The 288,358-nt window shown below is 32.7% G+C and overlaps 7 protein-coding genes and 1 long non-coding RNA gene across 15 annotated transcripts; 4 read left to right on the top strand and 4 right to left on the bottom strand.

The window, feature by feature from the left end:
• Positions 1–8,391: 8,391 nt before the first annotated feature.
• Positions 8,392–14,435, top strand: LOC127728627 (uncharacterized). The gene is made up of 3 exons (XR_007994288.1): positions 8,392–8,571; positions 9,793–9,942; positions 14,132–14,435. It is a non-coding gene; the product is annotated as an uncharacterized LOC127728627 (long non-coding RNA).
• Positions 14,436–26,494: 12,059 nt separating this feature from the next.
• On the bottom strand, positions 26,495–85,606 carry LOC127728594 (pseudouridylate synthase TRUB2, mitochondrial-like). Of its 4 annotated transcripts, none has more exons than XM_052236134.1 (9): positions 85,545–85,606; positions 50,608–50,742; positions 46,998–47,195; positions 38,799–38,879; positions 37,227–37,291; positions 34,793–34,874; positions 32,059–32,131; positions 30,011–30,150; positions 26,495–29,362 (listed from the first exon to the last, which is right to left on the bottom strand). In XM_052236134.1, the coding sequence occupies exons 2-9, from the start codon at positions 50,726–50,728 to the stop codon at positions 29,004–29,006; spliced, it is 1,119 nt and encodes a 372-aa protein (XP_052092094.1). In that variant the 5' UTR covers positions 50,729–50,742; positions 85,545–85,606; the 3' UTR covers positions 26,495–29,003. The 4 variants fall into 4 exon arrangements, with proteins under 4 accessions (XP_052092094.1, XP_052092092.1, XP_052092093.1 ...); XM_052236132.1 differs by lacking the exon at positions 85,545–85,606 and adding an exon at positions 53,241–53,274; XM_052236133.1 differs by lacking the exon at positions 85,545–85,606 and adding an exon at positions 53,144–53,258.
• Positions 65,847–76,915, top strand: LOC127728606 (uncharacterized). Its single transcript, XM_052236153.1, has 4 exons — positions 65,847–66,117; positions 74,838–75,048; positions 75,416–75,639; positions 76,503–76,915. Exons 1-4 carry the CDS (start codon positions 66,007–66,009, stop codon positions 76,656–76,658), a joined length of 702 nt encoding a protein of 233 aa, XP_052092113.1. The 5' UTR covers positions 65,847–66,006; the 3' UTR covers positions 76,659–76,915.
• A 50,623-nt stretch (positions 85,607–136,229) lies between the features above and the next one.
• LOC127728597 (uncharacterized) lies at positions 136,230–138,909 on the bottom strand. The gene is made up of 2 exons (XM_052236139.1): positions 138,576–138,909; positions 136,230–138,203 (listed from the first exon to the last, which is right to left on the bottom strand). The coding sequence occupies exon 2, from the start codon at positions 137,578–137,580 to the stop codon at positions 136,585–136,587; it is 996 nt and encodes a 331-aa protein (XP_052092099.1). The 5' UTR covers positions 137,581–138,203; positions 138,576–138,909; the 3' UTR covers positions 136,230–136,584.
• A 5,285-nt stretch (positions 138,910–144,194) lies between these two features.
• Positions 144,195–177,008, bottom strand: LOC127728577 (deleted in malignant brain tumors 1 protein-like). Of its 2 annotated transcripts, XM_052236060.1 has the most exons (10): positions 176,776–177,008; positions 172,682–172,829; positions 171,280–171,521; positions 168,041–168,197; positions 161,036–161,250; positions 152,547–152,740; positions 148,633–149,018; positions 147,594–147,898; positions 145,625–146,051; positions 144,195–145,588 (listed from the first exon to the last, which is right to left on the bottom strand). In XM_052236060.1, the coding sequence occupies exons 1-10, from the start codon at positions 176,846–176,848 to the stop codon at positions 145,342–145,344; spliced, it is 2,394 nt and encodes a 797-aa protein (XP_052092020.1). In that variant the 5' UTR covers positions 176,849–177,008; the 3' UTR covers positions 144,195–145,341. The 2 variants fall into 2 exon arrangements, with proteins under 2 accessions (XP_052092020.1, XP_052092019.1); XM_052236059.1 differs by having other exon boundaries at positions 144,195–146,051.
• Positions 177,009–177,044: 36 nt separating this feature from the next.
• On the top strand, positions 177,045–255,888 carry LOC127728568 (receptor-type tyrosine-protein phosphatase kappa-like). 4 transcript variants are annotated; one of them, XM_052236036.1, is made up of 18 exons: positions 177,045–177,276; positions 178,832–178,911; positions 196,373–196,453; positions 206,064–206,159; positions 214,755–214,850; positions 215,190–215,333; positions 218,238–218,375; positions 219,143–219,263; positions 223,559–223,776; positions 225,072–225,131; positions 226,512–226,677; positions 235,100–235,245; positions 237,199–237,477; positions 239,890–240,101; positions 240,675–240,851; positions 244,642–244,665; positions 250,205–252,739; positions 253,424–255,888. In XM_052236036.1, the coding sequence occupies exons 2-18, from the start codon at positions 178,848–178,850 to the stop codon at positions 253,598–253,600; spliced, it is 4,734 nt and encodes a 1,577-aa protein (XP_052091996.1). In that variant the 5' UTR covers positions 177,045–177,276; positions 178,832–178,847; the 3' UTR covers positions 253,601–255,888. The 4 variants fall into 4 exon arrangements, with proteins under 4 accessions (XP_052091996.1, XP_052091999.1, XP_052091997.1 ...); XM_052236037.1 differs by having other exon boundaries at positions 177,048–177,084; XM_052236038.1 differs by lacking the exon at positions 177,045–177,276 and adding an exon at positions 177,833–177,887.
• Positions 255,889–265,120: 9,232 nt separating this feature from the next.
• LOC127727759 (uncharacterized) lies at positions 265,121–267,260 on the bottom strand. The gene is made up of 5 exons (XM_052234876.1): positions 266,980–267,260; positions 266,386–266,543; positions 265,952–266,016; positions 265,574–265,706; positions 265,121–265,282 (listed from the first exon to the last, which is right to left on the bottom strand). The coding sequence occupies exons 1-5, from the start codon at positions 267,080–267,082 to the stop codon at positions 265,121–265,123; spliced, it is 621 nt and encodes a 206-aa protein (XP_052090836.1). The 5' UTR covers positions 267,083–267,260.
• Positions 267,261–268,065: 805 nt separating this feature from the next.
• Positions 268,066–288,088, top strand: LOC127728600 (WD repeat-containing protein 38-like). Its single transcript, XM_052236145.1, has 8 exons — positions 268,066–268,426; positions 272,955–273,075; positions 278,331–278,447; positions 278,891–278,988; positions 283,372–283,452; positions 284,525–284,650; positions 285,704–285,901; positions 286,576–288,088. Exons 1-8 carry the CDS (start codon positions 268,361–268,363, stop codon positions 286,666–286,668), a joined length of 900 nt encoding a protein of 299 aa, XP_052092105.1. The 5' UTR covers positions 268,066–268,360; the 3' UTR covers positions 286,669–288,088.
• The last annotated feature ends 270 nt before the right edge of the window (positions 288,089–288,358 follow it).

The following is a 288,358-nucleotide window of genomic DNA, read 5'->3' as shown; positions in this document are numbered from 1 at the left end:
TTATTCATCATCCACACAGGAACTTGTCTCAGAAAAAAAAAATATCTATGTTCCTTAACCTAACTTTCAGGTATAGAGATGTGATTTTTTTTCTGAGACAAGTGCTTGTGACCATCCACCAGAACTTGAGGTCATCCGATGTTCAGTACTTCAGTACTTTGATTAATTTTTGTCTCGCCTCAACGAAGTCGACAACGCTAGACTTAGGCATGCTGTTTCAAGCGCCGGTGTCTCAAATTTAGGTAAGTTGATGGGGAACCACTAGTGGTAAGTCAATGATATTTGGTATTACCATTGGCACATCTCTTGTCCGTGGAAACTATATGGTCCCACCCCCGCAGTCATGGTCTATTGACGTTGAAATGTTTGCTTAGTTTACATGTATTAATTTGTGATTAGGTAAGTTTAAGGGGAACCACTAGTAATAAGTCAATGATATTTGGTATGCAGATGTATTAACATTTAGCACTTCTCATTTCCATAGAGATTTTTTGGCTCCGCCTCCTCGGTCATGGTCTATTGAATATTTTGCATACTTTACATGTTAAAGTTTGTGATTAGAGCAGTTTAAGACGAGCCAGTAATGTTAAGTCAATGATATTGAGATGCAGTTGTATTAGCATTTGCAAGCTTGAGTTTATACGATCCTGCCCCCTCAGCATGGTTTATTGATTTTGAAACTTTTGCATAGTTTATAAGTTCAAGTTTGTGTTTAGTTTAATTTAAAGAGAACCACTTATGATAAGTCAATTGTGTTTGGTATATGCAGTTTTATAATTATAAAAAATAAGAAGATGTGGTAAGATTGCCAATGAGACAACCCATACCGCATAGTCGGTTATAAAAGTCCCCGAAACATCAAATGTAAAACAATTCAAACGAAAAAACTAATTAACGGCCTGATTTATGTACAAAACAATGAACGAAAAGCAAATATGATATACAGCAACAAAGACAAATCACTGAATTACTGAATAAGCATTGGCATTTTTCAATTTCATGGAGGTTATTTTGCCCTGTACCTTCAGTCATGAGTTAGTGACTGGATGTTAAGCATAGTTAACATGTTTAAATATTGCCATTTTATTTTTAAAATTTGCATTATACTATCAACATTACAAAAAGGCGAGACATATCTCTGTGTCAACAGTTTATTAAAGCATAATAATTTTTCTGGCTGTATTTGTTCATATATCGCTTGTTATACAGACGAAAGGATAGAGCAGACCGTTCATATTTTTTTAAAATGCATATTTTAAATTTATGTTTTGAATTGAGTTATATCTATTCATGATTTTGACAACGGTTCGGAGTATAAATGTGCTTTATAAATTATGAAAATATGTTGAATACTTCCGGAACATTAATTTGTATTGCTCACGAAATAATAAATGAGTTTTTGTACTCTAGGCTCTAATTCAGTCAGACCCAAAAGCTTTTTTATCGTGTGGGAAAAACGTAAACTTCTTAACCGCTAAGGGGCCAATATACTGATGCATACACGATACTATATATATATATATTGTTTGTGCTGTATTTAGTCCCCTCTACCAAGAAATTTTTTTTGCATGCACACTTATAAAAATTGCGGTTTTTATCCAACGCAATCCTAGGTTTGAACGTTGTTTTCAATTTAGAAGTAATATATATATACATAATATCTGGTGATCCGTTTATTTGGCAATCGCCAATGACAGTCAGCAGGGTTTAAGAACATCCGTTGTTCGACCTGCTAGTCAAATGCGTTTTGATAAAATATACTTTTTCACTTTTTTTGGTTTTTTGGAAAATGTTGTTTGTGCTGTATTTAGACCTCTCTACCAAGAAATTTGTTTTGCATGCACACGTATAAAAATTGCGGTTTTTATCCAACGCAATCATAGGTTTGAACGTTGTTTTCAATTTAGACTAATACATAATATATATATATATATATATAAGTCTGAAAATTAAACCCAACAGTGTTAGAATTAAATTTTTATGCTGACAAATTTTTGTCCCTCAACTATATATATAGGTAAAAACAGAAACGAGTACTTGTATATGGACAAGTGTCAAGCTGTCCATCAGGTCTCACCCTGCAATTCTCCGCGAAGAAATATCCTGCAATTCGTCATCCTGCCGAATTGCGTTTGGAAAACTGCATTAATTAGTAACAATTTTTTTTGTTTGCATATGATAATTTTTAACTTCTCTAATAAAATAAAATCTCCACAGTCGCTCATTTGTTTATGCTCGGTCGTTGCGTAGGGGAAAGTACCGCTCCTCTGACCACATTTCGGGAGAATTTACAATTGATTTATCCCTATAAAGACTATCTGTAATTACTTCGAAAACCCCACACCGATGTCGTTTACTTGAGTTTTGTACATATATTCTCACATATTTATTATTGTTCCTTAAGTGCTAAATGATAGGTTTTTGCATCATGGGAGCTGGAAACCTACACATCGTACACCGGATTTGGATATTTTTTTAAATTTGGTAAATGGATGGAAGAGGCTGCTGATCTGGTAGAGCTGAGGCGGTAGAGTTGAGACGGAGTGTACATCGAATGAAGTTATATATGAAACGACTAGTTGCCTCTCTTATATCCTTATTTTTCAAATTAACGTTTGTTTACCAGCAATGTCCAAAACTGAGTAACTTACTAGTGTCATCATTTTATATCTACTTTGAGTTACCGGCAATTTCCAAAAGTAAGTAAGTAATGTTTTCGTTTTGAATCCACTCCGAGTTTACCAGAAATTTCCAAATCGAAGTTAGCTGTGTTCTCTTCATTTTAATTCTACTTTGAGGTTACTAGCAATGTCTAACACTGACTATATTAAGTCATTTAAAATTCACTATGAGTTTATTAATAATGTCCAACACTGACTAGACCGCCTCGGTGGTCTCGTAATAGCGTGTTCGCCTTGAGCGCTGGAGGTCGTGGGTTCGAACCCCGGTCGGTTCAAAGACTTTAAATTTGGTATTTTCTGTTTCTCTGCTAAGAACGCAATCTAATTAAAATTCATATCTCTATTAAGTCGCGTGATGGTATAATCATATGAGGATAACGAAATCAGAGATCTATATTTTAATTAGACTGCTAAGCACGCAGTATTAAGGAGTAAGAGCAAAGACTGGTTGGTTCGGAGTTGGAATAATATGTCCGGGTAGGGTGATATGTCTTCTTGCGGGCTGTTTCCTTGTGAACTAACACGTTAAAAAATCCGGCTCGTCGTGCCGGTCTAGTATCATCATCATCATTATCATCATCATCATCATGAATAAGTTAAGTTCGCATTTTAAATCCAATCCACTCTGAGTTTACCAACATTTATTGTCTAACACTGACCATTTTAAGTCCTCATTTTAAATCCATTTTGCGTTTACCAGCATTTTTCAAAATTAAGTAAGCTGTGTCCTCATTTTAAACCCGTTTTGTGCTTACAAACAATGGCACATCTAAGTTATGTATGTCTTCATTTTAAATCCAATTCGAATTAACCATCATGACGTTTTGACTGAGTGTAGCTTTGCATGGCGGGTGATGCATTCCACCAGGTTATAGGAGACGCTTTACATTGTCGACTCAACCGGTATCGCTCCTTCAAGAGGTATGTTTGTTACCTTGATTTGTCTCCTCATAATCGATTTACGAGGTAAAATTGGTAAAAAGTAAAATAACAAAAATATCGAACTCCAAGGAAAATTCAAAACGGAAAGTCCCTTATCAAATGGCAAAATCAAAAGCTCAAACACATCAAACGAATGGAAAACAACTGTCATATTCCTGACTTGGTGTAGGCATTTCCTTATGTAGAAAATGGTGGATTAAACCTGGTTTTATAGCTAGCTTAACCTCTCGCTTGTATGACAGTCACATATAATTTTATTATATTGACAACAATGTGTGAGCAAAACAAACAGACAAAATAGGTAAAAATGTCAAAAATTGAGGAACAGCAGTCAACATTGTGTTATAATCTTAATCACTATAAAAACAAATAACTATTACAACAAAGAAAAACAAAATGACATATAGACACTCTTTAGACAAAGTACATAAGCAAAAATGAAAGACAAGAATACAAAAATGACCATAGCACAATAACACAATGGGGGGATGTATAAATATCGGGCCACGCCAAAACTATATTACCAAAAATGGACTAAATGGTAAAGGCTAAAAATATCCAAAGACAAATAATAAAAACACTATAACACGTAATCAAGATGATAAACAACGTCAGTACCTTAAATCTAAACTTCAAGACCATCCGATGTTTTATTTGTGAAGTTGATACGGATTATTTATCAACAAGGTCTTGGTATCTTCCGATGAATATTTTTAGAAAAAGGACGAGACGTTCTTTGACATAACCCATGTTCATCAACTTTCTGCTCAGACACTGGTGACGTTTTATAAAGTCTGAGTAGCGTAGCAGCTGCAAGCTCATGAATACCGAATGAGTTGAGAAATGTATATCCCATATGCAGGTGAAGTTGGTATATTGCTGCTAAGGAGGGGGAAATTTATAAGTTCAAAATTTAAATCGTCTCGTTTGTTATAGATTCTGGTACTGAGATGACAATTTATGTCGAATTCGAGCTATAACTCTAAAAATGAGGCGGAGGAAGACGTTTCTGTTGTTTCTTTAATTTTGGTTCTGTGGGGGACATGTTAATGGAACCCAATCAGAAAAGTTTGGATTGTTAATGGAAAGAACATCATCAATATATCTGAATGTGAAATCAAATGATCTGGCTTCTTTAATCTTCTTGTTTTTGACAAGTGTCTGAAGGAAATCCGACTCATATGAAAATAAGAAGAGGTCGACAAGGAGAGGCGCACAGTTCGTTCCCATAGGAATGCCGACAATTTGTTGAAAAAGTCTACCTCCAAATTCAACAAATACGTTGTTAATGAGAAACTCCAGCATACGTATCACTTGTTCCGCTGTGTAGCATGTTTTACCTTTTTTGTTCTCTTTTAACAAAATATGCCGTAAGGTATCCCAAAGCAATAAATTGATAGCGTATGCTAGCATTTTTATATTGAAAAGCATTGTGGATTATTTCTTTTAGACGATTTTTCAATTTCACATCGTGAATAACCTACTGTCGTCTAATTTAGGTTTTAAAGTGAAGGTAACTTTGGAAAGGCGTCGCTTAAAGGCACTATGTCTGAACGTTCTTATTTACTGAACAAATATTCAAATGAATAAAAAAATCTTTCAAATTCATTATATAATGAAATGAGTGCTAAAGTTTAAGCTTTCATGTCTATTTATACCAACAGAGAATGTTACTATCATACAGGTACAAAGACTAAGGATTCTGATACGGATCTTATTATTGCCTTTATGTTAGTGGTTACCTGGACGAAAAGATGTTTCAGAGTTATAATTATGTGGCTTTCTTGTCTGCTTCAGACACGAGGAGGACTGTGTAAATGAGCACCGCCCCTTGGTGTCTGTTGCAGTAGGGAAACCTACACTATTCTCAATACCTATTACTGCAGTATATTTTATTTGCTGTGAATACACATGATCTTTTGTTACATTTATGTTTGTTTTTCTGCATCAGATACGGGGAGGCTTGTTAGAGCTCTTAAGCTCACAATCCTAGAGCATCGTCCCTTGGTACCTGTTGCAGCTAAACAATCATTTATATTTATACATTTCCAGCAAAAATATTATAAAATCAAGTGAGAAAAAACGTTTACCGCATCTCTGGAGTAGCAACTCTTAAATACTTTTTTATTTGACATATAATAACCTGTATGACTTTGTATCAATACTTTAGGTTTATTATATGAATGTCATGTAAAATACTGTATGTACAATTATATATGTTATGTGTATATGCCCCTCTGGGGACCTAATTTGGAAAATAAAATATCTTATCTTATCTTATCTTATAATGTTGTATTCCTATCTTTTACAAACGGCATATTGATAATGTTTTTTAGGGATTCAATACGTAGTGAGGATGAACATAATTTCCCTCACAGACTTTGTCTATAATAAAAACCGTATACTTTTCAATTTGGACCGCTGAGCTAACAACCAAATATAGACTTACCTATTCTACAAACCCAATGGTGTTCACTGATACCTGGATCACGGTTTTTGCCTTACTAACTCTGCAGTGCGAATGTTTACTTTTACACGCGATGTCAAACGATGTTATATTTTTTGTCTAAAGACAGTACCCATTTCATTTCTTGAAAGATATTTTACCAGAAGGAGAGTCAAGCACTCTGGAACCTAAAACAAGGTGATAATATCACCTTGTTTTAGGTTTCTGAGTGCTTTAAACAAACATGTTCCTCTGGCACTGACCTATCTTCCATATATAATGTTAACATTTGCAACATTCACATCCTTAAAAGGCCAACTGCCTCATGTTACCGATGCACTTCTTGTTATACAACATTTCGAAAGAGGAACCCCTTACGGTAAGATTTGGTCTGAAGTATTCTTAAAGCGAAGTTCAGGCTTAGAGTAACGGCTGAGAGAAGTTCTCTCAGACTCAACTATATGCCCTTCGAATATTACTCAAGTCAAAAGCCCTCACAATAGCTTACTATTTGCTATCCAGAACAGAAGTTTATGCCATCATATGCGAATGTTGTGAGCATGTACACATCGTTATACACATGTCGACGTCTGGGTGATAGTTATTAAAAATATTTGCCTTATGTTAAAGACGAAAACAGTAACAGCCTAAATTGACAGTCACATCCGAAAGTTTGGTCGTAGCTTAAATACATGCTATATAGTGACCGTTCGTCTGATGACCGACGTGCTCTATGACAAAGAACTGTTTCCATCTAGGCATACTAAGAACGAATGAATCTTAATTTTACTGTTTATGATATGGACTGATTGAGATACATACATTTATTGCCCATCGTTGTACGCTACATGCATTGTCATACGGAGAGGTGATAACAAAATTTATATATTACCATCACTTATTTGTTCATTTTCATTTCCCATAAAATTTGTGTTAACTCTTACACTTTTTATTTTTATTGCAGGTTGTGAATCACATCATCTTTTTGGGAATAATAACTGTATGATCCATCTATTGTTTACATTTTAGGTTAGACAATACTTGGGCATCTTCTATTAAAATTTAAATCCCGTGGTCTAGTTTATAAAACAAATGTTTTAAACAAAGAAGGAATAGTACTGGTTTTCCACTGGACGAGAATGTGCGAATACGCTCTAAATTTTACTTAGAACAACATTCTCGTACATTATTCAGTGTTTACTTTCCAGTTTTATACACTTCCGTTAGGGTACCACTGGATAGAGGTATCGGGCGAAGTTTTTCCAATCGAATATTTATGAAAAGTTTGCTACTGGACTTTACACAAACAACAATCAATAAATCAATACTCTCATAACCACTCCGCAACATTTATTTCAGAAAGGCTTACTTCATCTGGAAGAAAGATAGATCTCTTGCGATGATTTCTAAACGAATGATGATACGTTGTTATACGATGCATTGTAATTAAGCATGACTGTGATTTTTTTTTTATTTAAATTAACTTATAATTACCAGTTTAGTCTCTGTATTTATTTGTTAAACTTTGTGAGTCAATTTTATCTACAAATATCCACCACAACTAAGCCACAACTAAAAGAAGCAAATGACAATAGCGAGAATGCAGAAATTGTTTATCACTGAATTGTTACAAATTGTGAAACGTTGCAACTATGAACATCATACTTACAAAAAAATATACTAATAGTAGTACATTATCAATTATCTCGTGAATTGTAAAGAAACGTCTTGAAGAAAATCCAGAAATCCCTTGCTCGTTATTTATATGAAAAATACGGAAAACTCTCTTAAAGAATTATTCTGTTACAGGAAACAATTGAAAATAACATATGTTCTAAAGAATAAGATATGTAAATACTTTACAAATCTATCATAATATACTTAATAACTTCGTACATCACTTGATCTTCAATGGTTTTAACAGTACATTTGATTACATTTCAAGATCTTTTGCTAATGAAGAAAATATCATAAATTAAGAATACGAAACAACGGATGTTTAATACACACAACTTCAGAATCTAGTACAGATACTTCAATTCAAAATATCATAAAATATGACTAAGCGCTGTATAACTTCAATTCGTAGTTACTGTACAGAGCCTCAATGATCTTTGTTAATGAATTATTAATAGAAAATTACAAATGAGCAATGTATCTTGTTGCAATTATTGTAACTTTCAATCAAACTATGTTCTAGGCTCCACGATGTCTACATGCACAATATCTATATATAACGTAAGACAATGGTCACTTCCTCGGCATTTCACAACATACCAAGTATTATGTAACGTGATTTCATGACAAAGATCGATCTAAAAATCGAAATAAATACATACTTGCACTCTTAGCTTCAAAAGCATTGAAGTACGTAAATGCCTACATTGATTATGAAAGTGTATGTACCAGTGTGGATGGGCGTGACATTGATGGAAATCTCTTAATTAGTTGTGAGGACGTCTTGTTAGCCTACAACCTCGTCTTTTAATGGAAGTTACAGAGGTGAGCAGATAAATATTTTCACTTGGTTCTTCTTTCTACGTATACTGTGGGTTCAATAATTTCAAATTGAAATGTTTTCCTGTATAATAAAACTATTGTTATAAAAAACAACTAGCATCTTCTTATGTACGTTAAACGCCAATTGATCATCATATTCAAATGTTAATAAAAAAAAGCTTTCTATTTTATAGGTATTTTCGGTGAGTTTCTTTCTAAGACCAAGTATCTTGCTAGGAGAGTTTTTGAAATAGAAATCTATTGCAATAAAATTTCCTGTACCAATTTGTCTGCACCAGATGGAAAGCGACAACGCTTAGTATAATATATCTCATAAAGATAGGATGAACATTATTAGCATATATTTCCCAATTCACATCAACGTTAAAGAAAGCAACCATATTGGTCAAGGCAAGCTTCAACACGATAAAACACAGGCAAGCTTCAACACGATAAAACACAGGCAAGCTTCAACACGATAAAACACTCCTTAACTATTACAGCTTTACCTGGCTCCATTTAGTCCTTTTCAGAGATTTTTATATTATATAATAGACTGTCACGGCTTTGAAGTGTAGTTTGTGAGCAGGTGCTTCAATAGATGTTATGACTGACCATGCGCACAAATTGGTGAAAAAGCCTACCTTTAGAACTGTTTCACAAGTGAAATCAAAATCTTTTTGGTACCAATATCGCCGATCTCGTTATTTGCACGAAATACGACTGGTACTCTTATCCAGTTATCGAGGAAAGCAATTACATGTGTGTCCATGTAGAGCCGCCCGGTGTGTAGCATAACTACAGTGAGAACATAATTATTATGAAAGATATATCCTCAAAGAACATATTTACTTATATACAGATATGCCCTCTAAGACCATATTTATTTATAGAGATATCCCTCTTAGAACATAGTTAAGTTCAAGTATGCACATCAAAATTGTATAACACTCTTAATTATTTCTGTAAAAAGGCAATAGATTTTTTTTATATTCTGTGTCTTCTAATGATTAATTGCTCTCTCTCTCTCTCTCACGCAAACGGATCATGATAAGATGAAAAACACATCACACCGTAAATAAGAGATATGTCTATGCACGTTTAAACTGCTCTGTTCTGTAGTTCCATTAATGAATTTTAATATTTCTTTACACTATCTGTGATGGCTACGTCATAAAACAGAGAAATCATATGTAAATCTCAAGCTTATCATTCGTTGTGTAGGTAAACATTTTTTGCTGAAAGGAATACATGATTTAAAGCTTTGTCAACTCACTGGATTTACGGAATTAATATGTCTAGTATTTTTATGGCTAATTACCGCCTAGGACAGTTGAGGAAAAGGGATAAAGAAGAACAACAGAAACAAAAACGGTCAGTATGTTTTAAGAAACATAATTCATTTTGAGGTTTTTTTCAATGTATCATAATTAGATTTCGTCGGGTTAAAGACATAGACAATATCTTATTATGAATTAAAATAGATTTAGGATATTTGTCAATGAGACAGCAATCCAATGGCATAAAAACAATAGATATATAGATGTTACCATCCCGTATTCAACAATACTAGACAAATGTCTATCCAACGCCAAATCCTAAGTCTACCCGAGCCTAAAACAGTTTTAAATAAAATAAACTGAATCTAAACAATTTATGCTGACAACACCAAATTCAATAAATGACAAAAAGATATATAATAAAGTAAATAGGATAATCTTAAAAATATCTTATAAAAATTACAAGATATCTCATACATTATCTGTTTGAAAGATATAAGATATATAATTTAGTTTAAAAGATATCTTATAAAGTATATAGGATATCGTATTAGCTTCAAATTAAATAAGATATCTCATAAATAATGCAAGTTATTTTATATACTTTATAAGATATCTTAATAACTTTATAAGATATCTTGAAATTGAACAAGTATAAAAACGGCTTGCCATATGTAAACTGCAGTTTTAGGTCTCAATCATACATTTTTTCATGTCGAACTATGCAAGTGAAAAACATAAGAACGTACAAAATAGGTCACATAAGTCGTACTGAAAATGCACCTGACCTTTTCAAAAATAGTATATAAAATAAAAAGAAATAAAAAGTCAAAATATAATTCTAGTATAGGCATGCAATTTCCTTTATCAAGGATTGCTTGCAGTAACTGAAATCCAGCTGAAATTGTAACGTGTCGTTTTCTTTTCCTCCGTTTTCTCTTTGTCCACGGTGGTACTGTATTTCTTCGGCTTGTCGTTTTTAACCCATTTTCGGTATCTCCCATTTATTCTGATGTTTTTAACTATAAATAAGTCAGCTGATGATAATCCGTATATATGATATTTTAAATGAAAAGCTGTTTATTCGATATCACAACCAATTCAGTTTCAATTATTAAAAAACCCAAATCTGCTATAAATGCTACAATAGCAAACATCTAAACGTTAAAAAATTGATAAGGGGTTCCGCGGAACCCTGTGTCCCTCCTGCGATTGCTGCTGTCAGTGTAAAAGTGTAATGTTGACTTAAAAAGTGAGTCTGTAAGTCCATTTATGGATACTGTATTTTGGTCATAAACAAGCTTCTGTCCAAATTTCATAAATTTCCATGAAGGTTTGAGAAAGTTATTGGAGACTGAAAAACATTAACCTCAGACTGAGCCTGAGTGTTAACTGTAAAAAAAAACTACGTCTATTTATCAGTAAAATACGGAAAAATATAAAATAGATATTTTCAAAATTTTACTCTGGATACTGTGTTTTTGGTCATTAACAAGTTCTGTCCATACTTCATAAAATTCCATGTCGGTTCGACTTATTAATGTCTAAAAAAAACTTCAGCCTCAGACTAAATCTGAATGTTAACTGTAAAAAAAGACTAAGTTCATTTATTAAAATACGGAAAAATGAAAATTTTGCTCTGGCTACAGTATTTTGGTCATAAACAAGCTTCTGTCCAAATTTCATAAAATCCCATGTAGGTTTGGCAAGGTTATTGATGTCTAAAAAAACTTTAACCACAGACTGAACCTAAATGTTAACGCCGCCGACGACGGAATCTATGATTGATATGTCTCGCCTTCGCGAAATAAATAAGTTTTGAGCGTTCCTGATGAATGTAAAACCAGAAAACTACATAAGAGGCACGTAATTTATAAAGTCTTGTTTTCATTTATTTACAATTCATCCTACTCCGTATTAAATCACTGTTGAACTGTTTTAAATTGATAATTTAGCATATATTTCTGAATCACATCAACGTTTAGTACTTTCACATATTTCTTCACAAATATTTATAAATATATAGTTTCAATCTTCAACAATTAGAAAACCCCATACGGTATAAAAGTTCCCGACATGACAAAACATGTGAAACAATACATTAGAGAAAACTAACGTCCTTATTAATAACAAAACAAATTACGAAAAAGAAATATGACGGACATGAACTAACGACAACCACCAAATTACAGGCTCCTGACTTTGACAAGCACATACAGAATGTGGTGGATGTAAACATAAGAACAAACTGTAACCACCAGTTGTAAATGGCTGAACTCAATAGATTGGTACAAAGAACAAACTGTAACCACCAGTTGTAAATGGCTGAACTCAATAGATTGGTACAAAGAACAAACTGTAACCACCAGTTGTAAATGGCTGAACTCAATAGATTGGTACAAAGAACAAACTGTAACCACCAGTTGTAAATGGCTGAACTCAATAGATTGGTACAAAGAACAAACAAACAACATAAAAACAATAGCACAAAAAGTTTCTGAAAGCTAGTCCCAGACTAAAGTATCAATCAGTACACATTTGTCAAATTTAGTGTAAAATTTCATCAACAGTTTGAGAAAACCATGACATTGTGCAATGTCAAAATATAAGTAAACAGTATCGACAGAATGTATGATCATAAGTACTCATAACTGTATAGCTATATATTTAGTAATGTGTTAATTTTGCAAAAACGTCATCAATACTACTCATTTTAGTATTAAATCTCACTGTATGAATGCGGCCTATAGTGTTTTTACCTTGTCCTCCTTTCCGTCCGTAAATATTTCTATCGCACCTTTTCCATGTACTACTGAATGACTTCACGGCAGTGATGATTTGTAGTGTGGGAGTCTGTAAAGGATCGGTCAGACACAGACATCCTGTTTACAGATTTTCTTTAAACTTTGTTTCATATTTGATTAGCTGCTTGACAGTTGTGAGTGGTAACGTGTGAGCACGGATATGTCAAACTCATACTTCCTGTTTTCCAAAATTTTTCAATATGTTGAATAAACTTAAAAGTATGTGTCTCATGCACATTTCTTTAAAACTACTGATTTTCCTACCGAAGGTCGGTGGTTCTCTCAGCGCACCCGACTTCCTCCACCAATAAAAAACTGACCGCCACAAAACAGCCAATAGTCTGAAAGTGGCGCTACACACTAATCACTCAATCAATCAATCAATCAATCAATTAATACTACTGAAGAGAATGACTTTATATTTAGTCAGATGCTTGGCAGTAATTAGTTGTAACGAGTGAGCGCTTTTTTAATCTGTCAGACACATACTTCCTGCTTACTTTAAATTACAAGAGGTGGTATCCTGACCACAACAACAAGTGTATTGACGTTCTTTTCAGTACCGATTCAGTGCTGAGTGATTTAAATTAATGTTAATTAAAACGTTAACATGTCAGTATTAAACAGTATATCATTACAAAACATTAACGTAACGATTGGCCACAAAACATTATGGAAAAAAATCAACACTCAAACTGCAACGAAAACTTTAAACGTTTTGCACTTATACATTACTGATACAGCCCTGAAATATCAGTATCAAAAGGTACTAAAATAAAAGTAAAATATATCTATAAAAAGTTTTCAAACATACTGAAGCTATCAAATAAGTCATGTGTAAGCTTAATTGGAAAATATAATCCTGATATCTAAGATGAGTTTAATTACATGCGATAATAATAATCCATGTTTTCGATTACACTTAACATGGCTTGATAAGGGATTATGTGGACGGCCAAATCAGAAAATTGCTCCAAACTCAGAATCCCAAAATGGATTTTCAGTAACCAATAAAATAAACATCGGTATGTTCCACCTGACGTGACCACAATCCCGTCTTTTTTTCTTCGATTGTGAAAGTTTGAATCTGCCCTTTGTGTTTGCTCTCTTTTGTATGACTATACCACTTGTTTCGTTACAAATACCTAAAGAGCTTTATTTAAGGTGTACATCTATATTTGTTCAAAGACAAGTGTCTGTGCTATTAACCAGTCGTGAGCCGAATCATTCGCAACAAAAAGAAATTTTTCGCTGTTATTTTTAGCGGTATTCACTTCAAATATAAGATACAGCATTGATTTGAGAAAATAATGACAATTCTTAAATGTAACAATAAAAAACATCCCCAAAAAATCTGACATAAATCAACAAAATTCACACTATGACACAGGTATATCAGTTGAATATTTTCAATAACAGGTGACAATACAATTTTGCTTAAATACTTTTAGATAATGTCTTTTAAATCTTTCATTTTAGGACCCGTAAAATAAAGTCTGAGCAGCATGTGACAGAAAGCATTAGATCAGATACCTCAACACCAAGCTACAAAACAACCACAGTATGCCACAACACCTCAACCCCAAGCCACACAACAATATCAAGCCACAAAACCTCAACACCAAACCACACAACAACAAGAGTAAGCTGTAAAAAAGAAAGTGTCAAACTAACAATAGTCAGAGACAAATGATCAATTGGAAACAGCCGGTGACATTGTTAAAACAAGCTTAGTAGAAATATAAAAAAAAATGTTTTGTTTAAGTATATTGTTTTTAACTGACTTGAATTGTTGTTGCATATTACGTATATATGTTATACTAGTAATTGAATACATTCTAAAAACTGGTCAGCTTAGGAAAGTACTGCAACTTAGATATTAGATATAAGAAGATGTGGTATGAGTGCCAATGAGACAACTCTCCATCCAAGTCAAAATTTATAAAAGTAAACCATTATAGGTTAAAGTACGGTCTTCAACACGGAGCCTTGGCTCACACCGAACAGCAAGCTATAAAGGGCCCAAAAATTACTAGTGTAAAACCATTCAAACGGGAAAACCAACGGTCTAATCTATATAAAAAACGAGAAACGAGAAACACTTATGAACCACATCAACAAAGTTAACGACAACTACTGAACATCAGATTCCTGACTTAGGACAGGTGCAAACAATTGCAGCGGGTTTAAACGTTTTAATGGTACCAAACCTTCACCCTTATCTGAAACAATAATGTAACATCACAACATAGAAAGACACATATTTATTTAATTATATTTAATTTTGTAGCAGTATCCTTTCGTAAATTTCATTAACAGCATATTTAAATTTTGTCACAATCATGTTTCAAAGTAACTTTCCAATTAGACGCATTTCTACAAAGTCCAGGCAAAATAGAAAAAATCTTACCACCTCCTCCCATATAGGTGATCATTATAAGTTTCATAACGAGTGAAAGTTGGTCCAATTTTCACGAGCTGTTAAACCTATTTCATTGTGTTCAATAGAAAAGTCGACGTTGATCTAGTCCTTTGCGCATTCCATTATGACGTAAGACGTAAAATATACGGCAGCGTCAACCTTTAACATCAGACAATAATTTAATTGTGTATCTAACACGTCTTCTGGTTGGCTGAAAGTTTTTTTGTCTATCAGCTCATAGACATAATTTTGTCATGTGACCGTGACGTCATCAACGTTTTTTTTCATGATTTACTAGTTAAAAAAATATAATTTAGAATTTAATTTTAAGGAATGACTGTAATATTTTTTCTGTCTATTCGAAATAACCTAAAAAATGTGGTGTACACTTTTAATATTCAATGTGCACCACATTTTTATGTTATTTTTTCATAGACAAAAAAAATATTACAGTCATTCCTTAATTAAAAAAAATTGTGTACGCTTAAAATGTAATACAATTTGACAAAAAATTATTTTAAGGTGAAAAGTAGAGTGTTTTTATCTTATTGAAGTAATCGCCATGGAGAAGATGTACATCGTTTTGACCTTTGAAAGTCATGCATGACCTAATAACCTAAATAACCAATAACGAAGAGAACAAATAATTTATATTTAAAGTGTTAAGCAGAAGGTTAATAGAATTAAGCTAAACTCCCATCCATATATTTTCTTTATACAACTAAAAGCTTACACAACGATGTCAAATTAAGTTTTTGATACGCTTTATACATTTTAATTAAAAGTTGCACCAAATATGATCATTATTTAAGAAATCCCATATGCCCTCAAATTTGAAATGTTCACTTCCTAGCAGGAACCGGAGCATGGAAGTAAAGGTTATGAATTGGACTTATCATCGATCATACAACTTTACTCAGTACTTGGATAACAAACTGTGTGCTCGAAACACCAACTTTAGTATTTTGATTGGTTGAATTCTGAGTCTGAGTACGATAATCGTACTCGAAATTTTTATGACCGTTTTATTGCCAAGGCATTTGTCAGTGTGTTTTATTGCCAAGGCACTGTCAGTGTGTTTTATTGCCAAGGCACTTGTCAGTATGTTTTATTGCCAAGGCACTTGTCAGTGTGTTTTATTGCCAAGGCACTGTCAGTGTGTTTTATTGCCAAGGCACTGTCAGTGTGTTTTCGACTTCTGAGTCTAAATATCCTTTTGGTATCGTTTACCTTTCTTTTATGGATATGCAATTATGAAAACAAAAGGTTACGTATACATTTTCCCCCTCAATCGTAATCTCAGTTAAAGTTCAGAATTGTTGCGGAGTTGAAGTTTTGAGTTATGAATAGTAGATTTATTTCGTTAATTAAATATCTATACAATAAGACTGTACATTTCCTCCATAAACTGAGCAGAAACCTTCACAATAAGACTCGATATATTAACGCCATTAGCTGAGCATAAACATCTACAATATGGCTCGATACATTGCAGCCATAAGCTGAGCAGAAACATCTACAATAAGACTCGATACATTACCGCCATAAGCTGAGCAGATGGTATTCTTAATAAAATGTCTCACTATCAGATCAGTAAATAAGTTTAGATGTTCATTAAAACGTGAAGCTTCATCTTAAAATATTTGTTTAGATGTACATGTACATATAAAGAGCATTTCAAAATGACCTGAAACTGATCATCTATTTCAAAATTATTATGAATCGCAATATTTTAGTTTGATAAAAATTAGAGTGGTGCGATACTTTTTCCGTGTGTATATATCCTCTTCAATTTGTTTAATACTATTTTTGTCTCACTGCCCAATTTCGAACTCTGCCTGCGAGTTTTAGCTCTTAGCATTGTGTATAAGTTTCATAATTTTGCATGAGGCAAACTTGAGAGAGTGCGGAAACGAAAATATTTGCAGTTTTCAAAGTTTTAACGGGGCATAACTCTAGAACGGTTAGTGACTCACTTCCCAAATTCGAACTGTGTCTGCGATGATGGTTCTTCGCAGTATGGAGCACAAACAAAAAAAAAGACCAAAAGACAAACAACAGTATACAAACCACAACATAGAAAACTGAGCAACACGAACCCCACCAAAAAGGCACCCGTCGTGTTGCTCATGTAAGTGTAAACCTGGTGATAAGTCTAATACGGTAAGTTACATTGGGGAAAAAGGAGGATGGGATCGTGGTTACGACGATTGGAATATATGTTTCATTCTGATACAAAAATGTATTACACTTTCGTATGGATCTTTGAAAAGTTCTAGTATTAATAATTCTATGTCGGTCCATTACGGAACACCTTGCCCAATGATGTCAGTAGCCATGTTGTCAACGTTTTGAACAGAAAATGTTATTTGTACCCTTGCTGAATAAGTTTGGACTTAATATTGATATTTGTTAGGCTCAGTTGTAAGAGGTTTGATCAATTTAGATAAATGTTATTGTTTAAGTTTTTACCAATTGCCTAGGCTATGTGGTCAAAGTATTGACTTTTTCAAGATATTGTTATAGTCTGTTAACAATGAAGATATCATAAATGATAATGAATAAATTATTATCTTTAATTTTAATTTAATTATGGTTTACAAAAAAAAAACATAGGCGTTTAACCGACAAACAAGTATCATCTTTTCCCCGCCCACGAATTAAGATTTCATAAATTTTATAAACTATTATTCCGTTTTATTATCAGGGAGGTTATATATAACCTGTATGATTACTAATAATCATTATTATATTAAGTAAATAAAAATGAACAGGTCGATGACATTGCACTAACAACGTTGTGAGTCAGTAATCTATGGTAATTTAAGCAATGTATAAAATTAACACATATGTGCGGGATATTATCTAGGAGGATTTATTGGCAAATTGCTCTCCTACATTGCATTCACGTGTACTTACACATTGAACGTGGGAATAGTATACTAACTCTCAATATATTATGTTCCAGATTGAATGAACAATGAATATGTAGAAATTTTATTCAGGATTACGCTACACAGATATGTGACTAGCCACGATGTTTCTAGGCTTATGGGGATACCTTGTTTAAAATTCTATCTAGTACATTTGTGTAACATTTCATACCGATATAACATGTTACTTTTATTATTCTTCCCTTAGTTTATTTATTTTGTATTTCCATTGTGTCATAGGTCAAATTTATTTGTTCAGTGTATGTTCACTGGTGTTAATATGTCCTTTGATTGAGTTAAGCTATTTCAGTTGATATTTTATAGTGTGTCTTTCTATGTTGTGATGTTACACTATTGTTTCAGAAAAAGGGTGAAGGTTTGGTACCATTAAAACGTTTAAACCCGCTGCATTTGTTTGCACCTGTCCTAAGTCAGGAATCTGATGTTCAGTAGTTGTCGTTTGTTGATGTGGTTCATAAGTGTTTCTCGTTTCTCGATTTTTATATAGATTAGACCGTTGGTTTTCCCGTTTGAATGGTTTTACACTAGTAATTTTTTGGGGCCCTTTATAGCTTACTGTTCGGTGTGAGCCAATGCTCCTTGTTGAAGGCCGTACCTTGACCTATAATGGTTTACTTTTATAAATTGTAACTTGGATGGAGAGTTGTCTCATTGGCACTCATACCACATCTTCCTATATCTATGAACAATAACCACAAAAATCAATCCTAACCTTCCTTTTGTTTTATGGAACCTTGTGGTACAATTTCATAGAGATCCATACACTTATTCTCAAGTTATTGTCTGGAAACCAAATGTCTTCGGACGACGACAACGACGACGACGGTGACAGCGTCATAACATTATACGACCGCAAAATTGGTTGTATAAAAAGCACCCAAAGCATAAATTCAGTATAGAATTAACGTGTATGTCCCCAAATACGAAATTTTACATAACGTTTTTCTCAAAATGACGTTCTACCTTCATAAGCCTGAAAGCGGGTCACATATTTGTCTCGCATTATAAAGACGTAAACGTCCCCAAATAGCAGATTTCTAGATTGCTCTAAAATGTTTTATTACATAAACATATAGTAATGAATGATAATGTTTACTACATGTTTTTACTGTTATGCAAAATTAATCATATTTATCTGTGGTCGGTTATGTCATCATGATAATTAAGTCATGTCATGAACCCCAGTCATATTATGATAAACTGCTATAACATTTGACAACAATAATTATGGAAAATTGTATCAATTCTATATTGTATTTGTTCTGAAAAAGGGTGAAAAAATCAAATTTTACGGCTTCATACGTAATGCTTATTTCGAAGTTTTCTATTTGATTATCACGACCCAATGCATTATTTCATATTACAAAAAAAAACTTGCAAAAACACATTTTAAAGAGTGTCACAAATCCCTAAATCAAGCCATACTTTCAAAAAGTACTTTGTGTGTATGTGTTAATAAGATATATTAAAAATGTAATTTTGAAAAAAGTGTTTTCAAGATTATCTATATAAATGTTCGATACTATTTTAAAAGTTCCAACTCCATTATCATATTTCTTATGTTGAAGCCAGTGGTTCCCATGATTCTGACTAACCTGAAGGGACGAAAAGCACTTGCCAAATAAAAGTATCCCGGAAAAATTAGGACATATTTAAGAATTTTCACCTAGATAACAAGATTTTGAAATAAAAAAACACCCCTTAGCAACTATAACCTTGACTTTTGGTCAACTGACAGCCATCGGCTACTTTTTTACTTGAACCACTTGTATAAGTTTTATCAAAATTAATCAAGTATATAAATACACAACAAATTGCAACATATATTCCTTTTTTGTTTTAGGACCTGTGATTCTTCGCCTTCTCTATTTCTTCACATTGTAAACGAACAAGGGAAAATAAAAGTTACCAAAAACTATTCCAAAATCGCAAAATCAATAGGCCCTTCCAGAGAGAGAGAGAGAGAGAGAGAGAGAGAGAGAAGGGAATCTGGGAATGTGTCAAAGAAAGACAACAACCCGCCAAAGACCAGAAAACAGCTTCCAATCTGTATAAATTTCTTTTCAATCAAAAAGGGAAACTTAAGTTACCACCCAGAAACTATTTCGGTGACCTATTGACACCAAGATCAATAGGCTTATCCCCCTTCCATTTACACAAGTTTCATTCCAATCAAGCAAAGGAATCTCAAGTATACACTATCCAGAAACCATTTAATTTTCCAAATAATCAATTTTTATTAACAGTGACCTAGAACATTGACTTATGGAATTACATCAATAGGTTTTTCCCCTTCCCATTGTCTTCCATCTGTAAAAGTTTCCTTCCAATCAAACAAAAGAATTTACCATCCGGGAAATATTTGTTTCGGACACATAGACGGGCGTACAGAACTTCGACTATATGCTCCCGAAATTGTTTTCGGAAAGTATAAAAATGAACCGAAGTAAATTTGCACTCTGATATAGAATCCATTGAAACGAATCGTTAAAACTGTCAGATATTGAATATGTTTGAAATTCAAAGACCAATATTGCGCATGATTATTTGGTCCAGGAAACCTATTCTAATTAAAAAAAAATATATTACATTTTTCATATTTTTTTTATCTAACGTATTTTTTCTCTTCCTAAAACCAATGGCCTGTTGATTACAACATATTTATCGAATTTATATTAAAAAATTATGTTAATAGAATTGTGTAGCTTAGTAAAGTTGTTATCTTATGTAAAATAAATGTCTGCAAGGAGTTCAAACAATAACTGAATAAGGCCAATTATTTCAACTTTTCTTTTTCGAAAAACACAAAGAATGGAAAACAAAAATGTTGGAATCGGATCGGAACCCTTAGTTTTTGGTGAAGGTGAGGTCATTCCAGGTCAGACCAAGTTATCATTAATCAAACTCTCACCTCTGCTCCATTCTGAACCTTTCATTGCTGTTTTATTGTTGTTTTTACGTTATAGGAAATCGATCGGAAACCGACAGAAGTGCGTCAACTGGTTGCATATAAAACTTGTTTGTAAATCATGCAATAACAACAATCAGATGGAGAGAAAGGTAAGCGTGTCTTAACAAGTATAGTTCTGACAACACGTGAATACTGCATTTCATTTTGTTCTTCGAAAGATTAGATATTTGGCATTAGACAAGATATATGAAATAGAAAGCAACGAGTAAAAATGATCATTGAAGATAGATTACTTCAAAAAAGAGTCGACTGAAAATTTCGACCATTTGACTTATATGTAGATCTTGTCTTGCTGATCATTTATGCTTATTTAAGTTGATCATTTATGCTTATTTAAGTTTCTATAAGCCTATTAAAACTTTTAAGATAGAAGACAAAAGCAAAAAAATGGTTAAATTCGTCATAAAAGGGCAATAACTCCAATAAAGAGTCGTCGGACGATTCCCTCCCAATTGACTTTATAGTATCTTTTGTCTTGCTGGTCATTTTTGCTTATTTAAGTTTCTTTCTGTCTATTATGATTATTAAAATATATAAGACAAAATCCTAAAAAAATTGGTAAAAATTGTCATTAAACTGCAAAAACTCTAATAAGGAGTCGTCGTACGATTTTCTCCATATGACTGAATTGTCGATCTTGTCTTGCTGATCATTTTTGTTTATTTAAGTTTCTACTCGTGTACTAGTATTAAAATTTTGAAGATAAAAGGCAAAAATGCAAAAATCGTCATTAAAGGGCACAAAACTCCAATAAGGAGTCGTGTGAAAGCGTTGACTTTTAATTATAGATCTTTTCTGGATGGTCATTAATACTATCTAAGTTTCTATCTATCTATTATAATTTTTAAGATATGAGACAAAAACGTAAAAAATTTGTAAAAATGTCATTAAAGGGCAAAACTCTAATAAGGAGTCGTCGTACGATTTCCTCCATATGACTGAATTATCGATCTTGACTTGCTGATCATTTTTGTTACAGAGGATGACCTTGAGGTCATTCCGATGTATTGCTATCGCCTAAATTTCCATTATGCAAATTAGTTTTGGGATTTCAACCGATCTATAAAAATTATAGTTCCGCGGTCATTACAAGGGAAAAAGTGCATTTTTATACCTGCGATTCCGTTCTCCGTTCGTACGATGTTTCATCAAAAAATGGAATCATTTCAGTTGTTGATTTAGTACTGAAAATTTGACTGAATTATCTCCTTATTAAATACGGTTTTATATGTTTAATAGGTGTTTAAGAAAGAGGTCAGGTGCTCATGTTCATTCATAAAATTATCGTTCATTCATGAATTTATCGTAAAATCAAAATCACTACACAGGTCACACAGGTTGTATACGTAGTGTCAAAAGATTACCTGTATAGTATCTAAAAATAGACAAACTTAACTGACTCCCCTTACTGTAGTGTGTGATAACATTTTGTGAGGGAATTCGATGTTTGCTATACCACTGTTCATTTCAACGCACTTTATGACGATACCACTTTATCAATATGAATGAAATTTTTTGCAGTGTTTTAAGAAATAATTTTACTTTAAAATCGCGTATCATTTGTGAACTATTAAATGTTTTACAAGGACGAATTTTCTGTATAAAGTCAATAATTGTGTGAACTTTTGAAGCCCAAACTTTTTATAGCCTTAAATACGCTAATGAAAGATCCGAAAACTATACCCATACAGAACGACATGTTTTTGAAATTGTAGCAAAACTTTTGGTTGACAAATTTTAATTCGTTATTGCATAAATATTAACTTGAAATATCTGTCATTTTCTCCCTACCCAGTTTACCTCTATTACTCATAATGATGTGGACTTGACATTGTAATTGAATCTTATGCAATTTGATTGGATTAAGTTATTATTAGATTACCTTCAAACTGTTCATGCTTTTTCGTACGAGTATATTGATTAAATCAGAGCGTGCATGAATGTGTACAGAAAATTAAATGACCTGCAAACTGGACACTGGACCAGTCCATATAACGTTTTATCAATGAATAGATTTTTTTTTTATTTCCCAAATTACAGGGCCCATAAAGGGCATAAAATCAGATACAATTGATTTACATAATTGGTAACAACAACAATAATAGCGGCATATAAATAGATATTTAGTATATAAGCATTGGTCAGAATCAGATGAACGAAACTTAAGGTATGAAAGGTAACAATTGCCACTTTTTATCTTTTCACATAATTTTCCACATACACATTAGATAAATTATTTTTGATAGCCTATTGCGGAGAAAAAAGAGAAAGTTTACTGTATTAACGTTCTATTCCATTAAATACGCCATTTTTCGAAGATAAATGCAGAAAAACATTTATGAACGGCTACGCCAGGTAAAATTGTTGTTTATCCTAAAAAAAAATACAATTTTCAGTTTCATTAGAATATTATAATAATAATAAATCCCAAATTTATGTAGTCATTAGATAAAGTCCTTATATGTCCGATCTGTCTATTTTTGGACATCAAAAGACAATACGATCGTTTTAAGGTCAATTTCGTCTACCTCACACAATCTTGTTAGGCACTATAATGAAATGGACCTGAAATTTATTTCACATGTTTCCTGAAAATTGATAAATATCAAAGCAACATAGAGCTGTTTGTTCTAGTTCGTATAATGACAATTTAATGTCATGTTTGTTTGTGATGACCCCCCTTTTCGGGATTGCATCAGAATTATAGTTATCTCGTATCGCATGAGGATGACACATGTCAACTGAGCAATTATGTTTGGGACTTAGTTTTAAGAAATGATGTCAAAGTAACATTATGAAAATATTTTTAGTAAGCTGAAATATATATTTATTTTTTACATGTTTATGTCTTGTAAGATATTTTATTTCTGTCCCGTTTTTCAACATTTGCGTCTGGAAAGTTGAAATGTTTTAACTGAATGGTTAATTTAAATTAATTGTGAAAATGGTTAAAATTAAATCAATAAAGGAAATTATTGCCCAGTTACAAACACTACCAGGGGATAATCCATAATGATTTTTTTTTCAGTTAAATGTTTCAGCACATGTATAATTAACCCCAACTTTAGCCTGGTAAACTTGTTGTCTCCTTGTAAAATATAAAACATATTTAAAATGATTTCCTGCTAAAGTCTTATATTGATGTAAAGTTAAAACCGTCTTGCTTCTCACTAGTCAACACTCCTGTCCTGTCAGGTTTAATTCTTATATATATGGATGAAAAATAAAAGTCCACAAAACATTAACATGGCAGCAATTGCTTTTACAGCCTTTAAGACTTTGACTTTTTTTTTACAGAAGAGTGTCCACCATGCACTTGCATTACACTATAATAATAGTAGAATAGTATGATATACAAATAGATGAAAATTATATATACATGCAACCGTAATATTAATATAATATATAACAACAAACCAGTGTATTCTCTGGAACTATTATTATATTAGTATAATAGTCTAAGGTATACTGATTTGTATCACTACAATATAATAGTTATTACGGTGAGGTTGAATTTCCTGTCATTTATTCATCATCCAAGCACGAACTTGTATAAGAAAAAAAAATCTCTGTAAATTAACCTCAGTTTCAGGTATAGAGATGTGATCTGTTTCTGTGACATGTGCTTTTGACCATCCACAAGAACCTGCGGTCATCCGATGTTCAGTACTTCAGTACTTTGATTTATTCAAGTTTCTACTCATCTATTAAAATTTTTAAGATACAAGGCAAAAATCGTCATAAAAGGGCACAAAACTCCAATAAGGAGTCGTGTGACGATTTCAGCAGCGTTGACTTTTAATTATAGATCTTTTCTAGCTGGTCATTTTTACTATCTAAGTTTCTATCTATCTATTATATTTTTTAAGATATGAGACAAAAACGTTAAAAATTTGTAAAAATGTCATTAAAGGGCAAAACTCTAATAAGGAGTCGACTGACAATTTCCTCCATGTGACTTAATTGTAGATCTTGTCTTGTTATAATTTTTACAGATTTAAGTTTCTACCCATCTTTAATAATTTTGAAGACAAAAACTCAAAGTGAAAGTATTGTTGAAAATGGTGATTTTAACTAGAACTTCCATCAAATTTCTGACAACTGCGGCCGTTGTGACAACTGCTGACAATGACAAGATAAAAGCAAAGCCACCAACATTACTGTTGACGAAAATTGATATTTCGCATTTGTACCTTACTGACTTGAGTAAATTGACAAGCGGCAAATGTCATGCGATGGACTTTTGTGGATTGTTGTAACGAATGCAGACAGTATTTTGCAAGCATACTGAATATAATTCGTGATTAGGGTTTCGATTTCACATTAAGAAGTCTCGACGGGTACAACAGATGTTCTACGATGTCAGGTGTCGGAGACAAGAACTGTCAAATAATATTATTTTGTTTTTGATTCTTCTCTCTTAATTTTTTTTTTGGTCGGCCCGCAAAAGTAGGCCTCCACATAATAAGAGGCGGATTTAGGGGGGCCCAGGCCCCCCTTTTTGGGAAAAATTTGGTTGATTATATAGGGAATCACTGAAGCATGAATGGAGTGGGCCCCCTCTTAAGCAGTCAGTGGGCCCCCACTTCAGAAAATTTCTGGATCCGCCACTGATAATTTACGACGATGATGTGTTTCTGGAGAAACGAAATGAGAGATGGATGTGAAGTTCACGACCAGTTCGTTATTCCAGAGATAAATAAACAAATTATATATACATGTCTCTGGTTATTCGTTATTCCAGAGACATATATAGTATGTCTCTGATTATTCATTATTTGATATTCAGAAAATAATACAAATTTGAATATTTGAAAGTTCTTGTCATGAAAATTTTAGAACCTGAGACATCCTTTAAAACCAGACATATATTTACAATATACAAATGTATATAACATATATGATTTAGGGTGCATATTTGAAAAGTTGTATCTAAACAGTTTATGATATGAGAGGGGGGAGGACATGAATCACAGGAACAAAAGCTACGGTGCACTGGAAATGTCTTCTCATGACAGTTCATGATATGTATGGTTTAGGGGTGAAGGATCTGAAATATTCCTTTTAACAACGACGTAAGAGGGTGGAACCTGATCCCTAGGGACAAATCCATGCTGAACTGCAAATGCCGTGTCATGACAATTCAGAACAATGTTGTTTAGGGGTGGGGATAAGAACTGTATAAAGAGTTTCCAAGATGTTTTACAATAAGTAATACTTTTAAGTACCCAATATAGTGCAACAATAATCAAACAATGGAGGAATAAAGGTAATAAACTATAGTAAACATATATACTGTGTAAGTGTCCAATCTTTGCTCTTGATCCTAAATGATGTGTGACAAGCGGAGGAGCAGCATTTTTGAAGTCTTTGACCCGACTGGGTATCCACAACTCATGACAAGCACACAACATTTCGAATACGTGAGAATTTGGTTTAATCTTCCAATAAAATAAGATGAAAAGTGTTGCTACGTGAGGGTTATCAACACAATAGTATCTTCATTTTTATTTTTGTTATAACCAAATTGAACATTTTATTTTCAGTATAAGGCCATAAAATGGAAAATATAGAACCTGCTGTAATAATTCTGATAATTATCTGTTCTGTAGTGAATGGGAGGGATTTCAATACAGTTGGTAAGATATACTAAATATGAACCACTAGGCTTAGTCTAAATGATAATTTTCTATAGTTATATAACCTAGAAGGAACATTCAAACATGATAAAAACTTAAATAGTTACTTCTAAAACCTTCTACTTCTTAATAAAGTTTTTCATATTTTTCTTTAACTTATTGAAAATAACCCAAATTCACCTGAAAATGTGAAAACCATCAGATCTTTGAGCACATATTAAATGTTGGTATATAACTGATATGCTTTTTTTCATTTTTAGAATCATCATTTAATGTAAAAGGAAGTGACTCCACAGAGAATATTCAAACAACATATAATATTTTGATCTATAATGATTATATTCCGTCACAAAACTATAGACGATTTGGAAGCAGACTTATGTTCCCAGAGCAAACTCTTGGTTCTGAAGGATCCACATTTGATACTAATTTAAGACATTCCAGAAGTGATCAGTTTGATGGCCATTCTGAATTATACAAAGAACCACATGATATAGAGAGCAGAAATCACTATCCCTTTTTCTCTTCAAATGGAATCAGTGATAACAGATATCATGTGAGGAAACCTGCACAAATGTTGTTTAACTTGTTGAAGAATTATGGTTCTTTTTCTGAATCAGATTTCAGTACTGTATATAAACAATGGTTTGGTCTGTGAATTGTGTTTTTTTCTCCTTGATTTATTATATGTATTTTGTTATTTTTTTAATATTAAGTGCCAAATAATTTACAAAATTAAAACATGAAATAATTAAAAACTTCCATACCAAGGACATATGTAATGTAAGCAATGATATTTGAAACAATGGATATAAAACTGACAGTCAATCATCTGATCAGTTGTACCAAGGAGGACTCATTTGAAGACCTAGCCAGTAAATATATGAAATTTGTCTAAATGTTTTTTTTTCAAATATTCTTTGAAAATAAAAACATTTCTAATTCTCTGTTCTTTCATAATATTGATAAGTATCAAGAAAAACATTCACAATATTTTTTTTTATATTGAAATGATACGATGCTGTATAATTCTACTCTCTAATGTAAAAAATTAACAAGTCACTTAAGATTGACTTGTTAATCCTGGTTGGAAACTGTTATACTGTACAAGATATTTATCCTTACAGCAAATGTTCATGATTAAAAATAATTAAGTATCTTAGAACTTAACTCAAGATGTAAGTATGATTTAAAGCCACATGATCACTGAAGCAAAACATTTTGAAGTTAAACACAATGACATCAAAAGCAATCTGATTGAAATGCTGTTCCAGTCTTCACGCTTCTTTCACAAGGTAAAGCTTGGTCACAGGATCTGCTTAATATAATAACGTAACCCTTTGTCCACTACTTTCCATTTCAGGGTTACAATTCTGTCCCATTACTCCTAATCAAGTACAGTCCCATGTTCAAGGTTAGCTTTGTCTGATTGAATTGCAATCTTTGTTTTAGAACAACTGAATAATTTTTTAAGTGGAAATTCACAATAAAAATCTATCATTATATCCAAAACGGGCAACAGTTTCAAAGTAAAAGGTATTCTAAACTTATGACATCATCAGGTATCAAAGTTTTTCTAATACTTTTATAACTAATAAAGGTTTCAGTTCACATGACTTATGGTTTCTACAAAGTTGTATAAACCAAAACGTTTTCACAAACCTATATCATCTAACCACTATCAATATCATAAATCCATCTGATTTAAACCTAATAAGTTTCACAAATTAACATTATCTAAACACTACCATATTATTAATCCATAACATCTGAATTAAATCAAATTAACAAATGACTTACACCTTTGTGTAGGCACCACCCATTCATCTTTTGTGGGGAAGGACATGTTTTTTTTATAAAACCAGGTAAATAGTTTAATTTTGAATTTCTTGAAAGAAAAAAACACAATAATTTGTTTCAGAGGAGAAGTGAAAAAAAACCCCCATTTTCTTTCAATTCCATCGAAATTAAGTGGAACAAGAATGTGTCCATAGTACATGATGCCCCACTCATACTATTATTTTCTATGTTCAGTGGACCGTGAAATTGGGGTCAAAACTCTAATTTGGCATTAAAATAAGAAAGATCACATCATGGGGAACATGTGTACTAAGTTTCAAGTTGATTGGACTTCAACTTCATCAAAAACTACCTTGACCAAAAACTTTAACCTGAAGCAGGACAGACGGATGGACGCACAGACCAAAAAACATAATGCCCCTAGGTGGGGCATAAAAATTGTTTTTTTAATAGCGTTAACAAAATTTCTTGTCCTGAGATAAAAAAAACTATGTGTGCCCAAATGATGAATGGCCTGTGTATTAAACAATATCAAAATTATCATACAAGGATCTAAAAATACATATTATGGCAAATTGTTTATTTTTTCTGGTATTTGACACTCTAAAGCACATTTCTCAATGAGAGATTTCTGACTAATTTCACCAGAAATATTCTGAGGTAATAGTTTTACATCATCACTGGACTGTTCAATATTGAATTCAGAAACAAGTTTATCAGGTTTAGTATACTCCTCACAAAGTTTAATATTATCCAATATAGCTTCTAATTTCCAGTCTTTCCGTAATAAAGCATTTTCAACAGTGAAATGTCCATGCCTTATACGGCGTACCTGTGGACACACAGCTGAAGATTTCAATCGTAGTCCAAGATCGTGTATAATCTTGCTGAGGTACACACTTTCTTCATTTATGGCATGGAGTTCTGTAATAAAAATTGAAATATGAAGTTAATCTATTGAGAAGTTCACCTTGGATATATTTCTAAATATTGCACTTTTTTTCAGGAATCTATATAAGTCTACATAGTGTCACGTTATTTACATTTAAAGGGGACAAAATACATTTGAAATATAATACAAGATTGCTACACTATAAAGAAATGTCTTTGCAGAATCATTGAGATGTCTAAATGTGAGAAAGAGGTTACAAGGTGAGAGTGCTATTACTCCCACAAGAATTGTCAAATCAAAATGACAGTACAGTAATGTCAACTACACTTGATGATAAACAATCTTATCAGGTATCAAAGCTTCATGTCCATTGGTCTCAGTGCAACTGTGTTCACAAGGTGTCATTGTGTTACAAAAGTAAAATAATAGGACACGATGCTCCTATATATCAATTTTTCTTGAAATCATAGCACAAAAAATAAGTTTTTCAAAATGTGTATTTTGGTACTACATAGAAGTGCTGACAGACAGTGAGAGTTATTACTATAGGCCAGTATAAGGCACCATGAATTAGTTGTTGAGTCCCCTTATAATTTGAACTCTTCCACGAAGGTATAAAAATAAGAAAGTGAAGGTATAAAAATAAGAAAGTTTCTGATTTCTATAAGTCTATTACAAACCAAGTGTGATATCAGGAAGATCAAAATGGATACACTTGACACCATAGATCATAGGTGGTGTATCACTAGTGTCTGGTCTAACTAAACCTCTACATGCCAACTGATATGCCTCGTCACTCTGTGGATGAACACCTGCATACCTATAATCCAAAAATTACAAATCATGATATTAACAATTAAAAAATTTCTTTATTGTTTTGTATCTTTTCTTAATTAAATCCATTGCAAGTCAATGTTTGATCAAACACAATTGTTAAGGGAATTCGATACAGTTTCACGTTATTTTGTCATTGTTATAATTTTGAAATAAGTTGTAGGCCTGGGCAAGTTTTAAAAAAATCACCAAATAAAACATAGGTCATCGTGCTTGTTTTCGAGAAAATGGAGGCTGAAAATTGGGGATTTTTACACTTTTGTAAAAAGTAAAGTTGATATTCTTCGTCATAAATTGATAAGATTGGATTCAATTTAAAAGTGTGATAAGTGAAAATAAGGGGAAAATAAATCCATACAAGAATGACTAGTTGATTATTCAAGCCATGCTTAAAATTGAGATATTTTTTTTTACCTTAAATTGTGGAAATAGAGAGGTTCTTATAATGTAATTTTGTTCTCATTTTTCTACATTAACTGCTTTTTGTCATGCTTTTTTCCAAAATGAAATTAAAAGATATATGTCACCTAGATGGATTTGAAGATAAATCGTGATTAACCATAAAAATTACTTCTCCCCTAGGTAACCTCAATGTTTTCAGTTATATATATATATACATTGCTTATAAAGAGCTATCTTAAAGTAATGAAATTATTTTCGGAAATGAAAACATGAGCATCACCAAAGGGGTCTGTCTTCTTAAAATTGCTCACTGTACGATTCATTATTGACTCCATTGTTGAAGACCTCCCAGAAGCTTTTTTGATGAGGAACAGCAGAAACAGTAATATTTGTTTAACTTCTTATGATTTCATTAGACTTTTATCCCATGTATATATACCCAAAATGTTGAAATCAAATGTACTAATCTAAGGGCATAGAAGTTGACGTGTGTGAGAAACATAAATTAGAGCTTGGTTTATACTAAATATTGTGCAAGCGGTTTTATTATTATGGAAAATTACACACATGACATCCCGACAAAAGTGATGTTTTGGAGGAATTCGAACGCTTAATATCACGCTGAGAGTTAACTCCCTTGAAACTGTATCAGTGCCCTTAAGTCTTGGCTAAATGGGCAGATAAAGGGGCAGTTGCTCTGGGCATTTGTTGGAAAATAATTTTACAGTCGAGTTACAGTAAATGGTCATGTCACAGTTTTTTGTCAATTTTGCATACAGCTGTGTTAATAAATATAACTGAGGGTTTGGATGGGAGGGGGGGGGGTTCTTAATTTCTGTATTCTTTAAATTCTAAGGGTATATGAGAGTTCCTGAAATCTTTTTTTCCCTTGTGGTCCGTGAAGAAAATTCTTTTATTTTCAACATTTATTTTTTATACTTTTGCAACCAATTATTGCCTATTCTTACTCTTTTTTTTGGACATTATTCTCTATTTTGTAAACCGCATCCAGACCCTCATTACTGAATCAATTATTTCAAAATAGATGTGAACATTTGTATTGGAACAACATGAAATTGGTGAAAAACATTCTTTAATTTGCAAATAATCTAGTTAGTCATCAACTGTAAATTAATTGATTATGTCCCCTGCCTGATTGTGACATTTTGACTGAGTGTTGATACAAATCGTCATGGTGGTGGATACATGCATAGCAGGAGATGCTTATCCTGTCAATGACTCAGTCTTTTTCTTTTTGGAGTTCCTGCCATTCCCATTTTTTGTGTTTTACCTTTGTTAGTATCTTCTGGTGAAATAATGTGATTTTAAGAAAGGTAAACTACTGTTGCCTCTAATTTAAGTCTTTTTCACTTTTGTTCATGGAGTTGTCTTTCTTTGACTAATAATTAATTATTGCCCCTCTTGGTATATTTCAATTACTGCATTTTCTATTTTTCTGGAAAAAATGGCAAAAGTTTTGAATTAAACTTACTCAAATAATTGTTTTTGATGATTTGCCTGGATAGAGGCACATACTTTATCTACCAATACCTTGTTTATATGATCTGAAGAAAAATTATTGTTTAGATATTTAGCTATATATGACATAAAACATTCCAATCATAAGCAATTTGATATTCATTTGATACTCTTAGAAAGGATAAGGATTATACACAAGACATCAACTTTCTATCCTTAAAAGTGTGAGTGGGGTTCTGAAACAATTAAAAGTTAGTGAAAAGATCACAGAGAAAACCCCAAAAAACTACAATATTTTAATGCACTCTTTTAATAATAAAAATGAGGTCAAGAACAATGAACATATGCCAAAGGAAACACATATTTCATCCAAGATAAGAAGTTACTGGACTGTCCAACTCCTCCAACTTTCTGTAATATAAAGTTTTATGTAAATACTGTATATGTCAACACCAGATTTGCCTCCCTTTGTTTTCCATTCTGCAATATTTGTCTTAGTTGATACAAAAACAAAGATGTAAAATAAATTCAGGCTGAAAGACTATCCTTTCCAAAAAGTTAAGTCAAAATTTAATTAGGTCAGACCTTCAAAACACACATGACTTAAAAAAAAATAGTTATAAAGAAATTTTTGACAACTCCTGACTAATCAATTGAACAGATACAATCATTGATAGACTATCTATATATCTCAGCTATTCATAAACTTATTAATTTCTGTTCAAAGGGAAATAACTCAATCACAAAATAAGTATAACTTCTGGTTTCTAAAAGGGTCCAAAATTCAAGAGAGAGAAAAGCTAAAGTCGTCAAAAATAGAACTTGCCCTTTATTTAGTCAAAGGACACAACATATCAAAATTTGAAAAAATTTCATCAAAGCGTTTTCATGTAAATGAATGAACACTGTTTGGCAGCTGACCGCCCGCCCGCTGTACATCCCCAAATCAATAACCGATTTTTCTTTAAAAAATCCTGTTAAAAATGAGGCTTGGTGTTTTTGGGGGATATTTGAATTAACTAAAACTTGCATAGGTAATTTATGTAATAAATGGACAAAATTAACTAGTGTTTGTTAACCCAGGAATGTTTACAATAGTGTTTTTTTTTAAACCAGGAATGATTACACTAGTGATTTTGCTCCAGGAATGATTACACTAGTGGTTTTATGCAGGTAACAATCCTGATAAAGCAAACATTCTAAGGAGGGTTTTCTTGAGGGGAAATAACAAAAAAATTTGTAAAGGGTTCTGCGGAACCCAGTGTCTCGCCTACTTTTGCTGTTAGTCGCAGGCTCAACAAAATTGGGGAAAAAATTATTTAAAATTTTCCTCTAGATACTATCTTTTGATTGTAAGAAGCTTCTATCCAACTTTGGTAAAAATCCAGGATGGTTTATGAATCTAATAAATGATTAAAAAACTTTAACTGCAGACTGTATGTAATGTTAACTGGAAGAAAAATTAAGTCCATTTATAAGTAATATACGGAAAAACAGAAAATAAATTTTTACAAAATTTCCTTCTAGATACAAGCTTTTGGTCATAAACAAGCTTCTGTCCAAGTTTAGTACAAATCCAGGATAGTTTAAGTAAGTTATTAAAATTTTAAAAACTTTAACCACAGAGTGAATGTAATGTTAGCTGGCAGAAAAACTAAGTCCATTTATAAGTAAAATACGGATAAACAGGATTTTTTTTTACAAAATTTACTTCTGGATACTATCTTATGATCATAAACAAGCTTCTGTCCAAGTTTGGTAGAAATCCAGGATAGTTTAAGAAAGTTATTAAAATTTCAAAAACTTTAACCACAGAGTGAATATTTGTGGACGCCACCAACGATGACGACTACGGAATGTAGGATCTCTATGTCTGGCTTTTGCGACAAAAGTCGCAGGCTCGACAAAAATGAGGCTCAGCTTTTTGGGGGAATGTGCTATGGATAAAAATTTCTAGTTATTTCCTGGATAAAAAAAATAATGATTACCAGTATGAATTTCACTAACAAAAATAAAAAAAAAAAAAAGTGAACTGTATTAGCTAGTAAAGTGTGAAAAAACTCAGATTATTATATACATATGAATTGGTTGACTCTGCTAGGATTGATCTGGTTACCTTTGTATTGATAAACAATGACCAGATCAATCCTATCAGAATCAAACAAACGTTTAACGAAATCGTTTGAAATACACATGTATACAAAATATAATTTGTTTGTTTATATAACCTGTTTAAAGAAAGTAACATGTAATATAAATAAACAAATAAATAATAGTACATCTCAATTTCACTGTTGACATACAATATTCCCCAGTGATTATAGGTATGTCGGAAAAAACACACGCCGGAATAAAAGTACGCTTACACTTGCTGGGGAGGTGTAAGAGTATAGGATGCTTTACTGTCATAACTGTTCAAGTACAGGATTGCAAATAAATACAAGGCAAATTTAATTATGACTACAAAAATTTTAAATAACAATACCATTTAGAGCTTTTTTAGTAGCTTGCAATGTTTGAAAGACATTAATAAAATTTCCATTTCCCTGTTCTAACTGAAAACTTGAAACTCTGATAATACTGTTTATGTGTAAAGAAATTCAATGATTCTCCATTTTAAGCTCATTATTTCATGTTACTTTATTTGGAAAAAGTGATATTAATGATATGAAATTGATATATCAAAAATATAAAATGGACACACTTTCCATGAAATAATATGGTCAAATCTCAGATCAAATACTTACGAAATGTTGTCCTTTCAATGAGTGGTCCATCTGGAGAAAAGTCGTGTGTACAATACCCAAATCTTCCTTTCACATGGTAAACCTACACAAATTAAATTGTCTGACTCAATCATGTAATTATACAATGTAATATACTTCAATGATTTCTTCTCCATGATTACTGAAACCAGGAAAATTTATATCAGTTCTTTTTCTTTTCAAGTCTTTTATCTGTGTTAAAATCAAATCACTTCAAATTCTTCTTATTTAATCACTTTAACAATTGTTCCTTCAATTTTTGGTTCTGAAACATTTTAATTCATTAGAATGATTTTCAAGCCCAATTTATAATTTTGCCATAACTGAAATAATGACATACCGATGAAAACTGGCCTACCCATAAATTGTTTAAATTTTGCAGAAAGATCTATTTCAAGTGTTTGCATAATGCTCAATCCTTGCAAAATACATAAATTGGTTTTCTGGCAAAAAAGGAAGTTGATAAGCAATGTATGAGAAACCCTATCACACTAAAGTATGCCCAATTTTTTTTATCAAATTTAAGAAAGTACTAACTTTGTTGTTCTTAAGAAAAAATGCAATAAAAATTTCAATGCACAGACTGACAAGACATGCACAAACATAGGTAAATAAGTATATCCTTATCTAGGATTTGGTATACAAATAAAATTATTTACTAACTACTTAATCAAAATATAAACCACAAGTTAAAAAAAGGCAAGTAAAAGAATATTTCAATTTTGTGTTTTATATCTAACATATTAGAATATTTTTGTGATTTTATATCTTCCTAAAAGTGGTACCACTGAAAACTAAATGGAGACCCAAAAGTTGTTAAAACTGTTAAGATGAATGTGTTTTCCATTTTTATACATTAAGTTTTTTTTAAATGTCATTCTGAAGTATTGTTGCTAAAAATTGCAGAAAAACATATGAGGGGGGGGGGGGGGCAAGAGGGGTTCTGATCCCGAAATCCCGAATTCCTGATCTTAAAACATTGAAATCCTGGATCCAACAAAAGAATAATCCCGAAATGATAAACATGGCCTCTAACCTCAGATAAACGGGTCAATCATACTTTTTCCATGGGATTACATGTCTTTTGAATATCTAATTATTGTTATAAAACTGTAAGTTAGCAAGGTGACCCTCTTTGAGAAACTGGATGGCCTTTGTAGCATGATGTGCATAATGGAAGAAGTTTGTATTTTGTAACCGTTAGCTGTAACCGACAGTTTAAAAATGTATTTTATAAATTCCCCCAGTTTTTGTTTTGTGCTATGTGGATTCTGATTTTTGATTGTTTGGTTTTGTTGTGGTTTTACGCTGTCTTTCGGCAGTAAAACTGAAATCCTTGTCAATTCAGAACAGGGTCTAACACTATCCGCTTTTAAAAAGGTGATCATATTCTAACTTACAACCCCAGTGCTGACAGGCTAGTATAGTCAGTGATGAGTATAGTTATCATTACGAGTTATGACGAATTACCGTGACCACTTGGCCACCACGGTATTTTGGTGTTCGGAGCTAAAACAACAACTATGTCACCTCCTTTGGTTTATTGTTTATAAAGCTAATTATATGAGCTGTTGACTTCAGTTTCAAATTATTGTGTACGAGCATGCCTCAATAGATCTCAATAGGATAATCTAGAAACACAGATCGATCCAATTTATTGCCACCCATGCAGTTGAATCTTTTTTTTGTTGGACTGATACATGTTGTCCTCGGGGTATCATTTTTTTGGCGATAAATTCTGGAATTAGTCAAGATAAGAATCAAATAAGTTTCCGACTCTCTTAATCAAAATGGAATTTACTCATTTAATATTTTGTTTGTTTGTTTTATTGATACATAGTTTGTATGCCCACCAACAATAGTAGACTGGCATTATATTTTCTGGTCTGTGCGTCCGACCATCCGTCCCGGATCAGGTTAAAGTTTTTGGTCAAGGTAGTTTATGATGATGTAGAAGTCACATCAATTTGAAGCATCGTACACATGTTCCTTATGATATTATTTTTCTAACTTGTATGCTAAATTAAGGTTTTGACCCCAATTGCATGGTTCACTGAAGATCACTGAACTTAGAAATGTGATATTGTAAAAAATAAATGAATAAGAATGAATACGATGCACATGACCTTGACCGGAATCCAAGTATGTAAAGATGATCAAAGATGTTTGTGCTGTCCTTAAACCTTAAATTTGACTAAGCGTCACGATATCCCGAATTAAAAAATGGCTGATCCCCACATCCCGAAAAAGGTCCTGCCCCCCCTCACATATGTTTGACAAAACAGAAATTTTAGTATGAACCAAACTAGATGCTCAAACGAACCTGTATCTATCTACTGTCATCTTTACATAAAAACAACTCATATGATAAAATTTTGTAATACCAGGTAATTTTGATATAACTAAGGAAACTTACTCTGAGAAACTGAGCTGATTTGAGTAATGGAACTTTGTTTCTAGTAGCTGAGCCTATTCCACATACTGAAAATTATTAAATAATTATAACAAATATACAATGCATTAAGATTATTTCTGTTGAATGTAATGTGTGGGCGAAAACTTTGTTACAGGCCCTTTTATAGCTTACTATATGGTATAGGTTTTGCTCATTGTTGAAGACTTGTGACCTGTAGTTGTTTACATCCTTTTGTTCCTTGGTGTTGCAATAATACTACATCTCAGTATTCTTATATTGAATTGATCTTATTGTGTTAACGATGAATAAAAGGAGATGTTGGGTATACATTTATGAGACAGAAATCCAAAGACACAAGAAAGATATATAGAGTTCTTCAAAACAAAATATAGAAAAGTCAATGTTTGGCAATGGAAAACATCAAAACCAATGTGGTTACAGTAATTGACAAAATGTGGTATTAAATCCCAGCAATACATCTTGAGCAATCAGTGATATTTTACTAAAAATCCGATGACTTATTCAGAGAGAGTTGCCAAGGCAGAGAAATAAGTCTTGTCCTAAAGGTCAAGTAATAGATTTTTCATATGCTCATCGGGTATATATTGATCCCAAAACCATATCAAGTCTTATTTGCCATGGTCTGCAAAAGGTAAAGACAACTTTCTCATTTATTATCATGACTTATGGAATTCAAACGCCTCACAATTGTATACTGCTGAGATTTCTGAGGTAAATTTGGAGAGCAGTTGTAAACTTAAGTTAAGTGTTGTACAGGTTATGATCACACCTATCTGTAGCAATTTCTATGCGGATTAATTCTGAATTTATAAAACTTTCTCCAAGGCAAGATTAATCTATTGAAGGCTAATCTCTTGTTTCTTTTATAAAAATATCTTCTAAATTACTTAGCTGATGAAATGAAAATATATGTCACATTATACAGCACACTTTGAAAATTGATGCTGTGTATTTTTTATACATCCCTCAAAAGTGTGGTTAAAAAAGGGGACGGCAAAAATAGCAAACAAAAATATTTTTTTAAGATCATGACACTAGTATAAACTGATATTAAGGATGATCGCTACTCTGTTTCAAAATAACAAGCTATTTAAAAGACTGTTATAAATTGATAGTATATAAATAAAGGAACCAAAAAAGAAGAAAAAAATGAAGGGTCCGTGTGCTTGTTTTCGAGATATAAGCCATTGAAAATTTGGCGGGAACTGTTTGTCTCTAGATTTTTCATATTTTTAACATTGGCACCTTTTTTCTGTCAAAAACTATGAAAAAATAACAAGGATTATATAAGATTTTCAAAAATGGCTTTTTAAACAATATGTAATTAAATTATGAAAAGAAAAGAAAGGGTTAGCGGGCAAAATTTTTATTGGCACTAACATAGATAAAACTAGAGGATTCCGAATATCTGACAAAAAGTCAAAAACAAGAGTAGGGAACATCCTTAATACTAATAGAGATGTTTTTAATGAAAATGTTGATTGCTATCATCAAGAACTGAAAAGATACATTATGCGACTACAATCATTAATTATATGCTAGTGCACTTACTCATAATTCCTGAAGATTTATGATGGAGTCCTGTCACATTAGAGATTCTAAAATCCTCAGGAAGATATCTGTCACCTAAAACTGAAAAATAAAAAATCATATGAGTAAAATAGGTAATTATAATATGAATTTAATAATATTCTTTAATCTACAAGATTATTTAGATTTTAGGTTTTATCAGATTTAAGATTTTATCAGACTTTAGATTTTATTTACTCTTTTTCTTGATCATATGCATGGCTATAAAAATGTTTAAGGATGGTATAATCAGAGACATATATATATACATGTGTATATATGTCTCTGGTATAATTTAGCTTTTATATTTGCCATGTACATGAAGTAGTTTAAAAAGAAGAAAAAAAATTGATATTAGAATAAAGATCAATTGGTTTGATAAGACAACAGTACACAAAAAGTCTCACCTTCATTACTAATTATGATATAATTTTATATTGAAAGTTTATTGTTCTAGGGTTGATACAGGTATAACATAAACTTAAGATATTGAATGTTCCATGAAAATCAGGCCAAGGTTAGATGAAGTCTTTCAGACTGACATGTAGACCTTACAATCATTCTTATTCTGAGATTGCTCTGACTTCTTAAAGCCTTTTTTAAGGATTTGTTTGGGCCATGGTTCCATAGAAAATAAGAATAAAGGGGCAAAATTTATAAACTTCTGTTATTGCCATTTCATATGAATAAGAGCAAGAACACATTAAATAAATAGGTGAAAAAACAAATTAAAAAATATTAAATATTTTTATAAAATTAAACACCCCCCCCCCCCCCCCCCAAAAAATGGATGGGCATCCATTGTCCATGCACCAATGTCAAAAGATAAAGTATATATGAGAAGAAGTTAAACAGCTGCAACATCAGCTAGAATTAAGGGTAATTCTGTGTCTCCCTCACACATTCAAATCATATAATTCTAAATCCACACTCATTATAAAAGTAAGGAGATGTGGTAAGATTGCCAATGAGACAACTATCCACAAAAGTTCAAATGAAGTGGATATAAGTAATAAAAGGCCAATGTACGGCCTTCAACAATGAAAAAACCCATACTGAAAAGTCTGCTATAAGCCACCTTAAAAAAATGTTTGGCATTGCCGACCCACACTATCAGCAGATGGGTAGGTAGGTAGGGAAATTTTTTTTTTTTATATTTAAAAGCTTTATACATGTAAATCATGAAGTCTCTAGATCAATGGTGTCTAAAGCATTGCAGTATTGTTGTGTGTACATGCTGATGGTTTCTTTGAAAGGGGTCAACCGTCAATGTCACATTCTACATCATATGGATAATTTCATGTAAGACAGTCAGTTTTATTGGCACAGTTAACCAAAGTACCCAGAAAAAAACACAGAACTGAGGCAGGAAACTGACAAATTAACCATATAAAATAAATGACGTGAAAATTGAACTTTAATTGTGGGACTGCCCATTGAACAGAGACCTGATGTCACATCTTGAAGTTGTGGTCACAGTTTGGTAAAATTACCATATTTTAAATGGCTCAACCACTACGGCTCCTTGTATAAATAGACAATGATTTAAAACTTTGATTGTTTGCTTTGGTTTTATAATAATCACTTTCTACACCATATGGGTAATTTCATGGCAGTCAGTTTTGTTGGTGTACTAAACTGTAGTACTTGAAGGAAAGTGCCAACCTGCGGGAGCAAACTGACTAACCTTATCACATATGACATGAAAATCAAACCTTAATTTTGCAACTGCCCAACTAGGGCTCAAACCAACACCGAGGCTAGTAATTAAACATACATGTAAGGTGTGACAAACTATCATACAAACACGCCTACTGCCCCTGATAAGTTTTGAGGATAAAGGATCTGTACCAAATTAGGATAGCCATGCAAAATATTAAAAATTTGGAAGGTTGGCACAAATAGACATGGTGTTTATACTAATATTATCCAAGTGCAAGGTTTTTCAGGGCTAGGTTTAAAACGTATGATAAATTCAAAATAGAAATATGCAGCAGGACAGACAAGTTTTGCAGTTAAATAAATTATGGGTTGTAATGCTTGTTTGATGAACAGAAATCTGGACATGCATTACATGAATACAGATAAATTAATGAGCCCTTAGAATTGTGGAAAAGGAGGGGATTTTATTCATCACTAGTACACTAGATACATTTATAAATATGTTTCTGTCAGTATCTTTTATGTTTTAAGAATGATCTTATTCATGTTAAGAAGAAAGGCAAGAAAAGGGGGAAGTACTTCAATTGACACAAGATGCTAGTCTTTAAAATATGTATGTTTTGTACCAGGCTAGCATCTACTGGTACAAAACTACTATAAACCTGTAAATCTGGGACCATTTTGGTCTTTTAGCTATGGTGCTTTCAGCCATAATTATCTTGAATGCATCATTGTGGTTCTGACTATAGTAGATACTTTGTTCTCTGGTTCAAGGGAAAATTTGTCAATGATAATTTAATAAATTCAACAAATGTGATGTCCCTGTGAAAAGCTTCTATCTCATGAAGCGACAAAGTCAAGCAGACATCAACTGTTTCTGCTTTACAAAAGATAATATTTGAGTCCTCTACAAGGTCTCTCAGGACATTTCTTTCAAAGAATAGCTGAAAATTTGATTTTTGATAAAATCCATCTCCCTTAACCATTGCAGCATAGGGAGATGCTTCCCCCTGCCCGGCCTCTTTGACATTACTTTTGGCAGACTTTTTCTATTCCATGTCATTTGTAATAAAATGCTCCGCAGGGCGCAGCTTGATACGACCGCAGAGGTCGAACCCTGAACAGTTGGGGGAAGTATGGACACAACATTCAAGCTTGATACAGCTTTGGATTTGGATTGTGATTAAATATTTGACACAGCATAGGTTTCTAACACAGATTGAATGTGGTCTAAGAACTTAAAAATTTTAAATTGGACATTCACCTATTATGGTCCAATATCCAAAATCTAAATACATGGTTAGATTCAGCATATCAAAGAACCCCAAGAATTCAATTTTTGATGAAATCAAACAAAGTTTAATTTTGGACCCTTTTGACCTCAATGTGGACAAAGTTGATAACGGGGCCCAAAAATCAAAAATCTAAATACATGGTTAGATTCAGAATATCAAAGAACCCCATATATTCAATTTTTGTTGAAATCAAACAAAGTTTAATTTTGGACCCCGATTTGGACCAACTTGAAAACTGGGCCCATAATCAAAAATCTAAATACATGTTTAGATTCAGCATATCAAAGAACCCTAAGAATTCAATTTTTGTTAAAATCAAACTAAGTTTAATTTTGGACCCTTTGGACCTTAATGTAGACCAATTTGAAAACGGAACCAAAAATTAAGAATCTAAATACACGGTTAGATTCGGCATATCAAAGAACCCCAATAATTCAATTTTTGATGAAATCAAACAAAGTTTAATTTTGGACCCTTTTGACCTCAATGTGGACAAAGTTGATAACGGGGCCCAAAAATCAAAAATCTAAATACATGGTTAGATTCAGCATATCAAAGAACCCCATATATTCAATTTTTGTTGAAATTAAACAAAGTTTAATTTTGGACCCCGATTTGGACCAACTTGAAATCTGGGCCCATAATCAAAAATCTAAATACATGTTTAGATTCAGCATATCAAAGAACCCTAAGAATTCAATTTTTGTTAAAATCAAACTAAGTTTAATTTTGGACCCTTTGGACCTTAATGTAGACCAATTTGAAAACGGAACCAAAAATTAAGAATCTAAATACACGGTTAGATTCGGCATATCAAAGAACCCCAATAATTCAATTTTTGATGAAATCAAACAAAGTTTAATTTTGGACCCTTTTGACCTCAATGTGGACAAAGTTGATAACGGGGCCCAAAAATCAAAAATCTAAATACATGGTTAGATTCAGCATATCAAAGAACCCCATATATTCAATTTTTGTTGAAATCAAACAAAGTTTAATTTTGGACCCCGATTTGGACCAACTTGAAAACTGGGCCCATAATCAAAAATCTAAATACATGTTTAGATTCAGCATATCAAAGAACCCTAAGAATTCAATTTTTGTTAAAATCAAACTAAGTTTAATTTTGGACCCTTTGGACCTTAATGTAGACCAATTTGAAAACGGAACCAAAAATTAAGAATCTAAATACACGGTTAGATTCGGCATATCAAAGAACCCCAATAATTCAATTTTTGATGAAATCAAACAAAGTTTAATTTTGGACCCTTTTGACCTCAATGTGGACAAAGTTGATAACGGGGCCCAAAAATCAAAAATCTAAATACATGGTTTGATTCAGCATATCAAAGAACCCCATATATTCAATTTTTGTTGAAATCAAACAAAGTTTAATTTTGGACCCCGATTTGGACCAACTTGAAAACTGGGCCCATAATCAAAAATCTAAATACATGTTTAGATTCAGCATATCAAAGAACCCTAAGAATTCAATTTTTGTTAAAATCAAACTAAGTTTAATTTTGGACCCTTTGGACCTTAATGTAGACCAATTTGAAAACGGAACCAAAATTTAAGAATCTAAATACACAGTTAGATTCGGCATATCAAAGAACCCCAATAATTCAATTTTTGATGAAATCAAACAAAGTTTAATTTTGGACCCTTTGGACCTCAATGTGGACCAATTTAAAAACCAGGCCCAAAATCCAAAAACTAAATACACGGTTAGATTCAGCATATTAAAGAACCCCATGAAATCAAGAATAAAACCCCATTGAAATTGGTCAAGAAATAAGCAATTTATAGGAAGTATCTTCTTTTGCACAATCCTGTGCTATTAAATATTTCTTGCTATTGCGCAATACTGTACAATTGACAATTTCTTGCTATTGCGCAATATTGTGCTATTGGATATTTCTTGCTATTGCGCAATACTGTGCAATTGAAGATTTCTTGCTATTGCGCAATACTGTGCAATTGAAGATTTCTTGCTATTGTGCAATACTGTGCAATTGAAAATTTCTTCCTATTGCACAATACTTATTATATAATAATTTACACATCCTGTTTGGTGTGTATCTCCTACCATATCATTATTATTTGATTTTAAATATAAATCAGAAATAACCAACTTAAAATGGAAAATTTTAAAAGAAACAAAAAAGGAAAAAAAGAAAAAAAAGGAAAAAAAAATAAATCCCCCCCCAAAATTTTTTGAACCCCCATTATGATTCATCACCCCCAAACTCAATCCCAGCCTTCCCTTTGTGGTATGGTACCTTGCAGTACAATTTCAGAGAGAGCCATACACTTGAACACAAGTTATTGTCTGGAAACTAGAAAAAAATGTGTTTTTTGGCCCCTTTTTGGCCCCAAATTCCTAAAGGTTTAGAGCAATTACCCCCAAACTCAAACCCAGCTTTCCCTTTGTGATATGGAACCTTGTAGTACAATTTCAGAAAGATCCATACACTTACACACAAGTTATTGTCATGAAACTAGAAAAATGCTTGTTTTTTGCCCCTTTTTTGGCCCCTAATTCCTAAAATTTGGAGGCAATTACCCCCAAAATCAATCCTAGCATTCCTTTAGTGATATGGAACCTTGTGGTACAATGTCAGAGAGATCCATACACTAACACACAAGTTATGTCTGGAAGTTACAAAAATGCTTATTTTTGGCCCCTTTTTGGCCCCTAATTCCTTTACTGTTATTACCATAACCCCCAACCTTCCTTTTGTGGTATTGAACCTTGTGGTAAAATTTCATAAAGATCCATTCACTTAAACTAAAGTTAGAGTGCGAAAACCAATGTGTCTTCGGACGACGCCAGACGACGCCGGACGACGACGACGACGACGCCGGACGACGACGACGCCAACGTCATACCAATATACGACCACAAAAAATTTTTTGCGGTCGTATAAAAATGTTTGCTCCCAATACAGTGTAAGGCAATCGCTTTTAAGATCGTGATTTGGAACGGATACGATCAAATTCCGGCACAATTTCAATTTTTTTTTTTTCAAATAAAAAAAAATAAATTTCTGCAACGCAAATAAAAATTTTTGGGCGGCAAGTTTTTCAGTGGGTCGGGCGGCAATGCCAAACAAATGAAATTTTATTTTAGGCCTAAAAGGTCCACCCATGAAATATGTGAAACAATTCAAATGAGAAAACTAACGGTCTAATTTATAACTAAACAACTTATGAAAAAGAAGCATGACAGACATGAACCAATGACAACCACTGAACTACAGGACAAGCACATAAATAATAAAAGAAGAATGTGTTGGAGGACACAAATGCCCTGCTCAAGCTTGCTTATAATACGTTAAAATACATTTTGAGACCAGTCTTAGGTATTTTTTTATAAAGGGGCATAACTCTGGAATGATAAGTGACTCACTGCCCAAATTTAAACTCTGTCTGCAAGTTTTGGTTCTTAGCATTGAGTATGAGTTTCATAAAATTTGCATGAGACTACCTTAAGTTAGAGTGCGGAACCGAAAAATTAGCAATTTTCCAAATTATAAAGGGCATACCTCTAGAACTGTAAGTTACTCACTGCACAAATTCAAACTCTGTCTGCGATTTTTGGTTCTTAGCATTGTGTATGAGTTGCATAAAATTTGGATGAAGTAAATTTAAGCTAGAGTGCGGAAAAAGAAAATGAGGTGGACAGAATGATGGAAAGACAGACGGTCACGGGTAACACTTAATGTTCCCTTCACCTAGCAGCTGGGGCATAACAATTTGGTTCCAGTCAATTAAGATCGGTTCCATCCATGTTGAGACTTTTCAGTAGTTGCTACTTACCTGTACAGATCAACAACATACTGAATTGTCTGAAAAGCTACTAAACCGTACTGAATTGACTGCAGTTGATAAATCTGAAAATTGACTGAGAGACTGTACATGACTTCCGGTAATAATCTATTGTTCAGACTGTTCAGATGATGTTAAAATCAACATGACTTTTTCAGACTAAAATTCGTTTACAAGTAACAGTTTTGAATAAAATGCTCCGCTGGGCACAGCTTGATACGACCGCAGAGGTCAAACCCTGAACAGTTGGGGCAAGTATGGACACAACATTCAAGCTTGATACAGCACTGAATTTGGATTGTGATTAAATATTTGATACAGCATAGGTTTCTGACACAGAATGAATGTGGTCTAAGAACTTAAAATTTTTTAATTTACCTATTCAAACCATATCATTATTATTTGCTTTTATATATAAATCAGAAATAACCAATTTAAAATGGAAAATTTTAAAGAAAAAAAAAGAAAAAAAAAATCCCTCCCCCAAATTTTTTGAACCCCCTTATGATTCATCACCCCAAAACTCAATCCCAGCCTCCCCTTTGTGGTATGGTACCTTGCAGTACAATTTCAGGGAGATCCATACACTTGAACACAAGTTATTGTCTGGAAACTAGAAAAATGCTTGTTTTTAGGCCCCTTTTTGGCCCCAAATTCCTAAACATTTAGGGCAATTACTCCCAAACTCAAACCAAGCTTTCCCTTTCTGATATGGAACCTTGTCGTACAATTTCATAAAGATCCATACACTTACACACAAGTTACTGTCCTGAAACTAGAAAAATGCTTGTTTTTTGCCCCTTTTTTGGCCCCTAATTCCTAAAATTTTGAGGCAATCACCCACAAAATCAATCCCAGCCTTCCCTTTGTGGTATGGTACCTTGCAGTACAATTTCAGAGAGATCCATACACTTGAACACAAGTTATTGTCTGGAAACTAGAAAAATGCTTAATTTTGGCCCCTTTTTTGCCCCTTATTTCTTAACGTTTTGGGCAATTACCCCAAAACTCAAATCCAGCTTTCCCTTTGTGATATGGAACCTTGTAGTACAATTTCAGAAAGATCCATACACTTACACACAAGTTATTGTCATGAAACTAGAAAAATGCTTGTTTTTTGCCCCTTTTTTGGCCCCTAATTCCTAAAATTTTGAGGCAATTACCCCCAAAATCAATCCCAGCATTCCCTTTGTGATATGGAACCTTGTGGTAAAATGTCAGAGAGATCCATACACTTAAACTAAAGTTAGAGGGCGAAAACCAATGTGTCTTCGGACGACAACGACGACGACTTCAACGTCATACCAATATAAGACCGCAAAATTTTTTTGCGGTCGTATTAAAAAACTGTACATATGTCCCTACCCATATAAGTCCTGGTTTATGATCTTACCAAGCCTATGTTCACTGATATCTTCACAGACTGATGGAAGTGTGGTCACTGTTGGAGTAAAATATGAACTGTGACCTTCCTCTGTGGCCGGCTGTAACTGAAAGCTTTCATTTAAATCATCTGGATATACTTTGGTTTGATTCTCTGTATATTTCTTCTTCACCCTCTCATATTTATAACATGGAAGTGCATTTAAATCTGAAATGATAAATATTTGCTGTTATCACGGTATCATTTGTATTAAACAATTTAAGCAATTTCTCTATTTCTACAGTCATTCAAAAGTTCCTCAGATACTGCAAAAAAATGTATGCAAAAATACTAGTGTTAGAGGGAAAACAAACAATTAGTCCAAAGAAGATAGACAACACAATGGACACAAGAAAAATGACTAAAATACAAATGTACATACAACAGTCCAAAAACACTAAACAGAAAAGTGAAGAGATCTATGAACCCTATCCAAAACCATTGGTGAACACCGGTGTTGTAAAAAGATAAGTAGTTCCTTCTCCACTGGTTGCACCCGTTCATATCTCACAACAAGCCAAAATCCAGTGAGTGGAAGTGATGTCTAAAATAAGAACAGTTTTTATTTATTAACACTATTACGTATTCACCAGGTAAATATTACTAAGACAACTATTTAGTCAATAAAATGTAAACTTAAAATAATATACTATCATCTAAATATTGCAATGAAATATGATTGGATTTAATCTTTTCAGATCAATTCTTTCTTCTTATAACCATAACACTAGCTATATATAGGTGTCTGATCTAGTCACTGACAACTAATTGATTTTCATTTATTAATATCATACTAAATCATAATAGTATATAAACACCACAATTTGACAAGGCAAAATTTCACACTTGTAAAAACCACCAAAATATTCAGATTTGCAGTTTGTGATATTCCATAACTGCCATTTAAATCATGATGGCATCACTGAAACTTTTGAAGAGATGACTTCATCTTTTTATTGAAGAACCCTTGAGTTAATAGCTTGTAAGCAGCAGCCCTTTATTTAACATTCCTTTAACATTTATTTGAAAATGAGTTGTAAAAAAAGGCTGCTGTCAAACCAGGAGGGTGATTGGCACAAGTTCAAGTTGTTATTGGCAGCCTTTTATACAGTACTGAGATGAAAGGGTTTTACATCTACAGTAAAAACAAGCTCATTGATATAAAACTTAGAAGCGAAACCAGTACTGTATAGTCAGCTATAAAAGGCCCCAATGTGAAAAATGTAAAACAATTCAAAGGAGAAAACTAACTGCCTGATTTATGTACAAAACAATAAACGAAAAAACAAATATGGTATACAGCAAGAAACGACAACCACTGAATGACAGGCTCCTGACTTGGGACAGGCACATACATGATGTGGCAGGGTTAAACATGTTTGCTGGCAGCAAACCATCCCCTTAACCTTGGACAGTAGTGTAACAGCACAACATCAAAACAAACTATAAAAATCAGTTGAAAAAGGCTTAACTCATCAGATCGATACAAAGCACAAAAACACTAACAAAAACACTTAAGACACAAAGTACAGATCTGAGAGTACTCTAAGTTACTGAAAGCTAGTTGAAAGCCAATAACAACTAATAACAAGAGTGCATATGCTGAAATGTCTCGCCTCCTATACTGACCATTGATTTTATGTTGAAAGTCATAATATAAAGTTTTACTACAAGTATCACATTAATATTTATGATCCAAGAAAATGAGGTCAAGGTCAGATTAACCAAGCTGGAAATACATGTACACCTTTCATACAATCATTCCATACACTGAATATAGATGACCTATTGCTTATAGTATAAAAAAAAACAGACCAAACCATGGAAATTTTATATTGACCAATGAACCATGAAAATGAGTTCAAGTTCAGATGAACCCATCCAGACAGACATGTACACCTTAAAATCATTCCATGCATCAAATATAGTTGACCTATTGTTTATAGTATCTAAGAAACAAAGTTAACCAGGAAAACTGAACATTGAAAAATGAACCATGAAAATGAGGTAAAGGTCAAATGATACCTGCCAGACAGACATATACACCTTACAATCATTCCATACACCAAATATAGATGACCTATTGTCTAACGTTTAAGAAAAACAGACCAAAACACAAAAACTTAACACTGAGCATTGAACCATGAAAATGAAGTCAAGGTCAAATAAAACCTGGCAGACTGACATGTACATCGTAAAATATTTCCATACACCAAATATAGTTGACCGATTGCAAACAGTATTAGAAAAACAAACCAAAACACAAAAAACTTAACATTGAGCAATGAACCGTGAAAATGACGTCAAGATCAAATAAAACCTGCCAGACTGACATGTACATCGTAAAATATTTCCATACACCAAATATAGTTGACCTATTGCATACAGTATAAGAAAAACAGACCAAAACACAAAAATTTAACATTGAACAATGAACCGTGAAAATGAGGTCAAGGTCAAGTTAAACCTGCCAGACTGACATGTACATCATAAAATATTTCCATACACCAAATATAGTTGACCTATTGCATACAGTATAAGAAAAACAGACCCAAACACAAAAACTTAACATTGAGCAATGAACCATGAAAATGAGGTCAAGGTCAGATGACACCTGTCAGTTGGACATGTACACCTTACAATCATTACATACACCAAATATAGTAGACCTATTGCTTATAGTATCCGAGATATGGACTTGACCACGAAAACTTAACCTTGTTCACTGATCCATTAAATTAGGTCGAGGTCAAGACCTTGCAAAGTAGGCACATACCAAATATAGTTATCCTATTACTCATAATAAGAGAGAAATTAACATAACAAAAAATATGATCTTTTTTTCAAGTAGTCACTGAACCATGAAAATGAGGTCAAGGACAATGGACATATGACAGACGGAAACTACATATCATAAGGCATCTATATACAAAGTATGAAACATCAGGTCTTCTACCTTCTGAAATATAAAGCTTTTAAGAAGTTGGCTAACGCCGCCGCCTCCACTGCCAGATCACTATCCCTATGTCGAGCTTTCGGTGACAAAAGTCGCAGGATCGACAAAAAAATCATTTACAAATGTATCTTAAACGCTAAAATAGATTTCTAATAGATTTAAAACTTCATTCTGGTAGTATGTTTACTCTGCTTTTCTATTGCTAAAATAAATACTGAGATTTCTGGCAATGACATTTTATCCTTAGATATTATTAATTTTTCTTTCCATATCATATTCAATGGAAGAAGAGCATCCTTGGAGCTTGTAGCTAACCTTGCATTCTTGCCAAAAATAAATTGATACCATGCAACAAGATTCTGTGCTAGATAGAATGGTTCATAAGTACATGTAATTGCATGGAAACAATAAAAAGTGCCATTTTCAATCTATCAAAAACCGTAACTCCTGCCCTGTAAAAGTGGAAATCGTCAATATTGAACTTGACCTTCATTTTGTCATCAGTCACAACATATTAAAATTTGAAAAGCATTGGTTGAACAGTTTGTATTTTATTGCACTGAAATAACATAAAGTGCTACTTTCTAATTCATCATCCCTTCATTGAAGAAAAGCCAAAATTACCTTTAGCTAAATTTGCTTGTATTTTCTGTCTTAGCACTTTCTCTGACATTCCTTCTGGTTTGTATACACAAAACACTCCATTCAACAATCTTGCTGCCTGTGGGGCCCATTTAAACCTCATTGTATATTATTTTTCTACAAACAAAAAATTGTACATTTAAATATAATGTCATTATTGTTCTTTTTAATACCTGTTGTAGCTTACACAATTTTTGATGATGTTCTGTTTCATTTCATTGCATAGAATGAATACCGGTAAATGATAAATCATCTTTTACAGATCACATGGAAATTATTCTTTCTGTGAACTAAATGTATCAACTAAAATATTTACAATCAAAGTATCTACCACAGCATTGTGTGTGTTATGACATGCCTCCATTCTATAGGTATACAGGTAATTCAGGACTGGTCTGGAAGAAAATATATATGAAAGAAGTATATAATCATACAAAAAAGTTTCTACACATTGCTGTTACTTTCAAATATGTAAAATATTTCGGTCATTTTAGTATGAAATAAAAACTTAAGGACCTAGGATCACTTTTGAACCCTTGTTGAATTTTTATTCTGAATGATACAAAAGTTGTGTAAAATTGAACTAGAAGGACTTAATTTGCCTGTTTTGACAATCAGAAGTACATGTTTCGTACTTATGTACTTTTGGGAACCAGTGCCCTCCTAAATGCAATTAAGGCACAATATACACTCAGAAGTTTGGTTTTGCATTTTGGCCTCGATGAATTTTTCAAAAATGAAAGTTAATGTGCAATAAAAATTTATTTTTAGATAGCTGAAGAATACTATATCCTTCAAAATTGGTTAATATAAACACAGATTGCTTTTTGCTTGTTTTAAAGGCCATATTTTGGTTGACAGTCCCTATTTTCCTATCCTACAGGTCCTTAAATTATTGTAGTGTTTTCCAACAAATATTTTACACTCGAACTTTTCAGTTCAATTTTTTGGGAAAAATGAGGTGAATTGCATATGATTTTTATTTGACCTCATGATAGATAAATGTAAATTGTTTCAGAAAAGGTATCACTCAAATGGATTAAAATTCTACTTTGGACCTAATTTTGGTGACTTTTGTGACATTTTCACTCCCCTTTTTGCAATATTTTGTATCAAATAAATGCAGATTGTTGCCATGGTAACACCAAAAAGGGATATTTCACCATTTTAACTATTGGAAATCAAATCTATGGAAGATGCTGTTTCCATACATAAAAATGCACATACATGACACTTACAGTAAGCCTTATGTGTTAGAAAGCAAGGTAAAGACGGTGGTAAGAAATTATTAGTGTCAATTTAAAGTTTTTTTCGTAACTGTGTCTTGCTACCTAAGGTATGTTGAATTTTTCAGCACATATACATGTTCCAGGTTAAGGTATTGTTCTGACATGAAATGACTGTCACTTTATTTAAACTTAAGACAAAATGGCTATGAATGCTAGATATTGCTGAATTTATTGATCAGATATATTCCAACATGTGCATCACTATATACCCTGCTCTAGGTGGGTTATAAAAATCTGCATAGTGCAGCTACCAACAGGCTGACCACTAACTTGAACAAGGCAATACATGTGAGAGATGGTGCATAATGTGTAAAGCAGGGTCAAAATATGCTCTCTGTTACAGGAAGAAAGCCAAGGTAGCTACAGTTATTGGTTGAATATTGCTGCTTAAGAACATGAAAAGAACAGATACATACATTTTGTACATGACTCCTAACAGTAATCTTAAAGTCTCATCATAAGAATACTTACAGAATAATGTATACACATGAATTTTCTTTATTTAAGCAATGACTATTCTATTACATGTCTAATCTCTATCATGTCTCAATATAATTCCAAGGAGACAGATTTATAATATAAGCACTTGTTGCTTGAAAAATATTTCGATCCCTAACATCACTGAAGAGACAGTAATTGTCGAAATCCGGATATGGTGTACAAATTTTTGCACCTTATATTTGCGATATACCATCTTTTCCGCAAGTTTATTGTTTTCTGTTTGGTATTAAATTTTTAATTAAGATCCATGTTACATCTGGTGATCAATTTATTTGGCAATCACCAATGGCAGTCAGCAGGGTTTAAGAACATCAGTCGTTCGACCTGTTAGTCAAATGCGTTTTGTTAAAATATACTTTTCACTTTTTGGTCTTTTGGAAAATGTTGTTTGTGCTGTATTAAGACCCCTCTACCAAGAAATTTGTTTTACATGCACACGTATAAAAATTGCGCTTTTTTATCCAACGCAATCATAGGTTTGAACGTTGTATTCAATTTAGACTTGTATAAGTATATTGTTGTGCTGATTTATATATATATATATAATATATATATCCGCAAATTTGCATATTTAACATTGTTGTGCTGATATTTAGAGTAATTATGAATATAATATGTGTTTTCAGCTGTGTATCACCATGAATCATGATCACCTCCACGGCACTGGATCTGTCCTAGAGTAAGAGTTGTCACGTGTTTAGACGTACTTATATATATTTGCATGCTACCTGTTACCTGTTAGGCATTTTCACCCTTTCTCATTACTCTAAGGGTCACTCCCTCAAGTTATGAAAGGAAATTAATATCTAAAGTATATATATTTACATGTGAAAAGCAACCGGAAATTTGCGAAGAGTTCTAACCTACAACAACACCGTCGTGGAAAGCAGTTCCGAAAAATACTTATTACTTTCACTAATTTTAAAAGGTTCATCATAACAAATGGACAAAAATGGCTGTGTTTAGACCTCAAAAACTACTCTGAGTACAGACTAACCTGTGCAGTTAGAAAAGTTTTAAGGCCTGGTATCCACTAGATATATAAAAGTTAAATGCATTTTGTTTTTCAGAAAGATAAAATCACCTTCTGCAGTACCCGTAACATCTGGTGTACCACAAGGAACAGTATTGGGCCCAATACTGTTCCTCATCTATATAAATGACCTACCTGAATATTTACAACACAGCAAGCTAAGACTCTTTGCAGATGACAGCATAATTTACAAGGAAATAAAAACACAGGATGATTGTCATAAACTGCAACTACACATGTAGATCTAGACTCAGCAGCACGATAGGAGTCAGATTGGCTCATGGCATTTCACCCTGATAAATGTACCAACCTAACCATCTCACAAAAGAAAAAAATAACTACCGGCATAATTACATCCTCCACAAGCACATTCTCGAATCAGTATAAACATCTGCAAAATACCTCGGCATCACCTTACAATCCAATCTTAAGTGGAACAAGCACATAGACAGTATAGTATCAGAGACATATAATACAATATGTCTCTGATAGTATCAAATGGGAACAGATCACTTGGTTTTTTAAAAAGAAATTTAAAAGTTACAAACACAGAAATAAAATCAAGGGCATACCAGGCACTAGTAAGACCCAAACTAGAATATAGTTGTAGTGTCTGGGACCCCCATATGAAAGAACAACAGATAAAATTAGAAAATGTGCAGAGACGAGCTGCTCGTTATGTACACAACAACTACAATTACACGAGCAGTGTCACAAACATGCTAATTCAGTTGAAATGGCCACCACTAGCTGAGAGACGCCTAAAAACCAGACTTATTTTATTTTATAAAGTAATACACCGTCTTGTAGCCATTCCATCGCATATTCTTGAGCAAACAGACAGCAGAACAAGACAAAACCATACTCAAACATACAGACACATCCAAACTTCCAAGGACACATACAAATGGTCGTACTTCCCGCGAACAATTATTCAATGGAACTTGCTACCACAAACTCAGAGACATATAAATATTTAGTATACATGTCTCTGACAAACTGTTATTGAAACCGCCACTGTTGACAGCTTTAGAGATCAGCTAACACCAGCTGTTCTCTCTAGCTTCAAATAAACAAATCCAAACCAAAACATGTACATAAATTGCATATTTTTTAATCACAATCTGTATATACAAACACTTAAATTGTTAGTAAATATTTTTATTAATTTATATAAATTTTGTCAATCACGCATGCGCAACAACATGTATTCTTCAGTATTGAAGCCTTGTTGACCTAAAAGAAGAAGAAGAAGAAAAAAAATGCCCATCAAAATCCAAAAAAGATTTTATCTTTCTGAAAAACAAAATGCATTTAACTTTTATATATCTAGTAGATGCCAGACCTTAAACTGACTTTAGTCTGTATTTTTTTACACGATTTGGCCGTCACAATGCTATTAGATACCATAGATATAATAGCCATTGGCTATTATATCTATGTAGATACGAACTAGTATAATAATAACATAAAGTAGATTTTTCTTATTTTTATCGGAAATTCGAATATGTGCACACCAGTGGTTCTCAGTCTGATTATATGGTCTAGAAGTTCCACCGGTCTAGTCGGTATCGGGTCCGTTCGCCCTGATTACATGTTCGCCCTAGTTCCGTTCGCCACGAGTTCGTTCGCCCATAGAGTCCGTTCGCCCTACTTTTATTAAAAATATTAATATTAAGTGTATTAAAGTTTAATGAACTTATTCAGATATTTATATGATATAAATTCATGAAAACACATGGAAATATTTAAAACTGATGGCGCGTTTAGGAGCATTAATTGTTCATAATAATCGGCCCCCTAATTCTCATTGATTGTTGTAATAATTGTCTTTGATGGATTAATTATAAAAACAACATTTTGTTTGGATAAACTAGTCAGCTTGGAATGAGTATTCTTTTTATTATCTTTGAGCCTTACGGCTCATCAGTATAATCAAATACATGTACAGTGTATACATATGGCATATTACAAACAATATTAACTATATGCATAATTAACAATAGGTGACGTCAGAAGTTTCATCAATACAAAATATCTTTTATTACAATAAACTGTTTCTTAATTTAAAAGAGAAATGTATATATTTTCCTAAGTTACAAAGCTGTTTTGTGTTTTCACCGGACAATAGTTCTATTAACTTAAAAGTTGATGGCCTAGACCAGTAACATATTTTTATATATTTTTTTCGCAAATCAGTATATCTACTACATTGAAGGATGAAATTCATCCTCTATTACTCCTAAATCACAAAAAATACAATTTCTTTCATTTCTATAAGTACCCACATAACGTCCAGTTTCAATACAAAGGTTATGTGAAGACAAACGAATCCTTGTTATACATTTACGAATGATGTACGAATTGTAAAACACGAAAAGGATTTATAAATTCATTGATTATTATACTGCATAAATTGACTGACTAGAATGATTAAAATCGTTAACAAATATCAATAAAGATAAATACATTGTATTCCAGTATTCTACTATGCAAATCAAAGGAAAATAATGATTTGGTTGCAGCAATACAAATATTCGGCAATTTTTTTCAACAAACTTTAACATACTCTGTTCAAATAATAAACATTATGCAACTATGCCCTTTCTTTCGTTTGCACACATTCTACATCACATCATACACAGTTTAATTTTAAGCAGAGACATAAATACAATGTATCATATCTGTCTCTGTTTTAAAGGAGTAGATTTTTTTCAATATATGCCTTTATACCGTGAGTGCCAATAGAACTATTAGTCCCAGTAATAACGCAGCATATCATATTCAGCGGAACAACCTTTGGTCCCTTTTTGAATAAAAATACAAAAATGTTATTTCAATGCATTCTATGAACATTTGACTACAATTCTAACATTTTAGTCCCAGTAGCATCGACTGTTTTTTCAGTCAGAAACAGTGGTGATATAGTTTAGGACGATAGCTAGGGTCAAAATCAAAACTCACAAATGTTTATCCAAATGTGATCACTCTCGACCAAAAGAAAAGATCGAGAAAGGTTGGATTGACGGGGGTTGATATTTCATTAAACAGATTTATTATCGATGTAGACGCCCATACAATTCATGGACTTTAGCTTTATTTTTCATCATGTGTCTCTGTAAGATAAATATATACATGGACATAGATATTGAATTGAAAGGAAGTAAAATTTAGATTGAAGCAATATTTGCTTTTAAAAAGATGATGCTAAGACGCAATCGAAATTTTTACTTCTCAATTTCAATGTAAATAGATATAAGAAGATGTGGTATGAGTGCCCATGAGAACAACTCTCCATCCAAGTCACAATTTGTAAAAGTAAACCACGCGGGATATATAATGTGGGTATTGAATGGAATTGTTGTAGTTTGGAGCAGCAGCCAAGAATGTGATTGGCACTGTATCTTCGAATCAACTAAATGAAATGACTTATCTCAGAATAATTTACTTTTGTACCGTTGAACTCTTAAAATGGGTTAATTTATGAACTATGTATATATATATACTGTTTATACATTGACACATTTCAACGTTAAGATTTGAAACATTAATTTCCTAAGAACAATTCTAACTGAAATTGGAAATTTTGACATTAAGCAGTGCCCCTGAATTTGAAAGCTGAATTTTGTCAGTGTCGCTTAAAGCTCGCTGCATGCTTGTTGTGGGTTCTCCATTGCATTTAAGATCGTGCAAATCTTAAAATGGGTTAATTTATGAAATAAGCCATGGATATCTGTTGCATTGCGTGATTTTATTCCGCCTTCGTACCATTGCCCAATATCCGTTTTTTTTTTATACAAGATATGATCCTTACGGAGCATCTGATGAAGAAAATTGGCACCTTCAACGTATTACTGCCACTATAGGTCCTCCGGTATATCAACAACCCAGAAGCTGGTGGCGGATATTGTTTCTTTTAGATTATTTCAACGGATGAGATACATAGATTCTTACATTTGGACCAGTGGATTATTGGATTTATCCAATCGAGATATTCAAATTACCGAATTTTATAAATTCCGAGCCTTCGGACGCATGAAATTTATAACGTGTTGTTTTCATTTTTTATTGAAATATGCTGATATAAATCTAAGTAATTCATTTAAGATTCAGTTATGCGTCTTTCTAATGCATAGCTCTTGTTTCTTGTCCGTGTTTGGCTCTAATGTTTGGTCATTTTCGGTTATGTCAACTCTTCATAGTGAATTTGTATCTGTGTTTTTTGTTTTGAAATATATTAGAGTCGACCATCAATGAATAAATATTTAATGTCGAAATCATGTTGCATCTAGTGTAGTAACTTGAAAATTGGTACAGGCAATATATTTTCGGTTAAATAGGGAGCAGTTTTCATTCTCGTTCATCCGAAAAGAAATGTAAAATAACCGTGACATCTAAATCACTTACTCGATGTCTTTCCTAGTAGCACGAAGACGATCAGAGAATTATTCACATGAGAAGTAAATATGCCATAATATTTTCTTAATCTATTCAATAAAAACGATTATTCCAAACAGTGCATTTGAAATAGGCACCGTGATGCAAAACATCCCCAAGCAACTTTAAACAGCCCCGTGAACTATGACCTTGAAAACAAAAGACTTCGAGTCCTCCCTATACTGAATGTGCGTACAAAATTTGGTGAATATCGGTTGAGAAACAAAAGCCCTATTGTATTGAGTATTACGGCCCCCACGCACGGAAGGCCAGTTAGAATATTTTCAGTGTTTGAGCGAAAGATCTCTTTTGTCCATTATCACATCCTGTATACAGATAATACATCCGCGTATACCAGTTTCCGCGGTTAGCAATATCCGTTTTTAATTATAGTAGCAAGTATTGTACTATCTATAAATCCATTCAATGGATTCAATCCGTTTTGTGGACGTCATTACAGTATCACTACAGAGTGCAGCTATAACCTATGGGCTGTTGAGCCACATGGTAAGCCTTCGGTGAACAAATATGGCAAATCATAGTAAGAGTATTTCTTTATAGGTTCAAATTTAACAGAGCTCCAGATAAGCTGCGTATTTGCGTGATTACGCGATAAAAACAATTGAAAACCCAATTCATTTGACAATTGCAGCGTTCAATAACCCAATTCATTAAAAGTAAAACCCTACTATATGTCAAAACTATGCGTTCTAAATCCTACTTGTCGCTATCGTGTGCGTTATTTACCCTTATCAATGAATTGTTGTCGCGTAAATCTATTTGTGTAATATTATGAAATCAGAGTTAGGAAATCTACATTTGTTCTAAGGGAGCTGCATTTGATTTTTAGGGGGGGGGGCTAGGATGAAAAGTTTTGTCCTGCCTTTTTTTTTAGGTTGTGATCTCTGTTCTGCCTTTTTTTTAATTTTTCACTCTATTCGGTCCTGACGAAGTCGAAGGGGACTTTAGGTATGCACTCCGTCTGTCCGTCTGTCTGTCCTTCTGCCAGTCCGGCAAATCAGCTTTCCACACTTTTTTTCTTCATGCTTGAAGATATTGATTTGATATTTGGTATATTGTTTTATCATGACAAGTTACAGATCAAGTTCGAATTTTGTTCCGGTCTGATAATGTACCATAACTCTGGACCATATCTAATGTTAGAGTACTATGTCAAACCATATTTCTGTACAAAGGGAGATAACTCATTTTTTAAAAGACATTCATTGTCATTATTGTTATTTGAAGAATTTTTTAGCAGGTTTGTTTGTTATTTAGTATAAACTAATTTTCTGAATGCTCTATATATATTAAGAAAAATTTATGAAGAGAAATCCTTTAATTAGATAATAATCTATTTTTATTAATGTATATATTTCAATACATTACATTGTGTAGATAAATGTTGTTGACATTTTATAGATAAGTTACAACTCTATATTAGTTTGTGACAAATGAAAGAAAAAATATTTGGAACTATTAATTATATTTGATTATAATTTGAAAATAGATATACACTGTATTACATCATATCTAATTTTAGAGAACTATTAAACATATCTAATGTTTTTCACTCATATAATCAGTTTTCCACACTTTTTTTAGTCATGCTTGAAGATATTGACATGATATTTACTTTTTGTTTACACCATGAAAAGTTATAGAACAAGTTAGCATTTTGTTCCAGTAAAACGAATTTTTACCCGGTAGGGCACTATGTATTGCCATGCAATACTCTCAAAATGCTTGTTTTTTAGTTTATCCTGACTTTTTTTTACATAAATTGTCATCCTGCCTTTTTTTTTGCAAAGTGTCTCATCCTGCCATTTTATTTACTCAAAACTGTCCTGCCTATTTTTTTTCAAATTTCACCCTAGCCCACCCCCCCCCCCCCCCCCTAAAAATCAAATGGTAGCTCCCTAAAATAGAGCGTTACATCAAATATCTGATCTGAGTCACTGTTGGAAGGAATTATCCGTTACTCAAAGCGGTATCCCCGGTAAACATAAGGGATCAGTTTATAAAATTTTCTTTGGCAGACCATGAGTCGGAAAGGCAGAAAAAAGCACCGCTAGTAACAAAGTCGTATATTCTGTTGAACTATTGACAACAGACCCCTGTGCGGAACCATTGCTAAATAAAATCGATTAAACGGGAGTCTCATATATATATTGCTGTGAAAGTAAGTCTATGGCAAGTCGCTCACAGAGACAACAAAATTACAACATGTACAAGTGTTTGGGACATTCACAACAAAGGGACCCCAAATATTCAGCTGTCAGCAGTGACAAGACTAAATGAGAGTGCTGAACATATGGATATCAATAAAAATTTACACATTGCCAAACGTGCCTCTGATATTGAATGTGATGATAATGAAGCAGAGTCTGACTCACACTTCTTTCTTATAAATCATGGCAACATTTTTTTCAAAACTATTTACGATACTTGGAAAAATAAAATGCTGACAAGCAATGATAACGGATTGTTATTATAACCCCATCAAAAACCAGGGGTGATCGTATATGCTCTAGAAAGGTAATAGGTTACTGACCCACTAGTAACACCAGTTTATTTAAATTGACAGAAAATACAAAACTGGCAGAACAGTTGAAACAAACCAGACACAAATTAAACAAAAATATTGCTGGTCAGTGTTTAAACCAAATACTAGTAACAAGAGGCTCTCAAGAGCCTGAATCGCTCACCTGTATTTCAGAGAAGATTTTTAAATGTTAGCAAACTTGATGAACAAATTGTGTAAAATTGTCTTTAAAGGGCAATAACTCCTTAAGGGGTCAATTGACAATTTTGGTCATATTAACTTTTTTTGTAGATCTTACTTTGCTGAACATTATTGCTGCTTACAGTTTATATATATCTATGATAATATTCAAAATAATAACAAAAAACTGCAAAATTTTGTTAAAACTACCAATTCGGTGGCAGCAACCCAACAATGGGTTGTTTGATTCGTCTGATAATTTCAGGGCCGATAGATCTTGACCAATTAAACAATTTTACCCCATGTCACATTTGCTCTAAAAGATTTAGTTTTTGAGATATGAGCCAAAAACTGCATTTGACCCTTATGTTCTATTTTTAGCCATGGCAGCCATGTTTGTTGATGGATACAAACTTCGGATACAATTTATAAACAAGATACCCTAAGGAACATTTAGTTAAAGTTTGAAGGTAATTGGCCCAGTAGTTTCAGAGGAGAAGATTTTTAAATGTTAGCAAACTTGTTGAACAAATTGTGTAAAATTGTCTTTAAAGGGCAATAACTCCTTAAGGGGTCAATAGACAATTATGGTCATATTAACTTTTTTGTAGATCTTACTTTGCTGAACATTATTGCTGCTTACAGTTTATATATATCTATAATAATATTCAAAATAATAACAAAAAACTGCAAAATTTTGTTAAAACTACCAATTCGGTGGCAGCAACCCAACAATGGGTTGTTCGATCGCCTGAAAATTTCAGGGCCGATAGATTTTGACCAATTAAACAATTTTACCCCATGTCACATTTGCTCTAAAAGATTTAGTTTTTGAGATATAAGCCAAAAACTGCATTTGACCCTTATGTTCTCTTTTTAGCCATGGCAGCCATGTTTGTCGATGGATACAAACTTCGGATACATTTTATAAACAAGATACCCTAAGGAACATTTAATTAAAGTTTGAAGGTAATTGGCCCAGTAGTTTCAGATGAGAAGATTTTTAAATGTTAGCAAACTTGTTGAACAAATTGTGTAAAATTGTCTTTAAAAGTCAATAACTCCTTAAGGGGTCAATTGACAATTATGGTCATATTAACTTTTTTGTAGATCTTACTTTGCTGAACATTATTGCTGCTTACAGTTTATATATATCTATAATAATATTCAAAATAATAACAAAAAACTGCAAAATTTTGTTAAAACTACCAATTCGGTGGCAGCAACCCAACAATGGGTTGTTTGATTCGTCTGAAAATTTCAGATCTGATAGATCTTTACCAATTGAATAATTTCACCCCATGTCAGATTTGCTTTAAAAGCTTTAGTTTTTGAGATATAAGCCAAAAACTGCATTTGACCCCTATGTTCTATTTTTAGCCATGGCGGCCATGTTTGTCGATGGATCAAAACTTCGGATACAATTTATAAACTAGATACCCTAAGGAACATTTAATTAAAGTTTGAAGGTATTTGGCCCAGTAGTTTCAGAGGAGATGATTTTTGAAATAGTTTACGACGACAGACGACGATGGACGCCAAGTGATAGTATAAGCTCACATGGGGCCCTTCGGGCCCCGGTGAGCTAAAAAGGCTATCGCATACATGACATACATACTTGAAAGAAACATATTTGAGATAACAGGGGATGAACATCTTTTGTTTGAAATATATGATTACATTATGAAATGCCTCATTTCAATATTTAGATGATGAAAAAAAAAACAATACACTCAGGAGCTTGGTGGTGAAAAACACAATTTGATATTTGCTTGAGGGGTGAATTGGAATTAATAATGCAATTGAAAAAAATATTTCACTCAATTACATCAAAATTGGTGGGTAAAAAACCCAAATTGTGAATTTTTATCTGGAGCTCTGTTCAAAACTATCAGCATTATGAAACTTGAAGGCACAGAAGAAATTCTGCTAACCAGAATCAAGAATTTATTCTGTTGGCTGCTTCAGCAGATCACAAAAATGGGGAATTTAAAGAACAATCCACACATTATTCCTACCAAGTTTTGGTAAGACCCACCTCGTAGATTTCAGATGAGATGAGGATATTGTTTTTTTTTTTTCATACGCTGCAATGCCAGTAGCAGCCAAACTCGACACTCAATGTGGAATCTTTGATGTTTCTCTATCTTCATCTGGACGTTAGAGGATACTTCAATCGGTATTTGAATAAAGATTTGTCTTTGTACTTCCAGATAACATGTTAGAAAACTCATCCATCGGCAATATTTTTAAAACAATAGGGACGAATTGAGAAATGTCTAAATAGATCGAGAAAATTACTTCGCTCTTCTCTTTAATAACATAAGCGGTACCAATTTTTTTATGCACCAGATGCGCATTTCGACAATTAATGTCTCTTCAGAGGTCTTCTCTTTAAATAGAAAAAAAAAAACTATTTTCTATATTATCATCTCTACCAACAGGAAGACACCACACTCCTATATACAATTATCTTTTGGAGACGCAGTGTTGTGTTTGTTTAGATAGATAAAGTAACACTACCTCGACTATTTTCCAAGTGAGCGGAGAGGATTGGATGCTGGTTTACGTTCACGTATCTTATATTTTGTAGGCACTATTTGAAGATGACAAATAATTATCACCACAGTCAAATAAAATATACTGACTTGATTGTTCAATAACTATTACGTAGCCTTCATCACTAAGTTTTTTTGCATGATGGCCATCCTAACATATATGATCAGGAAAAAACATCAATAAGAAATATATTATAAGGTCACACTAATTACCAAACTAACTGTATGTATAACTTCTACTGTGATGATCAGTACAAAATGTAGGCCTAAAACATTGTCATAATTATCTGTGGGATATCAATAACCTGGTTAACAAGAACAGGTCCTTTGTAAATACAAAACATATTTCTAGATGATCCTTTCTTAAACTTAATTTGAGACATGTTAACTGCACTATATCCTATCGACAGTGGTCCAATGGTATAGCTTGATAAAAAAAAATGAACAAATTCTCTCTTGTTTGCGAAAATATCGTCAACTTGTGTGACTTTGCCATATAATGAACATATTCATATCAAATTATAAAAAAATCTACAAATCATGAATCAACATTGCACACGGCGGCGGGTGATGCCGTATATCAATCTAAGAATATAGGAGGATTCAGAATATTTTTTCAAACAAAAAGCGAAGATTTGTATTAACGACTCTGCTTTCATGTGCCTTTCAGTGCTAGTCTAAAACCCTTATTTCCTGCTCTATAGTAATCACTGTATAAGTTACAGCAACATGTTTTCTTTGTTAGATACGTCATTGTTTTCAAGTATTGAAGCGACTGAAAGGTCATTAAAACTAACCTCTACAAACTAGCTATACTACCACTTAATTCAATGTAATAATTTTCTATCGTAAATGAACAATTTAAAAAATCCCCAAAATGCCTACCAATATGCTATTATACGTTTTTTATACCCCGCTCCAAAGAGTACCTCTGCCCGTAAAGCTTTTTCAGTTTCTCCAATTTTCTTCTTTGTGTAGTCCCTAAAACGTAATGAACCTAGTCACAATAGCTCATCCTGTCAAACGCTGCTTTTGCTCAACATTGACAGTTTCGAGCTTTCTGGCGGACACTAATTGCTCAATTGTTCAGGTAAAATAATTTTACATTTTCAACCCCTAAATGACTGGAAAAACAAAGGCCTTGGGTCTCCCGGTGATGCCGTTTCTCTAAAAAATAGGAAATAGTTATAGACGACCGAAATATGACCCAAAAAAAAGAAACTTACAATGTTCAATGCATTTATCAATTTGAAATTGAAATAGAATTAAAGATAAGTCATTGGTTATGAGCAATTAATATTTTTATTTTTTATGGCCCTCCATCGGGATTTGAACAAGGATCGCTAGGTATAGGTTGAAGATCATATAAAGAACTGTCTGTATATATTGTATATACTTGATATTTTTTTCTATTTTTGAGATAGAGACATTGTATTGCAAAATCTGTTTCAATAGGTAATAGAAAATGCATTTGTTTAATGCTACTTTGATGTCTTGGATTTCAATTTGCACATTTTTGCCTATATGAGATAAATATATTGAAACAATTTAACTGTTTACAATTTTTATTCTTTTATAAAAAAGTTTTGAGTCGAAGATATACACAACTGAATAAAAAGAATATTGATACAAGATTGAATAACATTTTATGCAAATTACAACATTTTCATTACTTCTGATTTCGATATTTTCATTTTTCTATCTTTTAAAATACAGTCATATGGTATGATAATTGTTCTATATTTCTAAAAAAAAAAGGTCCAGACACAACTGACATTTTAGGAATAGGTGAGATAAACAGGCTTCGTTTTAGTCTTCGATCTGATCTGTATGCAGTAAAAGATAACCAAGAACTTTAGGTTTTAATCCAAATTTTAGCACAATGCTTATGATCCGAATTAATTCGGGTTCATAGAATCGATAAAGAGTTATCGTTGGTTATTTTTAATGTTTGTCTTGTTCATTTAACTCTAACCCTCGCATTTTCGACACCATATAAAACTTGTGAATGTATAGGCACTTTACCTTGACAAGACAGGTGTGGGATACCTGTACAAATTGAATCATTTTATACTATCCCACTTTTATTTGTATTTTGAATATGACGTATACATACACAAAAAAATATAACTTACACTACTTCAATATTGGGTTTCAATCAAGTTTTGACTCATATGTACCAGTGACCTAAACTTTGAGTACAACACGGGCTGTGGGCTTCGTTCTCCTTAATATTATCGTTGGGCTTCAGTCTCAAGTTTAAGGACTCCGGGCTCTATACAGCAATGTTTTCAGTTGAGAATATATGTTGGTTCTTCAATAAGCTTCAGTGTGTTAAAGGCGGTCTAGTCGCATGGATATCGAATTTTACATGACACGAGGTGCATGACAGAAATGTGACCAATATATAACATGTGTTACTCCGAGGAGAGAACAAACTATTCATATTTTGTTGGTACCTTTCGAACTATCTTATTTTTTCGCCTCCCGATTCTTTTCAAAGAAAAGCAGTCATTCTGTTTCGTATCACCTGATCGAAATGTATGACAAAACAATCAGATATTTAAGGTTTGTTTGTAATCTGTCCAGTCCCAAAAACAAAACAACTTATCAAATTACATCGTTATCGCTTCATTTTATAATTGCGAATTATTTATAACAATGGATTTACATATTTAGAAGATAATTGCATATTTTATGTAATTTAATGATACAATCAGGTGACTATAGAACATATTTGAAACTAATCGATCCCACCCACCAACTACGGTCAATTGATTGCTTATAAAAAGGGTGAACAAGGATAGATATCAGTATAAACTTTTCAGCTATAGTACAATGCAGATATATTTCTTTTCATATTTGTGTGGTGTCGTGTGTGTAAGTCTGTTGGCTGTTCATGCAATACCAAGTTTTGAGGATTTTTTATCCAGCGATCAACCATGGTCGGCAAGTATATTTACTTATTGTATTTTACATAATTTCAAGTGTTTAATAGTGAATGAAAATTTAGTCAGTATTCGATTATTTCTTTCAAATAAATATTTCATCACAGTTATTTTTTTTATTACTATTATTTCGAGAGAGTAATTAGCGAGATCAAGAATTAAATACTATAATTCATAGAAAATTGTAGCAAAAAGGATAAATAAATGGTTTAAGATTGAAGACATCTAATTGGGGAATGGACCCCCCTTTTTTCTAAATATTTGTTTTTGCTTTAATTTTTATTTAGTACATATTCTATAATATTTTAATCTATTTTCATTTATTTGATGTGTTCTTGTTCTTATCCATACGACATTACAATAACAGTAGTCAGAATAGAGGCGCATTATATATAAACTACTATTCAGTATTGTAATATTGTATGAATAAGAGAAAGAACACGTTAAATATTTAGGAAAGGGGGGGGGTCCCGAAGCGCCTTGTGACTTCCAGTACTTATCTGCTAATCTATAACCATTGTTTCTCTCTTTATCGAAATCACTGCACAAGTTATAGCAATGTGTTTTCTATACTATATACATCATTGTTTTATTGAGACTGAAAGCCCTTAAAACTAATCTCTACAATCTAGATATACTACCACCGTGAATTCAATATAACAGTTTTCGATCGTAACTAAACAATCAAAATTTTTTTACCAAAAATGCCTACCAATATGCAATTACGTTTTTTTAACCCGCTCCAAAGGGTTCCTCTACCCGTTTGTCCGTAAAACCTTTTTCAGTTCTTTCAATTTTCTACTTTGTGTAGTTCTTAAAATGTCATTCCCATAGTCACAATTAGTCAACATAAAGCGGTGTATAAATTAGTGCGCAAAAGCTTGCATTAAAACTTAACGATCCTTTAAAAAAACTTGTTCTAAAAGGTTACAAATTAAACACTTTAATTAGATCTTTGAATATTGTTTTTACCGGTTTAAATATTGATTTTGTTGTCAATAAATTAAAACCCATCTAAATATTATTGCTTTACACATATGTACAATTACAATTGTCTTACAATTTGTCGATACACATAGTTTGGCATTGCACAATGCCATGTTTTTCTCTGACTGTTTTTACAGACGTCTTTACAATTAATCCATTGCATGTTGGATGTGTATACTGATCGGTATTTTAGTCTTATAGATACATGATTTTTTTATTATTTGTTATTGGCTTTCAGTCACTTAGAGTACTCTAAGATCTGTACCTTTTTTCTTTTGTCGTTTAGTTTGTTGTTTTTGCGCTTTGTTTCGATCTGAAGAGTTAAGCCATTTTCAACGGATTTTTATATTCATTCTATTCTTGTGTTGTGCTGTTTCGCCGATGTCCCATGTCAGGGAGAGGGTTTGGCGCCCGCAAAACATGTCTAACCCCGCCACATTCTATATGTGCCGTAGTGTCTCAAGTCAGGGCCTGTAATTCAGTGGTTGTCGTTTGTTTCTGTTTGTCATATTTGATTTTTCGTTTGCTGTTTTGTACGTTAAGCAGGACGTTAGTATTCTCGTTTGAATTGTTTCTCATTTATCATTTCGGGGCCTTTTATAGCTTGCTATTGCTCATTGTTGAAGGCCGCACGGGGATACGGGCCAACCTCTTCTTCTGTGTCGGATTGTCAATCATACCACATCTTCTTATTTTCATAGTTCTTCACGAGAATATACTTTTAAAAACAATTTTTAAATGTGTTTGTATAAAATTATCATAAACAGTTTTTATGTTATCATATCATTTAATATGTTTGTTACAAACATGACCTCCATATATTTGTAGAAACGGAAACAATGAAACAGTACTTGACCTATAACTTCCTGAAGATAATTATTTCATTAAAAAAGCACTTCTTCAATAATTACATTTACAGAAATAAACCACTAAAAATGTGACGGAATTACTCATCGCTGAGACATGGTGATTTTATGGTATATGCGTTGTACTTCTACTCTTTTGAATGGCTAGCATCAAGAACATGTACAGTTGGGTGCTTAATCAATCGAGACTATGTCAATTAAGAGCAATTTAACCAAAATGATCTGGAAGTGAAAGGATTCACAAGTAAATAAAAACTGTTACTGGAACAAACATTTCTGTTTTATTTAACATTTACAACTGACAAAATAGATTTAATTACCGCAAGACAAAATTCAAAGTTTATACTGTAAGTTTAAGATAGACAAATAATCCACCGAATGAAAAAGTCTGACCATATGGCTCTCTCGATCCTATAACTTCAAGAACACCTATGGCTCTTCCGATCCTATACCACCAAGAACACCTATAATGGCTCTCCCGGTCCAATACCTTCAAGAACACCTATGGTTTTCCCGATTCTATACCTTCAAGAACACATATGACTCTCCTGATCCTATACCTTCACGAACACATATGGCTCTCCCGATCCTATACCTTCAAGAACATATATTGCTCTCCGGATCCTATACTTTCAAGAACACCAATGGTTCTCCCGATCCTATACCATCATGAACACCTATGACTCTCCCGATCCTATACCTTTAAGAACACCCAACTCCAATATAAAAACTAAGACGAATGAAGTTAGAATGTAAAGTGCATGAAGATGTAAGAGATAAATATCTTTTTCATCTTGAGATTAATAGCTGAAATTTTAAGTTGTAAAATTCCGTAATTCATGCAGAAAAAAATCTTTTTATTACAAAATATGACTAACAAAGTTTGTAAAGGAGTGCATTTTTTTTATTGTGTCTCACGTCTCTACAGGTTAGCAGTAAACAACAATGATTTATAAATCTATAAACATTTATGAGTGCAATATACTTAAACTATACTTTCAATATGTTAATAAACAAGTTTTATGATACTTAGCGAAGGAAAAATATATAGAAATTAAAGAAAATCAAGAAGTGTTACCATGTCAAAAAAGAATGATACTTAAATATTAACAAATCGAAGAACATCTTCAAGATATAACACGTTTGAGTTTAATTGAATAACTCAACAAAATTTCGAAAAACTGACTAGAGCTCTCAATTTCATACCTCACTGAAATCTAGCAAAATGTAATAAGACGAACAAACTTAGAAAAGAACGGACGATCACTACGTATTTATACTCCCCTTTGTCAGTATTCCCGCTCGAATAAAAGACAACAGATACTATGATATATATAATACAGTTGTCATATATATATCCAACGCAATCATAGGTTTGAACGTTGTTTTCAATTTAGACTTATATATATATATATTTCGTTTGGGCTTGTATTATATTTTCCTTCGGGTTTATATGATCCGTTCATCCTATTTCGACTCTTTAAAATTCAAGAGTCTTTCCTAAATTGAGGTAAATTATAAGGCCTTCCAAATACCGTTTCGATCCCTAACATCACTGAAGAGACATAAATTGTCGAAATCCGGATATGGTGTACACATTTTTGCACCTCATGTTTGTGGTATACCATCTTTTCCACAAGTTTATTGTTTTCTGTTTGGTATTAAATTAATATTAAGATCCATTTTGTTAGATCTGGTGATCAATTTATTTGGCAATCGCCAATGGCAGTCAGCAGGGTTTAAGAACATCAGTTGTTCGACCTGTTAGTCAAATGCGTTTTGTTAAAATAGACTTTTTCACTTTTTTGGTATTTTGGAAATTGTTGTTTGTGCTGTATTTAGACCCCTCTACCAAGAAATTTGTTTTGCATGCACACGTATAAAAATTGCGGTTTTTATCCCACGTAATCATAGGTTTGAACGTTGTTTATATATATACAAGTCTAAATTGAAAACAACGTTCAAACCTATGATTACGTTGGATAAAAACCGCAATTTTTATACGTGTGCATGGAAACAAATTTTTTGGTAGAGGGGTCTAAATACAGCACAAACAACATTTTCAAAAAGACCAAAAAAGTGAAAAAGTATATTTTAACAAAACGCATTTGACTAGCAGGTCGAACAACGGATGTTCTTAAACCCTGCTGACTGCCATTGGCGATTGTCAAATAAACAGATCACAAAGATGTAACAAAATGGATCTTAGCTATTTATTTAATACCAAACAGAAAACAATAAAATTGCGGAAAAGATGGTATACCGCAAACAAAAGGTGCAAAAATTAGTACACCATATCCGGATTTCGACAATTAATGTCTCTTCAGTGATGTTAGGAATCGAAACGGTATTTGGAAGGCCATAAAATTTACCTCAATTTAGGATAGACTCTTGAATTTTGAAGAGTCGAAATAGGATGAACGGATCATATAAACCCGAAGGCAAATATACAAGCCCAAACGAAAAAATATAAACAAGTCTAAATTGAAAACAACGTTCAAACCTATGATATATATATATACGGTTGTACTACAGAACTCATAATTCCATACTAACGGTCCTTTACCTACAATTCCATCAGAAACATAATCAAGACATTTTTAATTTACGTATCTGCCAATATGTAAATTCCCTTAAAGTATTCATATCGAAAAATAAAAATAAAATAGGTATCTCAGTCTTTTCACAACAAATCATATCATTCGCCATTTACTTTATACACATTTAAATAAAACAAATTATCTCCTCTTTGGCTATATCAAATGACTATGTTCAAACTAGTTGTAGATTCATTTTTTGTTATTTCCATCAAAGTTTTGTATTAGTCAATTTATTATCATATGAACAACTTCGTATTTTTAACACGAAGGATACCAATAGTGGAGATAGAACTGCTGTATTGTGTTGGGTTTGTTTTGCTCAAGAACTTTGTTTTTTAGACCGCTGCTGGTTCGTCGTATTTCTTTTTTAGTAGTTTGTTTTTTAGACCGCTGCTGGTTCGTCGTATTTCTTTTTTAGTAGTTTGTTTTTTAGACCGCTGCTGGTTCGTCGTATTTCTTTTTTAGTAGTTTGTTTTTTAGACCGCTGCTGGTTCGTCGTATTTCTTTTTTAGTAGTTTGTTTTTTAGACCGTTGCTGGTCCGTCGTATTTCTTTTTTAGTAGTTTGTTTTTTAGACCGCTGCTGGTTCGTCGTATTTCTGTTTTAGTAGTTTGTTTTTTAGACTGCTGCTGGTTCGTCGTATTTCTGTTTTAGTAGTTTGTTTTTTAGACCGCTGCTGGTTCGTCGTATTTCTGTTTTAGTAGTTTGTTTTTTAGAGCGTTGCTGGTTCGTCGTATTTCTGTTTTAGTAGTTTGTTTTTTAGACCGTTTCTGGTTCGTTGCATTTCTGTTTTAGTAGTTTGTTTTTTAGACCGTTGCTGGTTCGTCGTATTTCTTTTTTAGTAGTTTGTTTTTTTAGACCGCTGCTGGTTCGTCGTATTTCTGTTTTGGTAGTTTGTTTTTTAGACCGTTGCTGGTTCGTCGTATTTCTGTTTTAGTAGTTTGTTTTTTAGACCGTTGCTGGTTCGTCGTATTTCTGTTTTAGTAGTTTGTTTTTTAGACCGTTGCTGGTTCGTCGTATTTCTGTTTTAGTAGTTTGTTTTTCCGACTCATATTTTATAATTGTCTCTTTGGTATCTTCTCCCCTTTTTGTACACACAAAAAAAAAATGAAAAAATCGACTTGCCATTTATTTGAGTATATAAATAAGCAAAACATGAATTGGTGATTGAAAATCCTTTCGGAATTTTGGGTCCTCAATGGTTTTCAACTTCGTACTTTATTTGACCTTTTTAACTCTCTTGATTCGAGCGTCACTGATGAGTCTTTTGTAGACGAAACGCGCGTCTGGCGTACACAATTTTAATCCTGGTATCTATGATGAGTTTAATTATCTCACATATTGTATAATAAAAATTGATTTGATCTTGTAACCGCTTATGAAAAAAAATATCTGGTTTTAAAATTGCATCTGACATGAACAGTATATTGCGGCATTTGTGTGTTTGATAGTTCTTTCACGATTAGATACTAAAATATTTTGTTAAGAGAGGGACATGTAAAATTAAATATATGCCAATGTATGTCCGAGTCTGGATTTGAGAGGAGTAAGGTAAGTCACGATTAACGGTAGCATCCCATTTAAATACGAATTTTAATCAGGATTAAACGGGTTCAAGTGCTAACTCGTAGGCCATTCAATAAAGTAGAATGTCTCGAACTTGTAAAACACTATGGATCCTGTATTCAAACAAAATGGAGCTCTAGTACCACCGAAATCTCATTTTTACAACATCTACCCTATTATTTTCATGTCTACCACCCAGTAGATACTGTGTTTAAAGTGGACATTTCAATAAAAATAAAATTGAAAATATTATACCTACACAACCTGCGTCATTATTCATTTTTTGAAGTATTACATTCAATACTCCTATTTCTCTACCCCTTTATTCAATATAAACACATGTTTAACAATATCTTATGCATCTAAGTTTATTTTATATATAATTTTTATATTTCTCATAAATTTTAATTTTTATTACATCAATTTGTATATGAAGTTGTTAAAAAATTATTAAAAAAAAATGAATTAAAAAATAGTGAAAAACAGAAAAGAAAACAAAATCTACGAAACATAAGCAGAGTTTGTTCACTGTATTTCAATGTATAAATATTTCCTGAGGAAGATAGGTGGTTCTCTCCGGAAACTTCGTCTTCTTCCACAAATAAAAACTGGCCGTAACGAGATCGCAAACATGAATAGTGCTGAAAGTGGTGTTAAGCACCAACTATTAATCAATATATATATATATATAAATAATGGTAGATCATATATACCTTCAAATAACATAAATGCAAGATGCCAATTGCCATATTACAAATTTTGAATTACTTATATACATAACACAAATGTACTAATTACAAAAGCACATATTTCAATTTTTTTTAAATTACATAGTTGGAAAGTTCGGGTTACAATTCTCAAATGTTCAATTGTCGAGTGGCACTGTTACAAATTAAGAATATCAAAGTTGGAATTTCAAAATTGGAGTTGCATACATACAATTTAAGAATTGCAAAGTTGGAATTGTGCCACCTTTGTTTTTCCATAGCGATATATATGTAGCCCAAAACCGCTAGTTTGATAGAATTTGGCAAATGTTTAATAATGGATAATAAAGACATTATTAAAAAAAAATTCTGTAGAAAAAAAAGTTGCATATTGGTTTTTTTTATATGAATTATTTTTGTTTTTGGTTTGACTATCTTTCAAAATGCAGTCGCTTTTTATTTCATTTTCCTAAATTCATTCCATATTTTTGACTCCTGTTTAGAATTATAGAAGAAATGAATTCCCCCATTATAGGGAGGAAAGTATTAGAAAACAGACAGTCCACAATATTTTAGCATAAATATGAAATAGCCAACATCCTTGACATCAGCAAACACGACCCAAGATAATAAGATAATTTCAGATAAATGTTTCCAATTAAAGGCGATTTGTCTCGGTTTATGCGGTTAATTTTCGATGTATTAGTTTTACTTGATGCCCTATTGTAAATTCTGCCTGCATTGATCAGTTATAAAGCTATTATTTGTCAATTTTATGTTTATCCCAGAAGTTTTAAACCAACAAACAATAGGCATCTGGTATTATAGAATTGTCAATTTATCTGATTAACCATCCATTAACCGACCGTTACTTGTAATCTATATCGGAGATGTAAATATATAATAGTTTAATTAATTTTGACGCCATAGCATTTTTTTATATAACAAAATTGATTAAACAGCAGGCGCAGATCCCTAAGTTCAGGTTTGTTGGCAGCACAACTCTGACATTTTAACCGAGCAGAGCTGAAAGAAATATTTTTTTCTGTGTCTTATGTCTTTTTTTCGATTTAAGGAAGGGCGCGTAATGTAATAGTAGTACAGATTTGTTTTATTTCATTGTGTTGTATCATCTTTTTAAATACACAAAATACCCTAAAATCTATTAAAGGAGAATAAATGATAAGGTCACGTTGTCACAGTCACGGTTTGGCCCCTAGAATCAAAGACGCTTGGGGCTTGGATCACCCTTTTCCTTTATTTTTTTATTACTCGCCGCAATATAGCCTTTTGTGCTGATACGGCGTTAAGCAATCACCAATCAATCAATATTCTTATATGTGGAAAATAAGTATAACGAGGCATGCTATGTTACATAATATCTACTGTTATTGTAGTATCGTATGGATAAGAACAAGAACACATTTAATCATTTTAACAAGACTACTTACTAAAAACTTAATGACAAAAAACCAACGGAAGGAAAAAAAAGGGGAATCCATGCCCAAGCGCCTGTGCCTAGATATATAAAACGTTAAGTACAAGAAACCCTACACAAAGCTATGTCGAAGTTGATGGAACAAGTTCTAATGAAGTTAAATAAAATAAATGAAGCATATGTCATCCCAAGAACTCAGTCGTTATATTCAGCTGCTCTAGATACAAAGGGTTACGTAAACTGGCTAACGTTATCTCTCCATTCTTAAATTGCTAATTTCAGAATACTCAGAATTTAAACTCATTGATCATCTTAACAAATATTTGAATTTCTGATGTAAATAGTTTGTCGATAAAAAGATTAAAAGATGTGGTATGGTTGTAACGAGACAACACTCTACCGGAGACGAAATGTGTTGAAGTTAGAAAGTATTGTCCTTCAACAATGAGCCGAAAAACCATCCCACATAGGCCCCAACATGGCAAATGTAAAACGATAAGCAGTTTAATGACTCCTATTGACAGAATTGTAAAGTAATATAATTTTGAAATTTTGCAGGGTTTGCCCCAATGCAGCTGGCTAAATAAACCTTGCGATTATGCATTGAAGACAATCTCACAAAGACGTTCACCTAACGGAGATGTCGAGCGAGAAGAGACACTATTTGAAACAACAACAGAGATCTGCACATGCCCAGATGGTGTTGCTTGTCCGCGAGGATGGGACAATGTACCAGGAAAAACAATTACACGAAATCTTTTATCATCAGGTAAGATATAGAGGAAACTGAATTTTACGTTTAGGATGAATGGAATTGAACTATCTTAATATGAATAAAAGGTTTTGTTTTCATACACAAAAGTATTGAATGTCTGCCCGCATGATGATAGTTTCTGATCAATTTATTCATACTTGGGCCAAGTTAACAACACTTTGCTTCTGTCGACCATCCGTCGTAAGATCATTTACATTTTTATCATTTCTTCAAAACCACCAAGCTTATTTGAGCAAAACCTGACAGGGATGGTATACAGAAGTTCTTATAACAATTACTTACTCGATGGTCAACTTGATTTGTTTTTTTCCTAAACAAGTTTGATTTTACAAGGTACTTGTAGTTTATTTTAAACTTGTAGGAAAACGTGTTGAATACAAGTCGAACTATTGCACGGAACCAAGTCCAGATAGAATTTGTAATGTGGAAGAAGAGGAAGTGGCAGTTGTAATGACTGGGGTTATGTACCCTGATGTAGTTGAGAGCGCGAACTGTGCTTGCCCAAACAATGATTTCAACTTACAATTGAAGAGAGCTTACTATGTGTCCACTTTCAAAATCACACATGAATTTGTTTGCAGTATGGTAAATATTTTTCGGAGTGTAAAATAAAACCAATAAAATAACATGCATAAATGGAAATTTTTCTTTTGATATTCGAGTGAGTTAACATCCTTTATTTTTAGAGGAGTGTATTAAGCACGTAACTAAGTCTGGAGACAAATTTTACTACCGGACCGAATTTACTGTTATATTGTATCGTATCAGAATATATAATAGTATATTCCAAAAATATATGTCATGGGATGTTCAGTCATTCCTTCCACTTTACAAAGTTCTATCTCCTATAATTGAGCATGATTCAAATATTTTTCACTGGACCTTACGCAATCATCTATCCCTCCTCAACAATTTTCGATTAGGGAACACTATTCAATAACACATCAATCGCTGTCGGGTCTAAACCTTAATATAAATTCCAATATAATTATTCATTTACATGTACATGTATCTAAAAACAAATGAACCATGTGTCCATTTTATGACAAAAATGACGTTTTGGGCACAAAATGGTAAGCGCACCACTATACATGATTGACATATTTAAAATTCACGAAAAGCACATATAAGTTTCATTGGTCAGCTCTGGGTCACTATTTTAAATTAAAACTTTGACATTTGTCATCGCCCATTAATATTACAAATCATATATAGCCACACCTCTTTATGATCATATTGAACGCAATCAAAGCTACGCTTTTCGTGCATCAATACGTTAATTCGTAAAAGGAGTTATATATATATATATATATATAAAACCAAATTATTATTTTTTAGATTTTAAAAGCTTTATGTTTATTCAAAACTGTAGCAATTAGTAGCAATCTAAAAATGAAAGCACAAACAAATTTCTTAAATGTGCTTAATATTTTTTTGAATAATTTTAGAGAACCTGCAACATGAACACATCCAATAGAAGAGTGTGCAAGAAAATAAAAAAGGACCAAACCACGGAATACAGGTGTACTTGTCCGGAAGAATATGAATGCCGCATGGAACCTTCAGCAAGAAAGGGTTATTGTGAAAGACGTGTTGAAATGTAGAAAGAATAATTAAGAATTAAAATATACTGATTAGCATTAGTGAATTGTTAGTAACACCAATTAAGAAACGGTGCAAAAATGAACAAATACATGTAAAAATATGTTCTTATAGTTTGTTTTTTGTTTTGTTTATTTTTTTGTAAAGCTTTTCCATAACTGCCATTCATTTATTGTAAATGTTCTTACACGTTTTGTGTACATATATGTTGTTTTTAAGTGCTTTTTATTAATATCTTAAATACATTTTATGGAAACAATTGTGGACTAGATAGTTGTTTGCACACAATAGAAATGAATATCCTATGAATCCGGTCGTTTAGGTACAGAAGTTCCCTTGAAGATTTGTGTGACCACGAATACCGACTCATTATTTTCAATGAGTTTTGTTGATGAAATAACTATACAGTTTATGGAAAGTAACTAAGGGTATATTAATAAATGATATTATGGGTATATGCCAAATAGACAACACCTCATCGACACAAATAAACAAAAGACATATAATGATAATTCCATGACCAAAACAAACCTGTCCAAAAAAATACAGAAAAGGGAAAATGTAAAAATAGTCAATTCAAATGTTTTTGCGTTTTTAAATGTAACTGTCCCTTTGGTTTGAAATTAGAATAGGACTGATCATAACAATCGATTTGGATATTACATTATAAAAATAAGGAGATGTGGTATGATTGCCAATGAAACAACTATCCACCACAGTTCAAATGAAGTTGGTGTCAGGAATTATAGACAATCGTACGGCCTTCAACAATGAGAAAAACTATGATGTCAAACGCATCATTAAACCACAATGTCTTTCGTCAGGTATTTGTCGAATATTTTGGCCTAAAGGTTTTCAAATGTTTTTTTGGTTCAGTCTCTTGAAGAAAATAACTTTGCTTTTTCTGCTTATGTTACACAGAGTAACTTTAGTTTCAACGTTTATAGTTATTTGACATCATTATTACACGAAAACGTACAAATAATATTTTACTAAAAAAGAAGGAGGTAATTTCATTCAACGTGGTCTATTTATACACTTAAACTTTAGAACGCTCATTTGAGACAATGCTGTATGAATTTTTATAATCTATTTTCGATTTTATGTTTATATGATGGCGAAAAATAAAGTCCTTTAGCTGTATATAAATATATAAATGTATTGTGTTTTTGATATTAACTGATCTTTTAAACTTTTAAGCATAATAACTGACATGTTGTGTTGATAAAGCGCAAATGTCCTATTGAAAAAGCGCGAATGTCCATTAAAAAAGCGCTAACAACCTATCAAAAAGCGAAAACTTCCCGCGCCGCTATCCCGTTGTGGAAAAAAGAATTGAGGGGCATCATATATACACTACTGTTATTGTTATATCGTATGGATTAGAGCAAGAACACATGAGTGAAATTAATTTAAAATATTCAAGAATATTTACTTAAAAATACAATTTTATCAATTTCCGTAGTAATATAAATCAAGATCAGTTTCATAATTTAATTTTGAAAAACAATAGTTCAGATTGTTTTTTTTTACATGGCTCTATTACAGACTTCGTCCCCTTTCACGAGTAAAACCTGCCTCATAACAAAATGCGTACATGTAGACTAATATTTTGTTCAGAAACGCATATATAAATATAAGCTTTGGTGATCTTCACTTGGAAATGAACGTTTACAATGCACCTATTTAACTGTTATTTATTTATATAGTGTACGCTCAAGTCCGAAGTATTAATTTTCTTCTGCTAACCACACATGCGCTGATTGATTGAATGTTTACTAAACGTCTAGATAGTGGGAAATTTCACATGGATACTCAGGACGAGAATCTATCAACAATACCAACAAAAGGTAGGCTCTGCAAATGGATAGTGATGAGGGGTGTGAAATTAAGACATCACCATATTTAACAACGCCATTCCGACCGAGTGTAGCTTGTATTTACACATCTCGCAGAGCGCAACGGACGCAACTCTTTGGCATGGGACGGGAGAAGCTCAATTGACCTGATGACCATTTTTCTATAGCCAAGTCAACCCTAAGTGACTGAAATGGAATTTGAAATTATTCAAGCAACTCTGTCGATTTTTCCACCAGTGATTTCGACCTTTAAATCATGAAGATATATGTAACTTAAGTGATCAAAACCTCTGGTAGAAAGATCGGAAGAGTTGCTATGCATATAATTTCCAACTATATTTTTATACGCCCGTCAAATTTTTGACGGGACGTATTATGGTATACAAATGTCCGGCGTCCGTCCGTCTGTCTGTCTGTCCGTCTGTCTGTCCGTCCGTCCGTCTGTCTGTCCGTCTGTCTGTCCGTCCGTCTGTCTGTCCGGCGTAAACATGTCGCACCGTAACTTGAGAATGACTTATCCAAATTTCATGAAACTTAATATAGTTGTTTCTTATGATGGTCAAACGATCTGTATACTTTTTGGTGATAATAAGATTAAAACTTTTTGAGTTACGGGACTTAGTAACTAAAACAGGTGTGTGTTTTTTTTCACATGTCGCGCCGTATCTCAAAAACAATTTATGATTATTGCTTAAAACTTTACACACTTCTTAGTTATATTAATCTTAAGATCTGTATACTTTTTTGTGATGATTCAAAATTTTGTTTTAGAGATATTGAGTATTTTGTTAAAAAAGGGGGAGGGGTTTTTCACATGTCGCGCCGTATCTCAAAAACGATTTATGATTATTGCTTAAAATTTTACACACTTCTTAGTTGTATTAATCTAAAGATCTGTATACTTTTTGGTTTTGATTCAAAATTTTATTTTAGAGATATTGAGTTTTTTGTAAAAAAAAAAAGGGGGTTTTCGCATGTCACGCCGTATGTCAGAAACTATTTATGCTTATTGCATAAAAATTCACACACAAGACGACGGGCGTATCATGCGCTCATGGCGCAGCTGATTATTATATTCATCAATTGGTGGTGAACAAACATAAAGTTCTTTCGGGACTATTGCATAAAGTTCATTCATTCAATAAATAAAATATGCTAAATATATCAATGTCAATAGGTCACTAAATTGCATAAAAGAGAAGTGAAAGATACCAAAGGTACATTCAAACTCATAAGTCGAAAATGAACTGAAAACTCCATGGCAAAAAAAAAGAAAAAGACCAAAAGACAAAGAATAGTATACAAAACACAGCACAGAAAACTAAAGTCTTAACAATTTCTTTCAAAATTTTAAATTGTACTTCATGTACTTTATATGATTCACATATTTATTTTTCTAAATTTTAAATTGTACTTCCTGTTCTACATATGTATTTGGAATGTCACATTACATGTTGTCTTCCAGGTCATTAGGAACAATTTTCTTCATCCAATTATCCTTATATATATATATATATATATTTGTTGTTCGACCTGTTAGTCAAATGCGTTTTGTTAACATATACTTTTTCACTTTTTTGGTCTTTTGGAAAATGTTGTTTGTGCTGTATTTAGACCCCTCTACCAAGAAATTTGTTTTGCATGCACACGTATAAAAATTGCGGTTTTTATCCAACGCAATTATAGGTTTGAACGTTGTTTTCAATTTACACTTGTATATAGTCAAATTCGTTTTGTCAAAATATACTTTTCACTTTTTGGTCTTTTGGAAAATGTTGTTTGTGCTGTATTTTGATCCCTCTACCAAGAAATTTGTTTTACATGCACACGTATAAAAATTGCGGTTTTTATCTAACGCAATCATAGGTTTGAACGTTGTTTTCAATTTAGACTTGTTTATATTTTTTCGTTTGGGCTTGTATTATATTTTCCTTCGGGTTTATATGATCCGTTCATCCTATTTCGACTCTTTAAAATTCAAGAGTCTATCCTAAATTTAGGTAAATTATATGACCTTCCAAATACCGTTTCGATCCCTAACATCACTGAAGAGACATTAATTGTCGAAATCCGGATATGGTTTATACAAATGTTTGCACCTCATGTTTGCGATATTCTATCTTTTTCGCAAGTTTTTTGTTTTCTGTTTGGTATTAAATTAATAATTAAGATCCATGTTACATCTGGTGATCAATTTATTTGGCAATCTCCAATGGCAGTCAGCAGGGTTAAAGAACATCAGTTGTTCGACCTGTTAGTCAAATGCGTTTTGTTAAAATATACTTTTCACTTTTTGGTCTTTTGGAAAATGTTGCCAGTTTGTGCTGTATTTTGACCCCTCTACCAAGAAATTTGTTTTACATGCACACGTATAAAAATTGCGGTTTTTATCCAACGCAATCATAGGTTTGAACGTTGTTTTCAATTTAGACTTGTTTATATTTTTTCGTTTGGGCTTGTATTATTTTTTCCTTCGGGTTTATATGATCCGTTTATCCTATATCGACTCTTTAAAATTCAAGAGTCTATCCTAAATTGAGGTAAATTATATGGCCTTCCAAATACCGTTTCGATCCCTAACATCACTGAAGAGACATTAATTGTCGAAATCCGGATATGGTGTATACAAATTTTTGCACCTCATGTTTGCGATATTCTATCTTTTTCGCAAGTTTTTTGTTTTCTGTTAGGTATTAAATCAATAATTAAGATCCATGTTACATCTGGTGATCAATTTATTTGGCAATCTCCAATGGCAGTCAGCAGAGTTTAAGAACATCAGTTGTTCGACCTGTTAGTCAAATGCGTTTTGTTAAAATATACTTTTCACTTTTTGGTCTTTTGGAAAATGTTGCCAGTTTGTGCTGTATTTTGACCCCTCTACATAGAAATTTGTTTTACATGCACACGTATAAAAATTGCGGTTTTTATCCAACGCAATCATAGATTTGAACGTTGTTTTCAATTTAGACTTGTATATACAAACAATTTGCGAAAGCAAATTTACAGATCTAACATTGTTGGGCTGAATTGTTGGGCTTATGTTTAGACGAGTTGTATATACAGAATGTACACAGCCATGTATCACCATCACTGCTGGTGATCCGATAGATAAATCTGTTGTAGAGTTGTCACTGGTTCAGACATTAACATGTAGCAACTCCATACGAGCTTTAATGACTGAGGTCAAATATTTTTTGCCCATTTCATCAACATTTTTTCCGATATTATCACAGAACAAAAAGGCTCTGCGCCGATGCTGAATTAAAGCTTATTAAAGTTCAACCTCTGAGAAAAACACACCAGTTCCTGCATTGAGAAGGAAATCATGTAAATCAGAAAAGAAACGTTTTCGAATGTCATTATATGCCTGGCATTCCAACAATACATACAAAACTGATTCTTCAATGCAACATATTTGACGTGTATTGATGCACTTTCTTTCAATTTCATGCGGAATAACAAAGCATTCAAATGGAAGACAGTTTGTGTCGTGCTTGTGTAATGTAAAATGAATGATAATCATCGAGGCTTCGCTTTTCAATGATTTCGGACTTAAGCTTCTTACAAGCTTCTATACCAAATCACTTATTAAACGTTTTTATATTAACGTTTCCATGTATATAATGGTCTAGTCCAGTGGACTGGAGTATGCCGTTAATATGTTTAAAATATACATTTTCTGATAATTTAAGTTCGTTGAAAATCATTTTGCAATATCTTGTACAAGGTAAAGAATCGAATTTAGCCAAATATGTGATCTTTTGACGGTCTTTATAATTTGTTAAGATTCCCATCTTAACTCCGATAATACAGCATTTTGGAAAGTTCATTTTAGTGTTCGTTATAACTTTAGCGACTTTGTACTGCCAGCTCAGTGTCTAGCATTTCGTAAGTTCCGGATTTTGACGTGGGGTACCATACGCCACAAGCATGATAAGTGGATGGACGTATGACCGAAATCCACAAGGGCGCTTACATTTGAGCGCATTTGGAGATTATTTTTTTTACGTTTGCGCGCAGCTTTTGAATATATTTGCGCACATTCATTTTACAGGTAACACAGGTAAATATTAAGATAATTTTTAATAAATATGTCGATAATAATTAGTTTTGAATATATTTATAATTTTAAATTATATATTTTTCATATTAATTCTAAAACAAAAATTAAATGATTGTCCATGTATTTTGTGTTTCTTGGCAATATTTTAAAGATTTCAAAACCACCGCATATGTCGAACTAAGAGGGCTTGATACATCAGCAGTTGTAAGTAAAAGTGAGAAAGAAAAAAACTGAGTATCTGATGGAGCAATTCCGATAATACCAGAATAGACTCGGAAAACTTTAATGGATTTATTTTCCGAAACCAGTTGCCTCCAAATTCTCAGCATGTACCTACATGTATAATCGATTCGGTACTATAAGTCTTCGGTTTTGCAATTTTACTTTGATCTGTATATATTTCCAGGATTTGGTGCTTGTGTATAATAAAACGAACTTGTCCTGCTAGAGTTGACCGGTAAAATGAATGCGCGCAAATGTAATCAAAAGCTGCGCGCAAACGTAATGATTTTTTTGCGCAAATGTAATGGTAATGCGCTCAAATGTAATGCACCGATCCACAAAGCACATCCAAAATTAAACCGATTAAAATCACCGTGTTCTCCTTAAACGCGAGTACTACAGTTAAGTTTCTGTTCAAAGTTTTCCTTCAGGTATTTCTCGAAATGATGATTTAATTTTAACGTTCTTGAAGTATTTATATTTTTTTACTTCACCAATTAGAACATCCCCTAGAAACCAGTTATTATTTGTGATCAACGTTTACCTACTTTAAGATCTTATCTCGCTGATCAATTTTGCTGTTTGAAGTTTTTCCCTATCTACATTTTTATTTTAGTTTTCAAAAAGGAAGAGTAAATTTATCATATTTAAAGGGCAATAACTCCTATAAGGAACCAAAAGACAATTTTGGTTGTGCTACTTATCTTGGTGATCATTTTTACTTGTTACTGTTTGTCTCAACCATTAAAGTTTTCAAGAAACGTGCTCCATGATTTTGTATTCATTGTTTATCAGGGTCACGATCGGTAAACTTCGAAACCAAAACCCGAAAGTTAATTAGCAGCCAAAGTTTTCGATCAACAGTCACCGAAAGAAATATTTTTCTGTCGACTGCACGTAACGGGTTCGTAATAACTTGTGTGACAGTTCATTTTGTAGTTGTTTAAATTGAAATAGTTGTTTCTGATTTCTCAAAGAAATGGACTTAGTTTAAACGATTACGTTAGATTAAAAGCAGGTCATCCCATTGTAGTCTAACAATAGTTACCGAAGACCCCTTATCATTATTTAAATAAGTTTTTCAAATTGTGACCATTTTGAATTGTTTTTTTTCACAATTTTCCCTTAGACTTCTATAGTAAACCCCTATGTTCTATTTTTTGCCATGGCGGCCATGTTGGTTGGATGACAGGGTCATCGGATACATTTTTCAATCAAGATACCCTATTGAAAATTGTGGCTAAGTTTAATTCTATTTGGCCCAGTAGATTAAGTGGAGAAGATTTTTGTAAAAGAATACAAAAATTTACAAAAATTGACTATAAAGGGCAATAACTCCTTAAGGGGTCAATTGACAATTCTGGTCATATTGACTTATTTGTAGACCGTTCTTTGTTGAACATTATTGCTCTCTATCTATAATAAAATTGAAAATAATAACCAAAAACTGCAAAATTTCCTTAAAATTACCAATTCAGGGGCAGCAACCCAATAACGGGTTGTCTGATTTGTCTGAAAATTTGAGGGCAGATAGATCTAAACCTGATGAACATTTTTACACCATGTCAGATTTGCTCTAAAAGCTTTAGTTTTAGAGATATAAGCCAAATTGCATTTTACCCCCATGTTCTATTTTTAGCCATGGCGGCCAACTTGGTTGATGGGCGGGGTCATCGGATACATTTTTAAACTAGATACCCTAAGGATGATTTAGGCCAAGTTTATTTTTTTATTTGGCCCAGTAGTTTCAGAGGAGAAGATTTTTGTAAAAGATTACAAAACTTTACGAAAAATTGTGAAAAATTGACTTTAAAGGGCAATCACTCCTTACGGGTTCAATTGACACTGTTGGTCATCAAACTTATTTGTAGATCTTACTTTGCTGAACAATTTTGCCGTTTACAGTTTATCTCTATCTATTATAATATTCAAGATACTAACCAAAAACTGCAAAATTTCCTTAAAATTACCAATTCAGGGACAGCAACCCAACAACGGATTGTCTGATGCGTCTGAAAATTTCAGGGCAGATAGATCTTAACCTGATGAACATTTTTACCCCAATGTAAGATTTGCTCAAAATGCTTTAGTTTCAGAGATATAAGCTCAAAGCTGCATTTTGCCCCCAATTCTATTTTTAGCCATGGCGGCTATCTTGGTTAATGGGCGGGGTCATCGGATACATTTTTTAAACTAGATACCCTAAGAATGATTTAGGCCAAGTTTGGTTTTATTTGGCCAAGCAGTTTCAGAGGAGACGATGTTTGTAAAAGTTAACAGACGACGACGACGACGGACGACGGACGCAAAGTGATGAGAAAAGCTCACATGACCCTTTTGGGTCAGGTGAGCTTAAAAGAGGTTCATGCACAAAGTACCTATGCAGTTCATAAATGACAAGCGACGATACCTTAAATTAGTGTCACATTCCGGTCAATATGCATGTAACAAGTTGGATGATCTAAATTAGCTAGCAAAATAATAAAACAAACACCTTAGCCCCTTTAAGGAAAAGAATAACAGTGTATAACTAATGATGAATGATCATCTACGAATCGACATCAATAACAGTGTATAACTAATGAAGAATGATCATCTACGAATCGGCATCAATAACAGTGTATAACTAATGAAAAATGATCATCTACGAATCGACATCAATAACGAGATAAAACATTGTACAGAATCAAACAACTTTATCTGAAAGATTATTCTGCCAATAAAAGCATAAAACGACTTACCATTGATGAAACTCCGGACACTGCTGTAAAAATGCGACACCTATCGTCTGGAGAAACCAAAATACTTCCCAGATGTAAACCTAATGAAGAAGGACAAAAAATAAAATAAAAATAAGAATGACAAACACTGCAACAAATGAAAAGGGAGGTTATTAGGATTATTAAAATCCTCTTTCGTTACTAATCAACCTTATATATAATAATAACATCCAAATATACATTGTAAGAGAATGAAGCCCAATAGCCTATCTGCTTTTGGATCGAAAACGAACTTTTGTACATCACGATTGACTAACATGGAACATCCCAATCAACAAACGATTGGTCATCATAAACATTCCCCTCTCTACAAACGATTGTACATCATGAACATCCCCCTCTATAAACGTTTATATATCATAAACATCCCCCTTCTACAAACGTTTGTACATCATGAACATCGCCCCTCTACAAACGTTTGTACATTATCGACATCCTCCCTCTACAAAAGTTTGTATATCATGAACATTTCCCCTCTACAAACGATTGTTGATCATGGGCATTTCCAACCTCTGCAAACATTTGTACACCATCAACATCACCCTCTAAAAACGTTTGTACATCATCAACATTGCCTCTCTACAAACGTTCGTACATCATCAACATCGCTCCTCTACAAACGATTGTACATCATGAACACCCCCCTCTACAAAAGTTTGTACTTTATGAACATTTCCCATCTACAAACGATTGTACATTATGAACATTCCCCCCTCTACAAACGTTTGTACGCCATGAACACTCCCCTCTACAAACGTTCGTTCACCATGGACATTCCCTCTCTACAAACGTTTGTACATAATGAACATTCATCCCTCTACAAACGTTTGTACATCATCAAGATCGCTCCTCTACAAACGATTGTACATCATGAACATTTCGCCCTCTACAAACGTATGTACATCATGAACATGCCCCTTTACAAACATTTGTACGTCATCAATACCCCCCTCTACAAACGACTGCACACCATGATCATTCCCCCCTCTACACACGATTCTATATCATGAACATTCCCCCTCTACACACGATTGTACATCATCAACATCCCCCCTCTACAAATGTTTGTACATCATCATCATTCCCCCTCTAAACCCGTTTGTACATCATAAAAATTCACCCCTCTACAAACGTTTGTACATCATCAATATCCTCCCACTACACACGTTTGTACATCATGAACATTCCCTTCTCTACAAACGATTGTACATCATGAACATCCCCCTCTATAAACGTTTGTACATCATGAACATCCCTCTCTACAAACTTTTGTACATCATGAACATCGCCCCTCTATAAACGTTTGTACATCATCGACATCCTCCTTCTACAAACGTTTGTATATCATGAACATTATCCCTCTACAAACGATTGTAGAACATGAGCATTTCCCCTCTACAAACGATTGTACATCATGAACATCACCCTCAACAAACATTTGTTCATCATGATCATTCCTCCCTCTACAAATGTTTGTACATCATGAACATCCTCCTCTACAAACTTTTGTACATCATAAACATCACCCCTCTATAAACGTTTGTACATCATCGACATCCTCCTACAAACGTTTGTATATCATGAACATTATCCCTCTACAAACGATTGTAGAACATGAGCATTTCCCCTCTACAAACGATTGTACATCATGAACATTCCCCCCTTTACCAACGTTTGAACGGAATAAACACTACCCTCTACAAAGTTTCTACACCATGGACATTCCTCCTTTACAAATGTTTGTACGCCATGAATACTCCCCTCTACAAACGTTTGTACATCATCAGCATCCACCCTCTGCACACGTTTGGTCATCATAAAAATTCACCCATCTACAAACGTTTGTCATCATGAACATTCCCCTCTACACACGTTTGTACATCATCTACATTCACCCCTCTACAAACGTTTGTACATCATCAGCATCCTCCCTCGGCACACGTTTGTTCATCATAAAAATTCACCCATCTACAAACGTTTGTACATCATGAACATCCCCCTTCTACAAACTTTTGTACACTATGAACATTCCCCTCTTCACACGATTGTACATCATCAACACCCCCTCCACAAATGTTTGTACATCATCAACATTGCTACTCTACAAACGATTGTACATCATGAACATTCCGCCCTCTACAAACGTTTGTACACCATGGACATTCCTCCCTCTACAAACGTTTGTACATCATGAATATTTCCCCTCTACAAACTATTGTACATTATTAATATTCTCCACTCTACAAACGTCTGTACATCATCAAGATCCCTCATCTACAAACGCTTTTACATAATCAAGACCCCCCACTACAAACGATTGTAGATCATGAGCATTTCCCCCTTTACAAACGATTGTACATCATGAACATCCCCCTCTACAAACGTTTGTACATCATGAACATTCCTCCCTCTACAAACGTTTGTACATCATGAACAATTCCCCTCTACAAACGATTGTACATTATGAACATTCCCACCTCTACAAACGTCTGTACATCATCAAGATCCCTCATCCACAAACGTTTTTACATCATCAAGATCCCCCACTACAAACGATTGTAGATCATGAGCATTTTCTCTTTACAAACGATTGTACATCATGAACATCCCCCTCTACAAACGTTTGTACATCATGAACATTCCTCCCTCTACAAACGTTTGTACATTATGAACATTTCCCCTCTACAAACAATTGTACATTATGAACATTCACCCCTCTACAAACGTGTGTACGCCATGGACACTCCCCTCTACAAACGTTTGTACACCATGGACATTCCCTCTCTACAAACGTTTGTACATAATGAACATTCCCCCTATACAAACGTTTGTACATCATCTACATCGCCACTCTACAAACGCTGTACATCATCAACATCGCCACTCTACAAAAGTTTGTACATAATCCTAGATTTAGATATTTCGGTTTTACACGGGAAACTCCACACTGAAATTTCCGACAAAAGGGACCATTTTTCGTTCCCTATTGTTAATTTTCCCTTTTTGGATGGTGATGTTCCTTTGGCACCATCTTACGGTGTTTATATTTCACAACTCGTTCGCTATGCCCATGTCTGTTGTGACGTTTTTGATTTTAACGAACGTAATCTATGTATTACTGGTAAATTATTAAGCCAGGGATTTCGTTACCACAAATTACTTAAAACCTTTACTAAATTCTTCCATAGATATAAAGATTTGGTTTTGAAGTTTGGTTGTACCTGTAGAAAACTTATTTCAAACGGGATTGCACATCCTCATTTTTACGGCAATATTGTTTACCGTGCCCAGAAATTTAGAAACGATCCTGGTTAACTTATCGATCCTTTAAATAAACTTATTCTAAAAGGTTACCAATTCAACACTGTAATTAGATCATTAAATATTGTTTTTATTGGTACTAATATTGATTTTGTTATCATTAAATTAAAAGCAAACTAAATATTATTGTTATATACATATACACATTAACGGATCTACAATCTGTCGATACCTGTATCTTGGCATTGCACAAGGTCATGTTTTTCTCTGACTGTTTATGACGTCTTTACACTAAATCCATTGGATGTTGGATGCGTACGGATTGAAAATTTAGTCTTAGATGCATGATTTTTTTTATTAGTTGTTAGTGGCTTTGAACTAGCTGTCAGTAACTGCGAGTACTCTCAGATCTGTACTTAGTGTCTTTTTGTTGTTTGAATGTACAAGTACCCGGCCACGTCCACTTGTATACATATTTGTTATTCGTTCATTTTTTGTACATAAATTAGGCCGTTAGTTTTCTCGTTTGAATTGTTTTACATTGTCATTTCGGGGCCTTTTATAGCTGACTGTTCGGTATTGGCTTTGCTCATTGTTGAAAGCCGTACGGTGACCTATAGTTGTTAGTTTCTGTGTCATTTGGTCTCTTGTGGAGAGTTGTCTCATTGGCAATCATACCACATATTCTTTTTTATATTCCCCCCTCTACAAACGTTTTTACACCATGAACATTCTCCTCTACAAACGTTTGTACGTCATGAACATCCCCCTCTACAAACGTTTGTACGTCATCAACATCCCCCCTCTACAACCGACTGTACACCATGATGATTCCCTCTCTACACACGATTGTATATCATGAACATTCCCCCTCTACACACGTTTGTAAATCATGAACATTCCCCCTCTACACACGATTGTACATCATCAACATCCCTGTCTACAAATGTTTGTACATCATCATCAACCCCCTCTACATACGTTTGTACATTATCAACATCCTCCCTCTACACACGTTTGTTCATCATCAAATCTCATCCCTCTACAAACGTTTGTTATCATGAACATTCCCCTCTACACACAATGTACATCATGACCATTCCCCCTTCTACAAACGTTTGTACACCATGAACATCTCCCCTATACACACGATTGTACATCATCAACATCCCCCCTCTACAAACGTTTGTACATCATCAACATCGCCCCTTCTCAAACGTTTGTACATCATCAACATTGCTACTCTACAAACGATTGTACATCATGAACATTCCGCCCTCTACAAACGTTTGTGCACCATGGACATCCCCCCACTACAAACGATTGTACATCATTAGCATTCTCCCTCTACGAACGTCTGTACATCATCAAGATCCCCCTCTACAAACGATTGTACATCATGAACATTTCCCTTCTACACATGATTGTAAATCATCAACATCCCCCTCTACAAACGTGTGTACATCATCAACATCCCCCTCTACAAACGTGTGTACATCATCAACATCCCCCCTCTACAAACGTTTGTACATCATCAACATCACCCATCTACAAACGTTTGTACATCATCAACATCGCTTCTCTACAAATGATTGTACATCATCAACATCCCTCTACAAACGATTGTACATCATAAACTTTCCGCCCTTTACAAACGTTTGTACATTATCAACATCCCCCTTTACAGACGTTTGTATATCATGAACATCCCCGCGCTACAAATGTTTGTTCATCGTGCACATCCCCCCTCTGCAAACATGTGTATATCATGAGCATTTTCCGCTCTGCAAACATGTGTACATCATGAACATTCCACCCTCTGCAAACATTTGTACACCATCAACATCCCCCTCTACAAACGTTTGTACATCATCAACATTGCCTCTCTACAAACGTTCGTACATCATCAACATCGCTCCTCTACAAACGATTGTACATCATGATTATTCCGCCCTCTACAAACGTTTGTACATCATGAACATTCCGCCCTCTACAAACGTTTATACATCATCAACATCGCCCCTCTACAAACGTGCGTACATCATCAACGTTCCTCTACAAACGATTGTACAACATGAACATTACCCCTTTACAATGAAGCTTTATAACCTATCTGTTTTTGATAGAAAAACGAACTTTGATACATCATGATTGACCAACAAGAAACTTTCCTCCTTTACAAACGTTGGAAGCTCAATAACCTATCTGTTTAAGATCGAAAACGAACGTTTGTACCCCGGCGTTTTAAAATTGAGAACGATTTTGCTAAAGGAAAGTTGTAGCGAGGGCAACATATTTTTCCAGTCGTCATCATATTTAACGGAAAGATAAACAAGCACAGGTTTCTTTTATATCTGTAATAGTTTGTCATCCCGCAGTATCATAAGTTGCCACATATGTATGTATGTTGCTTTTCAATCTAGTCAGCTTTCGGCATATGTTGTTAACGGTTTTATTCTTAAAATATAATATTCAGCTTTTTAAACAAGTCAGCGTTTTGGCATCTGTTGTATTCTGTTTTTTTTTTATACGTTATGCTACAGATTTTTAAACTAGTCAGTCTTTTTGACATCTGTTGCTTTATACTACTTAATTATTATACTCCACATTTCAGTTATCATTTACAAGCCTTCACTTGAAACACACAAACGTTCCTCAGATTATCTCTTAAAGATGTATACAACATTTCTACTTGTGTCAATGCTGGTTGCTAGTTGTTCAGGTAAGAAATCTCTTTTCTATTTAATGATCTTCAAAATAGTCATTTCTGAAACGAGTTTCTATCTTAGATATGCATTTGAATTTGAATACGTTTTTAAATTACATTTTCAGTTCATAAAGTATGCTATTGCTCTTAAACTAAGATTTGCAAATCCCTCAGGCAAAGTTGGCCATTTAAAATTCTACTCCTATGTACCGTTTCAAATTAGAGTGCAGGACGAAATGATTTTATTTCAGCAGGTTTTGTATTTTGAGTTTGATTTCAGCTTCTGTGAGCACTCTTGTGTATATATATGGTATTATCTATTATTGTTTTGCTTGTACTTGTATTTTTGGCATCTATTATACCGGTATTGTAAAGCTGCGTGCTTTTCTTATACTGAGATTTTTAATTCATGTGTCTTTTATTAACACACTGATTGAGATTAAAATAAGAGGGTTGGGATCTAAACAGAACCTAGTTGAACACCGATATATGGTCAAATGCCTATAGAAACGTCAGGAACCTCGCATCTGGATTTCTCTATGTCTTATGATTTTTTGTGTTGTTGAGTTGCTATTTCGTTGAAGAGTACTTAATATCTTATTTTGTGTATTGATACTCTAACATTACTTAACTGTTATTTTTAGAGTCTTAATGTTTTGGTGTGCTCAAACATCTTGGTTTGAATTCCCAAACTTTTTGAAGCTTTTGAAAAACGTCGCGGCCAATGGGTTAAATAAAACGTATACGTTGTATTTAAGGTCAAGTTACAATAATTACATTACTTGTATGTTTCATTATAATACGTTATTTTAATTGGCTAACAGCAATCTCGCGTCATTCTGAAATTAACCTTCATTTCATTTTGAAATGTAACATTCATGATGACACGAGCTTCCGCAATAAAGTGCACAGGTAAATAAAAGAAAAACTTGATAGAAATCGTGTTTTCGTGATCCTAGCAAACAAATGTAATTATAAGTATTTAATGCTTCTTTTAGTAATTTTATAGGGTTGTTAAAGCGTTGACCGTGCGCACATTTTTAGAATGAAGCGCTTCATACCAAATGTACTTCGGTCAACTCTTTTACACCCCAGTAAATTTACAAAAAGAAGCATTCAATTCTTAAGTAAATGGGTTATGGCACAGACGTTGGTAAAATTTTGCAAACAATTTTGTCTCGCTGAACTATGAAAATCGAAAAAATAATGCATATTTTTCTCATTTATTTTCTTAAACATTTCTATTTGATTTTTAAGATAAGATAAATGTGTTAAATGTGAAACTGAGAAAAAAAACAGTCTCAATATTTTCTTGATACTTTGATGAATGGTTACTACTTTATTTGGAGTAGCTGATATTGTTGTGTGATCAAATATTGAGTAACATACTGTTGGTTGACTTGTTCACATCCATATGGGCTTTTCAGTAATGAATTTAATAGTGTTGAAATATTTTGGAAATGGTCTGATGTCAATAATTTCTTCTGAAAAAATATATATACATGTTTCAGCATTCATTACTGAAATATATCTACTGCCAGGCTTTATTTACACAATTTCACTCATTTAGATTTTCTTTTTATAATAATTGAAAAGATAAGTTGTCAATAAATCCAAATTTTGTGACCAATTTGGTTTTTGTTTTAAAATTAATGACATTACTCGAAATAACCAACCTATCTGAACGTATATCGCCCTATTGCATTGAGGCATGACGGCGGGCTCAAAGATTGCGTGAATTATTTGTTTTCTGAACACACACTTTTCTGGAATAGATTGTTTTAAAAAATTAAAACATGTCAATCTGCTATTTTAGATCGTTATATATTTTGTTAGTAAATGTTGAAATGATTTGATTGACAATTAACAACATTTTAATGAAATAAATAATCCAGGTACACATGTACTTGTAATCAATTGCACCGTTTATTACTTGGTCATTTAAGTTGTTTCATTTCAGAGTGTGAATTTTTAAAACTATTAAATAAAATGTATATGTAGTCTAAAAAAATTAAAATAATGAGATCTGAAGCGAGATAATTTTCTCATTTTTTAGTTGTTTTTAAAAATTTTTAAGGTTAAAAAAAAAACTTCAAATGTTCAAACACGCCCGAATATAAAAGGTGTACACGACTTACTCTTATAATTTAGTTCAAGATACTTTTGTCTGGGGCATGAATTCAAATCATTGATGTATTTATCAAATAGTATTTTTCATCTTTTTGTTGAATTTATGAGAATGCGTCTTCTAGATAAAAGAAAGTCTTACAGTTTACAAAATCAGTTATGTTCTTTTAAAATAAACAATGATGCATGGGTTCTAAGAAGAGTTTTCATTGTGTAGGCCATACTTAATTTCATTAATAACAAACATTTTCTATCAAATATATACCGTTTGAATTAGACACGCGTGTCTGAAAAATTAAATATCTGGAAAATAGAGTTACAGATGTATAGATTTTTTGTCAATTTGATAACAACAAAAAAGTATAGTAATTTTGCCTTTAAATTATTCTTTTTCGTGCTCTATATTCTATGATTTTTTTTAGAACTGATTTGTTATTTTCACTAAAACTTTCGTTTTATTAATACGAGTTTTGAATGGGATCCCCAAAGTTGTTTTTATTTCGGGTATAAGCAGTTAGATCTGGGTGGCATTGAAGAAAAACAAGGAAAAGACAAAAATACGCGTACCGTCGTTACTGTATAGTGTATCGAAATTTGTTTCTTTGTTTCTTGCTTATGACAAATGCACTTCAATGATTTATGCAGTTTAAACAAATTCGTTGGCTCCCTTTAAATTGTATATAAATAAAATGGTTAAAATAAGAAGTTAATATACTTAAAGGTATAAACAAAGTTTTGTTTTAAAATCTCTTTTGTATTTGGACATGTATAGCATATATTTTTTTTAATAGTCAGTCCCTAAAAACAAAACCAAACAGTACGACCTCTAATCCACCATACCATACCTTCTTATGTTCAATCTATATAGCACAAATGTTTATTTATCTCACCGCCTATAAACTTCTAGGAATATCATTGGTTAAGGGGATCACTGTATAATCCTCGGTGAAAGTATTTTTTAATAATAAAAAATATATATGAAAGCATGGCAAAATAGGAGGAAAACTGGCAACCCTAGTCAATTAAGATAGGAGTCAAATGCACCTGCGCGCGAGCGGAGTTCGAACTCACAAGTTTAGTGTTGATAGGCTAGTGATCGCCATAGACCACTTAAGCGTCATTCAATCATTTATGAATTTTGATAATTTAACTAGGAGATTTTCTTAAAACATATATCATGTTGTATTGCATTGCAGAATTTAAATGGCTGAGAATAAGATTGACTTTTTATGACTTAATCATTGCATAGAAATTTCATAGCTTCTGAAGACATTTAAGACTAATTCAAATTAATTTGAAAATACCTTTGAACTTGGATTTGGTATACGCAAGGAGGTCTAGACGTCATCTAATTAACCGAAGACTGACAACGGTCATATAACCCGATATAAGCATAAATATAAATATAAACAAATAGCGACCACGTGCAACTGGATTTTTCTAGGTCTGTTTGATTTCATATTGTAGGTTAAAAAGTATGTTTATCATCGTGTTTACCTGTATAAGAATGTTTTTTTGTGGATCGAATCAGTCGACCAAATGGTTCCTTCTTTTTTCACTTTCAATGTTGACATTCTTTTCCTTTTAATAGCTGAATACATGCGTAACCCATCTCTAGCTAAGGGGTTAAATTAGAGGTCACATGAATACGGATTCAATGAGGTCGAATTATTCACTTGCAAGTGAAGAATTCATCAACGATGTTTCTTAGCTTATTTTGACAAAATTGAACCAACTTGGCTGCTAAAAGCGAATTATTATTTCACTATATCACTTCCATTAATGATTGAACAAAAAGAAATCATACTTTATTTTTTTGTATATCTCGTAGCTAATGCCCCTTTAAGATCTCATTTATACGTTATACAGGATTAATAGCGAGAACTGCATAATTGAGATCACTTAAATGTACTCTTGAACTCACGAATAGACAGTACGGTAGGTACCTAGGAAATTTCACTGTAATTGGTCTTTAATTAAAATTTTCCATTTTACAATCGTTTTGTCCTAAATGATGTATTTGTACTAAAATCATTTTGGAAACTCCTCCGGCAAAGTTGCCCTTAAACAGGTTTGGCTGTTCTGTTTAATTCTTCTTTTTTTTGCAATCAAACGTTTAATATTTCAGACTACCCAACTTTTGATTTTGAGTGTTTCAAGGAAATTTCTTCTATAAAACATGACGTACAAACAGATACTGATAGCATATGTTTCTGTCATACTAAATAAAATATATATAGAGAGAACATATACTACGGAAAATCTTTAAAATAAAAACAGAGAGAGAGAGAGAGAGAGAGAGAGAGAGAGAGGGAGGGGGGGGGGGGGGGGCTATAGCCCGTGAAGGCAATTTCTTAAAGGGGCATTATCAGTTAAATTCATGTTCACCGATACGACTCAAACTCTCATATTTTATTTATACCATACTAAAACGTCTATGCAAATTACAAAGAGTCATGAAAATCAATTTATAATGCAAGGACTGGTTATAATGTATCAACATTTTGTGTGTATTTTAATATAGATGCCATCTAATTAACCTTTGAGAAGATCTTGGATTACACCCCAGTTCTATTGTTATACTTCATAGTTTCTATTTCTGAAACAAGTGTAAATTGAATAGATCTATTGTTACGAATAACAATGGATTTTGACCACAGGGTGTGACGAGCGGGGTTTCTGGAAACCCCTGCTTCTACATCCCGCAAACAAAGTCCATTGTTATTCGTAACAATAGAAATTGATTATTTTTTAAATAGCATGAACATAAGAAATAACTAATAGTGTTCACTACAAATTGTTTCATGATATTAAAAAAAACACATTTTAGGAAATTCCGTATTAGTAATACACCGAGGGATAGTCGTGTCTGGATAAGACACCCCGTCGGCCGGAGGCAGGAGGGGTTTCTTATCCAGACACGCCGTATCCCGAGGTGTCTTCTTCTTCTTCTTCCTGGTACGGGAAAGACTCCGGTGCCGGAGTGTGGAATATCCCGGAACTGTGGCGCTATGTACATGCAAATGGATGTCGAAAATTTTGTTATTATAAAATAAAAATATTTGCCACAGTTCAATTACAAATTAAAATAACATTAGTTGTAGCTTAATGTTAAACATATTCACATTATGTACAGTGGCTTAAATACACTAATTAATTAGCCAGACTAGAACCTCCAAATGTTAAGGAGGAGATACCACCTTTGAAGGATTCTAGGGAGGGTGACATGCAAATTGTTTCTGGGAGATCGTTCCAGACAGCAATAGTACTTGGGAAAAAAGATGATTTAAAAAGTCTTTATTTGTATATATATGTCGAAATTTATGTAGGCCTCTAGTTCGCCTGTCAGATTGTGTCAGGACGTCATTAGTGACTTCGACCAACCCCCCATTAATCTTATAAATCAAGACAAGCTTAGCTTTTGTTCTACGGGATTGCAAGTTTTCCCATTTTAGTTTGTTTAAAATACCAGTGACATCGCCTGGTGATCTATCGTTATAGTCATTAAAACATATCTTGCTGCCTTACGCTGTATCTGCTCAATTTGGTTTATTTGGCTTTGTTTGTACGGATCCCAAACTGGTGAGGAGTACTCGACGGTCGGACGCACAAGTGATGTGTACGTAAGGTTTTTAACCTGACGTGTACAGTTTTTCATGTTTCTACGTAAAAATCCTAGTGTTTTATTTGCCTTTGAAGTTATATTATTAATATGGGGCCCCCAATCAAGATCATTGCTTATTGTAACTCCTAAATACTTGCTGTCTTTGACAGATTCAAGTACATGGTTATGTAATTTATATTGAAATAGATTAGTTTTCGACTTTTTAGAAATATTTATGACATAGCATTTTTCAGGATTAAATTTCATTTGCCATTCAGATTCCCAATTTTCAAGGCTTGATAGATTTTTTTGGAGTGCTTGAGACTCATTTATATTATTTGATGTTTCATAAAGTAAACAGTCGTCAGCAAAAAGACGAACCTTACAGGAGACATGCTCAAGTAGGTCGTTTATGAATAACAAAAATAAAGTTGGGCCTAATACTGTGCCCTGAGGAACACCAGAGTCAACCGCTAATTTGGAAGATTTAACACCGTTAAGCAGGACTTGCTGTTGCCTGTTTGACAAAAAATCTTTTATCCAAAGTAAGTTATTTTCACGTATACCATAATAATTAAGTTTTGTTATTAATTTTTCATGGGGGACCTTATCAAAAGCTTTAGAAAAATCTAAAAGTATTTCATCAACTTGATTACCTTCTGCCAAGTATTTGGCTATGTCCTGGATGCTGATAACAAGTTGTGCTTCACAGGAACGTTTACTCCTAAAGCCATGTTTGCAATCATTTAAAATATTATTTAAATCTAAATGTTTTCTAATATTACTTGTTAAGACGATTTCTAAAACCTTACCACATATAGCCGTTAAAGAAACCGGTCTATAGTTAATAGCATTATGCTTAATTAAAAATTGGCACAACATTTGCCTGTTTCCACTCTTCTGGGATTTTTCCATCATTTATGGATTTTTGAAAAAAGAATACAAGGAAGGGGGATATCTCTTCCGAGAGTTTATTAAGGAAAATAGCAGGGATATTATCAGGCCCACTAGCTTTATGGGGGTTTATATTTTTAAGGAGTTTAATTATGCCATTGATATTAATGGTTATATCTGGCATGGTGGGGTAGGGACTTTTAGGTTTATGTGGCATTGAAGTTTTGTCTTCTTTAGTAAATGCACTTTTAAATTGTTCATTTAAAATATTTGATTGTGTTTGTGGATCACTATAAAGTAATCCATCTTTACCTCTCAAAGGTGAGACTCCTGATGTTTCAGTCTTTTTCCCTTTTATGTATTGCCAAAATGATTTTGGTTTTTCCTCAAGTTGTGGACTTATGATTTCTTCCATATATTTACTTTGGGCTTTCCTAATTTCTCTCTGAGCTGTTGCTTTAAGCTTTTTGTATTTATCTTTGTGGATTTGTTTCCCAGTTTTTTTAGCTTTATTAAATGCTCGTCTTTGTTTTTTACATAAACTATCAATTTCTTTATTTGCCCAGGGATTTGTATATTTAGATTTTGTCATTTTACTTGGTATATTATCATTGATGATTTTTATTATTCCATCTCTAAACTTAATCCACCACTGATCTATAGTAAGTTCTAATGTGGTCTGGCTTAGCAGATCATATATAAATGATTTGGTAATGTTTTTAATTTTTTCTAAATCTTTCTTCTTCCATAAGAAAATTTTATGGGGGCATTGCGTAGCTCTTTTAGGCTTACAAATGGCATCAACCAAAACTATGTTGTGATCCGATATACCGGGTATTGATTTAATTTTGGTTATAAGATTTGGTTGGTTGGTACAAAAGATGTCTAAAATATTATCTTTCCTGGTAGGAAAATTTACTAACTGATCCAAACCTAGATTGTTTAATAAATCTAAAAAGATTTCATTCATTTCCTTCGGGTACATTTTGCCCTCTATTGTCATTGATGGCCAATCTATATCAGGAAGATTAAGGTCTCCACTTATCCAGAAGGTTGAATTTTTAAACTTTAATTTTAAATCATATAATTCTAATAACATCTGTTTAAAATAGTTTATATCAGATTTACTTGGTGGTCTATAAACTGAAACAATTATCAAGGACTTTGAATCTGTTATATCTATTTATGCTGCAATCAGCTCTACATTTTTACTACAATAAATTTGTTGGCATATATATAATACCCTTTTTAATAGCTATTAAAACTCCTCCGCCTTCTGTACATTCTCGGTCTCTCCGGAATACATCCTCAAATAGTGAAGAAGGAAATATCTCAGAGGACTTGACATCCTTATTTAGCCAAGTCTCATTCCCAATTATAATATCAGGTTTAGATGATGTTATTAAGTTTTCTATTTGGGCCACTTTGTTTTTGCAGCTTCTAAAATTTATATTAAACACTCTTAGCGAAGTTTGTCCATTTATTCTTTTATTTATTTTTGTCGCAACTGGTTTTGGAGAAGACGTAGCTACTGGATTTCCAATATTATCTGTATTATCATTAAGACTGACTGAAAAAGCTGAACTGTCAGTTTGGGATAAACATGAAAATGAGTTTGTTGTTAACACTGAATTTCCTGTTGATAAAAAGGACTGAAAAATTGTTCTGGAATGGTTGGGAGTATCACAATTTGGACATACCCAGAGGGCTGAAGTATTTCAATACTTTTCAACATGGATGAGCTGATGTTTACACACCCTGCATGACACCATTTATCACAGTTATCACAGACTATAGCGTCTTGGTTCCAAGTACACTCCCGTGAGCAGATTGAACATGGGTAGCTAGACTCGTGTAAGTTGTTTGGTCCTGGATTGGTTTCGACCTGATTACTGAGCAATAATTTTAATAGTAAATGCACGTGTCGGGATCTATCAGAGCTTTTAAATATTGGTCTTAGTATAATTGAGATGACACACTTATAGACAATTCATTCTGTAAACAGAGATCATTGCCCACATTTTCATACACATGTGGTTTTGAAAAATTTCCACAGTTCAGCAATATGGTAAATACTGAAAAAATTGATAACAAGACATTATGTAACATTTTGACAAAGTCTCTCTTTCAACATGGATTTTATTTTATGTGAAGAGTTGGTAAGTGACACTCATATACTTGTTTAACAATTTATAAGAGGGTGGTTAGTATCTCCAACAAGTTAAGTCTTCGTTCCTTGGGCGACTCAAGGACACAGGTTATTCTCACTAGGTAGCCATGTTAATATGGAATGTTATAAGGGAGAATAAAGATAGGAATTAATAACCTATTTGATTAAGAGACTCTGTATAAAACTATATTAATTTTAAAAATTTTTATCAAAAAATTCAACCGGAACTACGATTTCCCGCCACTGTACATAAAGGAAAAGTGTAAATATTTAACTCAAAATTTCACAAATTTTTTTGAATTATTTGGATATGGTGAATTTAAACCACTAAACATGCAATAGCAAGTTCCGGGATCTGTCTCAGCATCTGTAGTTGTGTATAACTAACTTACATCCCATTCTAAACCCTATATTTGTTAACATTGATTATTAAATGAAAAAAAAAAAAACTATAGCATATTTATTGACAATATCAAACCATGATTTATAAGAATATTTTTTTATTACATGAAACCCCACTAGTAACCTTTCTTTGGTTATCTTCGTTTAAACTTTGACAAGTGAGTATATTTTACAAATGTAAAGTTGTTTTGCATATTCCCGTTAAATCCATGTGCTAAGATGGATCAGCAGGTCAAGGTTGAGTGTTACGTGTATTCTTATTACAAACAAACATCATGCACCTGGTATACAGTTGTCAATATGGACGGGTATAAGACGGACGACATTTTGTGGCAAGCGTTGGATTTGGTAGAAGAGACTAAAGATAAAGGCAATATTAATTCAAAAATAATTCTTTAAATACTCTTAATTTTGCTTGAAGGTAATTTTTTTTATCCCAGCCATATGTCTCTATTCTAAAGCATTGATCTTTAAATAAAATGGAGATTCTAACTCCCGTAACCCCCCCCCCCCCCCCCCCCCCCCGTTACCCAGTGGCCGATCCGGGGTTGGGGGTTCCGCGGGTTGGACCCGACTTCTATTTAAAAGATCAATGCATTTGAATGGTTGGACCCCCTTTTTCTCTTGAGTTGGGAACCCCCGGCTTGATCAGCCCCTGATTGCCCCCCCCCCCAAAGGAGTTCCTCAATATTAAATAATGTATGTTGAGCGTGTCTGGTAGTCGGGTTTCTAATGCAGACACACATATCCCTTAGTATGTTCGAATATTAATGTTTGTTTATTCTCGAGAAGAGGGGGGGTGAGGGTTGTTTTTGATAAAATCGTAAGATATAAAATACAGTTATGATTACCTTTATTACACTGATACAGGTAAGTACTTTGGGTTATAATATTGCCTTTATCTTTAGTCTCTTCTACCAAATTCAACGCTTGCCACAAAATGTCGTCCGTCTTCTACCCTTCCATATTGACAACTGTATACCAGGAGCATGATGTATTTTTTGTTTGTAATAAGAATACACGTAACACTCAACCTTGACCTGCTGATCCATCTTAGCACATGGATTTAACTGGAATATGCAAAACAACTTTACATTTGTAAAATATACTCACTTGTCAAAGTTTGAACGAAGATAACCAAAGAAAGGTTACTAGTGGGGTTTCATGTAATAAAAAAATATTCTTATAAATCATGGTTTGATATTGTCAATAAATATGCTATCGTTTTTTTTTTTTTCATTTAATAATCAATGTTAACAAATATAGGGTTTAGAATGGGGCGTAAGTTAGTTATACACCTCGGGATACGGCGTGTCTGGATAAGAAACCCCTCCGGCCTCCGGCCGACGGGGTTTCTTATCCAGACACACCTATCCCTCGGTGTATAACTAATACAGAATTCCGTAGGTCTTATGACTTGATGTAAACATAAATATAAATCACAAGCAAGCACGTGCAATCGCATAATCACGATTTTTCTAGGTCTGTTTGATTTCATGTCATAGTTTAAAAAAATATGTAAGTCATCGTATTACCTGTATTTGAATGATTTTTTTGTGAGCAGAATCAGTGAATGAAAGGGAGTCTTCCCGGTGGCTGCCTTGTTTCAGTTTTCAATGTAGATATTCTTTCCTTTTAAAACTAAACATTCTTAGCCTATGCGCAGCCCATCCCAGTTAAGGGTTAAATTGAAGTTCGCATGAATACGTATTCAAATGAGTTGAATTATTGACTTGCAACTCAATAAATCATCATCGATGTTTTGAGCTTATTTTGACAAAATTGAACCAAAACTGACTGCCAATAGCGAAATGTTATTTCACAATTTCGCTTTTATAAATGTTTGAATTTTTTGTCAAATTCGTAGCTAATGCTCCTTTAAATTATTGGAACACTCATTAGAATTGCTTAGTAGACTTTTGGTATAACTTTGTCTTACATGAATGATACCATCTAACATCATACCATGTCTCCCAAATTTATAAGAGTAAGAAAAAGGTTTATGAAGTTGACAGAAAAACCAACAACAAAGTACACAGATTAACCAAAAGGTACACCAAAATGTATATACAAAATAATCAGTTTCAAAGACAAATCTAAATTTTAATTTCATAGCTACATTGATGATATCCACACAACTTAACGTGTTTTAAAAGTGCATTTAGAATATATATATATAAATAGAAAAGACACGACTAGGCTAGGCTAGAGAGCATATTACGCTTTCTCGATCACTATATATCATGAATAGTTCTAATCAAATTTGATAGTCTTTAGACAGAATTCAAACATTATAATTATTAAGTATTTCGAATAAGGTCTTGGATTTTCAATATTATTTATTATACTAGTACATAGTTGAAATTGCCAAAGCACTTTAATAGGTCCCTTTTTATATTTAAGGGACGACCATTTGATATTGGGGAGGGGCAGGAGGATTTTTTGCGGATTGACTTGATTTTTATGTTTATTTTCACTTTTGTACACAACTGTTTCCTGCATTTTGTGTTGCAGAATATTCATTTCATCCTTTCTTATGCTAGGTTATTTATTTACAACTCTTTGCAGGCAAGGACATTCAGTTTCAACCCCCTGCCCTTGAAAATCAAATAGGCGACCCTTATACGTTTTTTGTTATGTTTTTCCATTCAGATATCTTGGTCATGTTGAAATGACACTTACCAACTCTTAGCAAAATCTATTCCTATATTTTCAAAAATTAATTGTTTAGAACGTTCCGATTTTCGCACACACACATATATATGTAAGACTCTAAAGTGCGGTGGTACTCTAAAGTGCGATGGCCACGCTAAAGTGCGATGGTCTACGCTAAAGTGCGATGGTGTCTAACGCTAAAGTGCGATGGTTGTTTGTTTGCTAAAGTACGGTGGTATATCAATTTAAGGGCATACGATACAGTTTTGATCCCATAATGAAATTTTGATGAAAATTTGCATATAGGGTATTTTTTACCTGATTAAATTAAATATGCAATAAAAAATATACCATCATGAGCTACATTTTGAGTAAATTGAGGTTGAAATTTTAGATATTTCCTCAAAATTCGGATTTGTGGACGTATCTTTCCTTTCGACAGAATAACATAACTTTTTTGTTTTAAAAGATAAACACAAGCTGTTTTTTGTTAAATTATTTGTAATTTCTGTTTTATATAAATGTTCTATAAATTTGTACATTTTATTTTTACAAATAACTCATATTGATCAGATGTTCATGAATGTAGAAAAAAAACGTCATTTTTTGCTGTATATTTATCAAATTGAAAAATTGCGCTATTGACTTTTTCATGAAAATTGGTACACATTATCTTCCTACGTAATCAAACCAAATGTCATTTTAAAAAAGAGGGGTCTATGAACTCGTTTTCAAGTTAAATCAGTTTGAATGATAAAAATCAGTCGAAAACTGCATCTTTTCCCGATAAGTCACAGTTTGACGTCGCGAAAATAACAATGTACGTAAGCAACGTCATTACCTCCCCTGTAACTGTATCGTATGCCCTTAAAGTGCGATGGACCAATAGGGTAAGGTTCGAGGGCTTTAAAAACGTTAAAGAACATAAGATGTAAAAATAGTCCTTTTGCAAAATCTAGTATTCTAAGGTATACCATATAAGATAGGCATTATAATCTACTGGTAGGCTGAAGTGATTGTTTCTAAATTTAGAAGACCGACCACGTAATAATTGCTAAAAAGGTAATTTAGGTGTCACAAAACTATATTTCTTGTAAATAAATTTTTAACAATTCGGGCGTATTAAATATTGTGATAATTGGCGTAGCTTGCCATTCACACAGTCTATCACTAATGGGAACACCTCCCCTTACAGTCGTCATTGTAAATTACAAATACAAAATTCGATTCATGATTGTCGGAATATGTAACATTTATTTGTTTAAGCTTTAATTCAAATGAGAGAAAAAGGCGATGTTAGCCGATTTTCTCCTTTTTCGTAGCGACTACACATACATGTTATATTTTCCTATAATGTACAAACTAATATTTCAGCCGACAATTTATAATTTACGCATGCAAACTTGTACCTTTATTTTACCAATGTTACATTTTAAAGCGACAATATTTTAACGGGGACCACAAAGTAAACTGCAACATAAACAATTATTTAAATGTATCCGTTCGCTTCCAATAAAAGCACGATACAGGATATTTATGCGAATACTATTTTGTATCTAAATAGTAAAATGGTCGACTGCAGGATACAAGTTCTTCTTCCAGCTACCGAAAAAAAAAAAACACATTTGCTTCAGACGTCAAAGCACGGTCAGGTTTAAATTAATTATTAATAAGTCATTGACATTTGGTTTAACAGTTGTTAATCAAATATTAGTAATTTATCTTCCGGCGTGTTCATTTTTAGTTTGTATAAACGACTGTTAACGTTATAATCAAAATACGTTTCTTACGTCTATACTTTCGCGGACCATCGGACTTTAGCGTATGGAGGCATCGCACTTTAGCGTGTACCATCGCACTTTAGCGTGACCATCGCACTTTAGCGTCCCCATCGCACTTTAGAGTCCTACATATATATTGTTGGTTATATGGTCACACGGGAATGTCGAATTAAAAAAAAACACGTCCTTCAAACGTAACAAATATGTTGTCAATCAAGAAATCAAGCATCTTGATAATGTCAGTTTCAGAGTATTTTTTGTTTGAATTTGAGTGGGTTTTTATTTGCAAAGTATGCTTTGTCCCTCCCTAAAATAATTAAGATATTTGTATCTACATTGACCAATTCTTACAATTCTTTGGAATGGTGTAAAGGGTAGAAAGGTTAAATGTGTTTATACTTTTGTAAGAGGAAAGAGACTTACTTTGTACTTACTTTAACAGATCTTTGAGTTTTAAGAATCCACATCTGATTCAAACTGTGCTATAGAGTATTAAACAAAATTAGTTAGTTTCACAATGACGTTGAAACCCGGCTGTGATTGCTAATAACGTTGATGTCAACAGTTGATCACTTGGGCCTGCTTCGATTCGTCCAACTCGGGTTGACTCAAGTTAAAAGATCAGTGCTAATGCGCATGTGCGCAACCTTTCCGAATCGAAGCCAAAACTCTTCCATCGAGTTGATTATCAAAATGGAAGATAGATGTAGCAGCAGTTGTGAATTAAAAATAAAAATAAAAATGAATTAAGTATGTAAACTAAAAATGAAAAATTCAATGTACGCCCAGAAATCCTACATAACATGCATAAGTGACATTGATATGGTAAAGTGAATGTATTTTTGTAATAAAAAAACGTGCAACTCTGAGCATGCCGAAATTAATTCCTGTTCTATTTATAAACATCACCGACAGTTAATATACACATGAACAATATTTATTGATGCCAAAATACAGGCAAAAATAATTTAGGTTTCCAATAGATTGAAAGGAGATACAGTTCTTCATCTTTGGATGAAATGTACGGTTTTCTCGTTGTATTTGCATTGAACGTTAATGTCGAAATAGGTCCGTTTGAATTAGACTAATGACTTAAATTTAAGCTGCACATCAGTCTTTTTTTTTCTGGACTTCACTGGGTTAGCTTCATACATTTACATATACGCGTTCCTTTGATGTATACAATCAATAAAAGATAGCATTTTCAAAGTATTTATTCACATGTTATAATCTGTTTTCTTATAAGTGATATTTTACTTTTGTCGTAATTAGATAATTTTCTTTTATCCTTAATCTTCAATGTGCTAAACTAGTAAAGTATTTGAAATTTGAAATTTAAACAACTGTACACAGATCTGTGGACTGATGTTCTCATCGTTTGTACATGAATAGGAAATAACATGGTATCGCTTTCAAATTTTGTCAATATTGACCAGGATGTTTTCTTTTGACAGTAGAATCAATAGCCCTTTTGCGAAGATAGTGTCCGTCGTATATAGCTGCGGAACGGTAGCTCATATAGGTCCTTATGATATTTTTTGACAATTTGAGGACCATCGAACCGTAACTCATAGGTCCTTATGATATTTTTTGACAATTTGAGGACCATAGACTAGAGCTACGGTTCCGCAGCTAAGTCGTATACAGAGATCTATTTGTCAGTATTTACAACAGCGATAATATTTGTTATTAGATTTAAGCCTAATGTGTCGTAATTAAACATAGGATCTGAAACAAGTTAACGTGGACAATTCTAATTCTATTTTGGTTAGGTTTTGTTTATTTAGAGGCAATAGTTCAGAAGTATTGTAGATCAAAATGTAACAATACATCTTTAAACGTATCCCAGTTTTAGTACTTAATTTGAAGAAAAAAACAATACAACATAAATCTGTTTCATTCTTGTTGTTATCTAAAATATAGTTACTAGTATATTGGAAAAGAAATTATATTCCTTTTAGGATGAAGAGGAAGTAGTCCTTATATATTTAAAAAATCGTATCTACTAACGAAGTTTTATTTGTAATCGATTGATATATGTACATAACGTGTTGATAGAACTAATTTCTGGTCCTTTTTAGGAGCTGTTGGAGATACGAGATGCACAGCAGCAAAAGGTTTTTGTTTCAACACGGGTACACAAACTTGCAGCAGTAATACTACACTTCCAAATGTGTGTTGTGGTGCAAACCGAGCTTGCTGTATCGACGACTGTACAGGTAAAATTGTCAAAATATTTTTATTTATTTTTAAGTGCCTATCATCAGCGATTAAATTATGCCTATCATCAGCGATCAAATTACCTATGACAAATCCAGAAAAATTTACAACCCTTGATCCTTTTACAGCGCTTTTAAGTAAAATATGTTAAGCCTTTGATCCTTTTACAGCGCTTCTAAATAAAAGTATGTATAACCTTTGATCCTTATATAGCGCTTCTAAATAAAAGTATATACAACCCTTGATCCTTATACAGCGCTTCTTAATAAAGTATGTATAACCCTTAATCCTTATACAGCGCTTCTAAATAAAAGTATATATAACTACTGATCCTCCATTTTTACCGATCTACTAGATAAAACCTTATAAATATTTCTTAACTTCAAAAATATCCACGTGCTTTTAAATTCGCAATAGAAACTTGAATTCGCTTGACGAACATCAATATTCACGATCGGAATTTATCACCGAGGCAACGCTTCTTCAGCCAGATTATTCGACCGAAATATGCGTGAATGTCCACAATTTGTTCAGGTGCAAAATCTTGGTGTTAATAGATATTTGAGTTATTGGCAATTTTGATAAACAAATCGGAAAATAATAGTCCAATGTAACTAGATTTAATAAACAAATCGTAGTAATAGTCCAATGTAACTAGATTTGATAAACAAATCGGAATAATAGTCCAAGGTAACTAGATTTGATAAACAAATCGGAATAATAGTCCAATGAAACTAGATTTGATATGAATAAATTGGAAGAATAGTCCAATGTTACTAGATTTGATAAAAAAAATCCAAACACCCCCCCCCCCCCCAAAAAAAAATTTTTTTTTTTTTTTTTAAAAACCGGCACATTAACAGTTTCATTTTTCTTTTCTAACATTTAAGTTCTTGAATAAACTATATAACATATTACTGTGATTAGTATACTACGGTAGATAAAAAAAGTGAAGGTTTCTTTTTTATATTTTGTAGATGATGTTGCTTGTATGTGTGAAAACGATTGTACCCAAGGTAGAGTAATAAGTGGAGCTTGTTGCAATGGTCAAAAATGTTGTACAGCTACGTGTAATGGTAAGTTAACTTGACCATCATTCACTAAACTGAAGCGAAGCAATATCTTTTATAAGTATTTAAACACACACATAAATCTTTTAATCTTTTATAACTAATGTGGAATAAATTTGTCAGACCGACATGCAGATAGCAACAGGAAAAACTCCCAAGTCAGGTGGAACTAGTAGTGTCGACACAATACATTCTATTGAAGTGTTATTATGTGCTTCGACAGGGTATATCTCAACGGCTGTGCATGCATGTTGAATAAGACCAGGGGCGTCGACAGGATTAAGCTCTACAAATGTGCGTGCATGTTAAGTAAGACCATGGGCGTCGACAGGATAAACCACTATAGCTATACATGCATGTTGAATAAGACCAGGGGCGTCGACAGGATAAACATCTGTAGCTATGCATGCATGTTGAATAAGACCAGGGGCGTCAACAGGATTAAACTCTACAAATGTGGGTGCATGTTAAGTAAGACCATGGGCGTCGACAGGATAAACCACTATAGCTATACATGCATGTTGAATAAGACAAGGGGCGTCGACAGGATAAACATCTATTAATGTGCATGCATGTTAAGTAAGACCATGGGCGTCGACAGGATAAACCTCTACAGCTATGCATACATCTTAAGTAAGACCGGATAGCGTCGAAACGGAAAATCTCTCCTGTTATACATTCTAGTGATGTAAGATCAAGGACGTCGACAGGGTATATCCCTACAGCTGTGTATGCATGTTACTGAAGGCCAGGGTCGACGACAGTATAACATTCTACAGCTGTACATGCATGTTGAATAAGAACAGGGGCGTCGACAGGATAACCCTCTACAACTGTGCATCCATGTTGTATAAGACCAGGGGCGTCGACAGTGTAGACCTCTACAGCTATGAATGCATGTTGAGTAAGACCAGGGGTGTCGACAGGGTAGACCTCTACAGCTGTGAATGCCTGTTGAGTAAGACCAGGGGCATCGACAGGATAAACTTCTACAACAATGCATGCAAGTTGAGTAAGACCGGGGGCGTCGACAGGATAAACCTCTATAGCTATGCATGCATGTTGAGTAAGACCATGGGCGTCGACAGGATAAACCTCTATAGATATGCATGCATGTTGAGTAAGACCAGGGGCGTCGACAGGGTTAACCACTGCAGCTTTGCATGCATGTTAAGTAAAACTAGGGCGTCGACAGGGTAGACCTCTACTGGTGTGAATGCATGTTGAGTAAGACCAGGGGCGTCGACAGGATAAACCTCTATAGCTATGCATGCATGTTGAGTAAGACCAGGGGCGTCGACAGGGTTAACCTCTGCAGCTTTGCATGCATGTTAAGTAAAACCAGGGCGTTGACAGGGTAGACCTCTACTGGTGTGAATGCATGTTGAGTAAGACCAGGGGCGTCGACAGCATAAACCTGTACAGCTATGCATGCACGTTGAGCGAGACCATGGACGTCGACGTGATTATTCTCTACAGCTGTGCATGCATGTTGAATACGACCAAGGGCGTCGACAGGATAAACCTCTACAGCTATGCATGCATTTTAAGTACGACCGGGAGCGTCAACATGGAAAATCTCTACTGTTATACATTTTAATGATGTTAGATCAGAAGCGTCGACAGGAGAAACCTCTACAAATATGCATGCATGTGAAGTAAGACCAGAACGCCGACCAGGTTTTGCTTATTGTTGAAGAACGATTGTCGTACAACTTGGGCCGCTAACAAGAAGCTCTCTTAGTAATAAGAGATCATCTTAAGACTGTCTTAGTGAGTAAGAGTGTAACAAGAAGCATTCGTAAATCGAACTTAGAATGATTGACAACCCTTTCCACATTCGAAATTCATACGGACTTAAGTAAATTCTTTGCACCCCTTTACACAAACTTATCAATTTGGGTAACTCGAAAACATCTTAGATTTTGTTTGCTTTAGTAAGAACTCTTTGCATACACAAAAGCCTTATGAATGTAACATGATTTTGGCTTAACATGTATTAATCTAAGATTGGTTCTACCAACCTCTTAACCACTCTTTGACTCAAAAAGGCAATCATTTTAAATATGATAGATAACAAGCGAAGAAACCATGATTGATCCGAAACGCCATAAACACTACGGGAAGACTTGATCTTGTGCAATGACCTATAGAAGAAAACAAACTGAACATTTTATTCTAGCTTCAGACTATAAATTAGCTAATCGATGTTTAGCCTTACCCTCTCTGAAAAAATAAATATATACAAATGCATGATTGAGCATCAACATGATAATTATAAGCGGTTTTTGGATTGTTAAGGTTGTTTATGACTTTTCGTAAACAAATAACGCTAGCACAACATGGGTAAACTAGTGAGTAATCTATGTTTTATTTTATAACGAAAGTCTCTGTATGTAATAACTTCTCTGGATTTTATGTAAAAATCTTAGTTCGATTTTCCACAAAGTCCATATTTTCTTTTAAATGCAATTAGAAAATAAATATACTCTCTGTGAACGACGTTTCCCTTTGGTATACATGTATGTACAAAATAGCACAACACTTCTATTTAGTATTTTGCTATTTTATTAAACTTTGAAAATTCGTAATTAAGAGGCCTAAAGAAGTTACAAGAATAAAATCATGAATCTGGTATGGGACTTTCCAATAATGTTTCCATGATTTCCTTACCGATACCTTCTTTCAGTTTAAACGATGTACGATTATCTAAGTACAACTATATTTAAATTGCAGATACGTGGTGTGGAAATGGAGGAGGACTATGTAACAACACATGTGGAGGTGATACATTCGCTGTAGGTGAATGTTGTAATGGAAATGTCTGTTGTCATGGTAACCTATACTATATATAGATATAAGAAGATGTGGTATGAGTGCCAATGAGACAACTCTCCATCCAAGTCACAATTTTTAAAAGTAAACCATTATAGGTCAAAGTACGGTCTTCAACACGGAGCCTTGGCTCACACGAACAGCAAGCTATAAAGGGCCCCAAAAATGACTAGTGGAAAACCATTCAAACAGGAAAACCAACGGTGTAATCTATATAAAAAAATATATATTGATACATAATAATGTAAAAGAGAGAGAGAGAGAGAGTACAAAACTGAAGCAATGAAATATTAGTAGATAAAATCATTAATATACTAGTATAAAATTGGCTGTAAATTTACTTTTATTACATATTTTATTTCTTTTTTGCCTGAATCCGCACCTGAAAAGAATATGTTAATGTCAAGATTACAGTGTTAGTGTTGCTTCTGAAAATGGGATGAAAGCTTTCAAACGGTTAAATATACTGACAGGCTATACGAAGGTCATTCAATTGTTGCTATTGGAAAAGTATGGGATCATCTTCAAAAACAGAATGAAAGCAAATTCAAAATTTATAAATGGATTGCAAATTATTGCATGACAATGGCGGAAGGTATGTGTATGGTATTATTCCATTCCGGCTGTTTTGAAATCTTGAAAATTTTACTTGTTAGTGTACTTAGATTAACAAAGCGGGGTGTACATTCTCTGCTCGTTCGTCTGCATGGGTGCAACAGTGAACTTGTATCTGCATTTCCACCGAGTCGAATGAGCTATTCATATGATTTGGCGTAAGTTGATCATCGTCGTCTTCGTGCGTTAAATTTTACAAAAAATCTTCTCTGAAACTACTGGCCCAATTGGAACCAATCATTGAGGCCTCTCGTTTGAAAAATTATCCCACCTAACAACCAAAATAGTCGACATGGCTATAATAGAACATATGGGTAAAATGTAAAATTGCTCTTCAAATTTTCGGTTCTTATGTATATATATTTATTGAGAAACTACCCCTTTACATCGGGGGCAAACACCAACGGGGTATTAGTGTTTGCGTCATATAAACTATACAATATATACAGTGTACGTAAAAAATCCCATATTATGAAATTAAAAGTGTCAATATAATAGTAAAAGTATTTCTTTTAAACATTTTACTTTTTCTTGAAATACACATTCACATAAAATTTGCACACTTTAAACTTTCATACTTTGATACATATAAATTTAATTAGACATTAACATGTAACATCTCATTTCGAGCTTTAATGACTGAGGTCAAAAATGTTTTGCCCATTTCATCAACCTTTTTTCCGATATCATCACCGAACAAAAAGTCTATGTCACCGATGACGAATTGAAGCTTATTAAAGCTAGGCAACTCTGAGAAAAAACACGCCGGTTCCTGCATTGAGAAGACAATCGTGCAAATCAGAAAAGGAACGTTCTCGAATATCATTATATGACTGGCATTCCAACAATACATGCAAAACAGATTTTTCAATACAACATATTTCACATGTTTCACTATCTTTCAATTTTATGCGGAATAAGACAGCATTCAATAGAAGACAGTTTGTTCTAGCCAGAAACTTCTACGTTTGTTAAATAGGGCTGTCTTAAACTTATTACAAGATTCAATACAAAAAAAAACTTATTAAACGTTTTCATATTTACGTTTCCATGTATATAATGGTCTAGTCCAGTGGACTGGAATATGCCGTTAATATGATTTAATTATTATTTTTTTGATAATTTAAGTCCGTTAAATATCATTTTACAAAATCTTCTACCAGGTAAAGAATCGAACCTATCAAAATATGTGATCCTTTGACGGTCCATATAATTTGTTAAAGGTTCCCGTCCTAACTCCGATAAAACAGAGTATTTTGGAAAGTTCATTTTAGAGTTAATTATGATTTTTGCAACTGTGTACTGCCAGCTGTCTAGCATTTCGTTTCCGGATTTTGACGTACGGTACCATACGCAACAAGCATGAGTAATGGATGGACGTATGACCAAATTCCACAAAGCACAGCCAAAATTAAACCGATTACAATCACCGTGTTCACCGAAAAATCGAATAATATAGTTAAGTTTCTTTTCAAAGTTTTCTTTTAGGTATTTCTCGATATGATACATGTAATCAAATTTTAACTTTCTTGAGAAATAAACTCCCAAGTATTTATATTCGTTTACTTCACCAATTAGAACATCCCCTAGAAACCAGTTATGATTTGTGTGAAGTCTTTTTCCTGCCACTAGAAATTTCGATTTTTTGACATTAAACTTTAGGTTCGTTCCATTTTGAAACAAATTCACTGGCACATTTATAAGGGTTTGTAATTCTTCGATTTTCCCAAGTAAAATAATAATGTCTGCGAAGAGTAGGCTACTTATAAATTCTGTCTCTACATTAATACCGAGATTCTTTTCTTTTATCATAGAGACCAGATCAGAAATTCAGATAGAGATAAATGTAGGAGATAAAACTCATCCTTGTTTTATGCCAAATTCTTGGTCAAACTAGTCTGATTCGTAATTTCCAAAATTAACCTTGTTACTTACATTTTTTTATAAAGAGAACGTAGTAGTTTCCAGCATATTCATGGAATACCATTTTGCCAAAGAAGATAAAAAAGACCATCTCTCTAAGAAAGCTAGAAAAGTTTTTTTTGTATATCCTAAACTTTTCAAATATTCTGATTTGAGCGTTCCTGATGAAGGTAAATTCAGAAAAGCGCTTCGGACGCATGAAATCTATAAAATGTGTTTTTTTATTTGTTTGTGTGTCTTTTATCTTAACAGCCGCATTAGATAGGGAAAACCTGACAGGGCAAAAATGTTGAGAATGTTTAGATCTATGGACTTTTAATTTACATCCAATCTGTCAGACGACTTCTTATGGGAGTTATTGTCCTTTTAACTTTTTCTTTCTATTTTGTCTATGATCTTGATAAATATTATATTTAAAGAAAAACTCTATATGTAAAAACGGTCGACAAGACCAAATCTACAAATAAGGTATTTTGTCCGAAATCGTGAAACAATTCCTTACGGGAGTTCTTACTCTTAAATGTAATAAAGATAGATAGAAACTTTAAAAAGCATAATGATCAGCAATACAAGGTCAACAAACAGGTTATCATAGCCGACATTGTCAGTTTACTCTTTATAGAAGTTATTGTCCTTAAATGAGATTTTTTTTTACGCTTTTTTTGCGTTTTAGACAAAAATTTAAGAAGATAACTGTAAACAATAAAAATGATCACACATAGGTAACCTAAGGCAAAATTCTCAGCGCTTCTTACAGGAGTTGCATTTAAATGAGAATTTTCAATCTTTTTTGGTCATGCAAGCATGCAGTATGCGAAAGCACAGTCATGTTAAAGCTTGAAAATTCAATAAACGAATTATGATTCACAAGATCAAAATAGCAACCAATTATTTTGCCAATAAACATAAGCATTATGACAGAGTAACTATTCACTTTCAAATAGTCTAATATTTTTTGCATTACCTATATATTAAAGAAAAATCACCATGTGATGTTCTTGGTGGAACTTGCCAATTTGCCAGTTCAGACGATTGTAATGGTGGATTTTTAAATGGATTTTGTGCAACACCAAATCAAAAATGCTGTAAACTCTGTAAGTATCTTAAATAATATTCTGTAAGGCCTATATTAATATGTATGTTATAGATTAGTTAAGGTTGAAATTAAAATTATATGATTTGTGATATTTAGATGAAGTCACCTTTGCATGCTTTCCGAAGGCTAAGTTTGAAATGGATAAGTAGATTAGAGAAATAATTTATATTAAGAAAAACTTACTTTTTTGATACTTCAGTTATTTATTCAGATTACAATAGTATTCATTCATTTGTCAGGACACCCTGAATCATTAAAGTAGAACCTTTATCAGACCTACATCTTATGTAATATAGAATGCAACATATCATTTAGTGTAAGATATAGATAGAACACGGAGAGCCATTCTATACAGAATTATAAGAGACTTTGACATTAAAACATTATAGTAAAATCGTAATGGACACGATAGAATTACCTGGACTTCATCTTCTAGAATATTTTTACAATTATTACAGACTCGATCTTGTAAAGTAAATTTTCAAATCTCCTTGTTTCGATTCTTTAAGGTGCCACTCCACATAGAAATTTGGCAAAAGAACTCCTTTGCGTTACGTTTGTTGTTTACCAGATAGAGCTCTCTCTGACTGTAAATTGCATTGCCCCTGATCAACATATTTACTAAGCATTCTACACTAAATAATGATAATAATATTAACAACTGAGGTACTATCAATATATTTTATAATGTAAAAAAAAAATTCTATAGTGTACTAAGAAAATGTCTCCTTAATTAAAAGTTCCAATTTTTATACACCTGTGTTTTTTTACTCATAATATCTAACCATATGAAAACCTTTCTGTTTAACCGATTCGAACTGATATTGTTCAAATGGCACCAAAGTCGAATTAAACCTTGCCATTGTTTCCTCCCCATATCCCATGCAACTGCAGCATTTGGAATATAAGTATCAACTCTAAGAAAATGTTTGCAAGCTCTATTATGTACGGCATTAATAAATACGAGCACCATATTCAACAATTGGGAGCACCAAACTTTCATAAAGTGTTGAAACGACATTATGAGTAGCACTACCTTAAATTTTGCATTTTGCTATAACAAGACCAAGTGCTCTATTTGAAGAAGCTGCAACAGATTTTGCAGTTACATTATAATCTAAGCATTCACTTAAAACTAGACCTCAATACGTATAATTAGTAGAGTATTCAATTGTATTATTTCCATATTTAGATACAATATGTGATTTATAAACAGAAGGTATTTTAAAATGCACAATAATTCTCTTGTTGGAATTAATATTCATACAATTAATGAATGTAGAATCGCTTTTGATTTTGAAAATTATCTGGTTTATGGGACTTTTAACACTTGTATTTGATGCAATATTTATATAGCCTAAGGATATACTCATGCAAGTTTTTCTACAGAAACATATAACTAATTTCTGATTAGATGCCTTTCAAATGTTCCATTTTATTCTCGCAACAGTTTTATTATGCACAAAACGGGCGTATCATGTGGTCTTGGTGCAGTTGTTTATTTTCACTTACATTGCAATATAAAAAGAAAATATATGCGTGTTTCAAACAATGTGAATTTAATGTTTGAAAAAAGCAACGTTTTGAAAAAAGAAGTTTCTATCTATGAAACATAGTTCATAAACAATATTTGAAACATAACTCACCAATATCCTTATAGGCATTTGATTTTCTGTAAATATAAGTTAGAACCTTTAGAATGTTGCTAAATTATTGGGATTCGTTATTCAACTTGTCGTTAGATTACAGCTGTATTCACATCCAGTTTAATGTGAAAGTAGTAATGTGAAGTCAGTTTTATCTTTTATAATTTGTATGATTTTAAAGCAAAAAAAAAAACCCAGTTATATGAATATCAGATGTTTCTTCAAAGATGTTCGAATTGGTCGAACACTATGTTACTTAAGTAGTTTATGATCAATCACATTCGAATTATGCTTCAACAATTGAAAGATTTCATTTTAACAAACATATTATACATTTATTTTTATTCTCTGCGACCTTTTTAATGGTGTTTTATGAAAAGTGGTTTAAATTTTCTGAATTTGTTTTACTCTTGATTAAGCTAGGTAAATTTAATTACCCTAAATTTGTGGAAGTGGGAGCAGTAGTAATTTAAGCAAGATGAGTATTCTAATGTTGTTATTTGAATAAAAGGACTCTTTATGGAATTTGGAAATGTTCTATGTTCGCTACCGTTTGTACTACCGCGATCCAGGTTACAATGCACACAGTTTACAAACGTGTCTAAAAGTTTAGAAAATTTGAAGAATGGCCAGTAATTAATTTTTCAAAATTGTGCCAACTGGAAACTGTGATAATTATGCGTGCAATGAATGCGCTCTTATCTATCATCTAACTAGAAATTGCAAAAAGCTGAGGTTCTGATATAAACAGTATAATATAACCTTAAGATTTGTTTAAATCACGGTCTAAAAGGTAAAAGCACAGTCAAAACTCATTGCAGAGCATATTGAGGCTCTTGCTCTCAGTTTTGCGCGTGCGCTTATAGTTGAAAATAAAATTTGAAATTCATTTAACATGAAATGTAAGCACAGGCAACTATTATTTTTACATCTAGTTATCTTCGAAAATCTTGCATTTCTTTGAATCAAGATAGCGAAATGAATGAAAGAGAGTTGATACCTCTAGTGCAAATTTAAGTGAATGTGACAATAAAATATTTATATTACTATATATACAGGTGGGAGTGACTGTGATGGAGAGTGTATTCCGGGTAATCAGTGTAATGGTGAAAACCAGGGCAAAAAATCATGTTGTAAGAACGATAAATGTTGCGTAGCACCACCACCACCGTAAGTATTCAACAAAACTTCGTGCTAAAGGCTGAAAAAAAACACGATTGCCAATAGGTAATACAATGTATGAAAAATACCAAAAAGTTATGTCTTCTAAAATTAATTGTTCTTTTATCTGTTTGACCAATGTACGCCCCCTTCCCCCTTACGATGTCACTTTAAAAATATATAATCAAAGTACTGAAGTACTGAACATCGGATGACCGCAAGTTCTTGTGGATCGTCACAAGCACTTGTCTCAGAAAAAAAATCACATCTCTATACCTGAAAGTGAGGTTAATATACAGAGATATATTTTTTTCTGAGAAAAGTTCGTGCGTGGATGATGAATAAATGACAGGAAATTCAACCTAACCGTAATAACTATTATATTGTAGTGATACAAATCAGTATACTCTGGTTTGTTGTTATATATTATATTAATATTTGTATATAACAGTTACATGTATATATAATTTTCATCCATTTGTATATCATTCTATTCTACTATTCTAATAATACTGCAGTGCAAGTGCATGGTGGACACTCTTCTGTAATAATTCGATTTTTCTAATAGATTGGATTTGAGTAGGCATTCATATTTTCCCGCAAAACGTTCTTGGGACATTCTTCCGCATGCCATGCGTAAACACAATTTTTCTGTACGTGTGCATAGATACTAATGATTTTTTACTTTTTTTTCTAACGACAAAACGTTTTCATATTATTAATTTATGTTCTAAAAAAATATTTTTATGAGCATTCATTGAAGAAATGAATTTATAACAAGCGATAAGGAATGTTATTTTGCACTCCATAATGTCCGCGTATTTATAGAACGGTTACCAGTCAAAAACAAAAGTTACGTAAGTAGAAATCTCTGTGGCAACAACACATCGGAATGCCCTCACGGTCATCGCGATGTAAAAAGATACTCAATTGAATTAGTACTTTATTTAATATTTTAGAACAGTATGAATGAACTGATAATTTTCAAAGTAAGCATGAATAAGGAAGTCATTACATGCTTCAAAGAATAGAAGCTTTCTTTACTATGATTTTTTGCATTATGAGTTTGATATTATCATATTTTAACACCTTAATATAATAACAATTAATTCCAATGTTTTAACATGTTTTTGATTTTATCAGAGAACCGACAAGAATCCCTATTGTAAAGAGTATAAAAATGACCATCTAAACTAAACAAAGTTTTGTTATTGACCATTTTTTTTCTTCTGTCGAACTTGTATAAATGATATTCAATGTATGCATTCTCTTAATTTTTTTAGAGTTAAATCTGTTAATCGGAGAAAACTCTATCAATCTGTTTTACTTGTATTTTATTCAGGTTGTAATTGAGCAAATAAAATATGTTTAAATTTTTTTTTCATCTTGACAATGTCAGTTTCAGACAAATTTTGTTTAAATCAGAGTGTTTTTGTCTGAAGTATGATTTATCCCTCCCCAAAACAAGATATTTATATCTATATTTGCCATTCTTTTTTTTTGAAAGAAAATTGGACCAATTCTTGAAATCTGTCTTGAAGTTTGGAATGGGGAATACGTCAATTTTTTTTATACTGTTGCAAGAAGAAAGAGACGTATATTGTATATACTCCAACAGATCTTTGAATTTTGTTTGTATCAACAACTGATTCCGATGCACCGTCCCTAGAGTACTAAATTTCAATTCGAAGATAATGAAATATCCCTGCAAGCACCATCTAAAACATCATGAATTGTTCTGAAGAATTTTATGTCTTAAAATCAAAAACTTAAAGTTTTCGAATGTATCTCTCCTAAGGAACATTATCAAATTAAAAAACTCATATTTCTTTTTAGAGAAATGTTTTGTTGAATATCAGAAAATAACAGAGTATCAACACAAACCTTTTCGATTTATTTTGTAGATGAAGAACCAAAAAAAAAAAAGACATTCCATGAAGAGTAAATAGAAGACATATATTGAAAATAAACGATCACAAAATTGAGTGTTTTTTTCTTTATATACTGAGAGTTCACTGTAGTCACTGCATGCTTAAATCATTTCATCCGATGAATCATTAGTATACGTTCAGGTACTTTGAAAAAAGAATTCTATTTTATACATCTATGGTTTTAATAACTTGAGTTCTTTATTCAGCATAAGCTCACCTGACCTAAACGGCCAAGTGAGCATTTCTCGTCGCTTGGCGTCCGCCGCCCGTCGTCGTCCGATAACTTTTACAAAAATTGCTTCCTCTGAAATTACTTAGCCAAATTTAATCAAACATAGTCAAGTATTTACGGACGGACATTTTATTTATCAAATGAATCTAATCTTAAATTCTACCATTCCACTATATGAATAGATTACTATACAAAATATAAGCAAAGACTTATAAATCCATACTGAAACAGTACAAAAAGATTAACATTATGATAGTACTTAATTAAATTTTGTTATGATTATTGTAAATTATTATTACGTTTTTTTGTGAGCTGCAAGGATTTAAAATCTTTGTGAATTGAAAACACACAAGTATTTTTATTCACGACCGAACATCTAATTCCTTTAACACTTGTTCGTCTGGAACATTATCCGTCACCAATGTAAATGTGCATCCATCGCTGTTAAAACATCTCGTCCTACTGATTTTCCCGCTGTTTCAGAAGCCTGTGCTTATTTTAGAAAGTAGGCGGAGCTTTATGTGTAAGGCCCGAATAGGGTTATTTAACTGATTCTTATCAAAACTATTTTTAAAGTAAACAAACAAAAATATATGAAAAATACAATTTTAAACAGCAAAAGATGCGATAGGTTAAAACAGATATTCCATATTTTTTGGATAGTTTTGCGGTGTTTCGTAAATTATACTATAGTATTTTGTTGAAACCCCTTGGCAACCTAGCTCGACTTCGTCTCGTGAAGTTATTACCGGGGGTTATAAATTATTAATATCTGCTGCATTTGCTATAAACACAATACCTTAATGTACACGTATGCAAACAGGGCTAATATTTTCAATATCTGTTTTAACGGTAACTGTTAGAACATAATTATGAGGGTACATTTTGTTCAACTGTCGCCTGGTGATCCCTGGTGAGATTAATAGTTCAAGGTAAAACTTTATGATTCCATATGGCCTAGGTGTTGATTCACTTTTAATTTTATGACCTAAGATATGGTAATGAAATGGCACCCGCATATATTTGTAACTAATTGAATATATCTGCTAAGTGTTCTTCACAGCGTGAATCTGTCCATTTTAGCATGAAGGTGACATATCAAACCGTTTATTTTGTAATTGAGATCAATTAACAACATACCAGTCAGTCAAAGTAGTCTGTTTTAACTGGGACTATTATACTAACGTTAGTATAATAGTCCCAGGTTTTAATTATTTTAATCTGACCGTGTGATCAATTATTTCCAACGCTAAAATGTGATTTAGTGATTATATTTTTGCCTATGCATGCTTATCAACCACAATCGGGTGATGCCCCCAGTTGATGAATTCTCGAGAATTATCGTGTGATTTCATAACTTGACTAATTAGGTTAGACATGCGCAGTTCTTTCCGAAACTAGAGTATTAGTTTACATGTTATCATGACAATGCACAATACCACGTTATAATTGACCTAGATACACACAGTGTACAGGGGTCGTTTTAAAACAAATATAATTGCGTTGTCATAATACTTGTTTAGAAACTTTCACATCAAAGCGCTTATAAACATTCACATTATTAAAAACACATATGTTTTGTGAAAAGGCAAAAAGGTTCGTATATTTAAATGATTTATTGACTACAACCTAGCCTTATTGTTTACTTTTCAATTTACTTTGATGGTGTTATTTCACGTGGTAGCCAAGCCATAGAGGGACCGTATCAAAGACGTAGATAACTACCTGTATAAATGATCGAAAACTTTCGACATGTTCCGAGAATTTTATTCCAATTTCCGGCCGAGAGATATCGAGTGGCCCATAGACACATCCAAAACTCGCCAATATATAAGCGTGAACCCCTCAGGGGGTTCACGCAATAAAGAAACCAACATGTTTATCACCCACTTGATATGGCCCTCTGATGTACCAGGCTGTTACCGCGAACAGTCCGTGTGATGAGGAGAATTCGTAATGTCACGTGATTTAATAGGTGACTGGATCATCAAAATACAGGTGTACTTATCCACGGGTAGTAACCTCGTCATATCGAAAAGCGTTTAGTACAGTGATTTTGTCATAGTTTGGTTAAGATGAACATGGTTGTGTTAAGTGTTTTTGATGACAAACAGTGTCAAAATATAAACATTCGAATAGTTTGTTAAAGGAACTAATGACAACAAATTCAAGCTGGTAAGTATCTTTGTTTATAGCTAATATGTTAGTACATCAATATTTGTATCATTTAGTTATTAATTTGACACAGAATAATACTTGCGTATGTCAAAATTTAAAAGTTGTGATTCGTTTCTAATGCATAAAGAAAAGTGGTTTGCTTACTGTCTGCTACATCACATATTTTGTTATGATATAAAACTGCCGTCTATTTTCCCGAAAAAAAGCCCCTAGTGCACACAATTTAAAATTACAGAATATTCGGTGTCATGGTTTGGTTCATTCGTGTCATGGTTTATTTCATGTTGAACCTGGTTCAGTTATGTGATTTATTCGTGAATGAATGAAGAGTAACGATCAAAATAAACAGACATTATATATATTGAAATACTCTTTTTTAAATCGTTTTATTTGGAATACAAAAGGAAATATATACGCACATTCAATGTAGTATTATATATATTAAGCACATGCGGTCTGATTGCCAATGAGATAACTATCCACCCGCTACCAAAATGACGTAGATGTAAGCAACTATATGTCGTCGTACGGCCTTCAACAATGAACAAAATCCATACCTTTTAGCAAGCTATAAAAGGCTCCGACAAAATTATATGTAAAAAAAATTTAAATGAGAAAACCAATGTATTATTCAATAATACAAAAACATAAGCTTTTTTATACGCCCGTCAAAATTTTGACGGGACGTATTATGGTTTACAAATGTCGTCTGTCCGTCTGTCCGTCTGTCTGTCAGGCGTAAACATGTCGCACCGTAACATGAGAACGACCTATCCAAATTTCATGAAACTTAACATAGTTGTTTCTGATGATGGTCAAACGATCTGTATACTTTTTGGTGAAAATAAGATAAAAACTTTTTGAGTTACGGGACTTAGTAACTAAAAAAGGTGTGTGTTTTTTTTTCACATGTCGCGCCGTATCTCAAAAACAATTTATGACTATTGCTTAAAACTTTACACACTTCTTAGTTATATTAATCTTAAGATCTGTATACTTTTTGGTGATGATTCAACTTTTATTTTTGAGTTATTGAGTATTTTGTAAAAAAAGGCGAGGAGTTTTTCACATGTCGCGCCGTATCTCAAAAAAGATTCATGATTATTGCTTAAAATTTTACACACTTCTTAGTTATATTAATCTAGAGATCTGTATACTTTTTGGTGATGATTCAAAATTTTATTTTTATAGATTTTGATTTTTTTCTTTTTAAAATGGGGTTTTCACATGTCGCGCCGTATCTCAAAAACGATTTATGATTATTGCTTTAAATTTTACACACTTCTTAGTTATATTAATCTAAAGATCTGTATACTTTTTGGTTTTGATTCAAAATTTAATTTTAGAGATATTGAGTTTTTGTAAAAAAAAGGGGGGTTTTCGCATGTCGCGCCGTATGTCAGAAACTATTTATGATTATTGCATAAAAATTCACACACAAGACGACGGGCGTATCATGCGCTCATGGCGCAGCTGTTTATTATTCGTTCGTAATAATAATTGATAAAAGTGGACATTAAATCGGCTTCATTCTAATTCGAAATTGTGATTTTTCATATATTTAATTCTGAACTTGTGTGTATTTTTTTTTTTATTTTAATTTTACTAATAGTTTTTACAAATTTTACAAGTGATGCCGCTCACGATATCATCGACAGAGTCAATCATGGACATACGGAGAAAATAATCTATGTGAAACAGAAGTAGCGCTTTCTGTTTTTGTAATTATTATCTCAAAAGTTAGTTTAAAAGAGCAGTGACTATTTAAATTATAAAAGCAAAATAACAAAAATACGGGACTTCGAGGAAAATTCTAAACGGAAAGTCCCTAATCAAATGGCAAAACCAAAAACTGAAACACATCAAACGAATGGATAACAACTGTCATATTCCTGACTTGGTACATACATTTTTTTCTGTATAAAATGGTGGATTAAACCTGGTTTTATAGCCAGCCTAACCTCTCACATGTATGACAGTCGCATAAAATTCCATTATATTGACGACGATGTGTCTACAAAACAAACAGACATAATAGGAAAACAAAAAGGCATATAGACAAAGCACATAAGCAAAAACGAAAGACAAGAATACAAAACTTCACCATAGCACAATAACACAATGACGGGATGTATAAGTACCGAGCCACGTCAAATGGATTGGGCCAAAAATAGACTAAACAGTTAAAGTAATAATTTGCAAAGACAAATAAAAGAGTACCATAACACGTCATTAAGGTGACAAACAATGTCAGTACTTAGAATGTTTACTAAAAGACCATCGTTTATTATTTGTGAAGTTGAAAAGGAATATTTACCCACAAGGTCTTCCGATGAACTTTTTTGGAAAAAGGACGAGACGTTCTTTGACATACCACTGGTTCATCAACTTTCTGCTCAGACACTGGTGACGGTTTACAAAGTCTGAATAGCATCTGCAAGCTCTTGAATATCGAATGAGTTGGGAAATGTATATCCCATATGCAGGAGAAGTTGGTATATTGCTAATAAGGTTGGAGAAACTGATAATTTTAAAATTAAAATCTGTCTCGTTTGTCATAGATTCTGGTACTAAGATGACCGCTCATGTCAAATTCGAGGTATAAGTCTAAAAATGAGACAGAGGAAGCCGTGTCTGTTGTTCCTTTAATTTCTAGTTCTTGGGGATATATTAATGGAATTCAATCAGAAAAGTCTGGATTGTTAATGGAAAGAACAATATATATGAATGTGAAATTAAATGATCTGGCTTCTTTGATCTTCTTGTTTTTTACAATTGTCTGAGGGAACTCCGACTAATATGAAGATAAGAAGAGGTCGCTGCCCTACAGTTCGCTCCCATAGAAATACCTACAATTTGGTGACAAAGTCTACCTCCAAATTCAACAAATATTTTGTCAATAAGAAACTCCAGCATACTGGTCACTTGTTCCTCTGTGTAGGTTTTATTTTTTGTTCACTATTAACAAAATATGCCGTATGGTATCCGAAAGTAATAAATGTATAGCGTGCGCTACAATTTTTATGTTGAAAAGCATTGTAGATTTAAATTATTTCTTTTAGACGATTTTTCAATTACACATAGGGAATAGTGGTACACAGGATTGAAAAATTAAACGTTTTGATAGAACTAATTTCAGAGTAATATCGAGATTTACATTTATTCAGAAGTTCTTTAAGATCTTTTTTTTTAAATCCATATATGGTTAATACCACTACGCGAGTAAACAGTTTCACGGTATTTCTGAAAACCCTCTTTCATTGCGGAAAGAATCTTTGTCAATCTAATGGACAATTATTTCGTCGAACATGCAGATGAGCTGGCAATGCACGGCTGTTTGTATGGAATTTTGTGAAGCTTAGGTATCCAATACAAACAAGGTAAGTCCTCCGATTTGCTGCTCAAAGTAATGTTCATTGAAGCTATTAAGGACTTGTGAATCACCAAAATCTCATCCTTGTCAAATGATGTTTTTGTATGTGGGATTACATGAGTGCTCATTTTTTCCTTATTCTTTTACGAGACACTCGTAGTAGTACGATTTGCATACAAAGATAAGTCACGAACAGTTAAATTGTTTAATGTACGCTTTGCCAATTACAGCATCTAATTTTGGTTTTAAATGCCTTTTTTCTTCTTAGTCAGTTGGTAAATTGTGTAACTTCGTTTAATTACAAGCGTTTTTAAACAAACTATTAATATTGAGCTGAAACACATACATATTAATTTGGATCTAAACCATGACAAACTTGATCAAAACCATGACGATTTTCTAGACACTTAACCGAACCATGTCATAACTTAACCAAACCATAGCAATTTCGATAGTTTGCTTATTCTGCGTTAGTTTCTTGAAAATAACAATTCTAATGTAGATCGTTTGACTAACAATGCAAATTAAAACATCTTATTTGCTTTTTATTTGCTCGTTTGAATAGAACTGAGGCAATCGTTCGCGGAAGTAACTTAACACAACCATGTTCATCTTAACCAAACTATGACAAAATCACTGTACTAAACGCTTTTCGATATGACGAGGTTACTACCCGTGTTATCGTTACTAATCAGTTTAAATATGTTTTTATTGTGCAAAATCATTTGACGCGAAATTCGAAAGTATGTCGTCTAACTACGGTGAAATTCGACTAAGATATGACAAAGTTATAAGGGTTTAAAGAAATTTAAGAAAGCAATTTCTATTGAACTCAACCTTGCTTTAAACAAAGATTTTCGCTTCACTTATATGGCGCTGCCCATGATAATTGGTAGGTAATATAATAGAAAATATAGGAATGTATGAGGTACTTTCGTTACGGTGACCAGTTGCGACCGGAGCGAATATTTGTAATTGAAACGAAGAGAAATTTATGTATTTCTATATATACTTTCATACACTGAAGTATACTCTGAGACACTTCATAAGATTACTTGCTGGTTTTGCTTAAATAAGCATATACATGTAAGCGGATAATAATAAACTTGTAGGTCAATACTGTATGTTTTACAATGGTAAATTTACGTTCCTATTCTTAAGAAATTAGCAGAAATCTATACTCTTAAATATACCTCAAATGGCAAACTCAAACCACGAAAGCTCACAGCCAGTGTACACACACACACACACACATACTAGATCAACATGATCATAGGTAACAGTAGATTGTTTGCCTAATTTGTACACGAACTTGAGTACCATGCACATTTTCAAATTCTACAATATATGTCTAAAATGCAAGTTATTTGGTTAACACAAAGTCAGTAAGCAGAATATAATATCAGCATAATGGTTGTTTGTTCAGTTGAAGAATGTGGTCGTTTAATTAAGCAGAAGTTCCCGAGCTTTCTGTGGTAATTGTGAACCTGTAAGCCACTCGTATCTTTGCCTTGTAATTTTGATGACATATCGGACTGAGACACTTCATTTTCTGTCGTACCTTGAGATGAGTTTGATGTGTATTCCCTTCGAAAATATGGAATAGGGTTAGGTTCCTGAATAATGGCAAGTTTTATCCGATTGACGTGCGCTGGTTGCTTTAATTTACGTTTTTCCTTTGGATCCCACATAATTATAAAATATTCGCTCGGTATGTTTGTGAGTACAAATGGACCATCGCATATGTTTTTGAATTTTCTGCCTTGTCCATGTTGCCCAATTTGCAAATATACGTAGTAACCAACTGACAATTCCAATTCATTTGTTTTTGTATGTGTTGCTATTTACATCCTATCTTGTGCCTCAATGGATTATTCCTTCACTAAAGTCCGAATTGTTTCGCGACGCTTCGGTTGAGCAATAATGTATGATTTTGTATCGGCGGGTATATTGTTTAAATCTGTTGCAGGGAATGCGGAAAAAGGTTTGAAGATGTTTCAGTGACCCAAATAAATATACTTGCCATACCTGAAATGACTCACTACGATATGGAACAATATTGGCTTTTGTTTTCATATTCTAAATTTTTTCTGAATTGACAGTCATGACATGACGCAACATTATCAGTGATAATGTTCCCTATCCTAGGTAAATATTTTTTTTTCTCTCAAACGATCTAACGTATTTTGAATTCCGCTATGGCCACCTAACCGGAGTCATGAACCATAGCATATTTTTGAGACTGAGGGAGTTGGTTGTCTTGCAAATAAGAGATAATATGCTTATATTCGTAATCATTTCGTTGCTCCTTTTTAACTTTTGTTGTATCCTTTCCGCTGTTACACAAATTAAGGTAACTTTAACATAAGATTTGTTGACTCCGCAGAAAGTGCACTTTAAACACTGCCATGCGTGGCTTTAGTTTTGATATTGCGTTTCTTTGTAACATCATTTTGTTTTCCGTGGCCATATGCTCATCAGTGTCGGCGTCATATGGATCATAATTTTTGTCGCAAAATACGATTAGAATGCAGTATTTTACTTTCAGTATGTACTACTAGTATGTTGTAGTCGGACATATCATTAGACGAAGATTTCTGAGGTCGAAAGGATCTCCTGTAGTTGGTGATCGCAATACTGGTATACTAGTATTGTGCACAATACTGGTATAAAAATTTTGTACCAGTATTGTATTCCAGTATTGTACCAGTATTGTGTGTTTTTTTTTTAAATAAACAATACATATTATAAGTTATTCACCCTCTATGGTCTGTAGGGATGGTCTGTAGGGGGTCAGTAGTGAACCGTATAACGAATTTATCTCACGCGATACTTTTTCTGCAGCGTTTTGTAGAAAAATAAACAATGAAATACAAAAACATCAATAGATGACGTCACCATTAACAGTAGCCGTGACGTCATGAACCCACTATGAAATTTACTAACCCCCTACGGATCCATAGGGGGTCACCACGTGACGGCGTTAAACCAATCACAACTTAATAATTTACCCGCGGTGCGATAAAGGTTATTAATCTTTTATTAAAGGTGTCATATATATATGCATAATGATATTAACATATGACATGACAATTTTATATGGAATGATTGTATGTTTAACTGATGATGCCATTGATGGTACACTGTTATTGTAATCAAAGAAAGTTTTAAATCTTCTGATGTTTTTTTTCTTAAGGGAACCGTACTATCTCAGCATTTTAACAAACTCTTTACTTTCTTCTATGTTTTCTTAAAACTTTTCTTCTAGCTGTCTCTTTCCAAGACTCAATAGTATATTTTAGTGAATTCATATTGACATTAATGCTGTTATAGCTTCTGTATCATCAGCATTGGTATTGTTTATTTCTTCTTCAGATGGCATTTCTGCAACCCCCCACTTCCTATATCGATATTTAGGTATTCAGTCTGTGGACTTTCTCTTACTGTAGGAGTGTCGTATTAGTATTTGAGTATTTGTACCAGTAAATATATCTGCTACAAATTGTATTGCCCATGGTTCTGAATCAACTGCTTTAACTACCCTTAATAAACATTCATGTAGACAAACTAGTTAATTTGATTATAATCAGGTTTCCCTATTAAGCTTTTTATGTTTAATGGATATTGATGTCTTTTATCATGTTTATTGTGAAAGATTAAAGATAAAATAAAGACAAGCAAATGCATATGATCTTAGTATACATGTATATAAATATCTGTAAAAAATATACGATGGCAAACATGTAAATGCTGAATTTACAGTGTTATAGTGTAATAAAATTAATTTGCTTGAATTTATTAAATAATAGCTCGGATAATAAATCTTTTATTTCATTTTATCGAATAAAATAAAATATTGAAATATGATAAAATTATTAGCAATTATTTATATAATTAACAATTGTTTGAATAAGATGAGTAACTGTTAATTACAATAATCTTTGTTTATTTGTACAAGTATAGTAATTATTTTAATTGGTTGTTAATTGATTTCACAATTATCATCTATAATCTTTTTTAGTTCATTTAATCTCCCTTTGATCTTCAAAACTAATTTTGCTTAAAATTCATTTTTCATTATACACCTTCCACAATACTGGTAAACCAGTATTGCGATCATCAACTACAGGAGATCCGGTTGGAATAATTCAGCAAAGTTTTGACCCCTTGTTAATTCAATGTCTCCGACTACATCAGTTATATACGGGAAATAAGGATCCTCATCCGTTGTGCTTTCAACTTGTAAATGCGGGTTTTTATAGCAAGACATAGCGTCTGCAACCTGCAAAGGCTCGGCAGGCTTGTATTCCATTACAAATGAAAATTGTTGTAGAACGGCAAGCTATTTTTCATATATGACCCCTTTAAAATGCTTCGTAAAGAGGCTAAGCCGCTTGGTGGTCACAATGGACTAAACTGTTTGAACCCCTTAGATAATCGGCACAATCTAGTACGCTAAGAGTTCCAACTTAGTCGGTCCATATGACTGTTGCCGTGGATTTAGAGATTTTGAACCAAAGCGGATTATTTTTGGTTTACTATTTTGTGATTTCTTTTTGGTAAAGCATATATCCAATGCCTCGGGAAGACGTGCCAACTGCCAGTCGATATGGTAGGTCAAAAGACGGACAACTAAAAATATCAGTGTTAGCAAGACGTGTTTTCAAATCATTTGATGCCATTCTTTGCTCAGCTTTCCTTTAAAAACGTTGATTTTTCGTCAAAAGTCTATAAAGTGGATAAATCGGGGCACTGACATTGGGAATGAATTTTCTAACCAAGTTGAACTAGCTTATAAGACGACGGAGCTGTTTAATGTTTTTCGGTTCCAAGTAATCTGCTATAGCCTGAGTACGGCCTTTGGGAGGGCGAATACCATCGACAGGTCATGACCAAGAAAAATGCATTTTCGGTTTGCAAAATGACACTTCTTTGGACCTTACTTTAATCCTGCTGATCGAAATCTTTCAAAAATCTCGTTCAGGTCGTCCAAGTGTTTCTTAAGTGTTTCCGAGCAGAGTAGAACGTCGTCAAATTAACAGAGGCATGATCTAAATTTTAAACCATGGAGCACTGTGACCATTAAAAGCTGAAAAAAAATTGGGGGCCAGTTTTCAGACCAATCGGTAATCAAAGAGCAGAAAAAATCCATGCACCAGTGGGGCTTCAATGCAGCGAGGATGTCCCTCACCCGAAGGCGGGCTTCGGCTGGCCCATAAACAATAATGTATACTAGTTCAGAATGTCACACTAAACTCCAAAACATATAAATGAACCAAAATTAAAAAAACACACAAGACTAACAAAGGCCAAAGGTTCCTGACTCAAGGCCGGCGCAAAAATGCGGGGTTAAACATGTTTTGTGATATCTCAACCTTCCCCCTATACCTTTAGCCAATATGGAATAAACAAACACACATCAATACGCACTTATGTTCAAGCAGAAATGTAAATTTGAGATCTGGATTATCTTGTGTGACAAACAAATCTCGGTTATCATAGAGATATTAGTGTAATTGTAACTGTTGTGTTTCAGTCAAATCTTCTGATAAATGAAATTCTTTACAAAATTCAGCAGCAATATTCAGCTCTAAATTTACAAATGTACTCAAGTTGAAAGGAAGTCCTGTCCTTCTAAATCTCAATGTTTTCAGGTACAAGTTCTATATTTTGTACTTTAACAAGACTTTCTCTATTGTCAGACTCACTCCCTGAGTTTAACATAAGAATTATCATTTGATAACACAGTAAATTCTGCAATATTTTTGCCTTTAGGTATTGTAATACACATGTTACTTCGTTTCAATATTTTTATCGGAACCTTGTGATTAGGTAGTACGACAACAAGCGATTTCGCTATCATGGTGCTGTGTAAATTAAAATTTATGTATTTTTTTCAAATTCTAAAAAAGAAATCGAATCTATTTTACCTTTAATCCTTCAAGGCTTCGTTACTTATTTGACGAATCAAAAAAAGAACGTTTATGTCTAATGTGTCTATATTACAGTTCGTCTTGAGCATACATGAATTTTTTCTAATGAACGTTTAGCAACTACGGAAGCCGATAAGGGTCATTCAAAAAAATTAATTTATGTCGTAATAACGACATATTATGTGGAAATAACGACATCGCTATGTCGTAATAACGACATATTATGTGGAAATAACGACATCCTGGATGTCGTTATAACGACATCTATATCATAATTACGACATCGCTATATCATCTATATCGACAACCTTAGAATTGCTACTTTGTGAGTGTGACCAGGTGGTATAAGGCATGGATGAATTGAATGCAGAACGTTCAAATACTTTATTATGTACTATAAAGAAGGCAACGACAGATCTGAAATATACAGATAATGACAAATAAATATAACTTTACAAATAAATGCATATAAATATATCATTTTGTAACAAATAATGTATATTATGTTTAATTACACTATTGCAAATAAATAATAATAATGCAAAACTAGTTAAATGACAACTCTGAAAGTAAACAATTTGTTAATTAATGCTAATGAAAACTGTTCACTAAAGTAAGTTGACCATACGTCTCAATAAAATACTATACAACATTGAAAGTTTATTACAGGTAAAAAAGAAAATATAAAGTTTGAAATACAATTAGCAAAGTAAATGAAACTAAATAAAATATTTAAGACAAAAACTTTTAACCATAGATTAATTTGAAAAACCCTTAAACTATAAATACCTTATAATGCTGGCTACGGCTCATAGTGTTGTTTCTGGTGTTACTTATTCTGCATTGACAATATAGTTAAAAATTACAGTATATATAGTCAAAAGGTGAACTGTCAAACTGGCCAGAACCAGATAAAACAACTATTAAGAAAAGTAATTTGTCCAATAGCCAGTGGTGAGTAAATATCAAAGAGCCTAGATAGAGTATTTGGATTCATTGAACCATATAATACAAATATATGTTCAATATAGTAAGATCATTATAATATAGAGTAAATAGATATAAACGAAGTACAAAGTTGGGAATAATATCAAATAGATAATTTTTATATAAATGAACTTGTCCACATACTCCCCAGCTAAGTATTAATCGTCTCGATAATGCAAATATTTATATCCACATACTCCCTTTACTATCATAATAATAACACAAAAATAAGACACAAACATGTAAATATGTACAACTAATGTCCTGAATGAATTTACTTAGACATAAATTTTGAATTTGGAAGTCTATTTGGATTTGTATGTTTCCCTGCAGTTGTTCTAGTTGTTCGTCTGGGTATAAACATATCATCTGAACTGTCTGAGTCACTGCTGTTATTATCCACAGATTGTTGTATATTACATTTAACGACATCACGACGATTCAAAGTTCTAGAAACACCAGCACCATCACTAGGTTCTACAGTAACAGTATTTTCTGACAAACGTACGACAAGGTAAACAGTTGAGCTCCAAGTGTCTTGTATTTTATTTCGTCCACGTACAACACGGTTTCTGATATAAACTTTATCACCGACACAAATTTCAGGATTAAAACGTTTCTGATCATGTACAGTTTTACGGTATTCAGCACTATCTTTTGTCTGCTCCCCAGCTTTTTCGTAAGCATATCGTAAACGATTCTGATGTGCAATAATCCATTCATCTAACGATTCATGAGTTTCATTAGTCTTATTTGTTCCAAGTAAAAAGTCAATTGGCAATTTAGGACTACGACCAAACATTAGATAATAAGGACTATAACCTGTTGTTGAGTTCTGTGACACATTGTACGAAAAGATAAGTTCCGGTAAATACTTTGGCCAATGTTTCTTTTTATCAGGAGAAAGTGATTTCAGAAGATTGTGTAGTGTTCTATTAAAGCGTTCACATTGTGCATTTCCTTCTGGATGATACGGTGTAGTTCGAGATCTATCAATTTGGTACAATTTACAAAGCTGACAAATAACATCAGATTCAAAATTCCGACCTTGATCGGAGTGTAGACGCTCTGGTACTCCATACACACAAAACCATTCAGTCAACAATACATGAGCAACAGTGTCTGCTTTCTGATCTTTCGTAGGTACTGCACGGGTAAATTTAGTAAAAATATCAGTCATAACAAGTACATTTTCTTTTCCATGTGCTGGTTCAAGTACAGTAAAATCAATTGCAAGTATTTGCAATGGCCTGTTAGCTATCAAATGTCCCATAGCTGGTCTTATAGCTGGTTGTGGCATTTTCGAAACAATACAACGTTCACATTTCTTACAATAATCCTTAATATGATTAAACATACCCGGCCAATAACATCTGATTCGAACATTAGTGAAAGTACGCTCAATTCCTTGATGTCCTAACTTATCATGACAGTTATCCAACACTTTGTTCCGTAACACGACAGGTAATATCAACTGTTTCAACTGACCATGATTCGGATCAATGATTACTCTATAAATCAAACCATCTTCAAGTTCAATGCGGTCCCACTGACGTAATAATGTAACCAACGGCTTATCAAATTTCCGTTGCTCCGATCTCAAAGGTTTACGTTTAGTGTTCCATATTTCAATAAATTTACCAACCACAGGATCTCGTTTTTGTAAATCCTTAATATCAAGTCTATCTAAAGAAGGTAAAGTTACAAAAGATTCCTCTGTATAAACTGATTTTGTTGGCACAGACTGTATATTTGATGCTAAGTCATTTGGTACAACAGTTCCTGCAGCAAATGTTTGAAGTAGATTTTTAACATCCTCAGATTTCGAAAGTTCAATTTTATCGTGCATACGTGATAAAGCATCAGCATTGTTGTTATGTTTGGCTTGTCTATATTTAACATCAAAATTAAAAACTGCTAATTTTGACAACCATCTTTGTTCATGTGCACTAAGTTTCGATGTTTGTAGATAACACAACGGATTATTGTCTGTATACACTGTAAATTTTGATCCAAGTAAATAATCTCTAAACTTTTCAGTAATTGCCCAAGTTAAAGCTAAGAGTTCTAATTTTCTGGAACTATAATTATCCATATTACGCTCATTTGGTCTTAAAGCACGACTAGCATACGCAACAACACGCAATTGTCCATCGACATATTGTGACAAAACAGCACCTAATCCTTGCATACTTGCATCAGTTTCTAAAATAAACGGTTCATCAAACTTTGCATAACTCAATACTGGAGCAGTTACTAAGTGTTCTTTCAGAGTATCGAAAGCAGTCTGACAATCACTAGTCCATTCCTTTCCAAATAATTTTCGTGGATGAGGGGTAAATTTCTGAGCTAATTTGTGTAAAGGTCCTGCAATCTTGCTGAATCCCTGTGTAAATCGACGGTAATCTCCTGCTAAACCTAAGAATGACTTTAACTTTTTAACTGTTGTAGGTATTTCAAAATCTTGAACTGCACTGATTTTATCTGGATCGGTTTGAATTCCTTCATCTGAAACAACGTGGCCCAAATAACGGACTTCTCGTTTAAAAAAATGACATTTCGAAGGTTTCAGTTTTAAACCATGTTCCCGTAATCTCTTGAAAACAACTTCTAAACGTTTCAAATGTTCTTCAATATTGGCGGAGTAGACAATAATATCATCTAAAAAGACTAACAAAATGTTAAAAATCTCATCTCGAAAACAATGCTGCATCAAACGTTGAAATGTTGCAGGTGCATTGCATAATCCGAAGGGCATTCGTAGATATTCGTAAAGTCCAAACGGTGTTGTAAAAGCAGTTTTCTCGATATCATCTTCATGCATCGCCACGACATTGTAACCGCTAGTTAAATCCATTGTTGAAAATAATTTAGCTCCACTCAAAGCATCAAACGATTCCTCAACACGAGGTAATGGGTAAGCATCTTTGTAAGACTTCTGGTTTATTTTTCTAAAGTCCACGCACATGCGCAGAGAATTGTCTTTTTTTCTTACTAGTACGATAGGTGAAGCGTAAGGACTTGTGCTTTCACGAATAATCTTGTTTTCAACTAACTTCTGTATATGTTGTTTGACTTCTTCATACTGGTTAGGCGGAATTCGTCTATACGGTTGAACAATCGGTTCATCATCTACTGTGCGAATTTTATGTTTTACAGTTGTTGTATATCCAACATCACTATCATTTTTCGAAAAAATATCACTATAGTTATAAAACAGTGTTTTTATTTGTTCTCTTTGCTTGGTTGTTGTTGATAAATGGCTAATATCTACAGGCATTTCAAAATCTTCTAACTTTGACAATTTCACATCAGTTTCTGCACAATACGCAATATCATGAATATAAATTTCATCTGTATGTCCAGTTCGTATAAATTCAACATGTCCTCTATCATGGTTTTCTACATCACCTTTCAATAAAATACCAACTCTAGTTCTTGGAGCAAGCCATATATCATCATCTCCAATATTAGCAACTCTAAAAGTTAAACGTCCATTTCGAACAGTAACAAACGTATGTACAACAATAAAAGTAGAAGGTAAGTGTCCACTAGTGTGTAAAGGTTCAACAACAGCATCATACAATCTCGGTAAATTCGGCCCAGTTCCATTTAAAATAGTCACAGAATTTGCAGGAATACGAACTGGTGAATTCGAGCAAAGTTTAATAAATCCAATAGTATTACAATGTTCATTTTTGTCACAAGCTTTAAAAAGTTCTCTAAGTTTAAAATTTTCTGCTATTTCGGTAACTTCTTCTGGATACTGGTTCCCATAATCTTGTTGCAAAAGTTTTTTACATAAGCTAATAACGTTCATTCCCAAAAGTCCAGGGACATTTTCTTTTCTCATACTGGTATAACTGTCAATAGGATCCTTCACAATCAAAACACCTCTGTTTGGCAAACGTTGCCCCATAATGTCAATATCTACTTCAACATATCCTATATACGGTATACAAATTCCATTTGCCCCTTTCAGATTAAACGTAATATCAGTTTGTAGCTCCGTACACCTCCTCAGAAAACGGTTATAAAACGACTCTGTAACTGTTGTAACAGTTGACCCAGTATCTACTAGACAGTTAACTTTAAATCCTGCAAAGTAAGCACTAACTGTTGGACATTTACCCACTAAACGATCAGTTTGTATTGAGTCCATATGATTATCATCTACAATGGGACTCTTCACGGCAGACGCTACTCGTTTCCCGACTTCTTTGAATTAACAACTGGACAGTCTACAATCTTGTGACCTGGCTTATTACATCCAAAACATAACAAAGTACGTCGTTGTGGTTCGAACCTATTGTATCTACTGTTATAATTTGTCGACTGTTGCTTTGAATTCATGATCTTCGTTAATGTTTCAATTTGTTCACTTTGTTTCTGGACAATACCCAATAACTGGTTGAATTTTTCGGATTGTTCACTACTACTGTCAGTTTTATCCTTACTAGCGCACACATCAGCTGTAGGTTCTTCTGGTACAGTATCAGTTGTTTCACTTTTCGTCTTTGTGTTATATCTTTTATCTTTATATTCTTCCTCCTCGGACCACATAATAGCTTCTTCACGTAGATCCAAAAACGGCATATGAGGTTGTGCACGAACTATTTGTTTCAGATGCTTTCTTAAGAAACTGTCTTGTACATTTTGTGAAAATTGGTCGCATAATGTTTTCTCTTTATTAGGCATCCAAGTAGAATCTTTAATTGTAATTTTACTCATTAAATCCATTAACACATATGAATATTCTCTGAGCGATTCATTTGGCTTTTGCACACGATCCAAAAAATTCTTCTGTAGTTTGGTAATATTATCCTTTACACCAAAGGCATCTTGTAAAATTTCTAAAATTTGATCTGGACTTTGTCGTACTAGATGAGAACGATATTTCACTTCATCTTTAGCAGAACCTTCAAGTTGTAAATATATAAAATCCGCTCGTTCTTGACGGGACATCTCACGTGAATGTAGCACAGTATTAACATCTTCAATCCAATCTTCAACTGGAAAATTATACCCGGAAAACTTCGGAACCTTTCTATCTTTCTGTACATATACAACATTCTTTTCATTCGGTGCTTTTTTCACTTCATTTTCACCACCAGATTTCCAAGACATTTCTTTAATACTATTCTGTAATTCATTCACTTGCTTTTGTAAAGACTTACAAGTAGGATGACTTGCCATTATGAACTTTCAAAACTATTGAAAATTATAAAAAATACAAAAATTGCAAAAATACACAATATATAACTTCAACTCTATATTCACAAAAAGTGAATAAATGCACAACTATAATCCAGTATGAATAAAACACATAATCCAAAATGAAAAAAAAATTTACACATTTCAACATATATCACAATATCTCTCAATATCACATATATTCCAAATACAGAAAACAGTTACTTCATCGGTCCTCATTGGTACACGGTTTCGGCACTGTTATACATCTTCGTTAGTGTTCGCCTTTCAATCTCCGACAATGTTCGGTTAAGTCCGTATATATTCCAATAACACAAATAATCTCCGTCACTGGTCGGCTCCTTCCGTGGATTTCCGATCTGGTAGAAACTCCGTCAAAGTTCGGTCATCTCCGTGGATAGCCCGATGACACACACACATCAACTTCGTAAATGTTCGGCTTCCTCCGTAGATACCCCGCTCAGCCGTCTGATGGAATGTCAGCAATCATTGCCTTCTGGTTTGTCGACGACGCCATATGTGACCAGGTGGTATAAGGCATGGATGAATTGAATGCAGAACGTTCAAATACTTTATTATGTACTATAAAGAAGGCAACGACAGATCTGAAATATACAGATAATGACAAATAAATATAACTTTACAAATAAATGCATATAAATATATCATTTTGTAACAAATAATGTATATTATGTTTAATTACACTATTGCAAATAAATAATAATAATGCAAAACTAGTTAAATGACAACTCTGAAAGTAAACAATTTGTTAATTAATGCTAATGAAAACTGTTCACTAAAGTAAGTTGACCATACGTCTCAATAAAATACTATACAACATTGAAAGTTTATTACAGGTAAAAAAGAAAATATAAAGTTTGAAATACAATTAGCAAAGTAAATGAAACTAAATAAAATATTTAAGACAAAAACTTTTAACCATAGATTAATTTGAAAAACCCTTAAACTATAAATACCTTATAATGCTGGCTACGGCTCATAGTGTTGTTTCTGGTGTTACTTATTCTGCATTGACAATATAGTTAAAAATTACAGTATATATAGTCAAAAGGTGAACTGTCAAACTGGCCAGAACCAGATAAAACAACTATTAAGAAAAGTAATTTGTCCAATAGCCAGTGGTGAGTAAATATCAAAGAGCCTAGATAGAGTATTTGGATTCATTGAACCATATAATACAAATATATGTTCAATATAGTAAGATCATTATAATATAGAGTAAATAGATATAAACGAAGTACAAAGTTGGGAATAATATCAAATAGATAATTTTTATATAAATGAACTTGTCCACATGAGCATTGACACACTATGGGAAACAACATTTGCAACTTTATTTTAAGAACCGATTATCAGAATTGAATCAAACTTGATATACGTGTGCACTATAAGGTCCTATTCAAGTGTTGCTTCTTAGTTACCCATTGGTTAAAACACATGACCGCCAAGGGACTTTGAAAAAATCAAGTTCAAAATCTTCTTCTCAAGATCGCTGAAATGACTGATTTTAAACTTAGTATAAATATACAATGTGTACCTAGTATCCAGGTCCTTAAAAAGAGTTTTTACGTTTTGAGCTGATCCGAAGTTAAAAATGGCCACCAGTGAGGGCAAAGTTTGTATCAAAACCCTATCGTAAACATATTCATTTTTGAGAATGATAACCACTGAATTTAATCAAGCTTAATTAATATTAAAGTTAGTTACTCCATATGTCTGCACATAATAGAACTTTATTTCATGATCGAGTCTAATAGGACCCATTGAAATGGTGAACGATTCAGGCTCCTTGGAGCCTCTATTTATATTTGGCATGTATGTATGTAGATCACATCAAGAAGAATTGTTTAGTACCCGAAGGAATATGTGTGCTATTGCAATCGCTTGTCGTCCGTCGTCGTCTGTAGTTACCGTTAAACTTTTAGATATTAAAGATTACAAAAATCACAAAATGTTGATAAAAGTTTAGCCGCCGTCGCCAAAAAATCATTGTCAATTCCTTTGTTTTGTTATTTTTGACGTTCATCGCAGGCGAGGCAAAAATCTGTTATTTCGCTATGTGGTATATTTGTATAGTATTGTGGAAATAATTGCATAAAGTTCGAGATTGCATGTGAGTTACGTAAGCGCGTAACTGTTTTTTATATCCTGTGGTGTTTGTCGTTGATGAAATATGTTCATTGTTGTTCTCCAGTTTAAAATGTTTTGCGACTATTACTACACTGTAGTATATTATTTGTTTGTGCGTTTCTCTGTGATGAATGTTCTTGCGTGTGTTTGATCTGTATTTCTGTCACGTAGTGTTATCATTTCAGCGACATTTTTAACATTGTCATAAAGCGGGAGGTTTGGCTAGCCATTAAATCAAGTTCAACCCTACATTTGTTCTTAAAATGTCCTGTTCCAATTCAGGAATATGACAGTTGCTATCAAATAGTTCGATCTATGTATGTTAAGGGTTTATTTTTGTTCACTTTAGTGTTCCTGTTGTTCGTTTATTTTCCTCTTACAGTTGATGTGTTTCCCTTGGTTTTAGTTTGTAACCCGGATTTGTTTTCTCTCAATCGATTTATGACCTTTGAACACCGGTTTACTACTGTTGCCTTTATTTAGTAACAGTGTCCATGCTGTTGGTTGCCGGTTAAAATCGACGGACTTCAAGTGATGACAATACATGTAGCTATCCCAAAATTTTTTTTAGAGGACACAACTCAGGTATGGGTCAAACTGATCTTTCTGAAATCTTCGGCATAGGTCCATTTTGTCATGATGAACCCTCAACAGATTTGAGATAAATGTAACGATATTCGAGACATTATCAAAAAACTAATGTGTGACCATTATGTCCTATTTTTTCAAGTTAATAACAGCGGCTGTGTTTTTAAGGAGTCGAAAATAAAAGCACGCCTTTTGTGAAGGAAACATTTAACAAGGAAAAATCAAACTAACTTTTAAAGAATTTTGCACATTAGTTTCAAAGGAGATTTTTAAAACACGCTTACGACAGACGACGACGGACAACAAACGATGGCAATCGCTCGCATACCACTTCGAGTACGAGACACAACTTCCTTAGGTGATATGTGAAGGTCAGGGGACCCATTAGGCTCGATTATTAGGGGTCCAAAGTTTAACATAGGCCCCAATGGAAAAAGCTTTGAAAATCTTCTCCTTAAGAACTACCAGGCCATATTGGATCAATCTTAGAGAATGGATGATCCTTATATGATGAGGATTAAATATATAAAAAGAAGATGTGGTATGATTGCCACAAGAAACCAAATGACACAGAAATTAACAACTATAGGTCACCGTACAGCCTTCAACAATGAGCAAAGCCCATACCACATAGTCAAATATAAAAGGCTTCGAAATAACAAATGTAAAACAGTTCAAACGAGAAAACTAACGGCCTAATTTATGTACAAAAAATAAACGAAAAACAAATATGTAACACATCAACAAGAAACAACCACTGAATTACAGGCTCCTGACTTGGGACATCCTGGGGATCGTTGGTTTAAAGAACTTTGGGTCCAAAGTTTAATACAGGCTTCAATGGGGAGGACGCTGTAAGAATCTCATTAAGAACTAACAGTAGTAATGCAGTTATAATTTGCATCAAGCATCAGTAGGCCATTAAGATGCAATTGTGTACAAATGAAGGTACATAGGTCCATGGGTCTGAGCACTAGGAGTCCAAAGTTTAACATAGTCTTTATTTGGAAAAGCTTAAAATTCATCTTCTTCAGAATCTGCAATGGAAATGCAGTCATATTTTACACGAATCTGTACATGCCAAACATAACTAGAGGCTCCAAGGAGCCTGAATTGCTCCCCTGTTTAACTGGGTCTCATTTGACTTGATTTTAAAATAAAGTTCTAGTATGTGCAAGTAAATAACTTTGATTAAGCTTGATTGCATTTAGTGTTCATTATTCTCCAAAAAAAGATGAATTTGTTTACGCTACAAACTTTGCCCTCACTGACGACCATTTTGAATTTTCTATCGCCTCAAAAAGTGACAACGCTAAGGTTGTCGTAATTATGACATAGCGTTCAGGAGCCTGTAATTCAGTGGTTGTCGTTTGTTGCTGTGTTACATATTTGTTTTTGTTCATTTTTTTGTACATTAATAAAGCCGTTAGATTTCTCGTTTGAATTAAATTGTTAAACATTGTTCATTTCGGGGCCTTTTAGTCTCTTGGCAATCATAAAACATACTATTTGTTTATATATATAACGATGTCGTTATAACGACATAAAGATGTCGTTATAACGACATAGCGATGTCGTTATTACGACATAGTGATGTCGTTATTACGACATGCTATGTCAAAATTACGACATAGTTATGTCGTTATTACATTCTATGTCGTAATTACGACATAAATTTTTTTTTTCGAATGACCCTTATCGGCTTCCGTAAGCAACCAACAATCAATCAATTTAAGTTTAGAGAAAACAAGTTTTTATATTCTGACTGTTTTTCACTACTATTTCTTTGATTTGGAAAAGTAAAAACTTGATAACAAGGCTAATTACTGACAGAAAGATAAGAAAGAAGTATATCTTTTTTTTATAATTCTCTCTGTACGAGAAACTAAGCTCCTATACATACATAGTTCAACATGCATTTTCATTGGCCTAATATTGATTTCTTTCGAATATAAAAGTCGTAATTATGTCCTTGACAACACAAATCTTTCCTAAATGACGTTTTGGTAATGCTAACGTCCACGTGAAATATACTGCTGGGCGTAAATTTCAAAGCAAATGTTTCTTTCGTAAAATAGTTCAAATTTATTATCGTATTACGTTTTGACATACGGTTGGAAAAGCCACACGACAATGTCGCATTAAGATAATACTGAGACGTACTTTAGCGCCAAAGAGGGAAACGGGATCTCCAGCATTTTTTTAAACACATATAAACGTTTTATTCCTAAATATTTCCTGTATACAATTACCTTAGTCGTCCAGGTAACAGACTAAGGGTCCCTGTTTACAAAATGAGCCATCTATCCAGGGGTAATATAAGGCCAAAAATGCAGTCCACTTTTTACCTTGTATTTACAATTAGTTCCAAAAATATATTTACATGGTGTTAGAAGCATCTAACTCTATACCTGAACTTTAACATAGTAATTAATAAGATACCCATACAAAAGATGTGCATTGAACGCAACACACATAAGGCTAACACTTTTATATCATTTTTATATATATGCATATATTAATAAGATCTATAGTCTTATATAATAAACCATAAAAAACTTCCTTTAAAGCTTATATTATATTTTTTTGTCTAAATTTTCATAATCACTGTCTTCAATTTTGTGTTATCGATGATGTCTATGCTTTTTAATTGAACTTTTCAGATTCTAAAGGACTATGGGTAATTTTATTGTTTGTACCCCAAAATGAAAATAACGTCACGTCATTGGTTAGATTTTCATTGTTTATGACTTCTTTAACCAATCACGACGTCTTGGTGTACATTTTTGAAAATATTACCCAGAATGCAGTAGATTCTGAACCGGCGAATTGAAGAACAAATTTCAAATTAATTTTGAAGTTGTATTTCTAAATACTATAAATATCTTGTGGTGCTATAGACGTTTTGTTGTATTTTATTGAATTCCTGATTTTCCAGAGAGTCCATTTAGAATAAGAAATAATTGTGTTTAGAAAATTGTCATATTTGAATATTCCTGTGTTTATTCCTAATATTATGTCCTTTTCAACAATAGGATTATTTATTCCTATGTTTGATTGGATAAGTATTTCGTGAAGCTTGTTTACAATTAACTTTGATGTAGTACAACTAAAAAATAAGTGTTGCAGGGTTTCTATGCTGTTGTCATTTTGACAAATATGGCAGTTTCCATTTGATAGTTTCATTTTTTGTAATCTACATTCAGTATATAAAATAGTGTGCATTGATCTCCATTGAAATTCTTTTACTTTATTTTCAATTATCATTTGTTTTAATCCCGACCACAAATTTTCCCAAAGTAAATTGTTTCAAAATATTTCCTCCCACTTCATTTGACATTTAAAGTTTTAACTTTGAAGGTTTTATTATTTGGTCAAGTTCACAATCTCAAGGTCATTTGATATCTTTTCATTTCATTATGCAGATTCTGGTTTCCGCAAGATTTCAAAATTTGCACGAAATCTTTATGAATTGCCTATTTAATTCTAGAAAATTCGGAAATTCAATTTCTCCGATCAATGAGCTTCCTATAAATTTCATTGCAGCTGTATTTTCTGAATTCCAAAATGTCACATTTATTCTCACCGTTTTCTGTTTTTACACCGTGGCGTTTCCATAATTTGTTCTGCCCATTTTTCTTTTCAAAATTGAAAAAGTATTTAGTTGACTTTTCCCCCATCTTCAGCCCATTTCGTTCGTGATCTTATTTTTGCAGACATAGTCTTATTTGTATAATATTCCTTAATCTTATTTTTTATTTCTAAAATTTTGTCAGGCGAAGTATTTGATTCATTCGATTGAAGTTCTAATTTTTCAAGTTGTTTTCCAAAAGATATATTTTTGCTTTGATAAACGGTTTAATTTTTGACTAATTTCTATATAGTCAAACATTTAATTTTTTGATTTTGTTACATCCCACCATTCTTGAATGCTATTGAATCGATCTTTACTTGTTACCCAATTTTCCCAAAACATTTTAAATGCATTTGAAAATTCATTTGTCTTAATTGTATTTAGATTCATGATCCACAATCCCGGTCCTCTAATTTAGTTTTTGAAGTAACTATGTCATGATCACTAAAAGTAAATATACGCGTATTTGAAATTTTGCAGCTTAGAGATTTCGTACAAAAAATATAATCTATTCGTGATTTTGATTTACCTCTTTGAAAACTATACCTTCTATTTGTTGGAAATTAAGATCTCGATATATCATCTAATTCAAATTTCAAAAGACTCTTTAGTTCCTTTAAACCTGCATCCTCATTTTGATGCGAAGGGGCCTTATCTAGTTTTCTGTCTAACGCACAATTGAAATTCTCTAAGAAGACATTATATTGATCTCCAGCATTTAGAAAAGTAAGTTTTTGTTTTTATCTAAAAAATAAGCACACGGACCTCAATTGTTTTCTTTTGTAATCAATTGTGTACTGCTTCAAGTAAGTTGTATCAAAATTGAAAGGAAAAAAAACAATTGTAGATTTTTTTTCTGTATGCATTTGTAGTGACATCGAGGATAGAACTTGTTTCATTGGCAATCATACCACGTCTCTTAATTTTATATAGACTTTTTATTGTGTCAGCCTGTGTTTTTCAATTAATTTTTCAGTGTTTTGCTGATTATCGTTCTCCATTGCCTTTCCTTGTGTGACGCTTTTTTCAGTGTTTTCGTACCAATTTTTTTCTGTAATTCTCTCCTCCATGTTTTTTAAATGTTATATTTCCAAAAACTACAGGTCAATTACATCATTTTTATGTAGAACATAATTCAAGAGATAGTAATAATATTGTTTGTTTGAATAATGTTTTCACCTGGCAGCCCATTTGTACAACTCAAACGACAAAGATTCAAACAGTCATACATTTACTGTTTATAAAATCATTGACATTCAACAAATAATACAAAAAAAAGTAAAAATTTCAAGCCTCCTTTCAATGTAAAATTTAAAACTTAACAAACGTTTCTTATATATGGTAAAAGTATTATCATAATATCACAAATATCACAAGATCACGAATAAAGCAAATAATGTAAAAGGCAATAAAGTATAAAAAGAAAACATTCGGCAAGACGCATGTGATAAAATGGTCAGTTTTCCATTTAGACCTCCAACATACAATTTATTTGGATCAGGAATATGTTTTTGATTTTCTGGAGATGACGTTTGTGAATTTGAGCTTGTCATTTTTATGAGTTCATTTGGAGTTGATACTGTATCCATCCCCACAGTATGCTGAAAGATTGGTTTCGGTGTCGTAGAGGATATCGTGGAGGAATTTTGCTTCTTAATTGTTGTTTTCTCAGAAGGTGAAACGGAAGGTTTGGGTTTACTTGTTGTCTTTTGCGATGTTTTCTGCGGAGGTGAATCGGAAGGTATTGGTTTAGATGTTGTTTTCTGTGGAGGAGTTGGTGAGTCGGAAGATATTGGTTTTGATGTTTTTTTCTGCGGAGGAGTTGGTTTAGATGTTGTTTTCTGCGGAGGACTTGGTGAATCAGAAGGAATTGGTTTAGATGTTGTTTTCTGCGGAGGACTTGGTGAATCAGAAGGAATTGGTTTAGATGTTGTCATCTGCGACGTTTTCTGTGATTTAGTTTGCTCTATTGTTGGTAAAGTAACAGAAGACACTTTGGTTGATGTTTTGACAGTTCCAGTCGACCATACAGGAACCTTAGAAGCGACCATACTTGAAGTTGATGGAGACTTTGTTGTAACTGAAATTCAGAAGACAAATACATCATTATTATTTTTCATCTACATTTTTTATCTAAAATTATTTTCCATTGATTTTGTTTTAAATACATGTATTAATAATAAAAAAATACAAGCTTCTAATCTGACATCTCTGCTGCACACTATGTCATGTGCGGTTTGTATGCGTGTATGAAGTAACAAACATATACAGAATTCAAATCGCAAATAAAGAGGCAACATAATTTCCCCTGTGTCATACTAATTTACAGAGTAAACATGAAAACTTTGTTGAAATTAAGGCGACAGTAGTTTACCGATGTTCAAATCTAGAAAAATGATTAGGAAGGCAGAGATCAAGGTAACAAACAAAAAAACTGAGGTCGCATGGACCGCTCTTAAAGGAGGGAGCGAGACCAGGTGCGACGACAGGGTGAGCGGCTCCCAACCCATTTATGCACACACCACCCACCATGCGAATTCACACTTAAAACCTACTTGATTTTTTAATATCTGAAAAACTAAACTTAGTAATATTCTTAAAACTTTTTTTCATATAACTTCATTAAATTAAAACATTTTTGTAAATTTTACACCGAATAATATATTACACCAAACTATACATAACTTTAGTTCAAATATGATTTTTGTTTTGATTAATAATGTCATTCAAATATATTTTTGGAACGATAGTATAAATTTGACAAAATGCAGTTTGGAGCTATCTTAAGACTTTCATCAGAATTATTGTTATGTTTAGAAATGAGTCATACTATTGTTAGAACCTTTAATATTGATTTATTGATTGCTGGTGTTTTAACGCCACTTTCAGCTCAATTGGCTACATCATGGCGATCAGTTTTTATTGGTGAAGAAAGCAGGAGTGCCCTGATAGAACCACCAACCTTCGGCAGGAAAACTGACGATCATCAATTAAGATTTGAGTCGAACGCACCTGCCATTTGCGGGTTTCGAAATCCCAACCTCTGCAGTGTTGACTGGCTAGTGATGCATTAGTTGAACTACTTAGATCACTCTACCACCGAGGCCTCCAGAACCTCTAATAGTATATTCATGAATCTGTGATATAGTAAACTTAAGTAAAGATTGAAAGACGTTTTGAAAATTAGATTGACGTGTTTAGACTTTAGGTATTTATCATACTTGGCTTTCAAATTTTTGGATTTCAGCATTCCTGATGGATGTTAATCCAGAAAGGCACTTCGAACGCACGGAATTTATTAAGTGTTGTTTTCATTCAGGTGAAATTGGATCATCTTTCTTATCTGTCATAAATCGAGAGTTCCTAAATATAACGAGCGAGTCACTGATAATATCGTATTATGAATTTATTAACCGTTAAGAATTAATTGTGTTACAAATAACCACGGCTATTCTTGCATTTGTCGTCCTTTCCGTATTTTCATATAATCGTTTATTTTGACAGACACTCTTGAAGCAACCTTTTACAAAACGCAAATCTTTAAAAAAATTTATATGTAATTAGATCGTGGCAAATCTTTCGTTAAATATGTAAACACTTTTGAAACATTTATTTATCTCACCTAAATTGACTTCCCATCCATCACCCCTATCAATCACAACACCATCTCCATGTTGAATAAAGTTCAATGGCGGACTAACCACACGATAGATTTCTCTAGAATCAACGTCTCGTTTTCGCCTTTTTCCTGTACTTGTACTATTACAACTTCGATCACATTCAGCATTTTTCTCAGATACAAGACATACAAAGGCGTCACACTGGATCACAACGTTACTAAAGGCAACAAACTTAAATGTTTGATAGCGGAATCCAAATGAAGTGGAGTTCAAAGGGAAGAAACCTAGTGTTGGGTCTTTTTGACATCTGCAAATAACATAATGTTTAATCATTTCTGCTTTCAAAAATGGAATGCATCATTTGTATTATTGATAAAATATAGGCACATGCGGTGTCGATCTAGGCATTTGCCTTAAGGAGGTGTGACTCGTAAACTTTGTCGCCATTAATTGTAACAAAAAAAAATAGCATTTTGTTCCACCTTTCAATAATTGTTTCCCTCATTTCTTCCCCCTTACATGTTTCTTGTATCTCTTGAAAGTATTAAAACATTTTCCAATTAGCATATGAATCAGTAACGTTCAGTCCAGTATATGTATTCGAATAAAGAATAATAAAAATACCTTGCAGTTCCTTTGTTATGAAAGGTGTCATTATGACAAACTAGTATGATACTTTCAGGTTGAACATACTATGGGTTCATTTACTTTCGCGGATTGAGTAAAAATTGTGTTTTCATGGATATTTCATTTCATTCTTCGTACTAGCTTCGTTGATCATTTAAATTTGTTGATTTCCTTTACCAACGATATTCATGATAATTGATATCCCACGAAGATTAATGAATCCACAGTATTTTGTTTATATTGACATGGCCTGTAGAAGTGTATATATTACTGTTAACGTTAACTTCTTTTGTCATTGGATAATAGTTATCCTTTTTTAATAGTATTTTCGATATAACTAATAATAAAAAATCTGTATTCCGTCTATTCTCTTGACTTGCTAATATTCTAATTTTGTCGTTAAATCAAACTTACTTTTGGCTAAATAAATTGAAAAATGTCGGATCATTTGGATCGTTGGTAGGAGTTGCTTTACAGTCTGGTACTACAAGCTTTAAGTTGGGGTCTATGGATTCCAGAGTTAGCGCAACATTCAACCATTCTCCAAGTGTCATTTGAACAGACCCATTCAATGCAGTAATGAAAGAATCATTGTAAAATGACATTGATATAGTGAATGTACCAGGTGCCTTCTGGGTAACAGTCTCAGTAAGTGGAGTAACTCCCTTGTCTGTGTCGAGATCACGTGGGAACTCACAACTAACCTCAATTCTGTATGTGTTGACACGGACAATCTGATTTGCGATGACTGTGTAGTCGTATTTTATTGAGTTTGTATAAATGATATGAGATGTATTCACCTGTTAGAATAGAAGACTTTTAATGAAACATTTCTAAGAATATATAGTTATACTGTGTATCAGGAATCATTCATCTTGGATAAGTATGGTGTTGCACATTACACATAAGATCTAAAATAACAAACACATATTAAAATATCGCTGCTGTAAATCGTTACATAGGGATGAAGGGTGCCTGAAAACGCCTTTAGGATTATTTTAGGGAATCAAGAAATGGGAAGTTTTGCACTATTAAAGATCGCCAATACATGTTTTCTTTTGTAACACACAAAACTGATCTTTAAATGCGAGTTTAAAAGCAGGGCGATAAAACTATTGTAACTATAAGATGATAAAACTTATCCAAATTCTGTCCCATACGCTATTTTCGTTATTTTGCAAAAAAATGAAATAAAATTTAAATTTAATTTTTTGTACTGTGTATTTTACTTTCAATTATATTAAACATTGCCATTAAATACGACAAATAATATATCACCAAAAATATATTACCGACTAAAAACAAAGCCATCGTGAAATAATACAGAAAAAAAATGTATGACGTCGATTCATAAAGGATTCAGTGATTTCTTTGTACCATATACTGCGAGGTTACGATAAAATGTATTCAAAACAGAAAATAAATAATCATTTGAAAAGAGTGGAATCTGTTCAATATTTGGTGATTTTTATGAATCACTAAATTACGGTTAACAATACATTAAGTCATAGTACTGAAATTTCAAATTGCATGCCCAAATCCCAATAATAAAATGTATCCCCCGATTTCCCAAAATTCTTATTTTGTCACCCTTCTGGTAATTTGATAGGAGATGGCTTTATCTGCTCATTTGAAAGTAATAATAGAAAATGTATTACTGTAAATTTGGAAGAAATTACAGAAAAAGTATTGTTTGTTCATTTTGAGGTAGTTACTAACATTGACCTTTTTTTTTACTAAACTAAAACATAATTATTTATGCATGGCTAAACAGTTATGGACACTTCGGTCCTACATCATGTCGATACTTGAAATTTTAGTCTCGGAAAACATGGTTTACTTATAAGTTGGAATTGGCTTTGAACTACCTTTCAATAACTGCTGATACTGTTAGATGATTCTTGTCTTTTTGTTTGGGTTTTTTATGGTCTGATGAGTCCAGCATTTTCCTACTGATTTTTATAGTTTATTCTTATGATATGCTGTTACATCACTGTCCTAGATGAGGGAAGGGTTGAACGCACACAAACGCGCCACATTCTTTATGTGCCTGTCCCAAGTCAGGAGCTGTAATTCAGTGGTTGTCGTTGATTGCTGGCTGCCTCATCTTTATTTTTGGTTTGTTGCTTTTAGTATAAATCAGGCCGTTTGTTTTCTCGTTTGAATTGATTCGCATTATGTCATGCCAGGGTCTTTTTATAACTGACCATACCGTTTAAGTTTTGCTCATTTTTGAAGGCCGTACACTCTCTTCCTTTTTTTCACTGGTAGATAGTTGTCTCATTGGCAATCATACATCATCTCCTTATTTTTTTGTATCATCAATGGTCCAAATATATTTTGGAGAAAAGCTTTTCACGACGTTCGTAATTATATATATATATATATATATATATTGGCCTTCCGAATACTGTTTCGATTCCTAACATCACTGAAGAGACATTAATTGTCGAAATCCGGATATGGTGTACTAATTTTTGCACCTTTTGTTTGCGGTATACCATCTTTTCCGCAAGTTTATTGTTTTCTGTTTAGTATTAAATTAATAGTTAAGATCCATTTTGTTACATCTGGTGATCCGTTTATTTGGCAATCTCCAATGGCAGTCAGCAGGGTTTAAGAACATCCGTTGTTTGACCTGCTAGTCAAATGCGTTTTGTTAAAATATACTTTTTCACTCTTTTTGGTCTTTTGGAAAATGTTGTTTGTGCTGTATTTAGACCCCTCTACCAAGAAATTTGTTTTGCATGCACACGTATAAAAATTGCGGTTTTTATTCAACGCAATCATAGGTTTGAACGTTGTTTTCAATTTAGACTTGTTCATATACATATATGTATATACACTAATATCTATGTTATATGAGTTTAAGGAGCAATTACTATATAAGTAAGCCACCTACCAAAACCAATAACAACGACGTTCGTAAAAGATTTTAAAGCATATCCTTCGTATAATCACACATTACAAATTAAGGGAACAACTCGGAGAAAAGTAAAATATTTTCTTTTGTCTCATTTAAAATTTCAAAACATTTCTTCTGTAAATTATTAGAAATATAATTTTGCGCTAACCCTGTTACAAATTTGTATCCAATCTGGTAGATTCCATTTTTACGACGTTAAATTAAAAAGATGGTTAAAATCAGATCTTTATCATTTATCATCACAATAAAAATATATTTTTTAAAGCTTTATCGACACCTCTTTCGAGAACAACCAAGGAATTTGATTTGAGACATTATCTATTGGTTACTTTTTTATGCTGCAAAAATTAAGTTAAAATCACTGCAGCAAGAGAATCAATATAAGCAAAAATTAAAAACACATTTGATATTTATTGGCCAATTGGATGCGAAGGACTAAAAGAAGTAAACTGATGCAGAAACATGAATAAAAACGGTCTTTTTCATAAAATATAATTTCGACGTAGAAATTCTAGTGCCGTCTTTCTGCTTATCATTTAGCCGAAAACAAAAGTTTAAGGCAAGTGCCCTTTTCGGTTGATTTCTCGAAGAAAGTTGTACTGTTAATTAAATTTTAAATTTATATTGATATCAACACTGAAAAGAACAGTAGTTTGTTTGATTCATTACGTCATAGTAGAACAGTCATTGGCGTTTTCATTACATTCCTTTTTTGTTGATTTTTTAGCTGCCAAATTCATACCCATCGAATTGACTCAAACTGTCAACTTTGATTTAACATGGTAAACCGTATATCCGAATTACAAAAGTTCCATAGGAAACAATAACTTATCATGCTGAGCACACGCGTAATTGGTCTCCAACTGAGGTCGCATCAAAGGTGGCATGCATACGGGTTTAAATGAGGTCGTATTATTTTCTCGCAAGATATAGGGTACCAATGATCTTCCTGAGCTTATTTTGAAAAATAATTTGAACCAAACTGACTGCCTTTAGCGAATTATTAATCAATATTTCGTTCTTGTAAATGTTTGATGCAAAAACAAATGTAAAACACTTTCCTCTTATACGGTCAAAATTGTAGCCACTGGCCCTTTAAAACATTTAATGATCCACAAATCAAAGACTTTACCAGAGTGTTTGGCTTTATAAATAGCACCTATGATATGAATATATACTATAAGGTCTTGTACGAGCTTGATATTTTGCACTAACCGAAATTAGTTAAAACCACGCATTTTTGTTTTTTTAGAGAAATGGTATTTATGAAGTCTTTGACCTTTAAACCAAGGTGAGTATTCGTGATAATAAATTCTTAGAGTAATGACTAACATCTTACTTATTACACCAAATAAGGGCCTCCCCACCAATTCCGTCGATTGATAATAATAAGCATACGTACCGTTGTAACTGTTCCACATTCACTGTATGGTATTATTATTGTAACAGTATCAGTCGTTTTCTGTGTATCTGAATTGCATGGTCCAGTATATGGATAAAATATAGATAAATGTTTTTCCTCCAAATATTTGTCTTGTATTCTACTGAACCGTGCGTAAAATTTCCCACCTGAACATTCTAGTTCTGGAACCGGTGCTAAAAACAAACAAAGTGAGAAATACTAGATTGTCGATACTAAAGTAATACATACTAGATTGTCGATTATTGTTACTGAAGTGAGAAATGTTAATTTGTTGATACTAAGAGTGAGCTATCCTATGTTATCGATATTGAAGGAATAATTATTAGACTGTCGATTGTTGATTCTGAAGTGAGAAATACTAGATCATCGATATTGAAGTGATAGATACTAGACTGTCGATTGCCGATACTGGATGGGAAAATACTACATTGGCGATACTTAAGTGAGAAAAACTAGATTGTCAATACTGAAGTGAGAAATACTAGAATGTCGATACAAAAGTGCAAAATACTAGATTGTCGATACTAAAGTGAGAAATACTGAAGTAATAAACACTAGACTTTCGATTGTCGTCACTGAAGTAATAAACACCAGACTTTCGATTGTCGTCACTGAATTGAGAAATACTAGATTGTCGATTGTCGATGCTGAAGTGAGAAATACTAGATTGTTGATACTGAAGTGAGAAATACTAAAATGTTCATACTGAATTGAGAAAAACAAAGTCTTGACTGTCGATTGTCGATACTGAAGTGAGAAATACTAGATTGTCACGATACTAAAGTGAGAAATACTAGATTGTCACGATACTAAAGTGAGAAATACTAGTCTGTCGATTGTCGTTACTGAAGTAATAAACACTAGACTGTCGATTGTCGTCACTGGATTGAGAAATACTAGATTGTTGATACTGAAGTGAGAAATACTAGATTGTTGATACTGAAGTGAGAAATACTAGACTGTCGATTGTCGATGCTGAAGTGAGAAATACTAGATTGTTGTTACTGAAGTGAGAAATACTAGATTGTGGATACTTAAATGAGAAATACAAAGTCTTGACTGTCGATTGTCGATACTGAAGTGAGAAATACTAGATTGTCGATACTAAAAGTGAGAAATACTAGACTGTCCATTGTCGATACTGAAGTGAGAAATACTAGACTGTCCATTGTCGATACTGATGTGAGAAATACTAGATTGTCGATACTGAAGTGAGAAATCCTAGATTGTTGATACTGAAGTGAGAATTACTAGATTATTGATACTGAAGTGATAAATGATATACTGTCGAGTGTCGATCCTGAAGTGAGCAATACTAGATTGTCGATACTGAAGTGAGAAATACTAGACTGTCCATTGTCGATACTAAATTGAGAAATACTAGATTGTCGATACTGAAGTGAGAAATACTAGATTGTCGGTATTGAAGTGATAAATAAATACTAGACTGTTGTTCTTTACCAAGACTATTTGATCTATTTAAACCAAAATTGGGGTTAGCAAAGAGAAAATTAAAAAAGACTAGCCGGCTCGGGAAACAGTTTTTTTTTCTCCTTAACAAAGTTTAAAAGACGCTTTTGCAGAGTTTTCAAAATCTTTTTCCCCCAGGTGGTCCTTGAAGAAATCCTGCAGGTCATCATTATTATTTCTATTGCAAAATACCAAAATTGTGTCGGTCCTTTGCAAAGTTTTGGTGGTCAGAGACTTCAAACCATAACTTTTCGAGAACTCTGGTTTTGAAATTCAGATTTACTCACTGATATTTCTGCGTACGGTACAGTTCCTTCGAAATCCCATTTTATTTAAAGTAATGTCTTATAATAGAGATGGTATGCTTTATAAATGTCATTTACATGACAATTACTGAAGTGAGAAATACTAGACTGTCGATTGTCGATACTGAAGTGAGAAATACTAGATTGTCGATTGTCAGTAATGTCTAATAATGGAGATGGTACTATGCTTTATAAAGTCATTTACATCACATTTTTTGCCAAAGTTTGTTCCAAAACCCGTAGAATTGTCACCACCATAAAATTTGAGGAGGAACAATTGCCCAAGAGGTCTCTTGTTCTGCCTCATTTGAGCAAATAGTTGTATACCATGCGTACACGACAAAAATTTATTGCAGATTTTTAAAATATTCTTATAAAGTTCTATGAATAATTGATCTTAGGCTGTGGATCAAATTTCTAAGGACAATTTTAACACGTCTATTGACAGACCACCTCCAACACTAAATCTTACAATACACCTTTTCACTTGTAGTATCGTATATCTGAGATTTTAAACAACAATTTAAAGGTTGGATAACATATCAATCACAAGTATGGATATTTATAATAAAAAAAAACTTTAACGTAAATGTTTTTTATTGTTTTTTTTAAAATTATTTTCTATGTGTTGTCGTTTTTTCGTACCCAAAAATTGATATTGTGCGTATCACATGATTTTAGAAATGTTTGGCACCAAACACTATTTAGTAGCATAAATTACATGTTAAATCGTGAAATAAAACAAAATATGATAGATATTAAGATTGTAGTGTGCTATACTATAGAATGTGCTTGATAAAAACCACAAAAGTGAAAACATTTATAAGTGGTTTAGACCTACATCGATAACTATCACCATAACCTACATCGATAACTATCACCATAACCTACATCGATAACTATCACCATAACCTACATCGGTAACTGTCACCATAACCTACATCGGTAACTATTACCATAACCTACATAAACTATATCGGTAACTATCACAAAACCATCATTGTTTGCACTATAGTAAACGATACATACGTTGGTTTCCATGACGTGTTCAGTTAATTTGCAATTAAATTTGTAGCTGTTGGTAATAAAAGAAATACTATATATGAAAATAAGAAGATGTGGTATGATTGCCAATGAAACAACTCTCCCCAAGACACCAAATGACACAGACACTAACAATTATAGGTCACCGTACGGCCTTCAACAATGAGTGAACCCGTACCGCATAGTCAGCTATAAAAGGCCCCGAAATGACAAATGTAAAACAATTCAAACGAAAAAACTAACGGCCTGAATTATGAAAAAAATAATGAACGAAAAACAAAAATGATATACAGCAACAAACAACAATGTCCAGTTAGGAAACTTTTCTTGTAACAACACTTATATACTAAAATGATGGTTTAGATATTAATATGCATATAAGCAGTGTATTTCCTCTACGAAACTTAAATATTACTGATCATGATTTCTTCATGTTGATTGATTTGTTTAACAGTGGTTTCTTGTTTGATTGTGTTGTCAGGGTTTTACATATGTTATTACATGTGCATAAAAGTATTACTGATGATACAACAAAGCACTTAACCATATCCAGTCAGGATTCTACTCCGTCAATATTATCTCCCCCATTACGCCACTTATTTTTTGCAATCGGGAAAATGGAAGCCATTGTAGAGATGACGCACTATCAATTTAGCTCTTGAAAACCGAAAAATTTATCCACATAGCATCATTACCATTCTTTAATGACAGTTGTTTTTTGAAAGATATCGTCTTACGGTGTTTATATATCCCAAATCGTTCGCTATGCTCGTGTCTGTAGTGACGTTTTAGATTTCAATAACGTAATCTATGTATTACTAGTAAATTATTAAGTCAGGGATTTCGTTACCACAAATTACTTAAAACCTTTACTAAATTCCTCCATAGATACAAATATTTGGTCTGCAAGTTTGGTTGTACCCGTAGAAAACATATTTAAAATGTTGTTATTTTGATTTTGTTATCAGTAAATTAAGACCATACTAAATATTACACATATCTACTTTCACGGCACTACAATCTGTCGATGTCTATAGTTTGGCATTGTACAAGGTCATGTTTTTCTCTGACTATTAATGACGTCCAGGCGCGTAGCTACGTTTACGTCAAAACGCCCGGGCGTACACATGAATTTAGGAGAAAAAATAATTTAATCTTAACAAATAATAAAAAAAACCTTAAAAGCACACGAGCCTTGTTATTCTTTCTTCAATAATAAAAGTGACGAAATTTACTTTTTAATGAAATGGTATCATATTACATATTTGTTCATTTTCTGTCAAAGTCTGAATCTACTGTGAATTCTACTCAGTTTCCTATGGTTTTAAGCAATTCTTTCGATATGTGGTTTGCTTTTTGATAAGCCTGCGACATTTATGTCGCGAAAACGAGATCGTGGCTTAGCGATCCTAGATTCCGTCGGCGTCGTCAACATTTAGGTTCAGTCTGTTGTTAAAGTTATTTTTGATTTTATCAATAACTTTGTCAGACCTTTATGGAATTTTACGGAAGTTGGACAGAAGCTTTTTAAGACCAAATTTAAGACAGTATTCAGATCAAAATTTTATAAATATTTATTTTTATTTTTGTCTCGCCTTGACGGAGTCAAAAAGTGAGACATGTTTCCTGCGTCGTCGTCGGTGGCGGCGTCAACTATGTATAAATTTGTGATTAGGTCAGTTTATTAGGAACCACTAGTGGTAGGCAAATAATATTTGGTATGCAGTTGTATGAGCATTGGCACATCTCATTTCCCCCTCAGTCATGGTCTATTGACTTTGAAACTTTTGCTTAGTTAACATGCATTAGTTTGTTTATGGGGAACCACTAGTGTTATGTCAACGATATTTGGTATACAGTTGTACTAACATAAGAACATCTCATTTCCATGGAACTTATGTTGCCACTTCCCCTCAATCATAGTCTATTGACTTTGAATTTGAAACTTTTGTTTAGTTTACATGTATCAGTTTGTGATTAGATCAGTTTATGGGGAACCACTAGTGGTAGGTTAAATATATTTGGTATGCAGTTGTATAAACAGTGGCACTTCATTTCCATGGATATTGTTTTGCCCTGTATTTTCAGTCATGGTTCATTGACTTTAAATATTTTGCATAACTTACATATCAAAATAGCATTAAGGCGAGACATATCTCTGTGTTTATAGTTTATAGTGAAAAATGGACTTACTACTAGGGGGTGTTTAACGACCTTGACTACCAATGAGGGTCTCGCTCGGTCAGCTAAATGGACTTCGTTTTTGTTTACAGTTAATATTTAGATGCAGTACAAGGTTAAAGTTTTTTTTTTCAGACATCAATAACTTTGTCGAACCTTCATGAAATTTTACCTAAGTTGGACACAAACTTTTTATGATCAAAAGTCGGTATCCAGAGCATAATGAAAATATTTTTTTTTATTATTTTCCGTATTTTACTGATAAAAGCACTTTGTTGTTTTGTAATTAATAAGTAGATGCATTTTGAGGTCAAAGTTTGTTACACATCAATTACTTTGTCAAACCTTCATGGAATTATATGAACATTTGGCAGAAGCTTTTTAATGATTTTAAAAGAGATAATTTTGAAATTATTTTTTTTTATTTTTCAGTATTTTACTGACTTATTTTTTTTACAATTAACAGACGGTCTGGGATTATTTATTTATTTTTTTACATGATAAATTTGATAACCTTCTTAGATTGTTATGAACCTTGGGAATAAGCTTATCTTCAAGATTAAGAAAAATCATCTAAAGAAAAGTTTTTTTTCTTAAATCCTGTATTTGTCTGATGAATAGATAGATATAAGAAGATGTGGTATGAGTGCCAATGAGACAACTCTCCATCCAAGTCAAAATTTATAAAAGTAAACCATTATAGGTCACAGTACGGTCTTCAACACGGAGCCTTGGCTCACACCGAACAGTAAGCTATAAAGGGCCCCAAAAAATTACTAGTGTAAAACCATTCAAACGGGAAAACCAACGGTCTAATCTATATAAAAAACGAGAAACGAGAAACACTTATGAACCACATCAACAAACGACAACTACTGAATATCAGATTCCTGACTTAGGACAGGTGCAAACAAATGCAGCGGGTTTAAACGTTTTAATGGTACCAAACCTTCACCCTTTTTCTGAAACAATAGTGTAACATCACAACATAGAAAGACACACTATAAAATATCAACTGAAATAGCTTAACTCAATCAAAGGACATATTAACACCATTGAACATACACTGAACAAATAAATTTGACCTATGACACAATGTAAATACAAAATAAATAAACTAAGGGAAGAATAATAAAAGTAACATGTGATATCGGTAAGAAAAGTTAGACAATTAAAGAAAAACAATATGCTCGAACAAAAATACCGTCCATTTGCAATAACTTTAAACACAGGTAAATGAAAATAATTTTGTTGTTAGGTATACGTATACAGTACCAATAGAGAAAGGAAATATTTTTACAAAATAAATAATTTTGAATAACTTTTTATAGTCAACATTACACTTTTACACAGACAGAAGCAATCCCAGGCGAGACCCAGGGTTCCACGGAACTCTTTAAGAATTTTATATTTCACCTGAAAATCTATGAAAATTATTTATTTCATGTGTCTATTAACGGAATTTGCGCATAAAAATGGGTGAAAATTTAGATAAAGTCAAAATAATTAATAGAACGACAACATTGAAATAGAGAATTGCTTTTTTATTTTCTCTAAACTTTTGGATTTTTGTAGATTGATTGTTATACCCCACATCTCCTTTTAATAAAATTGAGAATGGAAACGGGGAATGTGTCAATGAGACAACAACCTGACCAAAGAGCAGAAAACAGCCCAAGGCCACCAATGGATCTTCAACACAGCGAGAAAATCACGCACCCGGAGGCGGGCTTCAGCTGGCCCCTAAACAAAAATGTGTACTAGTTCAATGAAAATGGACGTCACACTAAACTCCAAAACATATAAATGAACTAACATTAAAAAAACATACAAGACCAACAAAGGCCAGAGGCTCCTGACTTGGGACAGGCGCAAAAATGCGGCGGGGTCAAACATGTTTTGTGAGATCTCAACCCTCCCCCTATACCTCTAGCCAATGTAGAATAAACAAACACACAGCAATACGCACAGTAAAACTCAGTTGAAAAGAAGTCCGAGTCCGATGTCAGAATAGGTAACAAAAGAAACTAAGCAAAATGACAATGATATATAAATTAACAAAGGACTACTAGCAGTTACTGACATGCCAGCTCCAGACCTCAATTAAACTGATTGAAAGATTATGTCTTCATCATATGAAAATCAAGCACAATCCCTCCCGTTAGGGGTTTAGTATCATAAACATATTTTACAGTAACTGGTTTGGACATTTTTCTCTAAGACAAAAATGATCATTGGATTCAAAATCAACACAATGAATAAATTAAACTTAAAAAAAATAAATAAACTAGACTCTAAATATGTAGCTATTGATGAGTTTTTAATGACAGAAATGCTATCTCTTTCTCGATAACGCAAGTATCTGGGGCTTCGCCACATCAACCCCCTACCAGGAGGTCCTCTGCCCTGGACCCGCTTTGGTCCCTCAGACGCCTCGCCGAGTATCGGGCGTACACTTACAAATGGCCTAGCTACGCCACTGACGTCTTTAATCTAAATCCATTGGATGTTGGATGTGTACTGATTGATATTTTAGTCTTAAATACATGATTTTTTTTATTAGTTGTTATTGGCTTTGAACTAGCTGTCAGTAACTGTGAGTACTCTCAGATCTGTACTTAAGTGTCTTTTTGTTGTGTGAATGTATAAGTATCCGTCCACGTACACTCTTTGTTTTTGTTAGATGTATTTCTATTTGTATCCATCTGATAAGTTAAGCCTTTTTCAACTGATTTTTATAGTTTTTTCTTATGTTGTACTGTTAAACCACTGTCCCAGGGGGTGGGGGTGGGGGGTTGAGCGCTCACAAACATGTTTAACCCCGCCACATTCTTTATGTGCCTGTCCCAAGTCAGGAGCCTTTAGTTCAGTGGTTGTCGTTGGTTCATGTGTCATATTTGTTTTTCGTAAATTGTTTTGTTATAAATTAGGCCATTAGTTTTCTCAATTGAATTGTTTCATTTTTTCATGTCGGGGCCTTTTATAGCCGACCATACGGTATGGGTTTTTCTCATTGTTGAAGGCCGTACGGTTGCATGCAATTGCTTACATCCACTTCAAGTTTAATTATTTTAGCAGTAGAAAGTCATGTCATAGAATTGATATTTGTTTCTGATGTACTGTTATATGCCATGTATGGTTGTGTATAAAAGCAAGCAGATATGAAAAATGTTATAAACAGGAATACGTTGTGTAGGAAGTAAAAAAAGTATAAGCAGTGGAATAAAACATTCATTTCCATTGGCGTATACAGATACGCAGATATTTTTACCTTTGAAAAGTCATGTTTCTCTCGGGCGGGGCCCTCGGAATATCTAGAAATTGCCAAAAGCACTTCTTGCTAAACCCTTGATAGTTTTAAATCTGACAATTTAAGAATAATTTACATCTGTATTATTGATAAGGTCAACACGCTCTTTATACAAATATAAAATTATTTCAATAGATTTAACAGTTTAAATCGCTCACCGAGTGGCTGTGCATTAAGAAGTTTTACACATGTAACGCTGGCAAACTCTTTTTGGTTGACATTACAGTTGTGGACTGTAGATTTCGGACATTGCTCGATGTCAGTTTCTGTACCAATACATTCTACGTCATCAAGAAGATAATTGGCACTGACTTTATCGATGACGACCTGAGAATATATATCCTGTGGTGCACCTGCTTGAGCAACATTTGGACTGAAGAAAAAAGCAATCATGTATACTATCCATTTATCTGATACATTATATCGTGTTCCTTTAATATCAACAGACCTACAAAATGATAGTCTTGAATATCACTGAATTATCATATGTAAGCTAAATTATCATATACTTAGAGTTGATAACTTATAATTTTTACAGTATGATTATGGCACTAAATTTACGTGAATTCCATATTTTTCGAAATAGTGTTTAGCGGGCTGATATGAAAAATTTATCACATGCTTCCGACTATTAACACATGCCTTTCCGTAACGTTATCGCATGGCATTCCGGCATTACTCGGCAAATTCCGGAAAATACACCTTAATAGTACGTTTTCAGTGAAAAACATTACAAAGTAGGGTACAAAACAATTCTTAGGAAACAGGAAATATATTATGTAAAATGCAAAAAAAAAAAAAAAAACAAATGATACAATAAAAGAATTTTTTCAATGTTTCCAGCATAATTTAGAAAGTTACTTTACAAATGTTGACTTTTCCAAACAGTGTTCATTATGTTTTGTTGATTATTTTTTTTCATCGTCAATATAAAAATATATTTTACTGTTGTTTTTCTCCTCTGTTGAGGCATATGATAGAAAGTTTTCATATCGGATGTATTACATTTGGTGTCCGAAGTCCGTAAACTTTTCACTTTTTGAACTTCTACTTGAGAACCACTTTAAAGGATCAATATATTAAACTGTTATTTTTCTTCATTTTTAAAGCATATGATAAAAAGATCATAACATGTCATTTTTCATATCAGATGTATTATCAGCCCTCGGTCAATATCAGCCCTCGAGCCTTCGACTCTTGGGTTGATATTGAACCTTGGGCTGATAATACAACTGATATGAAAAATGCCATGTAATAGTCTGATATTATCATATACTTAGAATTTTTACAGTATGATAACAGCATTAAATTTACGTGAATTACATATTTTCCGAAATGGTGCTTAGCGGGCTGATATGAAAATTTATCAACTGCTTCCGGCTATTATCGCATGCCTTTCCGTAACGTTCTCGCATGGCATTCCGACGTTACTCGGCAAATTCCGGAAAATACACCTCAGTGGTACGTTTTTAGTGAAAAACATAACACAGTAGGGTACCAAACAAACATTTATAATTTAGGAAACAGGAAAATATATTATGTAAAATGCAAAACAAATGATACAATAAACGTATTTTTTAAAAGTTCCCAGCATAATTTAGCAAGTTTCTTTACAAATGTTGACCTTTCCAAACAGGGTTCATTATGTTTTGTTGATTTTTTTTATCGTCAATATAATATATATTATACTGTTGTTTTTCTCCTCTGCTGAGGCATATGATAGAAAGATTTCATATCGGATGTATTACATTTGGCGTCCGTCGTCCGTAAACTTTTCACTTTTTGAACTTGTACTCAAGAATCACTTAAAATGATCAATATATTAAACTGTTATTTTTCTCCATTATTGAAGCATATGATAAAAAGATCATAACATGTCTTTTTTCATATCAGCTGTATTATCAGCCCTCTGTAACCAAACTTAAGGAAATTGGTAAAAAAAGATTGTTGATATAATACGAAAAAGATAAAATATTTTTGTGAATTTCTATAATATCGTATGTGGTTCATTAGTATACATTGTTGTTTCAGACTATTGCATGCATGATTCATTGTATTGTTTTTACATGTTAATCAAAAGTCAGTATAAGATAGCCGGAGTGATACGGTTTAAGAGAAATACATAAAAAGAAGGTATAATACAGCCGATGTTTTGGTTCCTAGAATTCAAACACCAAACAGTATTCTCAACACACGACATCACCCTGGCTGACACAACACCCTGGCTGACACATATATCTTTATTTCATTTTTTTCACATATTTGCTTTAGGGATTCAGACTTCTTGCATTTGATACAACAACAAGACTGTGTGTCCATAGAACACCATTTCCTACTCGCACTATCTTATTATCGTGCTAAATAAACCGCAAAAAATCTGGTTCTAAACCCTAATTCGGCAAATATTTGAAATACGTAACACACCAGGAAATGTAATGACCCTCTACCACGAAAGGCAGAGTATGCATGGAAACTGCCAGAGTAATCTTTTTCGCTTTTTTGTAAGATCGTAAATATTTAGATATAAGTCACAGCCCTTTCAAAAAAATGCAATGTATAAATGGGAATTTCAGGTCAAATATTTTAAATTCGACGAAATTGATTGAACAAATCGTCACTTAAAGGCAATAAATATTAGAAGGAGATGACGGACGGCAGACGACGACCTCGTATAATAAATGACGACGACGGACGCCAAGTGAGCTAAAATGATAAGGTTTACAAACCTCTTACTTTACAACAATTCAACATAATTAATATTCCGTTTAAATTCTAAATCTTAGTTTGAAGAAGTTTCGGGCGACAGTAGTTTTTACTCAATTAGATAGAAATGTACTTGAGATGCGCTTTAAACTAGCTTCCTGTAACCGCGAGTTCTCGTATATCGGATTTTTGTGTCTTTTGTCTTTTTGTTAGTTGTTTTTCATTCTTTGTGTCCATCTGATAAGCCATATGTTTTGCTGTTTTACCACTGTCCCAGGATAGGGGAGGGTTGAGCTCTCGTAAAACTGTTTAATCCCGCCACATTCTTCATGTCCTTGTCACGAGTCGGGGCCTGTAATTCAGTAATGATGTTGGTTCCCATCTGCAGTTGGTTTTTTTTTGGTTAATATTTTACCATAAATCAGACCGTTTGGTTTTCTCGTTTGATTTGTTTCAAATTTTGTCATGCCAGGGCTATTTATATCTTACTTAACTTATGAGTTTTGTTATTGATGAAGTCTTAGGTTGACCTATAGATGTTTACATCAACGTCTCTTGTTCTCTGGTGGATAGTTGTCTCATTGACAATCGTACATACATACATACATGCCTTTATTATAACACCAAACATTCAATATACAGAAATTTCTGATTTTATGCTTATGTATACTTGGTTGAGAATGAATATCAATACAAGGTAAAAATAGACACGCATTATCTCCAAAAGGAGGAAAGTGTAACAGAGTAAGGGTCTCATATTATGAATGCATGACCTATATTATAAATGCATGATCTAATCATGCTCAAATAAAAATGCATGACCTATAATTTATGCTCAAATAAAAAATGCATAATTGCATTTTGAAGTCAAAATGTATCACTGGTTTAGAAAGAACTGTTTCAGAATCAATACAAGTACGAATATGAAAATCGTCAAAAAAACCAGACCCTTAGTCTACCAACATTCAAAATGGTTTGGTTATTATTTTTTTTTAAGTTTCAAGTAAATCATTAGAATGCATACATAAATAAGTATACAAGCAATTCAAAAATGGGATCAGGAAACAAGAGCAGTGCTCTTATCTAAATTTATTTCCCGAAGTTGAAAAATAAAATTACAGAACTATATGTACTTGATGATAGGCAGACGAATATGTGTGAAAAAAAACATAAAATGAATACAATAAACTAAATAAAGATTAATATTGGATGTTATATGTGTAATTATATATATATAAAGTTATGCTGCGTTCACACGTAACTCGAATTCAATTCGCATTAACTAATTCGAATTAGTTTAATTCGCATTCGAAACGTTTAACGTCCAAACGTAAATTCTAATTCGAATTGCAATGCGCGTCAAAGTGTGTGAACGCGATTAGCGAATTCGATTCGCATTCGATTAAATGTACGTGTGAACGAGGCATTAGATCAGGTGAAAGAAGAAAGGTGTTTTTGAAAATTGACTGTTTTATTACGGAAAGGGATAACATTCCTTTGTGCACATCATCAGGTATTGATTGTTCTATATTTCTTCATGCCCTTTTTCTGTCCTAATAAATGACGCCATGCCCCCTTTTCATCTCTTTAAATGACCTCATGGTCTAGTAAATGATTGAATACAAGAAAGTGGATGTATAAAGTCCAGAATTGGCTTAGGTGTGTTTCTCTTCTTATTTCTTCTTTATTATTTTCACTAGATGATATTTATTTCGATATCATAATTCTCCTTAATCCGGATTGAACGAGTAAAAGATTGATTCATATGGTGATTCAAATCTTTCAAAAATGTGAACTAGTAAAAATTATTGTACTTATTTGAACAAAAAGTTTGTAAGCATTTCACAGTACCGCCTAATATCAATTTCACTTGCTTTATTATAGATCGACATCGTTTTACTCTGTTTAATAAACAAAATCGATGGAAATACTTAATTCTTTGAATGTTTCGATTTTGACAAGAAGCCATCATAAATAGTTTGTGAAAAGATTTTAAACTGGTCCTTCGACTAATTTCCTTGTTTTAAGAAAAAAAATTATCAAACATATGTAAAGCACATATAAATAAACGATAAAAGTGTCATGCATGGCATATTTACAGGGACCTTTATAATACAAATACAGGCGGGAAATTTAAAAACTTGAAATATTTTAGAACATTACACTTTTATTAATTGCTATCTTGAGCTCTAATTCCATCAACAACTGTGAGTCCATACTTTACCAATGCAATATAACCATTCATTGCCAAGGAATGAGCTGTCAAATTGACAGCAAACTGGGTTTTCTGTATTAAAAAGGCACTTTCAGGCTTTTTCGACCTTCCACATTCTATAGAATTTTCCAATCTATCAAGGACTATAACTCCTGAACGGCAAAAATTAAAATCGTCACTATCAAACTTGACAACCATTTTGTCATCAGTAACAGCATAATAAATTTCAAGAGCATTATCTGAATGGTTCATAAGTAATTACACGGAAACGACATAAAGTGCAAATTTCCAATCTATCAAGGACCATATCTCCTGAACGGCAAAAATGAAAATCGTCAATATCAAACTTGACAACCATTTTGTGATAAGTATCAGCATATCAAAATTTTACGAGCATTAAATGACCAGATAATAAGTAATTGCACGAAAACGACAAAAAGTGCCATATCTCTCAAGGACCATAACTCCTTGTCGGTAAAAGAAGGAATCATCAATGTCGAACTTGATCTCCATTTTTCATCAGTAACAACATATCAAAATTTTAAAAGCATTTGTTCAGTGGTTCATAAGTAAATGCACGCAAACGACATAAAATGCCATTTTCCAATAGACTAAGACCATAATTCCTGAATGGTAAAAGTGAAAATCGTCAATATTAAACTTGACCTCCATTTTGTCACTAGTAACAACATAATATAATTTGAAAACTATTGGTAGAAGGATTCATAATTTATTGAACGGAAACGACATAGTGTCATTTTCCTATATAGCAAGTACCATAACTGCTGAACGTCAATATTTAAACTAACCTCCATTTTGTCATTAGTATCTACATGTTAAAATTTGAAAAGCATGCTTTGAACGGTTCATAAGTTATAGCACGGAAACTGTTTGCAGCCGCCTGCCCGCACGCCCATCGTTGTTCACCAATTTAATAACTGTATTTTTCATTCTGAAAACCCAGTTAAAAATTCTTTCAATCATGTTTCCAAAAATAAAAAACAATTATTTTGCGATTATTTTTTTTTAATTGACACATTTGTCAAATTTGTAAGCAAAATAGTATCATACGGAAAACAGATAAGTACTAAGACATGCACTGACACAGAAGAAAAGAAAATATTATATAAGCCAACATCCGTAATAAAATAATAATAAATTAAGAGAAGGTTTATAGCAGTAATTTTTTATAATTTTAAGCTAAGCTTTCTAATCAGAAATTGTTAATTTGTATTTAATAAATCATATATAGGCAAAACATTCCATTAAGCTTAGTAACATTAAAGACTAAGTTTAACTTAATTTCATATCAGAAAACATATGTTAGAACATAGAATATGTATCAATAAATTTATACCTAGGGAGCAAAAATTATATCCTAGCTACAAAAATATAAATATCATTTTTTATAAACATTGAAATAAACCAACAAACGATGCTAAAATATGAAAGAAAACATGGATCACTGAGCGTTGACTTTAAATACAAAACACACAATAATAAATATATTCTCGCAAAAACAAAAATATCGAGTGGCATATAGGGGAAATATTGGAATATGAGGGGCAATTAGAAAATACGAATAATACAGTAATCAACTTATTTTCGCCAATACTTTTGTTTTTGTTAAGTACAATTAAACCGACTTTGCTGTTAGCTATTTTCCAATTAAATTATAAGAGAAGATCCAAATATGACATATAGCAACAACTTATATTTCTTGCAAAAGTCATTTAAATAAATCCTTCAAAAAATCATTTCTATATATAGATTGATGAGAGAAGCATCAGCTGCGTCCCAATACAAGTTTTGTTCATTGACCTCATATATTCAGTCTGTAAGTTACTGCATAAGGAATTTTTATTATTCAACGGCAACACGGTTTCCAAAAAGGTTATATAGAAGGAAAAGAATGTTTTCGTTTGCTCAGGTTCGAATCACGCTAAAGGAACGATATAAATTAAAACGCGAAGAAATGCAATTATTTTGCTGCTTTATAGGACTGAATTTAAGACGTTATAAGGATATATATATATAGTAAAAGCCCCCTATAGATATTGGCTCTGTATTCCAAAGGAGAAAATATATCGTAGAGTCGTCGCAAATTATACTTCTTTGCTAAAATTGGAATCATGTTCCTTATAAATGATATAGTTTATTTCAATACCTTAATTAAAACATCTCTCATTCAGCAAACAAGCAATTGCTATATGACTATCTAGTAAATATAACTCGGCAAACTTACTCATAACAAAGCATTCGACAAACCACCTGGGCATCTTCTTTGCCCCATTGGTCGTCACATATTGATCCCCAAACACCATTTCTCTGGACCTCTACAAACCCTATACCATTCAAATTCGATAGTCCGATCAATCGGATATTAGGACTCGGGGAGGTGCCTGAAATTGTAATCAGAACCAGTAACAAATGTGCCAACCTCTATATATAGATATCTTTATACACGGAATATGTTTTATTATCATAATGACAAAAGAAATCAATATTCATAAATCATATATACTTGCAGAATTCATAAAAAATCGAAAAGCTCAAAATACGGTATCGCACATCATATAACTAATGTCAAGAATGACTTAATGTGACATTTGGCAATAATTTGTACTCGAAATGCATTAAAATCAGAAGAATATGATTAACATTGATCCAGTTCTGGTCAGTGATCGTTTCTCTAATAATTAAGTTAAAATCAATGTTTTCAGTGCTGCAATGGGGATGATTTCATATCGATTTTCATTGTTTGTAATGAAAAGAAGCACTGTACCTAGTACTATATGTAATTGGGAACGGTGGTAAATGCAGTTTTACTGCCGACATGGTCTGCTATAGTAGGCCAAGCACGCAGAGCTTGCTTTCAGTAAGTGCAATCATTTGATATGGTATTTTTTTATATGTCTTATTTTGTTATCAATTATACTAGTATTGTAGAGTTAAAGGGGCACTAGCTGCAAAATTTTTGTTTACCTATTAAACTCAAACTCTCAAATATGATTTATAAAACATATATTAAAATAACAATTCCCGCAGGAAACAATAAACGATGCATGAAGTCGTAAAAAGTATCAACATTTTGGGACAGAAAGTCATCTAACTAGCCATCGCAATAACCTTCGAAGATTGTCGATGGACATGTGACCCCGTTATGAATACACATAGAAAATATTAAAACAAAATGATTAGCATGTGCAAAAGTAAAACGACATTTTTTCTGTTTCAATTCATACCAGAGATAAAAAAAAAAAAAAAAAAAAAAAGAAAGAAAGAAGAAAAAAAAACCATGTTTTAACTGTAATCTGAATAAGAATGAGTTGTTTTGCGGGTCAAAACTATAAACGACATTTCTCTGCTGACATTTAAAAAAAATCTTAACTGAACGTGCTGAGCACACGGGCAATCCTCTCAAATTGAGGTCAAATCAAAGGTTACATACATATGGATCTAAATGAGGTTGAACTATTGTCATGCAGGTCAGTAATGTCCAGTAATTGAAAAAAAAGAGAAACGAGAGTGATTGAGATCTAAAAAAAAACTATAACCCCTTACAATATGTTCAGTTGCCTATCATGTATACGGAACCTCGTTAGTGATTGTCTTTTGTATGTCTAAAATGCTTTTGTCACTTAGCGAATTTGAAAAAAGGCAGATCTTTGTTAGTCTTGATAAAAGGAACTTGTTCTACATAAGGATGTGCGCTTTCTACAATTTGATAACACATATGTTCTAGCAATAGATGCATTCTCAACTGTTGATTCGTAAGGAGCTGGCATTTTCCTTTCTAAATCCGAAAATTGCGTTAATTACGAATTACATACATGCCGTCTCAAAGCCCTAACGTTCCTCTTTCTCATTTTATAGCATTATTATAGTTATACTAAAACACACCCGCGACATCGCGGATCCGTGGCTGAATTTAAGTACCTACGCCTAATTTTTAGCGCGGATTTTTAGTATTCGTATTGTCATCTGATAAAGTCATGCTGATTATAAGGTGTACAGTTTTCTCTGCTTTCAAATTTTTTTGTTTGAACCTGTCCTGGTTTTCTTACTTGTTTTTATATTTTGCATTTTTTTTATATTTTGAGGATGAGCAAATCAGGGGAGTGTATGTTCGTATGTTTTATTGCATTTTACTTATTATTTTGGGGGAAGGTTAACTTTCTGATAGTAAGTCCCGTCACGGTCAGGCTGGGAAACTGGGTAGGCAAATGCTCATATTAAATCTGTACCGATACAGTGTGTTAAATGTCCTCCCTAACACCATAAACCATGGTAGTGCTCCTATTAAAGGAGGAAGATACATAGCATACATACATTACAACCGGAAACTCCATGCGACATATACTATTGGTATCGGTATCGGATTCGACCCGGAACTTGTTAATTATTGGTAATATTAATTATGTGGAAAACAAAAGGGCCTGGAATGGTGTAATGTTTAATCTACACCATTGTCCTATATTAGTTATATATAAAGTTGATTTCTTTGATTCGTCGTTTTTTATGTCAAGCCGGGTAACAAATTGGACCTCGTTATTTTAGTAGTATAGATACCTGTGAGTACCAGAAAAAAGAGGAATCTCGAAGAACACCATTGAATGTTATCCGTCCACACAACAAATGATTTTTCTCGGAGGTATTCGGACTGCTGGTTGACGAAATGAATAAAAACCGATAAGCCATCTTTAACTTAGTTTCTTAAGTCTTTTACAGATTTTTATACAAAATGTCAGTGTTTCCGGTATTTTTACTAATTTAAAGCCGATTTTGAGGTCAAAGTACGTCATTATCAAGCTTACATTTCAAATTTGGATTTAATGACCATTATCAGAATGTATCATAGTAAAATCGATGATCATATAGGCAACAGGGGTATTTTGTTTTAAAATTTAAGCATCAACGGTCTTTTCAAAACGTCATAATTGGCATATAAACAACTTTTCAACATTTTTCATACTACCGACTATTGACACCCGAGTATATAATTTGTCGACAGGTTACATGTTCTGTGGTAGGAAATTCTGGTATTCGAACAAGTGGGGGCAACTAAAAGAAGTCAAATCAAGCTTACAATGGTGCAAATTGGGGAAAAATTTAACTTTTTTTCGATAATTTTGTCGTGTATAGAAAACATAAAGCAGTTAATTTGTCTCCCCAAATTGTACCGATGCTGAGCTTTATTTTGCTGCTTTTACACTGATGTCCCCTATCTTCCACTCAGTTGTTGGTTTAAACTCACATGATAAAGCCTGTCCCTTTCAAAACATGCGTGTATATTTTACCCACCAACAACTTCATATTAAATATGTAATTTTGCAGCAATTTGTGTTCAAAAATTTTATCCAGTGTTCTTTTTATCAGCACTTCCGCTTGATTTTCTGATATTACAATAATACATCGTCCTTGTGTTAGGGGTTATAATAAAAATGCTTACAGTAAATTGAATTATTTATATAGAAAACCTACAGTTTGATGGTTGTACAGTAGCTGGTCCCCTTGTTGTAGCTGGTAAAACGGATGGTGAAACAACAGGCGAGACATTACAAATCACACCAACATCTTCACTGTGTTGACAGTTTGACTGGTTCCAAGGTCGGGCTGTACATTGTTCAATATTGAGTTCGTTTCCCTGACAAGTTACATCGTCAAGCCAAATAGGACCAGTACCTTGTCCAAACCTTCCATCAGTTACAGCTACTCCACCATTCCTACATAGAGATAGTTATCAGGATTAATGGGGAGAATGTTATAATGTTGCTACAATCATGTTTTGGAACAATATCAGAGCTACGATGTAAGTGAAATACTTTGATATGATTTCTTCCATGTTTAAAGCCACTTTCTCCCCTCTCTCTCTCTCTCGACAGAAACATGATTTGTTTGACCGGTATAGATTATTCGTGATACGACGACCACAGCAATGTTCTACTGTTAACCCCCATCCCGTCCTCTTTTCTTCGAATTTGACTATCTAATGCGACTTATTACCGTACTTTTACGTACGCTAGCACGACGACGGCTGCCTCTAGTAGAACAGGGACTGCTTATCCTTCCGAGGCACCTGAGGTTCACCTCGGATCTTGTTGGGGTTGGTGTTGTTCAATATTTGGTGTTCTGTGTAATGTTTTGTTATTGTTGTTTGTATTTTCGTTGTTTTTCTTTTCAATGTTTTTATTGGAATTCTGATTTTGTATTAACCCCTTGGTATTTTCTGTCTTTAAAAAGAAAAGAAAAAAGAAAAGAAAAGGTACCAAAAATAAGAAATAATTCATAAATTTCCTTCTCCCTTCTCAGTAACTTCCGTGTACGTTCCTGATGCGATGCAAGCAGGCCAATTCATTTACAAAAGTACAATTCATCCACTCTGATAAAAAGATGTATGGCTACATTATGTTCAATCCAGGAAAAATTTATTTCCTTATATTTTGCAATGAAGAGTAAGTTGATTTACAGAGGTATCAGGAGGGTTGAAATAAAGTTACACCACTGTCTAAGGTTAGGAACAGAGTTGAGCGTTCACAAACATAGACACCCAGCAACATTTTATATGTGTCTGTCCAAAATCGAGCCTGCAATTCAGCAGCACAGCTTTATACATAAATTCCTTCCCAATCCAATAAATTGTCTCAAATCAATGCTTTCTGTTATACCTTTTATTGAATTGTACCTAAAAGTGTGTCGTGATAAACTTGGGCTTATAACTGACAACTGATTTAAAAAAAAGGGGAAATGTCCAAAGACATAACATTACCATTGATTTTTTGTTTACTCCTGTGTGCAGTGAACATTTTACATTCTTATTACCTATTTTTTAAATTTATATCTGAATGAATTTTATTAAAAATTATATCTTTACACAAATACATACTGAAATCCCAATTGTCGACAGACAACTGCAGCCGCAAGATCATCGAAGCGATCGTCACATACTGTTCCAGTGACGCCGTTCCTCGTGATTTCCACTCTACCTTGGGATCCAGAAGATCCAGTACCAGCTACATTGATGGTAGTTTGGCCTGAAAATATCATTCAACGTTTAACTGTTTCGTGTGGTCTTTTAAAAAGGGGAAAGTACTGTGAACCTGATTTCAGTACATTTTCCTCACCCTGGAACATTAGCTCAGCTGGTCTGAAAGGCCGTTAACTTCTTCCCATTTTCTTTTTTAAACCACTATAGATCAATTTTAACCAATCTTGGTATGAATGATGTATGGAAAATCTTCTATAGAATTTATTTGTTTCCGATCGGAGAAAAACATGGCCAACAGAGGTAGTTCTTTTTACAACCGGCACACGTTATATTGAGGGACTCGCAAAGGCTTTATGTTCTTGCGCATTTTTGTATTATTATTCTCAAACTTTCAACATATCAAGTCAGATTATTTATTTAAACAGCTTCAATAAACAAGTATGATGTAAAGTTACAAATGAAAATACCTACTTTTGACAGATATAATATTTTTTATGAAAGTTATTTTCCCCGTTTTTTTTAACACGGTTTCAGAGGATGATAAATGTAAAATAAAAATACTTTTTTCAGCTTAAATTATTCAAGAGAAAATCAAGTTACTTTTTGTCAAGGGAGAAAGATCAGAAATTAACCATAAAATGTAAGGTTAATGGCAAATAAGCCCATGTAAGGTTAATGGTGAATAAGCCGACAACTACCAAAAAAAATAACCGGCTAATGTTTGTATGGTGATTCATATTATTAGAGAATTTCGACACGGTATTATACATTACAACCCAGCAAGTTATTGTTTGATTAAAAGATTCATGGTGCAATTTAGCAGAGTAAATTTTTGAAGTATATTTATGCCCTTGGTATAAATCAGGTAAATAAATATTGATAAACATACATACATCTGTTGTTGTTTTCCTATTTTCCTATACAACCAATGCATTACTGTATTGATATTGAAGTTAATAATATGATACAAAAAGTACATGACCTTATAGCAAAAAGAATCCCCGCAGTCCAGGATTTTAAAATACAATTACCCACAATTTCGGCTTAATTTTAAGGAACGATAAATATTAAACCCAACACCTATGAAAACACGTTCTATTGGAGGTAAACTACAAACTAAAACAAGCATAAACAAGAGGCTCCCAATAGCCCGAATCGTTCACCTGGTAAAAAAAGCCAGTTTGGAATTTATGTTTACCTATATTGCAATCAGTTATGTTTGCTTATTTGTAAATCTTATTAAGTGATATTTTTGTAGATTTTTTATTAATGATCATTTTAGTGTTTACATTTCATACCTTTAGAAATAATTCGCAAAACTATAAAAAAAAAAAAGGTGAAAATTCCTTCATTTAAGGGCAATAAATCCTATCATAAGTCTTACAATTTTGCTGGCATGTTACTTGTAGATCTAATTTTCGAATCTCCTTAGAGTTTAAGTTTCTCTCAATCTACTATGATTATTTTACAAAAATGCAAAAAAAAAAGAACCGTAAAAAAGATCTTAATGTGCTGAACACTGTTACTATTTATTGTTCCTTTATATCTTTGATAGTTCCTGCGAAAAAAAAAAAGACGAAAAATGGGTAAAAAAAAAATAACATAAATACCGAACTCCAAGGGAAATTCAAAACGGAAAGTCCTTTATAAAATGGCAAAATCAAAAGCTCAAACACATCTCCCCTCTTATATCTTTCAATGGCAATTACTCCTCTAAGGGGCTAATTGAAAATTTCGACCGTTGATTTATTTGTTGATCTTATTTTGCTCAACATTTTTGCTATACATTGTTGTTCTCTATTTATTATAGTTTCTGCAAAAAAATGCATTACAATGGTGAAAATGATTATTCAACCGCAATATTAACAATATTAACTACTATAAGGAGACAGTTCAAAATTTCGGCCATCTTGACTCATTTGTATCTTATTGTGATTAATATCTGTGCTATTTTACAGTTTATCTCTATCTTTTGTGGTTTCTACAAAAAATGCAAAAATGGATAAAAATCGTCTTTCGGGGGGCAATAACTCCTTTAAGGAGTCAATTGACGATTACCATTTTCGTAGATAAAAAATTGCTGAATATTTTTGCACTTCACAAATTGCTGAATATTTTTGCACTTCACAATTTCTCTTTATCTAATATGGTTTCGGCTAAAATGGGTACACATCATCTTTCCAGGGAAATCAATCCTATATATATATATATATATATGGGATTTTTAAATTGGCGATTTAGATCGTGCTGACTTATTTGTAGATCTTATTTTGATGAGCAGTTTTACAATTTCTCTCTTTCTATTATAGTTTCTGCAAAAAATGCAAAACATAGGGGAAAAGGGGGAGAATCGTCTTTCAAGAACGGTAACTGACCATTTCGCCCATTATGACTTATTTTAAAATCTTATTTTCCTGAACATATTTACTTTAAAACAATCCTTCAATCTACTGTAGTATCCGCAAAAAAATGCAAAAACTGCGGGTTAAATTATCATTTAAAGACAACCGCTATAAAGGACCAATTGACGATTTCTGCCATATTTGACTTATTTGAAGATTTTATAATTCAGATCATGTTTACTGATTAAATTTTCTCTCTATTTATTATAATTTTCAAGATCATGACCAAAATTTTGAAAAATTGCTAACAATTGACATTTCAGGGGCAATAACTCCAAAATGGGTTGTCGGATTTTCTGACAATTCCACAGCAATGCCTGCTGATAATTTTACCCTGTCAAGTTTTGCAATGTAAGCCAAAAGCTGCGAAATTTGCTTGAAAGTGATATTTCAGAGGCAAATAAGGGTTGTCCGATTTTTTTTCAGAAAATTCCAAAAGAGATAGACATTGACCTGCTGATCATAGTTATCATGTGTGTTTTGCTGTAACTACTTTAGTTTTGAGATAGAAGCCAAAAACGACAGTTTATCCCATGTTCAATATTAACAACAGAAGCCATGTAAGTTGATCAGTGAATCAAATCTCTGGATACAATTTTCAAACTAGATTCCCCACGGAACATTCAAGTCAAGTTTTGTAACATTAGACCCAGTAGTTTCAGAGGAAATGATTTTTTTTTTAAATTTACGACGACGGACGGGTGGACGATGAGCTAAAAAGGAAATGATGTATTCAATTCAATTGGTACAACATTCAGTTGTTTCAAAGAAACATAATGTAAGTATATATGTAAATGTGGTAGCGGTTATCGATACGTGATAGTTAATAATATTTTAAAAATAAGTTTGCATATATAACGGCATAAGAACGGGTGCAAAAAGGTTTGATTGTATTGTTACTATTTATTTCATCATAAAACTGGTGTGGAGTGTTTAGAATCTAGGTTGACGATACTTAGGGAGAATTATTAGAATGTCTCCTTATTATTTAAAAGAAATTCTAATATTTCTCAATTTTTACGCAAATTATTTTAACAAAAAACTTGTTTAATAGTTTTTAATTTTTGTTTATAACGATTGTGTAAGATTACGTTGTAGGCCTATTGGTTGAATAGTTGCGATCATTCAAACAAACTTTGTCTATATGGGGGTCATCAGGGGACTAAATTCCTCACCTTTGATCCCTTTATGCTACATAGATGAAGAACAAATTATTAGCTTGTTATTCAGTACAAACGTATGATAATTATTACTTTATTGAATTTTATTCTTTGCCACAAATAAATATTTTTGTATTCAAATAATTATTTTTAAACCATGTAAAATGTAGTAATAACGGGTATATTAGGACATATTTTATATAAATATTAATATTTAATTCATGTATTAACACATCGTATCCTACACATGATTGCCAGGTATCAAAACATATATCATATATACGTAATAACATGCGTTGTTTAAAACGATTTAGAATATGATATGAATTAATCTGTCATCGACCTTTTATAATTAATATAAACTGGTTTATATATAATAATACAGACTATCTTATAAATAATCAGAATCAGTTTAAGAAAAAAAACTTACCTTTAACCTGGGAAAACGCTCCGTAAATTAAAATCAAATGGAAAATCTTATTCAAACCATTGTGTTTAAACATGTTCGATCGTTTAGAGATGTTCAACGCGATTAATTAAATACATGTGCACATTAGACCGATTCTTGGATCAATTCATTCTATTCGATTGTTTTTGTTTTTGAGTGGTGTTTCTTGAGTAATCCTCGAAATATTTGGGACAAGGCACGTGAAGTTCCGGAAGACGTAAAGTTGCTATGACGTCGGATGTAAACAAAAGGGCGGGGAAAATACAACATGGCGGCGCCCAGAGATCGCAGGTGACTGAAATCTGTTAATATTTGTCATTTGTTATTACCGTATATAATTGTCGTTTTTTTCAATTTATTTTCATAAATATATACTTAGATGCCAAACTGAGAGTATTATTTAAGCGTGTATAATTAAATAGGATTATTGTAACATTGTCCGCCGTAATGACAACTTGTTGATGCAGGAAACTATCTTCATAGGTAAATATTATGTACTAGTATTGATTTAAATGTTAGAAAATCGATAGTAATTCTTAATTTAGAAAACAGCAGTAAATTTGAAACGTATCATTTAAAATTATGGTATTTAAATTCACTAAACCATGAAACAGTTAAATGCACTAATCCCGTTTTACCAATGCACAATGTTGGTGTAAAATGGGGAAACATTCTATTTAGGTTTATTGCAGATTTTAATATGTAAAATCATCATAGTTTCTTTTGAATTTTAATTCAATGAAATATTACATACAAGTTGAAGAAATTAGACATTTGCGAGATAGTTCAAGTAAGAAATGAGTATTTAAAATCACACTGCGAATTTTTCATCCCTTCTTGCAACCTCTTGTAATATACACCTTATCGCTATTTGTCCGCCATTACTGGACATCACACAAGTTCCCGTAAAATTTTGACGTCATAATAGAAAATATCTGACGCCACAATGGAAAAGTGATTGTTGTATGACGTCAAAAGTTCGAGCGGGACTGATTCTCGGGTCAAGCGGGATTAGCGATAAGGTGTATTCTGGCAGTAGATATTTGTGCATATTTCACAGGATTATTGTCTCAAATATTGAATCATATTATAAGGTAAATGTTCATTAGATCATTACTTTTCAATTTTTAATGTTAACTTACATAAAAGTCACAAATAGAATAATTAAAAACAAACACATTTTAATTATTTTGAATTTGAGTATTCAGTAAACTAGTCATACATAAAGATCTCCCGTCTACGATTAGTATTAAATTTTACTCTACTGCGTAAACGGAGCATATCTGTATAATTTCAACGAAACTTCAGTCCTAAAGAAATTGGTGCTGGTTAAAAGTTTAAACAGGAAAGGTGTAAAATATTTTGAATTATTCAAAATTCAGACAAAATACTAAAAGGATTTTCTACCACAAGAATAGATTGCCATTGCTGTTTTTGGCGAAATCTTTCGATATTTTTGGCCCTCTTTGGTCTTCAACTTTATATTGTATTTGACCTTTTTTTTTTTTTTTTAACTTTTTTGATTCGAGCGTCACTGGTGAATCTTTTGTAGATGAATCGCGCGACTGGCGTACAAAATTATAAGCCTGGTATCATTGATGCGTTTATTTTAATTTTTTAATTATATTTCAATTTATAGATACAACTCAATAAAAAAGCGTCATTCTGAATCCTTTTGAATGCGACACATGGAAGGTAAAATGTTATTAACATGAGTGAGATGTATGATGATGACTTACTTGACTTTATCCACTTCGTCCCAAGGGGGACATAGGGCAACTAAAATGTATAATGTATAATGATAGAAACAATCATATTTGTTATGCTGTTTTTGGAAGAAGGCATTTGTAACACATTTAAATTGTCACTGTTTTAATTAAGCTTGTGCTGTTTATGTATACGTCATTTATTTAGTAACAATCCAATTTTGGGGATTTTAAACTAATTCTTCTTTTTTTTTTCTTTTTCATTTTATTCTGATTGTGAGTCCTTGGAAATGATAATGGAAACCATTTAAATTTAATGCCATTCATTTCAGGTGACCCTGATAGTTGATGATGATAAATACATATGGTTATTTTCCTGTCTTAATCACCATTCTTAACCTGGGAGTTATCGGTAAGTTTGATGATATTCGTTACATCATACGGAGTGTGTATTGTGCTGCATTTTTTTTTCTTCTGTTACTTTTCAAATTTAACTGTTGCTTATACAAAATAGAGATGCATAACTATTTTTCCAAAATATAAATTTGCCTTGAAAAAGTTCTTGTTAGAGGGATGAATTTAGTAAGAAGATTTAACAAAAAAATCTTTTTTAAGACCAAAGTTTAAACTGGATCAAATGGGAAATTGATTCCGTCCTCTGAAATTCTTTACCAGACTCGGGCGGAATGAATCGCAAGTATTTCATGATGTAACGACAGCTCTAATATCACCTTTTAGTTAGTACAACGAGCAGTCCAATTGACTAAACATTTCAGCCTTTCTGTCATTTTCTTCTCTATTTATCCACTGTTTTATTGCTTTACCCTTTGCTATATCATAAATCTACGTGAAAACTTGAAACCCATTTTTTTTAAACAAATAAAATTTTACATTTATATGTCTGTCTTTGTATTGTGTATGAAAAATGGGTAAATGATTCATTACCGAAAAGCGTTTAATTTATTCTTTACGGCCTTTTTATAGTTGAACAAAACTTATTTTCTTTATAACACTGATGTTTTGGAAAACATAATTTCTATTACGCAAAATAATTTTACAAGCTATGAATACAAAATACATGAATAATGATAAACACATTTAATGATCACCATAAAGAGGTATATATCACCTAGGACGATTTTCGCCAGAAGTGTTATACACTCGTTTATATTGCGTCGCTTTTAAATATGTACCGACAAATGTAAAGCCGCCTATATTTAATGAAAAGTTTGTAATTGTTTGCGCGAAAAGAATGGTGACGTTGTGGAGATGAAAGCACTAGCAGTTGTCGATGAAGTTACATGTATCTCTGGTCACTGGAATGAAAGTTCCTTCTTATTTCAAAACAAACAATTATAGATTTGACACTGAGGTATTTCTGACTCACAAGACATATATATGTACTTTGAACGATAAAGGTAATTTTTACATTCAATACATGCTACCTCATATATATTTTCATTCCTTTTTATATGCAGCTCATTACATATAAAACGTAACTCGGCGTCTCCGACCATCCTGTATATTAATAGAGTGCTTACAATATCTATTGTCCATATCGATTCTTTTTTATATTAATCTTTTCAATTGCTAACTGATGACCACTAAATCTAAATTGAGCCAAGCTTTTTTGATTTTTGAATTGACTTAAATATGATGATTTCCATTTTGAAGCTTTCTCTGAACTGATATAAGTACGTATTTTTTTTCAGTAAATCATATATCTGCTGATTAAAACATTTTTAACAGTTTCAATTTCAAAAGATTCTAAATCAACACCAAGGCATCTTAAAACATATACAATACTAGAACATCAAGATGACTTATTACATTCTTGAAATCAGGATTTGTTTTAACAAATGATCATATTTTAGTTTTTATTTGTTTTGGAAAACTTTTAGAGCGGAAAAAATTATTTCAAAATTGCATTCAGTGCGACCGAACTCTCTCTAAATTACATGATTTTTTTTAATGTACACTACATCTAGAATGAATTTGTAGAACTTTTTACATAACGAAATTGAGCTTTCTAAATTTATTTTCAATTTCTAAAAGATTGTCTTGTCTCTCTGATCTTTCGATATATTAAAATTACGATAACCTCAAATATGTGAGCAATAAGAAAGTTGAAAAAAAGTCTTAAGTTTTCAGAAATATGAAAAAATAAAGACTATTTTAACTTACACAAACGATGTCTTTGACAATGAATTGGTAGTTTACAGTCGCTTCAGACGTCCTTTGTTGTACCTAAGAACCCGCTTGACAACTTTTATAAGTCCAACGATGCCATTGACAATGAATTGATAGTTTGCAGTCGCTTCAGACAACCTTTTTTGTATTTTAGATATCACTTGACAACTTTTATAAGTCCGAGATGTAATGTAATTCGCCCATTTTAATTTCAACAATACAGTTAAATTCATTTTGATAGCCAAATTTGGTCATCCGTTGTCTTAAAAATATCTTTAGCTTTTGACATGCCAAAATTTGAGAAATCACCGCTCACAAAAATAAGTGCCAACAGACTTCAAAACAGGGAGGTATATCAAACTCAACATTTCAGCTTCATATAGAAGAGGAGGAAGTACATTTTCTTTTATTTTCACCCCTACATAAACCCAATGAGAAAAGTTTCATATTAGGTATAATAAATTTAACCCAGAAAACGTGGTGAATGCTAGACATATCTTCACTTAAATGAACTAAGCTGTTGATGCCCAGAACAAAACTTACGGTCGGTTGGTAACTTTGTGGGTATTACTAAATACTACTAGTACTAGTATGTCAATTTTAGGTTATACATTTGGAACATTCCAGCAGCGTCTGTATTTGGAGTGTGTATCTCTCCCGGTTGATACGATATTCCAGAGCTTTGGGTTCCTATCGATAGAGGGTTTCTACTAATAAGGAAGATATTGAACCAAGGGTTTCAAGTCGTAAAGTTGAAGTCATCCCTTCTAAAGTTTAACGGACGCAATCACGAATTGGTAGGCAGTTATGGAATATATATGTGTCACAGATGACCACAGATATGATTCTATTGTGGTAACCACAATCTGTCCTCTTTTCCTCGATTATGAAATCACCGAATGAGACTTATCACCGAATTTGTACTTACCATAAGCAAAATAACTGGTGTCTCAAGTGGATCAGGATCTGTCTACTCTTCCGGAGCACCTGAGATCAGCCCCAGTTGTTGGTGGGGTTCTTGTTGGTTTTTGTTTTTTTATGAATTGTTTTGTGGTCTTGTTTGTCTTTTTGTCGTCTTTGTTTTTTATGTTAGTTTCCCTTCGACTTATGAGCTTTGAATGTCCGCTTGCCCTTGGTATATTCCACCGTTTTTTACATTGGATTATGTTTATTATTGTTTGTGCATTATCCAATATTTGAATCTTTATTAAATGGTAAAAAAGTGACCTAATTTTACTGTTAGTTTTCAGTCTGAGTCAAAATACGAAGGTGGTAAATTTTCATTGTGAAATTGAAAATATGAATATATGATTACTACCTCCTTAATTTTAAAATCTATGAAAATGTACATGTATGTGCCATTTCATTTCACTTCGTGATTGAAAAAAAAACCAGAATTTACTTACGTAGTTTTGGAGTTTTCAAGTTTAGACCTGTTGATTGGCATGTGCTTGTTCCCCATTCATCTGGATGGCCATGTTATTACTGATGACCTGACTATTGTCTACAACCATTCTCTGCAAAATGTTTTAACCAAAAGGCCGAAATACAGTGAGCATAAATTTATAAATGGAAAACACAACTTTGAAATATTAATGGATTCAGTCGTGGGTTATACCAGGTAATGAGATAAACGTGAAAAAGAAGACGTGGATACTCTATCAGGTTGTGTTACAACTCTGCATGAGAGCGTTGATACTTATCTGAATTTTCAAAAAAGGGGTCGATGTAAGTATGATCATGCTGCATTTATCTTCAAAGACCTGAATGTTGCTAAACACATGTCCTACCTCCATGATTGACAAACATAGTATTGTACACACAGACAAAGCCCACACCAACATTGTTTTTGTTTGTAAATAATATTATATAAACTGCTTGATAAAGGAATCAAGTATTGATAATTCAATTTGTTCTACTTTTTTGCCGACTTGTTCCTATTATCATATGAGGTAGACTTCATACAGGTGCTCCTGGGGTGAAATAAGATAGAAGCTAGCATGCTCCTTTAACTTCACGTTCAACTATACAGATGATCGGTTGAAACTGCAAAACAAAATAGACGAGTTTAGATTTAATTTATATGTTGCAACATTCCAGCAGCGTCTGAAGATGACATTTGATAATCGTTGTCACGTGAACAGATGACCACGGATATATGTTCGAATTGTCGTTACCCCATCCAAGTCCTCTTTTCCTTGATATCACCGAATGGGATCTTCACCGAATTTTTATTTGCTAAGAGTAACACGATGGGTGCCTCTGGTGGAGCAGGATCTGCTTACCATTCTGATGCACCTGATATCAACAACGTTTTTTGCTGGGGTTCGTGTTTCTCAGTCTTTAGTTTTCTATGTCGTGTTTTTCGGACTGTTGTTGATCTCTTAGTGTTTTTTTTTCGGGTCTTTTTTTTGCTATGGTATTGTCTGCTTTTCTTAGACTTATGATTTTTATTGACCCTTTTGTGTCTTCTGCCTCTTTTTTAAATCTTCATATTGTCTTTGTTATAATTATTTTTATATGTATTTTCTAGAAATCGTCTAACTTATAATGTAAGAGTATAATGAGAGAATTATCTTTATTGAAACTCAACCGTGGATCTTTCAGGGACGCGATGACAGAGACCGTTATTTACTATCATTTTATTTCAGTTGTGTTTTTTGAGAGAAAACATAGGCAAGCGAGAACAGGATTTATTTTAATTTGTATAACTGATCTCCTGTTAGCAAACATTCGATTTGGGACAAGGTACCACTACCAAACAGTCTGGGAAAACACGATTTATTTATTTGTTGTTATTGGTTTGAATTAGCATTCAGAAACTGCAAGTACTCTTAGATCGGCACTTTTTTCTTTTGTCTTTATGGTAGTTATTTTTGTGCTACGTGCCGATCTGATGTGTCTAACCATTACCAACTGATTTTTATAGTTTGTTCTTATGTTGTGCTGTTTCACTACTGTCTCAGGTTAAGGAGGTTTGAGCACTCACACATATGTTTAGCCCGCCACATTCTATATGTGATTGTCTCAAGACCAGAAGCCTAGCTGTAATTCAGTGGTTGTCGTTGGTTGCTGTCTGTCATTATAAAAAAATAAGAAAATGTGGTATGATTGTCAATGAGACAACTTTCCACCAAAGTTCATATGAAGTGGAATATATATTTGTTTTTCGTTTCATTTTATTATTGTCATAAATCAGGCCGTTTGATTTTTTGTTTGGATTGTTTCACATTTTATCGTGTCGGGGCCTTTTATACCTGACTATACGGTATGGGTTTTGCTCATTGTTGAAAGCCGTTCGGTGACCTCTAGTTGCTTAAATCTGCTTCATTAAGACTCTTTTGGATAGTTGTCTTATTAACAAGCATACAACATCTCCTTATTTTATATAGGGTAAACAAACTATCTCAATATTATCAGTGTATACAAATAAGGAGATGTGGTATATGATTGCCAATGAGACTACTATATTTATATATCCACCAGAGTTCAAATGAAGTGAATATAAACAATTATAAGCCACCGTACGGCCTTTCAATAATGAGAAAAAGCCATACCGTATAGTCGGCTATACGAAGGCCCCTACACGAAGAAAAAAAACCGTATTCCAAATGGCAAATGTATCACTCAATTTGAAATCTAGCTGTCCCATTTTTTGAAGAAAAAAAAAGAGTTTCGACTTGTCTATACTAGTATATGAAACAATGTCAGTAAAAAAAATATGTAATACAATATTTGAAAATTAGTACGTAATTTGTATTTTAATGAATCTCAAAAGCTTTTTTTCTCATTTATGTATAAATTAAAAGGATGAAAAGGTTTAGAATCTTTATAACAAACTTCTAATTAATTTTTGCGATAAAAAATGAATGTAAGGCATAATTTGTCTGATCGTCTGTGTAAAGTAAAACCTGTAAACAGATCTTTCAGTCAGTTCCTCTGTAACAGGTAACCCGAGCTACAGACTAACTACGTTGAGTCTAAAGAAGGATGTCATCTTGTTTCATGGTTCATTTGTTGACATTTAGGATTCATGATGATATTATTAAAATGCGCTAGTATTAGCTTACTGTTAGTAATTGGTCAAATGAATTTGTTCTATAGTCACATCGCGTAAAAAATGGTTTGGGATGGCTGTGTATGAGATAATCGTAAAATTAGAACACAGGTGAGGTTCGACGGAGCTTTCCGGACTCTTGGGGAGTCCACAGTATACTAAAATTAAGGCGGCGGATGTGTCTCTTTGATCCCGCCCTTGTATTTTCAACTGCTGGTCTATTCATTCGCCAAGGTCTGCTTAACCTCCAATAGCAAATATTTTTTTTATTAACTGTTACATGACTTGTGGCCAGTATCATAAACTTGAAACATAAATCATGCTGCCAAATAAGAACAATAACATACATGGAGGTTTAAATATACAATTATTTGATATGGTGTAATTTTCATAATGACAATTAGACAAGTAAATAGTATTGGAACTGGTCAACGAAAGGCGTTAAACAATGACCACAAACCCACACGTTTGATCAGATTCAAAAATCCTAAAAGATGGTAGATTTTATTCAGGTTAAACAACCAACGGCGAAAAGCAATAAAAAACGGGGGGAGCCAGACCACATGACTGGAGACAATTGAATACACTGAGGATAATATATCAGAATTATAAGATAATCTAACTCTTTAGAAATGTTCATGAACTTGGAGTTAAAACTGATCTGGTTATAACTTACACTTTTTACAACCCTGGCTATAGTTACACTTAACAAAAATTCAATTGTTCTTTTATAGAGTTTTAATGGCATTCAGTAAGAACAAATATAAAAGCAATTATATATATTTTATAGGTGGGAATAAACGCCCAAGGAAAACATCGTAATTTCGAAAAAATGTTTATTTGTCAAGACCCCTTCATGATGATAAAAGATTATAATTGTAAAATTTATACCCATACACTATTATTTATTGTCTACTATAAACCTGGGGGGAAACGCAGTAAATTCGATTTGTTTTATAACTATATTGTGATCTGATAAATGACTTCGCCATGAGATCACATTATTTTATTTATTTTTTTGTCCGAAAAAAATCTCAATTTCAAGATTCACAAAGAAAATGAAATAATTCTGATAAAAAATGTGTACTTGAAATAAAAAGGTTGCTAAATTATGTTATGGTGAGATGAGTCCTGTTTAGTGAATGAAGCCAATGGTCATTTTATGCTTTCGGAAGCTTATCTTCAAAATGTCCCTAATGGATAAAATTATACCTGGGACTATTATATATATATTATGTCCCAGATTATGCTTAACAGTTTACAAAAGTAACAGATGACAGTAGGTAAACGTTTCTCATTATGCTAACATCAATAATTCACTACACTGGATTGCTCACATTATTACCTTACACTCGGAAAATCAATACGTATGGAATAAGCCAATAGTTCATGAAAACGAATATATTATGGAGAAAATAGTAATCACCTCTGTTTATCAATACGTATTACGTATACAGTCTTCACGACAGGTTTTACACATTTCAGTAATTCGCAGGATTGACATATATTCATCATTATAGCTTCACAAGGACGTCATTCGATTCATTGCGGACTCGATCTGTTAAAAATCTACATCTGTGTTTTTATTGAGCTGGTAGGTTGGTTACATAGGGGGAAAAAAAACAAGTACTTTCTAGACGTCTTTAGACGGGAGCATAGTTTTGAAACTTTAAAAAATTGTTAATGTCTTTTTGATCATATTTAAATGCCCAAAATTTCACGACAAAAGTCTAACCATCTTGAAAATTAATTTTTAAAGGTATGTATGTGATCCGTGTAAACTCATCGAACCTTTAAACAAACTTATTAGTAGAGCTTATCTTACCAATGTTGTAATTAGATCTTTGAATATAGTTTACATTGGCACTAATATCGATTTTGTCATCAGCAAATTAAAACATAACTAAATTGTATTCTTTTCAAACGGGATGTATAAAGACACACCCACGTTCATTTTGATCTATAAAAATGTTAACTGCCTGTCGATACATTTTTTTTTTTGGCATTGCACAAGTCGTGTCTTCTTTGACTGTCCATGACGTTAAAATACTAAATCCCTGGGATGTGTTTTAGTTGATTTTAGTCTCTGATGCATGATTTTTTATTAAGTCTCCCAAACGAAGTTTGGGAAGACTTATTGGTTTTGCTCAGTTCTTATTAAGTTGCCAAAACGGAGTTTGGGGACTTCATGTTTTTGTCCCGTTTCTTCTTCTTATTATTATTATTATTATTTATGGCACCCTCAACGGAGTTGGGGTGACATACTGTTATTCTACGTTTCTTTTTTTTCTTATTTTTCTTCCACACATTTTGTCCGCGGGAGTTCTTGGAATCCAATGGACCAATGTTGATGGAACTCTACTATAATGAGGACCCCCATGTAAAGTTGTGCACCTTGCTATGGAATGGTAAAAAATGGCCGCCGTTTCCATGGAAACAGCAAAAATGCGAAAAAAATCAAAATGTTCCAAACGGGAAGAAACTCCACAGGAATGGTAACTGGCATGTGCTGATTTGCAGTTTGACTTTGGAATTTTCAAAATGGCTGCCGTTACCATGGAAACAGCTAAAATATCAAAAAATCTAACTCTTTCGTTATAAGACCCAACTAGATGAAACTTTATGAAAATGTTACCCGTTATGCTAAGATGTTAAGACAATATTTGGACAGTCCAAAATGGCCGCCGTTGTCATGGAAACTGGGGGCAAGTTTTACATTGACCATATGGGAATATGCATAAAATCTGCATTTCTTAAAGAGTATTTCACCAAAGTAAATGAAACTTTATTGATATATAACATGACATGTGGCAATGAGATGTCTGCTTTTAGAATTTTGGAATTATCCACTGTAACCATGGAAACAGCAAAAATGTCCAAAATTTCAAAATAACCAAAATGCTGCAAACTGGATGAAACTTTACAGAAATGGTAACTGGCATGGGCAGAGTTGCATTTTGAAGTTGGAATTTTCAAAATGGCCGCCGTAACCATGGAAACAGCAAACATGTCCAAAATTTCAAAATGCTCCAAACTTAATGAAACTTTACAAAAATGATAATTTACATGTGTAGATGCACTCTTTGACTTTGGAATTTTCTAAATGGCTGTCGCTCGCCTGGCAATGGGGGAAGGGTGCCATCCGCTATTGCTTGCAATGGCAAATCTAGTATTATTATTATTCTTTTTATACCTAATTTGTCCGACCATTTTCTTCCAAGCCTTAAATGATGGAAACTTTATATTTGGTATGATGTTGGGGTAGTATCCCGAGGGGTGCATTCGCTATTTTTTATTTCAAATGGGGGTCAACTTGGCACTTTTTGGGGGCCGGGACATGGGTGGGGTCATTTTTCGAATATTGATTCGCTACCTGTAGAACCTTTAAGTTTTGTGTAATACAAGAGACCGATGTCCAGATGTCCATTCCACATTTTTTATTTCAGCCCGGGGTCCTCTTGGTATTATTTTCGGGGGTCAATTTTCATGGAACATTCTAGAACAATAGTCATATGATTAGTCATGTGATAGTTTTGAATTATTCATATGTACTTTATATGTTATATAATGATAGATTATTACAGGTAGCACCATATGTAGCTGTAATTCGACTTTGGAATTTTTAAAATGGCCGCCGTTACCATGGAAACTGCAAAAATGTGAACTTTTTTTAAAATGCTTCAAATTTAATGAAATTTTACAGAGATGTTAACGAGTGTATGTAGATTTGGAATTTCCAAAATGGCCGCCGTTGCCATGGAAACAACAAAAATGCGAAAAATCTAGATTTGGTCCAATCTTTATGAAACTTGACAGTAATGTGACCTGTCATGTGTAGATGTGCCATCCGACTTTGGAATTTTCAAAATGGCTGCCATTACCATGGAAACTGCAAAAATGTCAAAAAATTCAAAATGCTTCAAACTTAATGAAACTTTACACAAATGTTGACTGTCTTATGTAGATGTGGCATTTGACTTTGGAATTTCCAAAATGGCCACCGTAACCATGGAAACACGAATGCCTAAATTTGAAAATTGGTCCAATTTTTATGAAACTTGTAAGTAATGTGACCTGTCACGTGTAGATGTGATATCCGACTTTGAAATTTCAAAATGGCTGCCGTTACCATGGAAACAGCAGAACAATGGTTGGGGGCCGTTTTGGCGACTTTTGTGTTAGCATCCTAACACAGGATTACTTGTTACTATTATTATTCTTCTTCTTCTTCCGCCGCTTTTAAATTTGAACTTGTCCGCACCCGTTCTCCAAAACCGCTTGTCAGATTAACTTAGGGTTTCACAATATGTTAGACTAACATGTCTAGTGGTGCAATCAGGGTTTTGTTTGTGCAATGGGGTTTATTAAGGGGTACTTTGAGGGGCAAAAAGAAAGGAGGGTTTTACTATAGAACCCTATGGGATTTTATTTTTTTAAATTTTCAAATTATTATAAATCGAAAACCGTTTGGGATAGGCACAATCTTTTTAATAGAAAATGTTCTAAATGATAAAGCACATTAAATGAAATACAGGGTTAGTCCCTAGGGGTCACCCCCACCCCCTGCCATTTAAGAAAGTTCTTATATCCTTGTAAATGGTCGAGATCCCCAGCCCTAAACCATATATATTCTGGTTTTTCATGCTAAGATGGTTTGAATGATATACAGGGTTAGTCCCCAGGGGTCATCCCGACCCCCTGCCATTTAAGAAAGTTCTAATATCTTGTAAACGGTCGAGATCCCCACCCCCTAAACCATATATATTCTGGTTTGTCATGATAAAGCACATCAAATGAAATACAGGGTAAGTCTGCAGGGGTCACCCCCACCCCCTGCCATTTACCCTATGGGATTTTATTTTTTAAAATTTTCAAATTATTATAAATCGAAAACCGTTTGTGGTAGGCACAATCTTTTTAATTGAAAATGTTCTAAATGATAAAAGCACATTAAATGAAATACAGGGTTAGTCCCCAGGGGTCACCCCACCCCCTGCCATTTAAGAAAGTTGTAATATCTTAAAAATGGTCGAGATCCCCACCCCTAAACCATATATATTCTGGTTTGTCATGCTAAGATGGTTTGAATGATATACAGGGTTAGTCCCCAGGGGTCATCCCGACCCCCTGCCATTTAAGAAAGTTCTAATATCTTGTAAACGGTCGAGATCCCCACCCCCAAACCATATATATTCTGGTTTGTCATGATAAAGCACATCAAATGAAATACAGGGTTAGTCCCCAGGGGTCACCCCCACCACCTGCCATTTAAGAAAGTTGTAATATCTTGTAAATGGTCGAGATCACAACCCCTTAACCATATATATTCTGGTTTGTCATGCTAAGATGGTTTGAATGATATACAGGGTTAGTCCCCAGGGGTCATCCCGACCCCCTGCCATTTAAGAAAGTTCTAATATCTTGTAAACGGTCGAGATCCCCACCCCTTAGCCATATATATTCTGGTTTGTCATGATAAAGCACATCAAATGAAATACAGGGTTAGTCCTCAGGGGTCAACCCACCCCCTGCCATTTAAGAAAGTTCTAATATCTTGTAAGTGGTCAAGTTCCCCACCCATAAAACATATATATTCTGGTTTGTCATGCTAAGATTGTTTGAATGATAAACAGGGTAAGTCCCCAGGGGTCATCCCGACCCCCTGCCATTTGAGAAAACTAATATCTTGTAAACGGTCGAGATCCCCACCCATAAACCATATATAATCTGATTTGTCATGATAAAGCACATCAAATGAAATACAGGGTTAGTCCCCAGGGGTCACCCCACCCCCTGCCATTTAAGAAAGTTCTAATATCTTGTAAGTGGTCAAGATCCCCACCCCTAAACCATATATATTCTGGTTTGTCATACCAAGATGGTTTGAATGATATACAGGGTTAGTCCCCAGGGGTCATCCCGACCCCCTGCCATTTGAGAAATTTCTAATATCTTGTAAATGGTCGAGATCCCCACCCATAAACCATATATATTCCTGTTCATCATGTCTCGAACATTTGAATGACGTAAACGGTCAGTCCCCCCCCCCCCCCCCCCCCCCCCCAATGTTCTAATATTGTGTAAATGGTCGAGATCCCCACCCCTAAACCATATTTATTCCTGTTTGTCATGTCTCGAACATTTTGAATGACGTATAGGGTAAGTCCCCAGGGGTTCCCCCCACCCCCAATGTTCTAGTATCTTGTAAATGGTCGAGATCCCTACCCCTAAACCATATATATTCTTGTTTGTCATGCCAAGATGATTTGAATGATATACAGGGTTAGTCCCCAGGCATCACTAATGCATATAACTTTACTGGACCAAACCAATTTTCACTGAACTTTGTCCAATGTCAGGCGACCCTGGGAATTACGAATTAGTGGAGCTTCGTTTGGGAGACTTCATAACAGCATCCTGTTACAATCATTTCTTGTTATTTATTGTTTTTGGCTTTTAACTAGCTGTCAGTAACTCCGAGTACTCTCAAATCGTACTTTCTTGTTTATTTGACCTGTTGATACTAATTGTAATGGTTTTCTGTTATTTAATGTTTACTTATTCAGGGTTATATCTGGTCTATATACCAGCTTTGATAAGTGTTTGGTATTACTATAAATTTTCACTTATTCGTACTATGAACATCAAAATTATTTATTTTGTAAAAATATTTCCTTTCTCCATTTGAACTGTACACGTAACTATACCTAATAACAAAATTATTTTCATTTACCTGTGTTTAAAGTAATTGCAAATGGCTGATATTTTTGTTCAAGATTGTTTTTCTTAAATTGTTTAACATTTCACAGCGGTATAGCATGTTACTTTAATTATTCTTCCCTTAGTTTATTTATTTTGTATTTACATTGTATCATAGATCAAATTTATTTGTTCAGTGTATGTTCACTGGTGTTAATATGTCTTTTGATTGAGTTTAGCCATTTCAATTGATATTTTAAAGTGTGTCTTTCTATGTTGTGATGTTACACTATTGTTTCAGATAAGGATGAAGGTTTTGTACCATTAAAACGTTTAAACCCGCTGCAATTGTTTGCACCTGTCCTAAGTCAGGAATCTGATGTTCAGTAGTTGTCGTTTTTTGATGTGGTTCAGAAGTGTTTCTCGTTTCTCGTTTTTTATATAGATTAGACCGCTGGTTTTCCCGTTTGAATGGTTTTACACCAGTAATTTTTTGGGCCCTTTATAGTTTGCTGTTCGGTGTGAGCCAATGCTCCGTGTTGAAGACCGTACTTTGACCTATAATGGTTTACTTTTATAAATTTTGACTTGGATGGAGAGTTGTCTCATTGGCACTCATCCACATCTTATATCTATAAAGAGTATTTTCTCAGAGACGAGTGCCTGTGAAATTAACACAAAAATAAAATATATACAATGTAACACATTGCAACATAACAATTTGAACAAAAAAAAACGGTTTCAGAACAAATAAGATATACCAATAATAGCAATACATGCATAAATTTAACAGTTAGAGACGCAAACCTTCTGCGAGTATAACGGTGAGTCTAGCGTTTTATATTTGAAAATAAAAATGTCTCGAGCAGAGAAATATCGTATCTAAATTAATGCATTGATAGAATCTTTATAGGGGTCTGGATGCGGTTTACAGAATAAAGAATAATTGGCCAATAAAATAAAGAAAAGAGAAAAATGGTCTTAAAGTTTAAAGAATAAATAAATGAAGGACCCCCATCCAGACCCTCCTTTATATATTAATTATAAAATAAGATTCACGTTGACATTGTTAGAACCCTTGAACAAAGTATGGGATTCTGGTGAACTTTCAGATTTTGCTTGACGTTGTTTGATGTACAGATGGACCTTAATAGAGACTGTCAATGTAAGGGGCAAAACATCATACAACTTTTAGCATCTTGGAAAGTACATGACTTGTAAAAGCGCTCCGCAAAACCATTACCTTGACCTGCAGTTAACCTTTCATTTCTTTTTATTAAACTTTACTTCCTATATATAAATATATAACTCAGTTCCTTGATAATAAATAGCCATCAACCTGCTGTTGCGTTTCATTTTAGAGAGTTTAAAAGCAACTATACAAAGTCACTCTGACCTGCATGTTATGATTCAACTAGTGTTATACAGCTGTATGCCCGAGTTCAGTTGTCAAGAACCTTCGATCATAATTTGACGTTCGCGCCATGCAAGCCTTCGACCAAAAAAATAATAAAACTAACAGTTTCACGTACTTGTCATGTTTTATGGGTTGAGTGTAAGATCGTATTTATTTGATTTTGTATTATGTCATGTAACTATGTGTGATGACATATCTGTGACTGATATCTTCCAACAAAAAGTGGGCCATCCTAACTATCGGCTCTTTCTTCACTGAATTTAGCTAAATTTTACATGCTAATACTTGACTGCTTGGCTGTTCTCTGTTGAAGCTCTCAACATTTGATATTTCCAATTCCGAAGGTGTCGAGCCTACTTGTCAGCCCACGGTTAGCTCAGGGTCAGTCTCCAAGAATACCATGGTGACATCTCCAAATCATCTTTTATTACACATAGTGTAGCAGGCATTTGGTGTGCATGACATCGAGAACACAAATAAGGATACAAAAGCTTGGACAACACGAACTCTCAAGCTGAATTCAAACAGGTGCCATGAGAGGGTCCTCATCTTCTGTCCTACATATTTTAAAGACCGCGAAAAGATCAGAAGCTCATAAAATTACAAACTGAAAGTATGCAAGCAAGTATAGTTTGTCACCGAAATAACAATATGAACCCAACAGCTAGTGTATGGTGACGATCGTATTCTTTATATATTTATCAATCTGTTGACTGACATTTTTATAACATAAATGATGTATTTCTGTTTCAATCATTCTCTATTGAAGATAAACAAAATTCTTATAATGCCCTGTGTTGAATCTAAAACAAAGATCAAAACGTAGTCATTACACAAAACGTGTGTTTTACTTTATCACCGTCCGTCCGTCCCGTATCAAGTAAGAACCTTAAATTTGTTTTAGGGTAGTTAACCATTAAAGTAAAACTGTTCCCACATCAACTTTAAACATTAGGGTAGTTTACCAATAAACTGATGACACGTCAACTTTAAACATTAGGGTAGTTTACCATTACACTGTTACTACATCAACTTTAAACATTAGGGTAGTTTACCATTAAACTATTGACACATCAACTTTAAACATTAGGGTAGTTTACCATTAAACTGTTCCCACTTCAACTTTAAACATTAGGGTAGTTTACCAATAAACTGATGACACGTCAACTTTTCATATTAAGATAGTTTACCATTAAACTGTTGACACGTCAACTTTAAACATTAGGGTAGTTTACCATTAAACAATTGCCACATGAACTTTAAACATTAGGATAGTTTACCATTAAACTTTTGCCATATCAACTTTAAACATTAGGGTAGTTTACCATTAAGTTGAACTTACAGCAACTTTTTTAGTACACGTGTATAATGATGTGATCTTTTTAGAAATATTTGCCAAACTAAGGTTTTCATCCATAGGTAATAGTTTTGGTGTTAGTGTGTTTACCGTGAACATGTTGTTACATCAAATGAACTTTTTAAATTTTGTCAAATTTGGGTTTCACAAAGATTTCACAGGGCATAGTGTCTTATGGAGACATATTATTGTTTATGATATTAATCCCTAGTTACAAACCTATATTGGTTGATTCAACAGTCCAGGTAGGGATCGGTTATTTGCTCTTTATTCTCCTCGTGAATTATTCTTTATTTTGACACTATGAATTGCTATTTACCTTTTCAATACAAACGTAAAGGTAATTTGTGAATTGCTATTTACCTTTTCAATACAAACGTAAAGGTAATTTGTGAATTGCTATTTACCTTTTCAATACAAACGTAAAGGTAATTTGTGAATTGCTATTTACCTTTTCAATACAAACGTAAAGGTAATTTGTGAATTGCTATTTACCTTTTCAATACAAACGTAAAGGTAATTTGTGAATTGCTATTTACCTTTTCAATACAAACGTAAAGGTAATTTGTCAAACAATGAAGAAGATACAAAAGGCTTTAAACAAAAATCCTTAGATAAACAGACGGACACTACACAGAAAACTAAAGATTGAGACTCGAGAACCCCACACAAAAAACGTTGGATGAACATAGGTGCCCAAAAGGGTGAGCAGTTTCTGCACAAATAGTGGTTCGCGTCGTGTTCTTCTTTTCAAGAAAAATACGAAAATAAAATTTGAAATTTTTTCCATGATGACATCACCAAGAGTTCACGCAAGCTAACCATTATCTTGTTTGCAATGAAATACCATGCTCACCGTGTAGAACGCCACATGCGGGGTGTTGGCTATTTTTGACACGGAGTTGTGGTTTTGAAGCGGAGTAAAGCGATCAAGCTCAGTAAAAGTATGAACATTTTTTTTTTTGAGAATTGTTAGCACCAAACACTCTTATAAAGAAATCTGCTCTGAGGTTTTGTTCCATGTTTTGGTGCATTAAGCCATAGCCGTGACTTCTTCCTGACCATAATAGTAACTTAAAAGGAAAACAAATCAATTTCAGGAATAAAACAAAACACTTTGAGGCTTTTTCTCTATTTCTAACATTAAAAAAATGCCCAACTAAGATATGGGCCAAATGAAATACCTTAATTATGTAATGAGTCATCATAACAGAGTATGTGTGTTTTTAAAATTACAAACTATCAGATAAAGGACGAATTATCGGGAAATATATTTTTATTTTGATAAATGCCTCACCCCCTTGAGAAGCAAAATCTGACCCCTCGAGCGACACATTACATTTCGATGAAAACTTATCTTCAAAAACAAATAAAATTGACTAAGAAGCTGGCATTTGGTTAAATTCTATGATAAGAGTTCATTTCTTTATAAATCATACGGAAAAAAATCGCCAAAAGTAGTTTTTAATCCTGAAACTTGCATATGAAGTTTCATAATCTGCAACACGGAAAACTAAGGAGAGGTGTTTGCGAAAATGGAGCACTGGAAACGTCTGCTTCTGCTTGTTGGAAATAGATTATGGTTCGGTTCCTTCCGTGTAATACATTGTTTGGTGCTAACAATTCTCAAAAAAGAAATTTTGATACTTTTACTTAGCCTTATCGTTTTTTTCTCCGCTTCAAAACCGCCACCCCGTATCAAACATAGCCAACATCCCGCATGTGGCATTCTACATGGTGATGCTATCCTGGTTAAAGAACCCGATATTTCACATGCGAAATAAATCCATAATGTCAAACCTCCGAGTCATTTATTAATAGGTGATTCGATCTTTGCATCAAATCGAAGTGAGAACACGTAAAATATCAGAGTTAGTTTTTCTACTTTATTTACATTAAAGCTTAATGTCATGGAAAGAATAATTAATTTGAAAATTCCCCAAACATCATAAAATTTATTCAACGAGTGACCGAACAACACTGATAAATCACTGCGCTACGGGCATTCGTGAAATAACACGTTCTTCGGTAGCTCTTTCAATACTCTTCAATATTTGAATTTTTGGATAAGTTATCCATTAAAGTAATTAACACTTTTCTATAGCTTGTATTTTACAGAAAAGGACCAAAATGCTTTTAATTTTTTTCTTCAGTTTCCCAGAATTGTGGTAATCAGCAATGCACGGAGAGACAGTTTTGTGGGAACACATCAACATTCCAACCAGTCTGTGTGGGTAAGTTTAAGACTCGAGAGGAATATATTCATTCAAGTAGCTTGATGGGTATTCTGTTCAAGGCCTGAAATTTAGCACACAAATAAATCATCACTGGCAGCAGCATCAGCATTAGCATCCTCGTCATAATCACCGGCAGCAGCATCAGCATTAGCATCCTCATCATAATCACCGGCAGCAGCATCAGCATTAGCATCCTCATCATAATCACCGGCAGCAGCATCAGCATTAGCATCCTCGTCATAATCACCGGCAGCAGCATCAGCATTAGCATCCTCATCATAATCACCGGCAGCATTATCAGCATTAGCATCCTCGTCATAATCACCATCATCATCATACAAAACAAAATTTCATAACGTTTTATTGGGACCAATATCGATTAAAGAAATCTGGTGATTATGTTTTCTTCTAATGGTACAAAATAAAAAAAATTGATAACAGAACTTCTGCTCCTATTTAAAGTTTGGATTGTACTTGTATAGAATATCTGTAAACGCATACTAACATTCGTTTCGCCTAACAGAAGTTCCACTGGACACTTTGTAATAAAAAATGCCATATTATCTGTTCCTGTTGGAACAAATATTCTATAATCTTTATTCCGTCAGGAAAAAAATACTGTAATATTTGTTCCAGAGGAAATAATATTACAGAATATTTCTTCCATTTGGAACTTCTATTTCATGACATATCAAGTATAATTCAAATTTTGTCAGTTTCAGATATATCTTAAATATGTTAATTCCAATTTGCTAAATTAGAACTTATATAGCAATAGTGATGTCTTGTAGTTTAATCATAACTTAGAAATATGTGTACAGTATCTCCGAATCACCATCTCTTAAAAGTTTGAAAAGTTTTTGAATTAAGTTTCTGAAAAGAAGAAAGAAATGAACGAATCGGACTAGAACAATAACGCAATCATATACTTTAACCAGGGGAGTGGTCTCAATGAAATGGGAAATAAATAAAAGTTCATGCACTCTTCCTGCAAATTGTGGTTCAGACTGACCATGTAGTTAAGAGAAGACGAAAAATTATTCGTTATTTCATTAACTAATTGAAAGATAAATTTCTTCCAAATCATCATTTCTACTTAGACTGATAATATTGTACAATATAGTTTCATTTGAATTGAAGCATGACACTGAATAAATAACATTATGTTATAGAATTATAATTCTGTTTTATATTCCATTGAAATTTTCTTTTTAAATGAAGAACTGGGTCTTCAATGTTTTAAAGAACTGGTACGCAAACTACATAGGGGTCCTTACAAATAACGTTATATTGAACCGTATAAAGGCATGGAGTGTTTCAGGTGAAGGTAAATCCAGAAAAGCGCTTGGTACGCAAACTACTTAATGTCCTTACAAATAACGTTTTATTGAACCGTATAAAGGCATGGAGTGTTTCAGGTGAAGGTAAATCCAGAAAAGCGCTTGGTACGCAAACTACTTAGTGTCCTTACAAATAACGTTATATTGAACCGTATAAAGGCATGGAGTGTTTCAGGTGAAGGTAAATCCAGAAAAGCGCTTGGTACGCAAACTACTTAGTGTCCTTACACATAACGTTATATTGAACCGTATATATAGGCATTGAGCGTTCCTGATGAAGGTAAATCCAGAAAAAGCGCTTGGTACGCATGAAATTTATAAAGTGTTGTTTTCGTATTTTATACTAGATTAGTTAAAGACCAAACAGCCTATTGTTTATGCGCATTAGTTAATGCAACTTGATTGTGACATGAAAGCTCTTTCACGTTGTTTCCAACTCTACAAAAAGCGGCAGATTATAACGTTCCATTCCCCTTATTTCACGGATATGATGTACGCGTTTAAATACGTTTTATCAAGAAAACTGGAATTTAGCGTCGTAAATAGCTTGTGAAAATTAGACAAAAATGAACACAAAAAATGCCACACTACCTGTAACCTTGACATTGAACGTTCAACTACAAATGTTGAGATTATTTATATGTGTACAGCGCTTAGAATTTGAACTTTTGTGATTTTCACTACAATTGAGCTTTTAAAAGTTTAGGGCAATAAAAAAATGTTCTAGTAATTTCGATCTACTGGCACCAATTTTGACTGTTCCTTATTCTCTGGATAGAGTAGTTTAACTGATTCCCGTAAAACTAAAACATTGTCCGATCTTGTAATGAAGTTTGACAAAATCTTTGAAAGAAAAAAAAGGTGCATTGTATTTTGTCATTTGTTTTATTTAAAATTGTCTTTAGGGAAAAATGATAAAGATTTCGCTTGCTCTCTCTAACACATAAGGCAAAATTATTAAGAATACTTGAATGAGAAAAAAAAATGAAGGTTTGTAAAACTAAACTTTTGTTACATAAACTGACTAGAAATATAATTGCTCCAGGAATCAAATCCAACATTAAATTTCTGACTTTCAAGAAGCTGTAATGACCGGAAAGATTGAAAACAAATTTCGAGTTTCAGTGCCAGCAATTTTCTACGTTGTCATTTTTTTAATGTCCTAAAAGGACAATTGAGATTCATAAGGATCTAATCTTTTACATTTATACTGTTTTGTTAAATACTTTTATAGTTTTAAACGGGAAATTATAACTTACAGTTCAAGTGAAAATTGTTAAATTCTAAACTATACGTCTTTTCCGTCTTATTTGTATTTTGTACTTCCTTTCTCATTTATACAAGACCTTTGATAGAGTAATAACAGAGAACGTATTTTACAATAGGCCAAATACATGTAACATTCTAGAATTAAATACTTAAGGGCACGATGCAGTAACAGGGGAGGTAATGACGTTCCTAACGTAAAATGTTATTTTTCACAACGTCAAACTGTGCCATATCGTGAATAGATGCATTTTTCGACTGATTTAATCATTAGACATTGACCCCTCTTTTTAAAATGACATTTTGTTTCATTATGTATGAAAATTATTTGTACCAATTTTTATGAAAAAATCACCGAGGAAATGTTTTAAGATATAAAAATATACAGAAAAAGCGGCCGATTTTTTTCTAAAACCATGAAACTTTATTAAAAATGAATTATTCCAAAAAATTATCACTCAAATTAGAGCATACTTATGTTAAGAAGATTTTCTTTTTGTTTTTGTTTTTACAAAAATCCGCCTGTGTTTATCTTATCATATGCCCTTAAAGCTCCAAATAGAAGTCTAATAACATGATGCAATAATATCTCATTCCTTTTTGAATACACATATTTCACAAAAGAATATGCCAGTATTTGGTGAAGATGTAAACAATAATTTGGTATTATATCACTTGATAACAACAATAGCTAATAAACTGAACAAAAAATTGCAAGGATTCGGGGACGATACTCTTAATGGAGAAAGTGCACTGAAAGACAACAGAATTGAATCTCAAAGATTCAGAGTTGGAAGTAACATTTTGTCAACTAGTGTCTCCCGGCATAGAAGTTTTTGCAACTTGTAACAATATTTAAAGTAGTAACCGCTCTTATTCCAGATCATCAGACTTTGGCGATCGATGATCTCTCAATTGTGCTCACCAACATCTTCGCTTATGTGAATCCACCACTAATACTTCTTTCCAAAGTGTTAATGAAAATTTGAGAGGAATATTGTTTTTTTGTTGATTGCATCAGTAGCAGTTGTCGAATAAACTCATAACAGATACAAGGATTAAAATATTGTACGCAAGACGCGCGTTTCGTCTTCAAAAGACTGATCATTGACGCCTGATCAAAAAAGTTAAAAATGCCAAATGAAGTGAAATGTGCATCTGGTGCAATGAAATTGGTAAAGTTAGTGTTATTGCTACCATTGCGTCGATACCTTTGTTGGTGGACTGTTAGTCCCCGAGTGTATCACCAGCCCAGAGCCAGAACTTTGGTACTGGCATCAAAATACAGATATAGTTCTATTCAAATTTGCTGTTATTAAAAAAAAAATGAAAACATTCAATGTCATTCGTCCGAAGCGCTTTTCTGGATTTACCTTCATCAAAGCCGAATATTTTAAAGCAAAGGGTGTATAAGAACCAAAACAGTTGACGAGCTATATGACCAAAAAGTACCTAAAAATAAGCCAAATCCGTCTAAATCAACTTTGCCTGAGGGAGTTGAAACTTTAGTTTCTTTTTTATTTCAATTTTTATAAACGGACAATTTAAGAAAGGTTTTGTTATATATCATGTCAGAACCAAAGAACTTCGAAATCATTTATAATTAAGAAATGTATCTCCCAAATATATAGCTGTTATTCCTAGTCTGGTTTGGCTTTACATTAGGTCTTTTTGGTTTGTTTCAACTTTTCAACATTTGTATTAGGTTATGGAATTTCAAATATTTTGGCCGCGAGCAGCACTGAAGATATATTAATTGTAGAAATGCGCATCTGGTGCAGTACACTTGGTACCGTATAATATTATTAGCATCTCATCAGTAATGGATCCGCAATTTCTGGAACTTTTCATAGAAATTTCATGGAAAATCCCAATGTTGGAGACCTGTTAAGTCAAAACAATGGTCAGACATTGCATTGAAATTCCAAGTCTCTTTATCTTGCTGCGTGCATGGAATGTGTTAGGGATTTTCAGTCTCAAAGAGGATTTTTTCGGACACTTGTCAAAGAAGCCAGATCATTTAATTTCACATTCAGATATATTGATGATGTTCTTTCCATTAACAATCCAAACTTTCTTATTGTGTACCATTAATATATCCTCCAGAACTAGAAATTAAAGAAACAAAAGACACGGCTTCCTCCGCCTCATTTTTATACTTATACCTCCAATTTGACATAAGCGGTCATCTAAGTACCAGAATCTATGTCAAATAAAGGCAACAGTAGTATACCGCTGTTCAATAGTCATAATTCGATTAAGCAAAAACATATCCGGGTAACAAACTAAAACCGAGGGAAACACATCAACTATAAGAGATAAACAACGGAACAACAGAAACACTGAACTACAACGAAAGCAAACGCCAACATACATAGAAACGGACTGTCTGATAACAACTGCCATATTCCTGACTTGGTACAGGACCTTTTAAGAAAAAATGGTGAGTTGAATCTGGTTTTATTGCTAGCCAATTGAAACTTCCCGCTAATATGGCAATGTTAAAAATACCGCTAAAATGACAACACTTCGTGATAGGAATACAGTACAAACAAACGCAAGAACACTCAGCACAATCAAGACGATTTTAATTTTGAAATTATAAAGTTCCCCCACCTTAGCAGCAATATACCAACTTCAACTGCATATAGGATATACATATCCCAACTCATTCGGTATTCAAGAGCTTGCAGCTGCTATTCTGACTTTATAAAACGTCACTAGTGCCTGAGCAGAAAGTTGATGAACCACGGTTATGTCAAAGAACGTCTTGTCCTTTTTCTAAAAAAATGTTCATCGGAAGATACCAAGACCTTGTTAATAAATATTGCGTATCAACTTCACAAATAATATATGATGGTCTTGAAGTATAGATTATAAGTACTGACGTTGTTTATCATCTTAATTACGTGTTAAAGTGTTCTTTTCATTTGTCCTTGTATATTTTTAACCCTTAGGCTTTACTGTTTAGTCCATTTTTGGTTATATCCTTTTGGCTTGGCTCGGTATTTATACATCCCGCCATTGTGTTATTGTGCTATGGTCATTTTTTGTATTTTTGTCCTTCATATTTGCTCATATATATGTGCTTTGTCTATAGAGTGTCTATATGCCATTTTGTTTTTCTTTGTTGACATAGTTGTTTGTTTTTATAGGGATTAAGATTATAACACAATGTTGAATGCTGTACCCCAATTTTTGACATTTTACCTATTATGTCTGTTTATTTTGCTCACACATTGTTGTCAATATAATGGAATTCTATGCGACTGTCATACAAGTGAGAGGTTTAGCTAGCTATAAAACCATGTTTAATCCGCCATTTTCTAAATAAGGAAATGCCTGTCAGGAACGTGACAGTTGTTTTCCACTCGTTTGATATGTTTGAGCTTTTGATTTGCCGTTTGATAAGGGACTTTCCGTTTTGAATTTTCCTTGGATTTCGATATATTTGTTATTTTACTTTTTAAAGGAAAAGAAAAAAACCAAATTACAAAAATATGAGCCATTATCACAATCATCATAGCAAGTTGATCGAGTCCCAATTTTGAAGGAATGTTGCAATTGTGGAAATAAAATTATTAGGAAATGGTGAAACTAAGGATTAATTTTGTTTGATACACAGAAAGTTTCCATCAAATTAAGTCATCAATGTATGTATACACACATTTAAAGTAACGAAAATCTTTTTTCTTACCACGGTATTATGTTCTTAAAAAATTGTAAACCGTATTTGTGTGCACATCTTTCCGATGCGATATACAATGTATTTGATTTCAAAACAAAAAACGTTGACGCTATACTATACAAAATTGGGATGTTGCTCCACAGTAGAATCTGTAGGGGACAAACAGACTTTTTTATGCAAGATATGAAAATTGAAAACTGCTTCTTTAACTGGGTATGGATCAGCTAATAGATCGACTGTCATACAAGTGAGAGGTTTAGCTAGCTATAAAACCAGGTTTAATCCACCATTTTCTACATAAGAAAATGCCTGTACCAAGTCAGGAATATGACAGTTGTTATCCATTCGTTTGATGTGTTTGAGCTTTTGAATTTGCCATTTACTTAGGGACTTTCCGTTTAGAATTTTCCTCGGAGTTCGGTATTTTTGTAATTTTACTTTCTACTACTTCCTTTCACATGGGATAGTCCTGATCTACTGAATTTTCTGATACTATTTTTTTTAAATTTGTTTAAGGGATAGTTAATTCCAACCCAAATGTAAAACTGTTACGTCCTTACTGGGACTAAGGGGACGACCATTTCATTTTCTGAGGAGGGGAGGATTTTGAAAATAAATAACTTGGCCTTGGTAAGAACTGTAAATAAATAACTTTGTACAAGACAGGATGAAAATGAATATTCTGCAACACAAAATGCAGGAAACAAATGTGTACAAAAGTGAAAGCCGAGGGAAAAAATAAGCAACAATTTGGTTAAGTATTTCCTTAAATGGTCATCGAGTTACACACCTTATCAATTAATGATTGGAATATTCGTTATGAAAACACGCGAAATTCGTTTCCTTTCTAGAACTACATTTTATATGTTTATATTTCAAATATTTGGATAGCATTAGAAAGGATTTATTTGAACTTAATGCTTGTTTCGTGTGTATTTGGGCTATTAACATAGGGACAGTCCTTATTTGTTTTTAAATCGATAACTTTTCACCTAAGTTAAACCAGACAATTTCAAGGTACTTTACGGGATAGAACACATGCACTTGTCTATGAAAAAGAATTACTTAGATACTTTAATATAACATATATTAAATTATATAGGTATTTTTTCCGGAGACAAGTGACTGTGCGATAGAAGCATTTTTTATACCTCACTTTTTGTCTCGCCTTGACGGAGTCAAAAAGCGAGACATAGGTATGCTGTTTCCGGCGTCGGCGACGGCGGCGTCAACAATGTATTAGTTTGTGATTAGGTCTAGTTCATGGTGAACCACTAGTGGTAGGTCAATGATATTTGGTATGCAGTTGTATTAGCATTGGCACATCTCATTGCCATGGAGATTATTTTGCCCCGCCCCCTCAGTCATGGTCTATAGACTTTGAAAATTTTGCTAAGTTAACATGTATTAGTTTGTGATTAGGTCAATTTATGGGGAACCACTAGTGGTAGGTCAATGATATTTGGTATGCAGTTGTATAAGCATTGGCATATCTCATTTCCATGGAGATTATTTGGCTCCGCCCCCTTAGTCATGGTCTATAGACTTTGAAAATTTTGCTAAGTTAACATGTATTAGTTTGTGATTAGGTCAGTTCAAGGGGATCCATTAGTGGTAGGCCAATGTTAATTGGTGTTCAGTTGTATAAGCATTAGCACATCTCATTTCCATGGAGAATATTTGGCCCCGCCCCCTCAGTCATGGTCTATTTACTTTGAAACTTTTGCTTAGTTTACATGTATTAGTTTGTGATTAGATCAGTTTAAGATGAACTGCTAATGTTAAGTCAATGATATTTGGTATGCAAATTTATTGGCATTTGCAAGTATCGTTTCCATGGAGATTATACAGCACCATCCCTGACTTTGAAACTTTTACATAGTTTTCAAGTTAATGTTTGTGTTTAGGTTTGTTTAAAGGAAACGACTTATAATAAGTCAATGGTAATAGGTATGCAGTTGTATTAGCATTGGCACATCTCATTCCATGGAGATTGTTTAGCCATGTACCTTTAGTCATGGTTCATCGACTTTGAATATTTGCACAACTTACATGTCAAAGTATTGCTATTTTAATTTCAACATTTGCATTATCAAAATTACAAAAAGGCGAGACATATCTCTGTGATAACAGTTAATTATTGATAAATATTCCTGCTTTAGAAAAGCAACACTTAAGGTGTATGAATTTCTGCATTGAACTTTTTTTAGTACACTTGGTCAACTATTTCCCTTTTTGTTCGCTTAGTAATTTTTTGGCAAATAGAAAGCAGTTTGCTACTGTGGAGTCTTGAAAAATACTGTTGCAAAATATGTTCGACAATGATATTTTTGTTTCTATTGTTTGATTATCAGGAAAGCAATATAGCTCAAAATTATGAGGCTTTATGTCACATTACCTAACGATATTACTTCCAAATTTAAACTGGTTAAACATAGGTATCAATTCGGAATTTTTGATGATGAAATTATTAAGAACCTCGTATACTTATATTCCCATGATGTGGATTAAAATAATTTGAAACATTCTAAAACTGCAAACTTAAATTACAAATGTTGAAAGACACAAGAAAAGGGAACACAAAATCTGTTTTGTCTTTTACCGAGACATTGAAGAGAAACATCAGTTTAAAAAGAGAAGTAAATTAAAGGGAATCACTATAATACAAGACAGCGGCTAACCTCCTTAAAACGTGAAACGGACTACTGATCACGAATGTGCAAAAACTAGTTACGAAAATGAATTGGTCATAAGAATTGACGTCTTATATAATGACGTCATTAATGAAGAAATTCCCAGGTTTAACTGAGAGAACTATCTTAATTGAAAAATACATGACCTTTATTAAAGAAAATAGTAGCCGGACAGTAAACATAAACATAAGAAGATGTGCTGTTCAAACAGAAATAAAGCACGAAATGAACACGAAAGATACAAATAATTTTTTTCTTCCCTTTCATATGCGTCAACAGATATTGTTTTTACTAGTAGTAAGATAATACGCATTACGCACAGGTTAATAGCGGAAAGTCAAACGCTATATTTATGTTACTTCTCAGGGAAACAAGTCGTACAAAACGGCCATATTTGCAAAGATCTGTGATGACAGTACGCGTAAAGTTAAAATACAACATCCTATTGATCATGAACTTAAAAATATGATTTAGCAATAGCAGCTATTTTTGTCTCCCGGAAAGTCAAATCAGAAAAAATGAAAATACAACAATACATATTTTTTAGATGTAGGGACAACTATACTTATTGTAGGCCGAATGTATAAGTTAAATACAATTGTAATAATATATCTTTTCAGGTTGTAATGCTGCCTGTTACAATTGTACCGGATCTGGACCAGAAAGGTGCATTACCTGTGCATCCAATTATTATATGTTCAACAAAATTTGCCGCAGTAAGTTTGGTCTTGAAATTGTTTGTATAAGCTTTCATTTTAAAGCAGTTCTAATGTCCGATATTTTGAACACACAAAAACCAGAATTTGCTTAAATGAATATTTCTTTGTAATATACACTAAAACAGTTCATGAAATGATAGGTCTTCAAATACATGTTGTACTCTAGAATGTTGATATCGGGTTGCGTACCACAGGATATATTTGAAATTTGACACATTTATCAAAAAAGTATGTCATATTCACTATTTTATATTTTGAATTTAGATTGGTTTCATCAACGATTTTGACTTATGAGGAAAACCAATATTCTATTAGCCAATTACCGTTTTGATTCTGTTATTACACACTTTTAACACACGTTTTTTTCTCTGTGCCAATTGTAGACTAGTTCTAAACAGGACAACATGTGCTGCTGCCCATGCATAATAATTTGAAAGTGATATACAGGCGTTTTTACCAAATTGTAATGAAAAAAAAAATATTGATATCATAAGTTTTTAGCTTAAAAAAAGATTAAAATTAATTAAAAGATTTGAAAAACTTAAAGATATCACACATTACGCACAGATAAAATGCGAAAAGAGCAAAGCTACATTTAAGTCCCTCCTAAGATAAATAAGTAGTACAAATGAATTTCTAATCACGGGGTCAATTAAGGCATTGACAAATAGACTATTGCATCATATATTGATCTGATATTTTATTTTATGATTAACGACAAAGATAAAAAAAAGTTTATATGGTTTAAACAAATCACAAATTAAGTTTTTTAGCATTGACCCTGATTAATCTGGGAACGTATTTCGTAGTCAGATTACCAGATTATACTTACTTTAATATATCAAAGTTCAACAACACAACAAGCTTTACTTTGTTCCGGTTAATTTTTTATACAGAAACAATCAACAACTATTACCTTTATATGGTTTGAATTTTTCATAAATCTTACAAGTAATATACTTTTTACCATGGTCTACATTTGTTTAGTGGGAAATTTAGTGACTTAATTGTATTACCCATTGCAAACAATGATAAACTTAACCCTTGAATTTTCGGCACTTTCTCCTAAAGGAAGCTATTGAGTATACGTTAAATATATCTAGTTATAATGAAAACATGATAGAAAGAAAAAAAAAACAAGAGCTATCATATAAGGCTATCATTTTCGTCTAAATTTAGCAAATAACGAGAACAACAGGCTATTGGATGAACATAATACTTTATCAATTTCGTGCGACCAGCATTCATCATGATTGCTCAACCCAAACATTTTGAGTTTTGTGTAATATTTATATATATTATAATATAATATTACCGAAAAGACCTAAAATATTACCAAAATAAATGTCGTAACATCGGCAGAACTTTACCAATATTGGGCCTATTTGTTTGGCAAAGTTTCAATAACTATTTATTTTATGATTACACAAAGCTTTTATTGTATTCAAAATGTATTTTATTAACTAATTGGAATGCATATATATATAGAGAGCACTTTGCAAAACAAACCGCTGAAATTATCTCCTTCCTCCTAAAAGTTTTGTATTTTTTCTTACCTCAAAAATGAGAAGTTCACATTAAATTACCTCAAAAAGTAAGTCATAAAGATACATTTTTCTTTGAATATTCGAAAGTGTCTATCAATATGACTGTGTCAAAGTTCTAAGAAAACAAATCAACATAAAATCTCTTCTGTATCGTATGTCCTTAAAATCGCCATTCGTCGTATCTATTCTGCTTCAACACATTGTGCTTCAAGTAACTCACCAAAGATACCATGCTTATAATTTTGTACGACAGACGCGTTATTAAAAAAGAATCAAAGTACTGAAGTACTGAACATCGGATGACCGCAGGTTCTTGTGTATGGTCAAAAGCACATGTCACAGAAACAGATCACATCTCTATACCTGAAACTGAGGTTAATTTACAGAGATTTTTTTTTCTGATACAAGTTCCTGCTTGGATGATAAATAAATGACAGGAAATTCAACCTCACCGTAATTACTATTATATTGTAGTGATACAATCAGTATACCTTAGACTATTATACTAATATAATAATAGTTCCAGAGAATACACTGGTTTGTTGTTATATGTTATATTAATATTACGGTTACATGTATATATAATTTTCATCTATTTGTATCATTCTATTCAATATTATTATAGTGCAGTGCAAGTGCATGGTGGACACTCTTCTGTAAAAAAAATCAAAGCCTTAAAGGCTGTAAAAGCAATTGCTGCCATGTTAATGCTTTGTGGACTTTTATTTTTCATCCATATATATAAGAATTAAACCTGACAGGACAGGAGTGTTGACTAGTGAGAAGCAAGACGGTTTTAACTTTATATCAATAAAAGACTTTAGCAGGAAATCATTTTAAATATGTTTTATATTTCACAAGGAGACAACAAGTTTACCAGGCTAAAGTTGGGGTTAATTATACATGTGCTGAAACATATAACTAAAAAAAAAATCAATATGGATTGTCCCCTGGTAGTGTTTGTAACTGGGCAATAATTTCCTTTATTGATTTAATTTTAACAATTTTCATAATTAATTTAAATTAACCATTCAATTAAAACATTTCAACTTTCCAGACGCAAATGTTGAAAAACGGGCAAGAAATAAAATATCTTACAAGACATAAACATGTAAAAAATAAATATATATTTCAGCTTACTAAAAATATTTTCATAATGTTACTTTGACATCATTTCTTAAAACTAAGTCCCAAACATAATTGCTCAGTTGACATGTGTCATCCTCATGCGATACGAGATAACTATAATTCTGATGCTATCCCGAAAAGGGGGGTCATCACAAACAAACATGACATTAAATTGTCATTATACGAACTAGAACAAACAGCTCTATGTTGCTTTGATATTTATCAATTTTCAGGAAACATGTGAAATAAATTTCAGGTCCATTTCATTATAGTGCCTAACAAGATTGTGTGAGGTAGACGAAATTGACCTTAAAACGATCGTATTGTCTTTTGATGTCCAAAAATAGGCAGATCGGACATATAAGGACTTTATCTAATGACTACACAAGTTTGGGATTTATTATTATTATAATATTCTAATGAAACTGAAAATTGTATTTTTTTGTTAGGATAAACAACAATTTTACCTGGCGTAGCCGAGCATAAAATGTTTTTCTGCGAAAAATGGCGTATTTAATGGAATAGAACGTTAATACAGTAAACTTTCTCTTTTTTCTCCGCAATAGGCTATCAAAAATAATTTATCTAATGTGTATGTGGAAAATTATGTGAAAAGATAAAAAGTGGCAATTGTTACCTTTCATACCTTAAGTTTCATTCATATGCCGCTATTATTGTTGTTGTTACCAATTATGTAAATCAATTGTATCTGATTTTATGCCCTTTAAGGGCCCTGTAATTTGGAAAATACAAAAAAAAAATCTATTCATTGATAAAACGTAATATGGACTGGTCCAGTGTCCAGTTTGCAGGTCATTTAATTTACTGTACACATTCATGCACGCTCTGATTTAATCAATATACTCGTACGAAAAAGCATGAACAGTTTGAAGGTAATCTAATAATAAATTAATCCAATCAAATTGCATAAGATTCAATAACAATGTCCAGTCCACATCATAATGAGTAAAAGGGGTAAACTTGGTAGGGAGAAAATGACAGATATTTCAAGTTAATATTTATGCAATAACGAATTAAAATTTGTCAACCAAAAGTTTTGCTACAATTTCAAAAACATGTCGTTCTGTATGGGTATAGTTTTCGGATCTTTCATTAGCGTATTTAAGGCAATAAAAGTTTGGGCTTCAAAAGTTCACACAATTATTGACTTTATACAGAAAATTCGTCCTTGTAAAACATTTAATAGTTCACAAATGATACGCGATTTTAAAGTAAAATTATTTCTTAAAACACTGCAAAAAATTTCATTCATATTGATAAAGTGGTATCGTCATAAAGTGCGTTGAAATGAACAGTGGTATAGCAAACATCGAATTTCTTCACAAAATGTTATCACACACTATAGTAAGGGGAGTCAGTTAAGTTTGTTTATTTTTAGATTACAGGTAATAATTTGACATTACGTATACAACCTGTGTGACCTGTGTAGTGATTTTGATTTTACGATAAATTCATGAATGAATGAACGATAATTTTATGAATGAACATGAGCACCTGACCTCTTTCTTAAACACCAATTAAACATATAAAACCGTATTTAAAAGGAGATAATTCAGTCAAATGTTCAGTACTAAATCAACAACTGAAATGATTCCATTTTTTGATGAAACATCGTACGAACGGAAAACGGAATCGCAGGTATAATCAAAGTACTGAAGTACTGAACATCGGATGACCGCAGGTTCTTGTGGATGGTCAAAAGCACATGTCACAGAAACAGATCACATCTCTATACCTGAAACTGAGGTTAATTTACAGAGATTTTTTTTTCTTATACAAGTTCGTGCTTGGATGATGAATAAATGACAGGAAATTCAACCTCACCGTAATTACTATTATATTGTAGTGATACAAATCAGTATACCTTAGACTATTATACTAATATAATAATAGTTCCAGAGAATACACTGGTTTGTTGTTATATATTATATTAATATTACGGTTGCATGTATATATAATTTTCATCTATTTGTATATCATACTATTCTACTATTATTATAGTGTAATGCAAGTGCATGGTGGACACTCTTCTGTAAAAAAAAATCAAAGTCTTAAAGGCTGTAAAAGCAATTGCTGCCATGTTAATGTTTTGTGGACTTTTATTTTTCATCCATATATATAAGAATTAAACCTGACAGGACAGGAGTGTTGACTAGTGAGAAGCAAGACGGTTTTAACTTTATATCAATATAAGACTTTAGCAGGAAATCATTTTAAATATGTTTTATATTTTACAAGGAGACAACAAGTTTACCAGGCTAAAGTTGGGGTTAATTATACATGTGCTGAAACATATAACTGAAAAAAAATCATTATGGATTATCCCCTGGTAGTGTTTGTAACTGGGCAATAATTTCCTTTATTGATTTAATTTTAACCATTTTCATAATTAATTTAAATTAACCATTCAGTTAAATCATTTCAACTTTCCAGACGCTAATGTTGAAAAACGGGACAGAAATAAAATATCTTACAAGACATAAGCATGTAAAAAATAAATATATATTTCAGCTTACTAAAAATATTTTCATAATGTTACTTTGACATCATTTCTTAAAACTAAGTCCCAAACATAATTGCTCAGTTGACATGTGTCATCCTCATGCGATACGAGATAACTATCATTCTGATGCAATCCCGAAAAGGGGGGTCATCACAAACAAACATGACATTAAATTGTCATTATACGAACTAGAACAAACAGCTCTTTGTTGCTTTGATATTTATCAATTTTCAGGAAACATGTGAAATAAATTTCAGGTCCATTTCATTATAGTGCCTAACAAGATTGTGTGAGGTAGACGAAATTGACCTTAAAACGATCGTATTGTCTTTTGATGTCCAAAAATAGGCAGATCGGACATATACGGACTTTATCTAATGACTACATAAATTTGGGATTTATTATTATTATAATATTCTAATGAAACTGAAAATTGTATTTTTGTTTAGGATACACAACAATTTTACCTGGCGTAGCCGTTCATAAATGTTTTTCTGCATTTATCTTCGAAAAATGGCGTATTTAATGGAATAGAACGTTAATACAGTAAACTTTCTCTTTTTTCTCCGCAATAGGCTATCAAAAATAATTTATCTAATGTGTATGTGGAAAATTATGTGAAAAGATAAAAAGTGGCAATTGATACCTTTCATACCTTAAGTTTCGTTCATCTGATTCTGACCAATGCTTACATACTAAAAATCTATTTATATGCCGCTATCATTGTTGTTGTTACCAATTATGTAAATCAATTGTATCTGATTTTATGCCCTTTATGGGCCCTGTAATTTGGGAAATAAAAAAAAATCTATTCATTGATAAAACGTAATATGGACTGGTCCAGTGTCCAGTTTGCAGGTCATTTAATTTTCTGTACACATTCATGCACGCTCTGATTTAATCAATATACTCGTACGAAAAAGCATGAACAGTTTGAAGGTAATCTAATAATAACTTAATCCAATCAAATTGCATAAGATTCAGTAACAATGTCAAGTCCACATCATAATGAGTAATAGAGGTAAACTGGGTAGGGAGAAGATGACAGATATTTCAAGTTAATATTTATGCAATAACGAATCAAAATTTGTCAACCAAAAGTTTTGCTACAATTTCAAAAACATGTCGTTCTGTATGGGTATAGTTTTCGGATCTTTCATTAGCGTATTTAAGGCTATAAAAAGTTTGGGCTTCAAAAGTTCACACAATTATTGACTTTATACAGAAAATTCGTCCTTGTAAAACATTTAATAGTTCACAAATGATACGCGATTTTAAAGTAAAATTATTTCTTAAAACACTGCAAAAAATTTCATTCATATTGATAAAGTGGTATCGTCATAAAGTGCGTTGAAATGAACAGTGGTATAGCAAACATCGAATTCCCTCACAAAATGTTATCACACACTACAGTAAGGGGAGTCAGTTAAGTTTGTCTATTTTTAGATACTATACAGGTAATCTTTTGACACTACGTATACAACCTGTGTGACCTGTGTAGTGATTTTGATTTTACGATAAATTCATGAATGAACGATAATTTTATGAATGAACATGAGCACCTGACCTCTTTCTTAAACACCTATTAAACATATAAAACCATTTTTAATAAGGAGATAATTCAGTCAAATGTTCAGTACTAAATCAACAACTGAAATGATTCCATTTTTTGATGAAACATCGTACGAACGGAGAACGGAATCGCAGGTATAAAAATGCACTTTTTTCCCTTGTAATGACCGCGGATCTATAATTTTTATAGATCGGTTGAAATCCCAAAACTAATTTGCATAATGGAAATTAAGGCGATAGCAATACATCGGAGTGACCTCAAGGTCATCCTCTGTAAAAATGCACTTTTTCCCCTTGTAATGACCGCGGATCTATAATTTTTATAGATCGGTTGAAATCCAAAAACTAATTTGCATAATGGAAATTTAGGCGATAGCAATACATCGGAATGACCTGAAGGTCATCCTCTGTAAAAAGTCTACAAAAGACTCATGAGTGACGATCGAATAAAAAAAGTTAAAAGGCCAAATAAAGTACAAAGCAGAAGAGCATTGAGTACCCTAAATTCCGAATTATTTAAGAGAGGTCTTTTTCGTGTTATAATTTGATTTATTCAGAGTCCTTTTTCTAAAGTTCCTTCTGAAGATTACTAGGTTTTTATTTTTATTTGTAGCTATGGTCAATGATTTATATTGTCTTTTCATGGTCTCTTTTTGTTCTTACTTTTTCGATGATGAGATTAATATGAATCTTATTTAGGAATCACACGTACTTAAAATCTGAAACAGACGATTGCTGATTCCACAGGTAGACATATCAAACCAGTCAAATCCATATCCTGGAACCACATTCTAGTATTTCTATGTACTTTCTTTTATTTCATTATTTTCCATATCCATGAGATTATAATGATACTCTTTTAGATTCGGTACATTCCATTCAGTATTGTCATATTCATTGGTAAATTAGTTTGAACTACACTAAATTATACTATTTTTTATATTTTGTTTTGTTATGTTACTATATTCTTGTCATACATTTTTTTTTGCGAGGTGGCAAACATTTCAGACATGCATATATATGTATTTATTACGTCTGAAATAAAGTCCGATAAAATATATGCGGTAGCAAAATTGTGTACCTCCATTAGCGGATTTTGAATACGTGCTTCTGTGATATCATGGCAACACCACAGGAAATATGTCCAGTGGATTAGACCACTCGGCCACCTAGGCTATACAAAATAAGGCTGTCGGTAGTTCAGTGATACCTTTCCTCATCGGCTTCATTTAAAGTTTTCACATACTAGTATTGCTTACTGCATGATACCATCAGCTGTGTTTTGTCAGTAGTAAGGGTGAAAATACTTATATAATCACATCAATGTTGTTTTAATTCTAATCGTCAAAATAATTCCTCTACGACAGACATTCTCCGTCGGTTAGACAAGGGATATACAGGGGTTTATCAACAATTTACATAAATTTTGAAGATAGATCTGTACAAATGCGTTCTTTCTCCGAGAGATTTGAACCTATGATTTTGTTGAATCGTTACAACATCACATGTATTATGTCAAGCACCCTAGAACACTTGACCGAACAAAAATATATCGTTCGTAAGTCGAATGATGTCTGTCGTCGTCAACAGACCTAGCTCATTTCCCGTTTGTTGCTATTTATATCGTCAAGTATATAAATATATTTCAAAACAAAAACAGACTGTTTACGACACTTACTAACCATAAATAAATGTTTCAATTTTCATTAATCGCAATATCAAGACGTAACAATGACGTTAAATGATCATGAAGTTTCATCTTTAAATTAAGTAAACATTCGTGGGTAAACTTCAATAATCAAAGAATTTATACTCTTGTAGTATGTGATGATTCGTGTGATGGTTGTACTGGAGCAGGACCAGAGAAATGTAAAAAATGCAAGATAGCATACTATAATGAGGAAGGAACTTGTAGGTGTAAGTATTTTTACCAATACTATCATATTCAGTCATCAAAAAGTATGTGTTCAACGGAACAGAACAGCAACGGTGATAAAAAAAAATCTCACAGCCTGTGTCAATTATCAAATCTTGCCTTTTAGGAAATACTCCCGAAACAAGGCTGTTATTACCTGAAAATTCATGGTTATACGAACAATAGTGTTAAAATATATAACTGTTTGTAGGAAATCCGACTCATAAAAAGTATGATATAATACCTTAGAAAATGATGCATTTAAACTTCGACTTTTTTAAGTATTTGCAACGAAATAATAACCGAATGTCTGATATGTTATACCTAAATCAATTTAACAGCTTGCCCAGACGATACATTTGGTCAGAACTGTGAAAATACGTGTCACTGCCTAAACGGACCCGACGACTGTGATAGAGAGACGGGAAAATGTGGTTCATGGCAATGTGAATGGGGATGGAAAGGTCCGCCTGAATGCCAAACAGGTAAGTAAAATAAATGTGCTATTAAGAACGTTTCGGGTATCAGTCTGAATTACTTTCAGTTATATTTGTCAGGTTTATAGGAATTTGGTTCAAATCTCTTCCAATCGGATATGAAGCAAATAATAACACTTTTAAAATAAAGCCGCTGGACACAATCAACGTAACGTTATTCAGACACCAGGCAGTACATTCATTTGCAATTTAAACTAGAAGTACTGTCAGCAAAGCTCATAAAACTTTATACCCGCCCTTTGCAAAGTCCATATCTTAATAATGGAAACCCTAAAATGATACAGATCGACACAAAAAGGGTAGTGCTCAAAAGCAAAATAGTTTTAAGAGTGTGTGAAAAAGTTATAAAAAATGTAATGCAGGGTTGAGGAGGAGTTGCGGATACAAAATGCGTACGTCCGAAATAATGCAATGGCAAAGTCCATGCTTTGGTAAGGGCAACCCTAAAAATGATTCGAATAAAAAAACAAAATAGGAGGTGTACAACATCTCTCCATGGTTACGATTATGATAAGGTAACAATACAGTGTATTAGGGGTTTAATAGGAGTTATGGATACAAAACGGGTACCTCCAAAATAATGCAATGGAAGTCCATGCTTTGGTAAGGGAGCCTAACAAATATTAGGGGTTTAATAGGAGTTATGGATACAAAATGGGTACCTCTAAAATAATGCAATGTAAGTCCATGCTTTGGTAAGGGAGCCCAACAAATGATTCGGATTAATGATAAAAGAGAAGTTGCACAATAACATAATATGGTTAAGAATAGAAAAAGAGATGCACAATGGCGTTTTGTCATGAAGAATATGTGAAAGTTTAAAATTTCCACGCACATATAGACGGACTAATGGACACACCGATCAGTATATACCCCCACTTTGTTGAGAGGGGGGTTAAGAAAGTATACATAATTTACTCTGAAAGCCGAATGTCCTTTTTGTAAGTAGATTTGCTTTTCATTGTGATCATGGAAGTAATATTGAAAGGAATAACAACGTCGTCACTTCAAAGGTTTCATCTGCGTTACCGCCCATCTTTCGATAACTCGTTAATTGGTTTAATATATGGCATGGTAATTGACTCTCGGCATTTGATAGATGATCATAGATCAAATCACTGACACTTTTCGGTCATTTTCGTGTTCCCGGAAAATTACGAATAGACCGGTTGTTGTCGTATATACGTACGAAGTAACCAGAATAGTTCACTCGTTACATTCCGCTGCTGTACGCTACCGAATAGAGTCAGTCGTTCGATGTTGATTTTAGTCTATTTTTCCTATTTATGTCTTTTGCGATCTTAATAGTTTATGCCGACAGTTATCACATATGGAATTTAAGAAAAAGGGTGGATCATTTTCAATTTTAATATTTAAAACCAGTTTATTAAGAAGCCATTTCTGAAAGTTAAGAAGATGATTGTACAAAAAATATGTTTCGACCCCCTTTTATTAAATACGAATAATCCAAGTCTTTCGTGTATACCAGGCAATTTAAATATTCACAATTTTAAACGTTTCTATTTTTTAATTTGTACATAAACTAATTCATATAAAATAAATTTACGGTTAGACAGATAGCGTCAAGCTCATTTTGTATGGTCGATTTTCTTTATGCTGTAACGTGCTACATTAGTATTAGTATTCAATTGTAAAAACTTTTTTAAAATAGATATAAATTTAACATGTTTACGAACTTATCCCGATTTTTAATTGTCCAGTTTCAATAATGTAATCAATTACTTGAAAGTAAATATTTTTATAAATCTCGATAAACTTGGCACATTTCAACAGTAAAATATTCTATGTCTACATTTGTCTACATTATTTTGTTCAACATCATATGAAACCTGATCGCTTCATCGTTATTACCAGTTTTACTCGTGATCCGCTTTTAATCGGAAAACACTTTTAGATCAGTTTAAATCAAACAGTAAAAAGCAAAAATATGCAAAAATAAATATAATTGTCCATGTTAAACTGTTGTAGTTTAAACAATTCTAGTCCGTTTTTCAAGTTTTTTACATCATTCGATTTCTTTCTGAAAATAGAAGTTTTATATGATACAGCGCCACCTTGCTATTAATAAACTAGGGATTTCCCACAGGTGATTTATAATTACCGGACTCGATAAAATCATGTGTCTGATAAGAAATTCCAGATGCCATTTTACAACCGCGGTATCACAGATAGTAACCAAAGGGGTCTTGCCGCTGAGACTATAATTGGATAAAATCATATGACTAGTACAGAGCTCTGCAGGCCATAAATACATGCTAATTAGTCGTTGTTATTCCTTTTTAATATTTCTTCAATGTTGTGATCAACTCAAATAGCCATAACTATTGTTAAAGCTTTCTGCTTGATTACTTCAAGTTTTTAAATTAAGGAAAAGGTTTCAAGGTTTAAGGTTCTCAGCAACATGATGAATGACGTAGAAAAACAGGGTTTGATTCACTTTCTATATTAAAATCGTCGCGATATAGCCTTTTTGTGCTGAGGCGGCGTAAAGCAAACACCAATCAATCAATCTATATTTAAACTTTGCATGATAATATTTTCATTAATGTTACAGAAATATGTTAAACATAATAAAATATCATGGGTATCCACATTTATGTTCAGTCTAGATACACTGCTCATTTAGGTTAGTATATACTAGTCATAAAGATAACGGACATAAAGTGAAATCTGACACATTTATGGTAAAGGTTTCTTGAAAACTGATGTACTTTGTGTACGTTTATAATCTTTCAGAAAATATGAAAAGAAAATATTTTCGGGCTAGTCATGTTTGTTATTGTAATATAAGTTTATAAATTGATGTGTTTTAATTGAAACCGTCTGTCTATATGATTTCAAGCCAATAACTTGCGACTTATCCTTTTACAGCTTGTGAACCAAATTTCTTTGGTATAAATTGCAACAAAGAGTGTAATTGTCCAGTGAATGACACATGTAGTTCAATAAATGGACGATGTGCTTCAGGAAATTGTCATCCTGAATATGGTGGACCAGCTTGCCAGATACGTAAGTACATGGTTTTAATGTTGTTGTTTTTTTTATGTCAAATCGAAATCGATCGGACGATGTAATAAACCCTGTGTGCCTGCTGAAATGATGATTTGCACCGCACTGTTAAATGTAACTAATCTTGAAAATATGTCTACCTCATCATATCCAAAACTCCATGGCGCATGGCGAACTATTTTCATTACTTTGCACTTGTCTAAAGTCCGTTGGTTTTTAACTAGCATCGTTGGTTGGATATCATAAATGACATGCGAAATGATTATAAAGAATAGCTATTTATTAATGTTCATTGCTTCTCATCACGGTTCGAAGTATAAGTTTAATTCGATATTCACGCCACTTGAAGTTATTACTTCTTATATATCGGTTCTGATTGGTTGCTTTATTTATGTGTCTAAGGTTCTATTGCCTAAAATGAGATATAATGTTAGGAACATGTCCTAAACAGGAGAAGATTTTAATATTGAAGATGAACAATAAAATTACAGTATGGGTATTCAAGACCGAATCAACAATTATTGCTTCAGGTTGACGTTATTTTTGATACTGCGAAACACTCGGTACTTTTTAAGAAAGGTTAAACTTGTATTTATTATTTTACCTCATAACACCAATTTAAAATTTTGTCTACCCTAAAATCTGATTTTGTTATTATTTTGCACCGATTGATTAATTACTCACAAGATTATTAGCAATAACATGACTTTAAGGCATACATGTGGCCCAAAATTTCTTCATAATTCTTCCTGTTGTTTACCTTACAGATTTACCAAAGCTAGTAGAGCAACCAAAAATTACAAACAATAAATGCGGAAATCTGACATTGAGCTGGATTGGATGGGTGGAAGATGTCGACATTGGGAAAGGACCCATAGCTCAGTATCTGTAAGATTTGTGCACTAGCGAATTGCGCTGAATTGGAAACGTGACACATAGCGACGTTATTTGATTAGTTTTAAGTGCAAGCAAAAATACTCATTTCCACTAACTTCAGAGAGAGAAAAAAACATTTTGACAAAAAACAGGAAACAACATTACTTAGGTAAAATGAGCCAAACCCCATAACAACACCAACACAATGCAATTTTCCAGGAACTGTTAAGGTTATCGAAAAACAAATTATAATAAAAAGTTAAGCAAATATCAAACAATCCATCGTAACATAATTTAAATCAGGGATAGCCAAATGAATGAAGTAGTAGGAGTTTATCCATATACAAATAAAGAGCCAAACATTTGGTCACAATGAGCATATCTTTAAAGCCCTAAAGGGAAAAAGCGTATTGTTCACATATATGTTTAAGTGTGTGGTTTTGCTGGCAGACATCAAATATTTGAATATTTTTAAGGGAGTTTTGGACTTTATTGTAATTTTTTGTGATTTTGAGGCTAATGGAAGAAAGAAATGATTTCTTTCAAAAATCATAAATAAACATAGTTTCTGTGCTTGTTTTCAAAATTTCAAAATTATTTTTTTTTGTAATTTATTTGATATTTACAATTTTACAATTTTATAAAATTGGTATATTTAGCAATATAACGGTTAAAATTGTTATCCAACAACATATTACACTACTGCATTAAAAATGACATGTTTATTTTATATTTGAAACCTCTGTTAAGGAGCAATTAGAGAAACGAAAAATGAAATATCAGCAAATTTTTTTCACTTCAAAAGGAGGTGGTTATAAGAGCCCAATTTGACCTAAAATTTTAGGCATAAACCAGACGATTTTGAAGTAAGGATAAAAAACTTTTTTTTTCTTAATTTAATCTGTTAGACCTTTGAAATTTCATGGGTATTCATGGAAACTCTACGGTCCACTAATAGAATAATTCAGATATTCTACAAAAAAAAGCTTTTGTTTATTTTCAAACATATTTGTGCTTGGGAAATATTGAGTAAATGCAAGTACCACAAAATTAATAATATGAAAGGTGTTGTTCATATTCACAAACATTCTGGTAAATTATTTTCTTAGCAGTATGTGCTCTATTTTTGCAGGTTTTAAAACATTTTAAAAATTGACCAAAATCTTGCGTTTTTCACGAAGACTTCCAGCACTGCCTTTGACGTCAAATGCATTTATTGTTACGTCATGGATGGAAAACTACATGTTTTTAATTTTGTATTACCTCAAACCTAAACAGATATAAAAGGAAATCTTAGATCCAAAGTCCGAGTTGATGTAATTTACAGTACTACCTGTGACATTATCTGATTAATGGTGGCCCTAAAAAATATGGACACCATGATGGCCCTAAATGTCCATCATTATACCCCCTGCTGCTTAATTAATACACAAGGTATTAATCAAAAACTAGTCAAGGATAAAGAGAAATCATGACTGCATTGAAGTGTTAAAATTACATAACTTTCAGGTAAAGTGTCTCAGGGAAATTATATGACTTTTTGTGTTTGTCAAATTTAATAACTGTGATTATGACAAGAAAATTCTAAAATAAAATGAAATAATAAAACTAATTGAACATATAGCTTCCTAACTTCTTTTTTGTAAAAATTTTCTCATGACTGTTTGCAAATGTTTGTTTTGAAGTGATTTTTTACATGTATTTTTTGGCAAGTGAATAATAAATGAATATCATCTTCTAATATAATGCAAACTTTCACAACGCCTGCCTTTCCCTATTGAAAAGGTGTTTCTCAATTAATATTCTAAAATCAAAATTGTTTATACTTACTGCATTTAACATTGTTTAACAAATGTTTAAGATTATCTTTAGGACTTATTCTAAATAAAATTTAGGCAATTCATTATTTCTCTATTGAATAAATACATGTATATTAAAAATATTCATTACAGAAAAATTTGATAATTTTTTTATTGTCATATAAACATATTACAATTTAATCAAGTTTCTGACAAAAAAAAACCAAAAAAACATTATAATGAAAAGAAATAACAATTCTATAAGAAATCAAAACACATGGAAAAAAGTTATTAGGTTTCTTCCCTTCAGTTCTAATGACTTTCTTTTATAAAGGAGCCAATATTTTAAACATGTCCCATGTTATAGAGGTTTAGCATTTCTTTTGCTTTTTGTTCTTGGTTAAGATTTTATTCATAAGATTCAAGATTTTATTCATAAACTGGTCAGAGACATTAATATGAGAAGGTAAACAATTTTCAAATAGATTATCACTAAGTTGTTATGTTAATTTTACAAACAATTCTATCCTTTATAGGAATTTTTATTCACCATTTTCTATTTCTAAATTATGACCACTAATTCTTTACTTAGTGAAGCATTTGAGTTTACTGTTTTTATCTTGAGTTTTTATTTTATTTTCAAAAATATTCTTATTTTTTTTCTTAAAATTCATTTTTAATCAAGGGCTTTAAAGAATCTAATTCATTCAAGCCCCTGCAATTATTAACTTTATCTAAAAGGCCTGAGTTGAATGAAATATTCTTTGCAAATGTATACCAAGAATATGTATCATGCATATGCCAGTCCTGCAGTTTCGACAATATAATACACAGAACAAAAAGTGATTTAATTAATAGACCATAAAAATGTCACAATCTATATAGAAGTGTACTTTATTTTTTCTGGAGACAAATTTTGCCTGTTAACTGACAAAATTAGCCAAACTGAAGATAACATATTTGATAAGTTTACAATTGTTTCAAAAAGCAAGACAATTTTTTCTATAAATAATTTCTTTGTAAGTCTCTTTAGTGATTCTTCATGCAAAACTCGTTTTTATAGATTTGAAAAATATCAAAGATAAACAAAAATAGTTTATTCCTATACCATATAATGATATTTGTAGTATTCCTGAATAATAATCATGATAATAGTTTGTACAACTTTGTTAACAAAATTTATTGTAAAAGGATTGATATTCATGATATTGATAATTTAAATTTGTGAATAAACTGGCTTGTTTAATTACTTGCTTCATGGTTCCTTTAAACATATCATTTGCATGATTATAAGTTATAATTAATAATAATTCATTTAATAATGCAAACAAACAATAGAATACCATGTACATCATGTACAATAACTTTTTTTTTACTGAAAAAATAATTATTTAAAGGATTCTCTTTTGTTTTCAAATGCTAGTTAATAACTTATCTTTGAATTTTTGTCATTTCTAATCAAGATTCTTTTCAAGAAGAAATTAAAAGAATAAGAAGCAAAAAAACAATTAAAAAATAATAATAACATAAAAAAATAAAAACGTTAGAAAAAAAGGAAAATATGTAAATTTAAAGACAGAAAAATCAACAAATGATATGAATTAACAAAGACTAAAACAAACATTCTATTCTACATTTTCAAGAAAAGGTGAAATGTCAATTTGAGAAGAAACCTGAGTTACATGTACCTATACAGGTAAATTTTAATGAAACATACAAGCTGAAAACTTCAATGCTGATTGATTTCAACAGGTAACATAATTAGATAAAACATCATCCTATGTTTTATGACCCCAATAAATGGACAACATCTCAAGATTGAATACCCCAATAAATGGCCACCATTTGATGGTGACCATACAAGAGGGTGGACATAACTAAGAGGAAGTCACAGGTTGTACTGTATAAGGCAAAATAAGATAGATATATATTTCACTTGTGGTATTATCAGCTATCAAAAATGCATCATATTCACCCCAACAGAGATCAGATTAAAGGAAACCTTATCACTTCCCCTGCGTTCAACGCTCATATCAAGATTTACTTTCATCTGGAACACTCAAACGAAAACTTTGAAAAGCAAATGTGTACATATACGATCAGAGCTCCTAAGCCAATAAAGCGCCTCAGAGGAAAAATTAAAGCCATCTTAACTTATTGATAGATTGTATTGGTATCACATTACGAGAAGGTAACAAACAATTATAATTTCCCTCGTTCCTTATATAAGTAGAAAGACTTGACAAATACAAATTCCCTCTTTAAAACAACTCATCAACGGTTGGCTCGTCCTCAGCATTTTTTTTTTTTTTTTTTGTTTTTTTTTTTTTTTGTTTTGAGTCTGTCTAAAAGAACCTGGCAACCAATTTTGTTTTGAATCGAAGAACAAAAGCTTAAAAACGGATCAACAAAATCCAACATACTTGAATTTCAACACTGGTTACGGACTAGGAAAATGATATATGTTTGTATCTATTCCCGAAAATAGATAGTTTTCATCTTTTTTAGTGTTTGGCAGGAAAAACTAAACTCCTCTTCTAGCTGGACTTTAATCAGAAATATTTCTCATACTGATGCTACATCTCAGTATGCATTCAATCTTACAAACCTTGACCCTGAAGGAGAATACAGATTCCGAATAGATGTTCGTGCACAGGATGGAGACAAACTAATGGAAGAGATATCTAAAGGATTTGTTACAGATTACTATAGTGTTGAATGTTTCAGTGAGTATATTTGTCTTTAAATTTTAATCAAAGTTCTTTATCTGAAAAAATTTATCCGCAAAGGTACGTTGTATCAGCTTCCTTTTTGCTGATAATGTAAAATATCTGCTCAATATTAATACATCTATCCCAATTATTATTTCGTTAACCAATTATGTCTGTTTGGGTTGCTCACACAATATTATCAATATAACGAAGCTTAATACAACTGCAATACAAGTGGGAGGTTTAGCTAGCTATGAAACCAGGTTTTACCAACTTCGGAAAAAATGCCGTTACTAAGGCAGGAATATAACAGTTTATTTTTAATCGTTCCTTTGGTTGATATAGTCGAGCATTTGGTGTTGTCAGTTTTTATGGACTTCCCCTTTTGAATTTACCCTGGAGCTCGGCATTTTTTTCAAATTTTTCATGGCAAGTCACCTCGTCGAACGAGCTTAAAAGGCCTCATAGTGTGTTAAACAGCTAATCTTTTCCAGATCTATATAAAGCAATTTTATTAGGCCAGTGTCTTAATGTTTTTTAAGGTTTCAGTTGTATCCGAATTGAAATGATATAAACACACCTGACCAACATGAGTTGCCCATGGCAAATATGGAAATTTTCATTAAACAGCTTTAAACTTGTGTATATTACAGAGGTCACACATAGCCGTGTATGACTCCCGTTTGTGACCAGATATAGCTACGACACGAAAAGTGAAAAGGTTGTATTACTATCCTCAATGATCTGGAATGTTCTATCATTGTCTGAACGCATTCGTATACGTTCGTAACCGAGTGTTATGGATCGGGAATGGTCCAGTGAGATCGACCATGCACTCCCAACAGTTACGTGCGTCCCGTAACATTCTGGAAACTCAGCCGATTTTGTTTAGTCGATTATAATCGCGACGGATTAAAATCGTAACAATGTCCTCCACCGGTTCACCGTCTAGTCACTATCTGATCTTTGTCGGATCGCATTCAGGATAATCAAAACGATATCGGGTCAAATTTCGGTCGTTTTTTACAATGCAAAAGATACTCATCGGGTTAGAAACGGGTTTTTTTTACCATGCGAAAGACGCAAATCGGATCAGAATAGGATTGAGAACGGGATAATCGGTACGCTACATAAATAATATCTGATCGTTGTCTTGATTAAATGAATGTGTTTACAAATTGCCAGCCACGAATCACCGGATCTTTATCAGAAATTTGACACATATGTATCGGGAATGGTTGTATCAAAGACGGCAGTAAAATTCCTGATGTGTGACTGAGGCTTTAACAATTTTTCTCTTTGTATTTTAGAACCTACTACATCGGCTCCAAATGATCAGTCAACTACTACTCCATTCAAACCACCAGTAGGTATGTACAAAATATCTTAAAACAAATGCACTTTTTAAGTTTCCTGCTTAAGACCAAGTTACCGGAATTAAGGATGTATTCTTCTGACGTTTCAGTCTCGTTGAAATCTCGTTCCGGAATAATTTCCAAAACATGTGATACAAGTGGAAAATAGCAATGAGTTTCATAAATATCATAATTAAACTTTACTCTGTGAAAAAATTGTGTATTTACAATGAGTGGTTTTTGAGTAATAAACTTTTCAAATTTTCTTACCAATGAAGTCAGTCTTTTTAGCCAAAATTTTAAGAAAATGGGTGAGGGGTACAAGAAACATGTACATCCCATATCACTTTTTTCTTTTCAAATTTCTTAGATCTGTATTTTTTCAATCATTTATAACAAAGAAGTTGAAAATATGCATTTTGTTCTTAAAACAGAGAAAAATCACAAATTTACAAAATTGACAGCAAGGTAAATTTGACACGAAAAAGCATAAAAATATGATAAAACTTTCTTACATTAACACCTACCTAGAGTTTTTTTAAGTTAAATTTATTCAGATTGGTCCATTTCATCTTTATTGAAAGTATGAAAAAAAGTTTAATTGTGGAACTGTGATTTTTGTCATGATAATAGCCCCAAAATGGGTAAAAATTGATGAAAAATGGGAAAATCATCAAAATTGAGTACTTTCAAAGGGCCGTAGTAAAAAAAGAAGTGCACCATCATATGATTTTTTCTTCACCAATTATTTTTTTACAGTCATATAAACCCAAAAATCAGGTTAAGAAAAAAAGTTTAATTGTAGAAATTTTTGGCTCCTCAGAGGTGTACATTCTTAACCACTGTTATAGCACTGAGATAAAAAAAAGTGACGGGAGAATTTTGATAGAAATATTTAAATTTTACATGTTTTTGTAAAATTTCATTTAAATACACTTTTAACCGAAATCAAATAGTTTTATCTGAAAACGCTAGCATTTGCATTATGATAAAATTAATGCCTACTATGCACTACTTTTGAAATTTAATGATCACCTAAGTTTTATGTTATGATTTTTAAACTCATTTCGATCTACAACATTCCTCAACGACACAGAAATAACAATACCATGTGAAACTGTATTTTCTCTTCTTAAGATAAGATGGAAGAATTTTATTTAAAGGCATAAAAGTTTAAAAAATTCAAGTGAAATTGTTCCTGCATTTTAACTTTGGTGTTAATAAATACTGACAAGCATAAATTATATTTGGTTATCTTTCATTATAAATTAAATGCTTATTTTATTCGCACAACATTATTATGTTCAACTATCTTTATCTCATTCTTTTTAAAGCAAATAATATTTCGAATAGTCTTTGATGTTTTAAATTTGTATAACTAAACTACATTTTTAGGGTCCTTATTCACATCATACAAATTGTCAGTAGTGAATGGATTTGTGCAAGTTGATTGGGCCATCGATAGTAACTACGATGATGTTGTTGACAGTCTTACTTTATCGTTTGCCATTATAAAGTACGGTGATTGCAAATTGAAACTTAATCCAGTGTATAGCAGCCTGTAAGTTGTTTATTTTACATTTATTTTTACGACATGCATCCACGATCAGCAATGCTTATAAAAAATCATTATACATTTAAAGCACACAAAATCTAATTGGCAAATTCAAAATGTTGCAATGATAATGTCAAACGTTATCAGATGTTTAATATAAAAAAAAAATTGCATGTCGTTCAGATATCGAAGTAAACAAAAAGAGGAGGTTGAAGTACTTTCAAGTTTGGTCAAACCCAGCCAAATCTTAATGTGCCTTTTCAATGTGAAAAACCTAGTTAGCAGCTTTCGTTTGTGTATGTCTTAATTTGTTTTGTTCGTTAAGGACTTCGTAGTTGGTAATGGACCTTTTTTAGTTTATGTTCAATTTATTCACATGTATACACTATGGGTTTTTCTCATTGTTGAAGGCCGTACTGTTGCCTATAATTGCTTAAATCCAGTTCATTTGAATTTTGGTGGATAGTTGTCTCACTGGCAATCATACCGCATCTCCTCATTTTTATATCGACTCTTGGCGATCTATTTGTCTCGTCTGCAAGGGACGTACTTTTCCAGTGCAGTGATAATGTTGAGTTTTCTGGATGAGGTCTGTCCCACAGCAAATATGAATGATAAGTTTACAATATTTCGTATGTGGATTTGATCGGCTATGATTTATTCTTGAATGCTTTGACCTTTTTAGAGATAATTTGATATTATGTGTTAAGTGTATAGCTTATAAATAATGCATGATAAAATGAAAATATTCTGCATTTCAATTAATGTCTTGCAAATTAACATTTGCACCTTAAACATTTCATATTAGTGAGTTGAGCTTAGTCTTTATGTGTCTTTTAGAGTGAATGGACTATAAAAAAATTAACATTGCCGCATGATAGACAGTGTGGTGACACTTTTGTTGGGTTCATGTTGTTAAACCTTTAATTTTTTGTGTATTGGATTGTGAACTTGTTTGGTTTTTTTCATATTTTTTCTATTTGCCATGTTGTCATTTTTTCTATTCGGTTGAATGAAATCCAGATTTTGTTCTCTTAGTGAAAAGTCATCATTTTAAAACCGTTTGCAACAATTTATACGTGCTTTGGAGGATTTACATGAAAATTGATCCACTAGTAGATATTGATATGACGATGATGATTGGAACAGTTTATTTTTATAGTTCGAACATTTTGCTTGTATTTCGTAAATGAAAGATGCATGTTTTACTCGTTTTTACAACAATCCAAATCTCTTACTTGAAAGACAATCAAATTCATATTCTAATTATGTGGTTAAAAGAAAAACAAAAATAAACATAGAGTTAAAACTTATAATTTTGACCATCACCCTCAACAGTCAAGTACTAGAACAGTCCTTTCAAATTGAGATCTAAAAAAACAAGGTCTAAAAAAGTTGGATTTCAAATGTTAAAAATGTATAAATCCACTGAAATTGACAGGAATAACATCTTATTGAAAGATATTGGTCAGGTTTACGTTCATACTAGGTATTTTGTATTTACATTTCGTTGAGTCCAGACTTGTAAGTTGTGACTGAATGAAAATAGAAATTTTGAATGAAAGGACATCTCAATATATTTAAAAGTGAAATGAAAGGGTTGATTTGGCCCTGCTTCACTCTTGATGACAAGTCGATGGGGCATTTAGATTTAAACCGGTGAAAGAGTGTAAATAAGATGCCTATGTTAGATTATTGTTTTTAATGACATTACAACTCTTATCTGTTAAAGTCATGTATTTCATTGTTTTTTTTATTTTCATTTTTGTGTCGTAGTTATCAGTAGTGTATAATGTATCCGATTTCATAAAGGTTATAGCCTTTATCATGTATTAGTTTAAGTAGAATTAGTATTAGATACAGTACAAAGGTAACAAAGAAACAGGCCGGTAACAACCGTTGCCGGATAGTTTTTCTGCACGAGTAGTCGGGTCAAGGTCCGAGGCGATAGCCGAGGACTTAACCTGACTACAAGTGCAGAAAAACTATACGGCAGGTTGTTTCCGGTCTGTTATTTGTTACCTTTGTTTTGTATCTGACTTGTACGACGTTTCAAGAAAGGAGTAGTACATTTTGCATTTGGAAGAGGTAGCAAAAATAAACATATTAGAATTTTAAATGGTCATATACCAGTTAATGTAAGTTACAGTTTAAACACCTTTTTTTTTCACTTCCCTTCAGCCGAGAATTTTTTTCACAACTTTATGAAAATAACCATTTCAAGTAAAAGGTGAATGTTGTACACATTTGACACTTTTTAAAATGCAACTTCGCAAGTAAGTAATGTATAAAAAGATTTCAGAGGTAAGCAAGCTACCATTTGTTTTTTATTGGGGACAACGGAAAAGGGGTTGGGGCGGGGGTAAAAAAATTTAAAATAAACATGATCGATCCTTTTTTGGTTGAACAAATGCAGGATGTGCTATTCCATACCCCCATTCCCCCTTTAAAAAATCGTAAAAATCGTACGTTTGCCGCCAAATAAACGAATTCAATATATATATATGACTTCAATAAAAATATAAAGGTATCAAAATCATGAATGAACTATCTCATTAGTGAATGAAATGATATGGAAAAAATGGATTTTGTCTTTTTATTAAATATATATAGGCATATATTTTGGATTTTTTTTAAAGTTCAGGTTTTTATATGTCTCTGATAGTGTTGATCAGGATTAAACACGTGTCACTGTATGATCCAATCGCAGCTTACCGTCCAAAATTGATGGCATAAGTTGAATGATTTTCTTCAAGATTTGCTGCATATTTGAACATGTATTATGTTACACGGACACTTTTTATCTATAGGATCAATCGTGTATTGGTGAGTTGATAGGGATTTTACCTTTTGATTAGATTTGATTTTTTTTATATATATTTCCTGTCTTTTTTATTGATATATAAACGTCGGTACCAGCTTTTCTTTACTTTCAGCATTGTTCAGAATACTATTCATGTCCATATATTGAAAAAAATATATATTTACGAACCTACCATTTAGCTTCAAAAGGGGGTTATGTTCTTTTCTGAGTAAGAAAATTATTTAGTTTTTTCAACGCTATCACACAATTTTTTTTTTCGAAATTAGCACTATTATATACGGTATTCGAAAAATCAGGAATCAGAACATTATTTTGTCATCTGCTTAACCACATTATATTTTTTTCTCATAAAACTGGGGATCAAAATATTTTTTGGGAAACAACCATAACCCCTCTTTTGAAGTTAAATGGTCAATCCCTTTGTGTTCTGATATGAAGAGTCATTTGCTGGAATTGTTTGGAAAAAAATATTTATTGATGCTAAAGTAAATATTTTAATCAAAAAGACAGGAAATATTTCGGTGAAACAAAAAGTTCAAATCTAATTGAAATTTAAAGTGCCCATGAACTCACTGATCATGCACTCACTGATCATGCACGGGTGATTCTATTCATAAAAAGAGTCCGGTAACAACTAAAAAGTGTCCGTGTATCATCTTAAAAGAGTCCGTGTAACACCCGTTAAAGTACTGTTTTTCTATAGCTCTGCTGGGGGCAAAGTCGTACAATATATATAAATATTAATATATTGTGCATAGTGGTGTATATTTGGTAGCAATTTAGGTCAGATAAACAAGTAGAATTTATGTTAAATTCTTGATGCATTGTTGTTGGCAATGTGTATTTAAAGTTCAGATTTTTGCTATTCTAGGGAGATCCTTGGTAGATTCGGAGAAAGGTGTGTTATATTACTATAGTTTTGAATATTTTTGTCCACATAGTATTGGACACTGTTGCGTGGTTTTTGTCCGCCTAGTATTGGACACTGTTGCGTGGTTTTTGTCTGCACAGTATTGGACACTGTTGCGTGGTTTTTGTCCGCAGAGTATTGGACACTAATGCGCGGTTTTTGTTTGCACAGTATTGGACACTGTTTCTTAATTTTGTTATATAATGAAATCAGTTTGTGGTAACTTGTGAAAGTGACGTACCGAGAGTGCCTGCGTGCCAATAATTTAGCTTACTTTTTTCTATGTGAACCCTCGAATCATATAAATTGTAAACTGTATATTATGTAAATATTCATTAAGAATGGCATTATAATAAAAAAAAAATAGATCAGTCGATTTACTGGTATCTTTTCATTTAGCAAGACTACGCATCACTAGATTATATGTCGTCAAATTGTCCGTCAATTCAATGTACCCTGACCTGAAAGTCGTTATACTCGACCGCCATGGCACCTGTCTGTCTATATTTATCGATCATCAAATAAATAAAGGTGGTTTTTTTCGTTTGCATGTTCCACTGACGCTTTTAAGGGTAGGCCTTCCTATTTTGAAGAAATGTTGTTTATATATATCAAAAGTGTGCATATTTTCTTCAACTTTTCACAACAGTTCGGGTTGTGCAACTGATGTCAGTTTTGGGAATTATGCATGTATGGCGTACTTTCACAATTTCAAAGCTTATACCTTCTTACTTTCGTCTAAATAAATGACTTGCAGCATATGTAACTTGAGTGAAATTTGAGGCTATTTTCCATTGCTTTTTTTATGAAAACTGCTCGAAAGAAAGCTATCCGACACGGGTTCTAGAAATAAAAGGCTGAAGACATAGCTTTGAATGTTTACGAATGCTATTGTGATTTTGTTGTCCGTTGTTGAATGTATGTTTCACAGATGACCACGGATGTGTTCCATCTCCATTTTGTCTTTATGCTCCCGCCGTAGGCAACGAATCCATTAAGTGTTACCCTTGGCCGTCTTTCCGTCCTTCCGTCCGTCCCATTTTCGTTCCCGCGATCTAACTTAAGTTTGCCTCATGCAAATTTTATGAAACATACACAATGCTAAGAACCAAAACTAGCAGACAGAGTTTGGGCATTGAGTCACCTACCGTTCTAGAGTTATGCCCATTTTTACTGGTAAATCTTAGATCACAATCTCTGCAATTTTGCAGCAACATTAAGACCTTTGATTTTTCTACGCTTTACACTACTATTCCCCATGCTCAATTGAGAGATCGACTTCACCATATCATTAAACAGAGCTTTTTCTATAAAAATGTGAATCGTAGATATAAATTTCTTGTTTTGGGTTATAATAATTCTTATTTTGTGAAGAACCACACTGATTCTACCAGAAAATATACTGAAGATGATATTATCAAAATGCTGGACTTTTTGATCGACAATATATGTGTTGAGTTTGGAGGATTGAAATTTCAACAGACAGTCGGTATTCCGATGGGTACTTATTGTGCACCCCTACTGGCCGATTTGTTTTTGTACTCGTATGAAGCAGAATTCATTCAGAACCTTCTAGACAAAAAGAAAAAGTACCTTGCGAAATTCTTTAATTTTACTTTCAGATATATTGATAATGTTCGTTCACTGAAAAATCCATATTTCAGCCAGTACTTACATCTCATATATCCTAGTAAACTTGAAATTAAGGATACTACTGATACAAGAAGACTGCGTCATACCTTGATCTTTTCCTCAATACTGACACAGATGGACGACTTCACACTAAAATCTATGACAAACGGGACGATTTCAACTTCCCAATTATCAATTTCCCATTTCTCAGCAGTAACATACCCTCTGCCCCATCGTAGGGTGTTTACATATCTCAATTGATACGTTATGCTCGTGCATGTTCACACTATACATACTTCATATAAAGGAGTGTGCTCCTTACGCAGAAACTGCTCCAACAGAGTTTTGAGGAGAAAAGATTAAAAATGACACTCCGTAAATTTTATGGACACCATCACGAATTGGTTGATCTATACGATGTGTCTGTGTCTAAACTAACTATCGACATTTTTACCACGCCTTAGATTGTGGTTTACCATATACGTCTTCTGGTCTTTAAAGTACCGAACGCGACCTATTTCAAATGTGACGTCACTTTGTGCGTTGGTGCTTTGGCTAACTCGGCTGTGTATTTTTATGTGTTGGATTAAGTTGTTTTATGTAATGTATCCGTTTTTATTCTGTAGTTAGTCCCCACTTCGGTTTTATCATGTATATCTATTATATAGTCATTTTATAAATTTACTGTTTTCAAAATTATAAATTATTCTAAATAATAAGGATGTTCTTGTCCCAGGAAGAAAACCCTGGCCGTGTTAGGCGCAACTTTTTGGAAGTTTTGGTCCTTGGTGCTCTTCAGCTTTGTACTTGTTTTGGCTTTCAAACTTTTTTCATCTGAGCGCCACTGGTTGGTCTTGTGTGGACGAGACACACGTCTGGAGTATTGAATTTAAAGCCTAGTACCTTTTGTTAGCTATTGTTCGTGTGTTTCTTTGTCCTATATGTTCTCCCATTTATTTGTATTGTGGTCCTGTCATGTGATGTTGTCGTTTTGGTGTTGTGTTTGACGTTGCCATAAAAGCGGGAGGTTTGGCATGCCACAAAACCAGTTCAACCCACCATTTTTTTCTTAAGATGTCCTGTACCAAGTCAGGAAAATGGCCATTGTTATATTATAGTTCGTTTCTCTGTGTGTTACATTTTAATGTTGTGTCGTTGTTCTCTTATATTTGATGCGTTTCCCTCAGTTTTAGTATGTAACCCGGATTTGTTTTTATCTCTATCGATTTATGAGTTTCGAACAGCGGTATACTACTGTTGCCTTTATCTATTCCCGAATATGACTGTTTTGCTGAGTGTGAATCCGCATTGCTATTAGACGTGTCTCGGTATTTGTACATCCAATATGATGTTTTATTTGTAATTCTGATTGGATATTGTTTTATGTCTTATCGTTTGTGGTTTTAATTCTATTTTTATTTTCTATATGTATGTAAAAGTAAAGATGATTAATCACCAAGTTCATTTGTATGATCTTTCGTTTAAAGCAACTATATGCAAAGGATTTATTTGTTTTTACACAGTTTGATTTAGAAGAAAAACCAACTTGGTTAGAAAATACACTTAATTACACCATTACTTACACAATTCTTTATTAATATTCTTGTAATTGTTAGAAAATACATCAAATAACACCATTACAAACTTAATCCCGATTTCATATTCAATTTTTAAAAATTTACCTGTGACGTCACTTTTTGTGGCCTTGATACATTCGTGTGACGTACAGTTCATGATTCTATTATGCTGTATTTGTGTACTGTCGTAAATTAATTTTAGGTATTCGTTGTTATTCTGTGGTTTACATGTCGAAATGTACTATTATATTATTTATTTATGTATTTTTCTGTCCTGAGTGTTCTTGTATTTATTTGTAATGTATTCCTGTCACGTAATGTTGTTAATTTAACAGTATTTTTAACATTGCCATATAAGCGGTTTTGGCTAGCCATAAAACCAGGTTCAACCCACCATTTTTTCTTAAAATGTCCTGTACCAAGTTAGGAATATGGTAGTTGATATCAAATAGTTCGTTTCTATGTATGTTGCATTGGCGTTTGTTTTTGTTGCACTTCAGTATTTCTGTTGTTCCGTTGTTTTCCTCTTATAGTTGATGTGTTTTCCTCGGTTTTAGTTTGTAACCAATCGATTTATGACTTTTGAACAGCGGTAAACTACTGTTGCCTTTATTTAACTTGGAAAATTGCAAAGCTTGAGCGGGGTCATTCGTGTCCGCAGACACATTCTTCATTTATATATGACATCATCGAATAAGACCTGTTCAAAATTTTAAATAACATTGAGCAACAAGACAGTTATGGAGCAGGGTCTTTTTGTTGAATTTTTCCCGAGTTGCTAGCTATAATTCCAGATTTAATCCACCATTTTCGAAAAATGTCTGTACCAAGTCAGGAATATGGCAGTTGTTTTACATTTGTTCTGTTGGTCGATAGCGTTTGATTTTGTCAATTTTTATGGACTTCCCCTTTTTGATTTGCCTTCGATTTCAGTATTTTTGTTATATTTTTTTTCCCAATAAAGAGCACATGAGTTTACACCCTGTTTTAATGGGGTTCATAGTGGTGAAACTAGTGTTTTGTGTAGTGATTTTGTACTATTGTAAATGTTGTCTTTAGGCGACGTGTGTTTTTTCTGGATTTTTTTCCACTAGTTCCTTCTCCCTGGTTAACTTATTCACCTTTTGTAAGCGTTAGAAGGACAAACAACATTTGTATCAGTACATTAAGTTTACAATACTTCGTTTGAAAACAATTGTTTACATATTTTGAAAGATAAATCGATTGATTGTAAAAGAGAACAGTCTAGTATTAAATTTAATTTCACGCGTAACGTGAATTTCTCTATACCCTACATATGAAACAACTCATTATCAAACATTTGATCTCCGATTTGCATAAAATTTGGTGTACTAAAATCATAATGAAACATCTTTTAATCCGATTTACTTTCAGACAGAAGAAGCTTTTCCTGTTTCTTAAGATATTTATGTATTTCATTTTTGAAAAGATCACTTATTTTTTAAATTTATTTTCAATTTGTAGACCACTGAGTAATTCCACAAGCTATACTTTAAACAGTTTAATAAAATGGAGAACTTATAATGTTCGGCTAGTTATTACTTCATCTCAGCAAAATATTTCTAATGTCCATAAACAAGTTGAAGGTGAAATTACTACACCAGAGACAGGTATTTATTTTATTATCACTGTATTCCTTTGTTAAAAACAGGTGTGCTATATATAGTTAGCACATAAAGACAAATATTTCAATTCAATGCACCAACCTTATATATGGCTATATCATCTACCATTCGAAAGAATATCACCTGTACTAAATTTTTGCCCAATCATTAAATATTCGTAAAGTGAAAATTCCGTCAAATCAGTCAAAGGTAATTTGCGAGCGATTTTTTTTTCTCAGGATGTCAGCAATATAACATTATATGTCTTCTGTAAAAAAAAGCAAAAAAAAAAAAACGTGAAAACATATACACCTTCTAGAACAGAGGTTAACATTCACTAATTGAACGGTTTTTGAAATGTTTTTGAAGTTATTTGCTTTTTGTTTTGAAAAATCTGTAAAAATGGTAAAATTGACTAAAAGCAAGAAAATTTAATTATGATTCAAATATTAATCCGATCAAACAGAGAAGAATCCTTTATTTTATATTATGATAGTTTTCGATAGGTAATTTCTTGTGGCATGTTGAAAATTTAATATTATTGACTGATTGATTGATTGTTGCTTTTTTGAAGTTCGAAGAATTTTAATGTTCGAACTTCCAAAAAGCAACAATCAATCAATCAGTCAATAATATTAAATTTTCAACATGCCACAAGAAAGTATACGGAAACCAACATAGCTTTAATATAGGATCATCGTCAACCCAACTGAAAAGTTAAAAATACTAGAAATGTTTTTACTTATGATAGCAGTGTTGGTGACTAAAATGTTACCATTCTTACACTGAAAGGGCTGCCATATTGCAAACATTTTACAAATTGATTTTTGATTAATTTGGTGTCTAAAGCCAGTTCAATATTAATTGTGTTCGTATACTGGAATATGAGTCAAGAAAATGTTCTTTTCATTTTAATTTTGAAAGTATAAATTCGGAAAGTCAGGTGTAACGCGTAAGATAAAAAATAGATTTATAACAACTTACTTTTGGTGCAAATGCTTACAATTTGAATTTATTCACAATTGTTGGTTCCCCAGTTAACAGAAGCCTAGTTTTGAATGAAATTAAAACAATTTCTTGATACTTTTGTGTGTATGGTCAATAATGCCAAAAGCAACGGCAGTGGTTAAGCGAAACGCAGCCTGAAATTTGTTTGTATCTTTCAATGTGATCGAACTCGTTTGATAAGATACTACCAAAAATATTGACACGTATTTTAGGCACGGAAATATATGTGTTTTGCAGCTTGGAGACAAAAGTTACATATAATTCAATATGATTTTGACTAAAGTTCCTTTTTAAATGAGTGAGATCATTTATTAAATGCATAGGCTTCTGTCCTTAATGTATATTTCACCAGCAAAAATTTAAGAGCAAATCTCGTTTTTCTTATATCTAATCAAAACAGGGAAGAACAGTTATCATATTATCCAACCCATAACTGCAAATTTTCAAAAACTGTTAATGCATAAATCTTATTTTTCTTAAAAATATAAGAACCTTCTTTTGTTGTAGGAATGTAATGTTCTTATTTCCTTGTAGTTTTTATAAATAGATTTTTGCTGTCAATTAAAAGTTACGGATGATACCGGGTACTGCTTAGAGTTTCACAATAATGAATAAGTAAATGACTAGTCATAATCATGTTAAGTTTTTTTTATAGAATTTTGGTTCTTACTTATATTGCTTGTTTTCTAATTTGGCTGAATCGAACTAAATTCATTGTTGTTACTTTTCGTTCTAAGTAACCAACTGATTGTCTTGCTTTCAATACATTTTGTGGAGGTTAAATACTTCAATCCAAAAAAAAGTCTTTTTTTTGCACATGCTTATTGACCAGTGATTATATGGAAGTGATATACAGCAACGTCATTAAAAATCAAAGATTTAAAAAAAAAATTTGTGCATTGCATTATGCTAAACATATAGTTTATAACTATACTTCATGTCTTTAAACAGAACCTTCTGGATTTGTAAATAACGTATCAGAAATTGCCAAGACATCTAGCTCTTTTACTGTAAGTTGGAACGATCCTGACTGTGAAGAAAGAGGAGGAGCATTTCTACGTTATGATGTTGTTGTGTCAGGATTCTCACAGAACTATTCAACCACTGATCGGTTTAAGAAAATATCCGGTTTACAGACGTATACAGACTATAATGTACAGATATCATATGTCAATAATATTGGTGCTGGACCTCTCTCTCCAATGCAGTCGTTTAAAACAGGAGAAGGGCGTAAGTATTTATATGATATCACTAATTAACGATTAATCCACATCCTTGCTGACCCGACCAGATGTTTGGTCTAAATAAACCTACATCAAACAATTATTTGCAAAATTGTATTTTGCTGTCAAGTATTTTTTAGTCACTCTCTCCAAAACTTCCCCATCAACTCTTATAATTATTTTACAAGTATATTCCACGTACATTTTCCGAAGGATAATGTGCATACTTATTTTTCTTTAGACCAGCTTTTTAAAAGCAGTGGATGTACTTAAAGGATGCATTCGTAATGTATTGATCTTTTTATGGCTCCACTACAAAGTTTTCTGGGCCATATAGTTTTAGCCTTATCCGTCATTCTGTCATTCTGTCATTCCGTCATCCAACAGTCATTCCGCAACGAACAGTTATTCGGACTTTTTTTCTAAACGCCTTCACATATTGAGATGATTGTTATTATGTGAGTCTACTATGATGAGTTACAAATCAAGTTTACTTTTGGTTATGCTTCATTGACTTTTGCTGAAATTACGGGCTTTGACTTTGAAAATTACGTGAAATAACAATTATACAGACTTTCATTCTCAAATTTCCACTCCAAAAAATGTACAAGCTTTTTTTTTTGCGAACGGGGCCATTCTTGTCGTTCCGCCACATCTAGTTTTCAATTGCTTCTATCTGGTTTTTTTCATTTTCATTTTCCAGTCAGTCAATTTCATTCCTTGATAATCTATCCATCATTCATAACCACTGTGACAGGTTTTTATGACACATACTCGGATGAAAAACGTAAAAAAGATGTGTTTTTTTTACTGATAGCATATTTTAAAAAAAGATCGATTAAGTTACATGTTGCTATTACAATGAGTATTGCCTGTGTACTCTTGCTATAAATGAATAAAACGATTATAAATGATTAGATTTAAAAATGCAATTGTATGTATGTAAACAAAACGGTCGGTTTTGCTTAAAGCAGCTTTATATAAATCACAATCATGGATTTTACTGCCGAACTCGAAAAGTCCGTGTGACTTAATTTGTATACCACAGTCAAATGTTAAATCACAAAAATACTGAACTCCGAGGAAAATTCAAAACGGAAAGTCCCTAGCCTCCCTAATCAAATGGCAAAATCAAAAGCACAAACACATCAAACGAATGGACAACAACTGTTATATTCCTGACTTGGTACTTGCATTTTCTTATGTAGAAAATGGTGGATCAACCCTTTGATTTCTCGTTCATCTGTCATGTTTCTCAAATCTCTTAGGTGAATGTTATTGCAAGATTATTATTTTTTATTAAATTCCACTTTGACATTTGTTTATTACAATTCTTACCTATCTTATCTGATATGATTCCTTATACAAATACGATGTACTCGTCTGTTGTTCAGACTAAAAAAACATGTTTTCAGATTTTTACCACTGAGACAAGCGATCTAATAAAGAAACTTAATGTAATAGTTGATCGAAAATAAAGTAAGCCACGATCGTTATTAGGGTGTGAAAACTATGATCACCGTAACTGAAAAAGAACATAAATAAAACAAAGGATAAAAAAATAAAAAATCTTTTTTTAAATTTCTTGCAACAAAAATTCAAATGAAAATCCAGAAAACTTAATTAAAATTCTTTTGACTTTTGATAAAAAGATTACCCTCATTTAGAACTGCGGTTATTACCCCAAAAATTCATAAAAAGAACAAAAATTGATGAATAAATCATTTCAAAAGCAAATTGCTATACAAAAATGACGATAAACGACTACATCCACCATTAGACATGGCTGCCAATGCTACTTAAAAAGAAAATTGGACTGATTTCCAAGATATTTTCCAAGTATACTGCTATTGTCACTAAAATACGGAAATTAGACAAAAAAATCTGAATACACTCTTCTGATAACAATATTTACAAGTTCTTGATATTTCTAAGGTCCGGATATTTTGCGGTGTAGCTTGAATTACAGTCAGAGAAAATCTATATAGGTCATTTTTTCCTATTTTCAATACCTATTTAACATACTGTAGCAGTTCTGAAAAGTACTTTACCGAATGCGAACTGCAACTTACTCCATTCGAAATGTTCTCACTCTGGTCTGAACTGTATTGCGCTTTTCTGGACTTACCTTCATCAGGAACGATACAAAAATAAATATTTGACAGCCAAGGGTGTATAAGAATCGAAACATGTGAAGAGCTACATGACCAAATCCATCTAAGGTCAGCTTTGTCTAAACTGATAAACGTTTTCTTATAAATTAGCACAATCATGTCGAATAGGCAAAATATGATAAAATAGGACATATTTCATTTTACTCTTATTCCTGAATATAAACCCTAATACGGAATAAAAGTTTTAGCTAAAGTGCTAGTATTGTAGGTTTCCAATAAAATTCATTTGCTTGATTTTTTTTCAGTGCCAGCTGCACCAACTGCCCTGATGTTAACACCGTCAATAAGATCAGTAACTGTTAGTTTTTCAATTCCTTCGCCTACAAACGGTATTATTATTGCCTATGATATAGCCTACAGTGAAGAGGCAAATTTCATAGATAGATTACAGAAACCATCAGCATTAACAAACGTCATGTTGTCTGATCTTTCTCCTGCAACTCTATACTTTGTAAAGGTAAAGTCCTTCAATTATTATACTATTTTAGTTTTTTAATGGGCTGAATTTGGTTTTTTTTACAGTTTGTGAATAAAATAAAAGAATTGACAATAGATATTTATACAATTTTTTGGGAACTGAAAATATAAAAATAAGATATGGTATTATTGCCCATGATACAACTATTCACCAGACACCAAATGACGTAGATGCAATCATGAAGGTAATTTATCTAAAAAATTGTGATTTCAAAGGTATGTGGGTTTTTTTTAAATATGAACTCATAGTTATCATTAAATGATAGATATAAATCATTTTCTGTGAAGGAAACACATTTTATGTGTGACAAATGGTATGATCTCAACACTTTTTTCAGTATAAAGTGTTATCTTTTGGTCAACGTTTTTACATGCTTATTATCAAGTACACAAATGTATACAGTGAATTATAAAAATACCATTCATAATTAAAAATACTATTTATAATACGCATTCCCCGTTTCCATTCTCAATTTTATCATTTATAATTGCTTACACTTCCTGATTTAAATCATTAGCGTTTTAAGACGAAATTCAATAAATTTCACTTTAGGTTCGAGCTAGAACAGCAGCAGGGTATGGTAACTATAGTTCCTTTTCAAGTACAATAACTCAAGAAGACTTTCCAGATGCGCCAACATCTCTAGCTGTTACTACCAGAAATGAGAGTTGTTTAGGAATATCATGGAGGGCACCAAATATAACCAATGGAATTGTCACTTCTTATATAGTAGGTCAATACTGTATTATAGTCTGTATGTTTATTGTTGAAACCAGAAAATATCCTGATATTAACAGTTTTTATTGCAGTACTAAATGAATTCAAGGTACATGGTACAGTATTCTCAGTTTTGAGTATCTCAGGTTAATACTCATGTCGACAACATAATTCGTGGTTGTTTTTTCAGCTGAGTGTGTAAAAGTAATGCTTATACCAAGCGTACAAAGGAAATGTATATACAGCAAACAAAAAACTCTGAAGTCTTTTGAAGTAGAATTAAATGGATGTGTTACATACATGTCAAATGAGATATCAACCAAACAACACGAAAAAACGTGCGATCTTTAACAAGGAAATAAGTATCTATATAATATGTCAACCTCATAGTAACCATGAGTTAAGAAAAGTACATAACCCTGGTTGCTGATGTGAAATGAAGCCTTTATACACTGTAACAGTGACGACATAATAAGTACAATCAAACATGATCATGGTAGGTCTGTACAGACATTCAGTGCACACAAAACAAAAGGAACATTATGTCTTGTTTTAAAATTTCAAAAAGAAAATTAATGTTAAAATCCTAAAACTTTATAGACACAATGATTGGTAAACAATATTATGATAATAACCTTTATCAACTAGTATGTTAAGCAAAAGAAAGGACAATCCACAAACTTATATGTTTTGGGAATAAAATAACCGTAAAAGCAGGGTGTGAAATACCTCTTTTAAAAAATTCCAGCAGATAGAATCATTCTTCCTCAAAATATCTCTAAGTTGCATTTTGTAAACAGCGGTTTCACAAATCACTCCTCTTTTAGGTAGATATATAATATTCATAGATATTTTGTTTTGTTTACCTACTGGTTCCCAGATATGCTTGGGAATTTAACAGTATAAATACACATGGATAGCGGCCAAATTAATTCTAAGGAAGGTCAAACATGAAGGGAGGGTTAGTATAGAATTTTAGTATAAGTTTAAACTCTTAGAAGTTCGAGGCATATAAATGTTCAAAATATTCAGCACAGCCCTATGTTTTGACCTTTGAAATAAATAGTAGTGCATATGAACTCTCCATTCTAGGATGTAATTTTTTACGAAACTTAATAATAAAAGTGGCACAGTTTTAGCCGTAAGGGAGCAACCATTTAATTTCAAGTGGGGGTTATGGTTTTTCGTCCGAGTCAGAATTTTTTTTAGTTTTTCGACGCTATCAATCAAATTATTTTTTTCAAAATTTATCTATATAAGGTATGGGGAAAATCTGGATTAAGAATTTTTTTTGTCGTCTGCTTGACCACAATATATTTTTTCATCAAATTGGGGATCAGAATATGTTTTTAGGAAAAAACCTTACCCCCCCCCCCCCCCCCTTTGAAGTAAAATGATCGTTCCCTAAAAGGAGTTCATATTGGAAATTGCATTGTTTATATTTACAGAAGTGCAACCTCTATATTTTTTTTATAGATTAGATTTAAAATTTGACAAATTTATGAAATATAACTGCTATAGTAATAAACAATTTACGATCATTAACAGTCTTAGACATTTAGCGGATATGTTCCTAATGTCGTAATTACAATCCCGTTCCTTTTTCCCGTATGTGACCTACTGAATTGGACCTATTACCGGGTTTGTATTAAAATGAGCAACACGACGGGTGCCACATGTGGAGCAGGATCTGCTTACCCTTCCGGAGCACCTGAGATCACCCCCAAGTTTTTGTTCGTGTTGCTCAGTCTTTAGTTTTCTATGTTGTGTTTTTCTTTTTTAGCCATAGCATTTTCCGTTTATTTTCGACTTATGAGTTTGAATGTCCCTCTGGTATCTTTCGCCTCTCTTTTAGTCTAACACAAAATTGAAAATCGAACAAAATGAGAAATATACATCCAGCAAGAAGGAGCGAACGGATCAACATCCAGTAAGAGAGAAAGACAATCTTTTAATTATATATATATATATTGCTTTGACAAGATGTGGTAGTGTAGTATACAGAGTAGGGAATTGTTTACTATCAGAAGAGATAAACTTACCCTGAAAAGAATGTAGCTTATTGATAACTTCCCAAATACAATTAAACACTTCAGAAATACTTTTAGTAGTTCAGAACACTATGGTTTTACGTTTTGTAACAAAAAGTTTCTTAACAGTTGTAATAGCACAAGTCATAAGATTAGAAATAGTTGAACATTTACTTGATAAAGACCTTAAATAGATTAAGGTTTCTTGTTTTATTATGATATTCAATCATTGTAGCAATCTAGTGGTATTCAGAAGCAATTTTCAGTTCAAACGTCGTTATACAATTTCCAATACTACAGTGGTAACCGCAGTTTGGAGTATCTCAGGATAATACTCATGTCAAACAACATCATTCTTGGTTGCTTTTTCAACTAATTCAAACACAAAACGCTTTTTTGAGAGGACTTAAATTGGGTTTTTGTTCAATTCTGATATTGTTTAAGTAAAAAAAATATGTAGAATTGTAATTACACTTTATAAATTTCGTGCGTCTGAAGCGGGAACGCTCAAACCTAAACATTTATAAGATAGGAGCTATATGACCAATAGAAATGTTTAAAACAACAATCAACTAATAGCTTAATAGATTGCCACTGACTCAGCAGTTAAAAAATGTCAAATTTAGGGAGAATGAATACATGTACAAAATATAACAAAAAAACTTAACTCAAATGTAAATTCAGAAAGGGGGAAGTCACAAAAAACTGACAAAATCGACTTTATCAACCAACGGAACGAATGGAAAACAACTGTTATATTCCTGACTTGGTACAGACATTTTCCGAAGAAAATGATGGGTTATACCTGGTTTTCTGCTCACGTTATTCTACTATAATACACCCAAATTCATGCTATCATTATTGACAGAATTCAAATAATTCTCACTTCGATAGGAATACGACAGTTTTATTTGGATTTGGTTACATATAACAATATAAACACAAGCTCTGGGGAAGGATTTACCAAATATGCCAGACGCGTGTTCGTCTACAAAAGCCTCATCAGTAACGTTCGTATCAAAAAGGTAAAAAGGTCAAAAGGTCAAATAAAGTACAAAGTTGGTGCGCATTGAGGACTCTAATTCAAAGTTTTGTAAACAATTAATTTATAATTATGACCATATTAGTGATAATTCATATAAACACAGAAGTGCTGACTACTGGGATGACGATAACCTCCACTAGCAGTGGCATTGACCCAGTGGTTGTAAATAAACTCATCATAGATAAATGCTTAAATTTTGTACGCCAGACGCGCATTTCGTCTACAAACTCGACTCGGCTGGTGATACTCTCGGGGAGGAAACGTCCATCAGTGGCATAGTTATATTGCATACTTCTAAATTGTTAAGGACTATCTGCATCCATAGTCTCCATAAGGAGAGTCACCAATGTTTTAATGGCATTATTTTAATTTAACTTTAGATGGTTGACGATATTTCAGTATTAAATTTTATAGTTAATGCAAAGAAATGATGATATAATTAATGTATACTTAAAGCGAAAGTATGTCATATCCACCTATTATTTTTTTTCAATAAGTGATATTAATAATAATGGTACCTGTTGATTTGAAAAATTAAATTCGAGTTTTTCTATATTATTTCATAATAAACGTATGCCATTTTGAAAAACTTTTTTTTTTTCTTTTTTCAAAGTGGGATTTATCGTTTAGTACTTATTTCGTCACTTGTGGGATTGTTGTTGTTAAAAAGAATGAATGACCATCATATATGTTTCGATTGCATTTATTAACTCCCATTGATAAATAGGTTATCTTGAAACTGAATGACAGTGTAAGTATTTAACAAGATTGTTTGATAGTAGATTTTTCTGGCTATTTTCTTTGCTTCATTTTGGAAAGTGTGGCTTGTCACAGTCCAAGTGCTTATTATAGAGAAATATATTTCTACCACATGTTTCAACAAATACAAAATACAAGTCTAATATGCGGTTTCCCTTTCATAAAAATACAAACTAGACTGAAAGTGTCTTCCAGATTAATTCGTAGATAAGGTTCCACTTCGACTTTCCAGATGATCACATAATCATTAATTTTTCGCCATAATATCAAGCAATAAAAATCCCATTCTCCAATTAGACATTTTTATCATTTGATACCTTGATATCATATTATAATTATAAAGAATTTTGAACTTGTAATCAGAAAATTTTCAAATGTAAAGTACATTCATATAATTCTTTAAAATAACGGAAATAACAATGCATTGTCTTGGAATATCAGAAGGAAGGAAGAAAGATAAATTTTCCCAATTTCCTTTAAAGGAGAGGTTTTAAATTTACTTTGATAGAATGTGTTAGTATTCCTCTCACATATTGCAATGGCAGAAGGATGAATACAAAATTACTTTTGTGGCACAAACAGGATGATAATGTGTTAAACACTGCATTTGGTTCTTTTTCACACATTTTGGTGATTTAGACGTTGCGCACGGTATTGGTACCAGTGTTACACGAAGTTCCTAATAAAACGACGATTTTGACGGTGTTCCAAAGAACGTTGCAAGCGTATTAGCTTTTTACTTACATATGTGAAAATGCTGTTTAAAGTTACCGTAGAATTTACATTCTTCTAAAAAGTATTCATTTTGCAGAGATTTTCGAAGTTGCTTCACTATATATTTTCATTTTTTCAAGCCGGGATTGGCATTAATAAATGCAAACTTTGATATTCAAATTTCCATAGAATTAGAACAAAATTTGAAACACATGCAACATTTTTAATTTTGTGTAAAAATTGTCTCTAACAGTAATGTTTAGCACGGAATAACAATTTGATGTCTTGTAACATGATTTAAAATCTGTTTTGTATATTATTTAGCGTTTTTCATTTTCAAAATTCAAAAAGTTTTGAAACTTTAAAACTGAGTTTGATACTATGAGTGAAACAAATGCAGGAAAAATCTGAGGCTACCTCTTTACTCTTAGGACGAGGGTGCTTCCAACATATCACACTGAATGTCATTGCTTATAACCTTCGGTGTCTTATTTTCTTAATTTTCTTTTACTATTTGTGTATTATCAGTTTCTTCTTTTTCTTAAAATTTAGCAATGTTCTCTTTGACAGAAGACGTCTCCAATCTTGGCTAGTGAAATTGTTCATATTTTGTTTCTTGTTTCTGTCTCTTGTCTTCTATTATACGTTTCTATTTGTTTGCTGTAATTTTGGTAATTTCTCTCCCTTATTTTTTTCAATTCATGTTAATATTCAAATGCTTCTTAATTTGATAATGTGAAAGATGTTGATTGACGATCGCCAGATATTTTTCTTTTCATAATCTCATTTTATCAACACTTTATTCATAAGAGGTCCGTTTTATTTATTTTTTCATAAAAAGTGGCTAATACTAGTATAAAAATTCATATTACATATCCTATCAGGTAATGCTCGTATTAGTTCACAATCTTGACATCAATTACATTTTTTTTTTATAAATCTCTAACGAAATACTTGATAAAATATACAACAAGTTTGAGAAAGAAATACATGTTCTTAAGCTGCCATTGTCAACTTTCAATATTTTAAGGTTGGTCGGGGTCTAAATTAATTTGTTTTTTAAATAAATGTTTTCATTGATTACAATTTTTAAATCAGGATTGTTTTATCAGGAAAATAATTAAAGAAAAAAATATTTTATGAAGAAATTTACACAATTTCGTACATAAATCAGGCTGTAAGTTTTCTCCTTTGAATTGTTTTACATTTGTCATTTCAGAGTCTTTTATAACTGACTATGAGGTATGGGTTTCGCTCAATGTTGAAGGACGTACTGTGACCTATAATAGTTGTTAACTTCTATGTTATCTGGTCCTTTGTGATTTATTAAGAAAACGAGAACGGAGATTCCGTATTGTTTTCTTGCTTTCGGAAAACGCATTTTTCGAGATATCTTTTCATCTGATATAATTCACAAACTAAAGCTTCAAAAAAGGTCAGCGATCCATACTTTTTATTATGTTTTTGAAATTATAGCATTTTGGCAAAGTATGGAAAACCTTGCCCCTTTTTATATAGACTCAAATCTTACCTTAACCACTACTAGTATTTGATTAACATCAGGCTGAAATCCGATTTTTAAACATATGATTATTTTTATGTATTTTTTAGTTACTACTTTAGTACATATACATGGATCAATGTTTTCTAAAACGAGTACTATGTACTTTTTATATCTTGTTTATAAATTGTATCCGAAGTTTGTATCCATCGACAAACATGGCCGCCATGGCTAAAAATAGAACATAAGGGTCAAATGCAGTTTTTGGCTTATATTTCAAAAACTAAATCTTTTAGAGCAAATGTGACACGGGTGTAAAATTGTTTAATTGGTCAAGATCTATTGGCCTTGAAATTATCAGACGAATCGAACAACCCATTGTTGGGTTGCTGCCCCCGAATTGGTAGTTTTAACAAAATTTTGCAGTTTTTTGTTATTATTTTGAATATTATTATAGATATATATAAACTGTAAGCAGCAATAATGTTCAGCAAAGTAAGATCTACAAAAAAGTTAATATGACCAAAATTGTCAATTGACCCCTTAAGGAGTTATTGCCCTTTAAAGACAATTTTACACAATTTGTTCATTAAGTTTGCTAACATTTAAAAATCTTCTCCTCTGAAATACAAGTGAGCGATTCAGGCTCTTGAGAGCCTCTTGTTTTATAAATTGTTTATTCATGCAAAGAATATTAAACTTCCCGTAAAATATACGCTTTCAAAAAATATGGAAAGATAGAAATTTTGGAAGATGTGGGGTCCAGTGCATGGGGACTTTTTTTCAAAAGGGTTTGGAGTGTCTGTAAATATATACAGTGGAGCCTGCTACATGTTTGTGTGCAATCTATCATATTTGTCAGACAACTATAACCCCAACACTGAGTGCATTTTGAGGTTTTCTCTCTCTCTCTTTCTCTCTCAAATTAATGTAAAAGAAAAGTTCCATAGCAGGCAATTATGTAGGAGATTCACGTAAATAAACTCCATTCTGCCTCGCATTCCTTCTAGAAGTATTAATCTTCTTTTTCATACACATGTTGCTAGGTAGATGACTAGAGATTGTTCTACCCACAGTACACAAAAAACATGATCGCAGGCTATACTGAAATGTTCCTGACATACACCATTATTTCTCTCGTAAGATGTTTTGTTAAATGAGTCGCTGCGACAAAAAATGATTGCTCGTTATACTGAAATGTTCAGGACAAACGAGTACTTTTCTTGTTAGATTTTTTGTGAAATTTTTTATTCACATGTATACAGTTTCGATTCTTTTAATAGCAACACTAGGAATTAAGGATAGGGTGTATAGCTTGATTTTGAATCGTTTATAATATGACTAAGGAGGGTAAATAAGATGAGCTCACTTTTGATCGCATTTTCATTTTCACTGTATGTTGCTTTTCTAAAAGTGAGACTGTGATCATATGTAATGTTGTCTCACTTTTATGGCCCCGGCGCCTTGTCTTTATGAAGTATACGAGTTAAATATTAAGACATCTTCATTCATTGATACAATGCAGATCAATATTTTAATACATATTAAACGAGAACTTTATTTTATATAGATCAGACCATTTCATGAAACTAGTTTATGCCAAATATGCAAGAAAAGTCATGTACAGTTTAGCTTTATCATAACGTGAACGTCAAATTAAAGTTATGGCGACATGTCATTGGACATCTTAGGTCGTTTCGTATTTGCGATCTGCAGCTCAAACACAAGTACATATCATATTCAGAGGAAATCAAATTTATTTTTCATTCATATCAGTTAAAAGGTGTTAAAAATTACGGATCAAGTAGAATTTCGTTTAATAAACAGCCTCCGAATTATTCTTTGTGTTATTTTGTCCATCGAGACATTTTATTGGACACGGGAAAACTGACGATGTTTTGAAAGTAAGACCACAGTTACATAATGATGACTTCAGATAGCTTCTTCAGGACATGTATAATTTTTTTGATATTATTTAAAGCCACTTACATCTGTTATATCTTATTAAAGTGAAGGCAGAAAGTTTTTATAAGGGTTGAGCAGCTCAGTGGGACATGTTTTCTCTTCCTAATCTAAACGCTTCTGACGATCTTCTTTCACTCACAGTTAAAAACGTCTATGACGCCTTTTTTCGTTAAAGGTATACAGTTGTAAAATTTTATCACATTAAACCTACTAATTAATCCGCACTAGGATTTCAATGACGTGCACAAAACAAAATTGTTATAGCGGTACACCCTTAAAATGACGTTATAGGCATCGAAATGAGCAAAGTTTTTCTTTACATAATATACAAAACACAAAATCATCTATGTTATTGATTTCCTTGGTTTATTTCCTTTCGTATGATATGCAGAACATGGATATTTATTGTATAGGAAAAGAGCTTGAGTTTGAATAACCCGGTGTCTATTGCATTTTTCCAAGGAGACACCAATACCGTGCGCAACGTCTTACTGGTCATACACAAACCGATTTGAATGTATATTTGTCAACTGCTTAAGTCTACATATCATTAAAAAACAAATTGAATGTATATCTGTGACAATTATCATTTTTGAAATGCATCTGATTCTTCTATTTAGTTGATGTGGTTGATCTGGTTGGTTGTAATGGTATTTTTGCATACCGTTTCTTTCTTTTTTATCGAAAATACTGTCAGTATCGTTCGATCAAGAGGTAATGCTTCATTCCTGGTATTAGTCGAAAGATATATATTGTTTTAATGTATGATATGACATTTTAGTTGATTTTGGTATTGTTAAAACAAATGCATAACATTTCTATTAGAACTATAAGGCTCTGCTCAACACATGTATGATAGATTCTAATTTTAAGGTTATTTCTATAAAATTCTTACAGGCGGATTGAAGCTCAGTAGGTAACTTACAATTTGATTTACAGTTATAAATATCAAGGAATCATACGTTAAAGAAAACTTTTGTCTAAATATGAAACCCGTTTCAAATGGAAATTGTGATGTGAAGCAATAGTTTATCATTTTACTCTTTATTATGAACATGAATACATACAAGAGCTATAATTTTGCAGTATTAATATCCCACCCCCTTTTCACTTGCTTGTGACACATTTTTCTTCGTAATAGAAACATGACACATTTTGATATTAATTATTAGTTCGTTTTCATTTAATTCCGAATTATAGGTACAAGACTGCACACTGACATTGTCGTTGTGCACAATGAAACTTAGTGTTTAATTTTTGCTGCCATTGACCGTTTTGAGCCAGGGTTTTTTATTCGTGAAAACAATAAGCTCACAATTCTTCTTTTTATATGTATCAAACTGTGTTCCAGATTTCCTACCAGGACACGATGCAAGCCAGTAAAGAATTGAATACTACGACAGCAGGTATTATGAGATCAGCACTTTTGTGTTTGCTATATCCCGGACGACGGTATCAGATCAAAGTAGCTGCAAAAACGAGCAGGGGATTTGGTGATCCTGATCATTTGTTTGAATACACAGAACAATCAACACCGAATACACCACCAGCACCAAAGAAGATTAGCTCTACTGCAACAACAATTGTAGTGTCAATCGATCCAGTCATATTGACAACAGGACCACTTACTGCCTATGTAATATATGTTCATGATCTTACCGTTGGTTCTGGAAAACGGAAGCGGGCAACTGGAAATCCACCGGGAGTTGAAACAGCAATACTTTTACCAGATGAAGTGTTGACGACGACTTTTTTCACAGTAGGGGATGGAAAAATATATAATGGTATTCAAAATAACCCCTTGGTCTCTGGTCATCAGTACGACGTTTATTTACAAACAAGAAGTACCCTCCTCGGTGTAACAAAGTCAAGTTACAACCAAATGGTACTTAATCCCACTCCTTCTACGTCGGCTCCAAACACTGTGGTGACTGCCTCTGCTGATTACACAGGTGTAATAATCGCCATTATTGTCATTATTATCATAATTCTGATAGCTATTGTAGTGATCTGTGTTCTGTATTGGTATAGAAGACGTAGAAGTTACGCACCCTATGCAGCACATGTCGACGACAAGGGTAATTATGATTGTATGTATACTCATGTGGATGATTATGATCCTCATAAATATTGGAATACTATTTATTCACACCGAGAAAGTCGATACATTATTGCAGGACGGAACCTCATACCTCCCGATAGAAGTAATTATGATATGAATGGTGTTGTTGAGTCAAAGATGAATCCACCAGTTACCTTTCAGCAAGAGTTTCATGATCTCCCTCATGGACGTTTGGCATCGTGGAATGTTGCATTGAAACATCGAAATCAGCGAAAGAATAGATTCCCACATTTATTACCGTATGACCATTCGCGTGTTATTCTACGGGGGGATGAAAACTCGAGAGATGACTATATCAATGCAAATTTCATTCATGGATATCACAAACAGAATGCATATATTGCGGCACAAAGCCCTTTTGACGAGGAAACGGTTCTTGACTTTTGGAGAATGATTAATCAAACAAATGTTTCTGTTATTGTAATGATCACTAATATCATAGAGGACAATATCGTTAAATGTACAAAATATTGGCCTGATCAAGATCAGGGAAAGGTAACATACGGCCATTTCTTTCTGGAGCTGATCGATACTCAAGAATTTGCATCATATGTAATACGAACTATGAAGTTTAAGTCGAACAGTACGTATAGTTCCACTAGAGTTGTCCATATATTTGATTTTTGTTCTTGGCCAGATCATGGTGTTCCTGATGATCCTATACCATTGTTGGAAATGAGGTTCAAGGTTAAAGAGTACAACAGTGATACACCTGCATCACCTTTGTTAGTTCATTGTGGTACAGGAGTCGGGAGAACAGGAGCTTATATAGCCATAGATAGCCTTTTGGAACAGTATGATAGAGAAGGTCGTATAAGTATATCAGCTTTCGTGAGGCGTTTGAGGAAGGATCGGGTTCAAATGGTCCGGACAATAAAACAATACATATTTATTTATGATGCCATATTCGAAGCGAAACATGCTGGCCAAACAAGAACAGGGCTTGATTTGAAAGAAAAGTATCATCTGCTGACAAGGAAAAATCCGAAAACGAAACACTCATATTTAAGAGATCAGTTTGAATGCTTGAGCAACTTTACACGCAAATTACACTCTGCAAACTGTTCAGATGCACTATCTCATATTAATTTAGATAAAAACCGGTTTCCAGACGTCATTCCGACAAATATGCACAGAGCCGTTTTGAGCACTCCTGGGGGCGTCGGAAGGACCGATTATATTAATGCAGTTTTACTAGATAGTCACCGACAAAAAGACCATTTCATCGTTACACAGACACCATTGCATACAACTATTATAGATTTCTGGAAACTGGTCTATGATTTTAATGTCCACACCATCGTCATGATGGAAAATTATAAACACGAGGATGACACATGTGCAGAATATTGGCCAGAGGAGAAGAAAATGAAACAGTTTGAGCCTTTCTTCATAGACAGTATCGCTGTATACCAGCAGGACAATATCACTATTCGCCATTTTAAAATTCATAGCATGCTAAATCCTAAAGTTCAGGCACGTGAGATTCGTCAATTTCAATTTAACGCTTGCAACGACACAGACTTCGTACCAAAATCAAAGTCCATGTTTCTTGATCTCTTTGACTTGGTTAAGGACTGGCAGAATGTGTCATGTGAAGATGATTGTCCAGTCATTGTTCATTGTAAGGATGGGGCTACACACAGTGGATTTTACGTTGCCATCAGCAATATTTGCGACGCCATGCTGCATGATGGCGATGTTGATGTATATCATACTGTAAGGCGGGTTAAAAAGAGAAGAACGCAAATTGTAGACCTCGTGGTAAGTATTTGTTTTCAATACTGTTTGATTAATTCATTATTCATTACGTTTATGTATAATAAATTAGTTGTTTTTCATGGACTTCTAGACTATTAAACTTAGAAATACTAATCTGTTTTATATAAATTTGTCTGATTGTTTATTATACTCCGTTCTGAAGTAGGGGTGAACTGGTTTAAATCTGTCTTTTCGTCCGCCCAATAAAATTTTAAATGCATTGTTCTCAGGAACTACAACTCAGATCTTTTTGAAATTTGATAGCCAGATTTATGTGCGCATGCTATATCGTGTGTGCGTTTTCACATCCATCGCACATTAACTTACCGAATGCTTATCTATATTCTTACACATTGTTTTATGGACTAAGAATCAAGGCTTTCTGATTTGGTATCAAGATTCATTTACACATGCTATACCGTGTAATGCCATTTTATTCCCAACGTTATCAACATCCTATTTACCAAATACTTATAGAGCGCATCATTAATAACAAATAGTTCATAAATGATAATAACAAATAAGCTTTATTTAGAGTTGGCATATTAACAAACAAGGACATAACATAAGCTCTAATGAGCTTTTAACCGACGTAATTTAATCTTGTTTTTATTAATCTAATTTCGAAAATGCTGACCATATTCATGATAAATATGTCTTGATAATATATATTCAATCGTATTTTAGGAACAATACCGGTTTTGTTACAAGGTATTATGGGACTACATGAACATGCGACTTCCAGGAGGAACACTGACCAATATGATGGACCATACTCAAGCAGATAAATTGTACAATGTTGGTAGTTTAAGTCTACCGTCCTACACGTCTCACTTGGAGTACTCACAGTTTGACTACAGTTGAAGACAAATATTGATTAATATATGTATGCTTTTTATTTTAATATGCGAACATATAGCAATTGAAAAGCCATTGAAAATTAAATTAGTCCAATATTATCCATATAGGTTGTTCCATTTTTTAAGTGGATAGTTAAAAATTTTATCAATATAAGCCGAAGATTTAAAAGATATATTGATATTATAAGTTATAAGCCACATAGAGACTACAATTTTCATAAAGATGTCTTTGGGGTGGGTTTCTTTCAAAGAATTTGAAATGGTTATTTTATATTTTATAAATCTTAGAGGTGAACAAAATTAATATATCAAACAAATTTTTCAATGGTGATTTTTCGTAATACTAGTGATTTGCTTTTTTCGGTTTTTATTATGTAGATGCATATGTGTTACTTATGTTTAAAATCACGTGAATATTTAAAATACACTTATGGTAGAAGTTACTTATTTTTATAGATGTTGATTGTCTCTATACCTATATAGAACCAGTGAGATTTTTTTTTTACTATGTAAAGAGACCGATGTGCTTTAAATATTAGTAAGTGCCATACTTTTATTATGATGAACGGATACTAGTATTCACTGAAACCAAACAAATACACAGATACGTGTGCTCTTCAAGATAGGTTACAATATGAAATCGTCTAGGAACTTATTGATTTCAAAGCAGACTGTACAGGTGACTACTTTCTATGAAAGGAAAGGGCCGCTGGAAAGTTCACATTTTAATGCTTCATAATCACGCGAACGGTGCAATATAAATAAGATGATATTAAGTCTTACTTGTACTTGTAAAGAACATACAACTAAATTAGATGTTCATATGTATAATGATATATGTTAAGATTAATTAAAATCGTATTTGACACTTTTAATCTTTTTTTTTAAAACTTATCCGATTATCGTAGAAATTCAGTTTGAAAATAATAACAAAGGGGTGCTATAATTGAACAGACTTCTGATCGTGCAATCATGGATAATGGTAAAATGTTACTTTAAATGACAACAGTGTTTGGTATAATAATTACAAAATGACTATGTTAATGTAAAATTTACTCGGTTAGTCAACCAAGTCTGTCTTAACGTCTCTTTTGTTTCAACTACTATAGTATAATAAAAAAAAAAGCTAAGATGTTTGTAAAATAAGAATAAGGAGATGTGATATGATTGCCATTGTAACAACTATCCACCAGTGACCACAGCACGAGGGTGTTAACAACTATAGGTCACCGTACAGCTTTAAACAATGGACAAAATATTGTCTCTTATAGGTAGTATATTCTTCTTACAAACTGTTAACCATTTTCGTTTTCCTATTTTGTCTTTATTTAATGTTTTATTTTCCTATAGAATGTCAATTGTCATTGAGACCAAATTGTTGATTATACTTATATATGACTGGCCTGTGTTAACGTGACATTATTAAGAAGCTGAGGTTCTTACCTCCTCAAGTTGACCTCAGGTTCTTACCTCCTCAAGTTGACCTTAGGTGATTTTTGCCTATTCTCTTCGAGTCCCTTTTGGTCACATAGCTCCTCGTGTATTTTTAAAAGTACTTCCACACACACACCTTTCTTTTCTTTTCTTTCTTTTTCTTTTTCTTTTTTTTTTTAGGTTTGAGCGTTCCTAATGAAGGTAAAATGTAAAAATCGTTTCGAACCGCACCATATATGGAGTATTATTTTCATTTTTATCATCTCCAATCCAAATGGCTAAGCAAGTTTTTATTTGGTTTTAAAAAGTCCAAAACTTTCAACATTTGTTTTAAGTTTGAAATCCCAAAGTTTTTTGGCTTCGACCATCCACTGAAGCGATTTATTGTTGTATAACGCTTATCGGTTTTATAAGAGTACCATTGTTATCATCAGTATCTTTATATTTTGTCACGGAAAATCTCTTTTTCTTCTATGGTGTTTAAAGGCAAAGTTTGTGTATACTAAGATGTCAAAATATTTCCTTAAATTGATTCTGTAATAAAATTATATCAAAATATTTGGGTTACTTATTTTACTGGGTTTATATGTGAATTGTCTCTTTTTGTTTCATATATATTTATATATATAGACACATTGTAATGAATACAAGTTATTGTTAGATTGCCATACTATTGTGACTGATATTTTGGACATAGCTGACGTTACAATTATTAATTAAATTTTATTTAAATAAAATTTAATTAATAATTGTAACGTCAGCTATGTCCAAAATATGAATATGATTGTCGTTAGTTAGTAGATGACCAATATATCTTATAAATTTATGATTGGTATTTATAAATTATTTACAAATGTATCTTGTTTCTATCTGTATTAAAAAATATGATCGCAAGTCATTTGTTATTGAAACATTATGTGTAGTTTGTTTTGGGGTATTTTTCAAGATTATGTCTTTTTGTACTGTTTTTTCTATGAATTATAGCAACCGATATTAAGTAATGACGGCATGATTTATTTTCAGCAGTTTAAGTGCTTGCATGTTGCTTTCAGTAACTGCGGACATTCTTTAATGCGGTATGACTTGCTATTACTTTTGTGGTTTTTTTTACCTATTTTACTGCTATTTTTACTGTACTGGTTTTTAATGTATGTTCTTTTGTGTACGGTTTGATTATCTTCTGATCGAGAATTTTGAAAAAGGGGAGGGTTGAGATCTCAAAAATGAATTTGAACTTCTCCACATTAACATGTGTCTGTCTAGGTCAGGAACCTCGTCAGCAGTTGTCGTATCATATCTTTATTGACTTTTTCGTTATTTCTGAGAATTTGGATTTTAATGGCAGATCTTGATAGAATAAGGACATGCGTTTGATTATTTTATAGACGCGGGACGATGTATGTTGCCTATGTGTCTTTATACGTATATCCGACATGTCCTTTTAAGCATATTTTCATAAAAGTAAGGAGATGTGGTATAATTGCCAATCAAACAACTATCCACGAGAGACGAACGACTAGGATGTTTATTATTATTACTACAACTGACTTCAAATGATAATCCAAACGTTTTTAGTAAGGCTGCTGCTAATTTCTTTATATACAGCAATTTTAGAAGTTTCTGTCCTTATAGTTAACAGGTTCAAAGAACAGATTTGTGTAAGACATGCTCTGCCAACCAATCTTTTCGCTACTGCTGTTACTCATTGCTATATTCTAATACGTCAATTTCGTCAATTTGCAACGTGCAAGAAATCGATGGTTAAGAAAATATATCAATTCTGGTATCTGACAGACATACATTGTGAACATTTGAGGAATGTTTTTGGATGTAACTATATGGGATTTTGTGCAAATTTAAGGGGCTGCGAATAATTTTCTAATTGTGGGTTCTTTATTAACACTTAAATACAAGTCAGCTAATATATAGAAGGAAGTATTAGCCGATGATCAATACCATGAACTAACAAGCTTTTAGAAAGCAGAAATATCTGGTTCAAATGCAAAAGTAATGCTCTACTAAAGTATATTTTTGAAATGTGAAATGCTTAATAGAAATATCCGCGCTTCAGCGTTACTAGCTTTCAATTGAATTAATTTCCAAGAAAACAGCTTTTAATTTTAATTTTATACTTTAAGAAGATGTTGGGAATACGTTAATGGACAGCACCCAACGACACAAATATATGTACCTCCTATATGGTTTAAAAGTTTAAAAAACGCGAATAAATTATTTTGTCACTATTAAAAATCGCTGGTTACAAAAAACACGACACAGTGGAATGACAGAATAGTGGAACGCCATGAACACCAATTTTCCTTGATGACAAGCACATTAAGATATGACACACGAGTTTCCCGGCACATGGACATGTAGCGGAATTAAACTAACTAGTATGATATATCAAATCTGCTTTTAATCTGAAGAATATATATATATATATGTCGAAATCAAGATATGGTGTACACATTTTTGCACCTCATGTTTGCGGTATACCATCTTTTCCGCAAGTTTATTGTTTTCCGTTTGGTATTAAATTAATAATGAAGATCCATTTTGTTACATCTTGTGATCCGTTTATTTGGCAATCGCCAATGGCAGTCAGCAGAGTTTAAGAACATCAGTTGGTCGACCTGTTAGTCAAATGCGTTTTGTTAAAATAGACTTTTTCACTTTTTTTTTTTTGTCTTTTGGAAATTGTTGTTTGTGCTGTATTTAGACCCCTCTACCAAGAAATTTGTTTTACATGCACACGTATAAAAATTGCGGTTTTTATCCAACGCAATCATAGGTTTGAACGTTGTTTTCAATTTAGACTTTTTATATTTTTTCGTTTGGGCTTATATTATATTTTCCTTCGGGGTTATATGATCCGTTCATCCTATTTCGACTCTTTAAAATTCAAGAGTCTATCCTAAATTGAGGTAAATTATATATATAATTCGTCTAAACAACAGCCCAACAATGTTACATCTGTAAATTTGCGGAAGCAAATTTTTTTTTCTTCCCTGGCCGGGATTCGAACTCATGCTACTGAGATATCGTGGCACCAAATCGCCTTGCACTATGCCCAACGCACTAGACCACTCGACCACCTAGGCTCTATAAAAATAAAGCTTTCGGTGGCCGGGTGTTACCTTTCCTCGTCAGTTTTTATCTAGCGTCGTAACACAGTACATGATATATAAGGCATGAAGATGGAATTGTAACAGATCAGCTGAATTATCTATTGTAAAGGATCCTACAAATTAATGTAAGATGCAGTCACAGAAATAATTTTATTATAAGTACGTCTGAACCAGTGACGACTCTACAACAGATTTTATCCATCGGATCACCAGCAGTGATGGTGATACAAGGCTGAAAATACATTCTGTATATATAATTCGTCTAAACAACAGCCCAACAATGTTAGATCTGTAAATTTGCGGATGCAAATTTTTATATATTTATATATATAGATTGCCTAACAATGTAATTTTAACACACTATTTAGTATGAAAATATTAGAATGTTTAAAATATTTACAAAACAATAAAAATAAACGCAATATTTCGCTAGACAAACTAGCTTTATCAAGCGTGCATCTATCCAAGTGAAATCGTCTACATCCGAAAGGTTTCACGTTAACCACAAATATTTTGATGTTGGGGCCCCAGTGCACCTCTTTATATAATATTGTTAATGGTTGTCGCTGTTGGATAGTTGTCTGGTGGCAGTTATACCACATCTCCCTATTTAATATTAATAGATTTTTTTTTTTAGATAAGTGACATATTAAAATAGTTGCTTTGACGTCTATATGCTTCCCAACTTTAACTGTCCTTTTTTTTTAAATGAACTTTGTTGTCTTACATTTTCTTTCTATATATGGTTCTATTAAGCTCTGCATCTATGTACGGTACCTAGTTTGATAATTGCTTTTCCTTCCTTAAAAGGTGCATGTTTGACAGCCACCACGTTAAAATGTGTACTAAAATTGTCATATGATGTATTTGTTAATTTTCCAAATCTTGTAAAAATATGATTAAATTCTTAAAACTTCTCCACATCTTCATTTTTGTATAATTTTAGGTTCAACTGCATCTGGATAAAATTGTACAAATCACTAATACCAGTACCAAAATTACATGACAATAATAGATCCTTAAAACAATATTATATGATTTAAAAGCTTTCGTAAAACATGTAGCTTTCTATTTTATTTTATTTTTTATTAATTGAAAATATCACAAATTTCTCTTATCAGTTTTTGTTTATACTAGTAGGCTTATATATTCCCCAAAAGAACCATTTCTGCATGGTGACCATATCGATATAATAATAATTTCAATCTCTCAGAATTCGAGTTGACATTTTTTACCAGCTGCAAAAACAGATCTCACTGTGCATATGCAATTAGACCAACACCGTGCTGACTTCAGTCTAAACGCTATAAATTTTACATTTTTGTAAAACTGTCGACACAGAAATTTAGTCTGGGAGAACACGATTTATTTATTAGCTGTAATTTGCCCTGAACTAGCTTTCAGTAACTGAAAGTACTCGGATTTCGGTGTTTTGTGTCTATTGTTTTTATCTTAGTTATTTTGGTGCCTTGTACCGATCCTTTCGGCCAATTGCAAGTGATTTTAACATTTTTGTTTCGTGTTGTGCTGTTACACAACTGTCCCAGGTTCGGGGAAGGTTGAGTGCTTACAAACATGATTAATCCCACCACATTATGTATGTGTCTGTCCAAAGTCAGGAGCCTGTGTCTCAGTGGCAACTTCAAAGCAAAGAACGAAGCTCGTGAACTCGACAGGACTTCGGGAAAGTTCAGAGAGCCGACATCCTTGCTTCAGAAGTTGGTTCAGTGGTTGTCGTTGATATTTGTTTTTCGTAAATAGTTTTGTTATAAATTAGGCTTTAGTTTGCTCGTTTGAATTGTCATAGGTTTTCCTGCAAATTAATGTGTCTGCATACGATTTCCCTCAGATTTGTATCTAGTGAGCATACGATTTCCCACGAATTTGAATCTGATTAGCATACGATTTCCCGCAAATTTGTATCTGAAGAGCATACAATTTCCCGAAAAGTTGTATCTGAGAAGCATACGATTTCCCGAAAATATATCTTAAATGTCAGATCTAATGTTACGGCCCTGTTAAACCTTCAGAAACATAGCGTCGATTTAACTTTGTTCCTGTTCTCGTTTCTTCATTCAGGATTTTCCCGGCCTGAAACATCACATAGGAGCATACGATCATTTCTGGTAATTTTTAACTGATTACACAAAAAGGAACATACTATTTCCCGCACTGGGAAATTTTTGATGATATCTGATTGCCGAGAAGTCATGAAGATACTATAAAAATAAAGTCTTCCCAATCCCCCAACAAACTTCGGGAGCTCACCAGAAAGCACCTGTTTCGTATCATTCATATATCCTCATATTTAATAAGTAGGATTGCAGATCCTGGCTTTCTATAGTTCTTCGACACCTTTGTGCATGTTGCCATTTCCACATATGTTCACAATTTACGCCATTCCGGAGATAATACTGTAAATATACATCTAATGCAAAAAAAATCATTTATATTAATTTGATGAAAGAATTAGAGCACTGTGTACAAACATCTCATTAGAAGATGAAAATTTATAAACAGCGATTCCAGTTTGAGTCGTCATAGTAAGTTTGACGTCTGGTCTTCTATTATTTTTTAGGTCAGGTATATAAAAATAAAAATCAGTAAAACAAGTTGCTTTCTTTAAAAAAAGAAAAGCAACACGTGAACCTAAGACCGCTGACTAGTCACCAAAAGATTGTTGCTGAATTTTTGTTTGCTTTTGAATTGAAATAATTGACTGTGAATAGAAGGAGATAATGATAAAGTTAAACTACCTTTATTAAAAATATGTAATAGTGTGTACATTCTTGCACAAGTCAGTTGAAAGCAATGTTGGATAGGTGTGAATAGAAAAGTGTATATACGGCTACTATTTGAATATAATTTTAAAGTTCGACTATTTCATTTATTACTTGGAATTGTACATCATTTTTTTTATAATCCTATTGCAAATCCCAGTTTCTACAAACCGGATGTATAATGCAAATTGCACAAACCAATCGCAATATAAATTTAAGCAGTGCCACTCAGTTTGCTTTATAATCTGGATGCATTTATTTTATCTATCACATCTTTATATTTTGTTACCTGCATGGGTGCCTTCATATTCTCAACTCGTTATTGAAGTTGTCTGTACTCATGGTAGATGTTGTACAGATAAATTTAAAGTCCATTTCCATGTGAAGTGAAACCCTGTGGCATGCAACTTCTAAGAAGGTTTCGTATATTTTTCTTGAGAGTAACACACCAGCTTCATTTGAGCCTATTATATAGAGACTTATTTTGGTCTCATAAAACATCTCAAATTTTAAGGATTTCCTGATTTTACTTAAATCAATCCAAATATTTTACAGGGAAACTTGGTTTTGAAAAATATCTTATATTCAGAAGTTTTATGAATACCTGAACATACTCTCAAAAGAACCAATTTATATAAAAAGACAACCAAATTATCGTTATGGCAATAATCAGACAGTGACTTTGGTACCACTTTTATTAACTGCAAATATGTATTTATTTCAACATATACAAATCTTTCAACAAATTCGGAAAACAATTACATTCATTCATAACCTAAATATAAAACCACAAACTTAATGTAGATGGGGTGTCTAAATTATAATCCATAGATTTTTTTTTATAATTTGCCAAAATGTAGTTTATATCATGCTTTAAAAAAAAAATAATACGAATGGGTCACGGGGCTTATTTTCACGCTACAGGTTGTGCAAAATTGACAGATTTTGTATAGATTATGCATGGAAAACCCAATTTTCTGCCATAAAACAAAAACTACACCATAGAATTTTGAGATAAAGTATGAGAAGATAGCTCTAATATTATGCTTTCAGATAAGAAAAAGAAAAAATGGGGTCACGGGACCCGTTTTCTTGCTACATAATAAAATAGGTAAATTCCTAACACATTCTATTGTAAAAGTAACTTTATCTGAATTATCTGCCCTTACATTTGAGTTGCCTCCCCTAATGTGGCAAAGTTGGAAAAAATTGAATCAAACAAAAGTATTCTGTTTTTTGTAAAATACATCCATAAATATGATAAAACATGTCATTTTCTATATTGAAATAAAAATTCTTACACATGAAATACCTACTACTCTCAAAATTTGCACATTTTCTTAAAGATCTAGACCGATTGTTTTCTGGTATTTCAAAATCCAAGATGGAGGAAGACACCCTATCTACCTTAATAGAGACAAGAACTGACGGACTAATGAATTCGACAAAGCACTTAAAAATAACGCCGTGAATAAATACTGCAAATAAGACAATTTATAGCTGTAGTTCAGTAATTTTGAACTTTACTAGAAAACTATGTAAAAAGTACGGAAAAGCCGTATTGTATCTTATTATAGATTTTTATGATAAAACTATCATGAAATTTCCATATAACTTTTAACGAATGAAATTCTATCGAGAAACTGTAAATAAAACTGTTCAAATAACAAAATTAACAAACCTGCAAATATTGTTTTAGCATCAGTTAAGCATCCACACAGAAAGGCGGTTATTCAGTTAATGAAATACTAAATATCTATATATATAAGGCGTACATTTATTTTCCCTCGTGCATGCAGTCATATTTTATTCTACCTAAATCGTTCAGGTGTGTAGTGACGTGTATCTGAAATTGTGCTGTGACGTGTATTAAAAATGTCGTCAGTCTCAGTCAAACGTCATAATGAGTATGATGAAACAGATAATGGAATGAATGAAATAAATGAACTGATGAATGACAAAAAATCAAACATTTAATTATACACATGAATACGACGGTGACATGTATATATAAAAAAAATACCAGGATTAACATGTTGTACGCCAGACGCGAGTTAAGTCTACAAAGAATCATCAGTGACGCTCGAATAAAAATAGTTAAAAAGGCCAAATAAAGTACGAAGTTAAGTTTTCAATTCCTTGGGTAGAAAATCCTTGGCATTTCGAAAATGTCAAAGTTTATAAAAGGACAGTGACTCAAAAAAGAAAACAAAAGAGAAACAGCTAGAGGTCAGAATACCGTAAGCAATGATGACCGTGCTTGAAAGTCACATGGCAATCTCTTATTGCCGTGTCCTGAATCTAGATAAGAAAAACGAAAATTCGCATTCGCGAGTGAAATTAATATTTATGCATGAACATGTTATTTTTGCGCAAGAAATAGTAAATAGAAAGCATACGCACTGATACTTTGGATAAGAATACGCATTTGCGTCATCACATATATATTAATCTAATAGTTGAATTCGGATGTCAAACTACATACCTCAAGTGTTTTGACTCCGGATTTATTGACATTTTATCCGGAATTTTTGTGAACGCAAACCGATAGTGTGCGTGTGATCAGGGTGATGTATAATGTGAATGAATCAAGACGTGTAGGATAGCTGACCAACACAATGAATATAATTTTCAAAACCGTACCATAGTACAAATATTTAGATGCTATAAGGTTGAACTAATATAAGAAAATAAATTAATATTATAATAGTAATTAAATTTTGTTATGATTATTGTAAAATATTAATTACGTTTTTTGTGAAATGCAAGGATTTAAAATCCTTGTGAATTGAAACCACGCAAGTATTTTTTTCATTCACGATCGTTTAAAATTTAGATATTTAGCTTATCAAAGACATAAATAACTACCTATATAAATGATGGAAAATTTTCGAGACGTTCCGAGAATCGTGATACCGAGGATATCGAGTGGCCCATAGACACTTCCAAAACTCGCCAATATATAAGCGTGAACCCCCTCACGGGGTTCACGCAAAAAGCCTCAGCTGAGACTTCGCGATAATCTTAACTAATGCAGAAGTATTTACACTCATGAAGTAGCATAAAATTTTTGGGGAATAATTCAACAAAGGCTAAGCAACTCATGAGGGTCGGTATGGGGTTTATAGAATGGAGAATAATAGGCAAAAAGTGCATATATAAGTGGATAATAAAACTAAGAGAACAATAGGCAAAAAAATAAAGAATAGAGAATCGGGTGCTGATGTAAAGCAAAATATTGTCCTATGAAATATTGTCCCCCAAGATAATATTTCATGACTTATGAAATTTTGTCCATATAAAAACAATATTTCATAGATGAATAGTATGAAATTTTGTCTTGTTAAAGGGAGGTTACCCAAGGTTATATATTGTGTATATTGAGACAATATTTCATAAATGGATTGTCATGAATTTTGTCTCATGAAACCGGGGAGGTTATACCTGGGACTATTATACTATTAGTATAATAGTCCCAGATTATACTGAAACATTTCATATTTTAGATAATGATATCATTACAGTGTTTTATTTGATTGATAATAACAAACAAACCTGCATAATTAATTTATGCATGAATTTATGGTTACACGCATACTTTTCATGAAAAATATTAGAATAATGAAAGAAACGCTCACAATATCATGGCAGAGGATTTCTCAGGGAAGACATAATTAGATAAAGAAATATTTCAATGGACTGTATTTCAGGTATCCGGTCGTTCCGTCCCCAAACCGATCCGGCCCCAAGTCGATCCGGCCCAAAGTCGATCCGTCCCAAGTCGATCCGGCCCACGTCGATCCGGCCCAAAGTCGATCCGGCCCCATAATAAAATATGAATAAACTATATTGACTTTGGAGGATTTTTAACATTATAAATTGATTTTGCAAAAAGTATCGATGATGGATGACAACAGGTAAGTGAAGTATTGGTGTACCAGTCAAAGAATTATTTTAAATCGATACGAAACTGAGTGTGATTGTGTCTGTTTGTATAGCAGCTTCAACATATTAATATGAAGTTATTTTCCATGATAACTTTGAATGTCATGGCGATTTTTATTTTATTTAATTCACACACAGAATAGCTAAATAAATATTTACAGTCCAATGGAACCTATAAAATTTAACTCATCATATAATGACTTGTTTAATTAAATCATTAATCTATAATTGGTTTGTTTATTCAACAATTGTCTTCTTGGTAAGACCTGGATCACATGGATGAACATGTTGAGTCACCCCAGGTACAAACATGCCACCACGTTGCACAACTGTTGCCTTACACCATAGGGACTTGCTCCGAACACTACAACGCCAGTGGGTGACTGTGGTTGTTGATCTCTGTAAAAATAAAGCATAAATTATAATATAACAATGACACTATTAAACAAATTTTCGGCTGTTGTCTGCTCTTTGGCCAAGTTGTTGTCTCTTTCACATATTCTCCATTTACATTCTCAATTACATTTGTAATATAAATTAATATAAGCCCAGTTATGTTCATTGTTGAAGACCGTACAATATCTAAATGTTACAATCTGTTGGATAGTTATTTGTCTCATTGGCACTCAAACCATATCTTTTTATTTTTTTGCGCTCTAAACAATGAATTAAATTATATTAAATACTTACCTTGACTGTGTAAGCAAAACCGTCACTGCTAACTAGTTTCTTGAATCTTCTCTTACTACCCTGCTCTTCTATGTGGTATGTTACTGGTCTGTTGCCGACAACGTTATCTGGAAGTTCTGGGTCTTCTATGTCACTACAAAATTAATTGAATATCATAATTAGTTTTTATATCAGATAAGTTTATTTGAATATTTGGATAATCGGATTCAACAATATCGTTAATTAATATTTGGACAAAGGATAAATAAATATACAATAGTTGTTTTAACCAGTCTTTCACAGAAATACATTTGATGAATGTAAATAGTTTCATAAGTTCAACACAATTTCGGGTTGAATATACTTTTCGAATTTTAAAATTATATAAAAAAAAGTTACCTTTCTACTATGTCTTCTACTTCTTCAATAGCCAGTGAAATATTGAAGGACTGGTCTGGTAGTACCTATAAGATAAACATGAATGAACATAAGACCATTGTTTTAATAGTATATATTTTAGTAAATGAACATAAGAGATCGATAAAACATAAATAAAAGTAAATAAAGTACACATTAATTAGTTAAATTAGATAATTAAATTATCACCTTGATAAATGTGATTGAATCATTATATATTTTAATAACGAATAAAACATAAAAACACACTTAATTTCATAATTTATTATTCTATATTATACCACTTCCAATACAAAAAGATACGGTACATTCAAAGTATACATGACAACCTTATAGCACTTACTTATAGAATAGTTGATTTAAATACAATATATATAACTTAGTAGTATTTGTGTAAGACAATTCTATTAACTTACTGCTTCTGGTTCAGGTTCAGGTGCTGCTTCTGGTTCAGGTTCAGGTGCTGCTTCTGGTTCAGGTGCTGCCTCTGGCTCGGCTGGCATACACTCGATGCACATGAAGATCACATCTATTTCTTCATTTACCATGCGTCTGTATTCCAGTAGAGATACTCCTATAAAGGAATTACAAAAATAATAAATATCTATCTTTATAATGTAAAATACAAATATATAATACAAATTCATGATGCAAATATCATGAATATATAATACAAATATATGATGCAAATATATAATTCAAATATTTAAACGGATAGCTATAGTACGCTTTACTATTTTCTTTAAAATATTTCATTAATCTAAATACTCAGTTTTGTACAAAAAGTCAAATAAGAATAAATAAAGCAATCTTTATCTAGAATTTATAAGCTTTTTACCATTTTACACCTGAAAACACGCAAATTAATATTCCCAGATTTAAAACAAAACTATATACTTTTTCTTCATATTTATGGTTTAATGATGAAAACAAAGAAAAAAATATTTAAGACTTATATACAAATTAACAGTTTGATTATATTAAAGCAAAAGGTGAAAATAGAAACTTACCGGTATTACAGAGACGGTGTTGCCACTTTGAACATTGCTCACACTGAAGTGCATGCTGCCGAGGTCTAACATGTTGGTCACATACCACACAAGGAAAAGCCATTGTGATATTAAAAGCAAACGCATTCTGTCTCCTCTTTTATAGAAAGGATTCGGCAAATCAAACAACATTTCTCAATTTGAGAAGTTTTAAGAACTTAAAACAAAAACAAAGTTTGTATGTATCAGCTTGGGGATCGGCTTGTACCGTTGTGTATGTAACTATTTGTTATTACACAGGATGAAAGACTTGTTAAGATCACAGTCAATTGAAAGAAAATACTAATTACTGCTGATTAATGTTGATGTCTGTTGATTGTACTAAATTCTGTTATATACGTTTTTATTATAATTATACCCAATAATCTTGAAAACTTGTAATGAAAACATAATCAACCTACTTGTTTTATACTCATCTAAAGAAAATATTTGTCAAAGGCCATTTTTTTTTACCGTACACCTTTTACATTATAATAAAACTCATAAACATTTATGAATTACAATTAATATATATCTTTATTTTTATTCCTTATAAATATATTTTTTTATTGGGGCCGGATCGACTTTAAATATGGGCCGGATCGACGTTGGGCCGGATCGACGTGGGACGGATCGACTTGGGCCGGATCGACGTGGGGCCGGATCGACATGAAACCGTATTTCACACTGACATATTGTCATGGACAGAATTTTACAGTGAAATATTGTCATGGACAGTATTTCATAGTGAAATGTTGTCCAGAATGAGGTGACAAAATTTCATGGACAAGGACACTATTTCATAATGAAATATTGTCCAGGACAGTTTTTCATTATGAAATAGTGTTTTATATGAAATTTTTTCCGATGGACAATATTTCAGTGCGGAACATTATGTTTTATGTTACATTGAAATAAAAAGAATTATGTGGAAAACAAACAAAGAATAAAGAAAACGGTTTAAAAAGAGAAATGAAGGTCCCCATCCAGATCCTCACTCATGAATCAAATGAATCCCGGAATTTACCCGATACGAGTTAAATTTTAGTCTGTGTCCGATCTCGTTTACAACGAGATTCTGATCCACGTTTCTAGTGTAAACAACCTTACCTGATGTTATCAGACAATCTTGGATTAAATCCTTTTATATGAAGCTATTGTTTGGTCATAAATTATTTAATATATGGATGAACACAAAGTACACAACAATCTACGTATTTGTTGACAAGGCACTTCTAAATTTCAAGTAAACTTGATTTAAAAAGAGATGAAATATACCATGAGTAGTGGAGAATCAATAATTTGCATTTAAATGGGGAAATACAGAGCCTGCTGAATCAGTTAGGAAAGATCGGCAGTAAAAATGTTCAGAGGTCCAAGAGATTACAACAAATTGGATCTAAAGAAATTCACTGGACACAAAGATGAGGTAACCATAAACAAAAGTCAAGTATAAATGCCTATATAATTGATGAACTACATGTACATGTACATGATACATTGTAAATGTACGGGTCTCACTAATATGCGACAAGATAACAAATACAGCGTCAAGAAATCTATTAATCATTTCAAATGAATAGATATAGAAACAAATTGCATTAAAGTGTGATTTGTAATATACGTGTACTTTTATTTTAATTATTTTATCATACTGACATTGACTGATAGGAGAAAATGAACATTTATTGAGGATATGTTTAAGATAATATGAAGACAAAGTCCCCAATTTCAGTAAGAAAATCAATAAAAAAGTAAAAAAAATCAATATACTAACTCAAAATTGTTTTTTTTTCCTAACTTTTTCAGTTTCCCGCATTTGCTCTGAAATCTCTTTTTCTTTTCTGGTCTGGTTTGTCACGGGACTTTGAGTAAAATATAGAAAGGAGCATCATATTGTGTCATGCAAATTTGTTGTTTATGATTACTGAAAGAATACTGCTACATATGTAAATTTGTCATGTTTGTAGTTAATCATTTAGAATATATACCTTACATTGTTGTACATGTTAAAATGAGTCTGGAACTTATTAAACATACGATTTTATAGCAAACATCGATTTTATAGCAAACATGTACTCTCTTAGGGATTTCAGTATCTGATTAGAATAACAAGCTGACTTGGTCTTTTGGTTGTTTAAAGATATAAATTATAACAATTTTATTTTAATAAATCTTTGATATGAAAAAAAACGTTAACAGATGAGAGCGTTTCTTTGTTTACATTCACAGGTAACACCTGCCGTATAATAAATTTACAGTTTACAGCAAATATAAAGTGTATAAGTGAATGAATGAATGAAAAATGGGAAGGAGTTAATTTCTTTGTTCTTTAATTTTTAAACCATTCTTTATGGACACTTCGTATAAACAGATGATGGAGGGATTAGCTCATCCTGTTTGCTCTTATATTTAGAGCACTTGTGATTTAGAGTAATTGCCATGTCACATTGTGCTTTTATTTACATAATTTATTTATCAAGATTACTACACTATTGTGACACCATTATGATTCTTGGATTGTAACAAAATGTTCAGATTCATAAATACTTTAAAATATTTTTTTTTATTAAAAATTCACTACAAGACAGCATAGTTACTAAATGCAACAAAATTTGAAAGTTTATAAAACAATTATATAACTTGTAATTAATTGACTTTTTTTTTTATAAATTTATTTTTTTGATAGTACTGTATATAAAAACTTTTGTTGCTAAATTTGTCTTCTTGTTGCTAATTTTTTTCTCATCACTTTACAAAATATTTTCCACTGTAACTACTGGGCCAAGTTCATTATAGATAGAGATAATTGTAAGCAGCAAGAATGTTCAGTAAAGTAAGATCTACAAACACATCACCATCACCAAAACACAATTTTGTCATGAATCCATCTGTGTCCTTTGTTTAATATGCACATAGACCAAGGTGAGCGACACAGGCTCTTTAGAGCCTCTAGTTTTTCTTCTTGTTGCTAATTTTTTTCTTCTTGTCGTTAACTTTTTCCTTTTTGTTGCTGAAATTCTTCTTGTCGCTAATTAGTGAGACCATAAACGTAGAATGCAGGTCAGTAATTTTGTTCCTGTCATATGTCATTTTAATGTTCTGTCAACAAATTGAACAGACTTATCAAAAAGAGCCAAATAACCTTATTTCATGGCTTCTTAAATAAAACTTACAGTAAGAACAAAATCCTTGATGAGAAATATAAATGATAATTTATTATACAAATATAATAAAAAAATATGAGGCACGTGTTACCTGTGAAGTGGACAAAGTACATAAAAATAATTCTTTAACTACTTAACATTTTTGCAAAATAAAACTACAGAAAAATGTACAAAGGTCATTGAAAATTTTTGTTTTTCACTTTACAAATTCTGCCATAAAAAATTCTAAAAAAAAAAATCGCTATAACAGGTAATTTAAAAACACCATTTGTAACTGTTTAGGTACCCTTCATCACTGAGGGCTTGACAATAAATACCTCTTAAAAACAATTTACTCCCATCATAATGTCTTTTGAAAAAACAACTGAGATACGGAACATACCTGATGTTGGTCCTGTTGTTAGAAATTTTATTTATGACATCATTTTCAATGTAATCAAAAACACGCTATCTGCTTTAGGTAACGCTTTTTTTTTAATTTTGTTTGCTATAGGTCTAAAAAAATCGTATGTTGAATAAGCACTAGATTCATTTTATTAAGTACACAAACCGACTAAATTCCAAATATTCATCCCCATATTTTTTGCTGTTATATTCATTTTGGTAATCAGATATATACTTTTGCGGGAAATTGTATGACTTACAACATGGCAGTGTCCGTCAACAGAACAGGAAATGGGTAATGCACAAGCAAAACTGTAAGAAAAAAAGTTATATTTTGATTTTATTCGGTATATTGATTTTCCTGCTGTTATTGGGGACTTTGTCCCCATATCACTAATAAACCATGTTACAAGTTTTTAAGCTCACCGTTCCGAAGGAACTGTGAGCTTTTGCCATCACTTGGCGTCCGTCGTCGTCCGTCTGGTGTAAACTATTTCAAACATCTTCTCCTCTGAAACTACTGAACCAATTCCAACCAAACTTAAGCTGAATGATACTTAGGGTATCTGGAATAAAGTTTGTGTTTTATTTACTGTTTTGTCAAATAACATGGCCGCCATGGCTAAAAATAGAACATAGGGGTAAAATGCAGTTTTTGGCATATCTCAAAAACCAAAGCATTTAGAGCAAATCTGACATGGGGGGGTAAAGTGTTCATTAGGTGAAGTTCTATCAGCCCTGAAATTTTCAGTTGAATCTGATAACCCATTGGTGGGTTGCTGCCCTAAATTGGTAATTTTAAGGAAATTTTGCAGTTTTTGGTTATTATCTTGAATATTATTAATGATAAAGATAAACTGTGAACAGCAAAAATGTTCAGCAAGGTAAGATCTACAAATAAGTTCATATGATCAAAATTGTCAATTGACCCCTTAAGGAGTTATTGCCCTTTAAGGACAATTTTACACAATTTGTTTATCATGTTTTCTAACTTTTAAAACATCTTCTTCTCTGAAACTACTAAATCAATTCCAACCAAACTTTAGCTGAATGATTCTAAGGGTATCTAGAATAAAGTTTGCGTTTTATTTTTGTTTCTTAAAAAAACATGGCCGCCATGGCTAAAAATAGAATGTAGGGATAAAATGCAATTTTTGGCTTATATCTCAAAAACCAAAGCATTTAGAGCTAATCTGATGAGATGTAAAAATGTTTATTAGGCCAAGCTCTGTCAGCCCTGAAATTTTCAGATGAATCTAACTACCCATTGTTGGATTGCTGCCACTTAATTGGTAATTTTTAGGAAATTTTGCAGATTTTAGTTATTATCTTGAATATTATTAATGATAAAGATAAACTGTAAACAGCAAAAACGTTCAGCAAAGTAAGATCTACAAATAAGTTCCGTATGACCAAAATTGTCAATTGTCCCTTTAAGGAGTTACAGTGTATTGCCCTTTAAAATCAATTTTTTACAATTTGTTCATTTAGTTTGCTTACTTTAAAAAATCTTCTCCTTTGAAACTGCTGAATCAATTTCAGCCAAACTTGGGCTGAATGAGTTTCAGAGTATCTAGTATAAATTTTGTATTTTATTTTCTTGTACGTCAAGAAACATAGACACTATGGCTAAAATGAAACATAGGGGTAAAATGCATTTCTTTGATTTTGAAGAAAATATGACAGATACAAAGAACATTTCAATGGAAGTTTTAAGCCATTCATTAATATATATTGAAAAGCAAAAATGATAATTGATGAAAGATTTAAGCAAAAAATTACAGGTGAGCGATTCAGGCTCTTGAGAGCCTCTTGTTTATACCCCTTATAAAATTTACAATCTAAGTTTGAAATATTTGTTTACTTATTATGAGGAATCATATTATCTTTTGTATATCTACATGTATATATATGCTTTTTTCTGCCATTTTCTTTTCTTTTGTCTTTCTTGTAAATCGTTGGACTGCATTTTTGGTGGTTATGGAGGCAGGGAACACAATTTTTCTTTTTTAACTTAAGTCTAATTTTATATTTAAACTCTGTCACATAACCATGATAACACATGTACAGTATATTTATAAGAGTGGAGATGTCTATGAAATATAGTGATCATCAGAGCTCTATTCATTAAGTATTCAAAATTATCCTTGTCTTTGAAAGAAATTATCAAAGCATACTAACCATGCTACATGTAAGTTTGAAACCATGAACTATTAAAGTAACATGTACAGCATATGTTGGTACAATGTATGTATGTTAAAACATGTATTTAACTGCATTTAAAAGTATATAACATGATGTAAAGATGCATTTACCAGTATATGGAATATTTCATGCCATTTATATATATATGCCATTTAAATGAATAATAAATTGTAAAATTTTCATGATTGATTTGTTTTACAGGTCAACTGTGTTGCGTTTTCGCCAGATTTTCAAATAATGGTAACAGGTTCAGATGATGAAAGGGTTCGAGTGTTTGATGCCACAAATGGTGCTATGGTGTGCAAGCTTAAAGGACATATTGGTACAGAGATGATTTTCTTATTGTGCATATTTTACTTTTCTCTTGAACTAGAATATCTGAGTTATTGAGGCTATTGGTATTAGTTTGGACTTTATAATTATTGCTATGTTTTATGAAGATCTAACTAGTAAAACTAGCAGTAAAACCGAACATAAAGTATTTGTAGTTTCCTATATTTGTTCTTATAAGATTAATTGTTGGATGTATAATATGAGGGTACCCAAATTGCACCTATTTTGACAGTTTTTTGCCTACATTTATTTAAGAAACAGACAAAAGTTTCCATTGTGTGATTATTTTATAGGTGTATACTTGTTATACCCCACGCAATTTATTGCGTCGGGTATAATGTTTTTGACACGTCAGTCTGGTCTGTTTGTCCGTCTGTCAGTCCTGTTCTTGTCATCGCAACTCCTCTGAAACCACACAACAGAAATTCATGAAACTTTGTAGATAATAAGGACATACTATGTAGATGTGCATATCGACAGGAAATTATGATTCAATATTTTTCTAGGAGTTATGCCCCTTTGCACTTATTGGCCTCAATATACTACTGCACAGTTTGTTATCACAACTCCTCTGAAACCACACAACAGAATTTCATGAAACTTTGTAGATAATAAGGATATACTATGTAGATGTGCATATCGACAGGAAATTATGATTCAATATTTTTCTAGGAGTTATGCCCCTTTGCACTTATTGGCCTCAATATACTACTGCACAGTTTGTCATCACAACTTCTCTGAAACCACACAACAGAAATTCATGAAACTTTGTAGATAATAAGGACATACTATGTAGATGTGCATATCGACAGGAAATTATGATTCAATATTTTTCTAGGAGTTATGCCCCTTTGCACTTATTGGCCTCAATATACTACTGCACAGTTTGTCATCACAACTCCTCTGAAACCACACAACAGAATTTCATGAAACTTTGTAGATAATAAGGATATACTATGTCGATGTCCATATCTACAGGAAATTATGATTAAATTTTTTTCTAGGAGTTATGCCCCTTTGAACTTATTGGCCTCAATATACTACAGTCCGTCAGTCCTGTTCTTGTCTTGCAACTCCTCTGAAACCACACAACAGAATTTCATGCAACTTTGTAGACAATAAGGACATACTATGTAGACATGCATATCGACAGGAAATTATGATTCAATTTTTATACCCCATGCAACGAGTTGCGGAGGGTATAATGTTTTTGACCCGTCAGTCCGTCTGTCCGTCTGTCCGTCCGTCTGTCCGTCCGTCCGTCAGTCCTGTTTCTTGTCATCGCAACTCCTCTCAAACCACACAACAGAATTTCACGAAACCTTTTTAGATAATAAGGACATACTATGTAGTTGTGCATATCGATAGGAAATTACGATTCAATTTTTTTCTAGGAGTTACACCCCTTTGAACTTATTTACTTTAATGTACTACTGCAACAGTTTGTCATCGCAACTCCTCTGAAACCACACAACAAAATTTCATGAAACTTTGTAGATAATAAGGACATACTACTTCAATTTTTTTTCCAGGAGTAATGCCCCTTTGAACTTATTTGCCCAATATACTACTGCAACCTTTTGTCATCGCAACTCTTCTCAAACCACACAATAGAATTTCATGAAACCTTTTCAGATAATAAGGACATACTATGTAGATGTGCATATCGACAGGAAATTACGATTCAATTTTTTTTCTAGGAGTTACGCCCCTTTGAACTTATTCTTCAATATACCTCTGCAACAGTTTGTCATCGCAACTCCTCTGAAACCACACAACAGAATTTCATGAAACTTTGTAGATAATAAAGACATACTATGTAGATGTGCATATCGACAGGAAATTATGATTCAATTTTTTTTTCTTACAGTTATTTTATTTCTCCAGTGACAATGTGGGGGCCGTGGGGTATGTGAGCGCGCTCACTAAGGTTCTTTAATTTTTCTAGGAGTTATGCCCCTTTGCACTTATTGGCCTCAATATACTACTGCAACAGTTTGTCATCGCAACTCCTCTGGAACTACACAACGGAATTTCATGGAACTTTGTAGATTATAAGGACATAATATGTTAATGTGCATATTCAAAAGAAATTTTTATCAGTTGACTTTTGTTGGAGTTATGAGTCTGAACTTAGGAATCTGGTGAGATTTTGTTTACCCAGTGACAATGTGGGGGCGTGGGGTATGTGAGCATGCTCACTAAGGTTCTTTAATTTACTATAAAGTTCCACAAATGCAATTTTGAATCCACACTAAATCACAGAAAAATTGGTCTGAACAGACCCCTAACGACCCAAGATTCTGTAGTGAGGAGAACCTAATTTGCATTCATGCCTAACTTCACATCCGCAAAAATCAAATTACTAATGTTTTGTTTTATTTCTCCACTTTTTTTTAACAATTTGACAGTAGTCCATGCTTACAATACTATGCATTTTGTGAAAAATAGTTGCCTGTGACATATTTTCATTGTTTATTTTTAAAAGTTGACTTTTTGTGGACGTCACATGCAGTAGATTCTACTTTTCCCACTGAATACTTCATCTGTTGATTAATAATATGACTGTTTTGATTACATTTAGATATGTTGAAAGATATGCATAATGGCAGATTATAAAAAACACAATTTTTTTAGTCTTCAAACAAAACCTGTAAGATTTCAGCTGTTTTTTGCATAGGGACATGTCTCTGAAGAAAATTATCTATATACTTTAATGTAACACAAGGTACCTAACTCGAATATTTGAGGAGTTTCACCCAGTCGGAAACTTCCCTTATATTTCGATTTTGCGGTTGTCTATCCCACTGAAACTTGTTATCCCGTAAATCTACATTGAATTATCTACAAAATGATGTATCACAGTTATCACACCCCTAATTCTTTTATCAGAATCATTCGTAATAGGCCTTCCAAGTATGTCAACCGTAATTATTTTGTCTTCTCATAGCCCTTTGGAAATATCCATCTCACAGTGAATGATTAATTATAAAAAGTATTTCCCAAAAACGTGTTAGTTTTTCTCTGAATAGAACTGATCATCCAGTTAATAAATTTGTAATAGATTCTGTGAGAAAAAATCTAATAGTAAATTTGTAAAAGATTCCGTGAGAAAAAAGTCTAATAAGTGTTATTTGAGGTATGTCTAATAAGTTACAAGTTTCAATTTTTAGACGCAAATTTTCCCATTCCATCAATGTCATTCAGACACTCTCTGGCATTCTGGACTTTACATATAAAATTGATATAACTAAAAAAAACACTTAGTTTTAGCAATAAGATTTGACCAATCGGATTCTGAGATATGTATAAGAGAGGGGAAAGATACATGTACCAAAGGGACAATTATAATTAACCATTTACTGGGAAATTAACATTTCCAAAGGGCTGTGAGAAGATGAAATAATTACGGTTGACATACTTGGGAGGCCTGCTGCCAATGATTCCGACAACAGAAGTAGGCGTGACATACACCATTGTGTAGATAAATCAATGTTGATTAATGGCATAACAAGTTTTAATGGGTAAAACAACTGAGGAATCAAAATATAACGAAAGTTCGCGACTGATTGTCATTTTTCAAAAATGCGAGTTATAAGTACCTTACATTATATTAAAGTATGTAGGGGAAAACAAATTTTCAGAGACAAGTGTCTGTGTTTTTTTTTTTAAAAATGGGTGTAAATTGGGAACTTGGTGCAATTTGGGTACTATGGCATAATGTTAATCTTCCAGGGTTCACCTGACTTCGACCTTATTTTCATAGTTCATTGATCAGTGTTAAGATTTTGTGATTATGTGACAGATTCTTGGTTACTATAAACTATTGGTAAGCAACATACACCCATGGTCTAATGGATAATGGTAAAGTATACATGTCCTTATAAAAGTGTTAGTTTCACAATGACATTCATTGACTTAAGTTAAGTTTCTAGACTAGGTCAGTTTCTTAGTAACTATATAAGTGATACATGTAAGATCACTTTGTAATAGATATAGTAATGGTGAATACATGTACTAAAATTCAGCTTATCCAAGTACCAGTACATAATATTGATACTGGAGTAATTGTATTAATTTAGTCCTATTTTATCTGTCCTGTAGTATATCTTTATTTACACAAGGTACTGGAAAGCATATGAACTTGCTCTTCCATGGAGATTATTTGGCCTGCCCCCTCAGTCATGGTCTATTGACTTTGAAACTTTTGCTTAGTTTACATGTATTAGTTTGTGATTAGGTCAGTTTATGGGGAACCACTAGTGGTAGGTCAATGATATTAGGTATGCAGTTGTATAAGCATTGGCATATCTCATTTCCATGGAGATTATTTGGCCCCGACCCTTCAGTCATGGTCCATTGACTTTGAAACTTTTGCTTCTTTTACATGTATTAGTTTGTGATTAGGTCAGTTTAAGATGAACCACTAATGTTAAGTCAATGATATTTGGTATGCAAATGTATTGGCATTTGCAAGTTTCATTTCCATGGAGATCATATAACCCCACACCCTCATTATGGTTTATTGACTTTGAAACTTTTACATAGTTTACAAGTTAATGTTTGTGTTTGTTTTAAGGGAATGAGTTGTGAGATTTCAGTGGTATTTGGTATACAGTTGTATTAGTATTGGCACATCTCATTTCCATGGAGATTGTTTAGCCCTGTACCTTCAGTCATGGTTCATTGACTTTGAATATTTACATAACTTACATATTAATAAAGTATTGCTATTTTAATTTCAACATTTGCATTATCAAAATAACAAATAGGTGAGACATATCTCTGTGTTAACAGTTTATAGTGTTTATTTGGCTGTGTAAATTTATATCAAATAAAACATCATAGAATACCATATACAATTTGGCTACTAAAATTAACACTAGAGTAAAAAAAAATTTTGTCAGTGTAGACGAGAAACAAAAAAATACTTACTGTTTTAATTTATAATATTTTTAAGTATGCACATTTAAATAGTCCATACTTTTTTGCAATGTTAAGTTAAAGTACATTTTCAATATGTGATTCTGAAAATCAGAAATAGTTTGAAATAAGTTTTATTAAAGGGACAATTCAGAGTTGTTCCTTATCCTTTGGTAAATACGCTAAAATGACATATATATATCTGCACAGTTATTTATGCTAGATATTGGATTTTGATTGGATGAAACATACAAGATGATTGCAACAATATTTTGAAGAAAAATTAAGAGAAAATTTGTATATTTTTCTTTTCCTTTTCAGGTGCTATAAAAAGTGTTGCAGTAGCTCCTAACTGTAAAACATTTGCTAGTGCATCTTATGATAAAACAATCCGTGTCTGGAGAACTTCAGATGGTGAAAATCTTCATATCTTAGAAGGTATGTTGTATTTACTTTATAAGTACTTTTTAATGTAAACATAAAATGCTTATCATTTGTCTGACAGAATAATGCTTCTGAATTAAAGAAGGCTGCACATGGAGTGAGACTGAATAACAAGAGTGTAAAATATTTAAAAAAAAGTATTGCTTATATCTTTTCAAGGCAATTATAAAATATCCATGATTTAACAGAAAAAAAAATGTTTTAGGTCACATGAAGAGTTTGAAGGCAATTATAAAAGATTCATGATAGTACTTTTCACTTATTTATACATATCTCTGAAAGAGAAACAACATTTGAATAAACTCATCATAGATACTACATGAGGATAGAAATTTTCTACGTCAGTTGCACATTTCTTCTACACAAGACAAAAAAAGAGAACAGGAAAATTAAATTTTTTTTTTAAATGAACAATAATTTCATTATAAATGTTATAGGTCACATGAAGAGTGTTGAGGTAGTTGTTTACTCTCCAGACTCAAAGCAATTAGCCTCAGGGTCCTGGGACAGGACTGCCATTATCTGGAATGTCGAGGTTAGTTTTCTCATTGAAGTAGATTTAACTGTAAAGTAAAATTGATATGTGTTTTGCATTACATATAGGCAAATTGAGACAAAACTCTGGTAACAAATATGATTTTTAATAGATATACAGTAACTGTAAACCTCCAAATAAACATGTTCATGATAAACTGAATCAGGATAGCCATTGACATGCTCATATCAAGCCATTTCATACTACCAGGCAAAAGCCGTTTTACTTGCTGCAACACAACCATCTAACACTATTGAGTTAAAGCAATGTTAGTTATTCGTCAAGACTTTTCATACTATCCGTTAAAGCAGGCCTTAACCCAGCAATATTTTACAATCAGGCTATTGGCATGTTAAAGGAAACTAAATATCTATCTCAATCTTATGCTTGAATCATGTAAAAGGTCAAAATCTATCCATTTAATACAATTAGGTTTGATGTGTAATACAGGACTGATGCTATCGTGTTATCCTAGGTTTTTTCAGTCAGTTTTCTATGTTGTGTTTTGTAGAATTGTTTGTATTTTTGTTGCTTTTTTTGGGGGGTGGGGGTGGGGGGGGTTGCAATTGCAGTGTTGGTTTCTGGTAGACTTATGAGTTTGAATATCCCTTTGGTATCTCTATCTCTCTGTTCAAGGCTTTTAAGCCATTTAACAGTCCACAATCGAGCCATTTTACACTAACAACTGATAGAAATTGATATGCAAAACCCATCTATCATACTATCATGTTAAACCCATTTAACTGGTCACAATTCATTTATTTCATATTATCGGGTTAAAGCCATGTTACAAGTCACAATCCAGCCATTTAATATTATCAAGCCGAAGTATTAAAAAATGCGCTTTTCGGGCCATTTCACACTATCAATCAGTCTTCAGCTTTATACCTGGCTGTTCTCCTGTTGTATCATATTACAGGATAAAGCCTCACAACAAAGCAAGATTCTGTGTTAAAATCAATTTGCTGAGAAATTTAAAAAAGTAATGTAAAATGAGAAATTATCTTGAGGGTTTTATTTTTGCTTATTTTGTGATTCTCCATATCCATATATTTCATATAAGATCTTGAAATATCCCCTTGAGAAAATTTGTTCTTTAAGGAATATCAGAATTAGAGAAAATAAAAATGCATAAATGAAACCTTGTGAATAGTTATTGCCTTTGAAATTGCTAAATTTAAACAGCACGAAAATAAATCACTTTACAGTACTACTACTTTTAGTAATATTTAGGGGTGAACACCACACACTCACTCTCTGTGCTTGAACTTATCTATCTGTCTGTAGAAGTCCTGCACCACAGAGAATACATAAGAGGGACTGTTATTCATGTCTTCCTATTTTTTGTTTTTGAGGAAATATTTCCTCCTTTTTAGCTCACCTGGCCTAAAAGGTCAAGTGAGATTTTCTCATCACTTGGCGTCCGTCGTCCTTCGTTGTCAACTTTTTCAAAAATCTTCTCCTCTGAAACTGCTGGACCAAAAATAATCAAACTTGGCCACAATCATTATTAGGGTATGTAGTTTAAAAATGTGTCCGATGACGCGGCCCACCAACCAAGATGGCCGTCATGGCTAAAAATAGAAATCTGACAGGGATAAAATTGTTCATCAGGTCAAGATCCATCCGCCCTAAAATTTTCAGACAAATCAGACAACCCGTTGTTGGGTTGCTGCCCCTAAATTGGTAATTTTAAGCAAATTTTGAAGTTTTTATACGCCCGTTTACGGGTCGTATTATGGTATACCGTTGTCCGTCCGTCTGTCCGTCATCAACATGTCGGACATTAACTCAAAAATGCTTTAACCAATTTGCATAAAACTTTGGTGAATTGTTTATTTCAATTGACGTGAGCTCCCTTTCGTTTTTTATAAAAGTTAGATTTTACGTTTCATAGTTATGGGGTTTTATTCATTAAAAAAAGGGGGATTTTCAAGTTTTGGACAATAAGTCAAGAATGCTTTCACCAACTTGCAAGAAATTGTGGTGAATTGTTTATATCTATTGACATGAGTTCCCTTTTGATTTTTTTAAATTTTAGATTCTACGTTTCGAGTTACAGGGTTTTATTCATAAAAAAAGGGGGGATTTTCCAGTTTTCGGACAAAAACTCAAAAATGCTTTCAGCAATTCTTATGAAACTTTGGTGAATTGTTTGTATGTATTGCTGTAAGATCCCTTTAGAATTTTATAAATTTTACATTTTACATTTCTGAGTTATGGGGTTTTATTCATTAAAAAAAGGGGTAATTTTCCGGTTTTCGGACAATAACTCAAAAATGCTGTCACAAATTCTCATGAAACTTAGGTGAATTGTTTATATCTATTGATGTAAGCTCCCTTTTTATTTTCATAAATTTCTAATATGACATTGAGAATTAATTGAACTTTATTTGTTTATAGTCTGACAACAGATTTACTAAGTATTGCACAACAGCAAGAAATCTTTAATTGAATATAAATTCAATTCATATAACCAATTTCAAGATCTTTGACTACATTTATTCAGAAACCTATAATATGTCAAATATTTAATTACAATCCAAATTCAGACCTGAATCAAGCTTGAATATTGTGTCCATTTTTGCCCCAACTGTTCAGGGTTGGACCTCTGCGGGCGTATCTAGCTGCGCTCAGCGAAGCAGTTTATTGGTTATTATCTTCAATATTATTATAGATAGAGATAAACTGTAAACAGCAATAATGTACAGCAAAGTAAGATCTACAAACAAGTCAGCTTGATCAAAATGGTCAATTGACCCCTTAAGGAGTTATTGCCCTTTATAGTAAATTTTTAACAATTTTTTGTAAATTTTGTAATCTTTTACAAAAATCTTCTCATCTTAAACTACGGAGACAAATTTACCAAACTTGGCCACAATCATTATTAGGGTATCTAGTTTTAAAAATGTGTCTGATGACCCTGCCTACCAACCAACATGGCCGACATGGCTAAAAATAGAACATAGGGTTAAAATGCAGATTTAGGCTTATATCTCTGAAACTAAAGCACTTACAGCAAATATAACAATTTTAAAATGTTCATCAGGTCAAGATCTATCTGCTGTAAAATTTTTAGACAAATTAGACAACCCATAGTTGGGTTGCTGCCCCTGAATTGGTAATTTTAAGAAAATCTTGCAAAAATGTTCAGAATAATGAGCTCTACCAATTGTCCATTATATACGTCGAAACTGTTAGACAAATTCTTATAGGATTTATTGCCCATAAATGACAAATTTTACCTTTTTTTTCATTTTTGCCTATTATTATGAGAACTATGATATTGAGAGAGAAACATTTTTTTCCGTTATGCCTTATATGATTTAAATTATAATAGATAAATAAACACTTTAAATCACAAAAATGATCAACAAGGCATGATCTATTAAAAAGTCAAATTTGCCGATATAGTTAGTAGACTGTCACTCTTCATAGGAGTGATTGCTCTTAAATGAGGATTTTTTTAACCCTCTTTTGTGTTTTGAGCAAAAACTAAAGAAGATAGAGAGGAACTAAACAGACTAAAAGATCAGTAATACAAGATCAACAAAATAGAGATTTTTGTCATGAAGTCTATTCTTGTCTACAATGTTGGAGAGTGTCCTTTGTTAGATATGCACATACATGTAGACCAAGGTGAGCGACACAGGCTCTTTAGAGTCTCTAGTTTACATTGTGAAAGTACTTTTACAGGTCAATGTGACGTTGGTGTCTAATAAAAAGGGGCTCAAATGACAATAATACCAATTTTTTTACAATGTCTAAAACACAATAATATGTTTTATCTCTGGTTGAAAAAAAAGTGTTTTGTTTGTATCTTGGGGTTCAAAATAAGTAAAGATTTTTTCCTGATAAAAATGAATACATATTTTTGGATTGTTCTGTCTTCTCACATTTATTTTGCTCCATCCATATATTGTTCTTTGAATTCACATCTGTAATTTTTGGATTGGGATTTTTCACCTGTTTTCTTAATTCACATTTCTTATTTTAGGATTGATATTTTCACCTGTTATCTGAATTCACAATTCTTATTTTATTTTTTTGACCGGATGCACAATGAGCTTTATTACAAGTAAGATAATAATAATTTGAAGGTCAAAGTCACAAAATTTTAATAGGTTGTAGAACCTAAGTCTCTGCGTGCATGTTTTGCAGAAAGCTCACGTTTCCCCCATTAGTTCTGAATCTTATTGTTTGGTATGTTGTTTAGTTGCAAGCACACAATGTACCTAATTACTCATGTATGAAGAAAACACTTAAAAACTAAAACAAAATAATGAACATATAACAAGGGTCTCAAGAGATCTCAAAGGCGTTTAGTATATATATTTAGGTACCCATAAATCAAATATATGAGTTTTAAAAGTATTTTTTCAGCAAGGTTTTCCCATCCGAGTTCTGACAGGACACAAGAGTGTAGTACAGTCATTAGCATTCTCATTAAATGGTAAATGGTTGGTAAGTAACTTTACCTGTATTTGAAATTTGGTATTACATCTTCTTTATTATTGTAATTTAAATTATTGTTAGATTTGATGAAAAAGTTTTTATCGTGAAAAATAATAAAATGGAGTAAATATTTTGCAGATATGTTTTTTAAGTACTCTACATATCCATGTATTTTGAAATGGGGTTTAATGCTTTACAAATTTAAAATCTATGCAGAATTGGAAATATGATGATAATTTAAATCCATAATTTTCTTAAATTTTGACCAGGCATGTATAAAAGTATTTAGATTAACCAATATGAATCAATGTTGGATTAACACTAATGAAACAACCAACCAGTGACACACAACTAACAAACAAAAAAAGATATCTAAAGGTCAACATATAGTTCACAACAAATAGATGAGTATCTTTATAAAATGTAAGGTCTAAAACCTCATATCTAAAGTAGTAAACAAAGTATTCCTTAGAAAACACAAACATTTATACTACTAAAATAACTAGGTCCAATTTGTTAGCCTGCATGACATTAAAACAACAAATCAAAGAATTCAACTTTATGTATAACTAATATAGGACAATAGTGTTGATTAAAAATTACACCATTCAAGGCCCTTTTGTTTTCCACATAAACAATATTACCAATAATTAACAAGTTCCGGGTCAAATCCGATACCGATACCAATAGTATATGTGACATGTAGTTTCTGGTTGTAATAAGAAATCTAGGACCGGTTCAAACAGAAAGACTTTGAAAGCAGAGAAAACTGTGCACCTTATAATCAGCATGACTTTATCAGATTACAACACAAATAGAAAAAATCCAGGCTAAAAATAAGGCGTAGGTACTTTAATTCAGTCAAGGACCTGCAGGTGTGTTCTAGTCTAATTTTAATATAACTGAAAGTATCAATCATGGTTCCATAAATGTTCTTTTGAGCAGATTATTTTTTAAATACCTTTAAAATGTATTCATGCTTGAGAAGTAAGAACAAAAAATTAATCCTATGAATATTTCATTGTATTAACAAAACCATATATGGTAGATAACCATAATTGATGATGATTATATTTTCTAGGCCACAGGTTCTTGGGACTTTACAGTTAAAGTTTGGACTCTGAATGATCCAGATGATTCTGTTGTAACTATGGAAGGACATAAAGGAAATATACATGCTGTTGCTTTCTCAAAAGATGGCATGCTGGTAACAATATACATATAACAGTCAATGGGATATATATAACTGTTAAATAAATTGGTTTATTTATTACAAAAAATGTGTCCATAGCCTGAATATTTAGTGAATTGAAAAAGATAAAGGGGATTTCATTTTAACAAGACTTACCCCTCATTGGTGGCAAACTTACCATTGCAGACATATTATGGGAAAAGTGTTTCAGTATCGTTTTTCATATTCCTTAGTTTTCTGATTAAATATTTTGTTTTATTCCATATCTTCTTCGATTCCATTAATCTTTTTGAAATGTTGTGTCCCAAAACAAAACTGTCATAAGTTTTGGAGATTCTGGCATCACCTGTTCTGGAATTTTTTTTTCAAAGGAACCAATTATTTCACTTGTTATGATGTACAGCATTTCTTTTTATCAAATTTTAGGCAGTTTTTTTCTCATTCTTCATACAAAATTTTTAACATGAGTAGGTCAAAAGTACCTCATGTTACAAAGTAGCAGGGTATAGTTTCTTTTACCTGTCCAACTGTTAGTCAATCTGTCAGTGATTCTTTTTTAGCATGCTAACTCAAATACTTCATATCATATCTGATTTCAACCATACTTATGGGTATATGATACAGTTTTGATCCCACGGTGATTTTTTTACGAAAGTTTGCATACAAGCTATTTTTTACTTCATCAATTCAGATATGTAATAAAAAAATATACCTTCATGTGCTAAATTTAGAGATAAATGGGATCGAAATTTTAGACATTTACTTGAATTTCGGTTTCTTGGACATTTCTATCCTTTGGACATACATACTTAACTTTTTTGTTTCAAAAGATAAACTCATGAAGATTTTTGTAAAAAGATTTAGAATATCTTCGTTACAAAAGTAGGCTCTTAATTTGTTTAACAATTCTTTTTAAATAATTCATTTTTATTAAATTTGTATGAATTTAGAAAAAAAAAGCATTTTATAGCTCTTTAATGTCAAAACTTGTCAATATTTGATTTGCATCAATTATAGTTAATATAGAATGAATTAGATATTGGCACATGGTGAATTACAATATTACAGGCATCAGGCTCCTGGGACAAAACTGTAAGGATGTGGAACCCTAAAACTGGTAAACAGATTCATCAGTGTGAGGGACACGGTGGATGGGTACAAGCTTTATCTTTCTCTACTGATGGACTATACTTAGCCAGTGCTAGTGATGATGAAACTGTGAGAGTATGGGATGTTTTAACAGGGGAATGTATCAAGGAATTAGAGGTAATCAAAAAGGTTCAGATTGATTTCCATGTAAAAAGGTTACAGCCCCGATTTGTTTTTACTTATATGTGTCATTTAATCATTAAAAAATGGTTAATTTGTTTAAATCAAACACATGCATGTAGTTTCATTCCTTACTATTTAAACAGTTTGAATTATTGCTTATAAGTATGTAATGCTGGACTAAAAGTATTAAATATCCTAATACACACAATGTCTGTACACAATGTCTGTAAACTCAGACTTACTCATTTGTAAACCTTTAAAGTTGGAGCACTAAGTCATTACATAAATTATTTCAATAATTTGCTTTTAACATGCAATATAAAACAATAGTTTGACTACACAGCAGTGATAAAGCGAGTAGTCTAATGTCTAAAGGGAAATATAGTATTTGGTGATATTTGTTTTTTATACTTGACAGATCATATATTACAGATTAACACAATAAGATTTAATGTTCCTTTCACTCACTATTTACTGTATCACATTTTAGACAGTTCAGTTATTTTGGATTTACCACTCAGTCAAACTTTTGTTGTAAATTTTGCCTTCATTCATTTAGCTCAATTTTTGCATGTATCAAAGTACTTGGTAAGATTTCATCCAAATAACATTTTCTACATTTCCAACAGTCAGTTATATATAAACCATCATGCTTGTTCTTATTTTAGGGTCAGACAGATACGGTACAACATTGTGCTTTCAAACCTGGTGGTGCTTTGGTAGCCTCTGGATCTTTAGCTACAGTGTTATCATTTAAATGATACATATTTAGTTCATGCTCAGTACACATTTACTTAGATTGGTATCCTTGATATCATTAGCTACAACATTAGCATTTAAATGATTCATAGTTAGATGGGTTCAGATGCTGTTTTGTTATAAGAAGCATCAGTAAAAATATTACTGACCTAAGTGTATTTTTGTATTCTTATTTCATTGAGAATATTATTTGAATATATCAAACAAAGTAGGAAACCTGAGAACTATCTGGTTAGAACCAAATCCTCACATACTTTTATTTATTGGTATGTTCCTTTAAGATCAAGTTTAGTGTACATTTAAATTACAAATAATTATCCAGTCAGAAAACTGTCTTGGAAATTCTTTGGTTCAAATTAGCAGATATAATTTTTCTGTACCAAATTATGGAACGTATAATCCACAGATTTTTACCTCGAAATTCAAATTACCAGGCAGAGGTGCAGAATAAACAGTACTGCAAGCAAAAAATAAAAATTTAGATTCCACGATTCTTTTTTACAATTTATATTTTCACCAAATTTTAGTCAATAAAGAAAAGCATACCATGAAAATACCATAAATATTGTGACAAAATATATTATTTCCAAAATATCAATGGTAAATTTATTATACATAAATATGGTTTCTACATGACCTTTTAAGGAAAATAGACACATTTTTAACTCAAAGAAAAGCTTACTTGTGGAAACTTTACAAACAGTGAAAATCAAGAAAAACAAGGAAGACTAGAAATGTGATCCCTTTTTGGTAGACATTTCAAAAGTGCACGTCTGATAAGTCTGGAAGTTAAGAATAAACAATAATCCCTGACAAAAAAAAAGTTTTTTTTTTGTGAAACTGAAGACCTTTAATAGACATTTTTTTAAACAATTTATTGGAAACAAATAATTTTGTACAATGAGTAGATATGAGACAAAAATATCAGATAACATGATATTGATTATTTAGATAAGAGTACAATATATTGTTTGTGTTGTTATTTCTATTTATAATTTTAATTTACATGTTACAAGGAAGAGTAAATAATTCTGCTTTACTTGTAGTGCCAAAATGTTTTAATTTTTACAATGATTGTGACATCTACAAAAAAATGAAGGGTTTATATATTCATTCAATCTTTTTTAAATGTTGTTTCATATTGGATATTCTGCTGAAAATATTATTCCATGTAAAATTGATTGTGTCAAATTATAAAAGTGCCTATATTTATTTAATTTATACATGTTATGGATTATTTATACTTATAATATTGCGTTCAGTTAATGTCTATTATTTTATTTAAAATGAATATGGTTGTAAGAAATTGAGGACAGTCTTGTGATCTTTAAAAGATGGAATAATTTTTTGTTAATAGCAAGCAAACTCAATTTCCTGATTCAAAGTATGTTTTATTTTTCTATTAAATATTAAAGAATGTTATTTAAACTTATTATTCAATGGTGACTTTTCTATATAGAGCAGATTAGATGTCAGAGCTGTAATATTTTATAGAAAACATATAAGATTCAGTGCAAGATTCAATCTTACTTGATTAGGAGCAAAATTTAAAATGAACATATTTTGATTTTATTTTCCATAATCAAAAACCTTTGAGTATATTTCCATTTTAAAACCTCATTTAGGATTGTGAAAGAGAAACAGGCATTCTGTTCAATAAACAGTATAAAATATTGGGAAATGTACTTTATT

This window comes from Mytilus californianus, unplaced genomic scaffold, assembly GCF_021869535.1.
Source record: "Mytilus californianus isolate M0D057914Y unplaced genomic scaffold, xbMytCali1.0.p SCAF_2, whole genome shotgun sequence".
NCBI classification, from domain to species: Eukaryota; Metazoa; Mollusca; class Bivalvia; order Mytilida; family Mytilidae; genus Mytilus; species Mytilus californianus.
This window is presented reverse-complemented; position numbering and strand designations above follow the sequence as displayed.

Bases quoted from the DNA above. Each gene is read 5' to 3' on its own strand.
- LOC127728568 (XM_052236036.1), top strand. From the start codon at position 178,848: ATGATGATAAATACATATGGTTATTTTCCTGTCTTAATCACCATTCTT. The intron at 178,912-196,372 runs GTAAGTTTGATG...TTTTTTCTTCAG, and splicing joins TCTTAACCTGGGAGTTATCG to TTTCCCAGAATTGTGGTAAT. The intron at 226,678-235,099 runs GTAAGTTGTTTA...TTCAATTTGTAG, and splicing joins AATCCAGTGTATAGCAGCCT to ACCACTGAGTAATTCCACAA.
- LOC127728600 (XM_052236145.1), top strand. From the start codon at position 268,361: ATGTTCAGAGGTCCAAGAGATTACAACAAATTGGATCTAAAGAAATTC. The intron at 273,076-278,330 runs GTACAGAGATGA...TTTCCTTTTCAG, and splicing joins CAAGCTTAAAGGACATATTG to GTGCTATAAAAAGTGTTGCA. The intron at 278,448-278,890 runs GTATGTTGTATT...TAAATGTTATAG, and splicing joins AAATCTTCATATCTTAGAAG to GTCACATGAAGAGTGTTGAG.
- LOC127728577 (XM_052236059.1), bottom strand. From the start codon at position 176,848: ATGTTTAAACACAATGGTTTGAATAAGATTTTCCATTTGATTTTAATT. The intron at 171,522-172,681 runs GTATGTATTTGT...ATCTCTATGTAG, and splicing joins TGTCGACAATTGGGATTTCA to GAATGGTGGAGTAGCTGTAA. The intron at 147,899-148,632 runs GTAAGTTTGATT...TGTTATTTGCAG, and splicing joins TTCAATTTATTTAGCCAAAA to ATGTCAAAAAGACCCAACAC.
- LOC127728594 (XM_052236134.1), bottom strand. From the start codon at position 50,728: ATGAGGTTTAAATGGGCCCCACAGGCAGCAAGATTGTTGAATGGAGTG. The intron at 34,875-37,226 runs GTAAGTTTCCTT...TAATTTGTGTAG, and splicing joins AATCAGCTCAGTTTCTCAGA to GTTTACCATGTGAAAGGAAG. The intron at 32,132-34,792 runs GTAAGTATTTGA...ATTTTTCTTCAG, and splicing joins CATTGAAAGGACAACATTTC to ATCATATAAACAAGGTATTG.
- LOC127728606 (XM_052236153.1), top strand. From the start codon at position 66,007: ATGCAGATATATTTCTTTTCATATTTGTGTGGTGTCGTGTGTGTAAGT. The intron at 75,049-75,415 runs GTAAGATATAGA...TTAAACTTGTAG, and splicing joins ACGAAATCTTTTATCATCAG to GAAAACGTGTTGAATACAAG. The intron at 75,640-76,502 runs GTAAATATTTTT...GAATAATTTTAG, and splicing joins ATGAATTTGTTTGCAGTATG to AGAACCTGCAACATGAACAC.
- LOC127728597 (XM_052236139.1), bottom strand. From the start codon at position 137,580: ATGGCAAGTCATCCTACTTGTAAGTCTTTACAAAAGCAAGTGAATGAA.
- LOC127727759 (XM_052234876.1), bottom strand. From the start codon at position 267,082: ATGGCTTTTCCTTGTGTGGTATGTGACCAACATGTTAGACCTCGGCAG. The intron at 266,544-266,979 runs GTAAGTTTCTAT...ATTCCTTTATAG, and splicing joins ACACCGTCTCTGTAATACCG to GAGTATCTCTACTGGAATAC. The intron at 265,283-265,573 runs GTAAGTATTTAA...TTATTTTTACAG, and splicing joins GTTTTGCTTACACAGTCAAG to AGATCAACAACCACAGTCAC.